Here is a 258,610-nt window from a genome sequence, read left to right on the forward strand (position 1 = left end):
CAAGCCCAAGCTGCTATTCTAGCGAAATACATGTTCCTAACTTCGTGGTGCCTTCGGTAAAGAAAAACTGCAAGACTGCCATCCTTGTAGCACCGTGACTCTGCACATTGAGTCGTAATAGGGGCGCAGCGTAACTGCTCGTACCGTCGTGCGTACAGAAGAAACTGCACAGAAAAAAATGAAACTCTAAAAGAAAAATTCGAAGATTGAGCGCTTGAGGTACACGATTCATATTAGCAGAATTTATTACTCCTTGAAGGCCCAGTTCAATGCTTTCGGTAGCAGAAAATGAGCAGCACATTGATATGACATCTATGTGAACGAATTTCGTTTTCGTGTGTGAAATTACCTATGTGAACAAGTTAACTTATATAACATTCCGGTGAATTTGTATTTACAGGCCTACCTAACTTTTTCCATCTAAAAACGACATGTTGTGTTAACTTCTTATTCGTTTTCTTGAATAGACTGGATAAAAAGGAGGCGGTGCAATCGTTGATGGTAAGGTGCAGATTTTGCGAATCCTGCATATGCTATTTTTCAACTTTAATTTGAGTGCGTACAGTCAATAATAAAAAGAAAGGTTTATCACTATGTACAGCACATGTTTTATTTTATTCTTTCTTTATTATTTACCTTTGTGTTATTTATGTCAAAGACAATGAATTACGTTGCGTAGGAACCGAAACATCAATAGTTGAGTCTACAAACACAACACGAACGTTTCAGCGAATAGTAATAGAGTAAGGTGGAAAGCTGAACGAGTTGAAATTGATGCATTCTTTGAGTCGGTGCGCAAAACGACGGCATCTCGAAAACTAAGGACACAGGACGAGCGCTGTATAAGAACTGGAGTTTATTTTTTTTTTAATGAAAAAAGGAAGACATCATCTGCGTGCACATGTCATTAGATCACATATAATAGATTCCCAAACATTTCCGTCTTAAAGTCGAACAATGAGATGGACGGCTCCGACACGCAATCATCGCTCATCCTTTGCATGTGAAAGGCTTCCACAAGTTCACGAGCTTTTATGTTTTTTCCTTGACTTAGTTCTTAGTTCTAACGAAGAAAAACTACAACCGCATGCTTTACAGTGTGCTGAAAGATGGGAGGTAGGCGTTCCTTTTAAAGTATATGTGCTGACGCAGGCGCTTGTTCACGCAGTTAGGCCCAATGTAGGCTTTTCCACAAGACAGTGGGACCTTGTACACAACGCCAACGGCACAAGAGAAAAAATGGTTTCGATGCGGTCGTATGGCATGAGTGAAACTTCTCTGCGCTTCTTGTTTCTTGAATCTTCTTTCGAATTTCTCCAATCGAGTATCTCGAAAGGGCTAGCTGTGCTAGTCTTGGGTTAACAGATGCTACATGTTTCCCGGCTTCAATTTCGCTTGCGACATGTACTATAAAGTGAATAATTTAAAAAAGTCAATTTAAATTTATTTCATTAAATACACAGTAGGTGCTTTTGGTCGTATCAATAACGTCTACGTCTCAAGGTAAACCACCTGGATAGGACGCATTGCGGTATCTTTCAGAGGCTGTTATTAAAAATCTGTTCGAACTAAAACAGAAAAGTAAGGGGAAGAAAAGGGGGGGGGGATATATATGTGGAAATATTCACATTGTTTGAAAACATTCAGTAAACGGCCTCTGAAATTTACAAGCGAATGGTTGTAGACCAAACATACAAATTCCGTTTTCGTCAGGCGGCATAGAGTCGATTACGTACCGTTTTCTTTGAAATTAAACGCAGCACATTTTTATCGGATGCCAAACAAGAATATGCGCCTTTGCGGGTCACAGGAAGTCTGTAAACGTCGCTGTCCACAACGCAACTATACCGCAGTCACCAATACAATGCGCCAAAACCCTTCGGTGTATGTGGGGCTTCGCATTAATTATGCCGGGCTCACCCGTTTCCTCGGCAAGGTAGGTCGTCTTCTCGGCTTTCCTGGGAAACGCAGGGCGTGCCGTCGCCTTGCATCGGAGTAGCCGCCGCGAGACGGTGCATCGCGCGACCGTTCAGTCGTGTCGCCGAGTTCAGCCTCTCCGGAGATACCCGCGGCTTGACGAAATTTACGTTGACGGCTGCGATTGTACACGTGACCTCCCGTATCTCTCTCTCTCCTCCTCAGCGCACATTTTTATGCTGACGGAGAACTGCACAGCGTGTACGGTTGACTCGGCATGGCGGCCGTCCTCGTCTCCAGGCTGCCGTGTTCTCTCGATCCTTAAAGGGACACTAAAGCGAAACAATAAATCAGTTTAGACTAATGAAGGATTGTTTGAGAACCCTGCGGCCAGTCATTTCAAAAGAAATAGTTTGATTATTAGATGAGAAAATGAAGGTCCAAGTATCAGTACTTGAATTTCGCGCCGAAACCCCAGCGCCGGTACGTCAGCGTGACGTCAGGGATTCCAAAGTATGTTTTAGCATCATCACGTACAGGGAAATTGTCGATCATTACAAAGCCGAAAGAAAATTCTTTCCGCCTCCGCATCGGTCTCTCTCTCTGGAGGACGCTCGCATTTGGCGACGCCCCCATGGAAACAATTATACATCACCACATTGGATATACTTAACACAGACGAGGGACTATAACGACGCCCTCTGCAAAAATTGTAAGCAAAAAGGTACGCTAGACCATATAATATGGGAGTGTGCTGGCTCCCCCAGGGCCAAGGAAAACATTGACAGCAGAGAAGCCTGGGAGGCCTTGCTCCAGAGCGAGTGTGAAGACGACCAGCGTTGAGCAATCCGCCTGGCCGTTGAGGCCGTGAGCACTCACCGTCCTCAACCATTTTGCCTCAACGCGCGGGGACTGCTTCGTCCTCCCCCCCCCCCTACCTACGTGTAGGCTAAGAGGCGGGCACCCCATCTCGGTGGAATAATAAAGTTTTCAATCAATCAATCAATCAATCAATCAATCAATCAATCAATCAATCAATCAATCAATCAATCAATCAATCAATCAATCAATCAATCAATCAATCAATTATGTTTAACGTTTGGTTTCTTTAGAACACAATGTAGTCAAACTGTACCGCTATATATAATTAGTAGGCCCTAGAAGATGCCATCAAAATCCAAGACGTCACAGCCACCAGGTGCGGGAACTTAAGTAGGCGCCGCCACCCGTATTTCGTTATTGCGCTTTTTCTGGCCTACCAAACGTCTTATCGTTGTATGAGTGGTGTTTTTGGTGTTGTAGAAAGGTAATTTACTGACGCAGAAGAAATTATTTTTCACTTTAATGTTCCTTTAAGCATCATACCATATTTTTCTTTTTGATGGTCATGTGGACCAAAGTGGATAAGCGGTTTTAAGATTGGAAGTAAACAGAGGGAGAACTTATTTGAAGGAAGGCAGAGAGGTACGTCCCCCTGAACTCGCCATACTACCGCGCGGATAGCAGCAAGAACTTTACTTGGAATATGAGGACAAATACATGCTAGTGATTTTTCAGGGCCCTGGGACAAAAGCGGAAGCGCAATCCGAGCCACGAAAGCGTGATGTACTTTCGCCAGTCAAGCCTTACGGATATTGTCACGTGGTTGTGACGATGAAGAAAACAGTCGCAAAACTGTGAATTACGAAACTAACTTTTTTATTGGGCGAACCTGTGCCCACAAAATCAAGTTATACACTCAAAAGCACAACGATAGCGGCGAACACAGTCGGCGATCATTGAAATCTGATCTGCGGAGCAAGCGCGTCGGCTTTCATATAGATCCCATTGGACCACCAACGTCCTGCAGACGTTCAGCAGAGATCCGAAACTGGACATTCGAACGCCCGTAGGACTTATCTAGGAAGCCTGCAGATCGTTCTTGGATGTCCATGGGGTCGTCCCATGCACGAGAATTGGCGTGCATAGAAATGTCCCACGAACGTCATAATGGGATATTCGGACGACCAAGAGATGTCTAAATATGGATTATTTTATTGCATTATGCCGAGTACGTCCTAAGGACACTTTTGTGAGGATGCAAGGACGCTTCTGGGATATTCTGTTACAAATCGTCTAAAGGACGTTTGTGGGACATTTCGTTGTGGATTTAGGATATTCACAGGACGTCCTTGTTCATTGTAAAGTAACATAATAGGGACGTGTCTCATAACGTGCCCTAGCAGGGCAGCAAGCCTGCTGCATTTTACATACCATTAACAAAGTAATGACTGTAGTCTTCGAAGGTTCCAGAATAACCGCTGGTGCCTGCGTTTCTTCCAGAAAGTACTACACAATTCGCGTCGCGCATAAAATCAGATTACGCAAAGTTCGGTGATGAAAGACAACGGATAGAATCATCAATAACATTCTATAAACTTCGATAAAGGCAGGCGCGTCCTGCCTTTATGGCACCCGACGGTCAAAGCGGTCACCCGACCCGAGAAAGACAAACAAGTACGCGTGTCAGTGCCCCCCTTTTAAAAAGGAAAACATCGTCCCGATGCTACAAACATAACAGGAGAGCGAAAAAAAAATAAGAAAGGATGCTTAGCAAAGAGAAAGTAACAAAGAAACAAGAGTCCCAAAGTTTATCAGCGCTGATAAACGGGCACAACATGGACTATATTTCAGGTCGTGAGCGGCGCCGCTGTGATAGCGAAATTCCGTATGGCACGACCTCATAGTGCAGCGCGCCAATTCGTCGGATGATCTTGTAGGGTCCCTTCGCTACATGGCCCACGTGGCCTCCTCTACCTGGGAATACACTAGCACACGGAACACTCTGGCCGGCGTGCCCGAGCAACACGCCTACCGGACGCTATGAACCTCGCATCGCTCTCGTACAAAACGCGTTGTAAAAGTAATGCCCCAAGTTCGTTGCTTAAGGTCCCCGGCTCAGACCGTGTGCATTCTTATTCTGGCTCCCTTTGCTATACTTGACCTCGAAGTTGTGAATGCAGACGGCCTGAGCCGGGGATTTTAAGCAACGAACTCGGGGTATTTCTTTTACAACATGTCTTGTACGTACCGCTACCCATGTTATTGAGAGAGAGGGAGAGAGAGGGGGGGGGGGGACCTTTGAAGATGCTTCCTGGAGCATTGTGCAGTAATATTTGTAGTATTCTGAAAATTGAGCGTAATATTTACGACAGTTTGATTTTAAAAAAAAGTTACAACTTTTTTGCAACTGAGTTTAGCTACGTTACTTGAGAGAACCCTTGGAGATCGTAATGCACTATTTTAACTCTGTAATGCTCATATGTGTATGCTGCACCGTTTTGATACCTCAGAATTCTTATCTAAGCTAGGAAAACAACGCATAGCCTATATTCGATTTTTTTCTTTCTTACTTTTTTTCAAACACTGGAGTGAGTTTTCACTTGCGGATAGTTGAGCAATTACTCAATAACTAATAATTGCTATACTAATTAAGTTATAACTCAAATAATGTTTAATATTTTTCTACAAATGTGCTCTCCATGGCCATAAATAAAGATTAGCAAGTTGTCTTGATATACAACTGTGTTTGGACGTTACAGGAATACTTAAAAAAAGAAGGGGGGAGGTGGAGGGCTTGCAATTGAATAGCGCTAATGCCAGCTGACTATTTAAGGACACATTCTTTAAATATACTAGTGTGCTATTGCATCGCACCTGCGCATTTGCTTGTTTGCAATGTAGTATTCTAAATGATCGACAGCGTTTAATTTTAGGTTACCTAAGGTTGGCATTATGCAAACGGCATTATAAAATTTCGTCAGCCTTCGCGGAGATGTCCGCGCGGTATATATTAGAACTGCTTGAACCAGAGAGAGAGATAGAGAGAGAGAGAATAAAGATGCTTATTACATAAATGATGTTTTGGAGAGGCGTCCTCGATCATTCCAGAATGTCTTGAGCTAGGTCCGCGTCCTGGGCCCTCGCAATCAGCCGTTGCTGATCCTCGATGTCGAAGCTGGCTAAGGCTCTCTCCCAAAGCTCGTTGGTTTGATAAAAGTTCGGAGGATATAATGGTAAACGTATTCACCATAGCCATGATCGACCGACGAATCAATGCATGAAGTTGGCGGGGCAATATGGGATGTGCATCTTTGGCACCCATCCAACACAAGTGCGGTTGTGTGGCTCAGGTTGGTTTAATGCATGAGTCAGGACAGGGACTTACTTTGTAGTGTTAATGTTAATAGTAGTAGTAGCAACATAGCATCGTTAATGTAACGTGTGGTGGTAGCAGTATAATTTTTTCATGGTAAAGCACCATGGCTGCGTCTGTAGTGGCATAGAATAGAATGTAGTGTAAGGTAGTAGTATATGGTTAACGTAGTGTATTATTTCAGCACAAACCCATTTATCCTTCATTTTCTAACTTTTTATTTTCTTCACTTGTATTACGTACGTACCGGCTTGTACCGGTCGGTGCAGATGACAATCGTTACGTGTCTTTTGCAGAAGTAGGTCTATAGGACTAATTATTCGACGTTGCTGAGAGGCTCATTTGGTTCATTTTAACAACGTTTTCCAAAATGTGAACGCTTGAAACTCGGAGCTTCTTCTAACGACATGCCTATACACGCTTTATATATATACATATATATAGTATATATTATATATACCGCTATAATATATTTAGTTGTCGTGCATAGTCAAGCCCTCGCACAAGATGAGCGAAATTTCGAACAGAAAGGTAAACATGTAGCACTATGTTAACGCAGCTGCCACACGCCGATGTCAGTGGTATCTTTCACCTAAAATATACCGAAAGCTTGTTGTGGAGCAATATTTTTGCTTCTCGAAAACTTACGCCGCTGTAATTCGTGGTACGCGCACCAATGACTTTATAGGAGTATTGACGCATATGTTTAAGTGTTTTAGAAACTATACCAGTACGCATTCCTCACTTAGCACGACACTTAGCAAGTCTTGAGGTTCAAGAACAGTTATAAGATATTTTAATTTGGTAAAATGTCGGTCCCGAAATGCCAAACCTGGCAGCATCGACATTATCGGAATGTCATGATATATAACAAAACTTGCTAACTTTGTGACCGGCAGCCGCACGACTGATCGCAGGACGGAGCGACTTCATGACGCACCTACTTCCTCAGTACCGAAACCGAAACTTGTTTGTAACAACAATAATTTGTTTACGGTGCTCTAACCCTTACTGGTGTTTTTATATTGTTGAAATATTAACTTGATTAAAAAATAAAAATAAAGAAATGTAATGTCAGTACTCGTTTGCTGCAATCGCTTTCGCCAGCACAGAAACTGAAACTACAAGAAATTGACCACAGCGCCATTCCTCGGAACCTTTTTCATAGTGTCGCGAAAGCCGCATAAGCACAAAACATCTATGGACTAAACGTGACAAAACTGACAAATCGACGAAACTTGTGGCGTGTGTTCTGTTGTATTTCGGGGTGTTTAGTGTGCACAGCGTGATCAGTGTGTTGTCGCCGGATAGGCTGGGTTTCTGCGGTGCACTCGATGGAGCATGTGCCCGTGGCAACTATTTCAACAGATAAAACTTGTAATGGACTTGCTTGGTTTAGCGAGACGTCCGCAATGTCAACGATGGTTACCGAAAGCTGGGAGTGAAGAACTGTTGTGACGGCCAGCTGTTGGCTACTATTGCATGTTCTCTACAATCGTGGACAGAAAATGACCCGAGTTACAAATTCCCGTCGAAACTTCGCAAAGTCGGGTGCAAGTAAAGCTGTGATACCGACAGATGACAGGTAGCTGAATTCCCGTTTCATTCATGCATCATTCATTTTCATGTGTGGAGTCATACGATTGCACGTGCGTATTTTGTGCCGGTAAATTGGTGCTAGTGCATTTTATTTGATGAAATCGGCTGTGAGAAATTCGAATGTACACTGTGCTCATATGAAATAGAAACCATACTTACGATTAGAGCCGATAAAATTCCTTTTTTAGACTTCAGTACAGAATTTAAGTGTGCACGAGACACAGGTTTCCGAAATTAGCGAAGTATACAAAATAGAAAGAACGCGGCGATGCAACGTGTGTGTGTGTGTGTGTGTGTGTGTGTGTGTGTGTGTGTGTGTGCGTGCGTGGGTGTGCGTGCGTGCGTGTGTGTGTGTTTTATTGTAGCGGTGAACTTTTCCTCAGGCGTCTTTTGTATACATGTGCTCATGCGGCCGCATAGGCATGGTAGGCTGCACGCGCAGGGCGGAGCGGCACTTAGCTTGCGTGAGTGCTTTTGACGCCTTGAGCATCTCAAGGCGTCACTATCTACTCGACGGAAAGCGCCGTTACTTAAATGAAAAGATGCAATGCCTCTCCCACTTGAGTAGTCACAAGAAGAGGAGAAAGTGCACATTTGCTATCGTTCACATAATTTACTTTTCGACTATTGTATAATATCTGACTCGGGGCATTCCGGGCGTTCTTCCCCATGTTCCTCGTAATGTGAAAATTTCGTCCTGATTTTTGCTTCCTTGCTTGTTACAAATATGAAACCAAGCAGTGGCTATAGTGTAAGCAGCCTTACTGGCAGCAGTCTCGTTCATCTTAATTCCATTTACTGAGGTGCTGCCATTTGGGACACGCAGGGCAGGACTGAACCAGGAGGGGCCTTCAAGCCTAGCACGGCACATCCAGCTGCCTGAGCTGCCCGTGGATGGTGATCTTGCGTTTGAGGCACAAGCAGCGCTCTTTGCTGTGGTGTTGCTGGTGTGCCAGCAACTGCAGCTGCACCGAGCAGCCTGGTGGCTGCCACATGCACACCAAGACCAGGCACTGCACTATGAACTGGTGGAGCCGCACGCGGCTGCTCTGAGCCTGGCGATCATGTGCCACCCGCTGCCTGCGGCCTTTGCCCAGCGAGTGCTGGCAGCCCTGCTGCCCACCAGCTGGCAGCCCCGTGCCACAGCTGTGTGCCGAGGGGCCACGTTGATGGCCACTGCAGGGCTCGTGGCTTGGGCCGCCTTTCACGTGTGTTGCAAGCATGGCATTTTCAGCGTCCTGTGCCTTGCCTACCCGTTAGTAGTACCTTGTCTCCTGGTGCCTTTTGCGAGCGAGATTTTTCGGACAGCCATATGCAGTGTAAATGAAATTAGTGGCACGCCATGAGCTTCAAGTTCACCTCACCAGATAAACTTTAGCTCTGCTATTGTTGATGCTGTTTTATTGTGCAAAGACATGGCTAACTATGATGAGCGCACAGTTTTCTTTCTGTAGCCATTGAATCATTTTCATGCCTAACTGAATAGCTTTAGTCACTTGACATGAAAGCAGATTTTGCTCTACAGCAAAGATTGCTAACACTTCGCATCGATGAGAATGTCGTTTTACTGAAGTCTTATTGCACCTACATAATGAACTCACTGAATGGCTTCTGATCTTACATTGCCTTTTGCCATTTTCCTTTTTTCTTTTTTTTTTTGTTCACTTTACTCTGTGGCCAGTCGTTACAAGCTATGCCTTCAGCCACTGAGCTGTTTATAAAATGGTGCTTGACTGTCAAGTCAAGCCTGTGCTTGACTGTTTGTCTCTCTCTGCTTTTGTGTTAACATGGTGCAGGGGGGTTATTCACGTGGTGCTATTTGGGCCCCGGCCAGGACTAATACGCGAGTGGCCTATGCCTGTGGCACACATATGTTCTTCAGTGCCAGCTGAAGTGAGGGCTGAGGTGGAGCGCCACAAGCATGACTTCAATGAGCGACTCAAGCGCTGCCTCTTCCAGGTATATTCTAGCAGATCATGATTTCCTATTATGGTCCCCGATGAAATTGACAATATTAACTAGGGGTAGGTGAATATTCGAAGTTCTGAATCGATTAGTACACACAAACTATTCATATTCAAAAAGGAACTATTCAGTATTTTTGAATATTAAAAACTGGTCAAATGTTTCACAAGAACCGAATGTTAAAGGCTGGTCACTGCCCTCCATCTGCTATACAAAGTATCAAAAATCAGAAGCAAGTTAACGACAGAAGTTTTAAAAGCTATGCAGAAACACAATGGGGATTACAAGCTTTATTTTCTGCTATGTTACGGAACCCTACATTAAAACCTGCAATTTTTTCTTATAGTCTGCCATTTAGTGATTCAGGTAGTCTAGTTATGTAGCAGTTTTATCTAAATCTGGGATTTTTCCTTGCTATGGGCCCTTTTACGTGTGTCTACAGCATACAAGACTTTCAGTAGTTTTCTATTTCTTCTTTTCCACAACTTCTGATCATTTTTCGGTAACCATTTATTTAGTGTATTGGAAAGCTAGTCATACAGCTGTCATTATTTCTTAGAAAGCTTGGTTGCTGGTAAGAAGCTATTTGTGCAATTCTTTTTAATAGCATTTAGTTACCTTGCATTTAAAACTGACCTTTTGTCCCTTATAGTTAGCTGACTTTTGTGCACTAGCCAGGGGTACCTAATTATACTGAAATAAACATTCCTGCTGTAAATAAATGTTTGCGTTTAACTGTTTGATTCTATATTCAATACTTACTATTTGTATTCGATTCGTATTTGAAGAAACTTATATTCACCCGCCTCTAGTATTAACAAACAAATACAAAAAAATTTCATATGTACTGCACAACCACTCTAGCACGTGTTTCATAGGATTGCAGTAGTAGGATGCCGTAGGCCAGGAAATGTATTGTGTTTACGTTTATGTTTTTATAATATTGTGGAATGTTTCAGCGAGGTTGTGCTATACATGAAATGGCCTTTTCAATGTGCAATTTTCCAGCCAGAGATGTTGGTTACAGTTTTGTTTCAAATTGTTGTTTCTATTGCCACTAAAATAGTTTTTTTCAATATGCTAGACCCACATATGCCATGCGGCCACTCCTGTGCACATGTCAAGCTGCACCCTTTTGTATGATGCCCCCCAGACCCTACTGTGCAATTATACCTCGTTATAAACACATTGCTTGTTTAGACATGGCATTTATTGCTGCACAACAAAGTGTTATTCCTTTTGTATCAGGTCTCTTTGAAAAACTTTTGTTTTGTAACTCACTCTCATTATAAGGTATGATACAAAAGTTACATAAATAGGGATAAACTACCTCAGAAAGGCTGGTCTAGATTTTGATAGGTGGACCTATCTTTTCCATAAGCCTTTGACAAAGATAGGTCCACCTATCGAAACCTAGACCAGCTTTTCTGAGGCACTTTATCCCTGTTTATGTAACTTTTATACCACAGTACGCTAGTTCATCGGTCTGCCCCATTCTTAATTTTGGATTTCTCATTGTAAGGTGTTACTTAATGAATGCTGACAGGTTCATGCTCAAGTGTGCATGCAAAATTATACATTCTTATTTATTTTTCTTGCTTGTTTTCTGATCAGCTGCTTTATCCTTGACACTGTACTACATTCCACAGGTTGTTTGCAGTACTGTATAAGCTGGAAGACCGCTTAGCCAGTCAGAAGGCCAAAGGCCCCTCGAGATGTGTTCATCCATGCCATGTCGTCTGCTCAGCATCGTATGCTCAGTTGCTGCTGAATTGGCAGTATACAGCATGCATATGCAAAGGTCCTAACATGGCACACATCACTGTAACATGTCATGCACCAAGTAAAAACAAAACCACCCAGTTCCACCATTAATCGTACAGTGACGCCTGGGACTGTATTCCACTGACGCCTGTACACGCCTCACACTTTCGGCAGTGCTTCAAACAACTTGCGAGATGAAGTAAAGGAACTATTATCATGAAGAGTATAAAGGTTATGGCATTAGTTCTTGGCTCTGAGGTATCTTAAGGCAACCAAAATTTCAATTGCTTCACTGTGGTGGAACCAGTTTCATGTGCTGGGATGCCATAAAGTGCAGACTGGTCTATTCCTTCAAAAATCCCAACTCTATAGATCAGTAGATGTTATATTCTGCTGCTGATTGTGAAGCCGTGGGTTCGATTCCCTGTCGCAATGGCCATATTCCTATGGGTGTAGAACACAAAAACGCTCGTGTACCATGCTTTGGGTGCACAAGAAACCCAAATGATCAGAATTAATCCGTATTGTCCGTCTACTGCAGTTTACCTCATAATCCACTGCGCAGTTTCAAGACGTTAAACCCAGGAATGTTATTCTTCCAAAAGTGTTTATATATTGTTTCTGCTTGTACATTGCGAGTGTAGAATAATTTTATCGGCAATTGCAGGCACTGCTAGTGACATACTATGCGGCCCTACAGCCGTGCTGCTTTGTGCCGCCATCTCTGCATCTGGAGCCCTGGGCCCTTGCCCAGCATGGCTTGCTGGCTTGGCTGGCTGCTTTGACGCTGCATGCTTCACGCCTGTTCCCACCACGTTACCTGGATTCACTGCACAGGGCCGCACTGCATTTGGGACGCTGGCGCCGCCTTGAGGCCCGTCATGTCCATGCCCCACATCATCTGTGAGTGCACACGTGATTGCCTGTGCCACATGTTTACCTTGAATTTCAGAAAACTAGAAATTATTTCTGTAAGTCTGAATTGGTGCTAAAGGGCCCCTGGCACTGCCTTTTACGAAAGGTGTAGACCATGCCTTGTATTAAAGCGTACATGCTTACAAATTTTGGAGGCAGGCTTTCTTTGCAACTTTTCCCTGAGGGTTGCTTTCTTGCTGACTAGACGTATGTGCCTATTCTTGGCCTATCCCGAGAATGGGGATCTGCCACTGTGATGCAAAGGGGGTGGAAGCCTTAAGCATGTTTATGTAGGTAGTGTGTGTCCTATGCCTCTCACCAACATGCGTCCCCCGACAAGCACCATACATGGCCTTCATCTTCATGTCATTCACTGCCATTGCTACTTTTCTAACTCTAACAAGCTTTGCATCATTTAGTTTCCAACATTCTGTTGCATCTGTGGATTCTTTTCTACACTACATTTGTATTTGCATACACCTTGTTTCAAAAGAGGTCATCGATAACCATATGCTGCTACTTCCATGCCCTCGCATCCCTCCTGTCTTTTTGTCTGCACTGCACTCAACGCTGTGCACCACATCCACGTGGAGCAATGCCTACCGTGCTCTGCCCATCACCACTCCCAAGGTGTTGCATTGGCGGTAGCTCAAATTCATGCGGTCTGACTCTTTGCTGTGGCTTATCTTAGAAGCCATTTAGCATTGCTGTGGTGGTATTATTCTCTGACAGCTTTTGGCACTTCTGCCTCATCAGTGATGAGCTTTTTCTGTTTTGCTTCTGCCAGAGGCACTAATGTTTAAAGAAATTCACCAAGCAGCAATTTCTACTCTTGCAGGAAGAGCAAAAGAAAGCGACAAGTGTTAATGGACAGGCAGGCAGCCTTTTGAATGAAACTGGTCTCTACTCTGCTACTTCTGCATCACTTGCCAGCACAATATTTTTACATTATTAAGGAATGCAAATAAAAGCAGTAGCAGATTGCCTTAATTGAAAAAATTGTGGAAATTGCTCACAATTGCTTACTAGTAAATGAAAAAATGGCCCAAACAAAAGTAAGCAGTAGTTTTTTATTTGTAAAGTGCAGTTATTGAAAATGGCATGTTGATTGAAAGGGAATTAAAGACGAAAAATTCTGAACCCTAACTATAGCATACAGGAGCAATGCACCTTTTGTTCCCACACAGTTGCACATGATTGGGAAGGTTTGTTAGTGCTAGATTGTGCATAATCAGAGGGAATTTATGGGGCATCACTTTAAGCAATGACATGTGCACAGATTTGTTTTTTATGTCTGTATTTGTCTGTGAAAAGAACGCCATAATACTTCCCTGTAATCACTAAAGCTAAAGGAGGTGGCAGGCATGCACAGTGGTGATGTTGATTTATTGGTATATTTTAATATTTTCATTGCCCTGATATTCCTCATGACCCCGTTTCAAAGCAGAGCCTTTTTTGTCGACCTCCCCACGATTTGGCATGTCGTGGTGGTGACAGTTGTTGTATGTCTTGCCTAATAAAAGCTGCTTCTCAATAAAAAAAATAATAAACAAAGGGAAAAAAGAAGGAAATTGCATGTTGATGGTCAGTTTTAAAGCCTGTTCCCCTACATTCCCTTTACATTGTTAAAATGAATGCCAGCCAACTGTTCCAGCTTAATATGCTACGAAATGCTATGCTTTTTTTTTTATGCCTGAGCAAGTGCTGATCTTGCTGCAGTGACTCAGTGGCTCTGACATTCTGATACTGAGCCCTAGGTTATGGGTTCAACTACAAGCTGCAGCAGCTGTATTCTGATGTAGGTGTAATGCAAAGACACTTGGGTATTAAATGTTGAATGCACCTTAGCTGAGATGGTCAAGACTATTCTGTAGCTCTCCACTGCAGCATCTATCATAGCCACTGTGCTGCTTTAGGTTAAACTCGGTCCATCAATAAATCAATCGATCACTCAGTCAATCAGCAACCGTTGATCTTGTGTCGCAGGTGGTCCGACACAGTGCTGTGGCCCCAGAATAACCTGGTGAAGCACAGCCGGGAGTTCTTTCGTGCGGAGGGGGTCAGCAACGCTGCAGAGCCGGGCCACCCATGGCATGGCCGTTTCTATGGTCTGTTCCGCAGCCCCGCTGTGGTGGTTGGGGGAGCGCTCGCACTGCAGGCAGCTCAGCTGCTCTTCCTGCTTTACCTCCTGGCCAGTTCGTCAGAGTGGCATCGGCTGCTTACAGCCAGTCTACTCGTGTTGCTCAATGCCCTGACCCTCTTCAAACTAGCGCGTCAATATCTAGTCCTTGACAAAGTCTATCATGCGGAGCGCCTGCTGCACGAGCGGCTTGCCTCCTGAGTTTGTCCCTTAGTTAGGGTGGTTCCTGGTTCTGTTTCTGTTGGACCAAGCTTGTCTTGCATTACTTGGTTGGCCCACAATCTCTCAGAATGATGAATGCATGCAGCAAGTGAGTGCTGCATGCGTTCGCTGTAGACGAGAGCCTATAGTAAGAGTGCACTGTGCACTCTTATTGTAGGCTCTCGTCCACGTGAAGGTTGAAGATACTTATTCAAGTTGAAGACGAGCAAGAAATGCTTACAGACAAAGCTATGAGAAGCAATGAGCCGTGTAAAGCAGAAGACAAGTTACAAATGACTAATCCTACCAAATGCATCCAACGAAGCCCTAGAAGATTTCATTGAGTTCCAACAGTCGGATATGTTGCACATTGTATTGGATGCTAGCTTGTACCTTGTGTCTCCTGCTTAGTGTTCCTAATGGACTTGGTAAGTATGGCCATCCTGGCTCAGGTTGCAGCAAATGCTAAGACACATGTATATGTAACATGAGGCTGTGTTTAGCATAAGTACGCTGCTCTAAGCTTTTCAAGATCTCAAGCTATTGTGCAGGGCCAAAAATTTAGAAACCAAAGCTTGTATTCATGTAGCGCTTCATTAAATAGAGCGCTTCATGGGAACAGGGACTCCATAATGATAAAAAACAGAACTGAACGAAAAACAGGTCTTACGATTGAAATAATTTGTGAATTCAGGTTCAAGTTTATTTTCGTGTGCATTTGTTAAGGTTTGCTCAATTAGGTATGGAGCCTAGAACCAGCTTAAAACTTGCTATTTGTCCAACATGGCGAATGATGCTCTATGCAAGGTTTCTCTTAAGTTCAAATCTCATTTCAATGGACACTGATGATACACATTAAGTCAAGCTGAAGTGACCAGTTATTGCTCCAACTTGTCCAAAGAATCACACTTATTGAGAACAGGACTTTAGGAAAAAATAGGACAAACATTGGACAGTATTGCCACTGCCTCAGTGAAAATGTGGTACGGACTCTCAAGATGTAGCATGTCCCATCATAAACATAATAAATTGTAAACAGTCACTGTCAATGATAAAGGTGCATGGAATTTCAGTGTGAAAGAAAACACAGTTTAGGCAATTTCGTTGGATATTTCTCATTCATTTGTTCATTGTTCATTTTGTGATTTTGTTCATTGCTCATTCCCATCATATCTTTGTTGTTGATGTTTTCTTCTTGAGGTCAAATCATTTTTAGCACTTGCATTCATTGCATTTTCCATTAGTGAAGATGGGGACGACCATTTCCAGACGCCTTTGTTGACTTTGTACACTTGCTGGGCATTCTTAGTTCAAGGTTGGCAATAAAATTTTATTATTAATGACATCTTTAATGACAAAATGTGCATTTTTTATCAAGAAGAACCTGTCCCATTCATTACTTAGATTAAAGAGTGGATTACGATGAAAGGCAGCAGTGTACAGAGTACCTTATGGCTTTAAGGTCACCTACAAATCATGAAACATTTGTTCCACCTCAAACGAAATTTCATGTCCAGAGTGATGCCAAAATTCATTGAAATTGCAAAAAAAAAAATTATCTTCTAAAAGATTATTTTGTAATTGCCTATTCACAGCTTTTCAGGGTCCATGAGATAACAACAATCAACAACATGAAAGCGGGTATACTACTTAGTGTATACAGTTAGCTTGTACAGTGACCTGCAATTTTATTTTATCTTTAAGAGAAGGTATTGCAGTTTTCACTTGTTTTTGCTCAAATTTTGTAGCAAGATTGCATTTGTTATCCACATTGTTCTGTAAAGCACTCATTGTCTTTACTTGCCTAGTTCATATATGCAAGGTGAAGAGACAACATTGAACATGTTTCCAAATCTTTTCATTGGAGGAGCAGGCTGGTTACAAAGACGCGCACTGGTTCAGTGCTCATTTACAAATAAGGGTCTGGGCAAGCCTGGTAGACAGTGATGCTAACTATTCTATCAAATGTTTCAAACCAAAAGATGCAATTGTGTTGCTAAATTTGGGCAAAAGCAAAGCAACTGTATATAAAATTTTTTGAAATTGTTGGAATAAAAACACTAATGGCAATAAAGGTTACCAGCATAGCCTCACACTTCTGCAGAGTTGTGCGGTTTTGAGAAATCGCAGATGGATGCACTGGAACTTCTCATTTGTACTAATTTGTGCATGAATACCGTGGTGTGTGGCAGCATGGTTCAATTACTGTTATGTGCTGCTTGAACATGTCATCACCAAGGTATTAGGGTACTGGTTATAGTTTCCTCTCACATGTTTAAAGGTGCTCAAACATACAACACAGATTTCATTCCATTTGTTGGGCACTGACTGGATGGTTTCTGCTATGTCGCACATTCAAAAATGTAATATTGAGATACTGATGGCCATATACGATGTTGCATTAAAGAATTGCTGCTGAGAATGCTGTGCTTGCGTTGTCTTTCTTCCTCGAAACATTTTGCACTTGTCGCCTTATGACCAAACCCATGACACCCACTAAGTAAGATGGTTTGGTGAGCACAAGCATGATGTCAGTCTGATGTCCCATCCCTTAGTCAATATGATGATGGTTGTCCGTTTATTGAAGGTGATGTATTTATTACTGCAGCTGTTGAACACTACAATAAAATATGTTTGTGGAATAATTATTTCCCTGTGTCATCTTTGTACCAAGCTTGGTTTAGCTTAAGTCAAATGTGGTTTAACTTGATGCATTATATCTGCATTTTTTTTCTTGGAAGTGCAACTTTACAGACCACCAGTTGTGTTGGCGCATATTTTATGTTGAATATATATGCAATACCTCTAAACGTAGCATTCTTAGAGATATTTTGCTCTTAGAGGATGTGCACAATACTTTGGCATTGTACACATAATGAGTGCTGTTATTCAGTCAACTTGTTTGAGCTTAGATTTAAATGCAATTTCACGAGTGCACATGGTAAACTCCTGGCTTCAGTACATCCTAAAGCTGCAGGTTAGCATGCAAATACTCAACAATGTTTGCTGCTATGTAATGCGCTTTTTTACAGCCATGGCGTACTCTTGGGTACGCCATGGCAATTATATGCAATTATTATTATATGCATATTATTATATGCAATAATAATATGCAATTATTATGCTGAGCACGTACTAGATGTGCACAGTAGGTGCACGGCTGAGAGTGGTTCAGAGATGAAAGAAATTGCTCGAATGAAAAGGTTAGGAGGTCTCCCTGCACAATAAAAAGGTCTTCCAAGGCGACAATTGCCGACTTCGAGGCAATAATTTGAGCTTGGGCATGAATTTCTTCGCGGAGGCCAATGAAGCCACGCGAAACTATGACGGCGATAATACAAGAGAGAGAGAGATAATTTATTTGAAAGAAGGCAGATGTTGGCCTTAGTTCACGCGCTCTAGCGTGAGAAACTCTATGCCGCTAGTCTGCACAGGAGGTTCATGGTTGGTATGGCATCTGAGAATTCCAACGGCGCATTAACAATCTCTGAGGCTAAGCTACGAATCGGAGTTGCTTTGGGCGTGGTTGTCGCGGTTTTGTTTAGAACTGTTCTCTTTTTGCCCTTGACAGATAGCGCTTTGGTTCACCACAAAGCTGCTTGTAGATATAAAATATGGTCCGGTTTTGTCATAGAGTTTCGAGAAACTATAGGTTTCTCGAAACTAGACTGCATCGGCATGGCCATCAGGCCATGTGCTTTTTGGCGAGCTCGCGATGTAAACAAGCGAAACTTGTTTTGATCGCCCGTCGTTCGCTTAGCTACGGACATGGTATCGGCCCTTCGGCGAAAGATTGCTGAACAGGTATTTATGGCGCGATTGTTCCAAGGACGTCAACTAACGTAATCTTGCAGATGTGCCAGTCGGCAACTCGTCTGGCGCGGTGTCGCGATGCTGCGGAATTCTCCGTCCATCGTTTCCTTCCTCTCGTAAAGTTGAAACTGGACAAAAGGTAGGTTCTAAACAAAGAATGCTAGGATGTAATTGCGTTTCTTTATTGCTTTTTTTTTCTGAAATGCACGTTCTGTTTGATCACAAGCTGCAGCGTGCCGTTCCTGGTCGTCTCTGAATCGGAGCTTGGTGGGGCGCTTGGCATCGGTTCCGATGAGTTTAGAGGACCACTTAAAACAGATTTGGAAAATGTGGTGAGTGTATGCTTGTGCTCGACTCTTTCGTTACCCTGTTACAAATATTGTGCGAATATTGCAATTTTCGAATTCAGCAGGAACGTATGTAACCCCACACACTGTGCACGAGTTTTGGATGTCGAATTGACTACTACTACTACTGCATATAAAAAAGCTGGTGGAGGCGGAAGGGTTCTAAAAAGAACGGAATCTTTCTAAACTGACTCAACATCCTTTTCAAGTGAAAATTTGGTCTACTGGGTAGCTATAGTTAATGTACGGCAATATTGGCAATGACTGTGACACAATCTTACTTTGGGATCGAGTGACTATGAGGCATACTTATGAGTGAATGTTCGAAATTACAACACTTGGAAACAACTGGGGTGTATGTATCGTTGAATGTATCGTTCTCCACTTTCTGTCACTTTGCTGAAATATATATATATAAACAATATGATCAAACTAACGCTTCCCTTTAAATCTAAACCATGAGATAAAGCACCTTGTGGCTATCTTGGCTTAAAAGATGTCATCGCGTGACACATATGTGGGCCTATTTGGCAGCTGCCGCAGGCGATGGTGCTCGAGGCAGGTGAGCTGGCCGTGCCCATTGACCGTGCCAGATTTCTCCAGGTGAGTCAGCGCTAACCGACATATTGCTAAGAGTTCTCAACTGCTTTTATGTTTGTGGGCATGTGTGTTTGTCAGCCTTAAAGGCACTGATATTTAACGTCTGATTAAATAAGTGACGTGGCACTGAAAGGTCTACATTCTTTAGGTGGTCATACGCTTCAGCACATCACACTTAACTAAAGTTACCATGCTCGTTGAATAAACCTAGCTGCAAGTTCGTGGATTTCCTGTCTTCTTTGCTGTCATGTCAGCTTCGTTCGCGCTTTCTTAATAACCAAGAATGTTTCAAATAGCTCACCGGTGTGCATTGTCCAGCTACACTCAGGTTGCTTTGATGCAGGAATCTCTACGATCAGCCGGCTGTGCACCATGCCTTGTGCCTTCACAGCGCTTTGTGGTGGACTTCAGCTCACCCAATGTGGCCAAGCCATTCCATGTCGGCCACCTGCGCTCCACAGTACTGGGCCACAGCCTTTGCAACCTGCTGAGCTTTGCTGGGCACCATGTCACTCGGCTCAACTACCTGGGAGATTGGGGCACCCAGTGCGGTATGTGCGGTTCCACTGATGGCGCATAAGGCAGCATTGAAAAGACGCTTTCACAATCATTGTATTTTGTCAGTGCTACCTTATGGGGCTGAAACTTGGTGAATAACAAAGAAATTTGAGAAGAATTGAAGGAACGTGCAACGAGTGATGAAATGGGAAAACAATAGGTGTAACATTATGAGACAGGAACAGAGAAGTATGGATGAGAGAGGAAATGTGGATTGGTGACATCCTAGTTGAGATTAATAGATAAGACGTGAGTTGGGCAGGCCATGTAACGCATAGAGCAGATGACGGGTGGTCTGTTAAAGTGTCAGAATAGGTGCCAAAGGAAGGAAACTGCAGTCGTGGGCGGAAAGTGATATGGCAGTGTGGTGAGATTACAAAATTTGGTGGCATTGGATGGTGAACGTTGGCTAAAACAAGACAGGGGAAGTCTATAGTAAAGCCCATTGTGTACACAAAATAGGCTGATAAAGACAGTGTGGGATGTGTTGTGGCCCCACCTTGCCTTTCTGTATCTGATTATGTTCACTTTCGCGGTTACCTTTCTTGTTTCTGTGAGGTTTCTGCAAGTAGCAACCTGGTGTTGTATTCTCGTCAGCATTTTATTTCTTTGTTTCCTATGATAGCTGTTATTAGGCTCTTTGCCCCCCCCCCCCCCACACACACACTTGATATGTTGGTTTTGCCTATTGTTAATATAGCTGAATGCTTGAAAAGAATCCAGAAACTCACCTAGGTTGGTGCCCAGGTGCAGTAGTGTAATGAGCTTATCGTAGGTTTACCACAATACAGCATAATCTCAGTCATACATTTATGGAAAAGAAAATGTGAGAAAAAACATACTAACCAGGAAAACAGATGATCCAAAGTTACTAATAAATATGGCACACTCAACTGTAGCTGAAACCTTTGCGAGTCGTCAGTGTAAATGAGCCCTTATGCCTATCTGCAGATGATTATGAGGTCATGGGTTCAACTTCTGGCCATGGCAATTGCATTCTGACAGGGGCAGAAAACAGTTGTGCACTTTAAAGGGGCCCTGGACCACACCTAGAGCTTGGTGAAAAAACACAGTCTACATATAGCATACATCGCTGGGAACCTCTCAGCCAGATTTTGCAGTCATGTGAGGCTCGTGGATCTCGCAAGCAGAGTGCGAAGTCACCTTTCTCACAAACACACTCTTTTCAACAGAAGCCTGCTCCTCACTCTTTTCTAGATGCTTTATTTCGTAATATAGCAGATTCCCATACATGGCTGCTATTGGCCAATAGCTGACATAAATCAAGAAGGGTGTTTGACTCAGTATGCTTGTTCCTGCTGTTACTGTGTATATTTATTGATGTAGTTTAATAAACAGGTTGCAGTAAGCAAAAACCTTCTTTTGAATTTCTAAAAATTAATATAAATTAAATTATGAGGTTTTACATGCCAAAACCACAATCTGATTATGGGGCACACCGTAGTGAGGGACTCTGGAATAACTTGGATCACCAGGTGTTCTTCAACGTGCACCTAAATCTGAGTATACTGGTGTTTTCACAGTTCGACCCCATCAAAATGTGGCTGCCAAGGCCAAGATTTGATCCCGCGACCTCGTGCTTAGCAGCCCAATACCATAGCCGCTAAGCAACCACGGCGGGTATTAGAATCTCTGTAAGAATTACGTCTTTGGAAAGAAACCGACTATCATCTGCTCACACTTGGGCGCAGCCACCTGCATAGGAATTGAACTTTGGCCACCCTGCTTATCGGTGTTATAGCTCGTGGGCCTCACTAATTTCTACTAGTTTTGAACACTCAACCAGCCTAGAACCACGTGAAACATAAGGTCAGACCACACACACTTGCCAGCGCGCTCAGTCCTAGCTGGTGTACACCACATAGCACAGCCAGATACCAGCATATGAGTGTGAGCGCGCACTCTAGCCCTGTTGTGCACAAAGCAAATGTTGCAGTTGCATGTAGCTGCACTCTGCTACTCGTATGTAGCGTATATACTGCGGCCGCTGCGGGGTGCCACGACGAGTCCACTGACTGAGCACACTGTGGCTCGCTGAGAACAACAGTGTTTGGCGCGTTGTAGGTGCCAAAATTGGAACTACTGACATCTACGTGAACATTCAAAATCAAATTTGAACTGTGCGCCGCGGTGATGTTCAGTAGGTGGAGCATTGTGGGCACACCCTGTTCTGCCATAGCCTTCGCAGTGCAAATCATTGAAGAAGGAGCACGAGCACCGCGACACTATGTTTGATTGCCAATAACTCCACTTCTGCTGGGCGCATTGAAGAACTTTTTGCGGCAAAGTATTTCCGAAACAGTCGAATTTACCTTCAAGTGGATTTATTGACTTCGATAAGAACTGATTCCAGGCCCCTTTAAATAAACCCAGGCAATCAAAATTAATCCGGAGCCCTCCCCTACAGTACATGTCATAACTCCTGTGTTGTCTTGGGGGAATGAGCACCATCAATCAATAGATATGGCTGCCTTGTGACTGACTTGTATTTAATACCATGGTAACCACTGTGGGTGTGGGCAGGTGGGAGGGCAATGATAGCTGTGTTTATTTATAGTGATGCAGAATTCGTTGGAATTGGGTCAGGGACACTGTTAGGCTGTAAAATCTGTGAGAAGCAATTATGCATGCTGTCTTTACACACTTGAAGAAAAGAGCGCTGCAAAGACGCGGACTAAAAGAGGAACATGTACGACGGACAAGGCGCTCTTTAGTTCGCGTCTTTGTAGCACTCTTTTCTTCAAGTATGCAAAACCAACTCACCCACATCAAGCTTCTGCTGTCTTTACACACACTTACTGTTGATGCCCACTGTAGGTCTGGAAAGCATGGGCAGTCTAGTACATTGTAGATGTATTGTGATTTTCCATTGTGTATTGAAGACAGCACCTAATGTATCAGCAACCTGTGTATTAAGGGAACACTGATTTGGAAGAGAGTTTGCATGTGCTTTACACATATTTTGTATGGATTCTAAAGTTATGTTTGTGGTACATGTATAGGTCTCTGCTGTATTTTGATTTGTATGTTCTTATCAGTGGCCAAATAATGACATAGTAAATAGCATCGCAATATAGAGCAGAGGTGCCCTAGTGAGCAGAGACATAGGTATTTGAGGACCTGGATCACTATCTTGTACATGTTCGGAAAGCCGACTTTCGGTTTCGTCTCATGTGATTGTCCTGGTTGCGCCGATGTCGCAGCCTAGGCCAACCTAGGCCAATCGCGTGAAGTGAAACCGGACGTTGGCTTTTCGAATACGTACAAGATAGCAGTACTGGTTTATCTGTATAAGTGCTGCTGATGCAGGTGTCCTAGCTCCATCCTGTTCCCACTGCTGCAGGTCTTCTGATAGCTGGTTTCAACAAATATGGCAATAACAAGGAGCTCTCTAAGGATCCCCTTAAACACCTCCTTTCAGTAAGTGACCACTTCAAAAAATTTTTTTCTTGTTTTGGACTTATCTGATTATATCACAGCTGCAAATTTGAAAACTGAAATACCAGGATTAGAATGTGGAATCTTGCCTGCTGTTGCAAATTTAAAGACTCAAGTACCAGGATGAGAAAGTGGAATCTTGTGTCACCTGAGACTAGTTATGAACACAGCAGAGGTTTGCCTCAGTGATTCTCGTTTACAGCCTGAAACAACAATTGTGCCTCATACCATGTCCATTACTGGTTTAGCACAAGTTGAATTGTAAAGTACAGAGCACAGGCTTATTTGCACCAAAATTCTAACCACAAAATTGAGTTTGCGATTTCTGCTGGGGAAATGAGTCTTTCTGAACTTGCTGTTGACCAGGTCTATGTGGCTGCCAACGCAGAAGCCGAGAAGAACCCTGCGTTTCATGCTGAGGCTCTTCGAAATTTTGCTGACCTTGAAGCTGGTAAGTGCGTGAGTAGGCAAGGCCCACTGATTTTGCATGATGGTTGTCTGACAGGTCAGCAGAAGGTACTTGACCAGTGGCAACAGTGGCGGCAATTAAGCTTGGATGGCTATGGCCAGCAGTACAAGGTAAGAAGACCCTCTTTGTCGTTTATAGTAGTAGTAGTAGTAGTAGTAGTAGTGGTAGTAGTAGTAGTAGTAGTAGTAGTAGTAGTAGTAGTAGTAGTAGTAGTAGTAGTAGTAGTAGTGTAATTCTTGTATACACACACAAGAAAAACTTGGATGACGCTTAAGCTTTGCCTTTAAGAGTGGAACACGATAGCATTCAGAGACCCCTGACTGCTTTTCATGCTTCCCAGGAACTGCAGCTTATATAACATCTACCGGGAAATGCTGGCGACAAACACTATGCACGAAGGCAAGCTTTCTGGTGGAAATGTGGCCTCTTGTGTGGGTCGATCTCCTGTTATTCTTTCGCACTTTTAATGTTTCAGTCTGAGAAGAGCTAACATAAAATATATGTGCTGTCGGTGTTTTTTTTTTCCATTACATTTGTTTGTGGGCTGCCGTTCTCAAAATTTCGAGGAATAACTTTGTAAAGAATGAAAAACAAGGTATGAGCAACTTTGGTGGTAGAATAGTGGTTGGGTATGCGTGGTTCGGAATTTGGTTCGAAATTCTTTTTGCTGAAGCAATGTCTGACGCTGGACGTCGGACGTGGGATGACGAATGCCGATGCCGGATTTTCTTCGACATGGGGCCCTTAATGCTATCGCGTTAAAAGGGACAGAAACAAAAAAGGGCTTTATGTGCCTGACAGTGGCTTCTGGATCTGTGGTTCGCAATAGATATATGTGTCTTACACAATACACATTTGATGCATCAAAGAACAACATGAGCAATAACAAAGTGGTATCTCACACTTACGAAAGCAGCTAATAACGGATACTTCTCATACAGTAGTAAAGAAAGAGAGAGAGAGAGAGGGGGAGAGAGAGAGAAAAAAAGAAACTGCCATACACTCGTGTCTATGTATGACAAAACTAATATAATTTTCATATAAGTTATGTGCAATATTGTTTAGTATTGATAAATTATTATTTTCTCCAGCAAAATTTCTTTAGCTTGATATTTAAAAGCCTGTGTTTGTCATAAATGCAAAGAAGCTGCAAAACCTTGAACTTAGTTATGAGCATGTAAACACTGAGGGTATGCCTGTAAGCAAAAGTATGTGAATGATGGGCTCGTTGAAAAAACTCAGTTTACTCTTAACTCAGGCACACAGGCTAAAATTGATGAGTGCTCTACATAGTTTGAACTGCGGTTGTCAATTTCAAATTACATGTATAGGCAGCAAAAATAAAATAAAAAAATAAAAATAAAACGGTTGTATTGTGTGATCCCTGTTCTGTATAATTTTGCTCATGTGTGTACATACCTCTGTTCATGATGCATTGACATCTGCCATTAGAAAGCTGCAGAATACTTGCAAAATGATTATTGTGCAGACACACTCCAAGAATGTAAGCTGCTTTAGGTAAGTGCAAAGGCAGACAATGTCGAAGGGAAAAGGATAAGTTTGGTAAATGATAAGTTGCGCATCAATGATCAGTTTTACATATGGGACGACTATACGATGGCAAGCAAAGTACTATCAAGCAAAAACTTTCAGTCGCTCTAGAGCTAGGAATAGAAGGTTCATAAGTTCTACCTCCTTTCGTAAAATGCCAGAAGTATGCTAAACAAAATGGACACATTGGAATCTCTGTTGCTCTTATATAATCCACATGTAGGCTTGATTAGTGAAATTTGGCTTCATGACAATATTCATGATGATGAAATCGCACCACCGGGATAGTGCTTGTATCGCTGTGACAGGGGTTCTCAAGGAGGTGACCTGGCTGTTCTTGCAAAACATTCTGTCGATGTTAGTGCTGGTGATCAAATCCCTGATCGGGAAAGTTTGGTGCTCTCACTGTGTTTTTGTGGGATTAGATTAGTTCTTTATGCAGTGTACTGCTCTTGCGATGCAAGTATGTGTACTTCTCAAAACTGTATGATCATTTACTCAGCCTACGTAATAGAAAGGTTATTGTGATGGGTGATCTTAACCTCCCTGCAATTAATTGGGAACAAATGAAGTATGGATGTTCTATAGAAATGATGTCATCTGGCATATGATGTTGTGTTTGAATTTGGAGCAGGTGGTGCTGCAGTGCATGCGTGGTCGATCCATACTCAACCTAGTTATAACAGAAATGTTTAGTGGCATGTTGGCATCAGTGCAGCACGAAATTTCAGGTCATGGTTTGATCTGTTTTTATTGGGAGCTAACTAATATCAGGCCTAAACTTACAAAAACTCTGTCAGCTAATCAGAATTTTTGTAACGCTGATGTCACTGTAATTGATTGTTTAGATGTTCATCTCCATCTTAAGGTAAATAATATTGAGACTTCTTGGAAGGAGTTGCGTGAAGCTGTCAAATTTTGTGTTATGAAATTTATACCTACTAAAACTATACACAAGCAACATTCTAACCCTTGGATAACTAGATATTATTTATACAAAGTGTAAAATTCAACAGCCCCGCAAGCAGAAAATGACATCATCTTCCATTTTTGTTCAACTGAAACTTAACTTCTTAGAAAAAGTGACAGAGTCTCAAAGTGTTTACCTCAATCATTATCTTTCTCAGTTTAATAAATGTGACAGCCAGAAGTTCTGGCGTTTTTTTGAAGGAAAGTAGACAGGCAGGATGTTTCTAAAATGAAAATTGGTGTCGCCATAACTGCTGACGGTCAACAAATTGCAGAGAATTGCAGTAATTACTTTCACAGTTTCTTTATGAGGGGCGATAACTACGTACCTCAGAGTGCAGAATCATGCTTAGCCGATGGTCTAACAGTGACATGTGAAGGCGTCATATCTATGCTTTTTAATGCTAACCTTAAATAAGCCTTATGGGCTGGATGGTATCCAAATGTTTTTCTGCTTTGGTACATGGACCAAATATCTCACTTTGTGACAGATTTCTTCAATTTATCAAGTGCAGCAGGTGAAATTCCAGATGACTAGCTTATAGCGCGCATTACTGCTGTTCACAAAAAAGGTGACCATTTATCTGTGTACAACTATTGACCCACATCAATTACAAGCGCATGTTGTAAACTGTTGGAACACGCCAGTTCGAAGATCATTTTCAATTTCCTTGAAAGGTGGAATTTTTTATCACCCTGTCAACATGGTTTTAGAAAACAGATGTCCACAGTTACGCAACTGGTTTCAACAGTACATAATTTTGCATATATTCTTGATATGGTGGGTCAGCTGGACGCTTTGCTCTTAGTTTTTTTTAATGAGCTTGCTAAAATGCCACATGAGAAGTTATTACACAAGTTGAAATGTTTGGGTCTTTTGTTAAATATTATTAAATGGATTAGTGCCTACCTTCGGGAGAGGCAGCAATTTGTACATGTTTTGGATCACTCTTCAGACCTGTTACATATATTACCACTTGAGTGCCTCAGGGAAGTGTATTGGGACCACTATTGCTTTTTATTTATGTTAATGACTTGGTAGACTTGATTCATAGTGGTGTTTGCGTCTGTCTGTTTGCAGATGATTCTGTTGTTTTTAAGGAAATTGATATTCGAAACGATCATATAATATTACAAGAAAACCTACAGGCCATTGGAAACTGGTGTACTTGATGGGACATGGAAACAAATAGAGAAAATAGTGTACTTCTGTGTATTATGAGAAGTAAAAGCCCTAACACATTTACATACTCCTTTAACCAGCGTGACATACTTGAAGCAAATAAATACAAGTATCTTGGTATTACTTTGAATAACAAACTCTTCTGGTCATCACATATATAGGCTATTTGTATTTCTGCACCACAAAGGTTGTGGTTTATGAAAAGTAAACTTAGAATGGCACCTCCTAGCTTTAAGCTTCTGGTGTGCAATTCGTGTTGGATCTCTGCAGCAAAAGCAATATTCAAGAGCTTGAATGTATACAAAGAGAAGCAGTCTGTTTCATCTTTAATAAGCACAGGGTGACTGACTCACCCTCGTTATCAATGAATGAGCCAACATAACATCTCATCTTTAGAATTCCACAGAAGGGTCAGTCAGCTGGCTTTCCTATGCAACCGTCTTGCAGGAATATAAAGGTGAAATAACCAAACTGCCTATGACCTCACACTGCTAGGACAACTAGACATACCCATAAAAGGGCAGTTGCTCCAATTTTCGCTAAGACAAATGTATATAAATACAGCTTTTTCCTAAAACAGTGTCAAACTGGAACGCTCTACCCTACCTATTGTGTTTGATGCAAGTAAATTTGTACACCAATTGGAACGCATCTATTGTTATTGTAATTAATGTCTGTCTTGCTAGCTTTTACTGCATCTTTGTTTTCATTATTTATTGCTTGTCTGATAGTTACTTGCTTGTTATGACCCTGGATTGCTACCTGTATGGCCCCTCCTGCATAGACCACAAGGTGTTCTACAGTACTGATAAATAAATATATAGAAAGAATACTCCCTTCCATGAACCCTTTGCAGAATTTACTATTGTGCTCTCTCTCTTTTTCAAGCATTACAAAAGTTGCCTGCAGGCCAGCACAGTTTTGTATGAGAAACATTCCCTGAATCCTTAGCTTGTAAACCAAGCGTATTTTTACTACTTGTTTAGTAACAGTAATGTATCCAAAAGTGGTTGCACAAACATGTTCCATGGTTTTTACCCCGTATTGCTGATGCTGTTTAAATGTGCTTTCTGTGATACCTCATTGCAGCGCTTGGGTGTATCCTTTGATGTGCTGGATGCAGAATCCAGGCACAGTCATGCTGCCCTTGACCTATTGGAGCGACTACGCGCGGAGGGAAGGCTCACTTCTCGAAGGTTTGTTCATTTGTTCCCTGTACTTGAGGGTTTGCGATTCAGAGAGATCAAAGAGGGCAAAATGTACATTGCTTTATTAGTGTGGAATCTGCAAAGCTTTCTCAAAACTCATCTTACAGCAGATGCATTGTTTGTTAATCCCTTCTGTGCCACGCTGTTATCCCTAGTTCAGACTTTCAGACTGACTCCAACCAAATAACTGAATTTTATTAGCCCGATGTTTCAGAGACCATTCGGCTCCTTCTTCAGGGGTTGTTCTTCGGGGGTGGCGGTGTCCAGCTTTTAAAGGGTCTTTTGTAAAGAAAGGAGGGGAGAGTACGGAAGTTGGGGAGACACTTCACAGACCGGAAAGGCGGAAAGGGGGGGGGGGGAACACAAGGGTGAGACGGCTGCTGTGGTGCTGGGTGGCTGGGGTGACCAGTGCTGGGTTGACCAGTGCTGGGGGAGCTTGACCCGCGAGAGTGCCGCTTATGGGAGTGGGGGGGGGGGGGGGGGTGAGGTTATGGGTTATCCCTAGTTCTCACCAAAAATTATCAGTTATTTTATTACAAAATTTTGTTAAAAAAAGAATAAAAACAATAGTGTATGAATTTGTTTATTAAAACTCTCAAAATAGGTATGAAAAAAGAACACAACACTTAATGCTCGACTCCAATGGGTCACTTATGTTCTCAACACCAAACATTTTACCTGGAGGTGCCGAAGATGGGAGGCGAGGCAGATATGCACAGGCATTGTTTACGTTACGTTCACATCATTGCATTGCGGCATCTAAGTCATCAGAGGCGCTGCTCTCACCTTCGTTTTCACTCTCTAACAACGAGCGGGGTGCTTCAAGAAACTCAAGTCTTTTTCACTTGAGGAACTGAATGTTTCATTTTTGGAATCACTCAATTCATTACTAAAGTCAGCTTTTCTTTTCTAAGATGAAGCCAGCAAACCTCGACCTGCCGGCAGTGCCATCTTAAAGACCACAAAATATTTTACTTTCTTGTCTAAAAGAAACTTGCTCCTGCTTGCACTGCTTCATGGAATGCATGCTGCCATCTACCAGAAGCTAGACAAAGCAGTCAGACAAAATTATTTCAACCCATGGCATTGCGAGAAAATGAAAAATACCATATAGGAGCTTAACTCGTCCTTGGCCATTTTTACCAGAAATTCATGGACAAACCTAGCTTGTACATGGCATGGAAGGGGTTGAAAGAGCAAGTGACTTTGCTGGTTTTTTCGCGGTTAGTGCTTAAACTGGTCAAATTGGTTATTGTTCTTGCAAAATGTTTTATCATTTCTGCCAATAATTTACAAAGTATGGTAGATGAATGCTAGACATGGAGACGGCAGTATGATAATATAATCATGCATGTGACGTAAGGTAGGGCTTCAGTGACTAACATCATGCTCACTACTTATTGTACAAGTATGCTGTGCTGCCTTTGATCAACGTGGTTGTCATTGTTTTGAGAAATTGCAACTAGAGGCATCTTTTTGTGCAACTTCTGACTTATTTTTGAAGGCACTGAGTGTCATGCATGAACTTCTGTCCTGTAGTTTCCACTTCCCCAGTACATATGTGTTGTAAAATTATAGTGTACACGTTGACATATTCTATAGCAGTGTGCAATGTTCCCTGGTTTTGTTGATTACTGTATCTGCATATGGTGACACTTGCAAATCTAGCATTGACAACATTTGTAATGCAGGCAACATTATTATTAGCATACGGCTGATTCCAGAGTCACTTACTAAATAGTAATAGCAGTGTGTGACACAGCTCTTAGACTACCTCTTTATTCGTAGTTGTGCTTGATGTGGCTTGCAGGGATGGTGTCTTGGGCATCGAATGTCAGGAGTTCATCCCACTTGCAAAGAGCTCCGGTGCCAGCCTTTATCTGTCTAGGTACGTAATATGGGGAAGGCAGGAGATGGAAATTCAAGACGATAAGCAAAATGAGAACAAGGTAAAAGCAGGAGCCAACATTTCGACAAGTGGACTTGTTTTTTTTCAAGGTGACATATGCTTTCCTTGGCACAGTATAGGTAGGGTATATCATAATAAGATAGTTTTGACTTGTCCATAAATCGTCCGTAAACTTCTTGCTGTTCACGGATTACGAGGTTACCGGAGCTATAGAAGGCAGCAACAATGCTAGTAGCGACATCTCTAGACGCAGAGCTTAACCAGAGAGCACCAAAAGAGCGAATACTGCAGCGATTTACAATATTTTATGTACCTGTTGGGTGGAAAGCATTGTTAGAGGCACAATTGTTAATGTGCAATCCTATATTATTTTTCTTTGATGAGACCACTAACACCACAAACAATATCTTCAAATTCAGCTGGAGTGAGCTATGTGGTCTTGTAGTCTTGATTTAAACCAATGCTAGCTTTTGCGTTAGAGTCATGCATTTGCTGTTGTGAGTCATGTTTCATGACAGCAAAATAGCATTAGGACTAAAATTATGCACTCTACACAGATATCTGTAGAGACCATCTGCAATGTCTGATTGGCTAAAGAGCAGAAGTTGGTGATTTTGTTCAGTTGCGATGGAAAGCGTTGGTGCAATGGCTGTCAATTGCAGCAGTGAACACTTTGTAGCTTCCAAGATCGGTTACTGGGCTGTGGTCTCGAATGTCACGCCTCTACTGCTTCTGCACGGACTTATGCAACATGGTGTGGCATTGGAAAGTGGCTTCACTGTAGTTGTGTTGGAGCTATGGTCATGAAGAAAGACAACCTAGGATTGCTATGCTTTCGTACAAGAAAAAGCCTATTTGTCGAATTCATTATTATCAGACATTTTTGTCTGAATATTTGGAGCATTTATAAGGCACTTACACGTCTGCCGTCAGAAAGGAGGTCATACCCACAATCATGAGGCATGACCTCCTTAGTGTGAGGTCGCGAGTTTGATTCCCGGCCGTGGTAGCCATGTTCCAGTGGCAGCAGAATGCAAAAATGCTTGTCTGCTTAGAGTTAGGTGGTAGAAATTAATGGACGTCTTATTATGGCATCTCTTATACCTGTGCATTGCTTGGGGGATTACACACTGTAACTTGATTTATGTTTAGAAAAATAATAGTTGAGATAGGTGGAAAAGTTATTCATGGCAAGAAAATGGTGCTTTCTGCATGCTGGCGCTTTTTGTTGCTCTTGGGCGTGCACTGTTATTTTCGCTTCTCGAACCACACAGGCCACACTTTTTCAGGATATTAATCAGAATACAGTCCCAGGAATTTCATGAGCCTTCTTGCAAACTCCTATGTGCTCTCTTTGCATTTGGCATGGGCACTGTCATACAGCGCTTGTATGTATTTCTGATCCAGGGATGTTGTGGCTGCCCTGGAGCGAAAGGAGAGGTACGACTTTGACTGGGCCTACTACGTGGTGAGTACTTCGGAATGCAGTGATTGTGCTCAGATGATTTCATGCATACCACATGGGCTCACTAGTAGATTGTGTTCAAGCAAGGAGTAGCTGTACGACATTCGCAAAGCTTTTTTCAAGTAACATGTGATGACATACTGTGAGTAGCAGTTCTCGAGCACACTGAAAAGAAAAAAAGCACTAAACGTGGTTGCCAGCTTTTGCTTTAAATTCATTGTCTCAGTACACAAGATGCGCTTTTTAAGACTAAGAAACATTATTCCCACAAAAGAAAGAAATTATCCTACAGAGAGGTGAACTAAGAAAGATAGAGCAGTCATAGTTCTTTTTTATTTTTCATAGGCACACACAAGTAGTCCTTGTACACATGCATGGAAATACTGAGATTGTGTTATCACATGCTTGCTTACAGTTAATAGTTACCTTTATCTCTGCACCACAGGGGTAAAAATAAGGGGTTGTCATGTTTGCACCAATATAAGGCAACCATTTGTTTGTTTGTTGCAGGATTACCAGTTTGAGAAAGCATGTTGTGTTATATTCGGAACCATGCGGGAAACATAGTAACACAGCGTTCTACTCCACCCCGACTACATGTTTAAGATGTGATGAGCTCAGCTACTAGGCAATTAAGCCTTGTGAAAAAGGCAGCCTTTCGATTATATTGTTCAAAGGGCATTCAACTTGTTTTCAAAGGTGCTGTCGATACCAAAAGTTCCACAGAGCTTTACAGAGCACGGGTTTCACAGAAAAATCAAATTTACATGTAGTTTGTACTTTTAGCGTGCAAAGAAAGCCCGGCTGTATTTTGTTTATGGATGCAAATTTAAAAATAAAAATAAAATTCTCGGGTTTCAGGAGTCAAAACTACAATCTGATTACGAGGCAGGCCATAGTGGGGGATTCTGAATTAATTTTGACCATTTGGGGTTGTTTAACGCACACCCAATGCTCGGTACATGGGCATTATTGCATTTTGCCCCCATCGAAATGAGACCTCTATGACCAGGATTCGTTCCTGCAACCTCATGCTTAGCAGTGTAATGCCAAAGCCACTAAGCAACCATGCCGGGTATAGATGCAAAGTAGCATTGCATAGTCATACATAGCAGTTCAGATCGCCGCTTGATTTCCAGGCTGCATGCCTAGGCTCTGTTGAAGTTAACCATTCCCACAGGTTACTGTGCCTTTGCTAAATTCTTTTTTAATGCAGAACTTTGCTCTGTGGCATAAAACATTTAAACTTTTAAAGATGATTGCATTTGGAAGTTAAATGGAAAGAGCTCCTTTGACCAATTAACACTGTGTTCCACTATGATGCTGTTTGCATAGCTCAATGATTTGCCGTGCTCACCTTATGAAAATTGCTTTTTAATTGGTTGTTACTTTAAGATGGTGCCCCTCTAGTGACTTGTGTGTGCAGGTGGATCGTTCACAGGCAGAACACTTTCGACGGCTGGCGCTGGTGTTGGAGCAGCTGGGTGTGGGTTGGTCAGACCGAGTGCAGCATGTGCCGTTTGGTCGCATCCGGGGCGTCAGCAGCCGCAAAGGCGTCGGCAAGGGAATGTTGCTGGATGACTTGTTGAACGAAGCTGTGCATCGTGCCCGCCAGTCCATGGATCAGGCACCCAGTATGTGGCCTTTTCAAGCTACAAAATTAAAGGCACAGTGGTGGTACAGGTACACGTAAATGTTCCCTTAAGGTGCAGCTTCACAGCATTGGAAGGTGCATTGCCGTTAAGCCGCACCACATTTCTATACAAAGCAGCAAAATGAATAGACCATCTGTTTGTAAGGATGGTTCATTAGCCAAAGTGGGGAAGCAGTGAAAAATGTGGTCATTTACTAAGTAATTGTTTCTAGAGCTCTGCTTTGTGCAAAAAGTTACTCTTACTAAAGTTTGAACATGCGCTGTTATTTGCTCTGATTGCAGCCATTGATTACTTTTTCTTTCATACCTGGGGTTTTAATGGCAACAATGGTTATATGCACGAAAGGCAGTATATCACTAGTTCTGCAACAATTGTAGGTTTAAGGGTCTTGCTTACTTGGTTGACTCTTCTTCTGTGCTCATTGATAAATGAAGCTTTACGAAGCTAAGTGTTGTGGTGCTTGCTAAATTTTCACTAGTATGTGCATCTGGTCTTGCTGCCATATGACGGTGTCAGCCATAAAACGCCACATATTTTATATGCCTTGGAACTTCAAGGTCCTATCGATGACTTGCACGTGATATCGTGGTGCTGTATTGAAGTGCCATTCACAGCCTCCACAGCGTTGCTAGTGTGGGGACTGGCTACACGTGGTTCAGCATTATAGCCTCAGTGGCATCAGTGCAAGTGACCTATTAGGGCATATGATAGCGTACAACTTGTATCATGTACAGAAAATGACACAAACTTATGGCGACTGAGTGGGTTTTAGTTTAGTGTTACGCCTGTCAGGCTGTATCGAGTCGCCTGGCAGTGCGACGCAAGTTTGTGACTTAATGCATGCACAACCTTTTGGGCAGTGCAACAGATGTAATTTATTTTATTTATTTATTTATTTTATTTGTAAAATACCTTACAAGGCCCCTACATGGGGATTGAGTAAGGGGTGCATACAATGAAGTACATACAATCTATTAACAACAATAACAAAAGAAAACAGCAGCCAAGTGCACAGCCTAAAAGTCAGAGAAACATATTAGCTACATAAAGCTGCATATGATTACAATAAAAAGGAACAATATAAGTTTGTAACAAACGTATAACAGTGCAAGAAAAAGGTAGAAAAAATAACACAGAACAGTCAGTGTGGTATTAATGGTTAAGATGGGTTAAGCGAGTTCAGTGAGTGCTTGAATTTTTCACGGTCAGTTTCCGCAACTATGTTGTCGGGGAGGTTGTTCCAGAGCCGAATGGCACGTGGAATTGCAGACAAGTTAAATGCTTCTGTTTTACCATAGATGCGCGTGAAGCTATGATGATTGTATAATCTGTGCGATGTGTGCGATGACGTTTCTAGGTGTAAGGAACGTTTGTTAGTGTGGTGGGCGTATTTATGAAATAATGACAAAAGGGCTATGTTGCAACGATTACTTAGCAGATGAAGTGAAAGGTGAATCTTTATTTGAGTTACGCTAGAACGGTAGTCATAATTTTGGGAAATGAAACGTGCGGCTCTATTTTGGATTGATTCCAGCATGGTAATTAGGTAATTTTGGTGGGGAGACCAGACTGGAGCGGCGAACTCAAGTCGAGGGCGAACAAATGTTTGAAATGCCAGTTTGCAGATAAGTGGAGGTGAGTTCTGAAGGTTATGTCGCAGGTAACCCAGTGATCGAGAAGCACTGGCACAGATGGTGGTAATGTGAGAAGTCCAGGAGAGGTTTGTTGAAAGATTTATGCCTAGATATTTAAATGATGAGGTCCAAGATAATGGGACATTTTTAATATAGTAAGAATAGTCCAAGTTAGTGTGTTTGTGGGTGAAGGACATCACTTTACATTTTGATGAATTTAGAGTCATTAGCCAGGTGTCACACCAATTAATAATTTGCTTAAGATCATTTTGGAGGATCAGGTGGTCATCAGGTGATCAGGTGGCGCATGCATGATGATAAGTTATTGGGTATGTCATTAATGTATATTAGAAAGAGTAAGGGACCAAGAACGCCTCCTTGTGGTACACCGGATGAAACATCTGAATGGGGCGAGGAGAAGCTGTTAGCGAAAGTAAACTGCTGCCTGTTAGAAAGAAAATTTCGAAGCCAGGATAGAGTTAGTGAATTAAGTTTTAATGATGATAACTTCAAAAACAGGCGACAATAAGCTACGCGGTCAAAAGCTTTAGAAAAATACAGGAAGATGCTGTCAGTTTGAACGTTTGAGTCCATGTTAAAATGTAAATCTGTCGTAAATTCAAGCAGTTGGGTTTCACACGATGAACCATTCCTGAAACCATGTTGATTATGGAAAAAGAAGTTGTTCAATTCTAGATGTTGGTAAACATGAGATGCAATAATATGTTCCATCATTTTACAGCATATGCACGTTAGTGATATCAGTCGGTGGTTTTCAGCTAAGTTTTTGTCAGCGTCTTTGAAGATGGGTATGACTGACTGTTTTCCAATCTTGGGGTATCTGACCTGTCATTAAAGATTGATGAAAAATGTGAAATAAAAACTTGCTAGATACTGATACTGTATTTTTTAGTAGTTTATAATTAATATTGTCAATACCTGCTGAAGACAAAACCTTCCAGTTATTAATAAGCTGAACAATACCATCAATAGTAATGTCAATAGGTTCCATGTACCGGTAATCTTGGTCTGCAACAATGGGCAAATTAGTAATACTTTCTTTTGTGAATATGGATGAAAAAAATTCATTAAAAACTTGAGCACACTCACTGTTAGGAATAGGAATGTTGTTTTCTTTATTGTGTAACGAGATGTCATTAGTATTGCGTTCAGGAGATAAAATTTGCCAGAACTTTCTGGGATTAGATTTGAGTAGTAAAGGAAGGTCTTGGGAAAAATATTTATTTTTGGCTACATTGAGAGCAGAGCAGTAAGAACTTAAACAGTTAAGATACCTTTCCCAAGCTGACGGGGTGCCGGTTCGTTTTGCAGTTCTGTATGGATGTTTCTTTTTGTTTCTGAGTAGATGAAGGGACTTAGTGAACCACGGTTTGTTTTTGTCTTCAGTTATTCTGATTAGAGGAATGTTCTGCTCAACCAATGTGCATAACTTATCTCTGAACATGACCCAGTTATCATGAACAGACCTGGTGTGGAACGAAGGTAGAAAATGATGTTCAAGAAATGATTCTAGCTCAATGATGATTACTTCATAATTTCCCTTGTTGTAGTCACGAATTGTCTTACTTAAGACACCTGTAAATGGTAATGGGATACTGATGGATACATTCAGTAATCTGTGGTCACTGAAACCATCCGAGCATGTTACTTGTTCTATAGTTTCTGGGGCGTCAGTTAGTATAAGATCTAAGAGGTTAGAGCCACAGGTAGGTTCTTTAATGATCTGGAACAGATTATAATCTAATGTTAGGCTATTGAATTCTGATGAAAAACTGCAGGATGACGACAAGTTTGGCCAATCAATAAGAGGAAGATTAAAGTCGCCAATAAGGTATGTGAACTCAGTTGGACAGAGCTGGGTGGCTTTAGCAATGCTGCTGCGCAGTTCATCAACGAAGCAATGACTATAATTTGGAGGGCTGTAACAAACGCCTATCAAAACTTTAGCATAATGGCAGCGGCATGCGGCCCAGACAATCTCCAGACCTGAAGATGTGTCAATAAGGTATGATGCGATAGTCTTTTTAATAGCGAGGAGGACGCCACCACCTCTTCTATCTGAGCGATCACAGCGATAAATATTATAGGTTAGCTTAACGGGAAGAATTTCAGGATTTGCTAACTCAGGGGAAAGCCAGGTTTTGGCGAGAGCAAGAATAGTGCAGTCGCAGTCTACAAGATAAAATGAGACGAGTTCGCGTTTCGACATCAGGCTTCTAATATTAGTGAATGATATTGTTAACGATGTAGCAATGCAATGAGTTAGTGGCGCTTCACATGTGCCTTGGTCTAGCTATCTGCTGATTTCCACAACTGAATGCTTTGTGGCATCATATGCATAAGATTTGTTATCAATGCGCAATCGGTCAACTGAAAGTTTGAATGGTTTATTTAGTGTTTTCGCGTGATTGATCAATTGTTTTCTGGTGTGTCGCGTAGAAAATGAAAAGTCCTCTCGAACGTAGAAACCAGAACCTTTTAGTTTGTGCGCAGAAGACAAGATGCATCCTTTATCTTTAAAATATGTTAGCTTAGCAATGATAGGTCTGCGTTTTTCATCAGCGAACTTACCCATTCTATCATCATCATCATCAGCCTGGTTACGCCCACTGCAGGGCAAAGGCCTCTCCCATACTTCTCCAACAACCCCGGTCATGTACTAATTGTGGCCATGCCATGCCTGCAAACTTCTTAATCTCATCCGCCCACCTAACTTTCTGCCGCCCCCTGCTATGCTTCCCTTCCCTTGGGATCCAGTCCGTAACCCTTAATGACCATCTGTTATCTTCCCTCCTCATTACATGTCCTACCCATTCTATGCACTCTGTCAAACTGGGCGCCCGTTACAGCGATACCAAGTTTCTCTGAGCAGAAAGAAATTATCTTTTGCTCTGATGCAGCCCATCTTCTCGAGCATTATCTTCTATGCCAAAGAACAGCAAGTTTGAGCATCTCATTCTATTTTCGTTTTCATCACACCTCGAAGAAATTTTTTCAATCTGCTCAGAAAATTTACTCAATGAATGAGAGCCAGGGTCCTGGCCACCTGGGCATTCAAGTGACTCCACTCTACTGCAGAAAGCTTCGTACTCAGCAGCTTGACCTCGCCATCTGTGGCAGACTGCCTGTCGTGGGCTGCCTTTAGATCGGCCCGCAAAGTCGCATTTGCTTCTTGAAGTCGACGCACCCTTTCTGAAGCAGCTGCACGGTCATTTTTGACGTAGTTTAGTTCCGCAACTAAAGCAGCCTGCCCCTCCTCACGTTTAACTATTTTTTCCGTAGCAGCGACATCAGCTGCCTCTAGTCTGCATATTGTTTCCAATATAATAGCAAAGGAATCCGCCTCCACCTTGGACATTTGGCCCGGGTTTGGCTCAACATCCACAGAAAGTACAAGCAAAAGTACAGGTAGAGCGGAAAACAAATCACCCGAAAATGCTAGCATTCGTTTAAGTACATCTATGAAATCCGTCGGGCACGACACCTCAAATAAGCAGTAGTTGCTGGTCTTGAAAGACGCAGCGCCTTTCAAATAACTAACCTGCAATAACAGTGGGCGTGAGCTGGCCATCCTAGCAGCGGTGTCATGCCCAACTAGGATCGTCGACGGTCGGTGTTTATATCCGGCCTCGCCGGTGGGGGGCTCAGTGGTAGGTGAAGTAATGACGGACCATGTTGCCAGGCGCATGTGCTGATCGTGTCCAGAGTTGGCATCGGGTTTGGGAATATCGGCCAAACGGGTGGCTGATCCTCGGCATTCAGCAGGCAGCAATCCCACACCTCGGAGCAGATGAACCATGTAAGCGTAATCTGCAAAAACAGTGGGCGTGAGCTGGCCATCCTAGCAGCGGTGTTGTAGTCCACTTAGACTTTGTGGTTGCCAAATTCTGGATGCATTAATATTGATTCTGCAGCCTGTTACCACCAAAGTAAACAAAGATAGGTGAAAGTTTCTATATGCTGTTGAATTACCACATTTTATGTATCAAAATTTTGATAAATTGCATTGTTTTCCCCTTTTATTTTTCAAGTTCGATACATAAAATCTTGGCTGTATTTAAAGAATAAGTGGCAGAACACACACCTCATGATGACTGTTGGCAGTAATGCATTTAGCATTGAATCAATATAGCTACACAACATATTGCCGCCGTCGAAATAAGTTATGTATGTATGTATGTAAATAAGTATGTATGAAGCATGTACTGCAGAGGATTACTCTTTCACACTTCCCTAAGTACACTCGGCGCCATCTAGCTCCACCACTATGAAGCCTGCACGTGGTCTCCGAAATGCATGGCACGCCGATGCATACGAAAGTGAGAAACGCATCATGCGACAACCCAAGCTCCTCTCTAGTGCTTCTTTCTAGACAGACTGCACCATGTAATGGTACTGCTGAGAAGCCCACACACGGCCTCCGATACGGGAAGCGTGGTGCACTGGTGTAAGCGAATGCTGATAATTGTTCCCTTGCTTGCTGCACACTCAGTGGCACATACTCAGAGACCCAAGTTGGCAAGAGGTTCAGTGAAGAGCAGCACATGCATAGTGCATTCATGGCGCAGCTCGCCAAAGCATTGGCACGAAATGAGTTCATTCAAAGCACCATATACCCAGTGCATTTGTGGCGCAGCCTGCTAATGCGTGGGGTTGCTGTCCTTGAGGCACCCTTGTGACATGGGCTCGATTACACTCAACATCGAAGAAATTTAAGAGATAGTTTTCGTCATTGCAAAGCGGCACATTCCCAGTGGCACATACCTGGTTACACAAGTGCCAATAAATTAGGTGAGTGAGCATTTTGAGCAAGACAAAAGAGTTCAAGGAACAGCTAGGAACAGCCTGTGTAGTAGAAGATTGTGCTCTTTTTTTTCTTTCCCCCACATTATGAACTACTCGATAGAGTAGTTCACAATGGGAATGTCCCCCAAGTTGAAATGAAAGGTGCACAATGGTTTTTTGCAGCGACGCGGGTGAAGGAGGAGATGAATGCCCAGTTTGTGGCGGAACAGCTAGGGCTGGCAGCCGTGGTAGTGAATTTTCTTCGTGGTCGGCGAAACCGGGACATCACTTTCGACTGGCATCAGGCACTGCACGCAGCTGGTGACTCAGGTGTTTCACTGCAGTATGCACATGCCAGGCTATGTAGGTAAGTCCTGCCTCTCAGGTGCCTCAAACGATGTGCAACTTTTCTGGCTATCAGTGTTTCCTTCATCTTGAATGTATGCAGGAATGTTTAATAATAATAATAATAATATTTGGGGTTTTACGTGCCAAAACCACTTTCTGATTATGAGGCACGCCGTAGTGGAGGACTCCGGAAATTTTGACCACCTGGGGTTCTTGAACGTGCACCTAAATCTAAGCACACGGGTGTTTTCGCATTTCGCCCCCATCGAAATGCGGCCGCCGTGGCCGGGATTCGATCCCGCGACCTCGTGCTCAGCAGCCCAACACCATAGCCACTGAGCAACCGCGGCGGGTGCAGGAATGTTTATTGGCAAATTTAATGTGCTGCTATTCATATTAGTCCTTGGATCACGCAGTTGATGTTGACTACTTTGAATAATACATTTTGGTGATTTAAAAAAAAATAAGCTGCACTGGCATTATAATGGATGACAAGGGGGTTTGGAAAACATGGGTGTCGTCTCCTTGCCAAATTAGAAAGTGGGCCGGTGATATAAAGCCAGCCAGCATAATTACAAAGAGGCTCATATGATACCTGGCAACTATTATACAACTATTATTTTCATATTTAGATTTTGGTGCCTTTGGTATTGCGGTGGTATGGTCAGCATGACGCTAGGGCTGAAGGCGAGCTCCAGATCTAACCACACACAGTCCTTCTGTAGTACTTCCCAGGCCCTAGCACGTGTAATCGCAGCTACGTTGGGTTCAGGCGACTAAAGCAACCAGCGGTATTAACTATAACAATCATTACTGCTGCAAGCAATAAGTAACACTTGCAGAGGGAAAGTCTACCCTGTAACAGGTAATAAACAGGGTTGGCTCGTTGCGTGTGATAGTCAGGCAATGAGGTCACTCATGGGTTGTGGCAGGTATCCGTTAGGTCATTGTTCAGGTTCGAGGTTGGGGCACAAGAGAGAGAGTGTCTCCTCCGGTAACATTTTTTTATACCTTTTTAACTTCGCGGGAGGAATTTCCTCCTCGTGCATCGAATACCTTTCCAGTGAGTCGGAGATGTACTGTCCACAACAGCAGCTTTGTGAGAGCCGAGGGAGAACTGGGAGAGGGCATAGTGCACCTTCCCCTTGTCTACACCGGCAACGTGCAAGCGCAACAATGTGAGCGCACAGGAGGAAATAGACTTGTGTGCTCCCAACAGAGTAAAATATAAATTTAAAAAGTTTGCTATTCACATATTTTTAACATTTTCCATAAAGCACATGTACAGGTGGCACAAAACCTAACCATTAGAATGTGACCTTGCAATCTAATGTGTATGCTTCAGCTTCGCAGAACCTCTCATGAATTACAACACCAGGTTAAGCTCACCATTTTCCCCAATTTCTTCTAGCTTATGCCAGTTTTACTTTCTTTTAAATTATTTTCTTGTAACTACCACCTTGAGAAAATCCTTCACCTTGCATTCAGGCCTGTACATCTACCATATTATGACTTTCCTTTCTTGATTTTGCATTTTAAGATGCGGTGAGCTCAGCCACTAGGCAACTAAGAACTGCCACGAAGCCAATTTTTCTGCACAAAGGACACTACAGGTGCGCATGCACAGAAGAGAGTGCCGTTTGTGAGAAAGTGACAGAGAGAGAGAGAGAGAACTAAACTTTTATTTTCCGAAACGGTAAACCAAGTCAGAACCCGGTTCACCCTAGGTGGGAGGATTCCTCATTCCAAGAACCCTCTGGCTTGGGCTGCCTCTTTGGCCCGGGCGACGAGACTGCGTTGGTCGTCCAGGTCATCGGAGGAAAGCTTGGCCTCCCACGTTTCGGTTATCGTATGGATCTGCGGAGTGCAAAAAAAAAAAGAGAGAGGTCATAACACAGAAGTGGTCAACGGTTGGTTGCCTTGCTTTAATGCTTGTGTGCTGGGCGTCATCTGAACAAACATTGCTGCCTTGAAGTGCATGCAACTCCCTGTCACCTGACAAAGCATCACCCACTTCGCAGTTCACTTACACCACTTTAGAACAACGTCTTGCGGTATGGAACCCATTGCTGAATTGATGTATTATGTGATTTGTTTATTTTCTTCATCTGTATGACTGTTCATCTTGGACCACATCACAGACTTGTGTATGTGTTAGGAACACATTATACGTACATGTATGTGTCAGGACTCCATATAGTGTGCGGTGCACTCTGTCCTTGCCTTTTGTCTCAATGTTCCAGTGTGTGTAGGACTATGTGTGGACTTCATTTACTCCCTTAACTAACTCGACTCTAAATTTTCCGGACCTGTTACAATATTATTAATTTTACAATATTTTTTAAAATTTTTATTAGTGTTGCATGAAAAGGAGTTGCTGTCACCATTGTAGATGACTCGATCTCTTCCTTTTACTTTCATTTCAAGAAAAGAATATGCAATGGGCGATTTTTTATTGCACCCAAGCGGGCCACGGTGCATGCACAAGCTTATTCTCGCTTGGCGGAAGACCACACGTAATACTGTGCAGTGGCCTTTTACTTATTCATTACTGTGATTGCATAAATTGTTCATAGCTAGCCTTATAATTGTAATGTCTTGTTTCTTTTTCTGAACTGGACAAAGCCCCTCTTTGTGTTATATTGTTTATTGTGCCGCTTGTACTCGTGTAAGTGGTACAAGTGATACATGTAAGTGATGTAAGTGTGGCCGCTTGTGCTGCCCACAGCACTAGCTGCTGGGTAGAATGCTCAGAGTTCTGTAAAGGCTGTTTTGTGGTGTTTCATAGAATACACAATGTCTGCTAGTTCTGTGCTATGAAATTAAAATTTGGAGGTATTGTATCTCATTGGGGATGAGCTCATAGGATGTACATGCTTGAAGTGTGCATATTGTCTCACTGGCACATATATTGTAGTAACATAATGCTCCTTGAAGGTGTAGCATATAGATTGGAGCCTGTGTAAAGTAGTAACGGTAAGTTTTTTTAATGTGATTTTAGAACACTTGTACTGCCGTACTGTACAGCATAATTCTTTTTGATGTTGAAGACCATCACTAGAATAGGCACATTGCCTTTCTGACATTGATAACACATGGTCAACCAGAGTGACGGTGCATTGTTACATCAGTGTACCAGCTGTTGCAGTACGTTTGGCAGAGTCCATGCAGTACGGTACTAGAGAACTGCGGCAGCCAGCCAAATGCACCCCTTTTTCCAGCCTTGAGGAGAAAGCTGGGCTGCCAGTAGAAGCAGAAGCTGCAGTGGATCTCCTGCAAGAATCTTGTGCACTCGCCCTGGCTGTCCAGGTAGCCAGGTGAGGCCTGCACCTCCATCCATGTCGCTTTATTATTAGAGCTGCTCTGTATGTCTTATTAAGGCATTTACTGTAATAGGACACCCCAGGAGTGCTTTGTGTAATGTCTAAATGCTAAGCATCAATGTGGAGTGAGGTAGCTGCAGTTTTGCACATTGTCTAGCGAACCTCTTGTTTGGTATGAGTCACACAAAAATACGCTGAAATCGTGAGTGCATAAAATGATCTATTCAGTGCATTTGAGTATTAGATCATAACAGTCCACCATTTCTTCATAATTGTGCCGAGCACAGCATAGAGCCCAAAGGAAGTGACAACGTTAATGATGCAAGAGCTTGCATTATTATTCTTGTGCCTTCTCTTAGTCCTTGTGCATGCTGTGCAGTAGACAACAATTAAGTCTAATTAGAGGGCTTTTAGCACCTCAAAGCAACAAACAGGCTATGAGAGACAACATAGTCAGGTGCTATGTATTAGGTTTGGCCACCTGGGGTTCTTTAACATACACCTTTAACATGCAACAAGTGTTTTTATATTCCACCTCCATCAGAATGCAGCCATCTCAGCTGGGAATCGAACCCATGCCCTCATGCTTAGCAGCACAAATGCTATGTACAATTGTAACAGTACAACCGATGTCCCATTATAACTTGAATATGCTTTGAGCACCTGAAATGTTCCAGCTGCAGATGGCACTGATGTTTGCCATTGACAGGGGCAATGCAATTGCTTAGTTGATCTATCATCTTTTCAGAATCACAGATGCGTCATTTTCATGGCCAGTATATTTTCAATTAAAGCTGATAGAAGTGCATCTTCTGTGTATGTGTAAAATCTTATGGCAGCTGTACATCAGCTTGCCTGTACATACCCAAAACTACATTCAACCTCGTGCATGTACTCTGGTGGGGTGCTCAAGAAACTTGCACTTCAACAGCCACAAGGAGCACTGATTTCACACGATTTCATGTGAAATACCTTGTCGGCTCCTTGCAGATTTGAAGAGGTGGTATGCAGTGCAGTTGACCAGCTGGAGCCCTGCATTGTGGCACAGTACCTGTTCACTCTTAGGTACGTATCCTATCCTGTATTGTCGTGGCTACTGGCTTCCTTGCAGACGGCACCATGGATGAACTAACCATACTTTCACTTCTCAAAGCAGGACCGATGGTGCAAACACATTGGAACGCTGCAATCTTCCACTCACTGCTTCCAGCTAACAGCACCATCCACTCCTTTTTTGCTGCACGTGTTTCAATTCAATGAGTGACTTGAATTGGCAAGGTAGTAGTTGCATGACTAAGGCACTTTGCCGTCAGCATACAGTCTGCTGCCCTTACAGCGGATCTGCACACAACATACTTTCAGATAAAACAGAGCATTCTTCTTTCAGAATTTATTTCAGAATTTGTTCATTAGTAAAAATACAAAAATATTACAGATGTTCAGTATACATAAAGAGGTCCCATAGTCAAAGGCTATATCGGGATCTCCTGTTAAAGGCACTTATGATGGTATACAATGTTTAAAGCAACAGTAGCACACATGAGAGCTAAGAGTAATATAGAAACATGTTTATAGCATATGAGTGATAACAACACTTGTTAACAGCATGACAGTATAAAAAACAGAATAAAATTAGAAAAAAAATGGACGCTATCAGTAAGTATGTATTATGAATGCTTTTATGTCCCCTTTAAGTTGGTATAAATATCTTGCATTTTTTATTATGGCTGATAGAGTACTCCAAAGCAATATCGAGGAAAATTCCTCAATCTGTTTACCATAGTTGGTACGCACTTTAGGTAGAAGGAAATTACTATTGAGTGCAAATCTAGTGTGACTATGAGCTATCAGGTCACAAGGTGAGAAGCAGATTGATGGTAGCTCCTTAGTCATATTACTTGTAGAATAAAATCCTTTGATTATATTTGGTGAGTTCTGGAATGGTTAGAATGTTGTTTTCATTTAGCAATGATTTTTCATTTGCAAAGCATGAACTGTTCGTAACAATTCTTAGGAATTGGATCTGGATTACCTGGAGGGATGCCAAGTTAGTGCTATAAGTGTTACCCCAGCATATCATGCCGTAATTAATGTGAGAGTGAATGAATGAGTGGTATAGCGTGATTAATGCGTCATGTGTAAAGTAGGGACGAGTTTTAATTAGAATGTGAATACCGTATGCTATCTTCTTTTTTATGTGAGAAATGTGATCTTTATATTTCAAGTTACAGTCATGAGAAATCCCAACGAAAGATGAGCATGGACTGGGAGAGATAGAGTCTGATCCAAAAGTTAAAAATTTGCAAGAAAGTTATTCCACTATTAATGCAATAAATTCTGCTTTTAATGGGTCCGGCTTTAACAGGCTATCAGCTACAGTGGACACAATATTAGGTGAATATTGTCTAGAGGAGGCGTGTACAATGTACTTCGCAGCAGCGATGCATGTGTGTGGCAGTGCCCTGCATGCAACTTTTTCCGGCCACTTGTGAAAAGTGTGAGAATACACTTGAAATGAAGACATGAGTGGCAAGCTTCCCATAACAGCGTGCCATACAAAGCACTACCGGCAACAGAGAGTTTTCGGAACGGCCAGGCAGGTGGATCGCTGCCACCCACCACTGTCGGCTCAGTGTCGAGGGTACCGTGATGCCCAACCTGCTTTACTTCGAAGCGGTGGATTACAGCACTTCAAAAACAACCACCAATGATCCCAAAGTGCATCATATTGAGAACACCTTGTTTCTGCTTGCATCAATTCACACACTAAAGTAGATAGATGACACCTATTCATGGCGTACGAGCTACGTAGGGCGGTGGTAGAGCTGTCTTGAGTATAGTACAGCGCAGTGTGACAGTCGGATGTAGGCTATGAGCTTATCACAGCCCTTGCTCATGCTAGAGGTTTGACAGTTGTCGCGTGTCACGAAACATAAAAATAAGACATCTGTGTATTCTAAAAACCATTGATTTGTGTGAAAAATAAATTGTAGCCGCTGTTCGTGCCATCAGCGATGGCAACGCAGCCAGGCCGGCTTGCTAGCATGGAGGGGAGCTGGCCACAATAATAAAAATCTCGTTTAGAACCATTTTTCCCTGACAGGAAAATCTTGCCGTTGTGCGGGAAAATTGGGAAAATCACAATTTTTCTACAGCTATGATTACTGCATAAATGTTTTTATTTAGTTATTTTACTTTCAATTATTGTTCTTGCAATTGTCTCCAGGTTCCAATAAACAAGCAGTTGACAGCAATATGTGTGAAGTTTTGTCTTTTCAAAACATGCTGGGCAGACCTAATTTTGGATGGAATGGGCTTTGGATGTAACAGACTTTCATTGTAACAAGTGTTGACTGTGTTGGTATTTTCTGCAGAAAATCCCAACGATGATTTGGCTTTCAGGCATGTAGTGAATCTCTTCACACGGACCAAGTGAGCACTGCAGGAACAGGTGGTCCCATGATACGCAACCTCCGATCTCCCATCATGATTCGGTCTGTTGTGTGAATCCAGCTTAAAGCATCCAACATGTGCACACTTTCTAAAGCCGGTGCACATTGGCCGCTGCCACTGTGCACATTTTGTTCGGGCGTATGTTAGAATCGGGGCAAATATTGCCAAATTAATCAGCGGTGTGTTTTGGAGTTTTTTCTGCATCTTGTTTAATTCGACTCGCTGGATAATTGATCAATTTTGTCGGTCCCATCAGTGTTGAATTAGCAGAAGTTGACTGTATTAGTGTGCAGTTTGTTTTTATTTGCCTATTTATTTTATTTCTAATTTGATCTTATTAATTAAAAAAAATTTGTTGCAGTTACAGTACAGGGGTATGTCTTATATGGTGCAGTTGGACAAACCTATAATGTGTGCTTTTGTTAGAGGGCCTATTCTAACATTTAGGAATCCTAAGTCATGAATAGCCAGAAAGGTCAAACAAAGGACACAAGAACAAACTTATGTTCACTGTTTGTCTATTCCATGATAAGACAAAGACTGTCCGTGTCATATATATTCATATATGACAGCCCCTGTACTATTATTGGGCACATGAGAGGCCCCATCTCCTCCTTTTGCCTCCAATTTACTGGTGTGAGACTGAAATTTGAAAATACTCATAATGTTCATCTAAGCGCTAAGTCTGCACAATTTGTCAAAAAACTATTGTTTTTTCCATGCTATTATGCAGTCATGCCATTGGCCGAGCCACCAAGGAGCTTCCTGTCAAGAGCCAAGGACTGTTCATAGCACAGGTGATGCACCAATCAAGTGTCAACCAGCACTTTTATGTGTGTACTATGTTTAGCTTGCAACAAAAGAATTGTGGGTTGAGAAGCAGGCAAAGAGCTGCAATAACAGCACGAGGGGCCATGGCTTCCTCACATGTGCACCCGGCAAACTTGCCGTACTTTCTGTACGCACCCCCTGTTCCCCTACTTCTCAGAACAGAAGAGAGAGAGGAATAAATATTGAGTGCAAAGGCTTAAGAAACCATAATATATTGGAACATTAGCTGCATACAGCTGAACTGATGTCCCAGTGGTATGGGAATGTGCCCAGTGGTATGGGAATGCCCAATGGCATTCCCACAATGCCTGTGTGGCAATACTGCCAGGCATGCATTTTTTTAGTTTTCGCCAGGTGTCAGCTTCATCTTATGGCTCCTGTTGTCAGGTTATCAATATGGTGCAAGGCGCACTTACTCTATCTGAAACGTCTTGAACATTATTACCATTTTGACAGCAGGACAGGCATGCCTCGTCAGGTTTTGTGCACATCACAAATACTGCTGTACAATCTTAAGTTTATGTGAACACTGGTGATTGCTCTGGAATGTATGGCGATGCATGTATAAATATCGAACCGATTTGAAACATGAGGTTTGATTCAGTGACTTGTCACTTTTGCGTTCAGTCAAAAGTTTGTCAAACAAAGAGTAAATTTTTTATTCCCTGTTCCTGGTGGTATTTGTGCATATTTATGGTTATTACACCATGACAATATAAAAACATATAAAGCCAGAGCCTGTTCTGAATTGACAATGGCATAAATATTGTTTTTGTTACTTCCTTTCTTAAGTTGGAGTGGAAGCTGTTGCTTGTACGACACTGTTATGTGAGCCTATACACTAAACAGTACAAATAGCTATGTGGATGAAGAAGGAACCTGTTTCAATTACTTGCATAGTAGACTTGCATTTTATAAAAAATATTGCTGCTGCATTTTTTAAATTAATGTGTTTGTACCTTTGAGGATATCTGATTATAGCGGACCTTTCTTGCAGGCAAGGCTTCTACTTTTCCATGCTGCAAGAGTGACACTTGCACAAGGGATGCGGCTCCTAGGTGTTGAGCCCCTGACAGCAATGTAGATAGTTATTAAAGTCAAGATGTTCAACTCATGCTGGCTCTGTATGACTCGCAAGCTTTTATGCTGGTTTAACTTCAATGTTGCGATATTAAAGGGATCATGCAACTTAGCCCCAAACATTCATGACATTCTGCTATCTAAACTAACTGATGAGCATTCTCATGCATTAGCAAACCACCATAGCTTTTATCAGAAGCTTATCTTTTTCTTCAATATGAAATCTTGCACACTTAATTGACACAGTAGGATGGTAATAACACAGCAAGTCACATGTGCCACATAATGTGCTTAAGACACTTAAAGAGGCAGAAAAGAAATGTTTAATCAATTTATACTGGCAAAGTATTCTGTGACAAATCTAGCTTGATTGCTGGCTTGATTATTTGAAGATTGATTGGTTACTGTTAGCTTGATTACTAGAAAAGAAAGTGAAGGTCAAAGTTCTATATTTCTAATTTCGCACCGAAGCCTCGGTGCCGGGGCATCAGAGTGACATAATGGTTTCCAAAGTGAAGATTGCAAAGTTCAGTTTCTGGCTCTTTTAGAATGTGGTGTTGTCCATCTTTACCATTAGCAAATCAACTAGGCCTGACCAGACACTGTCATAATCCATGATGTCACAGCGAAGTGGTGCAGGAACTTCCAAGGTGACACTGTTTGTTGTTAATTGCTTGAATGCTAATTGCCTCAATGTCAACAGCCATTTTCCATTTCTTGCATTTTTTTCTGGCTTCGATACTATCACTTCAAGCTTCAAGCCTCGATACTATCACAGTATGATTGGCCTTCTTGGTACTGTAAAAGGGTAATTGAAAAGGGATTGAAAAGGGTAGTTGAAAGGTGTCGGTTACCAATCTTACATGGTAGCAGCACTTAAAGGCAAGTACCATAAATTTTTTCTATAATAAAGGTATAACTGTTAGAAATTGTGTTACGCAAGAAGATACAGCTGACCGCAGTTGCACAAAGTGAATACAGGTTCTTTTGTGACAACTAGGTCTGACAGCAATCAATCAATGTGAAAACATTTTTATTTGTTTTTTAATAGCTTTCCTTGGATGGATGTAGGGGTCGTGGAACTCCACCACAGAAAGTTGTATGCATGAATGATAAACCAGAGTCTGAAACCGAGCTACTTCATTAGGTATTTACATTACAGAATTTACAGCAAATTGCGCTAAAGGTACGGAACGAGAATGTGCGTGAAATTCCAGTTTAAAATATTTACCTTGTAAGCCAATTTTAAGTACTGTGCCTTTTGGCTGTAGCGCTGACTGGCCATTTCGCAAGCCCTGCCTAATCGGCAGCCTCCTTTGCAAATGACCTTTATCAGCCGGGATGCCGGCAAGGACGAGTTCACTTCGGAGTAGAATTGTAGCCAAAATAACCAGTCAATTGCACCTTAATATTTGGCTCAATTTCGCGTACAAATTTAGACAGCTGTACACCGTGCGCGGCTGCAGTGCCGTTTCCACCAGACAAGCAACACGGAAAGCAAAATTGTGCGAAAAACGCGCATCGGTTGTGTGCAGCTCCGCAGATGCTTTCTAGATATATTGATCGCAGCTAAATATTTCGTGCTGGCATCAGGCGCGCTGCTGGCAGATGCAGCCAAAGCAGCAACTGCTTCCCACGAAAAGAGTTGATCTCGTCGAGCCACGTGTCCGGCGTGCAAAACGGTAGTTGAATTAATTTTACGCTGCATGCCTGTGCGACCGACATCCGCGAAGCCAGAACTTGGCCGCCTTGTTTTGGTTTTCAAATTATGGCGCCTTTTCTGTCGGCAAAGTTGCGGTACTTGGTGCGTTCATTCGTGCTTACCTAGCGCATCTCACATCGCGTTTTCACTTGTGTAGTCACCGTTGCGTGGCTATGGTAACATCTTGGTATTTTCGTAGCCTTTTCCTTGTTTTAATTTTTTGCGCTGTGTTTGCAACTTGTGGCCTGTGCAAGCGAAACGTTGCAAAGGCGACGGTGAAAGGATGGGTGGCGATGGTGAGCGTCATCATTGGTCAGCGCAGACCATGAGACCGTAGTGACGTCATGCGGTGACGTGAACGGTTTTTCTCTCGTTGCCCACCGCTTGGTGTGTGTGTTTGGGGCCTAGGCGGAGAGCTGTGCCAGCAGCAGGGGCAACACTCTTGTGTCGCAGGGCTGTCTTGCGGGTCCGTCTCCGTAGCCCGGTTCGCGAGCGCCGATGTCGAAGATGTCCGGCCAGAGCCTCAACGATCGGTTGATGGCAGCCCGGCACACCATAGCGGGTCAAGGCCTCGCCAGGGTGGTCTGCAAAGCGACCACCGAGGAAGTGATCGGCCCCAAGAAGAAACACCTCGACTGTAAGTGGGCCGCCCGCTCTTGTGCCTGCCGCTCACGCTTGTGGCCGGTCGGCGGTCGCCCAAAGGTGGGCCCCGTGCTGTAAGCCTAACAGTGCGGACCGCTGAGGGGCCGCCGCGCTGTCACCGCCCCCGGCTCTCGGCTCCCGGCCCCAGCTGCGCACTGCTGCATGACACCCTCCTGTTTGCAGCCTACTGCTGCAGGCTCAAATGTCGCGTGCGCGCGACCGCCCTCCACCGCCGCCGCCGTCACCGATACACAGCGGCAGAGGGAGTTTCCTGTTGACCACCCCCAAAAATTCGTCGCTGGTCGTCGCCTGCTTGTGCGGCGACTTTCGGAAGGCTGCCTTCACGTTCACACTGTTATCCGAACGCTGTGTAGGCATTTTGCTCTGCATACTGGTCGGTGCAGTTTCGTCCTACTCCCCCGAGCTCAAGTGCACCATCGCAGACAGCTGTAAGGCCCCTGTGGCCCGCGTCTACCTCGAGTCTTCGCGTTCCCGCTTGTGACAAGCACTTTTAGGTGCACGGGCATGTGGCTGTGTAAATATTCATGCCAGGCGATTCCTTTGCGTTGAAAGACATCAACCGTAATTTCTGTGGCATCAGCTGCATCTTACTGCTGTGAGCATATGTACTACGTAACATGCAAAACTGGATTCCAAGCTAAATCTTGCCCGTCCGTTATTGCGGGGGGGCTATCTGACATTGAGTCTTCTTTAATTATCATTCCCTGTGTCGAACATGCAGTTGAAAAGCTACTTTTCTTTTCATAATGATACATGCACAGGTCTGAGCTAGAGGTTGCTCTTTTAACGATCGCACACACTTGACAGAGACCCTAGGAGTCCGTAAAGTATTCTAGCATCCGTTTCGTGTGTATTGCACACCTGTTATATCCATTAATCATTGTGCACTTGCGTGTGGCCATAGGGGTAAGCCTGCAGACCCTACCAGGTAGCACATTTGTTTAATTAATGAAGGCACAGCTAATAGTTTAGCTTATTGTGCAAGTGCAGTTTTGCATGCATTGGTAACCAGTGAAACTAAACCTATGTTAAGCTGAGCAGTTATTTGTGGGTGAAGATATATGACGAGTTCTGCTGCAAGCGTAACAGTAGCTCAGTGTCAACCAATACTGTTTATAGCGTAAACACTAGGCACAGTGCTATGCTATTCTGCTATTGAGTTCAAACGCTTGTCGCAACCCCTTGTACAGGTTGAAATAAATTTTCGCCTCCTTTTCATTAGCCTCACAGGCTTTTCTGCATACTTATAGCAGCCATAGCTTTTGTTTTGTGAAGTAGCTTGGTTGAGCAACAGTTCTCAATGGAAATTTGCTAAATGGTTGTTGCTTATTTTTCATAAAAATCAATTTTTTATTCCATATTTGTTTGCCTACTTTTGCGCACAGACAGTTGCAATGTTGTACTATTTCCATGAACTGAGGAGGCATGCCACACGTGTCCATATTTTTTCAGTGGAAGTTAGAAGAAAAAGCTGAATTCTCATCCTACTTGTACCTGCAGGCTGCAGCCAGCAAAGTTACACCAACTGCAAAGCAATATGCCACATTGCTGAAGTATTCAGCTCTATCACAGGTCCTGAACTTTAAATCTTTCATGCTAATAGCATGCAGTATAACTAGGTGCTGTGGAAGTACTGGAGCACAGGCTCACTGTTCATCATTCTGTTAAGGTGCGTTGCCTTGGAAGTTTTCCCACTCTTTGCCTAGATACTGCAGTCACTGTGTGGGACGTTCTGTTAACTGACCTGCCTGTGTTTCATTTCTCAAATTTTTGGTGCTGTGGTGCATGTAGCGAAAGATCCGCATCAAACTCGTACATGGTTTGCAGACTTGCTGCACTGTACGAACGAGCCCAATGTCTCAATCCCACAACTGGCCAACCTGCTGATAGAACGGGCTCAGAACACCAACTGGGTAGTCGTCTTCAAATCCCTGGTCACCGTGCACCACCTCATGTGCTATGGTAACGAGGTACGTTAGGCTTCCACTACTGCTTCTGGTGTCTTGCCGTGACGACACTCTTTCTTTGCAGAGGTTCACTCAGTACTTGGCTTCAAGCAACTGTACGTTCCAGCTGGGTACCTTTGTGGACAAGACGGGTGTCCAGGGTGAGTTTTTCTCTGCTTTGCACATGGAGGGAGATCAATGGCATGGTGACCCATGGAACTGACTGAATTGACCTTCCAGAAGAAAGTTTTTGACACGTGATAAAGCGGTATTTCGAAAACTGACCTTTACCTCCTGTTTGAAGTACCTTATGGCACACACATCCCATGCTTGGTAATGAATTTCTGTCTACACAGCTTATACATATTCTTGGTTTGTAACGCATCTTATACCCTAGTCACACGAAGCACTTTCAATCACGATCAAGCCCAATTGGGATGGAATTCCTTTATCGTAATTGGCTCCCCTCTGTAGCTTGTGAAGGAAGCCAATCGAGGAAAAATCTCAATCGAAATTGTGGCTTAATGTCGAATAAAATTGCGGCCATGTGACTGTGGAAGGGATAATCATGGTTGACAAATTCGTCTCCACTTGGGCTTCTTTGTAATAGAAAATTCCCAGTGTGACTGAAGTATAAGGGTAGTGCAAGGCTTTGGCAACACTGGTGAGGATTTTGGATTTTGCATGGCAGTGCTAGTTAGCAGTGACTTATGACTTCAGGGGCATATGCATAGGCAGTTGATGCAGTTCTGCACATAATGATGTGACTTGTATGTTTTCCGTGGAAATCTTTTTGCTGAACAGTTCTAACATTGTTCGGAAATTTCTGTACTGCTTACTGAAGTATTGCTGTGGATGCATATATTGTGTTGCTATATCCAGTGGATGAAAAAGATGTGATCTTGATCGCCTTGATATCTCTAACAGCATTTGGTCCAGCTTCTTATCCTGGTAAGCTTCTAGTTACCCTGGTAAGGTACTGTTGCACTGCTGTGTTGCATTGCCACATATGTAAACACAGGCCTAGTAGCAATGCAACTCCCAGAGCCAGCACAGATTGCTTACTGGTCTCAAATGCCATTGCAGTTGATGATGTGCTTCCCTTTCATTCCCCACAGCATCTGGCGATATGGGTTTGTTGTTGCAAACATTTCTTATATATTTGCAAAAGCGAGTGTTGAAATAACTTTTGCATTTACATGGCGCTTATCCGCACGCATGCACGTGTTCCCAGCTGGCTTTGACATGTCAACATTCATCCGACGCTATGCCAAGTACCTGACAGAGAAGGCTGTTTCCTACCGCACTGTGGCGTTTGACTTCTGCAAGGTGAAAAGGGGGTGAGTAGGAAATAAGTTCGTTTTGCCAGACATTGCATATAAAAGAAAAACAGCCTGTGGCTCAAGTACATGGCTGAGACTGTCTCAGTAAAAAATCTTCATGCAGAAATGTTAAAATGATGCAAGGCTCAAATTATAATGACTAAGTAAAAGGTGGAGTATTCAGATTGCTTAGTCTTGTCTACATACTATTGTTACACAATTAGATCTAAGCTTTAGTTCCCTTTGAATGAAATGAAGTAAAACTGGGTGTGAAGACTGTCAGTTAGTAGACATTCGTGGGGAACATTCTTGTTTACAATAATGCAAGCACTTCACTTGGAATTATGTAGATATAGTTACAGTATATCAACTCTGCAATAGCTCACTTTGTGCCTCCTATGAATTTGTCTCTAGCAATAAACAGCCTCTTTATGATGGAGCCTTTGTTTCTGCCAAACAGATAAATTCACATTGGCAGCTTTGGTGTATCTGAAAAGCTTGGGTACCTTTGCTTTTATCACTTTATTGCACTGAGGCTGCAGTTCTCAGAGGCATGTCACTAAATGTCTTTGGTGTTGTTCTTGTGTTACTAAATGTTTGCACATTCTACATACAAAGAGGAGGAAAAATATTGTCACAAATCCATATTGGTGTCAGTTCTGCATACTTTGGTAAACCAAACAATTTCTGCAGAGATCTGGAAGGCTGATTCACAAAAGAAAGTTGGTATCAACTTGGAAGTTCTAAAGGTACTGGTGTACGGTATGTTCATGCTAACTTGAAGTGAATGCCAAGTTTCATTGTTTTTTAGGTGTACGGTGCAATTTTGAAAGATATGAATCTCCTCTTTAACTAAAATATTTACACAACTGATGCAAAAAGGCTTACGTGTATATTTCCTCAAAACTAGCCTTTTATGTGACCATGTGAACTTTGCATTGCAGGAAGGAAGATGGAACCCTACGCACCATGCCGACTGACAAGGTGCGTTTAAGCCAGTTGTCAAGCACTGCATTCTGGACTGCTTATAATTGCAAAAATTCTAAATTGTACCTTGAATTCCTTTTGCATGGTTATCACTAAGTTTGAGGCATTCAATTTGGGGCAGAGAAACATCCTGCATTTTTATTGTAAGAACTTAAAAAAAAGAATTACAATGGCAATTTGGTCAGGTTGGTCCAAGTTCATGGGCGATTGCATTGCAAAGCACTGTAGTGTGGAAAGACAAACATGAGGTTAGCAGAAAGAACACAAGTGCCGACTACAGCTGTAATGTATTGGTCAAAGAACACACACATGCACACACACATTGTTGGGATCCCATATGTGCTCTTGGGACAAAGGAATAACAATGCAGTAGTGCAGACAATCACAAAGGCATTCATTGCACCTTTTATACACCAGTCACCAAATTTACACTGATAGAACATGCCAATGGGCGCGTGACAAATCAGATAAGTCTGACTCTCCACAACTGGATAGCGAGTGAATATGTTCGCCCCCGTGCTGGACACAGCCTAATCATTCGTGTGTGGGTTGTCACGCGAATGGTGGCACGTTCGATTGATTGTGTTCGTCCATTCCAGTGACCCGCACCTAGGCCTTCCGCAGGACGGTCCTGCGAAGCAGGTTGGCGCAAGCACGAGCATCCCCATAATATGTACACGCACGCACACACACATATGCACACACACACACACACACATGCACACACACACACACATGCACACACACACACATGCACACACACACACATGCACACACACATGCACACACACACGCACACACACACACACACTCACACATACACTCACACATACACGCATACAGAAGGTGAGAGGGTTATCAAACAGCATAAGTGACACATGTAAAATTGGCAGGACTAAGAAGCAGCAGTAAAATTTTGCACTTTCCGCCTCTTTATTCCTACTCAAATATTGCAACAATATTGTTTTTAATTTAGCATTGTTAAAAAAATGTTATGTTTGCATGCCTAATTTAAGACAGGAATATCAATATCATATGTAAATCTTATCAAAGCAGTAAAATGCTATAGATGTGGGCTGGGTTTTGCTGCCAGTAGTATATCCAGATAAATGAGGCAAGCGATGATGGCAAATGTTTCATCGAAATGATATGGACCAAGAAATGAAATGTTTTCATGAAATTTTAGGAACAACAAAACAGCACGAACTGTAAATTGTCTTCTTGAATTTGTTACAATAAATATGTGGGTCTCCGTGGATGTTTAGGAATAAAATCTTTTTTCTTTTGTGCTCTTCTGTGAAGTTTGTGCACTTCTGTGACAAGACCCTGGAGAAGTCCCCATTGCTCCATTTTTGTTGATTTCCACTTATTTGCGGGACAAAGGGTTGTAGGAACCACAGAGACCCACTAATTATGTGGGTCCTTGTGGATATTCAGGAATAAAACTTCTTTCTGTGCTTTTCTATGAAGTTTGTGCTTTTCTGTGACGAGACCCTGGAGAGGTCTCCATTGCACCCTTTATGTCCATTTCCACTTTTGCGCAGCTTTTGAAGACAGTGCCTGCCCTGCAGAGTCAGCTGGATGCCCTGCTTGAGTTTGATGTGAGTGCTTTGTGCCTGCCAGCAGAGGATGTCCTGCCAATACGGAGCTGAACAATTTCCACTTTGCAGTGCACAGCAAACGACCTGACCAACGGAGTGATCAGCTCAGCCTTCATGCTGCTGTTCCGTGACCTGATACGTCTCTTTGCCTGCTACAATGATGGGATCATTAATCTGCTTGGTGTGTGCTGCCCTTCTCTGTATTGTGCCTCTATGCCTTGTGATCGCAGTGCACAGCTCTCTATTAGACTAAACATTGCTTTAGCAGAGAATGACATCGTCAAGCGCAAAAAGGGCTGGACCCTCTAGGCTTTCTAAGGTCTCCTGTCATCCTCTCTTCACTTGGCCTCATTTTTTCTGCTAGTGCAATGTCTATTATCAACCAAAAACTAGCTAGCCTAGCTTTTCACTCACAGCATTGCCTCCTTACAGGAATATGAAAGTTTGCCTCGAATGAGGTACCATGATAAAATGTGAGAACACGAGGACACGGAACACAAAGAAACAAGACTGCATGAGCTTGTGCTTAAGTTGCTGAGTCTTGTTTCTTTGTGCTCCTGTCCTTGTGTTCTCACACTAGTGCAAGATTTCTTGATTTGAAAGTGCCTGTACAGGCATTCATTTGTAGTTTTGATTACAGGTTTGTCCTGTAGCATTTTGTTTGAGACATAATTAGGGGTTGCTCATATTCATATGTTATAGCTGCAGCTCTCATGGCGCTTGAAATTGCTACCATTACGTTCAGTTGCAGATCACATTCTGCATGTAATCTTCAATTGTCCAAGTTGCTTCATTTTTAAAATGTACTACCGGGGACAAAAGTGTCTAGGATCTGCGAGCATAGACTCACTTGCATTGCTGTGCTATCTGCTGGGATCAGTCTTTCTATTATCTGTGCTCCAGATCACCAGAAAGCACATAATGGGCCAATTCTGTGCCGCGATCTCGAGCACACATGATAGTACAGCTGATCCTGGCAGATAGTGCTGCGATGCATTCCCGTCTGGTGCTCCTGCATCCTGGGCACTTTTGTCCCCGATGGTACAATAACCACCCACATGCTTCATTCAGTGCAGGAACATTGATTGTGATAATTGTTAAGCATTCCATTGAGGGATCATTTTTATGTGCTGCAAGATCTGAAACTTTGATTTTACATGATTACAGGGTAGTAACCCTTGCTTAGTTTCAAACTAAAATCGTTCTTCATACTACTGTGTGTCACCAGCTTACATTGTTTTGTCTGCTGCACTGGATGTGTTGAGGCGTCTTGCATGCTGTATTTAACTGCGCAGAAAAATATTTCGACATGAACAAGAAGCACTGCCGCGAGGCCTTGGACATCTACAAAAAGTTCCTCATCCGCATGGACCGGGTAGCTGAGTTCCTCAAGGTGGCTGAGGTGAGTCCTATAAAGAACTCTAAAAGCTCTAAAACCATCGACACCTTCAGTTTTGCGTGATGCAACATTCTGCAGGATACCTTGCTATAGGACACTGCATTCTTTTAAATGTTTCCACCACTAAGACCTGCAACCGCACTAAAGGGTGTGATGTGAAAGTGACGATGGCCAACACCATGTCTAACCAAATTTTCATTTCATCTATTCAGTGAATGTGACATTCTGCTGTTAGGAGCACATCCAGAGCTTCGTTTCCTAGCCTCAGAATGTGGCTTCATTCTCTTAAGGGATAAATGCGAGAATGCAGATTTAAATCCTAGCCACGTCAGGAAACTGGTGTACAAAATAATTCAAAGCATTTTACTGTGGCACCTCTTTGCCATACATGTTGCCATACATCTATAGGTGACACATCCCACATGGTTTTTCCTGCACATGCGTAGTGCTATTATTATGTTCGATATTTTGCACATCTTTGCTGCCTATGGTTTTTCAGAGGTGCTGCCATCTCCATGGAGTCTTGCAAATGCATTTGAAATTGTTTACTCACCAGGACATAAACACGACTTGTTTTCTTCAAGGTGCTCGCTCACATGGTCACACACACATTGTCTGCTACCTCTGAGGTGTGCAGGAAGGCGATGCTATCGTCTGTTACAGCTGCCTCTGTTGTTTCTGGTAGCTTAAGATGTAGTCATGCACAGCTGAAGTTCAGATACTGATAAGTTTAGGTGGTGGCTCCCCCTTCACTGTTTGCATATTGACGTACACTTTTGTGTATAGTCATAGCTTCTGTATGACCACGTGCTGTGCCTCTTCTCATGTCAACTGCTAAAATGTTTCTTCTTCTTACTCATTGTGCCAATCAAGTATTCAAAGAATAAAACATTCATTTCTGGTGATGCTTTGTCCGCATCACCAAATATTGAGCTGGAACCAGCCGATTACAGCTCGTAATCAGATGAGGAATTTGCAATGAGCAGCGCTGACTATGTGCGCAATGTGGCCAGAACAATTCGCAAATATAGCATGCAAAATATTTTCACTGTATTCGACTTCAATTTTTTCCTACTACTAGTAACTACAATTAAAGAAATTGACCATGGGGGCACATTTTTTTCGGAAGACTTGGACCCTCGAAGGATTAAGCAAGATTTCCTTTGGGACATAAAACCACAACAATCATTCAATGTTCAACAAACGGAAAATGCTACAGGTGATTTAACAAGTCAAACTGAATGCATGCATTATCTCTTTACTCATTTGTCAGCTCATCTGCACTGTTCTTGTTGAAAACAGACCAGCTAGCCCAAATTCATGCTCTTGTGTATTGTAATTTACACATTGTGTGCATTGTGAATTATAAATTGTCTGCTAGAAATTAAATTTTTTTTTAACTGCTGCGTCTATCTGCTGCCCAGCCTATAGGAATATACTGTCAGCAATGCCCACAAAAGCGATCAATGTACGGTTGTCTTATATTAACACCCCCCTTCCCTCCCCCCTTTTTCTTTTTCAGGCGGTGGGCATCGACAAAGGTGACATCCCCGACCTTACCAAGGTAAGCATGCCCAGTGGTAGTAGACAAAAGGGGTCAGATCATGGGGCGCGGCGCGTCTCTGCTCTCTTTTTCCAGTACTTTGAAGTGTTCCTAATAAGCTTTGCCAATAGGACGTCAGAGGTAAGGGGCAAAAGTAAGGAAGCCGTTTTTCGTGTGCCGTGGGTCCCGCAATTGGCTTGCTTGAAGCTTTAGTTCACGTAGTCCTCTGGTGGGTCTTGTCCTCGCAGGCACCCAGCAGCTTGCTGGATGCCCTGGAGCAGCACCTGGCTGCATTGGAGGGGCGCAAAGGAGGAACTGCTACATCGGCCGTGTCTGCAACCAGGTCAGGCACAACGTCCACCCTCCCCCGTGTACTTGAGCAGGGATTCCCAACCCGAGTTCTTGGGGGACATAAGGGTCCCACATAAATGGTGCACTCCAGTAGTATTTAGCTGTTGCATAAACACATGCAACAAGCCTTTATGACGTGTTGAAGAAAGGGCACAGTAACTGGCCTAGGTTAGTAGAATGCGAGTTCGTACACCTCCTCGAGATCCTTGAAAACCTTGACTTAAATCTTGAAAATAAATGTGCTTCTTGATTTCTTCGAAAACTGGGGTTTGGGGCGACTTCTGGGCATTCAGAGTAATATACGGATTGGTGCTATGCCGTGTCCATTGAGAAACGATCCTATATATTCCTTCTTAAATGTTTCACTAAGCAATTGCAGTATCGCAAAGCAGTTGTAGTATAGCATGCATAGGACCATTGGCGACAGCCTTGTGTATTTATTTTATTTACAGAATACTGCAGGCCCGAAAGGGGCCCAAGCAGGAGGGGCAAAAATACATAAAAATATATCCAAGCGACGCGTACAATTATTAGCATATAACACGATCATACACCTAGCAAAAAGGAGTAATAATTGTAAAAGCAGAAAAATGAAAATAAAAAGGCACTAACCGTACATCATTGCCATTGTGGTGCTAGACGAAGCCAGTTCAAACCACCAAGTTATGCAACCATTTTTGTTTTTCTAGTTGTCTTACATTGCATCCATCAGGGCTCAGTTTGTGAGGCCTGGGCTCAAGTTCCTTGAGGAAAATACGTTTCAGCCATTAGGCTTTACACAACGAGTGTCTTTAGGCAAAGCTATGCACTACTCATTGAGCAAAATGTGTGATGTGCCACAAGTCGATTGACATTGTTACAATAGGAAAGTAGACTTTAAAAAGCCACCTGGAAGAGCTTGAAGTGCGTGTGCAATTCAGTGGCTGCTTAGCTATAGAGAATTTAAGCGGAGGAGATGTGAATATTCTTTAGTTCCTGTATATAACTGAAGTTTGTTTCAACTTCCTTGAATTCTGGCCTTCAGCAACTTTGAAATCCTTGGATTGTCCTTCAACATTGCTTTGGATGTTCTGTGCAAACCCTGAGTAGGATGCTACTTCAGAAAGTGGCCTCGTAGCTCACTGCATATTTTCACAGCTAAAGGAAGTAGCACTGACCGCATCATCATGCATACATTGTCACAGAATGCATTTTTTATTGGTTCACTGTGTCAGTGTGCTGTTCCAAAAAGAAACAATTACGGTGGAGACTGGCCTGAAGTTTTCCTATAGCCAAGTGGCAACTCCATATTTAAAGGAAAGCAGATGCACCTTATTTTAAATCAATACAAGCTTCGCCTAAGCACTTGCAATAGCCGTCGGGTCTCTGAAGTGCCATGCACTTCTACCACTTTTGTCATACATAAGCATTGTGCAGTCACAATGGCGTTCGCTGGCAGTTATTTAGAACTGGCGTCATTTGCTAACATCGGCTTTGGGAACCTCTGCTCTTAAGGTTTTGTGGATTAGGACATGCCCTCCTATGTTCACCAAAACCGTTCCCGAGATTTTCCCTTCCTTGTTTCACTTGCAACCAGCCTGTGAGAACTGCATAGTGGCGTTATAGTTTCACCGCAGCAGCCATTTTGCACAGCTGCCCAGGTTTTGCTTTGTTCGAAGTTTCATAGGTGAAGCACTGTTGATTTGAAAGTTGCACAGGAATGCAGATTTTTTTTAATTTCTGTAGGCGACGAGTTTGCATATAGCAGATGGTGGTTCATGTACCATTGCTTTATTTTCGTCTGGTGGAAATCTTGCGTTGTTCTGTTACCCTTCTCGTCAGAAGTGCGCCGTAGGTGTTTCAAGGACTGCCACAAGTCTGCCTGTTTGACCTTCTGTTGTAAGTTAATTGGTGTGCTAGCCTCTGGTTGTGTTTTTGTTTTGCAAAAGCCCATTAGAGCCCCTTCAGGTGCCTCGCCTACAGTTGCACACAGGGAGGTTAAAATTGCAGGCTGTGAAAAATATCGTACATCATCAGATACGTGGTTTAGACCTCTGCTGCAAGATCTGTTAATTTGCAGTATACACACAAAAAAAAAGGGCAATAAGACAGATGTCTGGAAGGTAGTTGGTGGCATCAGTTTGTCATTGTGTAACAGATTCTATGTAGCCTTGTTAGAAAGTCAAAATGCATCATACTTTGTTCTTATGCGTGGCATGTCCAGTCAGGCAGATAATTTGATCGTTTAGGAAAGCTTGTGTCAAACTTGACTGCCCAGTGTTCTATATTTTAGCATCATAATTGTCACTGAGAGTATATAATTCTATGCTTTGCTACACCAGCACTACTATGCGCAGGATGGGGTTGGGCAAGCTGCACTTACCAACACTTAATAAAACAAAATGATGGAAGACGTTCAGTGGTCAGAATTAATGAGCACCTGAAGGGGTTATCTTGAAAGCAGCGCATGCTGCTGCACGCCGCATGGCTTGTGTTTGTGGTGGCTGCATGCATGCCTCTTCTCCTCTCCCTACCCTTCCCTCCTTGCCCCCCACTGCGCGGGCCGAGCAGGGTGAACAGCAACGTGCAGAGCGCGGTGTCGGCGCTCTCTTGCACGAGCAGTGCCTTTGGCTCGGCTGGAGGCACAGGGGCCGAGATCAACGGTGTGCGCGTGGACGAGGCCAGCGTGCGCAGGGCCCTCGAGGAAGAAGCAGCCGCCATGAATCAGCTGAAGGTTGGTGCCTGGCATCACTGGTTGTCTTCCATGCTAAGCTCTAGTGCAGGTTTAACTGTTGCGTTACAGAAGTAGGGACTTCCAATGTCTGATTTAGAAGAGAACCCTGCTGTGGTGTTATCAGTGGTTATGGCATTCTGCTGCTGAGCATGGGTTCATTTTCCAGTTGCTATGGCCACGCTGTGACGGGGGGCAAAAAGCTAAAAGTCCTGCATCGGAAGCATCTTTGTAGGGCAGTAAATATCAATCTCACGTCTCTTCTACACTCTAAGAACAGTTTACACCCTTTAATGTGCCCCTTCTGCCACACAACAATCATCATCTGCCTTGATGCGTTTCCTTTAACGCTGCGAGCCCGGAACTTTCCAGTAACGAATGGCACGCGCGTTATCAGCATAGAACAGTTTACACCCTTTGGAGTGCCCCTTCTGATAACGCGCGTGCCGTTCGTTACTGGAAAGTTCCGGGCTAGCAGCGTTAAAGAAAGGAAACGCATCAAGGCAGATGACGATTATTGTTGTGTGGCAGAAGGGGCAAGCCAAAGGGTGTAAACTGTTAGTGTAGGGTGTGTCTCATAGTCCCAGGGGCTGCTTCGGGATGCTAAACTTCATAAGGCTTAGAAGAGAGGGAGCTGTGCCACATTACTTTGAAGTTACATGTAACAGCACCTGATACACATAGTGGTTTATTGCATGAAGCCATGTGCAAATTTCCCTCGCTCGTAAATATGAAAGTTTCAAAATTTGCGGCAAACAACCTCTGGTAGTTTGTGCTGGCCTTTTACATGCCTGCACAGTGCATCAGCACTGCCTATGCTACCAGCATCTTCAGATAGAGTACACTTCCCCTTTACAGAGGACCACACAAGAGATAGACTGCTGAACTAAAGATGGTTAATGTTCATTGTAAGTGACTAGCGAAAAAATGAGCTTTTTTGCTGCATTTAGTGCTAGTACTGGAATGGAGCTCCGGAACACTCGTTTTAGTTGAGGGTACCCTGCAGTGCCAGTAACCAAGGCAGGCTACAAATGCAGATTAATGACTGATTTTTTGTTTAAATGAGCACATTTCCTGTCAGCATTGTTCTGTCTCCTAAGACAAGTCTTTTATAGGCTCCAGTCATGCAGATGCTAAAATTTAATTCATTTGTTTGCCCTGAATATTTACCGTTGACAAATGTCCAATTCATCTTACTTTAACTCAGAAGCCTGTGATATTTGTGTGCAACAGGCAGGACATAAAACTTTACATACTTTTATATAGTTCACCTTTGTCCAACACTAATTTTCTGTTCTGTAACATAAGGTCCACAGGACTCTGCAGTCTGTGATCTAATTCATGCAGTTTACTATAGTTCCACTCTATAATTCAAAATTGGGGTTTAAGGTCATCATACAGATGCCACTTGTTAAAATCGTAAAAGTAACCTCATCTAGTTCATAAATTGCGGATGCATTAGATGGACCCTTAGCTAACAACTGCAATGTCTGAACGGGCATTTAAAATGTGTTTGCGTCCTTATCGTCAGGGTATTGCTCAGCATTACCATGTAAAATGAGAACTGCCGTGAAAAAATGTTTTGCCATCTCTACCTTTGTGCGAATTTGCTTAGAAATAGGCTAACGTTATAGGCGTTCGGAACACTTCTCAGTATTGCATCAGGTAGCTTTATCAGCACAGGAAGCTTATCTGTACCGATAGATATATTTTTGTGAAGCTTAATGGCTGCAGAAAATGGGAATGCTTGACACATTGATCTATTATCTCAAAACGGTCTGTGGCAAATTTTGAGAACTCATTGTTTGCTCTTATGATGTGTGCTTATCAGAGGAGCATATCAGTCTATTGCTGTTGAACCTGGAATAATTGAGGCTTTCATTGATTGTTGCAGCAGTGAATTGCTATCGGGCAGAAAAAGTAAATTGGGCATTTCTGGTCCTTGGCAAGGTTGAAATGCTTTAGTGCTGATTCAAACTTCGAAAAGCATGAGACAACATAATGAAATGGTGCTCCTTTTTGGCTTGCCTGACACAGTTGAAACAGTATAGCGAAATGTTCTGGGACAGGGATGCTCCCACCACAGGGCCTGAAAGATTTGGTGTGGGTAATTGGCAGGGAAACCTGTCCAAGTCTGAAAAATTGTTATCTAATACATCACTCTAAAATATTCTTTCCTTCGTAAAGTGTATGAACACAATGTTTCAGCAGATTGAAAGGTTTCAAGTCAGATGCAGCTTGTACTAGTTCACCCCCTTTGCACATAGAATGTTGTGGTGGCACAATCTACACAAATGAATGCCTAGGTAGCTTGTCTTTGTGCTTCTTTCATGCCGCTAAAGCATCCTATTTGTAGTATTCCTCATGTTAGACTGTCAATACTAATGCATGGGTGTATTTGCTCTTGGGGTTTGACAGCTACATTGCATTGGTGCATCAATCATTTCACTTATATAATTTCACTAGGGAAATCAGCTTGCTTATTTGATAATTCTGGGCTGTCAGCAATTATCTTGAACATATATATTTGAGGTTTTATAAGTGGATCCAAATAATTTCAAGGCTTGCACATGTTAAAGTAGCACTAAAGCAGGAACACAGTCACTTTCAACTCATAGATCGCGCTTCTGGGGCCTTCTGCACTTAAGCAGAAAAACATTTTTTGCTACTGGGAGAGAAATGAGGCCACACTTTTCTATTTTCACACATAGTGGAACTACTGATGTCACTTTACTATAGCATATTTCACTGCATTTACATTAATCTGTGTTGTTCTTGTGCAAGATGAGTTCATAGAAAAATTTACCATCCCCGAGCAGGCACTGCCAAAATCTTGCATTACTGGGAGCTGGTGTGGGAAATTCGACACTGTTGCTGCATATGATTAATTTTGCACTTCTAATTGGAAGCCATGCCCTTGTTCAGTCACAATCTACTTATTGGCAATTCTGGAGACGTAATCTGTCAGTGAAGCATGTTCTCTGCTATATAGCTGTGCATCACGTGAAACTGAAAGGTCAAAGGTTGTATTGTCAAGCTCCTGTAATTTTTGAGGATTCAAAAATGGTCGTATCAATCATTTTGCATTGCAGCCATGTCACACAAACTGGCACCAGCCACTGCAGTAAGCTTTCCCGAGTATGTGAAGTTTATCACTGTCTGGCTGTAGTGACTTGCCACCGTGCACACGTGTGCCTTCATTCCTGGATATGAAGGCAACATTTTGACAGCAGATGAGTGAGAAAAATGCCTGCATAAACTGATTTCAGTGCCCATCAATATCATTTGTTTGAAATGAATTGGTCCTGTAGACATGCTATACAGCTTTTTTTGTGGTCCACAATTGTAGCTTTGGGATGCAATGATCATGACAGTCAGTGCTTACGAAGTCCTAGCATATGTAAAAGCTTTTCAATGCAAAGCCTTAAAATTCGTGTTGAGCAGGTTTTTCATGTCTGGTGTGTGATCAAGGCAACAGCCGTGCAAAATTTGCTATTGTGCAAGATGAACTAGAACGTGCTATCCATGGGGAGAAGAGAGTGCTTGCGAAGCCTGCGGCATGGCCGAAAAATTTTTCTATGGGGTTGGGGTAAATTTTCTTGTCACCGTATACTTATTGAGCTGTTCGCGCGCTAGTGCGCATGATGAAAAAATTAGTGCAGCACGTTAAAACAGTGTCGATGCAGGCACCTTCGGTCGCACTTGTGTGTCTGACGTGTGCATGTCTCGTTTCAGCCAGCTTTGGGCAGTGCTGAGGTGAGAGCATGGCTGTGTCGAGTGCATGCCACGGTCACGGTTCCATGCCGGTGTTAGCAGCGGGGGCGTGGTGTGTGCGACTGCAGGAGCGGCACCTGAAGGAGGCAGAGGCCAGCACCAACCCGTTCCTGTCGGCATCGCCCGAGCCCCCTGCGGCTTCGGCGGCTGCCAGCAGCGGTGATACCGTGCTGGATCTGTTCTCTGCCGCCCCGGCCAGTGATGACCTGCTCTGCCTGGGGAACCCGTTTGCCGAGCCCAGCCCAGCGCCACCGCCACCCCCCACCGTGCAGAGTCCACAGCAACAACAGCAGCAGCAGCAGCTAGCCTTTGCACACTTCACTGCTAATGGTTAGCCTTTTGAAGCATTACACTGCTGAGCACAAAGCCATGGGCTTGATTCTTGACCACTACGGCCATGTTTAGATGGGGAACAATGCAAAATGCTCATGCATTGAGCTCTGGTGGTCAAAATTGTGAACTTTGCTATGGCATCCCTCATAGCCACTGTGTTGCTTGAAGACGTGATGCCAGATCAATCAAGTAGTCAAACATTTTGAAGCAAACCTGCCTACAGACCTCTTCGTCGGGCGAAGGGGAAAGGTCCTGCCACGAGCCTTTCCTTCCCTCTGGCTGGTGTGCAATGGCACAGCACTGCTTGAATGTGCTGCCATAGTGCGCTGTGCACTGATTTGAAGATGTTCTGGCTCTTTTTTTCAGGCTGTCAAGGAACCATTGTGTAGCCTTTGGATGCAGCGGTAATTACAGTAGGCGTAAAGTTATCTTGGCTGTGCACACATTTGACATGCATCATCAGCAGAGGCGTGTGTACATGTTAACAATTTTGGCTGTGTCGGCTTCGACTCGACGAAGAGTTATGGCATCTGTGAATAGACACCTCGCAAAAGTATTCCGCTTGCGGCAGCCGCCGCCGCTATGTGCTCTGCCGCCCATGTTAAGGGGTGCTGCTGCTGTCACAGCTGTGTTGACTAAGCAAAGCCTCGCGTCGCTCACGGCTCTTAAGTGTATGTTTATTGGTTGCACTGGCAAGCCTGAGTTAAATATATTTATTATATTTAAATAATTCCGTAATGGCACGGTGCCTACCACATTTTTCAAGTCAAATCAGGCACTGAGTCTCTTCGTTACCCTTCTTTGCCCACTTGATCATTCAACTGCATTGTGGCGAAGCAGAAACACGAGCATTTTTAGTGCAGATTTACAAAGCAAAAGCCTGAAATTATCTAACACGTTGTAGTGGGACAACTACCTTTTTTACGGGAGATAAAATAAAGTATTTTGCAGTTTAGTAATCAGTAAGCAGCTTGTGAGCTTCATGAGCATAAAACCCTGTTCAGTGATTCTCAACAAAGTGGTTCCTTGCCGCTCGAGCCTGCGTTCACGCACCATGTATAAAGCTACAAGCATTACACAGAATTCACTCGGGCTGGACGGTTATGGCTACCCGTGCGCTGCCAGAACCAGCCAGGACGATTTTGGTCTGCCTGCCCTTTGAAGTTATCTGGCCAGCAGACTAAGAGGTGATGGGCGCTCGCTGCCATCTTTGTGGGGACTTGATAGATTGCAGCCGGGTGCTGAGCAAAATGTCTAGTCTTCTTCGGATTTTCTTACTTCTAGCATTATCTTCGGTTCTAACGCACCATTCCACATATCGAGGCGGTGCGATACGAGCGGCGGTGAACCGTTTGAAGCTTTTGTGTGTGTGTGTCTCATGAAGGCTTCTTCATTGCGGTTATCAGCGCACTGTGCTCTCGTGCGTGCATGTTATCTGAATCGTGTTCAACACAAGTTGTAGACGCTCATTCACACACATTGCGATACATTTCCGGTTCATCTTTCTCTGATGTTCCTTTTCACATACTATCGAATGAATGTGACAATATCTCCTTTTTCTGCAGTTAGTGAAGGCGTTGCAGCTAGGCCGTGTTCGCTCTGGCTCTCCATTCTATGCTTGGGTGGCAGCTCGAAACTGACCAATTTTGTTTTTCTTGGGAAACATTTCACTGGCCACAGGTAGCGTGCATTTTCACGTGCCAGCCGCATCCCAAGCTCGTTAGGGTCAAAATGAGAAGCACCATCAACCGTAACAAACTTTCTGATATTGAAGCCTAAGCAGGTCTGCATGAAATTTTATGCATATAAGATGTACCCAATATCCTGATTTTTCATGTTTTGTCAAGTGATGACACAATGCCAACTCGTCAATGTCGCCGGCGGGCGACATGATCGCTGCGAGCAGTGATCCTCGAGTGATCGTTTTCGGGGATACAACCACTTAAGCGTGATTTTTGTCTTGGCATCAGATGCGCCGGAGGCCGTTTGTTGCGCTGTCCAAGGTGAAGTTGGTCCAGTGCACATCCTGTGCTGAGTCACGTGAAATCTCTCGAAAGTGTTCGTATCCTTGAATGCAACTGCCTATATTCAAGCGGACAATGCATAAGTTGGCCGACTACGCCGAACGCACGCCCGGCCTCACTGGGCGCTGCCATGCTGGTAGCATGTTTATATTTATCCCGTGGCCAGCTCTCCCAGCTTTCGATTTTGCTAACTTTGGGCAGCATCTGGTCGTCTTGGGATCCCAGCCCATGTGACTTCCTGTCAGGACTGGTGCTAGCTGGCTGCCAGAACTCAGAAAATCGAAAAGGCCCAATGTCACATAAGTTTGTCTGCATAGGCAAATGAATGGGAATCTGACAGCATGTACCAGATGCCCTGTGGGTGTCAGATGCATTTCTGTACTTTCGGTGCATACCACGCAACAGTAAAGGCACGCTTATTGGGAGTGCGAAACTAACTTTCAGATATGACACTAGCTGGCATTAGCTGGCTGGACAGGAAAATGTGCATCCTTGTAAACAGTGGTGTTTGGGTATATGCAATACAATAATATAAACCGATACGATTTACTGTATCCATGTAAAAACGGCTATTACTGCTAAACCACAGCATATAGAAGTACAGGGAGAATATTACAGTAAGGGCACATTCTTGTAATTATTCTTTAGAAGTACACAACTGATCTCTGAGGCTGATTTTAGGTTCACACGCGTGTATACACAGCACTGGGTGCTCCATCTGCCTCACCGGCAACAAACTCCTGTCCTTTTAAGTTAAATCACTTTGTTACATCTCGCAAACTCTTTCCGACGTAGATGTCATACTAAATAGACCATGTGAGCCCGAAAACAACCACCAGCGACTGCTGCCGAGCATATGCCTGGCATACAACATGAAGCATTCACCCAAGCCAGCCTGTCAAAGGCTCATGGACTGTGCCACTGCCAATGCAATATGACGACACCCATGAAAAAGAGGTCTAGAGGGAGGCTTTGACACCTTTCCTTTTTCTCAGTCCTTTGTGACAACTCGTGCTTCTGATGGCATCAGGATGGATGCTATGGCATCAGCAGACATGAAAGCTGCCATTGGTTAGTTTGAACAGTTTAGCAGAACTCATTTGTTAACTGATGAATGGCGAAAATAAATGAAGGTGAAGCATGGTTGATCATGACTGGCCTAGTACCAGGAGTGCTGCATTTCTGCCCTGGGCTGGATGAGTGCATTGGCAATGGTGAAAGAACAGCAATGGGAGAGCGAATAAGCAGTCAAGTTGGCAGGTGTTGCAGAGAGCCTTTAAAAGGGGTACTCAATAATGTTGAGCTAGACAGGTAACACTTCTCAATTACTATATACATGAGTGGAGGCTTGGCACACCAGATAGGACACAAAAATGAGACCAAGTATTAACCCTATGAATTACCTGCAGCAGCTCTTTGTGATGCCACTGGTTTTGGCTAGATAGGTTAGATTGGATAGACTGAAGGGGTTAGAAGGGTTAGTTTCAAAACCGGCATAGCACCACTACAAACTGATTTAGTGTTTCCTCCTTGTAACAGAGCATGTCTGTATTAAGCATCACAGTTGCATCATTGAAGATGACCAGTGTGCACTTTTTTTTTTTTTTGAGCAGGGGAACATGAAGTTCTGTCAATCAGAAACGTCACTCGTTGAGCCAATCAGTCTTGTTTATTGCTTTTTTGTCTGTGCTTGACACTATCATCTGGAATCATTGATGCTATTACATACCATTTTTTTAATGCCTAGAACATGTGGTTTTGTTTCGTATGTAGATAATGCTTGATTTGCATTGGTCTGCTGTTGGTCTAATTCTCGTCTTTAATTTCCAGGGTTCATGTCCCAACCAGTCTCTACACCCTCAACTACCTTTGCATCAGATGCCTCATTTGCCGCGGCCTTTGGTTCAGTGCCACCTGCGGCTGCCTCGGGTAAGGGTTTTCACCAGGGATTCAAGCACCCCAGTTTTGACAAAGCTGCGTATGGATTCTGTTGCACTCAGGAAAAGGTCTGAAGTTCACATTTCATGCTTATTGTACAAGGAAAAGGTAGATATCTCCATGGGTCAACATGCTTTGCTAATTTGTCTTGTTGATTTAGTGTTTCAGTCAATCTCTGTTGATGGGACATCTGGGCTGTTACAACACGATTGCTTCCACTTGATTCTATGCCTCTTATCAACCATCGTTCAAGACCAGCGGATCCTGTTGATAATGTGGTCAAAGCACAACTCTGGCACCTGACGAATCGCAACATGAAATGACACGAATAGAATTGTTACAATATCACGTCCATATTAGTTTGACTCATTACTTGATTGACGAAGACATTTCTTCAAATTGAAGGATGTAGTTCTTGTTTCTTACTTAGACGTGAGTGGTAGTAATTGCAGGCAGTGAACCCTGGACAAAACCTGAAGGATATGTTTATTTTTCATTGAAATCTGCAAAATACACCTAGAATAAGGATACTTATTGAACCGAAACTATTTTGTGGAAACTTTTTCAGCAATAGGTTTGTTGCCTGTGTATACAACACTGACACAGAACACTGGAAGTGAGCTTCACCCCGAGTCACTTATGCTTCGTTTGAAACGTCTACAAACAGGTCACATCGGATATGAAACAGGTGTACATTGCATTTCCTCTACATTACCTGTGTTATACCGCTGCAGCCATGGATATTGCAGCACTCTCCTCTGACTGTGCTTTGAAAAAAAAGTGAGTCGCACGCCTAACTTATTCCTCATCCTCTGTTCCTGGTCTAATCCAACAAGTGATACTTGCTGCCTATCATTCAGTGTTGGCAAACATTCGACCAGAAACTTCTTACTCAAAACCAAAACTTGGCAACAGCAAAATTTTTTTGGCTTGTTGCCTGTAAGCAACATTCATCCATAAAGGGTCAGATTTTAGTTCACTCTGTCAATTTGGACAGGAAAAGAGTGGGAATGGGCCATAGGCTGGGGCCTGGTAACCTTTACGACCGATAAAACTTTCAATGCAGTCTTATTTTTCGTGCATTGTTTAATTAGTATAGGATAGGCATACCACATGCCACTTTTCACTGTGACAGCAGTTAAGAGCTTGGAACAGTATTTGCTCTGCTTATTTCATTATGGGTTAGTAATTTGTCGTAGTGAATGAGTTAAAAGCTGGATGAATTGCTAAAATATCGTGACCGTTGTTCAGCTATGTAAAAGCACTTCATGCACAGAAAGCCCTGTGTACCCACAACTTTCAAATTTTGAGCAAGAAAATGCGGTGCTGCATGTCCTCGGTACATAGAAATTAAGATGCAGGTACCATCTACTCTTATTAAAGGGAACACCAAATTAGCATGCCACCATTGATAACTGTTCAATTCTAAGTATATTAAAGTCTGAAATATTTTTTGTATTAGAATTTCTGTTCAATACAATAAAGTGCTTTTTTTCCTCCGGAGCTAATGAATTAGTGGCATGTTGTACTTAATACCAACGAGTTTCTCAGTTCAATAATAGACCTGTGTTTTATGGCAATCTTTTATTCATTGCATACAAAGTTTTGCATTCGTTTCTCTCTAAAACACAGAAGGGCTACCTAATACTGTGGCAGGTTGTTCATCTTGGGTCAGTCTGTGCGACAGATAAAAGGACCGCGCATCACGTGACTCGATCACCGCTCTGCGCATAGCCGGCGCTGACGCTAAAGAGCAGGCGCCGTCCGCAGTGTTTATTGTCAGGTTCGATGCGATTTTCCACCAGCCAGATTCCGAAATGTGGAGGTTTGCGGCAATGTCGCACGATGTTCCTTGTTTGGAGCCACAAAGGGGCTGCATGACGCTGTCTGGGCACGCGTGTGTAGCACTCTAGAGCAGTGTTTCCAAGAGTGCTTCGCAAGACTCCCTCGCTTGTGGGAGAAGTGCATTGCTCTCCAGGGTCATTATGTTGAGAAAGTGAATGTTCAAGCAGATATGCAACACCTTTGTGTTTGCCAGTAAAAGATAAAGTGCAATTCATTACGGTATGCCTCTCGTAGTAGCATCATCTGCAGCGACCATTTTAAATAGAGAAATGCTTTTCTTTCTATGCTATCGCTGCAGTCAATGCCCATTTTCGATTTAGTCTCAAAGGTATACACAACTGTGAACAGGCTCGTAAAACAGCCTTTTAAAATTTCCTTTTGATAATGCATGACCATGCTTGCTCCTAAGTTTGTTTATTGTGAGAGTGAGAACATATTGGCACGGCCTGCTACCAGCACCAAAATGACATGCATCTAAAGTTGGGTCACGTGGAGTGTGTGCTTCATTGTCGTCACATGCTTAGTTTTTTTTGTCCTACTGCTGTGGAATTTAGGTTGATTGTAGTTTTACACAACAGTGCTTTTTTGATTTTACGGTCTTATAGGCTGTGTGAGAATATCCAGTGTTCTTCCATGCCAGTCTGGGCCAGATATTGTTCTACATCAGGAATAGAAAGCACAGTAGCTTATACAGAAGCTCAATGGGCATTAAAGCATGGCGGCAAATTTTAAAGTATGCTTATAGTACCTGTACAAAATGAGTTCCATTTGGAAGAGTAAATCAGTAAAATATGAAGCAAGATATCTGCATTAATGCAGCTAGTCATGCACATGTCAATGGCATATCTCTTAAATCTACAACATTTAGCTGGTTTCAACATATGAAGGTCTCTTGTAGTAAATGTTTAGGATTTATTGGTATGTAATTTTCTTTCTCGCAGACGTGTGCACATGCGTCTATCGCATCGTTCAGTCATATTCTCTTTGGCTGTCTACATGCCATATAATGTGGCTCCAATATCGGCATAACATTACGCTGCAAGTACCCTTCTCACTTAACTGTTATAACATCTCTAGTGGATAAATCTCTGTAGCGGCTTCGTAAAATTATATCGCTCTTACAATGCAAGGCCTTCTGGATCAGCGCATGCCTTTATTAACTTTTATAAGAAGTGTATCATGCTACGTTGTCTCATTCACCATTCACCCCAGTGCACGATAACAGAATATGAACCTTGCTGTAAATTTGTTTTTAGCATAGCAGGCACCCGAAGAGAACCAAAGAAACGGGTAAAGGACTGTGAAGTGAGGTGGGGAGTTGTCAGTTCTTTTCTTAGTGTAAAATTTGCGTAATGCTGTTTCATGTTTGTATTATCTGCATAGTAGTATTCAAGGCCACCTTTATTTGCACTACTGATGGAAAAAAGTCAAATGCCTTTTCTTATCCACGGCAAACATTATTGCCAACTGTAACTGCATCTTGGATGCTAACAAGTAAGTTAACGTGTAAACAGGTTAACTTACTGACGTCTTAATTCAGAGGAGGGAATTTTTAACCCATTCAGGCTGGCAAAAAAAATCTGGACAGTTTACTTTTGCATAGGCCAGGTCTTGTCACTACATTCTAAATAAGCAGTCCAACCAAAACAATAACGAATCCTGGCCTTGGCTCGACATATTTACTGATGAGCATACTAAGGAGCATCTAGAAGGCCCCGAGGAACTTCTTTCTGTTCTTATGTGGCAATCGGCTCTATTTAATGACAAGGGGCGTCATTTATGAACAATGAAAATATAAACCTCCAAAATCGTGGAATATAACCATTGCAGCGAAGCAATATCATGTAATCCTACTTTTGACACAAGAATGATTGCAGCGCCGGTGCTTGCAGTGGTGGCCCTCGCTCCCAACAATGCTCCATTCGAGATTTCGATAAAGCATACTTCATAAAGTGCAGTGTAATAACTTAAATTTGCTACTTTAGCAAATACCGAAATGTCCACATTCTTATATAACAATGGTGAAAAAGGCTGTTCACTATTCAAACACTATTTGAAAAGTATTCGCTTCAATTCTCTTTCGGCACCATTTGCACATACTTTGATGTCGGAGAGCTTCACCTCCCCAGATGAGGAAGAGGAGGTGCACCCTACCGTGGGTGGGTTGACGCTGCCCACACTTGAGCCCCCACCACCGCGTTCCTCATCACCATCACCCACGGCCGAGTTGATGCGAGGTGCCGGCACCACTCCCATCCTGGCGCATATGCCAGAGCCTGGCTTTGGCGATCTGGACACCTCGGAGGAGCCCTGGCCCAGTGAGCCCTTCGAGCCAGCTACTACTGCTGCAACTGCTGCTACCACCAGCAGTGCCGCCTCGTCTGGCTGGCTGGGCTTCGACCAGGGCCGGCCACACGAGACCACGTCCACCGCAGTGTCCAGGCCAGCGATGGCAAAGAAAGTTGTATCTGGATCAGCGATGCCTGGCACAGCGATGGCCGGTTCGACAATGCCTGGCAAAGCGATGCCTGGCACAGCGATGGCCGGTTCGACAATGCCTGGCACAGCAACGGCTGGTTCAGTGATGCCTGGTGCGGCGATTCCCAGTTCGGTGGCGATGCCTGGCACAGCGATTCCCAGTTCTATGGCGATGCCCGGGGCTGCAATGGCAGGTGCTGCGATGCCTGGAACTGTATTGGTCGGCCCTGTAATGGCCAGTCCAGTGATCCCTGCTTCAGCAGTGGGTGCACCAATACCTGGTGCAGGCATGGCCAAGCCACCAGCCAGGCCAGCTTCAGCCCTGGATGACCTCAACTTTGCCATTCAGCAAGCCATGGGCGGTGTCTCGTCACCTGCTCACAGCGCAGCCCCATCAGGTGGCGCAGTCTTGCGCTCTGTATCCCTTGGTTGGCATGAAAGCCTTGGTTATATTCTCCTTGGTTGTTGTTTGTTGAGTTTGCACGTGGAGATTGTTTATACTGGCACATTGTACTTGTTGGCGGCTTTACACACTCCCTGTACTCATCGCTGCAGGTCTGGACTCATTTGGAGATGTGCTGCAGCCTCGGCCACTTATGAGTGGGCTGGCCAGCCCTGCAACCAGTGCGCCCACAGCTTCTGAAGCACCACTAGCGGCCTCAAAGGCTCCAGCTTCGACGGGGGGTGGCCTACTAAAGGGCGACTTGGATGCTACACTGGCTAGTCTTGCACAAAACCTGGACATCAATGGCCCCAAGCAGGCTGCGGCACGCAAGTAAGTCTACCGTGGGGCTTCTCCACAGTTCACCAGCCTTTCTGCTGAGGCTTTTCTATAGTTGACCTTTTCATGCCAGCCTTCCTTAAAGGGACACTAAAGGCTAATGCTAAGTCGATGGGGACTGTTTAAGTATGATTCCAGAAACATTGCAACGCTTGTTTCGCACCAAGGAGAGACTTGGTTTAAGAGAAATTTGCGTCTGAAGGGTCCAAATACCTTTTTCGAAATTCAAATCTCTCGCCATCCAACGGGGGGTGTGGTGACGTTGCATACACCATCACCACCCTTTGCTGCCGTTGGCGAGTGAAACAGCGCTTGACAGATGCTGGTACCAAGCCAAGATAGAGCGGTGGATTTGCCGCTGCAGCTGCTTTTTGGTCAAATGGCGTAGGCTGTTATGGCATCCCGCGGCATCACATGGAAGTTGAATTCTCTGCTAGCTGCAGTTTGTGTGAGTTTTACGAGGCAGGAAAACCAGTGCAGCACTACGCGATCAGGCAAGTACTGAAACGCGAAAGCGTGGGCGGTGCAGAGTCGAGCGAAAACTACACTTTTTGACTGCCTGCATCGTTGTCACGGGTAATTTCAACAAGTTATTTTTTTCTAGATACGAAATAATACTCGGCAAGTAGCATTTTATTTTGTCATGTAATACAGTACATGAATGTATTTTGCAACGAGTGATTGAGTACTATTGACATAATTTAACTGAGGAGTGCATTCGTCATCTGGCAAGTACTTGAATGTCCTGGGGGACTCTCTAATCAAGTCCTGCATTTACCTCAGTTTCTCGATTATTAATGCTCTGTTCACGATAAGACGCCTTAGAGATCGTCGAGCACTAATCGATTACTTTAGCTTGACCTAATGTTTGCCTTTAGTGTCCCTTTAACAGGTCTTTACATGTAAAAACCCACTTCACAACTTCCTTCATGCTGACATACTGAAACAGATGTGCCAGTGATCCCCGCTGTCAGTTCTACTTAGCACTGACCTGTGTTGGGCTAAGCAATACTGACAACAAAAAGCTGCAAATATCAACTTCTTTCACCTTGTTACTGGTCTAAAACTGCAGCAGGACACAGCACAGTGAGTGAACAATTGACACTGACTGCGTCAAAAACAGCTCTTCTTTGTAAAATTTTTCTACAATGCCACTGAAACAATTCTGGCTGCATTGGCATAGCTTTTGATATTTCCTTCTGAAGTACAGAAGGGGGTTATGTGAGCTTTGGAACTGTCTATCGTAGTTGCAATATGCATGCCCTGTGCTTGTGCAGGACTTCAGGTGGAGGCCACCAGTGGGGGTCACCCAAGCCAGCTGGCAAAACCGGTGGCACCAACTGGACTCCAGTTGGTGGAGCGTGGGCTGGCAGTGGCTCCCCTCAGCACCTCTTCCAGCCGCAGCCACCAACGGTGAGGGTCCATTTGAGAAGTGCTCGCCAGCTGGAAAGACAGTGTAGTGTAAAGACCTTGTCTCGCTCCTCCGTAAAGAGCTCAGTGCACTCGACCAGTGGTGCTCGGTGCACTCGATCGGCTTTGTCATGGACCCAGACTCAGAAACACCCTTGAGTAAGCGTCCTTCTTTAAAATGCAGTTAACAATACTACCTCCAGTTCTTGTAACATCTGGTGCTGGTATTTTTCTTTCTTTTTTTTTCAACTGCAATCTCCCGAGCTGTCTGGTGCTTCGCCCTATGTCATGCAGACGGTACCAGCGGCCCCCGTGGCAGGTGCACAGTGGGGACCCATTGGAGGCACCTTTGGGCCCACGCCTCTGGTGCCATTCCGGCCACCTCAAATGGCAGCACAGCCCCCTATGATGACTGCGGCAGCACCTGGTATGTTCGGCGCCCCAGCACCTGCACCAAGCAGCCAGCCTGCTGTCAACGACCCTTTTGGTGCCCTCTGAAGCTTCAGGTATATAAAAGCCTCTGCACCATGTCAGAGGAAGTTCATTGCATGGATGCTCTCTGGGACCCTTTGAGCTATGCCAGAGAAGCTGTTCCTGCAGCTTCCATGTTATGGTAGATGTACGGCTTCCCTTTTTTCTTCCTTGGAATATGTTGCACAGTTTAAAGGTGTGGGTGTGTGAATACTGAAATATTCGATTTTGAATGGAACATTGAACTGAACCATGCATGCGTCTCATGGCTGCGCATGGTTGTAAGCGTGGCTGAGCACATAACGCAGTTGTGCACCCTGCTTTAGAGGTAAACTGCCACAGAGTGGGCGCGCCGAGGCGGCGTGGTATCACGTAAGCTGTCTGCCAGCGCATTTAGTATTGAAGGTTTTGGTGACCAATTAGACCGAGAGGCAAACGAAGTATTCGCTATATGCTGCCAGTGCTTTTCATGATAGCGTCGTCCTTGTGCGGGGACAGAGTGCATGTGAAATCGTGGCTGGCTTTGCTTCATTTGTATCACCTATGTGAAATGTCGTTGGCATAGCATGAAACCGTATCATTCGTCACAGACTCCCATATTCATCAAAATGAAATGTTTTCTCAAATCCGCTTTTTTCGATTGCCCGATAATTTGGAAAATTCTGTGGTTTTTTTCTGTGTACAAAAAATAGATTGGTGACTGTACTTATTAACGTAGGTAGAATTTTAATACAATGAAATTTTTATATAACCAAGCAAATCGCAAATTTTACCTACTTCATTATACCGAGGTTCAATTGTAATTCAATTTCCCGAATATCGGTACCTTCTGTGAATGACACAGCAGTAGTTGGTGCCTTCATGGCCACAACGTTCCCATAGCGCGCAATCTTTATTATCGGTACAAGGTTCGACCAGGTCAACCAGGCCAATCAAAATTATTAATGCTAAGCAAACAACAAAATCAGCATGTGTGGAAAGCACAGAAGCATGTATGAAGATCTGGCTGATTAGCTACTGGAAGGCATGCTGATCTAATCAAATACACGAGTTCACTGTTCACACACCTAGATTCGTGTCATTAGGGGCTTTCTGCCCACATCGGAGCGCAGACGAACCTGGCACGAATGCTCATGATAGTCACGGGCTGGTCGACTGATGACCCGAATGTCGCCTGAACAGCTCTTGACACATGATGTCAAGACTGATTGCTGATCAGTTGCCTGTAGGATTAACGACTAGCTTTATGCAACCATTTACGGCCCATTATCACTTCAGCCAGCGGCGAATTTTCGTCGTGGCCATACCCTTGGTCACACTGTCTAGCCTGTTAGCTCCTAATCGGAGCTGCGTCGTGCGACATTGCCGTTGGCCTCCCGATTTGAGAACCCTTTACTGTTGGCACCAATGACTACGTGAAACGGTGCCGAGTGACATGATGCGTGTTCCCCGCTTTTGTCTGCTACACATATTGACATTATCAAGTTGACGATCCCCCCAGAAACTGCCTGTCATTAAGATTAAAAATCCCTTCTGTTTTCTGGAAGCAAACTGGGAAGCAATACTTCTTAAGCAATGAAAAATTGCCATTAAGGGGGGAGACGGGTCTTTGGGACTGGAAAATGGTGTAACGGTTAATCTTCTAAGAATGGCATTTGAGGTTTGGACGAGCATTCTTTTGTCTGCCAATTTTCACACTCCAGGAAGTCGTATTTATTCGTAATAGCATTTCAAAGAGCACGTGCATGCTCGACTCCCATGGAATGTGATGCCGAAACTGCAGTTTTGCGACGCAGAGCTGTCATTTCATGAGCATGGTAGCCATGCTCTTAGTCTCACTTGCAAGAGCATTTCTTCATTTTCAAAATCCCACTGCTACTGCTTCGTTTCTCTCATTGGTTGCAGAAAGGCAACAAAAAGAAAGCCAAAATACACAATGCTATTTGCTGTTGGGCACACGTGAGTGCACGGAGGCATCTCATTGGCAGAGTGTGACTCGCGTCGTCTGCTTGCCGCGTCTGAATACGAAAACAAAACACTTGGGCAGCCATTTTGCCAGTACTGCGATCTGCACACTTTTGACCAAAGCTCTGGTGATGCATGGTTCAGCACAAAAGTTCCATTCATAGAATAAGTTTGGCAAGAAAAGTCGTCGAATAACAACTTTAAGGCGCGTCTACCAACCGGAAACACCGACAAACGAGATAGGCCACCCGCCAATGCCAATGGCCTATCGGGCCTGTCAGCCTGCGATGCTCTGACAGACAACAGCTGCGTCTGCAACCAAAGAAAGAAGCTGCTGGCACTTCAATCACCGGAATGCGCAGACGAAAATTAGGGTGCCGTGTTGCCAAACCCATCTGCCGACAGAGAAGGATTCAGTTTCCCGATGTCAGCCTGCGGGAAGCCTGACGAACAGCAGCCCTGGCCGCCCCGATACAGTGATGCTAACGCCGTCAGGTCTGCAGGCAAGGCAGACGAAAGCCGATTCTAAACTGTAGGAACTTCAACCATCGTGATCAAAAGAAAACAATTTTTTTTATAGCAATGACGCAACGGCCAGCGCCAACAACTACGCCAAGCAACAAGGCAAATTTTATCATTGCTGATCTTCAATGTATGGGTGAACTGCTCGGTGTTCTCAAATGCAGATATTGCAGCAGCATTGTCAGCATATACAGTCGACTCTTGTTACAACAGACCCTGATAACCCGTCAAAAGCCAGTTTTATCAGAAGTCTGCAATATCCGAAATGCCTCACTCCCGAAACTTTGGTCGCGATATTGCAAACAGTGAGTGATGAACGTCCAAAGTAAAAAAAGTCAGTTTCACTCAAGAGGCGAAGCATCGATTGCGATAGCAAATTAGTAGGATAGTAGTTTTATCGGCCGTATCAAGTAGTAAACATTCACTTACCAACTTAACAAGCACGGTGTCGTGCAAGCACAGGTAAATATGAACACATCTCACTTGATGACCACAGAAAGTTGCTGTCAAAACGTTTGAGTGAAGAAGCAAGGTAGCAGCAGAAAGATAATTGACCTTTGTGCTTTCTCTTATTTCAACACTAGTTTGAACTAAACGTCAAAAGCACAGCGCATATGAAGCTACCGCTACTGGGCGCACTTTGTCCACATCGCAGATCGCTTTCAAAATATGGCACCCGCACCATAAGCAGCAGCAGCTGGAGTAGAACCCCCTCTCACGTTCCCCCCCCCCCCCCCCCCCCCCCCCGCCCCTGGGCCTCGTGTACAAGACAGCGCACTTCTGCCCTCCGTCCCTCTCTCCCTCCCTCCCTCGTGCGATATTGAGCAGCGATTGTCAGCTGACCCTCGCAAGTAAGTTGTCAGCCCATGTCGACACTGCAAAAGTCAGTTTTATACGCTTGATTTTGACAAACATTGCCGCTAATTTTGTCCACTGTGGCCGATAGTGCATTGTAGCACGGTCAATTAAAAGCAAACTTCGTTGCATTAAGAAAATAGGTATAGCAAAGTAAGGTTGAATGTGGTCTGTTATATACGAAAGTATGTTGTATGCGAGTCCGTTGTAATGAGCGTAGGCTGTACAAACGTGAGAGCGAATACGGTCTTGCCGTGAAACTGTGTGTAAGCTGTGGGAACATCACGGGAGGATGGAGCTCTCTGGGTGGATGGCGATCAAAAAGTCAACCCGTTCACTGTAAACATCCTCGTCACTCGAGCCATGCAGTCCACAAGGAATAGTCAAGTGGTTCTGAATGAAATTTTTACAACTATGAACATATCCCATCATGGTCTCCATAAGGAAACATGGCAGGGATATGTGAAATGAAATTTCGCTCCTGCAGCAACTTGTGCAGCAGAGAAAGTCACCAGTGTGGGCAAGTTACAGCCCATGGGCTTCCCCTGTTCTCATCAAAAAGGATAACAGCTGGCCATTCTGCATTGACTGTCATCTAAACATGGTCACCAAGAAAGATGTATATCCACTTCCACGCATTGAAGATGCACTGGATTGTCTCCACAGTGCCACTTATTTTTCATCAATAGACCTTCCCTCTAAATATTGGCAAATTGCCGTGGATGAAATGGATCATGAGAAGACCGCATTTGTCACACCAGACAGCCCATATCAGTTCATTGCACAAGCCTTTTGGCTCGTGCAATGCCCCGGCGAGCTTTGAACGGATGATGGACATGCTCTTGCGTGGCTTCAAATGGTCCATCTGTTTCTGCTACTTGGATGACGTTATTGTATGTTCTTCAACTTTTGCAACGCATCTTGATAGTTTTTATCTGTTCTTTCCGTTTTTCGCACTGCTGGCCTGCAGCTCAACTAGCCCAAGTGCCACTTTGGTCACCGCCAAATAACCATGCTCGGACATCTTGACGATTCGTCAGGCATTCGCCCCGACCCCTCTAAAGTTTGTGCTGTGCTGAATTTCCTTTTACGAACCTGTGCCAAAGATGTTCAAAGCTTTATTGGCCTTTGCTCTTACTTTCACAGGTTTGTGGAAAATTTTGCCCCTGTTGCCCATCCCCTGACTGACCTCGAGAAAGACGTTCCTTTCTGCTGGGGCTCTGAACAAGCGTCTGCTTTCTTGCACCTCATCACGCTACTCACCACGCCTCCTGTTTTTGCCCATTTTGACGCCTCCGCTCCGACAGAAATCCGCACTGATGCCATTGGCAACGGCATTGGCACAATTATAGCTCAACGCCAATGTCGGCACAACCGCGTTATCGCCTGTGCCAACCACCTCCTCTCCAGCCGAGCGCAATTGATTACCCAGCGCGAGTGTCTCGCCCTCATTTTGGCAGTGGGCAAGTTCCGGCCCTACATATATGGTCGACCATTTACCGTATTCACTCGCATAATCGCACTCACATAATGATTGCACCCCTGAATGTTGTTGTCAAAATTTGATTTTTTTTATTTCCCTTGTAATGATCGCACCCCGAACTTGCCACAGCGATACGTTGTGTGCCAAGTCTAGCTAATAATGATCGCGCTTACCATCTGTCGAATGCTACGCGAGCAACTCTTCAAGACAAGCCAAGCGGTCTGCGCGCACCAAACATTCTTAACTAGATGCCTCATTTCATTATTTTCATCACTTTCCACACTTTCATGACAAAAAGAGGTACAACCAAACTTGCCTTTATTATGGGTAGGCTTTATAATGGTTGTGGTCAACAAAAACAAAAAATGTGCCTTTCGATTCTTTTCATCTGCACCCGTGAGCACGCAACAAATCTCACGCGGCAATGGTAGTAGCCACGTTTACACTGATACGTTAAAAGTGTACCCTATTCATACGCTGACGCTTGTAACACAGCTAAGATATTCGCCCACCCTTAGCGGAAACGTGCAGTGTTAGGGTAGTAGTGAAGACAGATGCCGCAGTTTCCGCAGCACGCCGGCCATGCGTTTCTGTCACTGGCAGCTAAGCGCACCCATCTGTTTCTGTCCCCTCAAAGTGGACGTGGCTACGTTATTGCCGCAAACTTGCCGATATTAACGATATTATTCATCACTGATACGGAAGAAACTGTTTCGATGCACGTAATGTACTCACGAGAAGAAAAAAAATCGCGTTCGGCACGTTCGGCTTGCTCCGCCGGCCGCCATTTTTGTTTTGGTGTCCCGCACTCGCATCCCGCAGCAAATGCGTGACGAAAAAACAATTTTGTTTTTTTCCGCAGGAAATTTAACCCGCGTAATGACCGCACCCCTGAATTTGCGTCAATTTTTCCGACAAAAAAGTGCGATCATTATGCGAGTAAATATGGTACAGTTGCAACCAATCACCACACCCTTTGTTGGCTTTCTTCCCTTAAAGATCCCACGGACACCCCGTTTGCTGGGCCCTACGGCTGCAGGAATACACACGTACACTGTGGTCTACAAGTCGGGTCGTCTACATCAGGGACACCTACTGCCTGTCTCGTCATCCCTTCAGTGCACAGGATGTTTTAGTGGATGCTGCACCGATCTGCATTCTTTTGCTCTGTCTTGAAAGATGTTTGTGCTGAACAACGATGCAATAAATCATTATGGCAGCTTATCGAACAGCTGCTCTCTGATCCGTCTGACCCATCCCTTCACATGTTCGTGCCACAGAATGACACCCTGTATCGCCGCAACATGCACCCCTATGGGCCCGAGCTCCTAACCATCATTCTTTCTCATCTTCAACAGACTGGATTCCAGAAACTGCACGACATTTCCACCTCTGAACACCTTGGCGTCTGTCGGACCTATGACTGAATTCACGACGGGTTTATCTGGCCCCATCTTGGCCACTCCGTCCGGCGCTATGTTGGCATGTGTGATTAGTGTCAACGCTGGAAAAGACCAGCTGTGCATCCTGCTGGTCTGCTGCAGCCTTTGGATTGTGGACTGACCCTTTTTGCATTGGCGTTGATCTTCTCGGACCATTCCCTATATCAAATGACGTAAATAGGTGGATTGTCGTTCCTACGGACTATACAACTCGCTATAGCATTACTAGAGTCCTACTGACCATTTGCGCTGCAGACGTTACTGACTTCTTGTTTCACTATGTTATCTTACGCCACGGTGCACTTCGTCAACGCCTCACCAATCGCAGAAGATAATTTCTTGCCAAAGTCATTGACGACTTCAATAATGTGCTACTTGACACAAGCTTAGTACCGCTTACCATCTTCAAACTAATGGTCTTGCCAAACTCCTGAACTGCACATTAACTGACATGCCAGCAATGTATGTTTCCTCCAATCATCGTAACTGCGACACTGCTCTACCATCTGTCACGTTCGCTTACAATTTCGCGTGCCACGACACGTCTGGCTACTCACTGTTCTATCTCCTATTCGGCTGTGAGCCGACTTTGCCTTTCAAGACTCTGCTTTCGACCACACTCTACTCTCCGACAGAGTACACTCGGGATGTCATAGCCACAGCGACCCAAGATGCCGGATTGCCTGCATTCGTCTTTCTGCTTCACACACGCCATAAGTGCCTCTAAGACCAGCGCCATCACCATGTGGAATGCAAACCAGGTGCTCTTGTGCTAGCTTGGTCTCCAACGTGACGTGTTGGTCTTTAGGAGAAACTCCTCCTGCGATACTACGGCCCTTACCGCATCCTCTTCCAGGTGACCCCTGTCACGTACGAAGTGTCTTCACTGGATGCCACTGTTGCTTCACCTCTATCTGACATCATCCACGTCAGCCACTTCAAACCGATGAGCCGCACAAATAAGGTGCTTTTTCCACTGGGAGGCTTTGGTACAGTCTAATTGAACTAGGAAAGAACAGCACCAACTAAGACATTCGTGAGCAGGGTAGCGACGCAGCGACAAGCGCCAATCTATCTATTCACTGAAAAAGCAGCAAATATAAGAAAAATCTGACATGCACACAAGGACCACAATGCGTCTTCTGCCAAACCGTTCAAAGTACGACATTGCACTTCTAAATGTGGGAAGAAGAGGACATTCATGGTGGCCTTGGAGATGACAAAGAAGAGTTTAGATTTTTCGTCTGCACATGTTGGCTCCACCATTAAAAGCCATCTATGAATATACGTACTCTTCTTCCTTCCCTTAACTATGTTGAAAAGTTGGGGGTTTTATTGTTTGGCTACCTTAAGTCCAGGATTTTTCTGGCAACCTTTAAGAACATTTAATACAGACAATGGTGTTCTTTTGGACTCAAACATTTCATTTAAAGAAGTGAAATCCTTCACTGTAATTTGTAATGGCAAAAAGTTGTACATCACAAGACAAATTCATCTCTACAAATCTTCGTTGTCAGGCGTTATTATTAATGCGAAAGCATTAAATGGCCCATTGAGCGAAAAAGCTGATGCCTGTAGCAGCAAAACGGCACCTAAATTTCCATTGACTGCGATGCCACGTCTTGTGCGTGCTTCAGCGGAGCAGACCGGGGAAAGGGAACATCTGCTGGTGCGCCAGTTGTACGAGGGGAGAGGGCATTGCTGCGATGCCACGCCACCCTTACTCTCAAAAGCCTGTTATCCACATGTTCCTTGTCTGTGCAAGCTCTCACCTGTGAACTAACTTTGGCTCAGTAATCACTATAAAGAAAGTCATGTATTAAAAAAAAAAATGGAATACATTCGAAAGGAAAAACATTGACAGCGGTGGCGAGTTTTGAACCTGTGACCCCACACTCTGAAATCGAGTGTCTTGTCCACTGGACTCACCCAGTGCTTCCTAGAAAGCAAGCCTGTGCACTCTTTTTTATGGCATCGCTACTTGGGCCGATATTTTCCTTGCCAAGTTCGGTGTGACGAAAGTGGTGACGTCAAAATCACCGCGGCTTACTCGGGAGCAACCGTATTAAATTTTATGGCAGTTGGGTAAGGTAGCATAATGTCGCAGATCGAAGTGCATCGGCCTTGCACTGTCTAGGAGGTGTTTGGCAAGTTTCTCAACGCGCTTGCTTGCCCGTGAGGAGTTAATTTGAACCACTCAGTGGGGTTCAATTGGTCATTAACACTTTTGCATCCACAACTCATTAGAAGTGCTTAGGTGTCCTTGGATTTTTATGCTTATAAGAAACAGCATTAATAAATACGACAAATCGAGACAGGTGTTGCGATCTCTACTTTACTTATTTGACGAAGAAAAACGTAAGATAAGTATTGCACACAGGCGTCCTCTTTGCTGTAGGTGAGATGCTTTACCTTGTCTTACGAGCTCTTGCTGACTTACATTATCGATATCGTATCACAGCATTTTGTTCAGACCTGTCATGCCTATCCTCTTTGTCTGTTGTAGTCCTGTTTTACTGGTTCCCATTACATATTTGCTCTTGCAACAAAATTAATGAAATACAAACTAGGTGAATTTCGCATGCTTCTTTGAAAGTAATGTAGTTGGGTAAACGTCCTCTCGTCACAGCTGCCATCTTCTATGGAGAGCAACATCATTGCTGCATTAATTCGCTTGCTAGCACATTACTGCCATTTATATGTATGCAACATACGAAAAATGCAATGCTGTGTGCCATTGTCAAATGTATTAAGCGCGGCTACTAAAACGCCAGCAAGCTTTCACCACTCAACGCTACCAGGCTCTGAATATATATTTTTATGTGTGCCAGTTATCACTTAGCTTTAAGAGAAAATGAGGCACATACCGTAATCATATACTAATATTTCTACTATATCCTGTCCATTTGCTCACAAAGGGTGGGCAGGGTTCATTAGCTTTGGGACAAATTTATACTTTCTTACGAAATGGGAAACTTCGTGAACAAATCAGGTTTAGCATAGTCTTCATAAATTTTGTTCGGTGTGTAAAATTGGGAATTCGAGTTTTATCCGAAACTTCAAGCCCCTAAGATTTGCTGGTTATATAAAAGTGTCTTTTATCTCTTTTTTTTTTTAGTACAAATTTTCTATTTCATTTAGGCTTGTACAAATATTCAGTCAACTGTTAAGCTATTTAATATTTGCTTTAGCTCTAATTTCAGTATTCATAATTTTCAAGATAGCCTGAACTAATCTAAGTTTTTTTCATGCATACTAAGCTGCACCACCAATTACATCGCCACAGCAGTAATTGCATGCAACCAACACACTGTGAAAAAAGTTGCAATATCGTTCCAAAAAATGAAGCATTGATTTCGATAGCAAATTATTAGACAACTACATGAATTAAGGTTAGTACATTTATTGGCTGTTTAAACTCGTGCAAGCACTCGTTTACTAAATTTTTGTCACGCATGCACTGCCAAACATGAACATATCTCGATCTCACTTGGTGACTGCGGACACTCGCTGTCAGAATGCTGCCATGATGAAGAGCAGTAGCAGCGGCAAGCAAATTCCCCTCCATGCTGCCTCTCTCCAATGTGCTCAAGATGTGCAAGAACACAGCACAAATGAAGGCACCATACATCTCTGGTCGCCTTGCCTTTGCAACCGCGCTGCACTATGTGCAGCTGTGGCGGAAGTAGAAGACATGCCTGTGCTGTGAAAGTTGTGAGAAATGTTCAGCTTGCATCTGTGCAAGAAAATGTCTTAGCAAGAGCACAATGAAGATAAGCTGTCTCCAGAAATGAATCTTTCCTTTTTTGCAAGTAAAGAACCAGCTTAGATTTGTCGGCATCTGGTTCTTATGTCAAGGTTTCGAATCGTCATACCTTCAGCCGCTGGCTGAAGATACGATGTAGCCATACCTCAAGGTGAAATCTGCATATAACCTGTGCTCCCACATTACCGTCATAATTTCTTTCATTCTTGGTGTGGGTTACATCTGTAAAAATACAGTATTCAAGTAATTTTTATTTTGCTACTACTTCGTATTTTTTGCCTTCCATCAGATTGCTTTTCAAAATCTAGGTTTGGCAGGTCTGTAGATAGCTTCCCACTCTGTAATGATAGTATGGTTCCAGAATTCCTCAAATGTGCAACAGATAAATATGGAATCACTTAATACAGTCAGTTCAATATGCACAGTGAAACCAGCGCAGTTTTGTTGAATAGAGTGCATGGACAACAGCTTATCTTTGCATCATGAAAATAGATAGTGGCCATGTGGTATCGCAAACCCCTGGCACAGATCAGTAATCCTTGCTAACACGATGCAGTGGCAATAACTTCTGCAGTAGCTGCAAGCCACACAATGGCCGTGTCACTGAAAGCTGTGCACATTGTGCATCGTTTCACTCTGCACTTGCATACACAGGGCAAGCTTGGTCCTCTGCTGTCGCTTCTCTAGGAATCCATGGTACCTTTCTCACCTTCTCTTGTCTAATCTTCCAGTGAAATGCTCAGTGCAGTAGTCCCCGGTGCACTGACCCATGTGCCACTGATATCACATGACCTCAAGCCCCCATTTTCATGGCGCATTGATCTCTGGTCAACAGCCGGCAATCAGTACAATTCATAGTTTGCTGCTTAATCTGTGAATTGAAGCCTCACTTTTAAGCTATCCAACAACAAAAAAAGATAAATTTTGTTTTCAGTACTTCTTTAAAAAATAGTTTTATTTAGAGGCGCAGCATAATATATTGTCTCATGTGCATAGAACCCTTCAGTTTCCTTCCTTTCTATCTGTTGCAAACCTTTGCAGAGCACTAAACCTTACAGGTAAGCCATGCCTTTAAGGCAGCAGTGGTAAGGCTGTCTGACTACAGTTGCTTTGTGGATTGATGTTTTCACTTATTTTGCTAAAACACTCCACTCTTGATTATTGTTTAAGTGTCGCTCTGTGAGACAATGGTACTTGCTATCCTCGTGATATTGACCCCCGCCTGCTGTGATGTACTTGTGGAGCATGCCAAAATAAATTTGTTGCCTTATTACAGACGAAATATTCCATATTAATTTCTGTACTATACTGTCATCGAGTTTTGCCCCAGTCATATAAAAGTTCTGTGAACTTTTATGACTGAATTACAGAAGCTTACTCAGCATTGCACTGAATGCCTTTAGACCACTGTGGCCCCTTACATTACTAGACGTGTTCATGAAGGTGCATGTTCTTTGTGCAATGATAAAAAGTTCTTTGCAATGGGCAACCAGATTGCACCATTAAGGTCATTGGCACACGCTGCTATGGCATTCTGCTGCTGAGCAGAAGGTCACAGATTCGATTCCTGTCCATTTGCAGCTGCATTTCAGCGACAGCGAAATGCAAAAACACTTCTGTACTTAGATTTAGATGTACATCAAAAAAAAAAAAAAAAACACGCGATCAGAATTAATAGCTTTCCATTTCAGTCTCTCATAGCTCCAGTGTTGCTTTGTGTCGTTAGACACCACTAATCAAGGTCAATCTGTCTTTGGCATCTCCTGTCAATGTTTCATGTTAAGCAAATGTTCTACAACCTGTGAAATGAAAGCCTGACCAAGTTGTACGCTTGCACTGTACGCAGGTGCGGACCACCCGGCCCGAGAGGAGCGACAGACGGCTAGTCCCCGCAGTATTCCCTCCCCCCAGAGGTTATTTATGTGTGAGAGAGGGCGCGTGTTTGCGCAGGAGGCTGCGGAGTGTTTGTGCATGCTGTACATTTTGTTTCTGCACATGCCCCCCGTGCTGGCCAGAGATGACACATTCCACAGTGTTGCTCTCCCTGGACCCGTGGAGCAGCCCAGCTTTAGGAGTCCTCCCCTCCGGCTGTTTAGCAAGCTAGGCCACCCCCCCTGCTGTGATGTACTTGTGGAGCATGCCAAAATAAATTTGTTGCCTTATTACAGCACCAGGCTCTTCCTTCCTTGGTTGCAGCGCACTTCTCATCCGCCGCGTGCACTGGAAAGAGATTTGCCTCCGCAGTCAGCACCGCCCCCTCTCACAGCACACAAGAGAGGGTCACAAGTGTCTTAAAGGGATGCCAAAGGCAAATGTTGAGTCAAACTAACTTGGAAGTTTGGGAGTTGAAATTTTATTTCGTCAATTGACCAGCGTTTCATTAAACGATCAGTGTTGCAAGGGGCACAAAGGAGTCCTTTCCTTAAACCAGCTTTTTCAAGTGACAAAATACAAGCGAAATACTGGATTAGTGCTGCCGCTTTGAACAACCAGTACCAGATCCTGCAACATGTTCCATTTTAAACTGCTGAATTGTAGTAGATTATTGGTACTGAAAAAGGTTCATTGCGATGCCTTTAAATGTGAAAAATGTAGTTTGTCCAGGCTTATTTGGACCTACTAGAGAACTCGATGCTATTGCTTCATGCTGTTCTGTCGGCAGTTTCTACAAGCAGGTTGCACCACCACTATGCATGATTCACTTGAAACAGGCAGTAGTACCAGATGGAGAATGACTCCTGGACTCTCTGGTGCAACTATGCAGGCAATCCATTTGACCAGACGATTGTGAATGACCTGTTTGATCACGAAAAATGTAGTCCGTGACTTTACAATTTTCTGTGCAACTGAATCTCTTGGCATGAAACAAATGTTGTGAAGTTACTATAATGTATTCTGTCATTTTAGGTTGATTCAATGTTTGCATATAGTGTCTCCTTAAAGAGTGCATTGTTGTGGGCAGGCTGCCAACATTCATGCCTAGCTGTTTTGTTAATAGCATAGAACTTTTGAGTGCCTAATAAAGACTCGAGCTGTTGAACACCAAAGTTGTGTCAAGGGGTGGATTCTTTCATCCGCTTTTCACATTGGCTGTGTGCACTACTCTGGCAGATATTTAATGAATTGTTTAATGAAGGCTGGGTATTTCCTGTGTGATTGAAGAGAATGATCCCTGATGCCTGCAAACATTTGTAGAAGGAATTCTAAAGTGCAGTTAAGTTTCTTTGCTACATGCAAATTTCTGTGCACCTGAAAAAGGTTTCTAGCACACTATTGAAGCTCAGTGGGTATGGCATTTTCTGCTGGCAAGCAGAAAGTTGAGTTCAATTCCCTGCCACAGTGGCCACATTTCGTTAGGGGCAGAAATGCTTATGTGCTGAGCATTACATAGATGGTCAAAATTTGTAGCCAATCACTACAGTGCATCTCCATAGCCCTGTGTTCTGAAACTCTCTCATCATTCTTCACCATACGTATTGCATGGCTGCCTGCTTGCAATTTGCTGGTCATCAGGTCTTGTGCTGGAGAGAGGAAGCCCCCTTACTAAAACTAGGGCTGTGTGAATGTTCAAATTTCTCAAAATCGTATAGTCATTGCTACTCTGAGAATTTGCTATTCAAAAGGATGAATATTCATTTCTGTTCAGATACAAAGGATGCTATTTATTTGAATCTCGAGGAACAGTGACCAATGCAAGCGAGGCCTTTCAAGTTATTCTACCACAGTATAGAGCTGAGGTAGTTGCACAGGGGCACCAGTTACTGAGCAAACACAAGCAGCATACCACTTCTGCTCAATAATTTCCAGCCATTTAATAAAAATTGTGTTTAGGCAGCCTATGTACAAATTCATTGTCTTGTTTTGGCAAAGTAGTTTATTATTTGGTCAGTCTCGTCAAGTTTGCATCTCTTTAAAATGTGACGCTGTAACACTCTTTTCCTTCAATCAATGCAACACACTACATCATAAGTGCAAACTTGTGAAAAGTGTCAATGAGAAAATTATAGAGCGGTTAACATACAAATCCCCTGGTACAGCTTACTGTTGCTCAGTATGTGCTAGCTAAACGTGCTTTTCCGAGCATTAAAGAAGCCTGCAAATACATGCAAAATGCCTTGAGCGATCAGTTGCACAGGAACTTTGCGTGTATTTATGGGCTGCTTTTAACTTTGGAAAAGCACTTTTATGTAGCATGTTTCGAGCAACAGAAAGCTGTATCGGGAGTTTTTCATGTTGCTCTACAATTTTCTCATTGACACTTTTCATGTAATTAAATCTGAGAAGTTGATTAATTTGGACTAATTTTGTATTTAGGAGTAGAATGTAAAAAATCTTCAAGTATCTCCAAGCAACGGCAAACAACATTACCTTGGTTCTGTCCACCCACGTGGCATTTGCATATTTTAAAATCTTGCATGATAGTTGGGACACCCTGTATTTACAGGACAGTTTATAATATTTTTTAAAGAGAAACAATTATTCCTAATGCCACGAGTAGCCTATTTATAGAAAATATGTTGCTGTATGTTCACCTCACTTTAAATGGCTTTATTCTTTGCTGACCCCGAAAAAAACCTGCAGGATTCAGTGACCCCTCTGGCAAAGTCTTTTGTCAACGGCGTGTGGAATGTACGTGAATGATATGTCTCGGTATTGCTTCTCTATTCAGTAGGCAATGCTAGAGACTCATGAAAAAAAACAAAAAAACTCTTCTGATAGTTTACAGCATTTATTAGGAATGGAAACATTGTCACTTGCATGCAGAGGCCATAAATATGTATAATTCCCTCAGTGATCAAAATGAGGCCAAGCCGGATTCACTCGAAATCAGAATCAATAGCAGTCATGCTCGGCACTTATACCCGGACCCGCAGTACTCGTGCTGTCAATTCTGACAGCACGCCGCCACTGGTCATGTTGCCATTTTTCCCTTTGGCTCTACTCGTATTCACGTTGCTCCTCGGGAGTCCCAAGTATGTATTGCCTGCCCATAGCGGTGTTTCAACAACAATGATGTAAGTTGCTAGGCTGGTTCTTTTATATACAAAACGGCAATGACTTTACTCCTTACGTTGCAAGCTGCCGTCGCCGCAGCAGCTTCCGCACACTAGTCTTTATAACGAAACATGCAGGGAGCGCTGTGTGCTTCACATTGTTACGAGGAGCGCTTTATCATAAATTGTGTGGTTTGGATGTTTGTTTTGTGCTTGTTATTTGAAATGAATGCTGTTCTGTCTGTTGTATAGGCGATTCCAAAGAATGTATGCACTTCTTGCCTCACTTTTCCGAGTGCTTGAAGCCTGCCTCACCTCGGCTATGGGTTGGCCCGGTATTGCACTACCTCTGGGATCGGCCCACATTTTTTCCCACGGATGCAGACGCGAAAAATACTGACCTACGAGCAGCTAACAGCTTCGCTGTAAAAAAATAGAGGCTGCAGTTTCGCCAGAAAGGCGAAGAGTCCCTTCATCCACAAATGGCAATAAACCGTTCATAAATGTGTCAAATTTACATAATTTTATGTGAAGGTGCTGGAGAGTCCATAGAAAGCAAGGTGGGATGGGAATGACTCGGTGCATTTTATGGACACCTGTCGTAATTACGTACTAATTAAATATTTATTGTACACACACTATGTTCCTTCATTAAAAATATTGAATCACCTGCTCTAATGACATACACAAGTTACATCATTTTATAAAGCATAGCTTGGTATAGCTGACCTGTAGGTGGCAGAAGTATTGTCTCATGTGCAACCTCTGCATTCAAATAAAAGCCTTTTTTTTTAATTTCATGACGATGGCACCCAGAAAGAAAATGTGCTGAAAGGAAACCACTTTGCTGGAGAAGCCGTTATTCCTCAAGCACTCCTATCTGAATAAATGGAAAAATAATATTGCTCAGCATCCACAGCACAGAATTTGATAAGGCCTGTTGCATTTAAAGCAAAGCCAAATCTACTAGCCGTGGGAGTAAGTCCTTAATTTAGGCCAATTTTTCTTTTTACATAAATTGTTATCATTTAAAAATTTCAATAAACGGAAGCATCAAAGTATCAAGATTGATGTATTATACACCACTCTGAAATATACTAATAATTTGCAAGTAGGACTTTTGAAAAACCCGCACAAACATTATAATTTCATGCAAGGTCTAAACTGGTCCATCACATTTGTCGGCTTCACATAGATGCAGCTTACAGAACTGCAATATCTTCTTGTACCAAGTTATGTATTTGTAAAACTTATTGAGTCTCTTTAAGCTTGTCATTTTTTTTTAATTTGACACCATAAATAAAGCTTTTGCTGCCTACAGTCAATAGAATTCAGCCTTTTCTCCTTAAATGCAAAAAATTTTACTCAAGTCTTTAGTGGTTGCCTAATGAATGTGGTTTCACATGTATATTTGAACAGGGCAATCAGAGTTTGTAAAAATTTTCTTAATATGCTTCAATGAGGCCTTGTTGGAAAAGCATTTGTCAGACTTTTTCAGCTGTGGTGTGGCAACACTAGAAGCATATATACTAGTGTTGGATATTAATTAGGGGTGTTCAGATTATTAAGTTTCTAAATCAAATATGACTACACGAAAAATCCCCGCCAAATAGTGAGTACTTTCTTATTTTTAAAGCAACATGAAATGAGTTTGTGTAGAGTCTGCTAAAAAAAAAATTCACTTACATGCAATTGCATATGCTCATAATACTGTTCACAAATGGACGTCCTGGAAACCGAAGAGCTTGTCAGTTTCAATTATCAAGGGCACCATGGCAATTACAGTAATGAAAAACGGGAAACAGCGCGTTACTAAATGCAATTGCACTGTTGTGTTCACCGAAGGAGAGACCTGCAATACCACACCAGCGCACATTGTTTTAAAGGTACGCGAGCATGGCAAGAATGGCTGAGGAGAACAAATTCACATATAGGCTGTCTAAAAGTGAGCTATTCTAATTGCATGACAGGGAATTATTGAGCAGAAGTCATCTGTCTCATGCATTCACTCAGAAACTGGTGCCTCTGTGTGTCTCTGCAACAACCACAGCTATCCTGAAACGGAATCATTCGGAACCTTCCTAACACCTATTGTCATTTCCCTTAAGACTGCAATATAATTGTTACCATCTCTCATATATTTGAAAGAAATGAAAATTTGACAACATTGAATAAGGAATTCTTGAATCTAATATGAATCAAATAGCAGGGACTATTCGATTTGTATTCAAATTTTCAAATATTCACAAACCCTTAGTTTTCGTAAGATTCATTGCAATCGCATCTTTGCTGCAATATTTCACCAGCTTTGCTGGCTCAGCATGGTGCCGAGCAGGAGGTTTTGGGTTTGATTGCAATGGGAGCAGAATGCAAAAATGTTCACTTACCTAGTTGCTTGTCAGAGAACCCTAGGTGGTCAAAATTAAATTGGTAGTGTTTGACTACAGCATCTCTCATAGCCCTAGTGTTGCATTAGGGCATTAAACCTCTTCAGTGGTCTGAATCGTTAATCACCAACCACACGATGCAGAGGTGTGTCACTAATTCTAGTGCAGCAAAGTCTCACAATCGGCAAAACAGTGTTTTACTTGTGATAGCAAGTTATAGTGTTTGCATAGGTTCGTGAAGCCTCTTTTGTGTTGTGTTCCTCCAAGACATCTGATTATGCAAAATACAATTGCAAGTTATACTTGGTGTGTGTATTGGTGCGTATCAGACCTACACAAACCAGTGTTTACACTGTCTCATATATAATTAGATCTAGTATGTCACACAAAAGGCTTCAGATAAGATGGAAAACCTTCTTGCATGTTGCATGTGTAACATACAAAAAAACAAGCAAAAGGCAGAAATAGATGGTGCTAAAATATCACGGTGCCTAAGTATATCTGTACATTACTAGATCAAGATCGTCAACATGCACCTGAAGCTACTAGTGTTAACAACACTTCTCTATTAATATTGAAATTTATTAGCAGTAATCAATAAAAACAAGTCAAATGAGAAGATTAGTTTTGTAATGCTAGGCAGATGGTTCATAGACAAGTGTTTGGTCTGTCGTCCAATCACCTGGCCATTAGTATCATCAAACGAAAACTGTTCTTCTTTTTCCTATTCCTGTCGGTGCTTACATTCCTCCCGTGTCAAACACATGAAGCCGGCTAAACTAAAACTAGCACAATATTTTGGCATAATTAAACATTTATGCAGGTAATCTTAATGAAATGATAATTTAGAGCTAACACAATGGCTTTGCATACAAATGAAACAGTTTGTATTGCTAGCAGTTGTATATTTCCCTGGCATCGATTTCCTTACACGTTTTTATTAGGCAAGTTAACTTTCTATACACTTTATGACAGAGCGTTCAATCGGAAATTTTCAGGCAGAATTCAAAAACACAAATTGTTTCGACACGTTTATAATGTGAATTACTCTTCTTTGGTTAGCCTAGAAAAGTAAATAGTTCACGTACACTATATGTGCCAACAAACATTTCAGACAAGCTGGAACATTCGATGTTATTCATTACACACTTTTACTCTACAGCTAAAATAAAGAAGAGAGATTCATTGCAACAAATCTGTCAACTTGACCAGATAACAAAAGTACACGTGACTGCAGGCAGAAGCACAAATGTAATGTCTATATATTAGCTTGCCCAAGAATTGGTCTGACGAGATTAGTAAAGCTACACCCGTCACCTTTTGTATGCAGGCTCACAGTGTGATTTGATTCTATGTGCACAAGGTCCCTGTTATAATAAAGGTGGCAAGCCACTGAATGAAGTTTCACATAGAAGGGACTGAAGATGGCACTTGATGCGAAATGCACTGCATTCACGAGTGCAACTGTGAAAATACGCGATGTTTAGCAGTCCTGCAAAACACATCTGCACAAAAGTTGGCCGCAAAACAAATTGCACTACACATAAACAAGAGCACACTATATCCTGTTGTGCTGCGTGTCTTCGACAGGCACCCTTGTCACAATGAATATGTCTTCTGGAAGTAGTTTTGCGGGATCACTCATTTGGTCAGTTCACTGTAACAGTTATCGCACACTCTGACGGGCTTTCTGGATGACGCTGTGGCTGCACTTTTTGCTGAGCACTCATTGCAGAAGATGTTTCCGCAGTTTCGGCAGTGGTGCTGCAAGATGCGGTACACACGTAAAAGTGATCAGTCAGTGGGACACAATGCGCTTGCCTGCTTTCAACACCAAAAAACCAGTTCATATGTATGTTAGTTTAATGAGAGATAGTCATGGACTGGACAATCCTGTATTCAACTGGACCTACTGTATTTGATAAATTGAACATCTCTAGTTTCTAGAATTCAATTTAGTCCCAACAACATTTCAAAAATTCTTGGAGCAGTGAATGGCATGCTGAAGATTCGCTTCGTACAGTCAAAACAGGAAGGTGGTCGCGAAATGACCACATGCTTTTGTAAAGTGCACGGATAAGTTACTTGTTTTGACAGAGGACACTACACACCTTTCGGATGGTGACGGTGAAGAGCTTCTTACACCCCGTACAGTGAGTAGCTTGCGAGTCATCGGCCCACTTCCGACCGTGGTGCTTGGCATTGTCTATCTGCAAGGGATATAGTATAGATGTCGGTTTCGAACATAAGCCCTCTCTGCACAGACACCTGGGGCAGCATTCTGAGGTGATCGCTTTCAGAGATATGATCACTTTCACGAGATTTCCTGTGACTCGACACAGGATGCGTCGGCAGATACGGCCAACAGGGTTCCTGGTACTGTTCACACATTTCAAGCAAAGCATAGCACCAGAAACGTTTTCAGCTGTATACGCAGATACGTTCTGTGCTGAGTTACATGGAATCTCATGAATGTGATAGTACCTCCAAAAGTAATCACCTGAGAATCCCCCCCCTCAGGAACAGCAGCTCTCACGACTGCATGAAATATAGCAAGCCACCCTGGCCACCAACATTCTCGTCGAGTGGTTCTCTGAAAATTCTAAATTCTTTGTCTTCAAACATAATACGAAAAAGAGTATTTTCAATCGTTGTGATACCATACTGTTGACATCAAAGGGCTCACTGTCTGCAATGAAACTAAATTGGTGTGATGTCTAGGCATTCACAGTTTCATCACATTTAGTCAAGTCATGAGTCGTGTAGTGCTGTTATTTGCACAACATCTGGCGAAAAGGTGCTCAGTTGCAAAGGTGCCGTATTTGCACAAATACACCACAACCCTTTTTTTGTGAAGCCGCCTTTTCATGAAAGCGCGGTGCTTTGGAATTGAAACCATGTTCAGAATATTAATGTGAGATTCCTACCTACCCCCCTTCATCCTTCAATATGCAGGGAGTTCAAAAGCCAGGTAACTGAGCCGCACAGGAAAGCCAACCTCTCAATTTCTTGGGACACAGACAAAGTGTGTTGCTTATCTGGTCATATTCTGCCATGTGTAGTATGTACACTTGCCTGCAAAACTTTACAAATTGAGGGATCTGAGAGAATGTCGAATATCTCCACCGCCTCGAAACATAGCCTAGCATTCGGATTTCCAGCCTGTCCTAGTGTATGCGAACAACATGGTGTAGTGCGATTTTACTAGCTACGGTCTCAAACTGCTAGAAAATTCAATATTTTTCAGATTCCACAATCCATGAACTTTTGCAGCCAAGTGTAAATATTATTACTGCACATTACACACTAAATAAAAACAGTTTACTTGTTCAGAAAATATTTTATCTTACAGCTACGACAGGTAAAAGCAGAACTTATGGCTCGGAACTAATTGAATGCTCTGGAATTTTAGTCTATAAGCTAACAGTTTCAAACCAGTACACTTAATTTTTTTTCAATTCAGCCGCACACATGTTGTGTTTGTTAAAGATACTGAACGAAAATTTGAAACAAATTTTGAAAAAAATGAACCATTGCACTTAGAAGATACAATTATTCCAATACACAATAATCATAGCACACTTTTTAACAGATGGCTGTATATTCGGAGCTGTATGAGCACGCGCTGGCTCAAAGCTAGGCCATGTGGGGTGGTGTGCCGACGGCATGACGTCATGCCTACCCCTGCCAGCCAGCGCTTGGCATGGCTTGGCTGATGTGCGCACACCTTGTGCGGTGCTCTATGTGAGCGGAGAGAGAGAGAGAAAGAGGAATAAAGGGAACGGCACGGAGGTTAACCAAACAAAGATATCCTGTTTGCTATCCTGCACATGATAAAGGGGAGACTAAAAGAACATACATCATCAGGGTGAGCGCAGGCAAAAAAAGAAAAAAAAAATCTCGCTGAAGCGTAAGAGCTTGCATTTATAAGTGCATATGTACGCAAATGCTAAGGAAAGTGACGGCCTAAGTGGTGATTGTGACCTTGACGTAAATATAGGAGACACAAGGTACGATCTGGCGTCCAACTTGTACAGCAACCACGCACCAGAAATTTCCAACAAGTTACGATGGGATGCGGTGTGAGATTAGATGCTGAAGGAACAGCAAACTGCCTCGGTATCATCATAAGACGGTGGGAGTGATCGGACGGCCACAGCCAAACACAGCACAGCATTCGTGTGAAGTTGCCTGCTATGTAGCCGGCACCTTTGGCGTGCCTGATCCAATTACCCCAGCCAAGGCACTCACATCTGTCGCTGCTCAGAGCAGCACAAAAATTGGCTACAATTTGTTTCTGACATGAAATAGCAACTAATAAAATAAGGCGATGTCAAAGTTGTGCCTACTCTACAAACCACTTGCAAGATCGGCAGCCATGGCGCGAGAGCACATGAGAGCGAGATGTCTCCCTTGCTTTGCACGTTTACTCTTCGTACCAGTGATGTCAAAAAAAAAAAAAAAGACTAATTATCTTTGTTTATGTGTGACATACTTGTAAAAATGTTAACTGTGTCGGCAAAATTACGTGCTCTATGACGAGGTGCGGAGCTGTCAGTTGGTGGCGCACCGTGTTTGTCACTTGTACAGGCATGCGTTTATTAACAATGTTTGTGTAAAACAAGCCAATGTTCTCCAAAAATGTTTTTTTGGTGCTTATTGACGAGTACAGTTAAACGTTGATATAACGACGTAGGTAAAATCGGCAGTTTGCTTCGTTACATTGAAAATTTGTTGTATTGAAATTTGACCTTTTATGCTAACAAGTAGAGTCGCCGATCAATTTTTCTTACATAGAAAGGGGCTGCAGAATTTTCCAAATTATCGGGCAATCGAAAAAAAGCAAATTTGAATGAGAAAACAATTCATTTTGAAGTTGGAAGTCGGCGACGAATGATACCGTTTTATGCCACGTCGACGATATATCCACATCGGCGGTACCAATTAAGCGAAGCCAGCCAACGCTCTCGCGTGCACTCGGCCCCGCGGTTGATAGCATCACCCACACTGGGACGATGCCATCAGGAAAAGTGTCGGCAGCGGAGAGCGAATGCTTCATCTGCCTCTTGCTTCAGCAGGTCACCAAAACTCGAGATTACGTAACCTAAACGCGTGGGAAGACAGCTTACATGATGCCACACCGCCTCAGCAGACCCACTCTTAGCACACACTGCAGATTATTTCTAAAGCAGAGTGCGCTGCTGCGTATGTGCTCAGCCATGCTTACAGTCATGCGCAGCCACGGTGGAGATGAGCACCAGAAATCGCGACGTGCGACAGCTTACCCGCCCCGCCCCTTGCGCGCACTTGATTGCGTTACCGCGAGCTCACTCCTGAAGCCACCATATTTCTTGTCTTACCCTCGCACACTTTCACTCGCACCTACAGCACAACATGCATGAGGCATGCTAGGATCTTATCGCACTTGGACTTTATATGAAACATGATGTGCCTCCGCTTCGGTGGTCGCTCTTGTCGCACCGCATGCCATTTGAGAGGTGAGTTTGTGAGCAGCCGTTTTTAATTCAAGCATTTGACTACCTGCGTCTGGGGAAGTTTCCATTTATTATCTCAGCATTCCTTTGCAGCGGAAGTGAAATTTCGTTATATTGAAATCGCATACAAGCACACTTTGTTACATTGAGTTTCTAGATAGATTGTGTTTTATGACAAAAGGTTATGAAAAATTTAATATGTTGTTACATAGAAAATTTTAAATACGTTTTTATATAGAAAATTTAATTATACTGAAGTTCGTTATATCAAGGTTTGACTGTATATGAAATCTTCCGAGCATACATGCAAGACACCAGGTCTAGGCGAAGTACACGCCTGTCCCATGTGTCCTGAATCGTCGTATGCTGTAAGATTATGGCACAAAGTAACTACGCATTGCGTGCCATTTGCCATCATTCGTAGTACTTTGTACAGGCTGAGATGCAGGCTACATAAGCAAGCGGGCCAGTGGTGATGGCTGGCAATGTCACTGGAAAAGGAGTCAGTGCAGCAGTGTGACGTCTGAGATTGCTTCGATTGCACACAACGATTTCCTAGGTCACAGCAGCAGTATCTAGTAGCATTGATGTCACATCCTGTGTATTGCAGTGCAGCTGCTATGTGTGGCAGTTTATGAGAAAATCATTAAATTCATTACATTCCGTCGATTTATTTCTAAGAACAGTGTTCTGTTTGCCATTTTTAGCACCCCAGCTTTCATTTGGGTTAAATATCTTGACTGAGGGTGAGGCATCTCATGATGATGTACTAGTACTATATGACCGGTGTTATGTCAGTGCCCTCATCTCTGGGGCTGTAAATAAGTACACAAGAAAGCTGAAAACACTTTAATGAGCAACTGACGGAATGGAATATTATGAGTGTTGCATAAATGGGTCAAAAGAAACATAATGCAAAGAATGACAAAAAAATGGATGACATGTGCGGACTGCAAGTGGAGAAAGGTGTTTGTCTGGACAGAAAATACAATGCATAGAAGAGATTAATATTTGTTTGTCAGATTGAAACGACAGTTGTCAAGGTGAGAGAAGCAATGTCAGATCCAGCAGGAGATCAGATGTAGTATACTTGGAAAGTTGTGGCTGTTTCATAGGTGCAATTAGCATGTAAAAGGAGTAATTAATAGCTTTGGAGAAGCAGTTCATCCTGCAGTAGAATAAATCAAACTGTGATGATAGCTGTGACAACGCAGCTGTTTAACGCACCTGCAGCAGCTGGTTCTCTCGGCCCAGCTCGTGCAAAGCGGCCAAGGAGTCATCCAGACGGCGTCTCAAGTCAGCAGCATTTGTTCTTAACGTTTCAGCTTCACCCTCACTTCGCAGGCACCGATCCAGCAGGGCCCTCCGTTCATCCAGGGCGTTCTCCAACTTGGCCTCCAGCTCTGTGCATTGGGACACAAAGAATAGTATGAGCATGGACTAAAGAAATCTGATGAGTGCATAGTACATTATCATGTTTTTTATTTTTTGTGAGCACCCTTTTATTATCCACGTTTGTTAGTTGATTCCATCCCCCTTAAACCAATTACCATAATGAGAGAAACATACAGACACCGCTGTCGAATGGCTTGAAACAAAGGACCATCTTATACAGTCAAGTACCGTTCATTTGACCGTTGCAGTACCGCAAGATTTGGTACAATTATCCAAAAGGCCAAATGAACAAACGGTGGCAAAATGAATGAATTCAAATCATTTTTAATTGCTTGAAGTATTGTGTAACGTCTTTTTGTGCCTTGCTCTTGAAGCGTGACTCCAGCAGCATGACACGAAGATTGCTGACAGGTTTATATGCTGCCTCAGTGTTGGATTTAGATGTTCTCAACAATCTGAAAAGAAAAGTGACCAGCTTAACACCCAGAGACGCATTAGTGCTGCCTGCTGAATTTATTGTGTTTGCAACCCTTTATTAACCAGTGGATGCAGGAGCTGGTGCAGGCGGGGGTTGAATTAATTGAACTGGCACAACTTTCGCGTTCCAACTAAACGAGCACTCCTTCGTAACCCAATGTATGGTTTCTCGCCAGAATTTTCCACTGCATTTGAATGAATCAAAAGTTGATATAACCGAGCTGAAATTAACAACAGCTGACTATAGTCGATATAGTCAGTAAAGAGCCCAGCAACAGTGTTGCTGTGCACACCTAGCTTGTCTCCTTGGGCAGAATCCAACTGTGTCTGGGCAACTTGACGGCTGGCCTGCTCAGATGCCAGCTGCTCTCGCAGAGCCTCCAGGGCGGCCTCTTGCCGAGCACTGCGCTGCTGCTCCACTTCCTGCAAGGAACACGTAGCTTCAGACAGACTTGCAACTTGACTCGAGGAAAACTTAATCTACCGATCTGGCCCACTTTTTTAGACAGTAGAGCCAAGGGCAGGGAAATGTGGGAAACCTTTCACTCGACTGCAACTCTTTTTTGTCTCCCTTCCATTTTTCATCTTTGGCACCGACTGTTGTCTAATCCGGGTGAGGATGCATGCAAGTAACCAGTTATTCGTATGAGGAAGGGCGCAAACAATTTGTGTAGGGAAAATGTGGATGCGAGGCCAGATTTACGGCCTTACTGTGACCACGGCGTCATGCGAAAGCAGTTAAGACAGGCCAAATAACAGATGTTGCTATTCGTATCTCTCAAAATGCCAAATTGGAATTGGGTACTGTTTCCTTGATTACATTCAGAGACACCATGCACTCATTGCCTAAACCAGCAGAAGTGGACGTTACTAAGAAAATTTTGGGCAGATACACTTTATGTCATGGATGTCACAGCGTGTCCTTAAGCATGCTGACCAGATAAAAAGCTAAGAGGAACTCCTAATTTCTTGTGTTACAATGCCACACTTGATGTAATCAGGGCTTGTGGAAAGCACATCTCTTGACAGAGTGCATGTACTGTGCAAGCAAGATGCTACAAGATGTAATGTGGACATTTCTCACGTCACATATTACACAGCAAACTTCAGTAACAAACACACCCCAAGAATTTGCTTCACCATGGTTACAGACTTGGAGAATGTTTTTATGGAACAGCTTGCGGTGCTTGTTTTGTCTGAATGCACCATGTCATAGCTGGGGATGTGAACCAACCACCCAAGCATTGTGAGTCATAGTGCCGCGAGCCTCGGCATGAGAGCACTGTGCACCTACAATCCATAATCGATCCGGATCCACTACTGAGTAAGTGCTGTGACAGGCTGCAATGGGTTGATAATAGAAACCAGCGAACAACATAATAACAGTGGCAAAATATGCCCATTTACAACTTGAAAATGTAGTGGCAGATGCACCACAAAGTGCAAAGCTAACTCCTCCATCTGCCCAGCATGTTCAGGCGGTGTGATCCCAAGCGAGAACCTTCACTGCTTCCATGACGTAGACAATTATCCTCATCTTTATGCATAAGTCTGTTCTTCAGTTCCACTGCTCTTTGTGCTTCAGGAACACAAGTGTTCAGGAAGTTTTCTTGTAAGCATCCATGCATCCGTCCTCTGCTGGCTGTGTGTGTCTCACTGCGGCGCTTGCTGTTTCCCAGCAAAGCACAGCAGAGCCTTAACTTAACGTGCGTAAGAAACTAAAGGGGACATTTTCTTTTCAAGACCAGACACGACAGAAAGCAGGTGCCACACATCTTAGTGACAAGAAATTTTCCTGAATTCCTGGCTCATGATTGATGGCAGAAACGTCATGATATAAACACTTTTGATACTGAAATGTGTAATGGTGAATGCCGTATGTCATGTGATACTATTGCCAAAAGTTGATCAATCGAGGATATGGCTTCAGTTTTTTAATAAATGTTACAGTTATTTAACTAAGTTATTTAAAGATAACACAACACTTTCCACTGCAAGTCTAATTTAATGTTATTATTTGGCCTTGTTCACACAGCCACTTTCATCTCATCGTATCACTGTCATGGAAAAATATTGCCAGGTAGTGGTCAGGGAGAACCAAAAGCTTCTGGTCTGTTTTGTCCCTAGAGATGATTCACCAAATAAATAAATCAATGAAAACTGGTGATGGAAATCTGGTGCCAGCAGCAGCATGTTTTTTCAAAGTGCCGGCACAGTGCTTCTCACAAAATATTTTTGCATAACTGCAAGAGTGACAATCTACGTTCCTAAAATGAGGGAAAATTTACATGCAAATTGTCACTGCAGGTAAACATGCAGATGGACTTGGAATTCTAGCACTAGGACAGAAAGTGCTAACTTGACAGCATTTTTACGTTTTGGGGTAAGTTGGTTTTGGACAAGGCCTAGCTCGGTGGCTTTGTCACCAAGCCAACAAAGTGTTTGCACTCATCACCAGCAGCACTATCTTTTTTGCAGGGACTGTCCTGAAAAACCTTCGACCAGAATTGAAACCAGAGCCAAAACAATAACAACAACGCACATTTGGCAGCCACACACCAACTAAGCGCTATGTAATGCGAAGCATTGTTGTTTTACAGTAGAAGGGCATTCACAAACCATGTTAATTTTCTGAAGCAAAACGTCCACCGCATGTTGTCAAGAAGAACTGTTTAGGCATTTGACATTACACCATTAGAGATGATGATTATGCATAATCTGACAATTTCACGTTATTAGTGCATGTACAATTACATGTACATCACCCGGCATAACTACTCAATGTCCATGGATTCAGCGATTGTGGTTTTGACCGTGTGTTAGACTGACATTACTGGCACAATGTTGGTGCACCAAAATTCACTGGTGGATTCATTGGTTAGGGAGGAGCAAGCCCAATGTGCGTCATTGCTTACATCAATTCACACTTGTGGAAGGAGTCGGATGCACTGCACATAGAATCCGAGAGCGGATGTGTCCAGCGAGAAGTTAATGCACATTGTTTCATTAGAGCTCTACCAGCTCTGAAGCTCACATTGAGCATTGCCTGGGTGTTTGATAACAGCTCTGCACTCCCAATGCAGTCCTGCCACATTTATTCGAAAATAGGTGAAACAGGAACATAGTTCGACCCCTACACATTCTACTCTCGGAGAAATAAATAATTAGAATATAGGTCAACCCACAACTCTCTCGTCACAAGCTGCATCCACGTCGGAACTACTAGAGAAGTCATCCTCATTGGATGCTTCGCAAGCGTCCTCGGTACCCAAAATGAAGTCGTCCAGTTGAGTGCATTGGATATACAGCATTCCTTTAAGGACTCCTCACTAGGCCTGATTGAATATTTTAGTTATACACTAGAAGTTCTAAACCACCATCTAGGCATCATTTTACTTCAATAATTTTTTAAATCCGTTTATTACTGGAGCAGGTAGAAGAAATTGAATGCCCCATTATCATACTGCCAGGAGGCGAGTGACTACCACTAGAAAGATGCTCTCCCTCTGCCTCAAGTAGTATCAGCAAGTGATGTTCCTTCCCCACCTTCTCCCGTATCAGAGCAGAGGAACAGCGTCGAGTTCAGGTGACAAACTCCAGCTCCTTTTTTTTTCTTCTCTTCCTTCTTTGCTGCATGGCGCATTCCCAGTAGCAGCGTCGCGTGTCCCACATTGTACAATTTACTGAAGCAATGTGTCATGGTGAAAGACGTTGCTAGGACTGTGTTTTACGTCACGGCGTTAGCGCATGTTACTTCGACTCTCTGGCTAGGAGCGGTGCTTTCTAGAAAGGGAGCAAGCACGGTGTTTGGTTTGAAATTTCAGCTGTTTTCACGGCGTGCAGTGCTGTACTTTGCAGACACAATCGTCAGTGTGTAAAGGGTGCACTGCACTTGTCTGTTTAAAATGGCCAAGCCTAGTGAAGGGCCCTTTAAAGCCAGCGTGGATAATCTCCAAACTGACGTTGAGGTGGGACTGATGGAGGAACTCAATTAGCTTGGTACTTTTGCTACGAATATAGGTTAGTAACTCATTTTGGGTAACATTTCTGAAATAAATAAGAAAGGTCATCCTATATTCAAATAAATATTGTAGGTCACTGTTTAAAACTGTGTCTGAGACAGCGCTGCCTTTGGGATCAGCCGACGAAAATAGTCAGATACCTGGCAGAAAATACCAGTCTACATTTGACAAGAATGCTTCGCATTAAAAAATGTTGGTGCGAATGAGGCCCCATCTGCATTTGGCAACCTGCCAGTGGGTACATGCAAGTTGCTGAGCACCGAGCATGGAGGCAAAATGCGGCTCCAGGTCTTCGGCACCAAACTGGCACCCACCAGATCCGAGCATGCCTGCAGGGCCTTGTTCTGTGCCCGTGCCAGATCTGCCTGGAGACCTTGCAGCACCTGCTGATGTTCGGAGGCCTGCTGGTCGCACCGTCGTTGAAGCTCGGCTAGCCGAGTCTCAAGCGCAACACGGCTGGCCTCCATTTCTGTGTGGCTCTTTCGCAGGTTTTCAGCCTCCAGCTCGAATGCAGTCCTGTCGGCCTCGAGCGCCACTTGGTTGTTACGAAGATTGCCCACCTCGAGCTCAAGCGCGGACAGTTGGTCGGCCAGACGACTCTTGGCTTGGTGCAGTGCCTGCACGGCTTGTGCTAGCTCAACCTTCTCAGCGCGGCCAGCCACGAGTTCTTCGTGGCTTGCTTGAGCCTCCCGCTGGCTGGTCACCAGCTGCTCCCGACACGTAGCCAGCTCAGACTCGCGCTCCTGTGCCAGCGTCAACCAATCGACCAATGAACAGTTTCAGTACTAACAAGTCATTTGGAACATCTTGCGAACATTGAAAATTCTTTTCCCACAGAGGGTGTCACTTTTGAAAATCAGCAGAGCTGAGACAACGAAATAAGAACCCATTTCTTTAAATGCAGTTCGCAAGTTTTCCTGCACTTTCTAATGAGTATTTCAGCAAGGCTACAACAATAAACTAGCAATAGATGTCTTGTGGATTGAGAAACGAAAGAAAATGTTTTGGAGAGCTTAAGTCATCGTCCATATGTTTAAGTTCCAACTGAAAACCTGTGCTCACTGTCTATATTGAAAGGATAATCAATAAGGCATCCTACCACTAAGCATATTACGTGACACATGGATTGGTATCAGTGGGGCACTCAACCATTGTGAGACCTCAATGATTCAAAGCAAGTCATTCTCCAACCAAGGGACATCCCTACCTGTTACATAAATTGCAAATCATTATCATCAGCCTATTTAAATCAACTATATGACAAAAAATACCTCAAAAGATCTCCAATTTCCCTTGAAACATCATACTGAAACACTTCATTACAGTTATATGAATGACCAAAGATAATAAAAATTAATTAAATTCTGAAGTTTTATGTGCCAAAACCACAATCTGATTATGAGGCACGCCATAGTGGAAGACTCCGGATAAATTTTGACTAACTGGGGTCTTTTAAAGGGTCCCTGAACCACCCTTCGGGCTTGGTGAAAAAACACAGTCTGGGGATAGCATACGCTGCTGTGAACATCTCAGCCAAATTTTACAGTCGTGCACAGCACGTGGATCTCTCAAGCAGAGCGCTAAGTTGCCTTTCTCTCAAACGCTCTCTTTTCAACAGGAGCCTGCTCCTCGCTCTCTTTGGATCCTTTATTTATTAATATAACAAATTCCCATAAGCGGCGGCTATTGGCCAATAGCTGAAATCAGTCAAGAAGGGTGTTTGGATCAGTGCATTTCTTCCTAAAGCTACTGTGTATATTTATTGATGCAGTTTTATAAACAGGCTGAAGCAAGCGAAAGTCTGCTTTTGAATTTTGGCAACAATTACCTACTTCCAAAAGAAGCCAACTATTGTTTGCTCACGCTCGGCCACGGCCGCCAGCATAGCAATTGAACTTTGGCCACTTATTGGTTTTTTAGCCATCGGGTATCGCTAATTTCAACTAATTTTGAACACTCAACTAGCCTGGAATCATGCAAAAAAATAAGGTCAGACCACACGCACGCTTGCTCGTGTGCACTCACTCCTGGATGCTCCTGGTTAGTTGCCTTGCCAGGCTTCGCTTCGTAATGACTGAGCTATCTATAACGCTTCAAAATGTGCAAGTTGGGTGTGGCTACTATCTGTCGATCAAGCTGATGCAGGACAAAGCCAGTCCGCACCACACAGCACAGCCAGACAAGAGCATGTAAGCATGGGCGCACACTCTAGCCCTGTTATTCACAAATTAAATTCTGCAGTTGCATGTAACTGCGGTCTGCTACATAGTGTAGATGCCACAGCCGCTTCGGCGTGGCACGGTGAGTCCACTGGTTGAGCGCAGTCCAGTTCGCTGAGGACAACCGCGTTTGGCACGTTTGGCATGTTTGGCGCATCATAGGTGCCAAATTGAAAGTAGTGGCATCTACATGAACATCCCAAATCAAATTTGAACTGCACACCATGGCGACGTTCAGTGGGTTGAGCGTTGTGGGCACACTCCACTCCGCCTTAGCCTTCACAGTGCAAATCATTGAAGAAGGAGTGGAATCACCGCGAACAGTATGTTTGATTGCTAATAACTCCGCTTCTGCCGAACACATTGAAGAACGTGTTGCTGCAAAGTATTTCTGAAATAGTCTAATTTAACTTCATAGCATCTCTCAACTTTGATAAAATGTGGTTCAGGGCCCCTTTAACGTGCACTCAATGCACGATACACAGGCGTTTTTGCATTTCGCCCCCATCGGAATGTGGCAGCCTTGGCCGGGATTTGATTTCACAACCTCGTGCGTAGAAGTGCAACGCCACAGCCTCTAGGCGACTACGGCGAGTACAACCAAAGCTAAAGCAGATACAATGAGAAACATGCATGAGATTTGTATTGCGCACCTCTTGAAGTTGCTGCAGTGATGAGTCAAGCAGCTCCTTGGTGCAGACGTAGGTGGTGACTATTAAATGAAGCACAGCGGAACCTCCCCGACACATTCTTAGTTCACATAGTTTCTTGATTTCTGTACTCATGACTAAGAGCATTGTAAGTATTCTATTTGCATCCTGCAATTTGAATCATACATCTTTTCCAGATAATTTTATATTGCAGTTCCTTTATTCAAGACACTGCTGGCTCATTGAGGTTCAGTACCCACCCTGAGCTGTGCAGCTAGCCGCACAGCCTGCTCCGCGTTGCTCTCAACCTGGGCGCGGTAGTCGGCTAGCTGTGCCTGTGCTGCCTGTGCCGAGTCACGGAGAGCTGCCTCAACTGCTGACAGTTGAGTGACCTGGGTCCGCAGCTCGTCCACTTCTGCCTGGAAAGCCACACCATCCCCAAATGCATTCGTAAGCACAAAATTTTTGGGCTGTGATAAGACTTGTACACGTTATAGAAAAAAAGCAACTGATTATGATTACAATTACTTCATTGAAAGATGTAATTGATTACAGTTACCATTACTGCTCCACAAAAGTAATTGAGGAGTTACTAAAAAGTAATTAACTACTTCTGCGTTACTTTCCTCCGAATATTTATTAACATTGCATAGATACAGTAAACAGAACATTCGAGCTGGCCTGGCGCATTCAATGCGTCCTCTGCAGCCCTTCACAAGTTTCTTATGTTAACTAACAATGGCTTTTCAAAACATTCGGTGGTCATCTTTTCCCATTTTTGTCTTGAAGACATGAGCAGCGACAGCGAAAACCCTCTCGATGTGCACGTGTATGTGGCGATTGCATGTGTGGATGATGTGCATGTGTGTGTGTGGCACAGTAGGTGGCATCGCAACATACAGAGATCTTGCTCACGAGATTGTTGTTACTCAGCATCTGAGTCCTCTATGAAGTGAGATGCTTCAATGTTGCTGAGACCCGGAGAATACGTTTTCGGCTGTGCCAATGAAAAGCTAAACAAATGATCCATATTTGATTCCCTGGCATTAACTTTGTAAGTGGCCACTGCTATCAAGACATGCTAGCAGCAGTTCAATTTGTTGGCCAACATCTGGTGGAGCCCGTTAAGACGAGGAAACAAATACTAAGCTCCTGTGTTTCCCTGTCTGAAGAAGCACATCCGCCAGGCTGATGCATGACACCATCTCAGTAAGGTCCCTAGATAAAACAAGTTAGATGTCGGTTGTTTTACCATAGTTCCCGCCAAATTCAGATTCTCAAAACTACGTAACCAGTTGCAACTTGCATCGTCAATAAAGTGTAATTGGTTAAATGTAATTGGTTATTGAAAAAAGTAATTGACTTACAGTGAATGTTACTGTGTAATGTAATTCATCATTAAATTACAGAATTACCAAAAATGTAATTGATTACATGTAATTAATTGCATGTAATTCGTTACATACAAGTCTGGCTGTGATAATATTTTTACTGCTATTGTGATTCAAACTGCCCAAAAACTTACATGTTAAAAGTAATGTCATGTAAATGTAACTAGTCAAACTTCCTACATGGCACAGCCAATATGAGGAGAGCTTCAAATGACAGAGTTCTATGATGATGGCATTATCACTAACACTAGTGGCAAGCTTCACCTTAGTTGCAGGTTCTGCCTCCATACCTCAGTTGCTGCAGCGAAATAGCTGGCAGTGGTACTGATTGCATTTACCAATAATGAAAACTGTGCCTAAAGGGCACTAAGGAAGCAATAATAGGTTAAGCTGTATTAGTCAATTACAATCCTGCAATATCAAAATGGTCACTCTCACTGTGAGAAAGGAATTTGTTGGCCCGAAAAGACAGCTCCTTGACGCCTCCCTAACGTTTCTACATCAGTACACCATGAATTGCAGATTTCAACAGCATCTGCTAGGGGTTAACGCTATATAAAAAAGACTACACTGCATTCCAAAGAAACAAAACATTCCACTTAGAAGGGTCTTGGACACATTTTTCAGCATTGTCTAAATGTCTAAAATGAGAAAATACTCTGAAATCAATTACATCAGCCTGACATGCCAGCATTGACACTTTGACACAAAATTCATGAAAGGAAAGTTCGGCCTTAATTCTCTACAGTTTAATCAACCTTTCCCATTCAATTAATTAAAATAGAGCTTTGAAACAATATTTTATTAGTTCACACTCATTTACTAATGTGTTACGGCAACTGAGCAGATATACAAGAACGATTGTTGAAGGAAAATGCAACGCAAGAAGCTCTGCCGACACAGCATGGAGTCTAACAGAGGCCAGACAACATGCGCAAGGAAAATCTCACTAAGTCACCTGGCGGGCTAGGAGTTCAGAATCCCCACGCTGTCGCTCCACCGCCAGTTCCGACTCCAGCTCCTCCTAGAAATGCCCCACAAACCGGCTGCGGTCACATATACCAGTACAACCCCACAGACTTGCAAACTCAGAACAGTAGTGAGTGAGCTCAGCGTTACTGTAGCTTCTGCTTAACTGCACCTGTGCTCTTTTGTATTCACAAACAGTTGCGCATCTTCCATTGTTTATATGCAGTGCGGTCCGTTATAACAGGAAAACAGCTAATCAAAAAGGGAAGACAAAACAACTGTTCCCTTTGCTTTAAACTTGGCTTACCAAAGGTAGTTCCGCAAAAAGGACTGTATGGTGGGCAATGAAAGAGGTGACAGAACCCATACCTCAAGTAAAGTTGTCAGTTCAGTTCTAGTTAGGTGTTCCCTGTTATAATGAACTCCAATATATGGCAATGGAGTTCTTTTTACCACATTATTAACATCTTTCATACACAGTAAAATTCTGCAGCATTCATTATCACATTGTGCAAATGTGCTATGGCAGGTAGCAGTCTAAAAATACCATATTTACTCAATATTTTACAGAAGATGCCATGAATCAAGTGTGCTACCCACCCGCCTGCTTTGAACAAGCTTCAGAGTGTCATTACCTCCCTTTCCCCACTGTGAACATGCTCCTGGCCAACACAGAAGCCACCTACAGGCCCTCACCTATAAAGGATAGGAGTCGCCACACTCGGACAAGACACACAATGTGACCAATAAATGCAGTTAAAGTAAACCTCTGGCTGTGAGAAACATTGTAATGGAGGACTTTCAGATCGATTTTAGCTCCTTGTAGTTCTTTAATGTATGACATTACATTTAAATAGACAGGCATTTTTGCGTCCCCTTTGGGATGCGGCCATTATGGCCGAGAATGGAACATTTCACCTCGCTCGTGCCACTATGGATAGTTACACTATGATATGAGACTAAGTTCCGAGAGCCACTAGTAATGGGTTGCTGAAAAAGTCCATACACAACCTAATGCCTGTAAAATTCTGCAATGATGCTTACAGTGCGTGTTGCTGCAGCAGCCAGGCCCTGCTTGGCAACCTCCAGGGATGTTTCTAGCGATGCCCGCTCAGATCGAGAAGCTTCCACCTACACAATAACCCAGTTCAAAAATATGACAAACCACACTTTCCCAATAACACTCAATGAAAGCTTGAAAGTCAGTGTATGGCATAACCTTGCTATAAGAGTTACCTAGAATGTACCTAGAATTGGTACATGCCTGTCAGGCAATATTTTATGTCTTCATTGTTTAGGAGTCTCATCACCATATTGCGTGGAAACATTGGACTAACTATTGAGAATTTTATAAGTGCTATACGTTTTCTCAAAATCTCAGGCATTTGTCCAAGTTGTACATGTTGTGCCAACCAACATGTTTTAGCAAACTGAGCTCTTGTTGTAGCTTCAGAGGTGTTAATAGCAACATGCAAGCACACTATTATTGAGAGTTGCGAATACTGTACTTTGATTCCTGAAATCTGCTGCCTATGCAAATAAAACAACACTCCACCTTGATTACAGGGTGTCTACCAAGTTGACATTTTCAAATTCCCTGAGTTCTCCAGGATTTCCCCGAGTGCCTTTGCAAAATTCCATGAGTGACACAGAGCCTTGTTTTATGTCAAGACGGGCTGACACCATGTCGCCCGATGCTGTCACTCTCTAAGTAAGCATGTTAAAAAATTTTAAAAATGACTCAATCCAGTTTGAATAGTAAGGAGTAATGTTTATTCTATTCAAAATAGAAAACTTAAGGGAGAGGTAGTAAAATGCACAGCGAATAAAATATCTTCAAAAAATAAATGGTAAAGCCAATTCCAAATTGAGTCGAACATTTTCAAATACCAATAAAATGACATGCATACAGAAGAAAGTATTTTCGAAAATGAACTATTTGTATCAACTGATAGCAAGCTCATTGGCGTTAGGCCTTAACTTTGTCACAAGTGAGATTCTCTCAGCAGCTGGAAAGTCAACCTGAACTGTCCTAACATACTCTCATGGGCCCATGCACAATGCCTCTGTATTGCGTTTCACTGCTTTAAATGGTTTATTTTGGGTTAGATGAGGTTCACCTGTACCTCGGCATCAGCCAACACTTTCCTTCTTGAGCTCAAGCTTCTTAAAAGCAACGGCAGCACACTCCCTTTCCTGTTCATTCCTCAATGCGTAGGTTCTTTCTGTTATCGCCCTCGTTCTGCTGCATGTTGGCTCCATGGAATATTTGAAGCATCTTTTTAATCAGTTGTACAATTAACGTCCAATTTATCGGACTTTCTAGGAGCCACTAAAACTTCAAAAGAATCGGGCAGTCTGAAAAAATGAATGCTTGTCTTTTACTGGCCTTAAGGGCTCAAATTGCAACAGGCACGTCCGAAAAAGCTCTGAAGGTCTGCCAGTACAAATTATTAGGCATATCGCTGCTCGTAATGTGACAGGAGACAGCGGGTGCATGCGTGTATAATTAGAGAATATGTACTGTGTCCCGTGACAACTGCCTCTTCCCACGCTTGTTACGATTCACCGCAATAGTTTCGTTACTGTGTTAACATTACTAACATTATACAGTAATGTTACTGTATAACATTACTGTATTAAGGCAACGCTAACTTTCAAGAACCGGCATTATGCAACACATAGCGCTTTCCGAGCTTCTAAGCTAATTGCGAGGACCACAAAAACGGAGTCGCATTGCTGACAGTGTCGAATTCTTTGAATGAAAAACACAACACACGGCAAGAACTTCGAAGCAGCTAGGCATCGCGTTGCCACGGTGGAGGCCATGGCTGCCAGCGGATCTGCGTGCGAGAACGCCAGTTCGAGACAGCGAGATAACTAAAATGGTGGTGTTGGCTTTGGTTAATGCCGTTTCAGATCTGCGGTTGCAGAAAAACGTCCAGAAAATTGGACAGCAAAAGGTTTTTGCGTCCGAAATTTCAGATGTCCTTATACATTGACTCTATGGGGTACGTGGTGGTGCTGCTAAGCCATCTGCATTATCAGGCATGTCCCGAAAATTGGGCATCCGGAAAATCGGTCATTGACTGTACACTGACAACTCCTCCAACCAACAACATGGTGTCAAAGACAACTCGTTACGATTCCTCACTTTTACTCGGGCTAGCATTAGGACAACTTTCATTCACTTTCAATAAAATGACAGCTAATTTTCCCTGATAGAAGCACAAATTCCCGAAGTTTTCCCCAAGTATTTCCAGACTATTCAAAATCCCTGAGAATTCTTGGTTTTCCCAGTTGGTAGACACCCTGAGATTATAAGGCAACAGTACTGAATAGAAAAAAGCAACATACAGTGTGCATAACTACCAGCAAAACAAAGACACATCAAGTTCTGAAGTCTTATCTGTAAACCAACAACACAGGGGATAAAAGGAAGTCTAAGATAATTGACCCCTTGAGGTGCTGCGCACACAATTGTGCATGCTAAGATAATGCATCAAAAGCAAAAGAACTGATGAAAATAATATTTAAAATGCGTTGCATACATCTTGAAACATTTCTGATTTGACATGTGCTGCAAGTTTGAACAACATAGGTTGGAAGATAGATGACTTGGCGTTTGCTGTCAGTATGTTGTCTTGTAGCGGGTTCACTTTTTTCATGGTTTTTCACATTGTTTTACATCACGCATATTTTTCAAGTGGCTGGATAGGTGCTTTCTAAGTGTGCTAGACACGAAATAGTTTATGTTTTCATATCAGGCTATCATGTCAACAGCTCTCGCATGGAGGCCACATTCTGTAAACTTGACAAAACTCACTGAAGAAATGAAAATTCAAATTTTTCTCTGCAGCTGTACGCTTTTCATGATTCTGAACATACGAAAAGATAGGGTAAAACTAAATTTTCCATGAACAGAATTAATTGGTGCCTGAAGGAGTTAAAACATCTGTGCACGCAAAGAGCAGCCACGAGGGTAGCCTCTAGAGGGTATGCAGCAGAGGTGTTGATGCCAAGGGCATGGGCAGTAGCCCCAGCTACCCACTGACCTCCTGTAGGAGCCGCTGCCGCTCGGCGTCGCTCCTCTCCAGGGCCTCTCGCTGTTGCACTTCCCTCTGCATAAACCCACCATGCATAGTGAACCATGAACCACATGTACCACAGCCATGAACCACATGTCACAAGCACTGGACCTGTACTACCATGTGACAAATGCGCCAGAGCCTTCTGACATCCAAGTCTAATCTCGCTTTATGGAAGAACACTCCCACAACAATCAGCCTTGTTTATGTGCAATTGCACCCCAGGTACTGGGTAGGAAAGCAATTCAACATGAATTCATCAAAACAGTACTGTGGACATTGTTTTTTTGCACTCAGGCGTCTAGCAAGGTGCGATGATCTTTCTCAGGTGAAACAAGAGTAAAGGGTGGCGACGGCAAATGTCAGAAAAGGGACAACATACAAGCCAATTCAGTCATACTTATTTTTGGGTTTCGGCAGTTTAAGCACATGCAGCACCTTTTTCCGGGTTTGTTCTCCGTGTGAGGTCAGCGCGTGCTTCATGCCAGAAGCTTCACGCAAGCTCTTTGCATCCAACAAAAGGGGCTGATCATGCTAGACATTTGTAAAGCACTTCAGTGATGAGATGATATGCTGTACTTTTATGCGTATAGCCTGCACCCTTCAGTTTCAGAAATGCGATTCTGTTACAAGTTAAATGAAAATTTTGCCTACAGGTATTGGCTTCATGGCAGCGCTGTAAAACTGTTTCTGGGGATATTCTATGTGCCCATGATTCCGCTGAATTGCTTTTATAAAAGTCTGAATGTTGTATGCATGGCAGTTCCTTTTCTTTCTTTTCACTCTTTTTTCTGAGAAATCTATTTGAGGGCATGGCAAAACTGATTAAAGGGACACTAAAGGGGGCAAATAAGTCAACGTGGACTGTTTAAATACCATTCCAGAAACCTCACAACGCTTGTTTTGTGCTAAGAAAGGACTTAGCTTACGAGATAATTGCATTTGAAGGGTCCAAATACCTTTTTCAAAATTCAAACCTCCCGCCACCCTACCGGGGTTGCAGTGACGTTACATATGCCATCACCACCCTTTGCTGCCATCGGTGAGTAAAACGGCACCTGACAGACGGCGGCACCGAGCCAAGACACAGTGGTGGATTTGCCGCTGCAGCTGCTTTTTTGATCAAGTAGCATAGACCATTCAGGCATCCCGCGACATAACATGGAAGTTGAATTTGCTGCTACTTGCAGTTTCTACGAGTTTTGCGAGCCGGCAAAACCATCGCAGCACTACGCGATAACGAAACTGCCGAAACGTGAAAGCATGGGTGGTGCAGAGTCGAGCGAAAACAAAACCTTTCTACCACCTGCGTCATTGTCAAGGATAACTTCAATTAGTTATTTTTTTCTAAAATTGAAATAGAACTAGATAAGTAGCATTTTATTTCATCTTATAGTACAACACAATAATGTTTTTCGCAATGAGTGGTTGAGTACTAGTGACAGAATTTAACTGAGGAGTGCTTTTGTCATCGAGCAAGTGCTTGAATGTCCCGGGGGTGTCTCTGATCGTGTCCTGCATTTACCTCAGTTTTTCTGTTATTAAGGCCCTGTTTGCGATAATATTGACACCTTAGAGATTCTCAAGCACTAATCTATCACTTTAGCTCGACTTAATATTTGCCTTTAGTGCCCCTTTAAGTAATGACATTTAACTAATTAATATCTACTAATCATATCATAAGAAGTCAACAAACCCCCTTTCTTCTCGTTAATCTCTACTAAGTTATTCCAAGCAGAATACAATTAATGATAAATGCAGAGTTTCCAGTTTTATGAGTACACAATATGCACTTTGTTTATAACGCCTGGTTCATATGTCCGCCAGGTTGTTCCAATTGACACATGATAAGCTGAGCAAAGTGACACAGTGCTAAGCACTATGCTATAACACAGTGCTAAATGTGATAATAAAAGCACTGCTAAAAACTCTGCTAAAACACAGGACTAAAAGTAGCCAAACTAAGCACAGTTCTTATTGAAATACCATAGGGAAAGCACACACACACGAGGTACATGCCTTGTCTGCTCGTGCCTTGGCTTCGGCCAGACGTCGGTCGGCCTCTTCCAACTTGAGCTGAAGTGTCTGCTTCTCAGCCATCAGAGCAGCCAGGGCTGCTGCTCGGCTTTCATCGTCTTTGCTGCCCTCAATGGGAACAGGGCACGTGGGTTCTACTATCAATGCCTGTACCTGGGCGTCTTGTCGGCACACCTCCTGGACGAGAGACACCACAGTTCCCACAAGTTTAACTCCCACAAGTTTAACTGCTCAGTGGAAAGTTGTCGATGCACTATCAAGACCCCATGTGATAAAAAGGAGTCAAAAGAAGCCAAAAGCGGAAGTAAATCTAATAGTCAAATTCGGTGCATCTTCTGGCAATTTTATTGCTTTAATTTTGTTACTTCAATGGCACATCGATTCTGCAGTAACCCACAGAGAGATGGAAGTCTTATGAAAGGGAAAAATTGTTATCCCCCTGTGGAGGCATTGCGGCATTTAGACTTTCTAGTGTCGTTAAATAGAGCAATAACATGGTTAAAGAAACATAGAAGAAGAAAGTAAGCAAGCTTACTTGTGTCGATGCTGGAGGACTTTCAGCTTCAGTCTGCACGCTGTGGCACAACAGAAAGGATAAAGAAAGATTACTTTAAATAAAACACAGCTCAGCTCCATGCTCAAGCAGTTCTGTACTGTAGCTGCTTCCATATGTACATTTTTGTGTAAAAGTAAACCTCTCGTCTTAAACACCACTTTTGCTTCAACTTGCAAAGTTGCACTTATCATTCCAGCTTGAGGTTATTATTCAGACACACAGCTATGCCATAAATAACAGGACAAGGAATGCCAACTGCATCATCGGGTCATGCAGGATTACAATCCAAGATCTATAGGGACATTGTTACTTTTGCATGTTGCATAGAAAATATAGTAACATCAGCATAAATTGAAACATGAGCATAAATAAAGAACTGATGAGAGCACCTATTATGCATAGTTATGTTCTAATGCATCGTGCAATTGCTCGGTAGCCGATTATTAATCCCGGAGCAGCCCAAAAATATGTTTTAGAACATGAGTTAAATGAATGTTAGAAGTTCAGAATAGGCTAGAAATGCAAGCAAGTCACCTTCACCTTGTTCTTATTTGAATTGATGCTGACAGCATAAAAAGCTGCTTGGAGAAAGCTTGTGTAAGTGGAGCTGCACAAAGCTGTTTCCTCTAAATAATAAAACACAAAACTAATCTCAGCCGCATGGCTTACCCTCTGGTACTACTGCCGCACTACCACTAATTTTGAATATGATGACATGAGGAAAATGAGAAACAGGCTCAGTCCACAAACCTCTGTGACAGCGTCTCCACAACTGCCTGAAAGGAGAAAACGTAAGGGTACTCAAGAGAACAAGGCAAGAACGCACACCAACGAAAAGTATCGTACGCACAGTTAAATCTTCAATGTTCTACTTACTGGTTGGGACTGCAGCAGCTGCTCCAACTGGGTCCTCAGCTGGGTGGCTTCCTGCGAGAGAACATCAAATTACAGTAGAGCCTTTCCTGTATATTAAGACAGCAGAAAGCAAAAAAACACAAGCTTGGTGACATGTGCTACCACACCATTTCAATATATCATGATCATCATCACCACCAGCACCATCATCAAATGGCTATTTACAATGAAGTCCTCGAATATGCCTACCACCCACTCAAAAGTGATAAATAATTTTTAGAAAAGTGAGTAAGGGTGGGGGGGGGAGGGAAGGGGGAGCACTATATCAGACCGATCTGGACCTTGCAACAGCAATTCATAAGAAGGTAGAGCTACCATTCAAATCCCTCATAAGACCAATTCCTGAATATGATGGCACTGTCTGAAGTCCGTACAACATTTATAACATAAACAGAGTACAATCAATCTGGAAAAAGCTTATTTGCCTCATCTACCAACACTGCGAAAGAAACTTTTTAACAACTCGTCTGGAATCTCTTGGCTTAAATCCTCTTTCTAAATGATGTAACATTGACTCCTTGATACTTCTTCACTCTTTTTTCAACGCGTCCCCATACAACTTTTTGAACAACTACATGACATATGCTAAATCATTGCCCAACAGAAAGAGTCATGAATTTAACATGTTTTCCATTCTCAGACCAACTTAATTTAAATACAGCTTTCTTTTTCTCAGGACCAAGAATGTTTCTGTAAACATTTATCTTGTTTTCATTGACAATGAACTACAATTGACAACTATGGAATTTAATATGCGACAATGGCTGGTCATTATCCGCACAAGAATTTTTGAATGCCTTAGAGTCTTTTCATATATTTACAGCTTGAACTGCATTGTTTTCTTACATGGTTATTTGATAATGCACTGTTTTTTTTATCATACTATGTACTCATTCCTGTGATAACCCTTTTAAATAGCAGCAATACATAACACATTAAAACTAATTAATAAGTAAATAAATATATAAATTTACTTAAAAGTGAGCAGTATGGAGCATATTCAAGCACAAGTACTTGCTCAGTATCTAGTGGCAGATGCACGAATACAAATTTCCTCTCTGGGCAACACAGTGCTTATGTGTACTCACCGCATGTGCCTGCTGCAAGTCATTCCCCAATTGCTGCCTTGCTAGAACCAACTCTGAAGTCACTGCGTGCAAAAGAAAGAATGGTAACTCGTGCGACCACTGTTTGACAACACGCTAGACATGGCTACGTACAAAGTGCCTTCCCCTCTTCCAAGGCTCGCACCTGGGACCTCAGCATCTCTGCTTCCACCTGTAAAAGAGTGCATATATATATGTGGGGTATTACCTGAATTTTTTTAATTAACAAAGGATTCACGGAGAGAGACGAGTGAGGTTTGGTCACATTAGACAGGTTGTCAAACAGTGGCGTGCCATGGCAAACATATTAAACAAAAAGCTGAATTAACTTATTTAAAAAGAAGCATTTGCACAAAGAGCTTTGTGCAAGTGCACTCTGCAGTGAGAAAAAAAAAAAAGGCTGACTACCCATGCATGCGTATGCACCACTCATGTTGAATAAACATAAATAAACATGCTCACATAAGCATCAGATATTACAGTATGAAGGTTCCTGAAGCTAAAGATGAACTTTTGGGGGTCACAATGTATCGCAAGAACACGCACTGTGCCAGTTCAGTACAGCAAAATTCCAGATTTTAAAAAGAAGGCATAAAAATCATGGACCAGAGAGATTATGTCTATGTTCGTAATACCTGGTTTTATAAATTTGTGAATCATTACCCACTAGCTGAGCTCTCTGTGGGCAACTGTAAAACCAAGCAAATGTCTCTACCTGTGCAAGCATGCGCTCCAAGTTTCAGAGATCTTGAGATTTCTGCTGCCATCATTCATAATATTGACGCAGACTCAAGATAGCTTCATGCCCTCCAATTCAACCAACTTTCCTTGAACAAGCACTAACTCTCCTTCTCTTCTTCCCTCATTCCTAAGCAAGCATAGAGATGACACAAGCTTTGCCAAGGAGCCCGGTGTCATCAATGGAACAATGAAAAAAAAAAAAGACTTGCCGAGTCGCCTTTGCTGACAATTGCCCCGTGCAATCTCGAAACCTCCGTCCGTAGTTCCTCAGAACAGGAACGCTCCTCCTGTGAACAGCAGACGTACTGACATCTAAAGCCCTTTAGCAAGTTAAGCTACAGAATACTATTGTTTTGTAACAGCACTTCTACAGGGGCATGCACTGAAATAGTGAGGAACAAATGACAGTGTTGCAGATGAGTCTCACGCGCAGGGATGCGTGCAGTGCCGCCAGTTCACGCTGAAGTTGCTCCACGGCCGCTGGCTCAGTGTCAGGTGGTGCCACTGCATGGTGCCGGGCGCAGTGGCTCTCAAGCTCAACCTCAGAGCCAAGCCGCATGCGGCAGGTTGGACACACCACCTCCAGACCACTGCCGTGGCTTGTCTCGTAATGGTCCTGAAGTGCATCAGCTGACGGGAAAGCCCGCAGGCAAGATGGACACAGGAATCCCTGCAGCCAAGCAAGCACCGATTGTTACATCTTGTAATACAAAGAGTACTATTGACAAACCACTGATAAAAGAAAGGACATGCCAGACAGAAATGGCAAAGCACAAGCTACCAACCGTTTATTTTCACTACTGAAACATTGCCCTTTATATGGGCTACGTCAACAAGATAAAAAAATGCCTAGATTAGTGAAAATAAACAGTTGGTAGTCTTCGCTCTGTGATTTTTACCTACTGTTCCTTTTGTATTTTTTTTTAATGGCATTTCAGAAGAACTCACCACATTACATGATGAATTAACATCAACTAGACCAATTTCTCACTACAGTGGTAGGTAAATTTGTGAGTTGCACGACCTCCCTCACACAAGGTGAATGATGCAAGTGAGTATCAAGTATCAAGTATCAAGTATCATGTACCAGTATCAAGCAAATTGACACTTTTTTCAAATTTGATTGTGTAACCATTCTTGATAGCTGAAAAGAAAAACATAACATCCTACTCGGGCTACTTTTTTCAATTCAATTTGCTTTTGTCTGATGCAGAGCAGACAATGCAATTACATCTCTCTTGACCTATATGGCCAAAGGCTAGCAATGGGTGCAAGCTATAAGTATGTTTTGCTCACATGTAATCATTGACTTGCAGATATTCATTTACTTACGCATATCAAGATCAGTCATGAAGTTTTGCACACCCTTCACTCTAATGCACATTGCTGCTATGAAATGCTGTTCAAGTTAAGTGTAGCGACATTGCATGCATGTGGTTGACAATTTAGCATTTATTTTGCATGTAATGTATCTATCTGTTGAAGAATATGATATTGCCCAGGTTCGAGGGAAGCTGCAGTGCCATGTATAGGACATACTAGTTACAGTATTCATGAGATTACTGTGACTACCAGTTAAGTGTCGACAATGAGAACTGCTGGATCTTGTGCTGCCAACCTGTACATCCCATTTAGTGTTGCTCCTGTAAACAACAACAACAACAACAACAACAACAATTATTATTATTATTATTATTATTATTATTATTATTATTATTATTATTATTATTATTATTATTATTATTATTAAAAACTAGCAACACAGCATTGCAAGATGGTGAAATTCAACCCCAGATGTGAGAAATCTCATGAAAACTTCAGGCTCCTGGTGTTCTGAAGCACTATACACAAGATCAAATCTGGTGAAAACTGGTGACAAACGTCAAAAAGTGGCCAGTAAGTTTTCGTAGTCTGCTTTTTATTATCTCCTTTGAGATGTAAAGAAATTTTTTGCTCACATCAATGCCAGATGTAGCATCTCTAACAAGTGATCAGCAAGCAATTATATCAGGCTGTTAAAGTGCTGTTTCTCGGTATTTCGTTCATAACAAAACCTGCATAGATGGCTATTGGTAAAAATCCAATTCTGCCTTACGTACTCAAGAAAAATATAAACTATTGCTGACAGCTCTTGTGTTTGAAATTACAATATCCAAATCAAAATGAGCAGAAATCACAGTGAGCACTGTGCTGCATGCTGCAACTTTTTTCCGTATGTGTGCGTGGTGTGCAAGCCTGTAAATGGCATGAATTGATCTTGCTTCATTTATAGAATGTCATCTCTAATAATCATGTAGAGGACCCTGCATTGTGAAGTGACGAATAGACAATTTTAGTTATGTTATTTCTTGCTAACATATTACTGCAGTTACTGTATTTCCTAGTGAAATCTGCCGGAACTTGGTCATATTTTGATAATGAACTGGTTTCTAAATCTAGCTAGAACATATTTTCTTTTCGTCTAATCAAGAGGGAATAAAATCACTGGCTATTTAATTTCTTTTCTGCTGTGCTTCAATATTTCTTTCACCTTTCTTCACTCTACCACAATCATAACTCGTTAGAGTTAAATTTGTGTTGCAGTAGAGTATAAAGACTTAGGAAAAGACAAAGCTTATTTTTCTCCGTTTTGTTCACTGAAAATACTTTAACTGTCAAGCACTCGTGGCAGATGTATTCTTTTACTATTTTAGGAAGGTTATAAACACTTAAATTTGGCATACCCACTCCTACCCATGGTCGATTACGCATTTATTAGCCTCGCACACACATCACAGTGTTACATATGAGAAATGCATGCACTGTCTTTAAGGCTTTCAAAGGAGATTTTTTTTTAATAAACTCTCAGAAACTGAGAAGCCCTGACAGACGATGCTCGTACAGAGGGTGCTTAATAAGCATAAGCACGCGAAACATGTACATGCTGCTTGCAGTGTACTATAGTGCACACAGGCTGCTTCTGATGATTTTGCAATCAGCCATGAGCAGGTAGAAGCGGGCAACTAGAACATGTTATATCTTCCTTGATGAAATGGCTTAGGTGGATAGACATTTTGCTGCCATATTAATGCTTGACAGCTTCTAAATGTGACTTTTTGTTAACATCATATGATTAAATATCAGCTATATTTAGAGTTTCCACTGCGCACACATTTATCTGTCTGATTAAATAAACGCACACATGCATACATGAGCCAATTTTCTGTGGCGAAAATAAAATCGAAGTGAGTGCGACTGCAACTGCAGCCCATCAAATTACTCGGCTCAGTACACAACTGATCCCGCAGCTATATTTGTATACAGCTGTGCAGTCAAGAACTGCAATACCACTTCCGGCCGTATAATGCGGCGAACTTTATCGTGATGAAAAACCAGACTGTAGATATGGTTTTCACCAGCAACGTGGAAAATCGTAAGTCACAAACGTAATGATCGAGCTCTACAGCTAGTGACCCACCGGCAGGAAACTAGCGATGCATCGAAAGCTTAGATGCGCGGACCCAGAAGCTCATCGCAATGCATGGAACACCGGTGTGGGTAAACACGGGAAATGTTTGCCTCCAAAACATTCCGCACACTCCGGCCGTCACGCACACGTTAACAACAAACGAGTGCACATGTCCCATGCATGGCCCATTGCGATAGCACCTCACCGACGAGCGATTGCCGTGATCTATGAATATATCCTGCCAATGAACACAGTAGGAACAGAATCGAGACAGCTGGCCCAGTCATGACCGGTCAGACTATGCTGATCGCGAGGCGGAAATCGCAATTACCTCAGCGCTTGCTTCGTTAGCTCCATTAGCTTCCGATGTCTCCGACGGGCTGGGGGGCTTCGTTGGACTTTGGTTCTGAAAAGCACATGCACAACACCGGGATGATAGAGGGCAGCGGTACTGAGATGTTCTGAAAGAACGCGTGCTATTATTACCTTCGCATCGGAAATTTTAGTCAGCAGTTTATTTATATTAAACATCACTTATGAAGCACCTATAAAACACCAGCAGAAGACGAAAACGAGAACCAGGGCGGTGCAGCTGTCGCAACCAGCGTTGTCCGCAATTCGTTGTCCGCGCCTTTCGCGGCAGCAAAGCAAAGTATGTGTTGACTCGAAAAACGTGTAGTAGTGACAGCAGAAGCTCACTTTAATGTATTTCTGCCTATAACCAAAACAAAGAGGAAATGGTGCAGAATTTATTGTTTATAGTGCGTAAAACTGCGAGAGTGGGAAAAGTGCGCGAATGCGGGCGCGCGAAAACCGAGGCCGAAACGCGGGTTATTTGGAGTTACAAGCTTACGTGTGTGTGTGGAATTATTCAGTAATAGAGAGTTTTAGAATTAACGCATAATGGCAGGATCAATAGGTCACTTCGGTTTCGGTGCATGTATTGAGCCTAGAGCGCACGATGAAGATTCAGATGGGCACAACGCAACTAATAATGAGGATGAGACTTTCGGACGCTTGGTGCGACGTCTCAACGACATCGTGTGCCGATCGGAAGTGCACTCCACGGGAAAGGCGGAGACGCGGTTTGATCCCGCAGAGGAGATCCACGAGTACAAAGACTTGATGGATCTGCTTACAGGTGGTTACTTTTTCTTCTGGCTGCGTAACTGGGCAAGGGGGTTGGGTAGTTGCTTAGAGTAACGTTCGGTGTAAGCGCTCACCATAACGGAGCCCTGCAACTACTTTCAGGTGATGCTGTCTGCTACATGCATGCTTGTTAACTGCAAAACTAGATAAACTACTACTAAGGAGCCATTTAAGGCGCTGGATTGTCTATCCTCTTGGGCACGTGCGTGCGCTTTACCGTGTGCTGATGTAGTTTTAGTACCTGTGCCAATTATTGCTGAACTTGCATGCCAGCTAGGATATGCCGCGACTACAAAAAGGGTTTAGTGTGCATGGAGTAAGGAAATAGCATTGAATGAACAGCAACCAAGTTTCGCTGTTTAGGTATAGCCTTAATATTCATCTTTATTATGTTTTTTAAGGGTACTTCCGCTCTAAACTATACGTCCTCCGCCGATAGAAAATGGAAAGTAGGGATAAGTATCGGTATTTACCTAGCACTGTATAAATGTGAAATGCATGCATAGCCTCGTGAATGCAGTACAGTTTCTATGGCTATGATTAAATGAATGCGTAATAAGGTAAACAATCCATAAGTGTTCAATAAGCCCCAACCTAGCTACATATGGTGTTGAAATTGCATACTGAATTTCCACCTCAGAAAAGTATAATAATCAGGAGCAAAATTTAAAATTAATTACGTGATTTTGCGTGCCAAAACCACTTTCTGATTATGAATAACGCCGCAGTGGGGGACTCGGGAAATTTAGACCACCAGGGGTTCTTTAACGTCCACCTAAATTTAAGTACATGGGTGTTTTCGTCCCCATCGAAATGCGGCCGCCGTGGCCGGAATTCGATCCCGCGACCTCGTGCTTGGCACCCCAACGCCATAGCCACTAAGCAACCACGGCGGGTAATCAGGAGCAAGCAGTCGTGTAAAGCCAATACAAGTGGACGGTTTCGCAGTGATATATGAGCAGTCAGTGCCCAACAAGACCCCATTCGGCCACTCAGCACGCAATGCATATTAGCAAAAGAAAGCTAGAGTGCCATCACAAGCTTTGAAGCAAGCAACTTTGGAGCACATTCACAATTTGCACAGATTCCGCCAACATGTCTACACAGATGATTCGGTGAAACTCAACAGCTCAGCTGCTGCAGTCATCATCCCAGCAGCATCTGAAGAAATCAGATTAAAAACTTCATGTGTGACCATATTGATGCGTGCAGAACGTGCAGCACTTGATTTCATTAATCGGGAACCGCCACAACAATGGACACTTTTTAGTGACTCCAAGGCAGCCCTTTAGTGAGTGCATACAAAGCCCAATGTGCCACCGACTCAGTGAACAACTGGCCGCAGAAATTCGACAGATATACCATTGCAGCCATGATAAGGGACACAGCATAATCTTTCAATGACTTCCAGGACATTGCAGCATCAGCGGGAATGACCACGCCGCCGAAGCCGCCCTATCTGCACATGAAAGTGGTCAATGTGTCTTGATTCCACTTGCGAACAGACCCTATGGCTGGGCTGCGATTGATGTCCCGTGAATGTACCTTGCCCCTGTGGGACTTGAATGTTTTCACCATGTGTTGTTTGCGTTCATTGTCTCCGGATATACGGATACACCTACCGCCTGGGTTACCACAACGTGAACAGACCATGCTGTACCGTCTGTGGCTAGGCGTTGCATTTACGAACTCGTATGCCTTCCTCATTTGAATCGCCAACAGCCCCTCATGCGACGCATGTAACATCGACGAGACGCTCGCACACATTATCTGTGTCTGTCCGCTATATAGTGCTCAGAGGCAAGTGATGTGCAGAGTGCTGGACCAGTTGGACTATCATCCACTATCAGAACTAAATGCTTTAGGTCAGTGCTACCAAAGAACATATGCGCTGAAGGCCTTACTCGCATTATTAAGCTCCCTGCCGTCTGATAGGCTAGTGCTGCCCCCTACCACTCTATAGTGTACGTGGTTTGTTTGTGTTCGTCTCTCTTTCTCTCTCTCTATCTCTATCTACCCCTTCCACTCCTTTTCTCTCTTTATCCCCCTACTCCTTTCCCCCATGCAGGGTAATCAACTGGAGCTACTTCTGGTTAACATCCCTGCCTTTCTATGCATCCTTTCCTCTCTCTCTCTGCTTCTAGGTATGAGGACTCGGGTTCGATACCTGGCCACTGTAGCCATATTCTGATTGGAGTGAAATGCAAACACGCTTGTGTACCTAGATTTAGATGCAGATTGAAGAACTCTAAGCATCATTAATCCAAATCCCTCCTTATAGCATCTCTAGTGGCTGTAGAATTGTCTGGATCCTTCTACTTGTAGAGTCTAACATAGTCCATTTGTTGCTGTAGGTAAGCTGTCAATCTTTTTTTTTTTACTTTTATTCTTCAGGAGAGGCCACACTGATGCCTGCAGACAGCAACATTCTGTCTCTAGCCTGTGCTGTATTGCACAATGCTTCCAAATGCACCCGCCTGGGACTACCTGTTCTTTTATCACATCACAGAGTACTACTTGAAAAAGGCAAGTCGTCATGCTTACTCATACAACTTTGTCCATGGCGGCATGTGATACAGCTAGGAGGATTACAGCTGTGACACAACAGCACGGTAGATCTGATTAATCATTTTGTCAATGCATAATTGTGCAGAATTCAGTTATCATGTTGAAATTTATTGCATTTTGTCTGTCAGTCAGCATAGCATCTATAGTTAACGTTCATATTGAGGGAAATAAATTTAGTATGAAATTTGTCATGCCTTGTTTTCACCCGAAATGATAAATCTTAGCCTTTTAGGTAAAGGATGTACTTGTTGATAACACATCTAAGCAGACTCTTTTATGCTTGACCTATTAGATATTGGCATGCAACTGATTTTCTATATGCCTGAACTGCCTTCTTTGAGGAGCTTCTTATACCGAATACACATTCACACATATTCCAAAGTTCTATGCAGTAACACACCAACAAGCCTGGTAGTACACAACAATTGATCTGAACAGAAACTTCTAAATACTTCTGGGCCATGTTGATTAACGTAATGAGGTAGTCTAAGTGCTTCAGTTATTTGTCTGGGGTTCTTTATTTGGTGGTAAGTTTGTATTCTATCGTAAACAAAATAATAAATACACAATTATTATCATAACAACACAACTAGTAAATAATATTACGTATAACAAAGTTAGAACAGCATCACGTAACTGTCGTGATCACTATTGTGAAGTCCACTTTCTTTACTAGTGCCTTGCATAGATTTGTTTCTTGTACACGTGGTATTTTCTTTAAAAAGCAGATGTAATTTTTGTATGGTGACAGTGCACCCTTAATTGCTAATATGATAACTTCATGCTCCCAAATCAGGAGCTAGATTGTGTGCTTGACGTCTTGCTCCTTAAGCACCATGCATGTGACATTCAGGTTCATAATACTGTCAGGAGTATGAGACAAACTTTAATATGTCTGAAAAAAAAAAAGCATTACTGCAAGTATATGGGACATGGCACACCATGCAGCAACTAAAGCCAAAAGCCCAAACAGAAATGCTGTTATTGCTTGGCTTCTTCTTGCCGATCATGAACGGTGCAACTCGTCGAAGACTTCGACCCTCACCGCCAACATTTCCTTGCTGTCGCCTTTACACTGTGTTATGCCACTTTGCATTCTAGTTGTGTGGGGAAATATACTTTTCAATGGCCATGTTGCTTTAGGGTGGGCTTTCCTTCATTGCTTGCGAGAATGGTGGTTGTGTCCGATGCACTGGATAAAGAAAGTGCAGAGGGAAAAAAAAATATCCTGTTACTTTAGCAACAGTGTTCAAAACATGGCATCAGGTGCACTTAGTTGGCTGGAACTTACAGAAGGAAACATATACCTGTGTGTATTCGGTACTTTCATTGGTACAGTTATTGATGACGATACACAAATTTGTTGTTAATAGTGGTGCCTGTGCACCATGTACAGGCACCATTGTTGTTAGAAGCTAGTCACTGGAAGAAGTGCACAAACTTCTCTGAATTATTGCTGTGCAAGGGCCTTTATCATCATCATCACCAGCATCGTCGTCGTCGTCGTCGTCGTCGTTGTTGTTGTTGTTGTTGTAGCTGTTTGTAGTTTTTTATTCTGAGCTAGTGCATTTGAGCTAGTCCACAGTAGGAGTGTGTTGAAAAGGGCCGGTTGGTGCATGTTTAGAAGAAATCAGCGCTGTGTCTGTCGTCATCACTTCGTCCCATGTTTTGAGCTCTTCGAATCCGTTCAAGTCCACGGTATACGCGTAGTGTATGAAGTTGCGTGGGATCGCGAGGTCAGTAAGGATATTTCACATAAATATTTCACGGGTCAAATTGGCTGCTTCAAATACGTTTCTTCAATTGTAAAAACGTTATGTGTGAGTGCTCTAGTATTGTTACTGTTTTACCTGTCGCCTCAGCTGCTCTTTGTGAGCTGTGAGCCCCTTGTATCCATCAGTATGCGAAGCGCAACAACCTTTACGGATTAGTTGTTACTTTGCCGAACCGATGGCTATATATTGTGAATGGCATCAGTGCGCATGTGCGAAAGTTAGGGAGCGGGTGTGATTTTATCTAGGAACCTTAACTCGAACACGTCTGCCGGCGCTAGTGGTGAACAGTTAACGAAAGCGCGCGGGATATATTTTGTTGAACGCATGGCCAGTATTCCAAGGATGGCGGCTTGATGTGTGCCGTCTTCTCGCGCGCGCGCAGTGTTGAAGGTCACGCGATCAAGCGCGCAAGGCGGGGGTGGTGGAAGGTAGCGCGCGTCTCCTGAAGCCCGGCCGTGACTGCGCATGCCTGTCCGCTCGATTGAGCGCATACGCGGTCCGCGCGCACTGTCCCAAAGGTGATCTCCGGCTGTGCGAGCCCAAATGACTGGTGGCTTCGTGTGCGCTGTCTTACCGCCCGCCTAGTGCTAGAGGTCGCGTAATCTCAAGTTTAAGGGGCGTGTTGAACCCAGAGGCAGCACGAAGCGATTGCTCCTCTCCGTTTATTGCGCCCTATGCATCGCGCCATCGCGACAGCGAGTGTTCGCGGTCATCGAGTAAGGTATCTTAATGTTTGCTTGTGCGCGCGTGACACCGTGCTTGTTAACTTAATTATTAAAGGAATTTATACTGCCAATAAAGCTACAAACCTTACTCCGTGTAATTGACTGATACTTTGCTGTCGCTGTCAGTGCTTCGCCTTTGTGGCAGAACTGCTACCTTTTTTCATTTTACAAAGATGTATTTATTGTACATACTGCATTTCCTTTTTCGGAGCGAAGAATCGGGTGACGCAAGGACGTCTCTGGCACTTTATGTTGTCGACCACAGTGTCATGAAATGTCGCCACCAGAGTTGCTGTTCCCGGATACGTCTTCCGGTGCTCCGGTGGCATACGTCTCTGTGCTAAAGGCTGCCGGTGCATAGCGCCAATACGGAAATGCCAGCCTGATTGTGCCGTCGCGTCGTCGTGCGCAGTGCGCGGCATGCGGTCGGGTCCGGGCTGGCTGGCAGCCGATCTGGGCCGGGTTCGCTGTTCACTGGCACAGCGGCTGCTGGCCGAAGGGGACCCGCGCGGCTGTCAGCGGATGCTGGCGCCGCTGATGCGCTGGCTACATCGCCCGGGGAGCCGGAGCCTCGACTGGGCTGGGTGCGTGAGTGGTTTTCACCGTCGAGGTCTCGCGCTGCGATTTTAGTTTCAGTTTATTATTGTGATTATGCATTTAAATCACACTCGGTGTACAACCGACGTGCAAACGAAGGCGCGATAGTCTCAAAGACTGCAGAGCAAGTGTGGATTCTTTTGTTTCGGCGAAAAGAGCGGGTACGCAAAGCAGCCAGCTCCGAGGAATAGAATGACTATGAAATAATATAGACGCACACATTATAATATATGTGGAAATTAACATAAATAATTATTATGGAGCCCTCCGCGGTAGTCGAATCCCGATATCGGCCAAAAAATGCTCGTGTGCTGTGTTTTGGGTGTGCGTTAAAGAATCTAGGTAGTCGAAATAATCCCGAGACCGTAGGTACTCTCTTCCTCAGCGTCCCAATTAAGCACTAGCCGGCGGTGGCCAAACTTTCTCGACTTCTGTCCCGGTTATTGACGGCAATAAGCGCGCGTTGTAAAGCGCCGTAGTGTGAGCCATGTATTTGCTATGGATTGTGTTTCACTGGCGGTAGTTTGCATATGGTCCTTTCAATGTCTCCGAATAGCTGTCCCTTCGAAATTGTTCTATTAAAGCTTTCATTAAAGCGGGCTTCCCCGCATTGAGGCTCTATATGAGGAGAAGCCCACTTCAGCTGTTATCTTCACACGCGGTGGCTCAGCGTAAGTACATTTAAATGTTGTGTTCTAATGCGTTGCAACGTGGCTGCCGCTGCCGGAAGTTGAACCCGCGACCTCGTGCTCCGCGGCAGAACACAGTAATGACACTAGATACCTTGGGAGGGGTCAACCGTGCCGTTAGCAAAATTTCTAATGCACTAAATCCCCGACGGAATGGTACTCGTTTGCTAAATTTGAACGCGAACGGTGCAGGCGGTTTGGAGACAGGCGTTTTCGTAGTTCAACGGAGGAAAATGCCGTATACGCGAATGGCGGCCATACCGTCAGCCGTTGCCTCTCGCGCAGTGGTCGGCTCCGGTGGCTGCGCGCGGGTGACCACGCCTCTCTGCGCTCGCTGGCCTACCTGCTGGCGGCGCAGGCTGACTACGCACTCAAGGGCACCTGCTGCCCCGCTCTGCTCGACCAGGTGCGCTGCCCAGCGCTCGGGCCGAAGCTCGCGCACTTCCGAGGTAAGTCTAAACGTCCACTCGAGCTCACGCGCGAGTCATTGGCCCGCCTGCAGTGATCGATTCGGGCAACTTTGTGTGCGCTGACTGCAGCCTGCGAATGTAGCACGTAACTACGAGGAAACGTCCCCACAATTGAGAGTCTATGTGGGGACAACCACGTTCTTTAGCAAAACTTGTTTAGTTTGTGCTTTAGTGCGTGTGTGTGTGCGTGTGTGTGTGTGTGTGTGTGTGTGTGTGTGTGTGTGTGTGTGTGTGTGTGTGTGTGTGTGTGTGTGTGTGTGTGTGTGTGTGTGTGTGTGTGTGTGTGTGTGTGTGTGTGTGTGTGCGCGCGTGCGTGTGCGTGTGTGCGTGTGTGCGTGTGTGCGTGTGTGTGTGTGTGTGTGTGAGTGAAATACATTTGTGAGGTTCTTGCGACCCGCGCTCCTTACAACGCGCGATGACCGTGCTTCGAGGGCCCACGTGGTTATCCAAACGGAGCAAATGCCCGGGGTTTATGATTAGCGGAACCGCCGCTTTATGTGAAATGCACGAGCCGTCGCCGCGGGCGATGCAACGCGCCTATAGGATACGCTGTAAGTATACGTTCCGCGTGGCTGCCGCTTAACTTTCCCGTGGTCTGGCGCTGCCGCAGCGTTGGCCGGTGCCGACGACAGGCAGCTGTGGACAGCCCTGCAACGCTGGCCGAGGGAAGCCCCGCTGTGGACTCTGGCAGGCTGCCGGTTGGCCGCCGAGGGACGCTGGCGCTCGGCATTGCAGCTGTTGATGCGCGCCGTGCGGCTCGAAGAGTCCGCCGAGGCATCACGCGCGGAGCAGGGCGAAGAGCGGGGGCTGGCCCTCTGGAACCTGGCAGCCTGCCTGGGCGCCCTGAGACTGCGGGAGGCCCAGGGCCGCGTTCTGAGCCGCCTGGCCTCGCGCTGCGACGGCCCCGGCAAGGACTCTCAGCTGGCGCTGGCTGCGGCCAGGGCTTTGGACAGGCTCGGCATGCACGCGGAAGCGGCCAGGGCCTACGGCGTCCTGGTTCACGCAGGTCTCCATCGGCAGCAGCCGGCGCTGCGCGTGGACTGGGCCCTGAGTCTGCTGCGCGCGGGACGGCCGCGAGCTTCGCTACAAGCGTGCGGCGGAGCCATGGGAGACAGTGCGCTCCAGGAAGACCCTCGTCTCGCCTTTTGCAGGGGATCGGCGATGGCGGCGCTAGGGGACAGCGAGAGCGCGCTCGAGGAGTTCCGAAAGTGAGGCCACAGCGACGGATTTCAACCTATATATACCATGTTTGCCGCGGCGTGCAAAGTTTCTTTGCGCTTTGCGGACGATGTGGACTCTGTCCTTCGTAAAGATTCTGACTCACCATCGTTTTGGTATATCTGGTAGTTGAAGCATCGAGGATGCAACGGCGTCTTTCTGCCAGGCCATTTTTCAGAAATCCGCACTGGCCGAGCAGAGAAGTCGATGCGTCCTGCGCCGGTATTATCGGATCCTTTTTTTTTTTCTTTTTTGCTCGACTTTGTTTCTGATTCGTTACCTCTAATGACTGGCCAACCCTGGTGTAACGTATGGGAGGATAATACTAAAATAATTAGAATATAATGGGTACATTGTACCGGCCCTGGATACCCTATAATTTGTATTATACCGAGCCCACCAAAATGATGGCGACCTTCCTTGTGCTACGTCGCCTGTCATTGTTGAAGCTCATGCAGATACCGAATCTCGATGCTGGCGCGCGTTGCGTCTTGCAACTATAGCGTTTCGCTTGGTTTTCTCTGTAATTTTAGTCGTGGCTCGATGCGGCGCATTGCGGAGTTGCACATCTTGAACAGTGCGTAAAGCAGGAGACAGATATCACTCGGCGCCGGTCGAGTAGTCGTAGGGTCAGGTAGAGATCGATCAGCGACACGTCACCAATCACAGGGCATCCCATCGCGGTTCTAAGCACTTGTACGTCTTTTGACAACCGTATTTTAGTAGAAAAAAAAGGAAATTGTAGAAGTTCAAGCACACTTCAAGCCTAAATGCCTTCGCCGTCTTCAAGCGTCTGAAAATCGGAGGGGAAAAATGGGGGGGGGGGGTCGTATAAGGGACAAAATTTGCGTGACTGCGGTATGTGTTTAACTTGTTTTCCCCTCTGCGTGTGCGTGCGTGCCTGTGCTAGATAGGATGTAATAGTAATAACAGGAAGGACCCTAGTGATAACGTGTTTTTCGGTTGTAGACTACCGTATTTTTTTTTTTTTTTTTTGCATGAAATCTATACCGTGTAAAGAGCTGTCCTCATTGCTTTTACGCAGAGGCCTTGTTCTGGCTGCTGCAGTTGGTGAGGAGGGTGAGTGGAGGCGAGACGCCTTCTTTCTTTTTTTTTCCGAGTTACAGAGGGCATTTTGCTCCCTTCTGTCTTGCTATCGTGGAATGGCGCTCACTGGCGGCTTCAACCTCATATGATGCATGGTTTAAGATGGACTATATAATCACGGCTTACGTACTGGTGCTCTCACTGGAAAGTTACCTTAGCAACCATGTACAATTTTTCTTTTGATCACCGCGTATATATTGTGCGCGACAAGTATATAAACCGTTTACGGCGGTTATAGTTTGGGGAGCGCAAAAGGGATGGCACTACCGGCTCCGACGCCATGCGACGCCTCAAGAGCAGAATGGGCTTGTGCTTATAACTCAATTGACTGTACAGGATAACATATCGCGCATGTGAATCAAAGTGTGACGTGGTACACCTGAAAAGGTATCCTTATTCGACACTGTGCGATATCAGCGTATAGTATCTCGCAGTACCAATAAGGGCAAACGTGAGCTCGCGTGTTGTGAGGACACTGCCTTTTAGCAAACAGAGGGAGATATTCAGCACACGTGGCACGGTATGAGAATTTGTTTTCCCCTTTATGATCACTCAACATGAGCGAGAAGCAGGGCGAACTCGTCTGCATCGCAATAAAAAGGCGGCGCCTAGCTTTATCCACTGGTGCGCTGCGTGTCTGCGGAGTTATCGGTTTGGTGCGCTTCTCAGGCGGCGGTGGCGACTGGATGCGCTCCCAGCTGCTGGTGAACATCGCGGTGCTCCGGGCGCCCCGGGAAGAGGAAGCCTCGCGGAGGCAGCTGGCGCGGGCTCTGGCAATCTGTCCCGGTAAGAAGAACCTTTGCGCTCCAATCGGTGTGTGCCTATACGGCCGTTCTTCTGAGGCCGCCAGGTTCATCAGAGCTTCGTGTCTCCCCTTCTCCGTAGATAACGTTGACGCGGCGTACAACTTAAGCCTCCTGCTGCTCGCCTCCGGAAAGACTGAGGCTGCCCGTAGGGTATGGCGTCAGCACGGCTTGCGGGGAGAAGACGACGGCCCTATCAGCAGCAGCGTGGGCGCTGCGCAGGCTGCGTGGCTCGAGGCCCGGCTTTCTCAATGGCATGTCCGCTTTCTTAAGATAGTCGCGCGTGCCTGCAGTGTTCCCCTTGTCCTATTCCGCAGGGTCACTCGAGACGTGCGTCGTTATCGATCGTCTGCATTCAAGCGGCTTGCACTGCGTGATAACACACGCGGGCGTCTGTGATGCTTTGGCCGCGTGCGCGGAATGGCGAAGGCAACGCAGTGACTTGCCGCGACCACAGCGAACAGTGTGTCCGCAGCGAGGCCACAGCACGTCTCCATTACGAGTTACGTTGCGTGGGACAGTGGCGGCTACCGTATATAAATAGCCGATGCATAGGATCAATATGAAGTACGATTCTGTATACATTCCGACGGCAGGGCCTCGAGATTTTGAGCCCGCGGTCGAATGGATGGTGTCGAACGCAAACACAGACTGCCACCTGGGACTGTGCTGGAAGACGCTGATCAGGCATCGCGACATGGCAGCCGGTGAAGAGAACTGCTTCGAAATGATGGCGTTCGTATACAGAAGGTGCTGCGTCGACGGCAATGCAGTTTGTGGTGGTCTCCAGAGCACGCAGTAACCAGCCGGGACCCGCTCGTGTGCTTCCGCGTACGAGGAGGCGCTCACGCGGAAGAAGAGGTCTCGTGCTGCGGCAGGCACTGCTGCCGGGGTGCCATGGGGCTGCGCACGCGGCAGTCCCACGCGGCCGCGAACTGCGGCGTCTCGCGTAGCGCCGCGTTGACGCGCCCCTTCGCGGCGTCGGCGTTGTCCCCGCAGCCGCCCAGGGCGAACAGCACGTAGAAAAGCCGCTCCGAGGTGACGTTGCCCGGCGCCAGGAAGGCGGCGTCCTGGATGCCCTGCGCGCGCACCGCGGACACGTAGCGGCCGAAGAGCGCCTGCGCGGGCTCCAGCGACAGCCGCACCACCAGGCCGCCGGCGGGCTGCAAACACCGCTCCAGCTGGGCAGCCTGCGTGCGAGAGAGAGAATAACAACTTTATTTGGCCAAGGGGTTCGGGCGCGTAGGTCCCAGGCTCCCCGCACGACCCCACTGCACTACACGTTTGAGAGTTCATGGAGTTCCACGACGTGGGCGGCCCGGTCAGTGGCGTGGGACGTTACGCGTGGCAAGATGAGCGGAGAGTCAATGGTCAAGTCGCCTTATGCGAGAGATTGAGTCGCTCCTTGCTATGTAGAAAAAGCTATCTCGTAAGTATTCAAGCGCTCATATGTAGCAGCCAGCTGAAGTTTTGAACGAAACTCTTCAGATTTTAATATTCCTCGAGGAAGATGTCAGCTTGCAACGTCATATCGGCAGCTCTTGTTTCTTTTTCTAAAAATGTAGCACTAGTGTTTAAAATAAATGAATTTGAATACTGGTTAGGTGTTTCCCCGCGGAGTTGACTGTTCTGTTCATTAAAGAAAGATATTGACGCCTCTCACTTCTGTTGGTCGAAAATTAATCTTTAACGCATTCCTTACATTTTAAGCGTAACACGTAACCGAGTCGAGCCATAGATTTCGATTGTGTGACGAAGTTTTCGTAAAACTAGTCATTACCCCTGAAGGAGTTAACCGAGCACAAGCAGCGTGAACGTGGTCGTTCGGACCGTAGTAGAAAAACAAAAGAAACTGAGTTAAATATAACGTGAGAGGTTAAAGCAATTGTCAGCATTCCTTTTGCTCTTCTATATAGAGTAAACCTGCCCGTTGCTGCGGGTGGGGAGCGCACGATATGTACTGGCCTGGACGCTGGTGTTGAGCGACCAGTGGTAGCGCGCCGCAGGGTGCGCCCGTTCGTGCAGAGCCTCCAGGAGCGCCTGCGCCAGCCTCGGACCCTGCGCGGGCAGCTGGGCGGCGAGCCAGGCGTCTCCGCCGCGTGTGCTGCCGTTGACCAGCGCGGGTGGCACGTACACCCTGAGCGCGTCCGCGTCCAGACCCGCGCGCCCGTCCAGCGCCGACCAGGGCCACGGGGCGCCCAGCGGGGCGTCCAGCACGGATGTGGCGCCGCCTTTGGCGCCGCTTCTGCCGGAGGAACCGTCGGCGACGCCCCCGGTGCCGAGCTGCGCCGCCAGCCGACGTTCCGTCAACCTGCGTCGCGAAACGCCGCTGATGTCACGCGGGCGTTTCCGCGCGGTATATTTAAAGCAGGAGACACGTCCTGCTGTACATCGCGTACGTGCCTGAACGTTTGAGTTCTCCGGCCGTTGGGACGCGGAGCCTGATGGAACCTGTCAGAAACTTGGGCGTGTCTATTGCTGTGACTATATATCTAGAAGCGTCAAATCTGAGCCGTAGACCCGCCAGGCGTTTAAGAAGCGCATCGTCTAACTGTACCAGGAACGAAGAACTAAAAGTGAGCAGGCCGAGGTGGTGGCGTCCGTAAAACCGAAACTATACACTGTAAGAACGGAGAGCGGTGCTGGCGACTCATTTCGCGATAATTACTGCTTGCCCCAATTTGTAGTTCCCATTTCCGGAGTTCTGACACTCCCGCGTGACGTGCATCCCTCTTCTGTTGGAGTGTACGTTGAGTATGCTTGAACACAAGCGGAGTGAGTGCGCTCTGAAGGTTAGTACGAGAACTCAATTTATACACGGTGTAGACAAGTCTCCAGCACCTCCTTTGTTCGTACTGTTAACGGACACCGCGCCATCGGAACTTCTACGCCAGATGGTTGAAGCCTGGACCAATTCTAACCTTCCTCCTCACCTCAGTTTCGCGTCGATGATCATTACCCTCTCTATCGCCCCACAGATCTGTGCGATGCATTTGTATTCGCGAAGCACGAGTTTTATGTTCGGTGTGAACCTTCCCACGTTACCACGTTCACTTGACGTGCGGCGAGTATGTTTTCATTTGCACACGCTGCCTCACTCCGTTCAGCAGTCCAGGCGGGTGGTAGAACGACTTCGAGGATCAGTAAAATCCTGAGAGTTCTTGGGGGCTGTCAATGAACAGGTTCAGCTACACTCTTTTAAATGTTTGCACTTTTTGGGGCTTAATTATTTTGTCCCACAACAATAATGTTCATTTATCTTGCCCGCATTTATTTTCTTAAACGCTGCGAGCCCGGCACTTCGAGGTCACGAGCGGCATGCGCGTTATCAGCGTTGACATAGTATTTTCGACTGGAAAGTAGCAAGCGTAGAGTTTTTAAGACAGATGGCGATTATTGTTGTGGGTCAAGATAAGCCTCAAAGAATCTCTCTCTCTCTCTCTACAGAAAAGCAAGAGACTGCAGTGCTGTACGAAAATCAACAGAGCTCGGTGGTAAGGGTCTTTTACAAGTCAAATCCGGCACGCTCCACATCGAAACCGTTGCGTTGAATCCACCGCGCGGCGCAAGAACGTATAGCGAGGTTTTATACATGGGCCGTACTTGCGCGTGAAGTCCCTGTATGTCTGCAGCACGTTTCCTCGCGTCACCTCGGGGAAGAGCGAGTCGTAGGCCTCGCGCAGCGTCGAGTTGCCGATCCAGGCCGGGTAGAATACCTGTGTGCCAACGAGAACGCTCTTGCACTTTATCAAATATCGCACCAGAGTCATTAACCGAAGGCACGGTGCATACATTCGTGCAGTCGTCGTCAAAAGCTTGAGAAAAGGCCTTTTTTCTTTTCTTTCGTGGAACGCGCATCCCGCAAACTTTTGACGCCAGCTGTATGTATGCGTCTGTCTTCTGTCCCCACTTCTGTACAACGAGACCGTACTTCTCACTTCGATTGACTTCGACGTCTCTATTTCGGTTATTCTGTTTCTATCCTTGTACCAGTGTGCCAGTATAACTTCGCGAAGTACAGCAGATATGCTTTAACGATATATCGCACCATTTCCATGTCTTCCAAAATTATTTAGTTTGTTCTGTTCAATCGCCATGTCAACTGCGTTATTTACTGATGCATGCAACCATATATTTTAATCTAGTAAGAACATTCAGTTGCCTAATGGGTGATCTACGAGATTTATGTTAGCGGTATTCGAAAATAACTATAGCTTTCAAAAAATGAAGCGCCAACAGAGACAGTACACTAAGAAAGAACAAAGACAGGAAGCGCGTTGTCTTTCTTAGTGTGCTGTCTCTGTTGGCGCTTCATCTTTTGAAAGCTATGAACCAACTAGCCCCACAACGTGTTCTACTGTAACTATAGCCTTATCCCGTCTTGGTTTCAGATGTCATGGTGCCTGCGGTTGCCAAGTGCCAAATACTTGTCAGTGGTACTGGGCTGTTCGGACCGTTTCAACTACAATGTGGTACTCGTCATCGTATTCGGTGACCACGCGATGTATATTTATTTTCAATTATCACATCACTATTATGAGGAATAAACTAACCGGTTTGACATCTATAGCTCCGTCTTATATCCTCCATGCGTACCTGGCACTAATATGGTATCACGGCCAAATTTTCGGGTGCGTGGCATCGCAGCGGTTTTAGTCATTTATAATGGTTAGAACGCGATTGCAAACTAGCGCATTGCCGTGACGTGGACGGACGGACGGACGGATAAATGAATGAATGAATGAATGAATGAATGAATGAATGAATGAATGAATGAATATGTACCATTTGATACTTCTCTTTATAGCGGCACCTTTCGACGGTGAAATCAACCGAAGCCTATAACTTTTCTCATCTCCAGCGGACACCATGTTTGAACCGCGGCATCACTGACGACATTTTCGTAACTTCCTAACGCTTGCTGGTCCTATCGCAAGTGACACCTATTGCGCTAATGCTACGTTGGTGTCGCCACCTGTGTAATTGATTTTTTGTAGCTTAGCGTTGTGCATTTGATTTCGGTGGAAAGAGCTTTGTTTTATAGGAAAAGTCTACCAATTTAATAGTGTCCAAACATGATGCGCTGGTTCAGCGCGGAACGACGGCATAATTACTGTCGTAGAGATAGTCTTTCTATACACGTTTGCACATCTCCTCGCATCCACTTACTCTGGACCCCTGGTCATACCTCGCTGCCGGGTAACGAACGCGCACATGCGGTTGCCCGAGAAATTTCCCTCCGGGCGACTCGGCGTGGTGAGGCGACTGGTTCAGAGTGGGGGGATCCCTTGCTCCGTTACAAAGACATACTCCATCAGAAAGTGGTTTTGGCACGTAAAACCCCAAATATTATTATTATCCGTCATTATACACGCATTCGTCGCACCCACGCCGCACCACCGCCGTCCTTCTCGCGGGAGGAAGCAGTGGCATTACGCCAGTTACAAACCGCAACTTTTCCAAATCTGTCTCTCTCAATAAATTCTACCCACACTGTTATACAGATCGTTGCCCTGGCTGTGCCAGCTCGCCCACAATCTTCCATGTCACGATCGAATGCACTGCAAACCTCTTTCCTCCCTTGCCAACTCTCCTTTACCCCCTACGCAACAAAGAGCTGTGGGACGATGCCCTCCGCGACGGACCTCCCGAGGTCCTCCGAGCTGTGATACAACGGGCTCGAAACATCGCCGGAATCATCTTAGGGACTGCTCTCACCATTCAAATATTATTAATAAAGATGTTTTACTCCTGGAGAGAGAGAGAGAGCTGTTTTGCACCTGCACGTCCAGTGCAGCGAGCAAGGTGCGCGCGTTGCGGCGGTCCGCTTCCGCGAGCCACGTGAAGGCGCCCAGCGACTCGTTCACGGCCGCTGCCAGGTCTCGGGCGAACCGCAGCCCGGCCAGCCGGTCCAGCTGTGCGGCTCGGGCCAGTGCGTACGCCATCAGCTCGGGCGCGGCGCGCTCGGCGAGTCGGACGCAGCGGCGCCAGCGTGGCCACCCGTAGCGGCGGCGTCCCGTGATCTGCAGCATTCGCGCCGCCGCCAGCGGCCGCGCCTCCTCGGTGAGCAACGGCGAGACGTGGACGAGCGCCCGGTATCCCAGGTAGTTGAGCAGGTCCCGGTTTCTCGTCGCGTGCAGCAGCGCCTTGAGGGCGCGAACGAAGCGCTCGCAGCGCACCAGCAACGGCGTGCGCTCCTGCAGCCTCACCAGGTCGCCCAGCGCAAGCGCCAAGAAAGGCGCGAACGACGCGTGGCTCCGCAGCGTGCTCAGGCGCGCAGCGCGCCGTCCCGTCACGATCTGCGACAGACGCGACGAGAAGTCGCTGACGCGCTCGGCGAGCTCCACGTAGCGGCCCGGCGTGTAGTGCTTGAAAGCGGCGTCCAGCGCGTGCGCGGCGTCCGGCAGCATGTCCGGCTCGTCCAGCGTCACGAGCGGCTGCGACGCGTTTCGCGGGTGCGGCGCCACGGCGACGCCCAGCAGTGGCGTCAGGGACAGGTGGCGGAAGAGCAGAGCGGCGGCCTTCCACACGTCGCCACGACTCTGGGCATCGGCGCGAAAGGGCCAGCCGTACAGACCCATGTCGCGCAACAGAGCTCGCAGCTGGAGCCGCGACGCCTGCGGCAGCGGACTGCGCAGGCACTCCTCGAGCAGTCCTTCGACGCGCCACACCTCCGGCTTGAGCTTGCTCGAAAGCGAAAGGTATAACTCGCGCTCCAATTGTTCGGCCAGCAGGGCCTCGGCCGGCGCCGGCGCCTGCCATCTGGAGCAAGTAAACGCCTCGAAGTCCGTGCACGGGTCGATGGTCCAGTTGAGCGCCGAGAGCACCGCGTCGCTGCGCTCTTGACAGAAGCGCGTCAGACAGCGGCGCCGCTTGCTCGCCAGCTCCGACGTCGTGTCGTCTTCGGGCCGCAGCTTGAGCGCGCGCCGACGACCCAGCGGCGTGCCGAAGTACATCTCGCGCTTCGTTGTCGACGTGGTGGTTGTCTCTGGCTGCGGCGGCGGCGCCGGTTGCTCGCCCGCTAGAACCGGTGGTGCGACTAGCAGCGGTGGCGGCATTTCCGCCGGCGTCTCCGCTTGCGGCCTCTGCACTGCTACGGCGAACCTGTTGAGTCCCGTCGTGCGCTGCCGGGCGAATTCTCCGTGGCTGTACCACACGTAGTAGGCGCTGATGGCGCCGCTGCAGAGCAGCACGAAAGCGGCGACTGTGAACGCGAACAGCGTGCCCGAGCGGCTTTGTGTTGGAGGCTGTATCGTCTGAGCCGTCGGCGGCGGAGGCGGTGCTTGTCGCGGTGCCTGAACCTGCTGCACCTGCTGTTGAGGTGCCAAGGGCTGCAGGCGCGGTTGAGGATGGAAATGGGGTGCCCGCGGCGGCGGCGGCGGTCTGCTGGGGCTGGGTTCGGACTGGCGCCGTCGCGATGTGACCGCCAACCTGGGTCCGGCGCTGCTGCGCACCAGGGAACTGTCGCTGAAGTGGCCGCCGCCGCCACTTGCCACGGCCGCCGACGGATTGGCTGACTCATGCGACCGTCGGTTGAACTGCCGCGGTGCTTCGCGCGGTTTTTGGCACCGGGTTGCGCTCGGCACGCAGCACTGGCGCTGGCATAGCGGCTGCTTGACAGTAGCTGGACTCGAGCCCGACGAAGCTCCGGGCAGCGGCAAAGAGCGGTGTGCGCGACCCTTGGGAGACCTCGGTGATGAAGGGGTCTGCTGGCTTCTGCCCAAAGAAGTTGATCGTCCCGCGAAGCTTGAGCGAGGACTGCGGCCGGAGGCATGCTTGGCTTCTGCCGATGGCATCTGCCCGCTTTACGGCGTCAGCCAGCTTCATCCTCGTCCGCGGCGAGCGTGGCCATGTGCTCTTCCCGCCTGCGGCACAGCCCTCAAGCTTGCAGTCGTCGCATGCTCGGGCACTCGCAGTCTCCTTGTGGTCTTGGGCCGGGCGCACCACGTCGTCCGCCTTTACGCTCAGCGTCGGAGGGACGCGGCAGTGATGATGATAACAACCATCATAGCTATGACACATACCCACGGCTAAGGATGGGTCAATAATCGGGTATACACTGTGTACAAAAACATTCTTGAGTGTCGTGGTAACGATGGTGCTGAGAAACATCCTTGTCTTTATATATATGCAAGAAAGAGGATGAAATAGCGATGCCAGTTTTTTTTTTTCGCTAAACTATTAAAGTATATACACTTATAGGCTGTAACAAGTCCATTAAATGGCTAATCGACTGCATTCGAGAAAGAGACATGTCATTTTTTAACCAGCTGCCGGAAAAGGTACACCTCTCGTCAAACAGGACAACGCGAGGTGATCGAATGAGTGTGGACACCTCATGCCACGGGCTCATGCTTCCTCTTGTACTACCCATAATTTACATTTAAAGCTTGGGACAAAGCTCGACAGGAGTTTGCGCGTATGTCTAACGTCAAACGCTATACAAGGAGTCATGTGTGAGCATTCAGAGTGTGCGGTGCCTGCCGCATGCGCTGGTGGTACGCGTTGCCTCTGCGAGTGTACAGAAGCGCAGAGGCATATTTTGTTCTATGATGTTTGATCAGTGGCTGTCCACCGGTATCCGGTGTGAGGGAACAAACGCGAGTTAATGATATCTTAGTTGAAATCAAGAAAAAGAAATGGGCGTGGGCAGGACACGTAATGAGGAGGGAAGATAACCGATGGTCATTAAGAGTTACCGAATGGATTCCAAGGGAAGGGAAGCGTAGCAGAGGGCGGCAGAAAGTTAGGTGGGCGGATGAGATTAAGAAGTTTGCAGGAACAACATGGCCACAATTAGTACATGACCGGGGTAGTTGGAGAAGTATGGGAGAGGCCTTTGCCCTGTAGTGGGCGTAAACAGGATGATGATGATGATGATGATGATGATGATGATGATGATGATGATGATGCTGTTGTCCACCAGTTCTATTCACATTGCACTCACAGAGTGCAAACTACCCTCAGGCACTGACTCTACCCTTGTCTGTGTATCTCACTCACATGGTATGTACCGCAAGCCTCCCATTTCGACAAGAAAGGCGCTTCCTCGGATTTTTTCAGGTGCGTGCCGAATGTGAAAGGTGGCACTGGCAGAATTTGAAGACGTTGGAGGAGGAATCAGTCCTATACATTTCTGAAGAAGAGCGGTGCGATGGTTGTGAAAGTGGGTGCATGTTCAGGCTGATCGAGTTACCGCGTATACATTCAGCGAGTCGTTTATAAGCATACGGTGGGAGTGTCAGCTAAGATTGTGAAAGACAGCTAATCTGGCTTTATTATCGTCGTTGCATTTCGCTTATTCTATAGCAGCAGCGCTTATATATATAGACCTTTGGGGGGACGCGCTTACAGGGCGCCCTACACATCAGTAAACCAACTTGATAGATATAGGCGCATACGCTTCGCCGTGCAACTGCCGACAATTGATACGCTTGTGAGTCTCCGGTGGTAATAGAAAGCAAACAATAAATTCGTTTAGATTGATTAAGCAACCTTTTAAAACCATAATTTTCGTTAATTTGGCAATAATGGACAGATTACAAGAAGGGAAATAGAAGTTCAAAGTTCCATTTCTTTGTTTTCGCGCCGAAACACTAGCATATATGTAAATGTACTTGTACCGTGCGAAATTCAGTTTTTGGCTTCTTTAGACTACAATGTAGTTCATTTTAACTGTTAAAGAATTACCTAGGACCAAGCAGACGCCGTGAAAATTAGACTTCACTGCGAGTTGGTACGGAAACTTCAAGGCGGCGTCACCAGCTGTCTTGTTTTGGTGCCTTGTCCAGTTTACCAAACCTCTTGTCACGGCATGAGTGGTTTTTATTTTTTTATTGTATAATCTTAATTTACTAATACAGGTTAAATAATTTTTCTCTTTAGTGCCCATTTAACAATGCAGAGGAGCTGCGCCTGTGACGCCATCTTTGAGGGGTGCTGAACCGCAAATAAACGTCCAAAGTAGTCGCTGAAAGGGCGTCAAAGAGCAAACAACCTATAGAAACGGTGTCGAGGCGTGCTTTGTCTGCAGATCAGGTTCTGCGATGGTTTTCACGTTGATGTTTGCCCATCTTGCACGGGGCTCGGCAGCTTGCACGTCACTTCATTTCTGTGCAGCTCGGTAGGCGTGATGTCTTTAGCTTCCGCTCGGTTTCAGACGACTCCAGTTTAAAAGCGCCCTTGGAGGCACTACTAAAGACGTCTGGCTGAAATTTATTTAGGAATATTGTAGTAAATGAATATAAGAGACTACATATTGCTGCGTTTGCTCTAAGGAGCACTGGTTTCCTCGAGGTTTGAGTTCATCGTTTGCGCATCAATTGTTTTATAATACAAAGTTACATTGTTGGGTTTAATGTACCGAGACTTCGCAATGGGTAATGAGGGACGCCGTAATGGAGGTGCCTGGATCAGTTTTGACCACCTATGGTTTTTTAGGGTGCACTACGCGAAAGTTCTTGCACTCCGCCCCCATAGGAATGTGGCCGCGGCGGCCGGAGTCGAACCCGTGGCGTCGTGCTAGCGCCACGCTGCATGCAGTCACTAAGTGCTGTGTTGCGGCCATGCTGTATCCACAACGCAGCTTTTGCGCTGCAGGCATAGGGTGTGATATAATTTGTGAGCAGCATCGGATTCGTTTTCGAGTACACAGAAGACGTCACAAATACTAACACGTATACGGGTGTATAAACAGCCCATATATAGCGTTCGCCGCGTCAACTGACAAAGATTCATGGTCATGTCATATTGCTGTACGCAAAAAAAAAAAAAAAGAAATAAAAAACGGAGATGTAAGACGGAGTGCTCCGGAATGATCTTAACGAAGACTTATTTTTTCCCTTCAGGCTGCGGATCTAATTTCTCGACGTGGTTGTTCCAGCAACGGTGAACTCCTTACTCGTGGTGAATTCCATCTGAACATAAAAAGCCGTGACTGCTGCTATCATCAGTGGTCCACGCTGTGGCTCTCTTCTAAGGTCTTCATTTGTCGGGCCTCGTTTCCTCCTCAACTACTTCTGCGCCTCAGAAGCACAGGCAAAAGGCCTTGTCAAGGAACTGCGGCACGATTTGAGCGGCGCCGCACCCGGTACCTTCAAAGGCCGCCGCCTCACGCATTTGTGTGACGGCCATGGGCTTCTGCAGCCGCCCGCGGGATTACTGCGTGTCAGACATTTCACGAGAAAGCAAGCGCCTCTGCCATGTCGAATAAGCGCCTCCTCGAATTCGGCGGCGATAATGCGATCACGCGGCAAACCTTCGTCTGCTGCCACTGCCATTCCGAGAGAGCAGGCGTAAAAGCACTGACCGAATAGCCAAACTACAAACTCCGTGAAGCGCCATAAAGATAGGTCAGGACCAGCCGCGCACCGTAATAAGTGCCACGTGGGAAACGCGCACGTCTGAAAGCACCCGACCTGCGCGCGCGCGGTATTCGGCACAAATGCGCTGAGCAACGGGCCACCGATTTTACGGTGAATGTGTGCGCTGGGGAGCGGGTGGGAGGGAGAGGACTCGCGGCTTGATTTTTACGCCTGCCCAGAGGGGAGGGAAGAGAACGGGAGAACCCGCACCGGGCGCGTCGCGAGGCCGCGGCGAATGCGCGAGGCAGGATCGCCGAACCATGAACGCGCATCCCGAGAAGAGCGACTCGCTGGCGCGGTCCGGTCGGGCGGCCGGTGAAAAGGCGAGCAGAGTCGGAGGAGCAGCAGCTCTCGTTTCCGGCTGCCGTCCGTCCATCTGCCGGCGCCGTGGACCGTGACGGCGGCGGCCCGCTGACGGCCGGCCAGTGGGCCGCGCGTCGCCGTCCATGCTGGCGGCTCTGCTGCTTCTCGTCGCCTCGTCGTCCGCGGCAGCCGCCTGGCCCCCTCCGCCGACGTGGCCCGCGCCGCCCGCGCTCCAGAACAGGCCCCGATCGCCGCAGTACGTCACCGAACCCACCGTGTTCCGGCACGGGTCGTTCGTGTACCGGGCCCCGCCGTCGCTGCAGCAGTACCCCGAGCCTCCGGCGCTCCGACCGGCCGCGGCCACTCCTTCCTCGGCGCGGCTCACCACGGCCCAGCTCGCCTACGTGCTCATCGGCTCCTGCACGGCGCTCAGCGTGCTCTGCCTGGCGGCCGTGGCCGGCTGCAGCTTCCACCGCTGCCGCCGCCAGCGGCACACTGCCGCCGCGGCGCGGGCGGCGACGCACCTTCTCGACCCGAGCTGGTCGCTGGGCCCTCGCAACGTCGGCGGCACGTTCGGCCGCTGCAGGCTGCCGTTCGGCGCGGCGTCCAGCCTTCGGGTCGGGGGAGCGGCCCCCAGCGAGTGCTCGACGTGCGCGCCGCCGCCCAGGTGCACCTGCGTCGCCGCGGCCGGCGACTGGTCGATGCCGGTGTGCTGGTCCTCCAACGTCGAGCGCCTCGTGTGACGCGGGTCGCCATCGATCGTGCCGTTGCCACAGGCACGCGTCGCAGTGTGTACTGAACTCCTTTCACTGCTGGAGACATGGCGCACCGCGCGCTGCCGCTGCTCTACGTAAACATGGGCGGCGAGATGCTCTACATCCTGAGCCAGAGGCTGAAGGCGCAGCGGATAGACGACGACAAAGCGCAGCGAGGTACGTGCCGCTTTGCCGGTGCGCCGCCGCGGTTCGGCTCGTTGAACGCGCGTCGCACGCTGTCCTGTGCGTTTCCGAGAGAGCGCACCCGAAACAGACCGCAACGGCCCGCCACGAACCAGGCGTCGTCGGACCTCGTATGCGCCGCTCCTGCAGCCGCTTTTCTGCTGGCTCGTTGCACAAAAGCCGGCCACTCTCGCCGACGCGGTCTGGCGTAGACGATTAGCGGATGCTTTGGACAAAGCGACGATGGAACAAATCAGGGTAATGGGCCACCTATCGGCCCGCTCATAAACCGACCGTACAAACCGGAGAGTCACCAAAGTTGCCGTGGACTTGCATGTGTACTCTGAAGCCTTCGTGAACGACATTGGAGCATTTGCTCATCGTTGTTACTTCAGCGAGCAAAGTGAATTCACTCGCGTGGCTGTGATCGGTGAGGACGCTAATGCGACTTGCAGTATTGAACAGCGGACCCTTAAAGAGTGATGTGGCAGCTTTCACGTGAGAACTTGTTCTTGGGAAGGGATTTTCCCACTTGCAAAGCGGATGACATAGTAAAACAGTGTAAACATGTACTCGTGTTCCCCTAACTGCGTCGCAGGTTATAATGCCTGCGTATCTCGCGCAGCATATATTCACCACTGCTTATTTGGATGGTTACATCGATGTTCTTTACGCCAAGCACGACTGGAAGACATGGTAGGTGATCAGATGGTTGCCGGGTGTCAGTGACCTCAAACCCGACTGTCTTCGGCTGTTATCGCCAAGACAGCTCATGTCCTGCTTCCCTCTCATTCATTCTGTATTCTCATTCTACAACGATAAGATGTTAGTTGATGCAGAATGCGAAAGCGCTTGTGCGGTGCGCTTTTACTTTTAAGTGCTTATATATGTTGAATGTTAAAGCTAGCCTTAACTAAGGTCTGTATAATGAGAGGCTCGACTTGCAGCACTGGTCTCGCGGAAATTCTAGAGTTACTTTCATTAGAAGGGTCTTTAAATTCTAAGGTGGTAGCGCGCTCGAGTTGTTATGCAATACCACGATGGCTTCAACTCCAGGAGTCTATACAGGGTGTTTCAGCGAACACTTTCAAATTTTTTTAAGGCCGCGGAGTTCGCGAGGCGGATTCACTTGGAACGAATTCTCAGGATGGCACCAGTTTCGAGAAGTTAATTCCTGAACTTTGCGGAGAAATACATTAGCGTTCCAGTTATTTCTGTGCTTGAATGCATAAAACGATATTTTGTTGAGAAAGTAACTCCATGGAACGCCAATGCATTTCTCCGCAAAGTTCGGGAATTAAGATCTTGAAACTGGTGTCATCCTTAGATTTCATTCCAAGTAGATCCGGCTTGCAAACTGCACGGCTAGGACTTGTAACTTTCAACTTGAGTCGTAGGGTAATTAGTTTAAAACATAATTACTATTTTTGTTAATTACTCGATTATGCGTTTCAACTTCCTGCGCAAGTAATGTCTGCCTCTTCGAGTAGACCAGTTTATAAACTAGAATTGCGCTATCTGACACAGGCAACCGCTAAGAATTTTTGAAAGTGTTCGCTGAAACACCCTGTAATACTGTAGCAATTCAGCTCTGCGCCTGCACACTGCAGGACCTTCGGATGTACGGGCAATCACTGCCAAAACCGGAGAATCCTTTTGGCCGTAATACGAAAGCTGACACTGTAGTTTCATGCATATTACTCATGCGTTAGAATCCACTATCTCCACATATCTGGAAGGTGGTGCCCAATATCCTTCTCACTCTCCGCAGATTTGAAAACGTGGGTATAATTGGTGCATCCAATTAAGCCGCCTACACATGGCCGGAAGCCAGATTCCGTTACATGCCGATCGAGTTGCTCATATAATTTTTCCACAAAGGCTGTATACATCACTGCATGTTGTCATGCTTTTGGCTTTGGCTCTTAATTGAAATCGTAGGCCGTTTCTTGTTACTGCATTTCCAGGGCTAAAAAGACGCCGGATGAGCATTAGTTTATTGGACGATTATTATTGCAGTCGAAAACATATGACAGACGTGGTATTCATACACCATGCTCCTATCCGCTTATTTCAGTTATACCAAACAGGTGCTTCCTGTAGACTCTATAAGGAAATTTTGCACCCTTATATTTTCACTTAAGAATAAACGTTATCTTTAACACACTCCGCTAGCTATACATGACCTTATAAAGTATACTGGAAGGGCAGCTCTAAATTAAGAAATGACGATTGCACGCAATATATATATATATATATATATATATATATATATATATATATATATATATATATATATATATATATATATATATATATAGAGAGAGAGAGAGAGAGAAAGAGAGAGAGAGAGAGATGACGATTATTGTTTGGAATCAAGATAAGCAGTAATTTTTCTGAGTCGACGGTCGGCAGCAAAGGTCTATAGAGACCACTGCAGCATCTGCAAAAACATTAGATTTGTCACAGCCGGCTCTCAAAGAGGAAGTGCCGCCTCGCATTGGTCGAACAGGCATTTGATTTCAGCCTGCAGGCATGCGACGAAGAAGACAAATTTTATCGCGGCATCCGTGGTCTCCAGAGTTTTGCTCGCGACTGTACACGTATAGTGCAACGAAACACGGCGTGAACATGCGGATTTTCTTGAACAATTATATTGTTGGTGCGACTTTTGTGTCGCAGGTACAGCACGAATCAAAACACGCATGTATAACATCGCTGTGAGCTTACTTTGCGCAAACGTGAAGCAGACAGAGATAGGGTCGCTCGCGCTCCCGTGTAGTCTATAGCTGTAAACACCTGCGCGCGCCGCAGTGATGTCCGACATCGTGGCGGCCATGTTTGGCGGACGGCTGGTGGACGAGCTGTTCCGGCCTCAGCCGCTCTACTCTGCGCGGGCGTTGCGGTCACTCTTCGAGAAACTGACGCACGTGTCAGTCATGCGGCTCAGCCCCGCAAGCATGGATAAGGTGAGTGAATGAGCACGGTCCAGACCGTACTCTGCGGACCGTGTGACCTTCGCTACTATACTTGCCATTCTTTAAGAAGCTATAGGCGAAAATATTAGGTTAGGCGGGCACTGTGTAGTGCGCGTTTCTCTCCTCCTGGGCGCACACCGCTTCCTTCGCGATTGTGCTTTCTTGAAGTATGCCTTTTAAAACGGTGCGTTGTTTCAGTTGCCTCGCGGAGAGCTCACCCAGCAGTATATATACGCATGTCACGGACTTACTCCGCGTATACAAAACTACACGCACAGCAAAATTTATTCGCAGCAGTCGGCACAAATCGACAACAGTCGGGAAGTATACGAGCACATTCATGCTACTAATACATTTATACCAGCACCTCCTTCCCTGCTTACGCGCATCTTTGGTTGGCGGGAACATGGCGAGTTCGCCATCTTGCTTTCTGCTGTGCACGTGCCGAATATCGGGGGGCGTACGGCACACATGCTGCAAGCATTCAACGCAGCGGCGTATATACCCATATCGTGGAAGTGAAGATGAAATTCCGAAACAACAGCGCAGACAACAGCTAGGAATATATATGGTAAAATGGCGACACAACACCAAGGAAAGACGGAAACGGCAATTAACACTCGGTGCCCATTTTGTCCTTTTTTCTGTAGCCCTGTAACATGCACTGTTTCAAAATGTCGATTCTTAAAACATACAACTATAGCCCAAGTTCGGCGATCCCAGCATGATGCAGGATGTAGAAGTGTTAGGCAGGGTAAAGTGCAGTAATCATAGGTTAGTGAGGGCTAGGATTCACCTGAATTTGAAGAGAGAAAGAGTATAATTGGTCACGAAGAAACAGGCCAGCCTATAGACGCAGTAAGGGTAAAAGCATACCAATTCAGGTTGGCACTTGCAAACAAATGTGCAGCCTTAAAACGAAGAGATGAAGATGACGTGAAAACTTTATTTAAATGTATTTAAAAGGTTTATTCAAAAGCAGCAGTAGTCATAATAAAGCTGAATAGGAGGCATAAAATAGAGGTAGTACAAACCTACGTCACGATGATGAAGAAGTAGAACAGTTTCATGAAGAGGTTGAATTAGCAATGCGAAAAGTGCAAACTCATTATACTGTAGTCACGGGCGACTTCAATGAAAAAGTGGGGGAAAAGCAGGCTGGTGAACAAGCAATTGGCAGCTACGGCGTGGATTCTAGGAACACTCGAGGAAATATGTTGGTAGAATTCGCGGAAATGAACACCTTCTTCAGGAAGCGTTGGAACAAAAAGTGGACTTAGAAAAGCCATAATGGTGAAACAAGAAATGAAATTTGTTTCATACTTTCTGCCGATCCCAGCATAGTGCAGGATGTAGAAGTGTTAAGTAGGATAAAGTGCAGTGATCATAGGTTAGTGAGGACTAGGATTCACTTCAATTTGAAGAGAAAAAGAGTAAAGTTGGTCACGAAGAAACAGGCCAACCTAGACGCAGTAAGGGTAAAAGTAGACCAATTCAGGTTGGCACTTGCAAAGAAATATGCAGCTTTAGAACAGAGAGATGAAGATGACATAGAGGCAATGAAAGAAACCGTAACTAGGCTGGCTTCAGAAGCAGCAAATGAAGTGGGTGGTAAGGCACCAAGATAACCAGCAGGTAAGCTATTCCAAGTAACAAAGGACCTAATAAAGAAACGACAAAGAATGAAAGTATCCAAATCATGAGATCAGATAGAATTCGCGGAACTGTCAAAACTAATCAACAAGGAGAAAATAAGGGATATTCGAAATTATAACGTGAGAAAGACTGAGGAAGCGGTAAAAAATGGACGCAGCCTGGAATCAGTGAGAAGGAAACTTGGTATCGGACAAACCAAGATGTATGCACTGAAAGATAAGTAGGGTAATCTCATCAGCAATCTAGAATATATAGTAAAAGCAGCGGAATAATTCTATACTGATCTGTACAGTACCTAAAACAGTCACGGTACCTCCATTCGAAGTAGTAATGAACAGGTTACAGAGGCTCCTTCTATAACTAGCGATGAAGTTAGGATTGCCTCGCAAGATGTGAAACGGGAAAAGCGGCAGGAGAAGATAGACTACCAGTCAATTTAATCAAAGATGGAGGATACACAGTGCCTGAAAAACTAGCAGCCCTTTATACGAACTGTCTATCGACTTCAAATGTCCCAGAGAACTGGAAGAATGTCAACATTATACTAATCCACAAAAAGGGAGACGTGAAAGAATTGAAAAATTATATGCCCATTTACTTACTTCCAATATTATATATTCACCAAGATAATCTCCAATAGAATAAGGGCAACACTGGACTGTAGTTAACCAAGGAAACAGGCAGGTTTCAGGAAGGGATACTCTACAATGGATCACATGCATATCATCAATCAGGTAATCGAAAAATCCGCAGAGTACAATCAGCCTTTCTATATGGCTTTCATAGATTACGAAAAGGCATTTGATTCAGTAGAGATACCAGCAGTCACACAGGCATTACGTAATCAAGGAGTACAGGATGCTTACGTAAATATCTTAGAAAGTGTCTACAGAGATTCCACAGCTACTTTAATTCTTCACAAGAAAAGAAGGAAGATACCTATAAAGGAAGTGGTCAGACAAGGAGACACAATCTCTCCAACGCTGTTCACTGCGTGCTTGGAAGAAGTATTCCAGCTACTAATCTGGGAAGGCTTAGGAGTAAAGATCGACGGCGAATATCTCGGCAACCTTCGGTTTGCCGATGACTTTGTTTTATTCAGCAATACTGCAGACGAGTTACAACAAGTGATTGAGGACCTTAACAGAGAGACAGAGGTATAAGAGTGGTGTTGAAGATTAATATGCAGAAGACAAAAATAATGATCAATAGCCGGGTGTGGGGACAAAAGTTCAGTATCGCCAGTCAGCCTCTACAGTCTGTGAAGGAGTACGTTTACCTAGGTCAATTACTCACAGGGGACCCTGATCATGAGAAGAAAATTTACAGAAGAATAAAAATGGGTTGGAGCTCATTCGGCAGACATTGTCAAATCCTGACTGGAAGCTTATCATTATCATTAAAAAGAAAGGCGTACAATCAATGCATTCTACCGGGGCTGACACATGGGGCAGAAACTTGGAGACTGACAAAGAAGCTCGAAAACAGGTTAAGGACCGCGCACAGAGCGATGGGACGAAGAATATTAGGCGTAACGTTTAAGAGCTAGAAAGAGAGCGGTGTGGATCAGAGAGCAAACAGGGATAGCCGATATCCTAATTGACATTAAGAGAAAGAAATGGAGCTGGGCAGGTCATGTAATGCGTATAGGTTAGGTAACCGGTGGACCATTAGTATTACAGAAGGCTGCCAAGAGAAGGGAAGCGCAGTCGAGGATGGCAGAAGACTAGGTGGGGTGATGAAATTAAGAAATTCGCAGGCGCTAGCTGGAATCGGTTGGCGCAGGATATGGGGGTAACTGGAGATCGCAGGAAGAGGCCTTCGTCCTGCAGTTGACGTAAAATAAGTTGCTGCTGCTGCTGCTGCTGCTGCTGCTGCTGCTGCTGCTGCTGATGATGATGATGATGATGGTGATGATGATGACCGGGGTATTGGCTCCCAATCCCATCGTAGGTCCCGAAGAAGGCGCCAAGTTACATTTCTGTCGATGGGCGCGTTGCGTTCCGTATGCATGCGTGCAGCTCTACGACCTGATGTGCATGGTGGTCAAGTACCAGTTGTGGGCGTGCTCCAGCCCCCGAGACCTGCTGCCGCTCACGCTCAAGCACCTGGAGGCGGCCGGACCCGGTGGATCAGCCTGTCACGTGGCAACGGCCGTCCAGAAGGTCAGAGCTGTCCGCCATAGGTCTCACTGCGTACGGTCACCCATGCTTCGGTGGTGATGATTGGATGATAAGAAGCCTATCGCAAACGCAAAGGGCACCATCACATCGCCTTGATTCCCCGTGTACTTAGATTTAGGTGCACGTTAAAGAACCCCAGGTGGTCAAAATTTCCGGAGTCCTCCACTACGGCGTGCCTCATAATCAGAAAGTGGTTTTGGCACGTAAAACCCCAAATATTATATCATATTACATCGCCTTGATTCAGTCGACCTGAACGATTGGCATCGGTCATAATACGTTTCTATCAGTCGATAACGCGCCATCTTAAATGGCGGGTATCATTTTTGTTGTGCACATCTGCACGAACTTATTAAGTGAGTGTAACGGCCACAGCAGCAAAATGGTAAGGAACGCCGTTCGTTCAACGGCGCGGATCGTGACGCTTCCGTGCTATATAGTTCCATTTAGTTCTGCAGGAGGGACGACACGGCATTTTAAGGTTAATTCCAATTGCCTTTTGAAATTGGTTCACGCATGTATACTGTAATATATCAGTACACGTACGGAGGGATGTATCGACATTTGTCCTCAATTGACAACTCGCGAGCAACATGTGGAACGCCGTGTATACGACAGCTGCCACGGCAGATTTGTATATAACGCCCTAAAAGTTCACGATGGTGGTGCCCCGCGAGTTCTTGACGCAATCGCCAGTGAAAGGCTCGCAACAAGCCATGGGCGTATAGTTTCTCGCGAACACTGTGCAGCATCTGGAGCCCCTGGACTTGGCCAGCCTGCAGCGGGCGCGCTACGCCCTGCTCCGCTTCTTCCAGGACCTGCGCGTTCGGGTGCGTATACAGCAACGCGCACGTGGGTCGCTTTCAGCTCGCATGCGCGAACACACACACACGCACACACACGCACACAGAGATAGATAGATAGATAGATAGATAGATAGATAGATAGATAGATAGATAGATAGATAGATAGATAGATAGATAGATAGATAGATAGATAGATAGATAGATAGATAGATAGATAGATAGATAGATAGAAGCACATGCGCAGACGGACTTGACGTACCGGAAAGCATTGACATGTGCCGAACCCTCTTTTTATTTCGCTATGCCCAAGTGTTGGTTAAAACGTGCGACGCATGCAAGATTGAGATATTGTAAAAATTTATGAATTCAAGGCGAGGCTTAATTGGGCTGTTCAAGGCATGCGTGTGCCTGAGGCAAACTTGAGGATCTGTAACACCTTCGCGAACGAGCTGGGGAGGAAACCGGCAACGCAATTGCGTTATTGCTGACGCCGTACTTCGCCAAACCTCAACAACATCTGGGTCAGCGCTGTCTCCAGGCACGTACGGATTGTAACCGTGTTGCCTTTTTTCCTTGCATCATTTCTGTGTCGTGTCTCGTGCGGACCGGTATATATAGTTTGCATGAGCTTGTGTTGCCTGCGCGCGTATTTTATAAAACGGTAAGATTTCCAGGACAATAAGCGTTTCGGCGCGCTAAACCTTCTTGCTAAGCAATTGCACCTGTCCGGCTGCGCGGCGAATATATACTGTGGCACCCTTAACTGCATGGAGGCTATTCACGTGCTCTCCTTGGCGCAGGTATCAGTGCTGCTTCGGAGCGGCGCCCAGAGGCCTAACGGTCAGCTTGCAGTTGTTGCAGCTCCGCTGCCGGGAGGCCCGCGTCCAGGATGCATCAAGTGCGTGCACTTCGCGTGTGAGACACGTGGTGCATTGTAATTAATTAGGGATACCGCGGTGACGTACGTAATCTGTTTGCCGCAGGGAATGGGCTCCCGGAGGTTTTCCGATATCCGAGAGGAGTTTCGTGGTCGACGATGACGGCGATTCCGCCGGCGCTCGGCCTGCCCTGGGCACAAACATGCAAGTGTATTCCTCACGTTCATCCCTCACAAAGCGGTGCTTGAACAGTCAATGCGAGGTCAGTGGGCGCAATGCAACGCGACCCCGCACTTTTAGGTTGATGCCGCGGCCCTTTTGCACTGCACTGCACTACAGAGAACGGAATTCGTCCCTTTATCTTCGCTGTTTGTTTCGTGTTCTCTTTCCTTTTATCCCCCTAATCTTCACGAGCTCTACGTATATCTGCATCAAGTCGCTGCTTTTTATAAGCTTCTGCCTTCAATTTATAGTGACCCATCGTAAGCTTCTTCTTTTTACAAGATTCTTCGACAGCGCTTCGCCACCTTTTCTCTGGTCGAATGTTTCTCACCATGTAACCAGATATAACGTCAAGCTGAAGTCATTGCCGCCTATCGATGCAGCTGTCTCCCCTGCGGGGAGGCAGACTTCACCATTCGTAACTTTGGCTTACGCTGCAATGTCATTGAACTTGAAAGCACGTTGGAAGTAAAATAACTTCTTTTGTCACCCCACGTATACACGTCAACCTCAACATCCTCATCTTGACCATTGCGATATCAGCTATTTCAAAAAGAATTATTGTTTCAGTCCCATGCGGCGTTTCTGGACGCGTCATTGTCATACATATATAACATTTGCACCCGGTCAGTTGGCTGGTCATGGATTCAGCTGCAGGTCACTTCTGTTCGCACCCTTCGTCTCATCCATCGCCCAACCAAGGTAATCGAACTAAGCAGTCCTATTTTTTAAATAATTCCCCGACGCGACGCGTATGTGGCTCAGATAAGACTTCTGCTCTGTTTGACAATTCTGAGACGTCTTTATTCTCTGATTACTCCGCTCGACGGTCCTATTAACGGCAGCCTTCTTTATCCGATCCTCGATCGAGACTTGGGTGGTCTCTCGCTTCCAGTTGCCTATACATTTTCTGTTGTTTATATACGCGTCGTATACGGTAACTTCTTTCGATATCGAGTACGAATGGATAAATTTCGACTATCTGGGATTCTTCAGCGTGTACCTAAATGGAATAGCACGAGCGTTTTTGCATTCCACCACCCTTTTTGGACTCTCATTTCCTCTATTAATGAAAAAAAAAAGGAAGTGAATAATAATGAGATAAAAGACCGCTCGTATACGTAGCCGCAGTAGCAGGCGTAAGCAAATGAAAATAAACCAATAGGATTTGAAATTTACGCCAATGTGCCGAATTTTGCGAAAAAAGAATCGGAAAAATAAAGTTTTGGCATGATATACACTTGGCGTCATATGTGGCATATATAGTTAGCGAGGGCAGAAGGTACCCGTGTATAGAAGCATTTATGGTTATGAGCGGCCGCAAATCGAATCCGCATGCATGCATGGTAGCTAGAGCGGCTAGAGCTTCTGTTCAGAACGTTAAGTGCAGCTGTTCAGGGCGGAGTGTATGCTCTGTAAAACCAAACATCTACTATACACTATATAGTGATAGTTATTACACACCGAAATACCAACTGAACGTCATCAGAAAGAAGTACCCTGAGCAACGGACGTTTGCTACGCTCCTACTGTTATCAAACTCATTTAGTTGCGCTACATTTGAATAATGTTCTGAAGGCTATATACCTTGAAGTTAGTTCAAGTGAACTTTTGCTGTATCACGCTCTCATTACTATCTGAAGGAGCCTGCCCTCTGACAGGGCAGGGAGGAACGGGTCTACGCGGGTTGTGCATGCAACACTCAGCTTACTTGTAGTTACCGCACGAGTACCCTCTCTCGGCAGGTACTCTGGCACACCGTCGGTGTCGTCGCCGACGACTCCACCAAGCACGGGTGTGGCCGAGCTTGGGCTCCTGCTGCGGCTACTGGGACCTGACGATGAGGAGCCGGGACTCGGCAGCCTCGCCCTCGACGAGCAACTGCTCGGCTGAGCGCAGCCGCTGCTTCTGTGTGTCGTCACGACATGCCTTTGTCTAAGAGCCATATAAAGATCGATACATTACGTTTATTTCTTCATCAGTCATTTCCTGAATACCTTAACCCGCACATACAGCGACCACCTGAACTGCATGAAAGTGGCATCGAGGATGCATGGAACAAGTGCGTGATAGAAGTGTTACCTTCATGTCTACACGTGGACATCGGACACGCGAAGCACGTGAAGCTCCGTCTGAAAGCCAACCTATATCTGCCCAAGAAACTTCACAATATTGCTGTCCTTCATAAATGGGACGGTCGAAGGGATGGCTATGCAGAGTAGCTGTTCAACTCTAAGCGGAGTGGAAAGGAAGACTCCGTTTCGCTTATTACTATAATTTTGCTCGTTATATATATCTCCCCATTGTGTTAAGCGCGCGTGTTTTCTGGAGCGTGTCAGAAATCGCGCCTTGAAAGAGAGCTGAAAGTTGCGCAGCAGCGTCAGCGCGCGCTCGCATTTACGTAAGCTACGCAGTGTAAGGCGCTGGCCGTGCCGTTTTAGAAGTACCTAAGTACTCTTAAAAGCAGCGTATTTAAGGAAACTTGGGGCCCCAGAATAGCGGCGAATAACGGGATCGTACGCCTTAACACCATGGATTGGCTGATGGCGCCATGACAAGCATGCAATCAACTGTGTCGATCGTCCTAAGCAATTGGACGGCGGCTCAGAGTGACATACAATCTGAAAGCTTTCAGACAGCTCGCCGTTACAGCAGCAGGAAGCATGCGTCATTTATGTTATGTCAGAGTCGGGCTTAGTCAAAATCAAATTGCCCGCCATTTCCGTTAGGTTATGGCGTAGGTCAACAGACGGCGATAACGGCCGGCGCAGAATTTGCAGCTCTAAAGTTCACAAAAAGTATCATTTGTGCTTTTTTTTTCGCAGTATCCTCTCTCTGAATTGGACTCACGTGCCTCTAACATACAATAACAGCTTCGTCAACTTGGCTAACTTGCTGCGCTGGCGTTGCGGGAGTAGCGGCGGTAGCGGTACAGCGTACTAACAGTTGTAGTTGGTGTTGTCGCTGCGGCAGCGGACGCGTTGTGAGCTAATTTTGTATCGATTTAAGTGTCATCTTCTTTCATTTGTTTAGACCTGAAAATTTACAGAAGTGTACAAGAAAGCATATCGTACAGGCCACATGTCTGCTGCCTTGATGACTTGGGCCGCGCTACGGAGGTGATTCCGAAGTGATATGGCGCGTCGTTTTGTTTTGGTTTACGAAGTCTCATTTCCAGCCTGATTACGAAAATTTTCCGCGATAACAAGCCCCACACACTCGAAAATTATTACTTGTATATTTTCACACGGTCAAGAGCAATCCTGTTACCTTTTAATGATGGTAATTAACAAAACCGTTGAAAGCTAACAGCTACTCGGCTAGCCCACTGGTTTCGGGCATGTGAATTGCTTGTTCTCAGCTGCAAAGATCACGTTAGCGTCCGCACCAGATGCTATCAGAATGCATGCAAAAGTGCATTAAGCCTTTAATACAGCATCGCCATCCGCGTATACTGGTGACATCGAGGGTCACGACGGGAATCTCGTATCAGCTGTTCGTTTCTTGGTGGTCTCTGGCGCTGCACTTAACTTTCTGTAAGCTTGTACTTGGGTGGTCGCAGCGTTTCTTGCAGTGTTAGTATTGTGTTCCTGTAATACATTTCTGTTTCTTCATTTAACCATACAGGACGTATGCCCTTCGTAAGCTGCTGCACAAGACCCAAGTTCCATGTGTCAGTCCAACGTTGCGGCATTATACGCCTCGTCGGGCCGTTCTCTATGTGCCGGGCAGCGATGAGAGAAAGATAACGAAGGCATTCGGCTTAGATGTTGACTGCATGGTGCTAGACTGCGAGGATGGCGTGGCAGCCAATAAAAAGGTATATATGTGTTCTCCGTAAAGGCACGCCTGTTCGTCATAAGGAATGTGTTTAATTGTGCCGTACATGCCAAGTGAATATATGCTACTCTGCCTACACAACTATGGTGTCAATGACATATTGAGAGTGCCCACTTCAGAGTAAGCTAAAGCCTTCAACCTAGGAAGACCACGGTTTGAAGGGCCGAAGTGTACTAGAAGAGTGGGGCAAACAGAAAAAAGGATACTGGTGCTCATTGTAAGTCTTAAAATGATTAATGTCGGGACAGCAGCCACCAAAGAACTCCAGATTGGATGCCTGCTGGTTAACTCGAAGAACTTTCTGTGAGGATGTAGGCTGTGGGTGCCTTACATTGCTGAATGATAGCAATATTTTCTGTTCTAATAAAACAAACAATTCTGCCTATCTTAAAAGCCGAAATTTTATTTTTATTCTCCTGCACACATCCTGACATTCTTCAACAAAAGGAATTGAGCATTTACCAACATTACTACTGCCCTGCAATTACTGGGGTTTACAAGCTTACATGATTACAAGCTAATGGCGTCCCATTTCAGAAAGAGGCACGTGAGACAGTTGCTCGTGTGCTGGACAAAGCAGAGAGGTCAGAAGGACGCAGAGACCTGGCAGTGCGCATCAATGCGGTGAGCACGGGCCTTGCGGGGGATGATATTCAGTGCCTCCTCGGTGCTTCTCAACTTCCCAGCACGCTGCTGGTGCCTAAGGTGGAAGAGACCAAGCAATTGGACTGGGTAAGCCATTTACATTGTGGTGCCATCAGGGCACAGATGTTCAAAACGGTTGGGAAACAATGAAGCATGACCTTGGATGCTTTCAAACTGTCGCTTTGGTGGATCACTTCAATTTGAATGTGCCACATTTTTGACGCTAACTACAGCAGGGATGACTTTTTTAAAATATAAGTCATTTTTCAGTATAAAGGCTTGTGTTAGGCAGCATCATCTGTCATTGCAAACACTATAATACATTTATAAAGTTTGCAACTTAAGCCACATGTTGTCACTAGGGACACAGGTTTTTATATTTATTTTGAGAATCTAGAAAGACACAATGAGCAAAAATGTGTCAATGAGCAAAAAGCAACGTTTGCTGTCAAGGCTGTGCTTGTGGGCAAGCTATTGTACCAAAGTTCATTGCGAGATAATTGCAGGACTCATATTTATTTACTGATCAAGTGATCTTGAAGGTAGCTTGATTTAAAATGTATAACAGCTTTGTAGCTAGGCAATTTGGGGTGAAGGTCAGCTGCAGTGTGTGGCATTCGATAAATGAGAGGTGGGGTTATGTAAGCCTTGACTTTTGTCTGGCCTTTTAGCTAACTGATAACCCCGTACGACTTCAGGCACAGGGCGCTAGAATCGGAGCCACATTGTGCTAGGAGCTGAACTGTCAACACCTCCTGCCAGGTGAGGGACCAGGTGGAGCGTGCCCTTGGCGAGCGGCAACACCGACTCGAGCTCATTGTGTGCATTGAGACAGCATTGGGCCTGCTCAACTGCCGCCAGCTGCTGGAGCATGCCTCTGCAATGACACACAGCCGCCTGCAGTTGGCCGGCCTGTTGTTTGGTTCTGATGATTTCACAGCCAGTATAGGTAGGTGCTCGTAGCTACAATTCTCCATTACCGTAGCTGCTGGGTAATGAATTCGATGCCTTGTTTATTATAAGTACCTCATTTAGAAACTGGTCTGCGTTCGTCTAGCTTAGCGGTTTTCTACGTGTTAAATGCACCCTTGAGCACCTTTGAAAAGGGGCAGCACAGCCCAGGGAAAAGGAAGGAAACCTGTAGATAATGAAAAGATAGGTGATGGAAATAGGTGCCAGTGTGAGTGAGGGCATGTTTTGTTGATGTATGCAAAATAAACAGGATATCTCGCCTCTCTTCATTTTGGAAATCGATTCATGCGTTGCATTGCTGTATGAAAAGGGATGAATCCAGGATAGCCTCAAGGGCACGTGTAGGCTCAATGTGTATGGTGTGTGTAGGTTCACTGCACCCTCAAGTCTGCCAGCGCTGAAGTACTGGCACGTCTTGGAGGTGGACCTTAGGGAGCGATCACAGCATTCCATGGTGGCCACGGTAGACTATGCTACGCAGCACGCAGCTGCCATCTCGGAGGCCTTCAGCAGCTGCATGCAATGTGAAGATGAAATAATCTTTCCGTCTTTTTGAGATCGCAGACACATATATCTTTAATTTATTTAACTGAAAATTAGCTATTACGCGTTACCGAGAATGCTCTCGCGATCATGAAATCAGCGGCTAGCATTGGTCAGCTAACTGCTTTCTATGCGATCGCATTGCGGAATCGAGGGAAAGCAATTTTTCACTGTTTTACAAGAGGTTGTAAATTCCTTGTTGCTCGCAGTGCAATATATTTGGCTCACATATTCACAGGAACCTCATTAAGAAATCGGCAACATTTTCTTACCATGTTCATATAGTGCTTCAGGCCCCTTTAAAACAAGTTTCTCAGCATACAGGAGCCTTCTGTTTCACTGCTTCATAATAACAAGCTGAGTCAGTTTATTGTTGCTGTAAATGGGCCTCTCCTAAATGTTTGTGTAGTCTTGCTTATTTGTACCTCATCCTTGTTTAATTACTTAGAATTTGTCAGCTCTTATTAACTTGGAACTTGGAAGTACGGACAGTTGGGCTAGTTGGAATAGGTTCACGAGACAGCAAGGCGCGAGCAAACATGGTGCTTGTGTTCACCGTGTTTACCTTTCGGTCTCGTGGTTTTTATGTGAAGTCATAGCACCAGAAATAAGCTCTTATTAACCGTCAAATTCGATTTTTTGGCACTATTTTCACTGTACCACTTTCAAATTGATATTAGGAGCTGTAAATGCGAGCCGCTGATGCGAGTCAGGGAACTCCTTTTTCTCCTTATAGGGCACCTGTACATTTTCACTGTTTTACAGCTTATGCACATTGCTAAGGTTGTGGTCAGTCTACAGTCTATGTTTTCTTCTTGAAGGCAATGCACCAGAAACAATGCCAAATGGTGCACTCATAGAAGTGCCACTCGACAAGCTTTACAGTGCAGTTATTATTGATTTGTAACAGTTTCTAGAGAATAACTGCTTCACATACTATAACAACTTGTAGACATTATAGTTAAGTCAAATCGCAAATTACTTGTGGGCCTGTGCTTCCAGTATGCGACGTACTGTGTTTTCGTTGCAAGTGCAAATGATGAGCTAGGGCCGCTAGTTACAGAAGTGTCACCCTGTTCATTCAGTGGTAAACAGGTTCAGATCTCTGTTACCTTCCATGTAATAAGTAACGTCACTTTTGCAACAGAAAGGCATGACGCCTAATGTTGCACTGAATTACATGATGCATAATCGTATCTTTCTTTCATACACTATTTTTTTCTTGCAACTATGTGCAGTTACGGAAGTCTATCTAGGCCTTATATTATTGCCTGCTATGTCTGAAATAGGTGTATATAGCGATATTGCACTGGCACTTGAAGTACTGCTGGTTGCCTACTGCTCGGCATGCAAAGCTTTTATGGCCAGCTTCACTTCTGTCTTATTTCCATGAAACATGGCCACTAAAGCAGCCAGGTTTAAAAAAAGGCTACCAAGTTATAGAAGATGGAATATGCCGAAGGCTTGAAATTAAATTTTGGGCTTAAAGGCACATGAAAGAGCAACACTGAACCTATGTCACGGAGTAAGACATTTAGGAGGTGAAACTCCCGTCAGCGCGGGCGACCAGATAAGGTCACAATTGTTGTATGCGCCGACTGGGCCATATACAGTGGCGGCGCCATGCAGCGCGTCGTAGAAGCCGCAGCGAAAAAAAAAAAAAAAAATGCAGCGCCCGGGCAGGCGGCTCCAGCGCTCTCAACGGCGGTGATTTCTTTCCAGGCCGCCAGCACGATAACGGCTCCGCGGGCATGTGACTTTTTCTAGTCGCCGCAAACAGTGGAGTTTCCACTCCTAAATGTTTCTTGCTCCGTGACCTATGTGCACTTGTAGACAGGTATTTTTTGAAAACCTACTGTCATTAATTTCTAAAAAAGAACAGCAACATATATGTGTGTGCGTTCATTACTACCAGAGAAAATGAAGGTGAAACTTCCTGTTTAAATTTTTCGCCGACACCTCAGCGCCAGTACGTCAGTGCACCATTGCAAATTTCGAAGTACGTTCTCATATTGGCGCCATGATGGTGTCTATACATTTGTTGATACTTGCTCTGCGGCAGTCTTTGACTCCTTTAAATGCAATGTGATCTTTCATTACCGAAAAACTACTACGTAGGCACGAGTAGACGCTGTAAAAATTCATGACGAGCTGGCACAGGAACTTCAAAGCGTCATTGCCATCGCTCTTTTGCCCCCAAGTCTTTTCTTTTTACCAAGCAACCGCTCAAAATTAGAGTGGTTGTTTTTGTACTGTAGAAGCGTAATTCAGTATTAAAGCTTAACTTAATGGTTTTTTTAGTGTCCCTTCAATGCCTGGATTAATGCACAATTACCATGGCACTTGGAATGAAGTATCTGAAAACATCACCATTTACAGCTCACCCGCTGGGACCTCATTCACTGGGATCGACATCATTTAATGATGCATCAGAATGACACAGCATGAAGCCTGCTCTTCAGTTAGAGCCTGTGGCTGAATAACTTGGTTCTCGGCTAATTCACACTGTGTCTGAAACTGGAACATGCGTCTCTGTGCAGGAGCCCGGCGCACACCAGAAGCTACAGAGGTGCTGATGGCACGTCAGCAGCTGGTGGTGTTGGCAAAGGCATTCGGCATCCAGGCTGTTGATATGGTCACTATAGACTTGAAAAGTAAGTGCTTATGGGGCTTTTCCTGGACATCCACTGTGACAGCTGCCATTTCTCACTGCTTTCATAAGGTCTATGCCATGTGCACAAGTGTACTGTTCATTTTGTTTTTCTTCTGTAATTTCTTGCCACAAAATTTACCCTCTAGTCTATGTAGGACAGGATTAAGAATATATTTATTTATTTATTAAAACAAAGCTTTCTTTGTGGCACTAAGCCAGTTTAGATGCCATGGTCAGTGTTGATGGTGGTTGAACAATGGAGAAGGGAGTGTGGGCGGTGCGGAGGAAGGCACGAACAGAGGTAGTAATGCGTGCTGATTAGTTGGTGCGTACGCTGACATCAGGAGGTGAGGGAGAAGGCACAGCAGGGCGTGCTAGAGACGTCATCACACTCTACAGAACAAGCTGCTGTTTCAGCCCTGCATCAGGTACTGCTCGTGTTTGTGCAGATGAAGAGTTGCTGCGACGCCAGTGCACAGAGGGGGCAGCCATGGGCTTCACAGGAAAGCAAGTGATTCATCCATCACAGATTGCGCCAACCCAGGAGGCCTTTGCCCCGACCCCTGCTCAGCTGGACCGGGCACAGCGCCTCGTCAAGGAGTTCCACCAGCACCAGCAACAAGGAAAGGTTAGGAAGCACTGAAATATCTGGGCAATCTTGCTCACTGAACGCAGAGGCTTCTGCGCCCGATGTGCAGCAAGAACAATATTGGCGAACTGCTCTCCATGTTAGTAGTAACATGAATGTGTTTTTTTTTAACAGGACAATAAGTGTATGAATTATCTCACCTAAGGGACCTGTTAGTAGCAATCGCTTAGGATGCCACCACATTATACAAAACAAGTGTGACCTGTAGAATGTTCAAATAGCAGACACTGTCTATGTTCTTTGCAGGGGGCATTTGTGTTTGAAGGCAGCATGATCGACATGCCCAGTGTGCGGCAAGCGCTCAACATTGTGGAAGCAGACCAGGTTATTCATGGCAAGATGTCTTAAGTAAGGCCAATAAAAAGCTTTTTTATACCCTTCGGCTTTGTCTTCATTGGTGGCCTTGTATTGTCTCATTACTGCTAGAGAACGTCAGCTAGTGCTTGGTGCTATTTGGGCTTTCTTTTGTTTAGGTCATTCAGAAGCTTTTGGAAACCGTTTGCGGCAGATAGCATAATTGTAGTTCTTGAGCTTGATCATTCAAAGCAGCGGACATCACTTTTGTGAGAAATCGAAATGCATAATCAACCAATTAAAAATTTCGCTAAATAGTTAATCACTTTACAGCACATGATGCAATTTACAAGTGGCAGCCAGTGAGTTTGGAAGGCATATCCACTTGGAATGACTTCTAAGGATCACACGAGTTTCGAGATATGCGCCATGAAACATGCAGGAAAAATGTATTATTGTTCCACTTCTTTAACTGCCGTTTTATGCATTGAAGCATAAAAGTAATGCCACTGAAATGTCCATGTGTTTCATTACACACTTTGGGAATGATTATCTTGAAACCGGTGTCATATTGATTTCTTCCGAATGGATGCACCTTACGAACCCGCCAGCTACAATTAGTAAGTTTCAACATGTGCTGTAAACTACATTCAAAGGTTGATTAGGAACTTCTTTATTTCTTAGTCAATTATGCATTTCAATTAGTTGTGCAAGGAATGTCCACCTCTTGGGGTAATCCAGCTCAATTATTCAAATTATGCTACCTGCCACAGGTGACTTCTAAAAATTTGCTTTATATGCCAGCTCGAGACCAGCTACAAGGATGCAATAGTTATTGGGTTGCTTTCAGAAGCAGTATTTAAGATGTAGAATTTTGCAAGAGATGTTTGCTGTTGCACACCAAATGAAATGCACCAGAGTTCAGGTGTTTGTAACATCTATGCAACAGAAACATGGTGCAGACTTACATTTCGAATTAATGTGGTTTTAAATGAGTGTAGTCTAACATATTACAATATTTTCTGTATTCTGTTTTAAGACATCATGCAACAGAAATTACCTATGCACCTGGAAGTGGAATGCCACCGGATGAGTGCAGCACAAACATGTCACAGAGCGTGTTCTTCAACGCAGATATCCGTAAAATATTGTAAATGTGCACCTACAAGCAATACATATTTCAAAACCCATTGCAGCTTGGCAATGCCCATTTCTGATGTTTAGTTTGTACATACACAACAACTTTAAAGAGGAGGAACTTTCTTCCAATTGGACAACAGTCAGTGGGCAACATTCTTCAGGAATTATAGTGCGGTTCTTTGGGGGATTTGGTGCTCCACAGAAGCCTGTCCTGCTTTTGCCGCCGAATCTTCTCTCGTAGTAGTCGTGTCCGCATGACAGCTGCCGAGACGGGCCCTTCGGGATCTTGCTGTGCCCTTGGAGTCGGCAGTTGGAGTGCAGCTACCATGTCAATGTCATCTGGAATGTGCACATAGCGCACTTGGCGGCCTTGAACAAAGAAACTTGTGTAGGTCTTCTCGCCATTGGGCCCGACCACAGTTGCATCACACAGGTCCACATTCATGAACCTGCATTAAATTGACAATAGATTCATCAAAGGCAACCCTTCGCAAAGGCATTAAACAACATATTTTGTTAGCCGCCACTCTCTGTAATGTCCTTGGGCCTTGAGAGTATGCGAAATAAATAAAATAAATAGATAAATAATGTGTAGGCCCTTCAGTGACACTCGAGTTGCTCCGCGCATGTAATTGTGATGCATCGGGTTTCTTTTATAATATATGCTACAAAAGTACTTGCAGCACAAGCACAGAAGACCTTCTTTCTACTGTGCAACACGGCCTATAAACTTCAATATAGATACAGCTGGCACCCACGAACACCATTCTTGAAACATTTGTGTTATATCACTACCTACAAAACAGAAAATGTGGTTTGTTTGGTGCACCTCACTGAACACATTTTTCTTTTTAAAAACGTGCTGACCACATCGTGTTCTTTGATTAGTACTCTTAAAGAAAACTGCAGATATGTGTGTACGCATGACTGCATGCAATTTGCGCCCCGTAACAAGTATTCCAATGGAATGCCTTACGCGTCCACATTTTCAACGGTGCCCCAGACGCTTAGTTCGTTGCGCAGCTCAATCGTAGTCTGGCGTCCTCGCAGTGCCTGTAACATCAACACCAGCGACTTCGCAACCAGCGCGCGCTCCCTCGGAGTTGCCATCACAACCAAGGGAGGTAAACTTGTAGACAAAAAAACAGCTTTTCGGCAGGGCACTTGTTCAGCTGGCTCCAATACGGCGCTTTGTGCATTTGATGCGTTCGACTTTCTAAAGACGCACAAACACGAATCACAGAGCGCGTTCTTCAACGCAGATATCCGCAAAATACCGTAAACGCACCCGTACAAGTACGCGCCATATGAATAAAATAAGCCATGTCAGTTGTAGCAGAGCCGCTTCACCGTATTTGAGCGGGCTTACGTACTTTTGCTGATTCTACCTGTTTTTTTATCGTTGCATGCGCGCTGTCTCTCCGTCTCCCATTGGTGGCATAGTGTTGTTACCTACGAAGAGTTAACGACGCAAACGGTAAAAAAAAAAAGAAGAAAAAGGAAAGTTTCGGTTTTCAAAGCTGGTTGCAGTAGTTGCAGCCAAGAGCTGTCTCTGGCTATGGCCACGGGCTTCGCCGTCTGTCTGTCCAATGGTCTGTCTGTGTGCATTTGAGGAGTTGAGAGGTTTTCAGGGTTTCAGCATTCTGTGGTTGCAGTAGGCGTCGTACGCGTCTTCCGTTTTGATCATTCAGAACTTCTGAACGTATTCGAAAAGATGGCTGCGATGCGGTCGGTGTTTGTTTTCGATGGTTGAACTGCGCGAGCGCCGCACTTTCGATGACCGCGATGACACAAGACGGGAAAGACGCGTCGGCGATCGCCGGCAACCGCTTCACGGCACTGTGCTTGTCGTGGAACGTGGTACTGTCAATTCTCATTGTGATTCTAAACAAATGGGTGTACGTGTACGTCAACTTCCCGAACGTTACTATGACCATGTATCATTTTGTGATGACATTCGTGGGTCTGCTAGTATGCCGCGCACTCAATGTGTTCCAAGTAAAGAAGCTTCCGCTGCGTCAGATGTTGCCTCTGGCGACGACGTTCTGCGGCTTCGTCGTTTTCACCAACCTCTCCCTGGGTCACAACACGGTGGGGACCTATCAGATCATCAAGACCCTCACCATGCCGACCATCATGGTCATCCAGCACTACTGGTACAAGAAGAACTTCTCGATGGGCATCAAGCTCACACTGGTGAGCGCACGAAAAGCTCTGCTCTTTTTGATGCGTGCCGTGACACGTGCCTGTATAAGTTTGCAGAGCACAGAATTAAATAAATGCCGCGTCTACTCGTTACCTGTCCACATTGCAGATATTTGAGGCATGCACGTAGGCATGCCGTACAAACACCATATAATCTACAATTCGGATTTCTGAGGCCTGGCGTTTTTCAAGGACTTCTGTCAGCAATTTAGCAGTGCCACCAGTTAATTACATTCTCCTGAGGTGCACTCATCTTAATTCCTTTTACTCGTTGATGGTGACAGCTTTCTTCCGCTAACATTTAGGTCGAGATCAAACGATGGTGCGTAACTCTGTGCATTTTTTGAATTACAAGAGACTCGCTCCTCCCTTCATTGAGCTGAACCGCAGGAAATTAATGCTATTGTAATAGCTTCAAGCCCAAAAGCTGCATGAGAGTGCTGCTATGCACAAACATATTATGTCCAACATCAGAGCAATTGAGCTTTGTCTCTCTCGTTCGCATGCACAACATAGTAAAATACATTTTTGCATGTTGTTATTGTAAAATAAAACGCAGTCTGAAGGGTGTCACAGTTACGACAATTGTGAACAAAAGAAAAAAAGGAGTAAGCTAATTAGGTCTAACATTTTATAATATACGTATGCAAAATTTACCCCTTAAAAACGTGACAACACAATAGATGTGTAAGAGGACAAGTACTACCGTGTGCTGCAGTTATAGGGGTTGTATAGATGTTGAACGGCAGGAAGAAGCCTCAGTACCACAAATCATATGAAAATCTTTATTTCAGTTTTTACAGAAAAAACTGGGGTTGATGAGAAAAAAACCCAGTCTTGACGACCGCTTGACACGCCTCATCAATCTGTAAAAGCAGCAACAATGCATTGCTGCATGATGATGCGTCGCTTCTAGAAACCAAAAAGTTTCAGCAGTGACAGAAAAATTTTTAATAACACAAAAGCTGCATATTAAATATGTTGAACTTAACAGAGGCATATAATATGCACCATGACACTGGCATATCAAGCAGATAAATACCGACAAAAGTAAAAAGAAAGAAAGAAGGAGGGACATGTACTCTAGCTTATGAAATGCTTTCAGAGCACAGAAAAACAGCATAAAACACGAAAGCAGCATAATAAATAAGTTCAACATACAAGAGAGAGAGAGAGAGAAACATTTATTTCATTTCGGCCCCCCCAATATAAAACAAAGAAAGATGGAAGACTATTATAACTTACAAAAAGCTTGTGAAGCACAGAAATGGACAAAGTGTGCAAGTGCTTGGGCAAAGTGTATTTCACGATGGTTGTTATGTCTATGCCTCTTCCTGTGTTTCATTGTTTGTTTCCCACAATGTGCCCACGCCTGTTATATTTCTGCAGTGTGGTCTAAGGTTACAGTGAGTAAGTACGGAGCATATGCCCATGACTGCGTTTGCTCCCTCCCCTAGACAGTTGCACCATAGCTCATCCCCGTAACATGCACAAATGCCACTTTGGCCATATCTCAGCAGTACCACATATATTACATAACATACGTATTGTATCGAAGTATGGCGGTGGGTGGGGAAGTTAGCTTTTCTCTGCTTTCTATTCCTATTGACCTTGCAATTTTCACCATGCGATATTCTTCTTAATTGGCCATACAAGTGAGTTTTTACCTATAGCTCAAATGAGCAAGAAGCACTGTTTCTAACCGATTTGTAGAATCCACTATAATTGCACTCTGTTGTCTTACTTGCGGTTTGTAACGACAGTGTATTCCATACTTCTAACAGTTTGAGCTCTCCAAAGCTTGGTTTAATGTGAGGTTGCTTTATGCACTGACAAGTAAAGCTGTTATAAGGCTCTCTCTCTGGGCAGAGGTTGTCACGTGAAAAAAAACCGACTTCTCGTTCTTTAGTATTAGGGAATGCATTCATCAGCATGTAGAGTTGGTCTAACTTGCAAACCAAACAATACAAACTTCATGTAACAACATCAGCCATAGGTGCTAACATAAAGCAAGTGCATTGTGCACCAAGTGCAACCACTGCAGCAACTCCTGGTTATAACTGAATCATGTTATTTGAAAGACTACTTTATCTGAAGTTATTTGTTGTCCTGACTACAGTACATGCATTTCAGTTCGGACGATTTGAAGTGCAGTGGTGCTAGGCTCCACTTGGTACAAGGTGCGGAGCAGGAAATACTTATGCAATCGCTTCGTGCAGCATACAATGCAGTGGCCCTTTTTTTAAAAATATAATCGTCGAGAGACAAAAACGCTACTGTGAAGGTTGGTCCACCACGTACATACCTGCCAACCCTCCTGAATTTTCTATAAAGTTTATGAATTTGGACTCTTCCAACGATTTTATGAATGCGGCATCAAGTACAAAAAAAAAAAATTAATTCTGTACGCGAAAAGAAGGTATGGCAGCACATCATATTTAAAAATGTGTTCAAGAAAGTACTTGTGGTGGTGCTGGCACAGCCCGCCTGCGCAGTTACCTCGAAGCAGCTGTCCCAACTTCTTTTCTTCTCCTGTTCCACTGCCCGAGACTTCACTGGGGCTCTAAAGATAAACAATCCTTAATAAAATGCATATTTATCCCACAAAAGATGTGTGCCCAGGGCAAACAGGTAAAAAAAAGAAAAAAGAAAGAAAGCCTATAGAAGAATGAGTGCTAGGCATGCTAAAAATGCACTATGGACCATAAATCATACTACTTTTCTTTTTGTATGAAGCTGATCTAAACAGATCTGCACAGGTACCACTGACATTGGGCGTGTACCTCAGCATCTACTACGACATCCGCTTCAACCTCCTTGGCACCTGCTACGCCCTGGCCGGTGTGTTTGTCACTTCCCTCTACCAAGTGGTATGTTCCATGTGAGGTATCAGTTTTTGCTTGCCTGCTTACTACTTGACCGCGATTTTCAAAATCTGCTTCAACAGCTTGTTTCTTCCACCTTGCTTGCAAAAAGTGCTTTGTGGCTTATCAAGACCAGCACAGTTGAGGATTTTCTCTCCGAGGCAGTTTTGGTTTGCTTCAAATCGATGTTTGCTACGCACTGTGTTCTGAAACACACAAAAAAAAGTTTTAATTGAGAAATCTCCATATGAAAAATAGAAGGTGCTTACAGATCTTTCACTCATATGTAATGTAATGAAAGAACAGTTAGGCCGCAAAAAAGATTTATTTACAGGTTGTTTTAAAATATTCAATGCCATATAACAATTACCCTGTTAACACTACTATATCAGTAAAGCAATGAACAGGGCTAGTTGGTAGACGTTCATGATTGTATTGCGCTTAGTTTTACACACTCGGAAGAACTAAAAATGAACATAGAAAGACAAAAAGTGAACGTATATGGTGCAAGTGCATCCACTTTTTATTATTTTATGTTTGTTCTTTAGTACTTCCGTAAGTGCAAAACTAAGCACAATACAGTCATGAAGTACTATATTATTTTGCAGTATCTCCTGCATGTAGTTATGTTGTTTTTGTTGCATTGGGCGAGCCAGTATTTTACAAATATTCGATTGATGATATCGTTCGCATATATGTTATGGCTAGACCTTTTCACAGTGTCGCAGGTGCCTGCTTTTGCAGACACGGTGGCACTTTCTTGTGAAAAGCAAGCATTGGAGCACCACCAGCACGGGTTTTCCTCAACTTTCATAACCAGTGCTCTATGTCACAGCTGCTTTGGAGATATCGAGGCAGTCATGCTAGCATGTCCATGTTTTCCGAGGCACACCATTCGTGTCATTATCATGATATTCAAGTTCGCTGCAAGGCTCAAGCTCCTGTCCTCTTTCACTACAATTCCCTTCCCTTGGCACCCGTTCTGTTAATAGACCACCAGTTATGCATATTGCTCACTACATGCCCTGCGAAGCTGCACTTTTTTCTCATAATTTCAACTAGATAATAGGAATCTATATTTGCTTTGATTCATACTACTTACCACCCACTGTGGCTGGTCAGTGGCTATGGTGGTCTGCTGCAGAGCAGGAGGTCGCAGGATTGATTCCAGGCAGCCGCAACCGCATTCCGATAGGTTTGGAGTGCAAAAATGCCTTTGTTCTTAAAGTTAGGTGTATGTTAAAGAATCTCCAAGTATAAATTAATCTGTGGACCTCTGCTATGGCGTCCCTTGTAGCTAGTGTGTCGTTTTCTGATGTCAGACTCCCACAGTTTCATTTGATTCCTAATCCACTCAGCTGTGTGAAAAAGTGACAAAGTGTTTGTGTCAGATTTGAGCAATGGCTGCATTGAAGCACAAAGAATTAAATTATTTATTGGGCCTGAAAATGTTTATAGCTAAATTATGTGAGAAACAAACGTAACACTAAAATTCAGACATATTCTCATACTGTGTACAGGTTTTCAAGAACAGTTTCACTTTGCTGTAACAAACATGGATATATTGATCTATCGAATGTAACAAAGTAAATCAGAAATGTTTCTGGCCGGTATAGGCTTGTAACGAATGTCCTATATAACGAAGGTATTTTTGTGCCAGATGCAACTTCGTATGATGAGGTTCTCAACTGTACTTGCTAGTCTTTAGCCTTCACAAGTTTGTGACCAAGGTTCAAAGTATAAAGAGCGCAACTTCCTGAATTAGGACAAAATTGGAAGAACAGACCAGCGTGGCATTTGTCCTTGTCTGTATTCTTCGATTTTGTCCTCATTCAGGAAGTTGTGCTCTTACACTTTTAATCATGACAAACCAACTAACCCAATCTTTGAAATTACTAAGTTCAGACCAAGTATGTAGGGGAAATGCATCTCCTTCAGCGCAGCTGTGGCAGTGATGGTTGCGTCATCTGTTTCATGCAGTGGGTGGGTGAGAAGCAGAAGGAGTTCCAGGTGAACTCGATGCAGCTGTTGTTTTACCAGGCACCCCTCTCAGCACTGATGCTGATGGTGTTGGTGCCGCTAATTGAGCCACCCTGGGCTCCCGGAGGGTTCCTCTACCAGTCCTGGAGCCAGCTGCATCTGGTGTGTTCCCTGCTCGTGTCAGCGACCCATTCCAGCTGTTGAGGCCTAGCAGAACATGCAGTAGTCGGGGAATGAACAACAGCGGACAAGCAAAAGACATCCCTGGAGTCACAGCTGATCACTCCTCACTTCCTGTTTTCTGGAAAAACGAAACCCACCAGATTGACAGTGGCTGCTTACACGTGAAGATTAATTTGTTTTTCTCAGGCCTACTTCTTGGGAGAAGCAGCAGCAGTATACGTGTTTATCAAAAATTTTCATTGTGCTTCTTTTATTTAGATTCGAGATGAAATAAAGGTAAAAAGGGAGAGAAAATACAACTCACCATTGATTGGGCTGAACCCACAGTCATTGCTGCTTGTTGGGGTTTAGTGCCAGCAGATAGTGTGTCATATATTCTGCTGCTTTGTCACACATTATCTCAAACCTAATTAAACATTTAATGTCCTCATACAATTTTACCACATCACTTTGATGTGGTCATCACATCACTTTGATGTAGTCATCACATCAGGTTTTCTTTATATTAGTAGCTGTTGGCTTACTTCACTTCAGGAGTGCCTCATATTCTGGGGCCAAATTCACACAGCTTTTTATTCATTGTTGATGTTTGCCATTGGCCAGCTGCTTTCCAGCATCAGGAATGGCTGAAATTTTCTATTACAAAATTATAGCGTAAGAGCTTTTTGTGAATACGGATTGTTGATGCGAACCATTTGTGTTTAATCTCTTCAAAACCAACATTTGTGGTATTCAAATAAATGTGCAAAAGTATTGCTGTTTTGAAGTTAGGAACAGTACTGCGATTAGAGTGTCGAACATCAGTGAGCTTCAGGATTGATGTTACTGCAATGTGAAGAAATTATACTTTAACAAATGGCTGAGAGCTTTAGTAGCTAATAAGATAACAAAAATGAAATTTCATGCTCATGGTGACTTGCAGACAGCCGTAGTGAAGCCCTGTAGTGTTGCTGTATGACAAAAATTATTGCAGTGCATGCCAGTTGTGCTACCACCATAACTGTCATAGAATTTACATTGCATTTTTTGTGCATATTTGGTTCTTGTGCTGTGAAAACTCGTATTTCACTACATCTCTGAGGCGCTCAGCTTGCACGTGCCTGTTGACCACCAAGCTGAGACTCAGTGTTGGCTTTCATTGCAGATGCTGGTGCTGATGACAGGTGTGGTGGCCTTCTTAGTGAACCTGTCTATCTACTGGATCATAGGCAACACATCCGCAGTCACGTATCCTTGCTGCGCACTGTATTTTGCTGGAACTGACAATGCACATGTATTGTGCCTGCCTGGTCACTTGAGATTAAAGAAAGTAGCGCTACTTGCATGTTCTTTTTTCATGCCCCACAGTTTCTCAGTCTCTGATAGCAAAGGCCAAGTCCCTCAGAGAGGCATGCCTTTCATTAATAATGCATTCACAAGCTGCAAGAGCTGATTACGAAGCAAGTGAATCATGTGGCTCATGTCAGGATTCAGAGCACATTGGAAGAGCAATGGCCACAGAATGTGTAAAAATTGAATGGATACTTCACAGAATAATCCAGGACGTTTCAGCTCAATAGGGGAGACCTGTTGAAACTTACTAAGTACTTGGTTTATGGCGTATGGAACTGTTTTGTTTATTCTATTAACCATCAAAAGAAATTTAATTGTACACTCAAATTTATATATAGAAGCTGTAATACTTTTATCTCACTGTGTGAAAAAGATAGATTAGATGTGTTGTGCAATTATTGCACCTATTTTCCATGTTCCACTGTGGTTTACTACAGCCTGATGAGATTTCACCAAACGGGAGACATGAAAGATGAAGGCTGTTAGGCTGTTGTACTCCCATCTCGACAAACTTGTGGTCTGCAAAGAAAGAATGAGTCATCTTATGGCTAAAGTGATGAGATGTGCAAGGTCACATTGATTTGATAAATCCACGTGCTTTCCTTCATGAGTATGGTGTGGTGTGAACGACTTCCTATGGTTGGTTTACATAGACAAGGGAAAGTGAAAACATAATGTTCACATGCTACGGCAGAAATTAATACGATGCTTGTGCCATGTATGTGCAAGCACTGAAGACCTTTTTCTTGTTCACTTTCCAGGTGCAACAAATCAAGAGAAAGAAAATAACAGCTACATGCTAAATTTGAATGGGAGTGCAATTGTTTCATGCAACATAACTATCTGGGCCTGTATTGTATATGGATTCTTTTAGTCTGTTGCTATTCCTTTCTTGTCATCCGTCCCACTGAATGGCCAATCCCGGTAATAGCGGGGCCCTGCTTTGTGTGAGCCACTGATGAAAAGTACAAAGAATGAAAAATGAAAAGAATTGCTGTATAATATGGTTGCTGTATTGTATAAGTTACCGCATTTACTTGCACAATGATCGCACCCCTGAATTTTGTCGTCAAAAGTCGATTTTTTTCTTTTCCATGTAATGATCCCACCCCGAACTTGCCGCAGCGATATGTCGTGTGCCGAGTCTAGCTAATGACGATCGCGCTTACCATCTGTCGAATGCTACGCCAACAACTGTTCAAGACATACTAAGCGGTCTGCATGCACCAAACATTCTTAAGCAGATGCCCCATTTTATCCCTTTCATCACTTTCCATACTTACATGACAAAAAAAAAAGAAAGAAAAAAGCTGCAACCAAACTCGCCTTGGCTTTATTATTTGTAGGCTTCATAAGTCAACAACAACAACAGAAAAGGCGCCTTTCAATTCTTCTCGTCTGCTCTCGTGGGCACGCAACAAAATGCAAGTGGCAATAATAGTAGCCACGTTTACACTGATACATTAAAAGTGTAGCCTATTCATACGCTGACGCTTGTAACACAGCTAATATATTCACCCACCCTTAGCGGAAACATGCCGTATTAGGATAGTAATGAAGCCAAATGCCGCAGTTTCAGCAGCATGCCTGCCATGTGTTTCTATGTCACTGGTAGTTAAGCATGCCCATCTCTGTTTCTGCCCCCTCAAAGTGGACATGGCTATGTTATTGCCGCATACTTGCCAATATTAACAATATTATTTATTACTAATATGGAAGAAACTGTTTCAATGCGCGTAATGTACTCACGAAAAGAAAAAAATCTCGTTCGGCGCGTTTGACTTGCTCTGCCAGCCACCATATTTATTGTGGTGTCTCGCATTGTTACAGCGGCAGCCCGCTATTTTTGGCCTGTTGTCATCCCCCATTTGCTGCAGGATGAAAAAAAAAAAATTATTTTCGCAGGAAATTTAAACCGCGGAATGATCGCACCCCTGAATTTGCGGAAATTTTTTTGACAAAAATGTGTGATCATTATACGAATAGATACGGTAATGCTTTATTGTACGGTCATACTTCAATATAACAAAGTCACATCGAGCACTACTATATTTGTCATAAGCATACATTCATTACACACTGATATCGTCAAGAAGCATTCTAAGTTTGTTTCCTTATTTTCAACAATTTGTTATATTTATGTTCTTCATATCAAGGTTAGACCGTAAAAGCAAGAAAGCAAAAGTATTACGACTCAGGCCTCCATGCACCTCTATATCCCCTCCTTGCCCTTTTTTTGCCAGGGAAACCTAGTTTGGTTATGCCCCATCGTAACAAAGTAGCAAGAAATGTGCATGATCATGCTCCTTGACCACACACTGCAACAGCTACAACGTGGTGGGCCATTTGAAGCTGATGCTGGTGCTAGTGGGCGGCTTCATCGTCTTCCAGGACCCCATACACACTGAACAGGCCATCGGCATTGTGCTCACACTGGCAGGCGTGCTGCTGTACACGTACATCAAGGTGCAGCAAAGCGCGAAGGAGAGGCCGGTGGGAGCCAAAGCCACGATGGCGTAGCCATTGCAGTCACTCTTAGTCTCGGATGAGGGCTACTCCACTAGGGTCATGAATCAGTCATGCACACACATGGCACACCCACTGTGGTGGATAGTGGCACCGACAGTTTGTTGCCGAGAATAAGGTTGCTGGTTGACTTCCCAGCCGCAGTGCACACATTCCAGCACCCGTTGCAATGCATAAATGCAAAAGTGCTGTCAGTATTAGCCTCGGAGGAGGGCTACTCCACTAGACTCATGTATCAGTCATACGCACAGGTGAAGTACCCATTTGTGGCATTGACACTCTATTGTGAGGAGCAAGGTTGTGGGATCATTTCCCAGCTGCTATACACATATTCTGACGCCCATTTAAATGCATAAATGACCTTGCACTGAGATTTTGGCATATATCGAGAAGTGCCAAGTAAGCAGTCAAGCCCAGATATAGTAACACAAGCGCCTTCATTGCACAAGGTGTATTCATTATAATTGGACTTTTCCAAAAAACTACCAATAGAGAAGAGAACAAGGTATAGAAGAACTGCTTTATTTCCAAAAATGATGCATTGTGCATGCACTCGTAGAAATCAGTGTCTGAGGTCTGTTTCAAGAGTGTCGAACCGATAACAACACTCTCCAGTTTTCACAGGCTGTGGACGTGATCATAAGTCATACCTCTTCCATATACAAAATTTTTGAGTGAAGCTATGCAGCCTAAGACAGTCAATTTCGGCACCACAGGAGGGCACAGTTGGAGGCTTGCAAGTTTTTCTTGGTCATCCTCATCACTGGAGGCCTCCATGTTCGAAAGCTGTCACACCCTTCCAACAATTTATTCAAGAGATTTATGTGATCGTTAGCATTAACAGTCATCTCGTGTCTGCAGTCGGCAAGACGAATTGCTGTCCTGTGTTCATGAGGCTGAGAAGGAGGAAATGCGAGCTTCCCAGAATCAGTTTTTTAACTCTTGCAGGCTTGAGCTCCTTCCACGATGCCTTCACCATTTTCATTCTGTCTAAATGCGAGATCTGAGGGCATGCCCTTTGTCGTATGTGGACGTATGAGCAGAACAGCGTCCACTATCATTGTTGCCGCCATGCCGGCCTCATTCATCAATGGGACAGGTAGGGACGAGGGCATGAATTCTGGTAAAACTGGCTTACCATGTAGCATTGCAAAGACAAGAAGATTCTCGGACCTCAATAAATAATCTTCCTATTAGCATATTGTCCTTCCCTTCCCTCAGTTACGCGGCACCCATGACTGACAGGCTCACCAATTCATTGAGATTGTAGACTTCAAAAATCTTTATTTGTTGCTCATGTTGCCATTCTTAGCACTATTGGCGAACACTTGAAGAATTGAATCGGTGTCAATTGCATTTTACATAATTCATGTCGGGACTCCTTCCAACTTGCAATCTACGTGCTAATAAATAAATAAATAAATAAATAGAAAGAAGTGAACACTGTTGCTTGCCTAAAGCCAAGTTGAAACCTTTCCCCGGAATAATAATTTTTCCTCGCTGCTGGGAGCACTGAAAAAGAAAGATGGAGAAAGCACAAGAAAGAAAGAAAGACAATGCACCACACAGCTGTGATTGCCTGGTTGATTTCATGATTGCAGCAGCAGTTATGCCAAAAAAAAAAAAAAAAAACGGAAGAAAAGTGATATGTCGCACAGCAGTGATTGGCTGCGTTCATATGACATACACTGTGGAGGCACCATCCAGCCTTCTCTCCTCCTCAGGTTTGTCAGGGTGCTGCCTCGCCACAATTTATTCTGCTGCGACCGATCTGACTGGTGTGCCCAGTAGTTACAAGTGAACGGCTCTCTCATAGAGTCCTTGCAAAACATTTTGAGTGTATAGAAACTGTTCTTAGTAGCCAGAATTCCAAAATGGAATCGTATGTGGGCTCGACTGTATTAGAAATTACCTTGAAACCCTTTACCACAATGGAATTTATGCCACATTTGCACATTTATCACTCGAAAACCACTCAGCCCTATAAATACTGGCGGAAACAATGAAGTGTGATTGCTGCAGTACTGCTCATTAAATGCCAAAGAATCTGAAAAAGGAGTGTGCATCCATCCTGAGCCCGCAGTTTGAGCAATGCTATGCACACATCGTGGCTTCAGTTCCCACCTACAGTATGTAGACTTCTTAGTACGAATGCTCTGGTCCCAAGTGTGTCACCTGTGTAGTTCTGTTTGTGATGATAGTCAAGATGTTGCCCTTTCCTATAGGCCATGTTGGGAACTTAAGCAGAAAAGCTTTAGTAGCACTTAAAGGAGAAAAGCACAGGAATGACAGAATGGAGGAAAGGATCCAGCTTAGGGAGTTCCATCATTGTAAATGCCAAGAAATGGATTGCCACGCTAATGAAAGTGCTCTTCCATAGAGAGTGAGTGACTGCTGGCCTTTGATTTGTCTCTTTGCTTGTCTGAGTGCTTGTGTTGTCTGTCCTTGCTTGTCATTGCACAGCTGAAGGAGACGCCCGATGCTACGCTGCCATCCTCAACTCAAGCCAAGCCAGTCACCAAAAGCTAGTCAGATACAAACCATGTTCTGCCTTGTTAGGTGGACCTTGCTTGCAACGAATACACAATCGGGGATTGTTACACCCTGGTCACTTTTGTATTAAACACTTGTTTTGGTCACAGTTTAACAGTGTGTTCTTCACTTCCGGACTCGTCTGTGTTCTTCTGTAAGCCTTTGATAATGTAACACAGTAAACTCAAGTAATTCAAACAAACCTTAAGAGTTTCTATTGACCAGCTATGTTCTGAAAGGCACTTTGAGGCAGCTTAGTTCAAACAAGGCTTTTCGTTAATCCAAAGTTATGATCTTTGCGTGGCTAAGCAATAAAGCCAAAAACATCTGATAAGGGGACATTAATTATGTGTATAAAGTCAAAACGTGGTCATGTGCGATGCTTAAGCTACCGATGGGCAACACTTAGTTTAGCAGTGAAGCTATAAAGTTCCTACATTGGCGTTGTGCATTCACAGGTCTGATATTTCGGATGTACATGCATGATTATCCTTTCTTTCTCTATAGCATGAAAGCTCCTGGTGGCCGTTAGCCCTTCGCTATATTGTACCTTATTTTATGTCTACATAAAAGCCCCACCCCCACCCACCTTTATCTGGATTCATCAGTGCTGCAAGATTGTTCGGGCAATATGCTGTGCAGACTGTATGCACTGAACAAGCTACTTTGCCAGCTCGTTTTATCGATTCAGTACCATGCGCATCTCTAAATGCCAAGTTAATCTTGTGTTGTTGCCCAATATACAATGAAAAACACCTATTGTCATAAGTGCATAACTTATTATTGGCAAATTTTTTTGCAAACAACTATTCATTGTTATTTTTTTTCTTAACAAAACACAAGTACACTCATATGGTACCAATATCTAAAAATATGATACAATATTATATCACGTACCTCTCCATAAATCTGCAAGTTCTCATCACATATTGTTTGCTTAGTTGTAGTTGCCTAGGGACATGGTGCAACCAAATCTGGGAGATCAGCCATGAATCGGACAGTGCAAGGGTACCAAATATAATACTAATTTAGAGAAACAATCTTTGTTTTGCAAGTTTTACCCATGTGCGACTTTCCTACCCTGCCGTGCATGCGTCTTCATGACTAAGTACGAGTACATAATGGTTAAGAAAAGGAAGAACACCCTTGCCCGACTATTTCGTTATGGTCATCTTTCTTTTGTTCAGTGCCGGCTTCTTATGCGATATTATACACTAGTTCTGCGAGAAAGGGAGTAGCCGGTGCTGCCTAAAGGCGCCAACATCTCCTGAACATCACGTATATATGTAAAAAAGATACTTATGGGTATTTGTCCCCACTCTCCGCACAGACTCAACATTTCGCCTGTGTCGCATAATCCAACTAAACACACACACACACAAACACACACACACACACACACACACACACACACACACACACACACACACACACACACACACACACACACACACACACACACACACACACACACACACACACACACACACACACACACACACATATATATGGGTGATAATTTCTAAGTTTTGCACTATTGTCAAAAATCGCCTGTGGCAGATAGCATAATTCTGAATTATTCAAAGAGGCGGGCATTAGTCATACAAGAAATCGAAACACATATTCAACTAATTAACAAAAAGCACTAACTTCTTAATTACCTATTTACGGCACATGTTTCAATGTACGAATTGTAACTGGCGAGTTCGCAAGACGTATCCACGGGAACAACTTTCAGGGTGACACCAATTTGGAGGTACCACTTCTCAAATTAGGGGACAAAATAGATGGCGTTCTAGTTACTTTTCTGATTCAATGCATTTTTACGGAGTTTCACGGTACTTATATCAAACTGGTGTCGTTCAGGAAATTGAAGTCGATACGCCTTGCAAACTCGCCGGCGAAAATTTGTAAGTTACAATACGTGCCGTGCCGTAAAATTGCGTGATTAGACATCGCATGCATGTTCGCCTTTTAATAATCCAGCTCAAGCTCTAGAATTGTCATCTGCAACAGGCAGTTTCTAAAAATTGAAAATCAGCCCGTATATGAAAAAGAAGCAATAAGCGGCAATTTAAGCAACCACGTGATTTTTTCGTTTACTCGTATCCGTTATCGTAACCGTATTCTAATGCAATTATTTTTCTCGTGTAAAACGGAAGTCTACTTAGGCGCTGTTTTATTGCTCTTTCTCGCTGGCCGGCGGTCGGAGGGAGGGTGACGCCCACGAAAATGTCAAATAGGCGCGAAGAGTCTTGCTGCAAATCCTTAAATTATTTACCTGTGCATCATACCACACTTACCAGAGCGCGCAGTTAAATGACGAACCAGAATTTTCGAATTCTCATCCATTCAGCATGCTTACACGTATACATACACGCATACACGGTCGGCTATATGATGGGTGCACTGTTGCGGGGGTTGAATGCCCACACGCGACAGAAAAGTTTTCAGAGCAGGGGATCCCAAAACAAACGGTATTCCCTAACAGCCAACACACACTTCCTGGATTCATAGGCACAATCTTTATTTTTCAGCGCAGCCACAGCGCTTTATCTACCAATTAAATGCTCTTTTACGTAACCGCGAGGAAAGTGACTTTTTCAGAGCTCTCTGAACCTCCCTGAATACTGCATTGCTATCCCCTTCTTTCCATCCAGTCTGCATACCACCCGCTCCGCTCTGTCAGCACAGCTGCGCACTACCTGCTTAGTGCAGCTAGGAGTGGCTGAATGTGATATACAACCAAGTTGCACAAACATCTTCTATTTAATATAAATAAAATTTAGTGCAATATTTAAAAAAAATGTTTTCTATTTTTTCAGAACATCTTCACAAATGAATTTAGCTATTTATGTGTTTCTGCACTGATATTGAATGTTGTTTATCATCCGGGCATCTTCGGTTTCTACACAAGCATTGTGGGTATGAATCAAGATGGCGGCACCCATATTGAAGTGGAAGCGGGTTACAAATACAACAGGACCAGCGCCACGGCCTCGTCATGGTCACCGAGCTGTTGCTATCAAAGATTTAATGATTGTTTTCGGCGGTGGCAACGAAGGGATAGTGGATGAACTTCACGTCTACAACACATGTAAGAACTTTGGCGGGCTCGGCTTCCGTGCAGCTCACTAACATGGCGCCGTGTATTGTCTATGGGTGCAGGAGTTGGAATCCTGTGAGCCGGGATTCTTTCCGCTACCGCTTATTTTGTTGCATGGCGGTCAGGGAGGCATGAACAGTTATTTTGCGCCTATTGTGATCCTTAACTGCTCGCTAATGATCGATCTGACGCTGATCATAACGCACTTTCGGCGTCATATCCAACATGGCGGCGCCCTATGAGTGTCATGAGAAAAGTTTTCGCGCAGTTTTCGTTGAACGCAGTGAACGAAAAACTGTCAGACGGACTCGATGTTGGCCGCGATGTCCCGGGCTTTGTTGCTTCACGTTGTCTTTGCGATCGGCGGTGAAAAAGAAAAGTGCGAGCCGTTTGAGTTAGGCGGTCCTGAGAACTTCTCCCAAGATGGCGTCTGTTTGTAGTATGTTCGCTACCATGGCGGGCGCAGTGCGCGCGCGCTAGTTGACGGAAGTCCCGAATTTCTTGCGTTATTTTCGCAGCAGCAACGTTGTCAGAAATTTGCCTCCCGCTGCTTTTCAAGCGGGTACGACGCTCTCAAATCACCTTAATTTTTGTGGATTGTTGAATGAAAATGGGAGCCTAGCAACATCTGAATGTTTCCTGCTCTGTGCTACTCTTCACTCCGTTGCGCCGGTTAGGCCTAAGCCGCGTCAGATCGTACGCGGCGCCTCTGCTGGCGCGCTGCCGCCGGATTCTTTGCGGCGCTTTCTTGCGGGAACAGTGTTGCCATTTCGTTGTTTCGCAGTTATTTTCGGTTTCCGTTGACGTAAGAAGGCCAAAGCATAGTTTAACCTTCCTTCTGATTGTGATGCTGTTTGCTCTTTACCATAGAGCTCTTTAAACTGCGGATTTGATGTGTTTGTCGCGTCTATGTCACCTATTGCGTAAGCCTGCTGTGCAGTTTCGCTATATTTTTGGAGCGTAGCGAAAAGCGATGGGCCTGAGTTGGGAACCATGAGATGCCGTCTAGAAGATGACGATCTTGTTACCGCTCGAGTTGTTTCACCTTAATTTATTAAAAAAAATTATAACAGCTTTTTTCACCGCTCGGTTCATGGCTGATCCCCCAGAGTGGGTTGCGCCATTTCACTAGGGAACAAGAAGAGTTGATATTCGAACGTTTTGCAGATCTAGTAGTTTCTGTTACAAGTTTTTCGCTGTCTTCCCGCGGGCGAGGGCATTGCTACCTCGCAGTTCCACTTCCGTGGAAATTTAAGCGATTTGTAACTGAGGAAGTAACAAATTGCATTGTGACCCGGCAAAATTTGGGTTTCCTTGGTAAGTGAATGGTGCCTACAGCATTGTTCGCTCACCAAAGTTTTGTTCGAATGTCAAAACACTGTTTTTCGCGTGCATACGCACAACATATGCCCAATAAAAGAGTTTCTTTTTAGACTTCGAAATGCTCAGCCTGACATTTAAATGAATTGTATCATGTAAGAGGTTATTATGGATGAACGTATATATACTGCTTGTTAGACTGATGGTTTTGTGTACGAATAAAAGTGCATTTTGATACTCTGGAGGATGACCTAAAGGGAGGCTGCTAGGTATGCTTGGATGCTGCAGTTGTCACTCAAACAACAGTTGTGCATGCCTTACTTGAATTGCGTTACATTCGTTTCTTATGTTTAAAATGAGAAGCCTGAACTCTTAATAATGTTCTAAATTTTTACGAGTTGAATACATGATGATCAGCTATTAAAGATAATTACTGATATTTTTCCTTTGCACATCTTTGTAGTGCTGTTGTCACTGCTTGACGCACGAGACTGCAAAGATGAGCCTGGCTTGCATCAGGCTTTCCAAAAGGCAGATTGAAAATAAACTGACCTAAATGTCTAAACCAGTTATTGCCAGAATTGAACAGGGCTGTTGAGTTGCATAGCTGGTTGATAGGACTAAATTCAAAAATTTGTTTTAGGTATTTAAAAGGGCATGTTTTTTTATCGAAGTATCTAAAATAAGGTCATGTCCTTAGTCGAAACATTTGAAAAAGGTCATCTGCTGCTGTCATACTGATGTTACTTTTTCCATCACTTTTATGAAGTTTTAGCAGCTGCTGCCGCTAAAATCCTTCACAAGTCATTGAGTGGATTGTGTTGCAAAAAACACCTATCACATGGCTGTTGCAATAGTATTCTATTCTTTAAGTGTTGATAAGGCTAATGTTGCTACTCTATTCGGTCTACATTGGACTTCTGTGACTAAAACATATTCTTTAAAATTGCTTTTCTGTTAAAAAATGTTCAGCATGGTTGCTAAAAAGTTACATTTGAGCACAAGGGCAGTTATTCCTCAAGATGCAAGGGCTCTGAATGTGGTGCCTGTTGATGACCTAAATGGCATTTTCTTTTTGGTAAAATGTAATGTTTGGTAAAACATTTTAATCTGCAACAAATGAAGTTCATTGTGGGCTACTTTTGAAAAGTCAGATTTAGAGAATTTATTTATAAGTTATGAAACCTGAGTTTGAATTTTGATACCCAATTGACAACAAAATTGAGCAAAAGTGCTCGCAAAATCATCTGTGCTTCACATAAATGTGTGCACTGATGCCTTTAAGAGAGAGATAAGACTTTATGTCCTTGATGGGGTCCAGGGATGGCAGGGGTTGGGAGACTAGCCCCCAGTCCCCCCTTTCCTCAGATGGCGGCTAGTCCTTGCTTTCTGGCGGCGTCCTCAGCCATCTAGATGGCCCAAAGCTGCTCTTCTGGGCCCAAGCTGAGCAGCAAAGCCTCCCACAGCTTGGCCATAGTTATGATGCATGTAGTGTTAGTGCCGGCTATGAGGCATGCCCAGATAATGATTTGAGGTCAGCGTGGGCCTCGCACACTTTATAGAGTGGGGAGTGTGCATCGAGGTAAATGCATTGGTACATGGAATTTGGGAAAGTGCGTGTCTGAAGTAGTTGCTAAGTCGTGGATTGAGATTTATTCAGTGTTTTGCGTGCTGGGGGATAGCATGACCACTCTCCGCGGTAGTGGAGGAGGATTTCTCTGAATGTGACCGTTCGGTCCCGCACGGCACTGCGACTCGGAACAGAGGGCATCAAGCTTCGGAGCTGCAGTGCACTGTGGTCGTAAATGGATGTTCAGTTCCTGTACTTTTGTACCTTATTAGCATTTATTCTGCAGCACTGCCGTGGACCCAATTTACTTATTGAGCTAAGGACCTCCAGTGTAACAAAAGCTCCTGAATATTCATTATGCAGGACTTTGTAATTGTAACTTTTCATTGCTCATATTAAGTTGCCTAACTTGCAGCGTGTACCTATTTGTATTTACTTTCGGTTAAATCGCCAGCTTAGGAAATAGATCTGCATGGTTGGTGGGCTAGCTTTGTGGAGGAATATTGTGCGTGAATGCAACAAAAGAGAGGAAATGTAGATTTGTCATGCATCGCCCCTTGACTTTATCAAATACGTTATTTGTGTTATGTTACCCATAGGGAGAGAAACTAGAAGGGAACTTAACATCATGCAGCCATCCTTCGCAAGCCCTCTCGCTGTGATGCCATTGATTTTTCTTTTTTCCGGGCCTCCAATAGTTGATTGACCCAAAATGTGATTGTGTGCCCTTTAGACTTGGTCTTTAGACTTGGCCCTTGTGCCCTTTAAACTTGGTTTATGTTGAATTCCGATGGCGGAGTTGGAGCAGCCGACGGACTCCGCGAGCGAACACTCGACACTGGCGTAGAGCAACGCCTCCAAATCCACGAGTGGAACACAACCTGCGCCACCGGAGCAAGGCGGAAGCGGAACTTTATCTCCGAGTAACCGAGGATGCCTCGCGTGTTGTCATTTCCTTCCGCTGTTTGCTCCCAGCACCACCACACCAGTCACTTGTCTCTTCAGCGCCGTTCACCTGTTGTTTCAAAAGTGCGGAATGGATATCTTGGCAAGCGTGCAGCCGCTTTTGCTTCCTCGCGAGTCGAGACCGGTGGCACCTCCCAGCAGACAAATGTGGTAAAGGAAATAAGTCACGCAGAGTTCCAGTCCACTCCGCCGATTTTGGTGGAGCATCTTTTTCTGCTCCACGGAGTGACTCCCGCTCTGAATCCACTCAGACTCTCTCATTGGAACACCTTACTCCTGCCCTCACTCTGTCATTGGAACAAACTTGCTCCGAAACGAGCAGAAAAACTTGCTCAGACTCTGCCATTCCGAATTCAATCCGCCATTCCGACTCCGAATTCAACATTAGACTTGAATGCAGCGGTGGAGAACACCGAAGCCCACTGGGACATGATCACGTTCTGGGCCGACTTTCGGCTTCAACTTTATGACATAATGCTCCTTCTTAGTTTTTTCTTTCCTTTACTGTGTTACCTGTGACTCCCTCTTTTGACTGTGGTGAGGATTGCCTTGATCATGGTGCCTTTTGTGTGTGCGTGCAGCTACCAACCAGTGGTTTGTGCCGCCAGTCAAGGGGGACATTCCGCCTGGCTGCGCTGCCTATGGCTTTGTGTGCGATGGAACGCGACTGCTGGTTTTCGGTGGCATGGTGGAGTATGGTAAATACTCCAATGAGCTGTACGAGCTGCAGGCGAGCCGATGGGAGTGGAAGCGGCTCAAACCGCGGCCGCCCCGGGGTGCCCCCGGACCCCCGTGCCCACGTTTGGGACACAGTTTCACGCTCATCGGCAACAAGGCCTTCCTCTTTGGTGGTCTGGCCAACGACAGTGATGACCCCAAGAATAACATCCCACGGTGAGTGAGCTCCCCCGTGCAGGCTGTAGTCATGGATAGAGCCAGCACTGAGAGTGCACAAGGATGTGATAAAACATTGTTATGGTTGATTGCCATATTTACTAGATTCTAATGTTCCTTTGATTTTTCATGGCCAGAAATATAAAATGCAATGCCCTTGATTGCGATGCACAAAATAGGCAAAATGCAATAACCATGATTGTTGCCTCGCATTAAAGAACGGATTACATGAAGCTTTTTCTCTAAAACTTTCGCATGGCAGAAAACGCCGCCACCGCGTGACACCCAACTTCCACTGGATGGGGATACATGGAGCGAAAAAGCGGCGGGTGCCGCCTCAGTGTGACCAGGCAAGGCAAAACAGCTTTAGTCAACATGAAATGCACAAATACAGTTTACAAGCCTTGCTCTTTCTTCATCGCAACAAAATACAAAAGAAAATCCCTAAAACTTTGTCTGGAGATCCTTCAGTTGCTTTTAATAATGTATCAGTATATTTTGGGCCCGTTTAGCAGAGAGATTGCGTTGGAAATAAGCGGTATGGCCACCTTGTGCGCAATCGGAAAAGATTGACATACAGGCATGACTCAGTCTTCCTGTCCTCTTTCTGTTCACACCACAGATATAAGCCTGTCGTTAAATTCAACGCGAGCTGCCTTTGGAGTTGCGGCCACGTCGCTAACGCGAAGTGTCAAGCCCTTGAACAGAGAAATGCATGCGCGAAATTCATCTCCCTGCACGTCTGCATGTGCCGGCAAGGAACACGAAAACGATGGAGATGTCAGCCAGTAAGCCATGATTGGTTGCCCGTGTTGGCTGCTTCCGACGGCGCCGTGTCAAAGATCTGCGGTTCCTGATCGGCGGCGGAGGCGGACGTTTTTCTCTACGCTGGGGCGCCGTCGGCTAAAAATCGCAGACTTGCCACCGTAAAAACACTCCATGTATTCCAGCCTTAAGACAGAGAAATATCGATTTTTTTTTTCTTGAGGAAAAAGAATTTATTGCGCATCGGAAAACAGGTCCTTGTTGCAATTGAAAGCGTGTTAAATCGAGTACTGTCACAAATTAGACCTACTGCCTGTGCTAGGTTATGGCATGCCAGATGCTCATACTGAAGTTTTGTGCCTAATATAGTTTCAAACGAAAGGACTTGCACTTATGCAGTTATTCTACATATATACAAGTCTTGCTAAAGTGGAAGTGGCATCTTTCCTTACTTGGGCTATTTCACTGCAAGTCTGTTGTTCTTCAATCGGGTGTAAAAATAAAAATTGAAATTGTCTTTCTGCTGATTGGGAACCATTCTGGCACCATCACAGTTCAAGGGATAAATAAAAAAAGACATTGCCTACACCTCATGCAGAACGCCTTAATGAGCCCCTCACCAGGTCCAGCTATTTTGAGCTGACAAACGCAGAGCACACATTGCGCTATTACGATCATGTGTGCGAAGTATTGCATCGCCACACACTGCGGAGAGATCTGAAATTTTAAACCGAATGCTGTTTTTTCTTCTCCTCATGGCCGCCGCACTCCAAGCCGGAGGAGGAAGTACTAGTGTCCCTGCGCCTACGTACTAGTGTCCGCAGTGTGACGTCGCTCGTGGCGACATGTGACTTCGAGAATTATTTAAGACATCTCTTATCTGTGTGATCTGTTGCTTGAATTGATGAATTGAAGTTTAGACAAATAATAAAACACACAAATGGAATGTATGTGTTTTTGTTTTACTTCGCACCAAAGCAAGAGAGATGTACTTCCGCTTCGTCTACTTGTTCCCACGGCCGTGTGGTCACGTGCACAGGTATTGCAACTATGCCATGTTCTACTGTGTTCCAGCGCGTGATCGTGCTCTGCGATCCGCTTGTTCTGTCTCAGTATTCGTGTAGAACTGAAGTCATGTGTCCGTTAGTCATGTGTCCTTGTGCACAGAGTGCAAAATCGCGCACTGCTCGTGTGCATCGCCGAAAAAAAAAAAGCGAGGAGAAAAAAGAAAAAGTGATGGCGGGGCCCGTGACGTATGCGTCGCGCGATCCTCAAGGTCCTGCACAGGACAATGCAGGGAAGGAATTTCGCTTGCGGAGGCTAGACGGGGCGAGTGGAGAATCTCGCGATGGAGCTCACCTGCTGAAATCATGGGTTTCCGGCACTGAAATATTTCTATCTCGGCTATTAATGAGCCGATTTGGAAAACTTCTGCGGCAGAACGCTCCCTAGAGGACACGTAACAACTTCCAGCGTATAACTAAAGTTTGCTATGAAGCCTGGTGAGGGGCCCGTTAAGGGGAGATGCTCCTCGAAAAAACTTTTCAAAATCTACCCACTTATAGAGCATTTCAAGCAGATTTCAAATACCTCATTAGTTTCTGTATAGTTGCTATAGGGGGCAAAATAGAGTGATTTTGCCGGCTCTTTGTTGTATAATAAGTTTTTGCAAAATGCTTTGTGGTGCAGCTTATTTAGCTCTTTGTAGACTGCAAAGTGCTGATATCTGTTCAAACAGCATGTACAATTACTGGAACAATAAAAAATAATTAAGACACTTCAACAAATTATTTTTCATGATCACTTGAAAATAACCTTGTACACTTACAAGTGTCTTATACTAACGAAATTTGGCATACATATTCTTGAAGATATGTACTGTACTAATACTACTTGAAATTGCTATATCCCCAAGCAGTAAGTTGTGAAAGTACATTGTTATATTTCAGAGAACTGGAAAAAAAAGATTAGTTGAGATGTTCCAATTCTTTTGCACAGTTTCAGTAATTGTACATACTGTTTGGCTAGATATCGGCCCTTTGTGATCTACAAAGAGCTAAACAAGCTACAGCACAATGCTTTTTTGTGAAAATTCATTACATAAGAAGGTCCCCATAAAGATGACTATATTTTGCCATTGTGCATCACATAACTCTAAGACTATATTAGCTACGCAAAAATTAGTGCCATATTTGAAATCTGAGTAGAAAACTCTATACTTGACTCAATCTTGAAACCTCTAATACAAGCAATAAAAGAAGTTGTTTCGAGGAGCATCTCTCCTTAATGGGCCCTTGGAGATATTGGATACAAATGAGTTTAAAAAAAAATCTTTCTACTTAATTCGTCACTAGGGCCATGCCCCAGTGCTAGATTGCTTTCAACATTGTGTGTGTTCGTGGACATCAGCTTTTGTGAAAGCATCTGTGTTGCAACTCACGTGCAGGTACCTGAATGACTTGTACACGCTGGAGCTGCGACCATTCTCGAGCTCAATGGCGTGGGACGTGCCACAGGTGTTTGGGCAGCCCCCCCCACCGCGAGAGTCCCACACAGCAGTGGCATACCAGAGCCGCGAAGGGCGCCAACCACGGCTCATCGTTTACGGCGGCATGAGTGGCTGCCGGCTGGGCGACCTCTGGCAACTGGACGTAGACTCGATGAGCTGGAGCAAGCCACAGGTGGGCGGCGTTGCTCCACTGCCCCGGAGTCTACATTCGGCCACGCTGATTGGTCAGCGCATGTTTGTCTTTGGTGGGTGGGTGCCACTGGTGATGGACGAGAACAAGGCGTCGACGCACGAGAAAGAGTGGAAGTGCACCAACACCCTGGCCTCGCTCAATTTGGACACCATGGCATGGGAGCCACTGGCCATGGAGGTGTTTGAGGAAGCAGTGCCACGGGCACGTGCAGGCCACTGCTCAGTGGCCATCAACTCTCGCCTGTACATCTGGAGCGGCCGAGATGGCTACCGCAAGGCATGGAACAACCAGGTGTGCTGCAAGGACCTTTGGTACCTGGAGACCGAGAAGCCGCCACCACCGTCGCGTGTTCAGCTTGTGCGCGCCTCCACGGCGACTCTGGAAGTCTGCTGGGGAGCCGTGCCCACAGGTTGGCTTTCTTAAATTTACTCTTTTGGGTTAGTCTGTAGGGAGGCTAAAGGCCACAACTAAAGGTGAGACTTGCCTTTATTGAGTTTCATGGCCAAAATGCAGCACTGGTATGTCTGTGTTAGGTCGTGAACTTCAAAGCTTTTCTTCACATTGTGGCTGTTTTAACTCTGAAAATGTTCTAGAACTCCTTAGGAGGTGTCTGATTAACCTGGCTTGCAACATAGACCTTTCTGTCTAGTTAAGTGTTTCTCTGTAAGGAACACACTATCAAAGTCCATGGGGTCACAGTTTATAGGTGAGGGAACTTCTAAGTGACATTGAGCACCAATCTTTCACTTTTGCACATATATGTATTTGTTATCATGCTGAGCCTGTGGTAACAATGACAGTGAGCTTTTCAGTCTTCTAAAAACCTAATTTATTATTCACATTAACCAAAGAAATTGAAATGATCTTCTCTCTAGCATTTTTTCATTTCTTTGCATGTGACACACCACTTGATAGGAAGGATTGCAAGATGCTATCAGCTTACAATGGGGCAAGCTGTTTTTCGGCCTTCTAGGTGCACTGTTGCTTTTCATCATTCCCAATTGGCTAATAATGTTCACCAAATTGCACAGAGATGGTGAGATGAGTGTAGGTGTCTGTACACTGGGCACATCGCTTTGATCGAGGCAGCTTGATCACGAGGGTTTGGGTGTCTTCTGTGCAGCGGACGCCTATGTGCTGCAGCTGCAGCGCTATGACGTGCCACCGACCAACACCGTGCCGCCGCCTCCTGTGGCACCACCTGCTGCACCTGTGGCCACACCGCCACCAGCTGCACCTGCTGCTGCCCCAGCCACACCTCCAGCAGTGTCCCCCATTGCAAGCCCTAAGATAGTCACACCGACCCAGTTGCGCCCAGTTCGAGCTCCTGGTGAGACTCACCGCTGTTTGACCATATACTTAGATTCGAAAATTCTCCTCAAATGAGTTCTCTGGAAATCCACAAGGCGGAGGTGTTTTTTATGACAGTGAAGTTATCATCCAACTCGGTATGTGGATGTCAGCTCAGCGGTCACTGGCCTCAGTGCTCAAGATCAGGCCTATAGCAATCTGCTGCTGAGCATTCCAGGCCACAGTGGAATGCAAATGTCACTTGTTTGGTAGTCACATGGTCAATATTAACTTGGGGTCCTCCGCTACGGTGTCCCTCCTAACCCACTGTGCAGCTTCGGGACATTTTACCCCATTATGAAATTAAGACCTATTGGTGCTGGAGCTGCCGTACATGGAGTAATTTTTTTGTACTGGAAAGTGTGTGTTTCTGTGCAACCTGTATACGTTTTCTTTGCAGCTTCATGCTGTTGTGTGCAAGGTTGTGTGAAACTGTGCAAGGTTGTGTGAGCTTGTGTTTGCTCGCTTTGACGCAGGTTTGGCTCAGCCGCAGACTCCACCCCAGAGCCCAGCCATCCGTGTACCTGCAGCTGCATCATTAGCATCTGGCCTGCGAGGTGAGCTGCTTATTTGCTAGCAGTGTCCAATGCAGTCTCAAATGGCATTTTTTTCTGGTGCGTTCCTGTCTGCAGCTGCCAATTAGTGAAATCTTGATATGCAATAGCAGAAAAACTAAAAAAAAAAATGCAGCAGCTTAATAAGTTGGAATCGATATACAGTCAACAACCGATTTTCCGGACACCCGATTTTCCGCACACCTGATTTTTCGGACATGCCCGATAATTCGGATGCCTACGTGGCACCGCCACGGTGCCCCATTGAGTCAATGTATTATAAGAACGTCTGAAATTTCGGACGCAAAAACCCTTTGCCGTCTGATTATGCGGACTTTATGCCATGACTGCAGGTCTGAAACGGCATTGATCGAAGCCACCACCGCCTCTCTGAACAGGTGTTCTCGCATACAGATCAGCTGACAGGTGTAGCCACCACCGCGGCATTGCTAGGCCTAGCTACTTCAATGTTCCGTTGAAAACAAAAATGGCGTTGAGCAAGTCGAACCATGCACCGGTCAGAGTCGGTGCATGGTGCTTTCGATCGAGTTGGCTCAAGGAGTGTCCGAAAAATCAGACGAGAGGTTGCAAGGTGTCCGAACTATCGGCAGTTGTTACACATTAGGGTCTATGGGGAGCATGGTGGTGCAGCGAAGCAGACCGAACAATCGAGCATGTCCGAATTTTTGGAGTCAGAAAAATTAGTCAGCGACTGTATATGCAAAACACATCTGCATCTAAGAGTGATGGCATTCTTGGCACAGTGCCAAGCACACCATTTTGTATCACTGTGCGTTTCTGCACTGTGATACAGTGAATTTGAGTGCTGATCAGTGAAATATAGCAAAAGTGGAAGTTTCTTTCAAAAGTCATTGTTCAGGAATACAGCCCAAGTTTGTCGGCACATGTCTCTAGATGCACGTACACTTGCCCCTTGCCCTAGAGGTTTCGTGGCCTATGATCTTCTAGTCATGCCAGCAATGTCTCGAAGCTCTAATAGTATCGCTATTTCTGCTTTACTTGGGTGCCATATTAGCACACGATCACGCATTCGGAGCCCTCTAACTATTGCACAACACGCTGTAAGGCGTCTGAAATTTTGGTATTTTTTATGCATTAAGTCTATGGGGCTAGTTGCATTACCGGGGGGCGGTCTGGATAATCAAGCATGTTGGAATAATCGGTCGTTGACTGTATTGCTTTCCAGCTACTAAATTTAGGAATTTTTATGAAAATTAGGTGCTCGTTAGGTTTGTTTGCATGTTACAGTTGAACCCACTTATAACGATACCGATTTTAACAATATATCACTTATAACAATGAGAAGCTACTGCACCGTCGACTTTTGTATGTTTTCCAGGGTGAAATAACCCACTTAGTACAATGCCCCGACATTGCATTATCGGTTATAACGATGACGCCTGGCTGCAGGGTGTCCAAGCCCAAACGTAGTGAAATGCGAAATCCTTGAAAATAAAAAAATAAAAAATAAAAAGGAAATTCGAGCCGTTGCACGATGGGCCGCTGTTCCAGCGGCCACAGCGCACTCATTTTCTAGCCATCTCCGCGCGGCTCTCTCCCATCGCCCTTCCGCCCCTCCGAACATGAACAGGCTGCGCTCATAGCTCTACGCCACCCCACCCTCTGAGACACGAATGGACTGCACCAACTGTGCCGCAAGCAGATTGCTCGTATGTTGCTCGCTGGCTCCACATTCAGTGCAGTTCTGCGAACAGCTTAATCACTCGCGTTCGTTTTTGTTGGTTGTGTCAAAGTCGTTCCTGGCCACGCGGTTTCTCAACATCGCTTGACTCGCCGCTGAAACGGAACATGGCTGAACATGGCAGTGCACGTCGTTTCCGGTGAAAAGAAAGTGCACGGCTATAGATTTGGGCACTAAGTGCTTCTAACCGATGAGAAGATTGTTGCGAACATACTTGCATCGGATAGCGGCGGCAGTGACTGTAGCCATGACGTGGTAGGGCAGGCTGCCTCAGCGTTGTCCTCACAGGAGGCTCGGCATGATTCAGTCCCTCCAGGGCTTCGTTTTCGCGAGGAACCTTCCGCTGTACTACGTGGAGCGCTTGGATGCCTTGGAGAAGGATGTCGGCAAGCTTCACATAAAGCATGCATGGCTGACGGCCATGGGCTTTTCTCGTGCAAACCAGTGCAGGGTGACGTGCTTGTGGCGATCTCTCCTCAGTGTTTCTTCTGGACTTCTCAAGCTGACAGGCTGCCGCGGCAGCCTTCTCGCAATTTTAAAATGCCCCTTTTGGGTCCACCAAAGTTATGCCTCGGCGGTGCTTGCATATCGCTTGCCATTCGTGGCACCTCTTTGCAAGTTGCTTTAGCAGCGCCATTCTTCAACGCCACAGCCGGGCCTTGTTACATGCGATCGGAGCGCCCAGGAAGCAGTTAAACGAGTGAACACAATTAGTAGCCGGGCGAAGTAAGGTGGTGGGGAGGGGCACTGGCTTCCCTGCCTATATAGTTTTCTCGTATCTGCTATGCCATCCCCCTATTTTGATTTTTTTCATGCAACCCGGTTATAACAATTATCGGTTCTAACAATGGAACTTTCGTGGCACTTGAATATTGTTATAAGTGACTTCGACTGTATTTGCACATTTGGAAGGTGGAGTTTGTACCATTAGCATGTTATTTCCACTTCCTAAATACTGCGAATCATATTCTTTTCTGCATTGTTTTGGTCTCCGGCCTTATCAAACTGCAGACTTTTTGTCCGTGTGAGCTTTACGTAGCATTTTTTATGCAGGCACGGTGACATTGGTACGCACTCGGTCGCCTGGTGTGGCTGGTCAGCAACAGATTCGAGTCATTGCCACCACCCCAACTGGCCAACAGGTGGTCAAAACAGTCACAGGAAACCTCCCTACAGTCACGGTGAGCCAGTTCAGCCATTGCTGGTGTCCGTGCTGCCTTGCCTTTGGAGTTGGCATGGGACACTGAAGTGATCAGCATGTTTCATTTTGTGTGTACATTAAAACCTCGTTTATTTGAACTTCGTTAATTTGAAAAATCGGATAATTTGGACTTGTCTTCTGGTCATGGCAGGCATATGCACTATTTAAGGGGGGACGTAGGCCTCGAGCAATACCAGTATTGATATTGCTCCTAGAGGAACAGAATTTTTAGGTATTATGTAATTTAATGTGCTTGATGCAAATATGTAATTAGTTTTACTTTATATAATAATACAATTTTTCCTGTTCCCATGTTTTATAATGACTGGCAGAAAATGTCTTGCGGTAAGAAATGTAAAAGTTATGTGAACATATTCCTGAATGCTCAAGGAGTGCAATAAGCATTGTCTCATGTTTCTACCTCTGTTCTATCCAAAGTTAAAAAAATTCGGAATTGTAACGTGATATGGCGATATATATATTTTTTAAACTTCCTCAATATTTCAGTATGTTTCAAGGTGCACAAATGTGGTATTATAGACTTATTGTACTCCCTGACCCTAGCTATCAGATAAAGCAAAAGTTATTCAAATTGGATGATTAAGTGAGTAGCTATGCCTCCCGGAAGGTTGCTGATTACGAAAGAAAGTGTGTTGAGAAAAGTGAAAAAAACTAGTCACCATGTGAAAAAAGCATTTTATCCTCCTGGAGGCATGAAATTGTCATAACCAATGACTCGGAAGGCTCCAGGGGAATAATATGGATGGGGATTTCCTCGCTACCTCCTATTTGCAACTGCTTGCAAAGCTGCCGAGGGCATTCGCTTTCCCTCCACACTAACAGCGCGACGACAGCCCTTTTCAGGGGGGGCACTGCTATTGATATAGTTTTTTCATCAATATTAATGAAACTTTGGCTGATTTCAAATATGTAATTCTTTTTCCAATAGGCCAATTACTTCTGAAGATAAATGATATTCATTGTTCACCATTTGCAAAAACAGAAAAATTACCGCACTACAAAAATTCATATTGGCACATGCCTAAGAACTAGAAAACATAAGGAACACAATTCTAGGTGTACATTTTTGATATAGCTAATATTAGTAACTCTATAGCAATTCAGTCTTCACTGTTCCAAATGTGGGTTCCCTACTTTCTGATCTAAAACAGAACTGAAAAATTTTAAACCATGAATTACAAAAATCTGTTCCTACCATTGTGCACTTTGCAGACTCCACTACGAGCCACAACAAAAATTATGGCTCTACCTGCCTTGAAGGAAGAGATATCGCTGCTGCAAATTAGCAAGAAGTCAACAATTGGTGTTTTGAGAAAACAAATAAGTTTACTTTTGATCAAAAGTGTAGAAAGAATTTTGCAGTGAAAGTGACTAAAAGCCACCAGGAATGTGCTACGGCCTGACTATGGCCACCCAAATGTTATCCGAACTTTATTTTTTAAGATATCCAGATGAAACTTTCAAGGTACGTTCACACCACTGAACTATGAGGAACTGCAAAGATTCATGAAGATGTGTTCATTAGTTTCAGAGTTATTGAGGTCTAACTAGGCGGTTTATGTATATGCCTGAGGAAGATCCTGGAGAAATCCCAGGAGATCGTAGGAAGCTGAAATTCACAGTGATGATCCCCTGATAGATATCCCAGGGGGCTACAAAGCCCTTTAATTTTATCTCCAAAAAATTTTAACACAACTTTGAATTTGATGTAGCCAGTAATAACCACATTCATCAAAAATTAGTTGCTTATTATAAGTTAACTGCTTCAGCTTTCAAAAATGGAAGCTTGTTACACTGTGGCAAAGTCGTTCAGAAACAGAATAACGAAAAACTGCACATAAATCTGAAGAGCAGTTCTTGAGATATCGCTTTCCCCAGCACCACTACTAGCGAAAAAATCCATTCCAAGAAAATGGGCCTTAAAGTGGAACACAGGTGTTTTTATTAGAAAGCTCGACACCCTGTCGACACCCCCTCTTTAAAAAATGATCCTGGCCTGCCTGCAGCGCTTCGTCAGACAGCCAATCAGAGGTTCTTGTGCTCACGTCGTGCAAGATGGCGAAAATGCGAGTTGTCTCGCTGCTTTTCTGGTTCGTTGTGTTTGCGCCTTGTGGGCCTTCTCCCGTAGTATTGCCGGGATGAAGTGGCAGAATTTGCCTTTCATCGTGAAGCTCGAAATCATAAATTGGGTTGAACGTGATGAGAAGTCTAATGTCCTCGCAGCGTGCAACATTTTGAGGAGCACTCTCGGCACGATTAGGGCTAAAGCGGCCAAACTCTCAACCCGGTGTCCGTGCCGCCCGACGTGTACGCACGGCCATGCCACTTTCCGCGTGCTCGGTGATGACTGTAAATTCTGATGAATGCGATGAAGCTGTTGCCAAAGTTTGAAGCGAGCTGTCAGAATTTCCAGAAGCTGTTGACGAATCAACAGTGGACAAGTTTGAGAGTGCAGATGATGGGGTCGCGACCACCCACGGGAGAGCCCGAAAACGAAGACATTGCCGACGTCGTATCGAGCGCAATTGAAAGTGGGCACAATGTGGAAAGCAATGACGATCCTTTTTGCCCACGTCCTCTGAAGTGATTGGTGCATCCGCACTAGTCCGGTGCTTCTGCGCGAATGTGGAAGGTTGCGACCTCAGCTTCTCCAACTCGTTAGACAATGTGGAGAAGTGCGTGCGTTGCAGGCAGCGAAATTGCCCAAGCAGAACTAAATGCAGGACTTATTTATGTGAAACTAAGCTGTAGTCGGGTACAACGTTAGAAAAAAAGGGGCGTTTACTCCTCCAAGGTCGATGCACACGAGCCTCCACCAATGGGCGCGCTCTCTCAGCTGGCTTCATGAGCCAAACGGCCGGTGAACCCGCCGATGGAGAAGATGGCCGCCCGCGCTTCGAACTAGGCCGAGTCGTGTCAGTCGTGTGCGTCTGCCCCTTGTCATAGTTAATTCCCAAACTGTTTGTGGTGGTCTATCATGCCGGAAATATTATTGCGAGTTTACAATGCGCCATTTGTGCCCCGTGCGTTTATTCTGAGCCATGATCTGGCTATGAAAGATTGCAGCGAGTATCGCTGATGCTAGCTATGCGAACTGGCGAGACTGCAGGCTTGCAAAAAAAGAGAGAGAGAGAGAGAAAAGGAACGAAAAAAAAAGAAAACCTATCACATGCTTGAAAATAGGTTTGTAAAATACAAAACCAAAAAGTATAGATCTTGTGCTATTTAAAACCAAGAGTACAGTCAACGACCGATTTTTCGGACCCTCTAGGGAACGTAAAAACGTCCGAAAATTCAGGCAGTCCGAAAAAATGAATGCATGCAAAAAACGCACCCTTTTTCTTTTTTTCTCAGATCTAGAGGTAAAGGGCGAAGTAACAGGCTCCCGAAACCCTGCCACAGCATCAGTGAAGTGGCTATAAAAAGAGGCGTTCAAAAACTCTGTATGCAGCCGACTGCCGGTTTATTATGCCCATGTGCATCGTCGGGCAGCCGGTGTTATTGCTGCAGTGGCTTGAAGAACTTGTTGATTGTTGTTTTGACGGCGTTCCGGTTGCATGCGATCATATTCGCCTCGATCTGAGCAAGGGTCATGTCAGCACTGTACACCGATGAAAGAGTCAACAGTGCTCGCGTCAACTCGGCGCTGTAGGCGGCGCAGGCATTGGCTCCTCATTTTCAACATCAGAGTCATCTGAATCCCCCACAACCTGACGGACTATTTCCTCGTCAGTCAGTTCTGCGCGGAAGTCGCGCTCGTTGTCAGCGTCAACAAACTATTCAAAAGTTATTTCCATGGGTATGGAAACCCCAGCAGAGCGGAGGTCGTTGATCACGTCGTCCGACGGTACTGCTTTCCGCGCTTCGATGCCATCGGCGAGGACGACGAAGACGGAGTGGGCGCCATCGAAGGCAAGCGAAATCCTCAAGTTGCGAACGGTGGAGTTCGCTGACGAGCGTCGAAGCACCTAGGCCTACCGTCGCAGAGCACACTTGACACAACAGCACAACCACACACTACGCTAGCCAAAACGTGGCCTGCGCAAACAAACAAACAAAATGGCGCCGCTCCGGAAACTCTGCCGGAGGCGGAAGTGCGGCGATGAACATAGCCAGCGTGGCCAGACCAAATCGGTGTGTGACGGCTAAATTTGGCTAGTTGTGGTTCAAAGCGGTGATATGCTTCGGCTGCAAGTGGATTTCCTTCGCAAGGGCGCTGCGCGAGGAGCCAAAAGTCCTTCCGTCCGTCAAAAAGTCCGGAAAATTGGACGGCGGGGGGCTAGAGCGTCCGAAACTTCAGATGTCCTTATACATTGATTCTATGGGGCTCGTGGCGGTGCCGCGAAGACGTCCGAAATATCAGGCATGTCCGAAAATTTGGGCGTCCGAAAATTCAGTCGTTGACTGTATTTATTTAAAGCGATGGATGAAGCATTTGTGTATCTTTCCTGCCTCGGTCGTCTTCTCGACCCAGGTTTGTAATGGTTTCAATAAATGCGTTGTTTCTTTAAGTGCTTGCTAAATAGCAACTGATTCATTTTAAGCTCGGAAAACGAGTAGTAAATGTACTGTGTACATGTAAACTAGTGCAAAAGCCATGCAGAGCTGCTCTTCTTTTGTCCCCAGCAATAAAGCTGAAAAGCAGATGACGCGCGGCTTTGTGGAAGGCACGGAGTTATTTTGCTCTCGCGATCTGGCATGTGCTGTCGCACGTGAGAGCTCTACTAAGCTAGTCATCAAAATACAAAAGTCTTTATTTGTACCTAGAATTAAGCGTTGTAGAAGCACGTTTTTTTAAGCGGAACTATTTTTGTCGCGGAGGCAATTGGCTGTCGCGCTTTGGCCATCTGGGCGGGGCCTCCCCGTTTTTCTAAAGTTGTACCCGACCATAGTTTCATCAATAAAGTGATTTTATAAATGGTATGAGCTTTTGTGACATCCAATTATTTAGCAGGCTCATATCAAATTACGCACTATATCCAACTGATAGGTGTTATTTTGCAAGTTCGATATAGCCGGGTTCCACTGTATAGGCACGCACGCAGTATCCCATCACAGTATGAATGCCTAGACACCTATAAGTATGCTGGCAGCAATTCAGAGCTGTTTGTGACATTTCTGTGGCAATTTTAGCCCTCGTTTCATCCACCGTGCGTGTCTTATATATGAGACAACCAACAGAGTCTATACTCGCTGACAACTTTTCTTGGCTACGAAGCGAAAGCTGAGGGGGCGAAGCTTCTGCACATGACTATATTCGTACGCAATGGAGTCCGGGCGCACTCGGCACGTGTTTCGGCTTCGTGAACCTCGCACAACATCTTTAGTGAAGGCAGATGCAATTAACTCGGCGTGAATCAATGTTTATTCACATTCGATAAGTTCTGAACAGCGAGCATCGCAGCCTACGTCGGAGCTCCCAAGCAGCCGTATAATGTCGTTTTGGACACGCAGCTGACGCTGGCGTCAAAGCCGGCGCAGCAGTTAGCTTGCACGCTCACTAGTTTGTACGTGGTCGCGATTTCCAGATGGGTTCGCTTGGTTTCCGCGCAGACGCTGCAAGCACATTTTGTGTGTGCTTCAACCCTTTTTTGCTGCTAAATTTGGTCAACAGCCTCTCAGGGGAGTTGATTGGCAAGACAACAAGCCACAAACACTCACCAGAAGACACGGGCGCCATTTTGCAGCAGCTCACGCCTAGTGTACCCAACCACACGCAGCCGTCAGGGAGGCCCTTTTGAAAGGCCCGGTTGGCGTAAGTTCGCGGTCTTCTCCCGCAAGCCACTCGTACTCACGGCGGAGCAGGTCCTTAAAAGGTGAAGATCCGGGCTTGTTTCATGACCGTGTCGCGCTTCACTGGCAGAGACCGATCATGCATTTAGCTAAGTACTCCGCAAGCTTGGCCTACAGCTCTGGAAAGCGTCCCGACTTCAGTCCGTGGGAAATTCTTTGCTTGCCGTCACACGTGAAAATTTTGCTTCGCTGCAGTCGCCACTGTCGTACCACGCGTTTGGAAACATAGAACTTGCGGCCCGTTGTGCAGTGATTTGTTTCTTCGGCGTAAAGGATAGCAGCCCTCTCGAATGCTGCTGTGAATAAGTGCCGAGTGTTTAGTGGGCCTAGAGCACTTTGTGACAACTGAGGAAGCATGGAAGTAGCACGTAGCGGGCAGTTGAGTCGAACGCATCAAACTAAGAGCTACAATGAAAGAGAACACGTGAGCGGTGTCTGCTCTTCCATGAACTATCGATGCTCTCTGCAAGCGCTGCTGTTCTGGGGGTGCTGCTGCGAATGGAACAGCAGCACTTCCATCAACTATTGACACTCCCCCATAAGTGTTGCGTGTGCTGTAAAGCTCTAAAAAATGTCGAAAAACCCTTCCGAAAAGCGGAAAAATGCGCAGGATAGCGAAAGCTACAGATAGGGCCATAGAGTAAACATAAAATCGTAACTATGTTGTAGCTGCCCTGATATCTTGTTAGTCTCGCTTTTTCGGTGGTGGAATGTTTTGGTTTCGATTGTAAGTCGACCCCCCCCCCCCCATTTCAGATTTTCAAATTTTAAAAGATAGGTCGACTTACAATCGTGTAAATGCAGTACATTATGTAGTATTCTTTATCAAAAGCATAAATGGCATATTATAACTTTTCACCACCGTGGCCATAGTATGGACCTAAAACATGAGAACTTGCAGTGGGGGAGGCTACGTCACTTAGGTAGCCACACTTTACAGGCTGTACAGCAATTATTGGCACTCTCTGAATAGCCCTGTGCATTTGAAGAAACTGATTACAGTAGTGCCTTATATCTAGAAAAATTGGCTAAGTCGAAATTTTCCGCAGCATTTAACCATTTCCCATGCATGCCTTGTATTTATTGCCCTTTATCTGGAAGTATTTTTGGGCCAAATTGTGCAAATCTTGAAATCTTGACTGAAATGGTTAATTTTAGGGCTTTCAATATGATGATCTTTCAGAATATAACGAACCACATACTCCCTTTCCCTGGCTTTCATTACATTGAGATTTGATTTTTCATTACATTCACTATGTATTGTTTTGTAGTTGTGGCTTATGGTGCCTCCACTGGGTTCTCTTGCAGCAAACCCAGCAGCAGGTGCAGCAGGTTCAGCAGGTGGCTGTGTCGCCCTCTGTGTCGACCACTGGCGCTCTGCCCACGGGCCAGGCACAGCAGGCACAGCAGCAACAGCCCATGTCTGGCATGGCAGCGCTGGCAGCGGCTGCGGCTGCGACCCAGAAGATGACGACTGTCACCAGCTCAACTGCAGCTGCGTCTCCAACATCAGCCATCCGGGTGGTCTCCCCCTCGGTTCTGGCACAGCAGGGACTCAAGCTCAGCACTCTCCCCATTCAAGGTGCCTCCTCCTTTTCTCAGCAACCGTGCTTGTAGACCAGTCAGAAGGGCAGATTTAGTGTTGCCTAAAGCAAGTGTCACTCGGTGGTGATGTCAGTTCGTGCCATCACATTGGAAAATGTAGCGACACTAGCTGCAAAGAGGCACTCTAAGGTGAATGCTTCTGGTGAATTAGCTTCAGTTTGTCCACTTCACCAAAAATGTGAAGCCTCAATTACTGCTGTTGTAACAGCAAACAAAAACAGGAAAAAAAGTGTGTAGTGCATTGTAGGCCATAATACATGCTAGGATCCTTTTACAAAATGCATAAGGAGGCCTCTGATGTTTCTTTTTCTTTTTTAGATCTCGCACAGGTATTAACAAAAGCAGCCTTTGCTCATGAGATACGCATGTTAATAGTAATGACTGGCAGTACCATACCTGCCAACTCTTCTAAATTTTCCGTAAAATGTACGAATTTCTAGCAGTCTTACGATTTTACGAATCTTGCTTGAAATTTTACGGAAAACATTTTATTTGTGGAAAAAAACAATGTTAAAATGTAGTAAAACTAACCCTGGTACCTAGCACCACTACGAAAGGGCAATACATATGCGTGGTATCACCATCAGCAGCTGCAAGGTTGCAGTGGCTTCTGTCGTCTAAAGGGGGTCATGAATCGATATCCAAAGCTCGATAGTGCTGATAGCGCCTCTAGCACCTCCGCAAACCTGTTGCCATGCTGTTGCCTTTGTTAGTGCGGGCACACAAGTTTGGACATCAGTCAGCTTGAGTCACTGTGTTGGCCTCTGTGTGACTAGCTGCCACGTCGGACTCAGTGCGACTCCAGCCTGTCGCGGCTTTGCAGTGCAATGGCAGGCTTGAAGCCCCGAGAGTACTTCTGTTTTTGAAATCGTACACGGCAGAATTTCCGTGCTTCGTGCTGTCGAAGACGGGAGAAGTTCGGATTCTGCACCATGTGTGCTTGACATGTGAGCATCTCGCATGGCGGCAAGTCTGGCATCAAGGTCCACATCGCTTTGAAAAAGCATCGGGGATACATGCGAGCTGTGGACAGACAGCCAAGCCTAGCAAGTTTTGTGCGCAGCGACAACGACCTTAGTGCAATTTGTGCAGAATGCCTCTTCATGGCGTCTTTAGTTGACCATAACATCCTGCTGAATTGTCCGCGATCATGCCGGACCACTTTTCCGGAAGATGTTCTCCAAGTGCGAAGAAGCGAAACGCTACGCCTGTGGACGAACAAGGACGACGTCAATTGTTCGGGAAATGACCGCCGACACGGAGACCCCTTTTGCTGGATGCCCTGAAACGGCAAGTATTTTTGATCGCTGTGGATGGCAGTAACAATAGGGATAAGCAGCGTTACCCTACTGTTGTGAGATATTTCGTCAAAGAAATGGAGTAGAGTCGAAAGCCACCTTCTTTGTCTCGGGATAATCCAAGAGGAAGCGACGGGTCACAAGATTAGTTTTGGACGAGATGAAGTCTCTGAATTTGCCTGTTGGAAACCCATTGGCTGTGTTTTCAGACAATGCCAATATCATGATCGGCAAGAAAAACAGTGTTTGTACTGTATTGAGAGAGGGTCAACCAGGCTCTCTCACTCGAAAGTCTGCTGATGGTCAAGGGGCGCCAGAGTGGTACTTGCTTTTAGCAAACCTACACGGAGAAGTTTCTGAAGCAGGCAAAGTCGGCAACAGCAAAATCATTGCAAAAATAAATTGTGCCCCAGTGGAGTTATCGCTCTTAACTCTCCAAGACACGGATTTCACTTGTAGCTGTGAAAACATGAGTCAGCTTGTCGCAAAAAGTAAATTCCTTTTAAAAGAAAAGTACTGCTGTGCACACCCTCCCCCCACCACCATGATAGTTTTACGAATTTCCAAATCTTCAGGTTGGCAGGTATGCAGTACAGTCGTTGACCGATAAATTGGATACCGATAATCAGGACATGCTCAGTATTTTGGAGAGCTTCGCAGCACCGCCAATGGCCCCATAAACTTAATGTATATCATCATCATCATCAGCCTGGTTACGCCCACTGCAGGGCAAAGGCCTCTCCCATACTTCTCCAACTACCCCGGTCATATGCTAATTGTGGCCAAATTGTCCCTGCAAACTTCTTAATCTCATCCGCCCACCTAACTTTCTGCCGTCCCCTGCTACGCTTCCCTTCCCCTGGAATCCAGTCTGTAACTGTTAACGACCATAGATTATCTTCCCTCCTCATTATGTGCCCTGCCTATGCCCATTTCTTTTTCTTGATTTCAACTAAGTTGTCATTGACTCGCATTTGTACCCTCACCCAATCTGCTCTCTTCTTATTGCTTAACGTTATACACATCATTCTTCTTTCCATAGCTCGTTGCATTGTCCTCAATTTAAGTAGAACCCTTTTCGTAAGCCTCCAGGTTTCTGCCCCGTAGGTGAGTACTGGTAAGGCACAGCTGTTGTACACTTTTCTCTTGACGGATAATGGCAACCTGCTTGCTGTTCATGATCTGAGAATGCCTGCCAAACGCACCCCAGCCCATTCTTGTTCTTCTGATTATTTTCATCTCGTGATCCGGACCCGCAGTCACTATCTGCCCTAAGTAGATGTATTCCCTTACCACTTCTAGTGCCTCGCTACCTATCGTAAACTGCTGTTCTTTTCCGAGACTGTTAAACATTACTTTGGTTTTCTGCAGATTAATTTTTTTAGACCCACCCTTCTGCTTTGCCTGTCCAGGTCAGTGAGCATGCATTGCAATTGGTCCCCTGAGCTACTAAGCAAGGCAATATATCATCAGCGAATCGCAAGTTACTAAGGTATTCTCCATTAACTCTTATTCCCAATCCAGGTCTCTGAATACCTCCTGTAAACACTTAAAACGTAAATGTTTTTTGGATACATTTGGTAGTTCGGATTTGTTCACATTCCCCGTGGAGCCCGAATTATTGGTCGTCGACTGTAGCAATTAGGAGGCATAGTGTAGGTGAGCAGTACAGGGAAATGTTGTAGGTTCTGTTTGATGATTGAAGTGTACAACAGGATTGTTTTCATTTGCAGGGAGCCCAACTGGTACTGGAACCGTGAGGCTGGCAGCCCCAGGCACCCTGCTCAAAGCGGGCACCACTGCAGGTGGCAAGCAAATCATCACGGTGCACAAAGGGGCTACGGCCACATCCCAGCCTCAGATTGTCACCCTCGTCAAGACTACACAAGGTGTCACTCTGGCCACGGTGAGAAAAACATTTTGTGTGAAGTGATAGGCCCTATTACTTTGCTGTTTCCAAAATTTCCTTTCTTCCTTCTTTCCTAGCGTTCGTTCTTGTGTTCTGTTCAGTGCTGCCCTGTGTACTCTACAGGCTCTCTTTTCTTTTTTTTCTTGTTGTCTTGGGCCACATGAATACTGACAGCAACAATAAGATAGCAACACTCGAGGAGCCGTTGGTCCAAATCGTCCACATAGTTGTGGTGCATGTAGCGCCATGCTGCGCACAAGCTAGAGTGCCGCTATACGCTCTGCTGCCTTGTCCTGAAGCACGCTAGAGACAGTAACGGCTTATGATGATAAGAATTTCATCAGTGCACCGGGCATTGCCGCCCACACCAATTCGTGTCGCCGCAGCGCTGTTGTTTGTTTGTTTGTACTGGCTGGATCAAGTTTCATAACATTCATAATGACACCCAGCTGCGTGGAGATGAGAAAGTGGCACAATGCTTACGCATACTTGGACAACACCCAGAAAAGTTCCTGCATTAATTTTTTTTTCCTCATTCCGTCAGTGTGTGTGTGGTCGTGGTGTTGTGGTGGTGTTCGACGGTCTTTGCTGCGGCGTGTCATGTTTAGTGAACGAGAAGTTGACATTGTTACATCCATGGAGCTCTTGGATAGCAACATTGTTGCTGCCATTGCACCTTGCCTATCATCAAGCGCCAGTGATGACAATGACGATGTGGAAGTGGACGAAGGTTCTTCATTATATGACGCGGCATGTCCTTTGAGCATCATGCAAGCTTTCACAGAGAAGTGGGCTCTTGTGGACAAACTTGCTCGCTGCCTTAACGAATTTGAAGATGTCGCGGCAAGCCCAAATGGCGGCAAGTGAAGATCGCCGATTTTTGCGGCTTACCCACAAATAAAGCCCGTCTGGGTACGTTTGTTTGAGAGCATCGGGACATAGTCCTTTTCCGGCTGGTAAGCAGCTTTTAAGCTAGCATTGGCGGTTAATTCGTACATTAAGTGCATTCCTAAACGTCGTTCCCGGTCAACTACGTATTAACAAGGTTTGACTGTAACGGGATTTCACTGTATATAGTGATTGTTTCCCATTATGAAATCCTTTTTACCCAGCATGTGGGTGAATGTCGAATGCTATGAAATTTTTTTAATTGCAGTAGCATATTTTGTTCAAGGTTCTTCAAGTAGATATTGTGATGGGTGTGAAAAAACTGAGCTTCCAGATTTAGACAGCAGAACTCCACTTGCATGCAGAAGTGGCATCCTCAAACAATTGATTTTTGGCATATTTTCATTTTTTGTGATATTTTGCATGACTAGCACCGGACCTGTTGGCATTAACAGGCAACAGCGTTGCTGGCAGCCTGCTATGGCAGTGTGCTTGGCATTGGGCCAGGAATGCCGATGCCTGCAGACACTGGAGCACCCGGTGCTAGTCATGGAAATCTTCTGAAGTGAAAGTATTCCCAAGCCTGATCTTTGAGAATACTGCCTGCATGTATTGGACTGGTCGGTGAGCTGGCAGTGGCTTAATTGGTACTAACCTCTTCCCTTTTTGTGTGTCTGTTCAGATGCCCAAGGTGAGCCTGATCCAGCAGGCTGGCAAGGCGTCGCCACAGGGCAAGGTGATCCCCCAGGGTGCCACCATTGTCAAGCTGGTCACCACGCAAGCAGGCGGGACTTCTACCAAGCCCACCCTGATCACAACCTCGCAGGCACAGCAGCAGCCCACTTTGCTTGGTCTGGCGGTAAGTCTTGGTAGTGTCTAATGTCTGCTTGGTTTTTCACTGATAACAGCTAGTTACAGGGACATCAACACGTGCATTTGAAAAGACTGCTCTTTGTCATAAAACGATGCACAGTTTTTGGGATTGTCCAAGCACACCTGGAGCTTTCCAGTCAGTATTACAGTGGAACACCGTTCATACGTTTTTCACCGGACCGGGGGAAAAAAACGTAACAGCCGGGAAAACGCAACAGTGAGGAAAACTCCGAAAATGAATGAAAAAAGTGCAGCTTCAACTATAGACAATTTATTTCCACAGAGTGCGCTTAGGAGTTAAAAAATTCCAGAATGGTGGCTTGCCGTTTCTTTCGCTCTCTAGAAACCACCACACGTTTCTCAATAGCCTGGAAGGCCGTATTGCTGTCAGCGTCGCTGTGAGGTGTGACGTACCTGCGGAGGAGGTCCAGAGCCGCAACGGCTTCTCCAAAGCTAGGATTTGGCAACTCCCCGGCATCATGCGGCTCGTGCTCCTCCTCGTCACTGCGCCAAGGCAATGGCAGTGGACGAAGGAACATCCGCGGGAAATTTTGCCCTATTTGGCGTAGTCATGAATACTTTGTTTAGCGCAAAAAGACAGACACAAGAAAGACGACAGGACAAGGCGCTACTCTCAACTCAACAGTTGAGAGCTACTCTCAACAGTTGAGAGTAGCGCCTTGTCCTGTCGTCTTTCTTGTGTCTGTCTTTTTGCGTTAAACAAAGTATTCATGGATTCGCACCAACTAGCCCGCCAACGCATTGGGCGTAGTCATGCTAACGTGCTAACGATTGTTTAGTATTGCTGTGGAGTGCGCGCGTCCGAGCAGTCCGGTTGCGCGCGGCGCGGCGTGGTTTCACGAGAAACGTAAACACAAGAGAGGAGAGCTGGCTCGATAGGCGGAGCAACGCCAACTTCCGGCTTCACTTTAGCTTCACAAAGAGTGACGTGTGGGCCTCTCCGCCTCTCCCGAGTTTCCTTCCTCCGTGAGTCGACCCGTCCAAAAACCACGCAGTGACCGTAATCACAGTGATAATAGTGAGAGCATTTTTCACGAATGGCCACTTAGTGGCGGCCTCTCGAACTGGCGTGCGGCTTCTTGCAGCCAGTTCTATAGCCAAGCCCGGCCAAGCCTGGCCAAAACTCTTCAAAAGCCAAAATGGCGGTTGGAGCGCGTTGCCTACTTTAGCTGGATGAAAACGACTTAGCAGCCGGGAAAACGCAGCAGTGAGGAACGTAACAGCGGGGTTCTACTGTATTCCCGCAGGGAGTTGGTTAGAAGCACATGATTTACGAAAAGGTGATAGCAAAGCTTTAACTCTGTCTGCTCGCTGGCAGTGCTTAAGAACCTGTGAGAAATCGGTCTTGTACAGACATGAGCTTCAGCGGAAGCCATTTTCATTGCCTAGGCGATTTCTCATCTGGTGATGTCTGCTCAGATGGCTCCAACCTCTCTGTGCATAGTATCTAAGACAAAGCACGATATCATATACTGCTGCATTTGCTGCAGTAGTGCAGTTGCTGTAGAATTCTGTTGTTGAGCTTAAGTTAGATTTCCAGCCATGGCAGCCATGTTCCATTCGGGGCCCACCGCAAAAATCGCTTAGTAGTTGAGCTATGGGTTTGTCAGAAAACCCTAAGTGGTTAAATTTATCCAGAACACCTACCCTACAGCGTCTCTCACGGTGCTTGTGCTGCATTGGGATTTTAAAGCAAATCAGTAAACTGTAAGAGTCGCTAGAAAAAATTGCATTCCCGATAGGAAGCGGAATGTTGTTGGGTGCACGTTAAAGAACCCCAGGTGGTCCGGTGCCCTTCCCTATGCCATGCCTCGTAATCAGATAGTGGTTTTGGCACATGAAACCCCAGAATTGAATTTTTTCTTTGATTTTTTTTTTCATGTTGTACACAAGTGCAGCTAGAAAGTAGCGATCACTACTGTCATCATGGCACCAGTAGTGTTGTTACATATGCTCTGGGTGTGGTGAAAGCTTCTGCTTACGAAGCATTTCATAGCTTCACTATCTGTGTTTCAAACATGCCCAATTTGCTTGGGTGTGTAGGGTGCTGCAGGTGCCAGCCCGAAGGTGACCATCCTGCGAACACTGCCGAGCAACATGGTGACAGTGGCAAAGCCTGGCTCGCCAGCGTCTGTTGCCACTGTGGGCAGCAGTCCCAAGCAACAGCAGACCATCGTGATAGCTGCACCCAAGGCGGGTGGCCAGCCAGGCACCGCCAAGCTGCTCACACAGGCAGGTGCCAAGGCGGGTCCTGGTGGCATCCTCGTGGTGACCACTCATCCGCAGGGGAAAGCCACTGTGGTGGGCACCGCCGCTGCCACAGTTGAGGCTGGCAAAGGTGAGAGATAGCTGTTGTTTCTAAGAAAGAACGAATGCTTGAACATACATGTACTACAGTCGAAACTCAATACATCACACAGCGCGGTGATCGCGAAATAGTTTGGTGTAGCCAGAATTCAACATGTAAAATCGCGGTAAAGAAATGTATAAAGAACTTGTACAAATCAATCAATGAACCAATCATGGTGCAGTAAATGCTCATGTGTAGCTTCACACAAAGTATTTGCTGTATTTATTCAGATATAGGCTGATAGTTCTCTTTAAATAATCATAAACCAAGCTCTAGGGTCACCTTAGATTCGAGGATTAAAAAAAAAAAGAAACGAGCCAGTTTGTAATTGAAAATGAAAAAAAGTCAGTATCGCAGCCGCTATTAGCTGCGCCAGTAGCCAACTGAAGTACACGAGCGACAACGCTATAACGTTGTTGTGGCCGCTATGTTGACCTGTGTATGACCGATGATGTCATGACCTGTGTCATATTGGCGGGCGGCGTGGTCTATAGCGTGGCGTTATCATACTGGCACCAAACAGGCGATGCCACTGTAGTGCCACTTTCAAACAAAAAATTTTGCTATTCGCAGAGTCAACGTCAAATGTTTAAGCTGGGTGGGACTTCGGCATCGATGAGAAAAACGTCCATTGTTGTAGGAGTAATGGGGGACGCTTTTTATGTGTGCCACAACGAGCAGATGACAGTGATAAGGAAGATAGGAGGCACGATAACAGAGCGGCTGTTCACAGAGATTGGGCCGCGTTTCGATGCATGCGAGCCTTGCCGCCTGCGCATGCATAGGCCCCCAATGCGAGCTTGCGCGTGTCTGCAAGTGCGCATGGTCTGGGCTATGGGGAACCAGCGCTGGAGTTCTCACGACGCCTGCAGCGCCGCCCTGGCGGTCGGAACGTGCACAATGCAGCCGCTCCCGCCGACGAAAATTGCTACTGGTAGTGGCGTTGCGTGCCCTGAAAGTCGAAGCAGAACAAAAGGATGCCGACGATACTGTTGCGTGTACAAGTGCCACAACTACGTGGGGATGAGGGAGGATGTATCCTTCTTGATCTTTCCATCTAAACCCCACGAACAAGAACGGAGGTGGCGTTGGATCCAAGCAGTCAGGCGCGCGGAGTACGTTCCCGTCTTGTCGCCCTGTCAAGCGGTGTCGGGTTGGTTTCTAAATCGAATTTCGCGTGTATGTTCGGTTTATTTGATAGTGAAGACGGTCAGCCATGGAAGACAGTACCAAACAGCAGAATCTGCAGTCGGCATTTTGTTGGAAACAAAATGAGCAATAGCATGCACCATCCGGCATATGTACCAACCATTTTTCCTTCTCAATACCACCGCCAAGCCCCTTCCAACGCCACCGCACCAAGCGAACGATACGAAAGTTAATATTATCCATTGATTGCCAAGAATTATGTGGGAGGGAAGCTGCCTTGTAGCATGAGTTGTGTGCGCATACTGCCGGCGCATGCGTGACTAAGCCGGCTAAGTGTTTTTAAAAATGCGCGTGCGGAAGGGGGCTCGGCGCTGAGATGCATCTGGTAAACTTACCGTATTTACCCGCGTATAACCCGCCCCTGCGTATAACCCGCACCCCTAACTTTGAACTCGGCGGAAAAAAAAAAAAAAAACTCGCGTATAACCCGCACGTTTACCTGAAAAAAAAAAAATGAGCGCTAGAAAGATGCAACTCACACTCAGTGATCATTTCGTTTTCAGAACATTTATTCAAACGACCGCCACCACGTCACTGGTTATCCGATTCTTAATCGTCGCCGCTCTCACTACTGCCATCCGAGGCTTCATCGCCACTCTCAAAGACTTAGTCGTCCTCGGAACCATCCAGACTATTACTGATCGCACATTTTTTAAAGCTTTTGCGCACCAAATCGGCCGGTATCGCTTTCCACGCATCCACGATCCACTGGCACAGCAATGGAATATCAGGCCTTCGCACGCGTCCCGTCGGTGTGAGGGCATACATGCCGTCGGCCATCCACTGGGCATACAGCCGCTTCACGTGTGCTTGAACGGCTTGTTCAGGCACACGTCGAGTGGCTGTAGCATGGACGTCATGCCGCCAGGTATTATGACGAGGTCGGTGCTGGTCTCGGCAAGGCGAGCCTTCACCGCATCAGTGCAGTGGCCTCTGAAGGAATCTAGTACGAGCATCGACCGGCGTGCCAGCAAGGCACCTGGTCTTCGCTCCCAGATTACTCGAAGCCAGTCACCGACTAGGCCACTGTTCATCCACGAATTTTCTTCCGCACGCACAACGATTCCTGGGGGCAGTGGAATGCTAGGTAGCGTCTTGCGTTTGAAAATCACATACGGGCGCAGTTTCGTGCCGTCAGCCAAAGCGCATAGCATGACTGTGCAGCGCAGCTTGGCATTTCCGCCGGTCAGCACGCTGACTGATTTGGAGCCCTTTTTTTCCATGGTCGTGTCCATCGGCATCTCAAAGTACACAGGTGTTTGATCAGCATTTCCCACCTGAGACAGCAAATAGCTGTGCTCCTTCCGAAGTGCGATCACATATCGTTGAAAGTTCAACAACTTTTCCTCGTAGGCTTCAGGAAGCCGCTGGCACATGGTTGTTCGCCGCCGCATAGAAAATCCATGTCTTCGCATGAAGCGCTGAAGCCATCCACGGCTTGCACGAAACTCACGTGGAATGTTCAATTCCCGGGCCAACTTCAGGGCTTCCATTTGCGCCATCTCAGTCGAAACAGCGTGGCCACGACTTCTCTGCTCCTCAATGAACTTCGCAAGCTGCGTCTCGAGGTGGGGGTACGCGCCAGTCTTCGGACCCCGAAACGCTCGCCTGTTCCGGTTCGTTGCTTCGAGACTCTCTTTTTTCTTCCTCCAGTCGCGAATGCACGACTCGTCGACGTCATGCTGTCTTGCAGCAGCTCTGTTGCCGATTTCTTCGGCAGCGGCTATAATCTTTAGCTTCTCTTTCGCTGTGAAACACTGCCGTCGAGTCGCACTCATGATGCCAAAACAAAGCAGGCAAACAGTGCAAACTGGGGTAAGTACACTAAACAGCGCCTAACGCGAGGCTCAACAATGCTGGCCTTTCGTTGGCCCTTCATCGGCTTGACAAGCGTCGATGACGATGGGGATGGCGGACTACACGGGGAGGCTGCCGCACATTGCGGTGAAGCCGACCCCCCCCCCTCCCAAGGAAAAAATTCGCAGATAACCCGCACCCCCACTTTTTAAACGCGTTTTTTCACATTTTGGTGCGGGTTATACGCGAATAAATACGGTATGTAATTAGTGCTAAATGTAGCCAGCATTGTTACGGATCCAGCAGCGGAGCACTCAAAGCTTTGCTTGCGCGAGTCAGCCGATGCAATAAAGCTTTCTTCTCCATTGACTGCTGTGGCGAAGTAACATAATTTTTTATCTCTAGCCAGAGAAATATGGAATGTTTTCAGGCCAACTAATACTACCGAAACCATAGCGCAGCGCGACCGGAGCCGTAGCTGCAAGATTTGTGAGGCAGGCTGCCACGCAAGCATGGCAACGGCACACGGTGCAACCGTTAAAGAAACACAACGTGCTCGCCGCGACGCACTGTGAAAAATATATAAAGCTTAAAAAGCTTCTTTCGTCATTTCTTCACTTGATGGCGCTAGCTTCTTTACGAAAACTGTCCACTTGAAGCGGAGCGAAAACGGAAACATACGAACTATAATACGGCCGTGCATGTGTGTGTCGTCTGGTCGAGAGGCTGGAATATGCCGCGTTTCGTCGCCAGGGCGGCGTGCAACGCACTCTTTTCGACGCGCCGCCTATCCAGCGCTGGTTCCCATGGCAAGTGGCAAGTTCATATTAATCGCTGTTTTCATTTTGTGAATGCTGTCCTCACTTCTTTGTTCGGTCTACATTCGAGGTAAGTTTTTAAAAATTTTTTCTAGCTTCGGTGACTCGGAGGTTGGTTTAAAATAGGGGCCGACCTTGATTTGAGTAAATGCGGTATTTCTTTGGTTGAAAGTACTGCAGCTGTGTAGCCTGCTTCTTATTGGCAGCTACGTTACTAACCATGGTGTCCTCAACATAGTCTGAACGATCCACAAGCAATAGGCTGGCGCCTTCTATTGTGCCGCAGTAGCGGCATACAAGGGCCAAAGCAGCTACAGCCTATGTTGAAGTTGGGAGTGGGGCAAAAGCGGTTTGCAGGATCAACCTCGGCAGCGTCTTCTTCTGGCCGCTACTTCTGCTTCGATATTTACGTCCCGAGTGACGAACCTCCCTCTACACCGCGCAATATCCTTGAACAACAAAGAGAGGAGCGGAGGCAATATGGACGCCCACGCCCAAATTTAAACGATCAGCAGGCAAGAAGCGCCAACTCACACACTTAACCAATCCTACATAGCCATATTCACCAAACACAATACACTGACAAATCCCCGTGGTGTGGTGACACCCCAGCGTTGCCGTGCATCGCGTGGATGTGCCCAAACAGACAAACATATATAAATTCCACACAACTAAAAATGCAAGATTTTAGCAGGCAGTGGAAGAGACGGCTTACGGACGAGAATCGGGATAGCCAGCTGGCTCTCCTAGACCAAGCCGAGCGAGCTGCTCACGACAGTGGAGAACTGGACTAGGGGCCTCAACCACGGGACCTTACATTTTGTTTTATTTTATGAAGTCTCTCTCTTGCTCTCTCTCCGCGTCCATCAGCCAAAGCATCTTGAAACACTGTCAATAACAAAATGTTAAGGGGGGACGCGGGGATCAACTCTGGAAAAACGACCCAAAAATCACTTTTTAGAAAGTTGCAGATTTCGAATCTTTGACCCCTTTTCTATAAGTTTTCCAAGTATTTCCGCTGAAAACGACTGCTAAGTACCATAAATAAATATATACATAAGGCAATACAGCGAAAATTTCGTGAAAATCGGTGGAAAAGTCGCGGTTTTCGAGCGTCCCTAGCTCCGGAACGGCAGTACGCGGCGCGGCCATGCTGGTACCGTTGAAAAGCGCGCCTCTTCGCCTTTTGACTCCTCTCTTTCATTTCCTGATAGAGAGAAGAGCAAGCATAAAAAAGCAAAAAGTCTGAAGGTCGCGGAGCTGCTTGTCGCGGCCGCCGATTGGCTTGCTCCGTCACGTGCGTTCTATGAGCCGCCCCATTGGCCGGGTCTGGAAGCGAGCTGCTGCGGCGTCTGCTTCTCCCGTTTCATCGCGCGCTGGCTGCTGCCCTTTTGTTTACGTGTTAGATATTCGAAGTACGCCGCCGCTTCATCGCTTTATTCGGATTTTAGTTTTCTAATTCATTTTGTGGTTTCGAGCATGACTTGGCGGACGTGGACGACGAAATACGCGACCAAGCACCGCTTCGGCAGCCGCAAGCGCAAGCCGCCGAACATCCGAAGGATAAGTAGTCCTAGCAGAGTTGCGTCCGTGCGCAAGCTTAGACTGTCGACGCACTGCCGGGCAATTCGCAGGCTGTTGCAGCCTTGAGTTCCAGTGGTGATGATACCGAACTAATAACCGCCTTTTCCGATGCTTCCGGGCCTGCAACGCCCTGTAAATGCTCCGCGACGTACCCCGATTGTGCCACCGCCGTCACCGAGATGAACGACGAAAGTGCGGTCCAAGCGCGAGCGTCTGCGGCCGTGAAGACGAACCGTGCATCAGCAACGGTCGCACCATGCAGTCGCATCTTGAGTCACAATTCATCTTGTCGGAGGTGTTGAATATGACCGCCGCCACTGTCCACGCGTCACTTGGTTCTGTGCCGGCAACCGAACGGAAGATAGGGTTTACGGCTGGAGGAGCATGCTCGGTGGCGACGGACTCAAGCGAGTCGAGCAGCTGAGAAAGATGCCTTGCGCAAGAAGAGGGCACAAAAAGCACATGAAAGCAAGCATAAAAGATCCAAGAAGCCAAGAGATCAACCTGACACCTGTACCTACAAGGCCGGTAGTTTCTAGTCGAATAAACATGGCCCAAAACTTCAAACACCTTTTTCTCAAAACTTTTTTTCTACCACCAAGGTCAACTTGCAAAGCCAATATCTCAGCCACCGTTATGAATATTTTTACACCGTTTGTTTTGTTACACTCATTGTGCACCACTGCACACAGTGACATGTTTTGTTTTCAAAATAGTTGCTTCAATAATTTGTTATATTTTGTTTTCACAGTCGAGATTTTCATGCAACTGAAGTAGCTGCAAAAGAATGAAAATATAAAGAAATTCTGTTAGGCAAAAAGAATTACAGGAATGTCACTGTGTGGAGGATACATATAGGAGTGCTATCAATGTTTGTTTGAACTCCTAGCACCAATATACAGGTGTGCAGGCATTTTGCAAAAATGAAAGCAGAACAATTTTGTAAACAAAAAGTACTTCAGATATTGCAGCCATATTTTCACCATATTTTCACAGTTTTGTTTATGTGATATTATTAACATCTGTGCAAAATTTAATCAAAATCGGATGGTAAATAAAAAAGTTAGCTTTGATCCCCATATCCCCCCTTAAGTGGTGTCTGCCACGGGGTCTGTGAGTGAGCCAAGTGAACGTGCACTGTCGTGCTTCTTTGTGGCTGCAAACCGCCATTCCCTGACAGGCGCGGCAGCCGCGGCAGGCGCTGAGCGCAGCGCCGAGGAGGAGTCAGTGCGATAAATGCTGTTCGTTGTTGACGTCGAACTAGCCATGCCACTGCTAGTGTACCCGCTACATTCAAATGGCACACTTGGCACAATCGATGTGTGCAGCTATAGTGCGCAACAGTCGGGAATGTTCCACCGCTATCTTTAAATGTGTTGCGGGAAAGCTTGCCACCTGTCAACAGAACACACATGGTCTGGTGTGGCAGAGTTCAATGTATCCATTATATGTCCGACCCTATTTGAAATAAAAAAATTAAATAAAAAGCATGCAATTTTCAATTTTCAAGAAAGTGTTTGATTACACAATAATTCAATATATCAGTGTTTGATATATCGAGGTTGGACAGTGTTGCCGACTAGGTTCTGGCAAAGCTCTTGTAGTGCTGGCATGCAGGGATAGTTTACAAAAGTTGCTAAGCTTAGGCTTTGCTTATTTTTGAGAGCAGGATAATTGTTTTATTGATGAGCAGTTAATTTGCCTGATTGGGGGTTGCCAAAATCTATTTTGTCATGGGGAGCTGTTAAAGGAATTTCGGATAAGATTGCACCTACCTTTTCATTTTTGAGTCTTTTCTTGCCACATACCAAAGCGTACCTTATGATGATACTTGCCTGTTTGTAATTGAAAAGGGTTATTTGGCATGTCAACACTGTTTTGATTTCGTGCAGGTGCCAAAACAACATCGGTGAACGTGCTCCCACTGTCAGCCGGCGGCCAGCTCAACTCTGTCACCTCACCGAGTGGTGTGAAGATGATTGTGGTCTCGTCAGCGGGCCTGACTGGCCAGCAAGCATTTACACTGCTCACTACAGCTGCTGGTTCTCGTGAGTTCAACCACTGTTTCTTCACTGCTGCTGCCATCTTTTCCATTACCAGCTTGCCTGTTTGTTTGTGGTCACTGTTTTTCGTATACTTGTGCTGCGTTTTCATAAACTATTCTGCACAATGACTGGACTTACAGAGTTGGTGAACCATGCTAACCTGCTATGTAAGTGTGAGATGTGTGCACAAATATGTGCTAAGGTAGTGTGAACTGAGATTATGGTGCACAGCTTTTCAAAGGAAGATCTCTTTGTTTGTGCAGATGAATTAATGAAACTTCCACTCCATATGTATTGTGATGTGCTAAATTAAAATATTTCTGTATTTTTCTTCTACAATCGAATCCGGTTATAGCAAACTTGCAAAAAAAGAAAAGCCTATCAGTTTGATATAGAGCATATATAAGCCTGCTAAATAATTGGACGTAATAAAAGCACATACCATTTATAAAAGCACTTTATTGATGAAACTATCTTAGTTTTGCTTGAAATAGTCCTGCATCTTCTGCTTGGGTAACTGTGCTGCCTGTGACAGCATCCACTTCTCCACATTGTCTTAAGAATCGGATCAGCAAAAGCCGTAACCTTCCACATCTGCGCAGAAGCGCCGGACTACAGTCGAACCCGGCTATATCGAACTCGTAAAAAAACGCCTATCAGTTCGATATAGAGCATAATTCGATATAAGCCTGCTAAATAATTGGATGTCATAAAAGCACAGACCATTTATAAAATCACTTTATTGATTAAACTAGCTTAGTTTCGCACGAAATTGTCCTGCATTTTCTTCTGCTTTGGCAATTTCGCTGCCTGCGACGCACGCACTTTTTCACATTAAGGAGTCTGAGCAGCTGAGGCCGCAACTTTCCGCATTCGCGCAGAAGCACCGGACTAGTGCGAGCGCACCAATCGCTTCGGAGGATGTGGGCCAAGGACCGTCGTTGCTTTCCTCATTGTGCCCACTTTCACTTGTGCTCGGTACGATGTTGGCAATGTAGTCTTCGTTTTCGGGCTCTCCCGTGGTCGCGACACATCATTTGCGCTCACAAACTCATCCACCGTTGATTCGTCAACAGCTTCCGGAAATTCTGACAGTTCGCTCCAAACTTCGGCAACACTGGCAACGGCTTCGTCGCATTCATCAAAATTTACGGTCATCACCGAGCACGCGGAAGTCGGCACGGCTTAAGCAATTTCAGATTAACCACTCGTACACGGCCGTGCGTACGGGTCGGGCGCCACGGGCACCGGGTCGCTAGTTTGGACGCTTTAGCCCTAATCTCCCCCTTATTCTTCAAGATTGTGCCGAGAGTGCTCCTCGGAATCTTGTGCTCTGCGGGGACATCAGACTTCTCACCGCGTTCGACACGATTTATGATTGCGAGCTTCACGACGAAAGGCAAATTCTTTCGCTTCATCACGGCAACACTGCGAGAGAAGGCCTACAAGGCGCACGCAAAAACAGCGAGACAAGTCGCACTTTCGCCATCTTGCATGACGAGGGCACAAGAGCATCTGATTGGCTGTCTGAGCAAGCGCTGTGGGCGGGCCAGGATCATTTTTTGCAGGGGGGGTGCCGACGGCTCGTCGGAGGCAGCGCGGTCGGGCGCGGTAACGGTAGGGAGAGCGGTTGGATGGAGCCGCACAGCCGGCTTTTCTCCGCCACCGCGAGGGAAAGCAAACTTCCGGGGGCACTTTCTGCCGCTTGACGTTCGATATATCGGGTGTCGCTGCTATTTTTGTTCGATGTAAGCGTAATTTTTGCGATATATACTCATTGTAACTATATCGTGTCCAGAAATTGTTCGATATATAGAATAATTCGATGTAAACTGGTTCAATATAGTCGGGTTCGACTGTAGTGCGGGTGCGCCAATCACATCGGAGGATGTGGGCAAAGGATTCTCATTGCTTTCCTCATTGTGCCCGCTTTCACTTGTGTACCCTACGATGTCGGCAACGTAGTCTTCGTTTTCAGGCTCTCCCGTGGTCGCAACACTGCGACTTGAACACACATATTCATTGACCAATGATTCATCAACGGTTTCCGGAAATTGACAGCTTGTTCCAGACTTCGGCGACACCGACAATGGCTTCGGTGCACTCATAACCAAATTCACAGTCATCACTGGGCAGTCGGAAGCTGGCACATCTGAAGCAATTTCGGATGAACCACTGGTACACTGCTGCCTTGATGTCACGGCCATGGGAACGCTTCAGGCGCCACGGGCACCGGGTCGTTTGTCTGCTTTATCCTTACTCTCCCCCTTATTCTTCAAGATCGTGCTGACAGTGCACCTCGGAATCTCGTATGCTGCTGCGATATCCGACTTTTTACTGCATTCAACTCGATTTACGATTTCGAGCTTCACGGCGAAAGGCAAATTCAGTGTGCTTTGCACTAGCCATCATGGCAACGTAGCGGGAGAAGGCCCACAAGGCGCAAACGCAACGAACAAGAAAAGCAGCGTGGCAACTCGGACTTGCACCGTCTTGCACGACGAGGGCACAAGGCCCTCGGATTGGCTGTCTGAGCATGCACTGAAGGCGCGCCAGGATCATTTTTTGCAGGGGGGTGCCGCCGACTCTCCCATAATGGCGCAGTCACGGTAGGGATAGCGGGTGGATGGAGCTGTGCTGCCCTGCCGTTGTGAAGGAAAGCCCACTTCTGGGCACACTTTTGCACTGCTTGATGTTCGATATAGCAGGAGTCTCTGCCATTTTTGTTCGATGCAGGCGTAATCTTTACTATATATCCTTATACCGTGGTCAGAAATTGTTTGATATACAGATAATTCCATGTAAACGGGTTCAATATAGTCAAGTTTGATTACAATGTGGTTGTTGAGGTAAGGAATCCAGGTAAATTGCAGAACCCAGTTTAGGAACCCCTATGCCTATGAGAAGTAGCAGGGTTGCATGGCACCATTTGTGTCGCATGGTATAGGCTTTGTGCAGAATAAGCTTGCAGCATTCTTAAACTTGTAGGTGATGTAACACAGGCCCCTCTCGAATTAAATGCCTTGCTTGTTCTGTGCCAGTTCAATGTTTAACTGGCTCTACATACACATGGTAGCTGGAATTGTTTCTTTTAGAGGTATTTTACCTTACTTGCTGTTAACCCAGTAAAACTGAGGATTTGTGGGGTTGAACTGCTTGTGCTTGCATTGTTGACATGTAATCCGTGTTTGATTTTCTTGCAGGGCCTGGTCTGTCACAGCTGACGAGCAACAGTACTCCTATTACGATCACCATGCCATCTGGTCGAGGTCGGGGTGCAGCGGCTGGAGGCGGACAGATTGTGGCACTGCCTGCCCAGGGGTTGTTACCCAGTGGGGGAGCCATCACAATTCAGACGAAGCCAGGCGTGAGCCCTGCTCAGAAAGTACTCACTATTGTGACGACAACCAGTTCGAACACTCGGCCATCTGCCCCACTCAATGTGGTCACACAGGTACCTAGAGTTCATCTTGCTGTCAGGCACTGTTTGCATGTTTGTGATGTATTGAATTTCGTTTTACTTTCCTTATGTAGCTCCCTGCCTAAAGCACACATGCTAGAGCAGAATTGTGAGTTGGGAAAATAGCAGAACTGGTGCAGCTAAGGATAAAGCATAGAAGTGGGGGAAACGCCTCCTGCCCTTTTTGTGTGTTCTGCTTGAAGCTCTGCATGTGTCCTGCTTCTTTTTCTTCTGCACTTGTCAACGCTTTATAAACATTCCAGCGGGTCAAATTAAGTGGCCCGAATTGCCACCCCTTGTATAAGCCCCACCAATTCAGTTTGTGTCTTTCTGAATCTCCTTGACTTTAAGTTGGGCACCCATTCTTTCAGCAGAAATTGTCACTCGCTGCGGTACGAGTAGGCCTTGTTGAGTGTTTGTGCTTGGCTTGCAGGCACTGGGTGGGAGCCTGCCAGCTGCTGGTGGTAAGGTGATGTTGATGGCTACTGGCCAGCCAGATTCGGCTGGTGGTGGAGTTACCTACACGACATTGCCCTCTTCAGCTCTTGTCCAGGCTGCTGGTAAGTTTCTGCTGTAGTTAAAATTAAAATTCGAGCCTGGGTGTGTGGCAGTATCCACATCACACATCTCAGCAATGACTCCTTTAGAAGAATGAAAATGAATTCGAAGGCTATGCTTTTGTGTGCTGCAGGCTAATTTCTGGTCAAGGGATGTTGGAATGCCGGAGACTTAAAACGGGGCCAGCTGCAGCACCTCTTGCAACATCACGTTGTGCTTTGTTCAACCACTAGACGTTAAGAGAGCCTTTGTTTATTTTGTATGTGTTCCCATCTTTGGAAAGGAAAACCAAGTTACTTGTCACAGTCTACACTCATTACAGTGATCTATAAGAACTTAACTAGAAAGATCCATTACAGTCAGTGTCCAATTTTTTGGTTTCCCTAGGGGCCACAAAAATTTCAGAAAAATTGGGCAGTCTGAAAAAAAGAATGCATGCCTTTTACTACCTCTAAGGCCTCAAATCACCACAGGCACGTCTGAAACAACTTTAAAGGCCTGCCAGTACATCTACTGGCTGTATCGGTGCTCCTTAGAACGACAGAAGCTGAGCTATTATGCAAGGTGATGCGTGCAGACAGGACACAAGAGAAGTGGATGAAGAGAAGTGGATGAAGAGAAGTGGCTTCTACTGTGATAGGAGACTGCGAGTGTACGGGGGTGTAATTAAGGAATGCATTGTGTGCCCAGTAACAATTGCTCCTTCCTACTCGTGTGCTTCACCGCGTAACATTGCTGTATTGAGACAAAGCTTACTTTCGGGAACCGCCACTATGCCATGCGCCTTGCTTTCCGGGCATTGAAGCCGTTGCTGAGGATTATAAAGGCGTAGTCGAGGCCATTGCCAACAGCGCCGAATTGTTTCAATTAAAAACAGCATTGAACAGCAACAAGCTTGGTTGTGAATGTCGGAAGTAGCTAAGCCTAGCTTTTCCACGGCTGTGGCTGCCAGTGGATGTGTGTGCAAGAGCGCCAGTTAGAGGTGGTGAGATAATCTAAATGGCGGTGGTGGTGGCTTCAATTAATGCTGTTTCGGACCTCCGCTCTCCGCAAGAAGTGCGGGAAAATCTGACGGTAAAGGTTTTTTGCGTCCAAAATTTCAGATGTTCTTATACATTAGCTCTTTGGGGTACATGGCGGTGCCGCGGAGACGTACGAATTCGCATCTTGCCCTAGCGGATTAGTCGTGAAACGTTTTGAAAGGGTCGCACATGTGGCCCTGTCTTGGGGAAAATTCCCCGGAAAAGAAAATCGCTCAGGCGCACGCTGCTGTACACGTGTGCTGTGATTGCGTTGAAATTCCACTGGTAGCTTGACGATGGTGCCGTGCCAAGAACGCGTAGCGTAACACTGCAGCCCACTTTAAAACAGAAAGCGGCCAGTGCTTCGTCCGAAGTCGTTCGGACTGCATCGTGAGCCACGTAGTTGCCGCCTTTCATTGATGGCTAGCAAATTTAAGGAAGAACCCCTGTGTTGCACTTTGGCAGCACTTATAAAATGTTGCTGATGAAGTCTTCTTGCAACGCCAGCTCTCATTAGCTGGTCGTGGCAGGCGTGGCCGATTTCACATACTTGTTTAAGGCATGGTAACATTCTGTTGATACACAAGACTGGCAAGTTGTTGATACTAACGATTGGCCGACTATTCAGCACAGTATTGCTGAGACCATTTTATCATACGAGATCGACAATGATACAACCGGCGAGAGTGAGTTCTCATACTGCGACGGGCTTTCTTGTCAATGGCACCGATAAAATCCGCATGCCAAACATAGTTCGATTTAACCCGGTGTGATCGGCTGTCGAACTGACAACGCCATAGCTGCAGCGCCTTAGCTTGCATATATAATTAACCACGCTCAAAATGAGTCTAAACATGCCTACGAAGTTGAAATGCACAAGCTTCAATCGTCACACACACACAAGCTCAGTCTGTGCATGTGAAGCTCGAGCTACTGTTCTGGGTGTCTATCAACCGGGAAAACCGGGAATTCCCAGGGATCTTGAGTAGTCTGGAAAAACTCAGGGAAAACTCAGGGAATTTATGCCTCTGTCAAGGAAAATTAGCTGTAATGTTATTGAAAAGTTCAAAAGTCGCTGTAATGCTGGCTCAAGTAACAGACAGGAATCGTAACCAATCGTCTTTGTCTGTCGTCGGCTGGAGGAGTTGCCAGTGTACAGCCAACGACCGACTTTCTAGATTCTCGATGGTTTGGACGGCTTCGCGGCACCACCACGTACCCCATATAGTCATTCTGTCAGAACGTCAGAAATTTCAGACACAAGAACTCTTCGGCGTCCGATTTTCCAGATGTTTTTCTGTGACCGCAAGTCCGAAACGTCATTAATTAAAGCCACCACCGCCGCCATTTTGATTACCTCGCTGCCTCGAACCGGCGCTCTCGCACGCAGATCCGCTGGCAGCTGTAGCCGCCACTGCGGCAACGCTGCCACCGATATGCCTAATACGTGTACCAACAGTACTTCAGAGCGTTTTCGAATGTGCCTGTGGCGGTTTGAGCCCTTAAGGCCAGTAAGCATTTATTATTTTTCCAACTAGCTGATTTTTCGGACGTTTTCGCAGCCCCTAGGGAGCTCAGGGTGTCTACCAACCCGTAAAACCGGGGATTCTCAGGGATTTTGAGAAGTCGGGGAAAACTCGGGGAATTTGGGCCTCTATCAGGGAAAATTAGCGGCAATTTTATTGAAAGGTTCAAAAGTCGCGGTAATGCTGGCTCGAGCAACAGACAGGAATCGTAATGAATCGTATTTGATGTCCTGTCGTCGGCTGGAGGAGTTGCCAGTGTGCACTCAATGACCGACTTTCCGGATTCCCGATAATTTTGACGGCTTTGCGGCACCGCCACGTACCCCATAGAGTCAACGTATCGCAACGTGTGAAATTTCGGACGCAAGAACTCTTTGCCGTTCGATTTTCCGGACGTTTTGCCCTGACCGCAGGTTCGAAACGGCAATAATCAAAGGCACCACCACCGCCGTTTTGATTACTTCGCCACCTCGAACCGGCACTCTTGCACGCGGATTCGCTGGCAGCCGTTGCCACCACTGCGGCAACGCTAGGCCTAGCTGCTTCGACATTGGCTATGAAGCTTCTTGCCATTGGGTGCCGAGTTTTTTATTGAAAGAATCAGCTGCTGTCAGCAATGGCACGGACTCCGCCTTTGGGTTCCTCGCGATTGGCTTAGCAACTTGAAAAACACGGCGCGTTGCATAATGCCGGTTCCCGAAAGTTGGCTTCGCCTCTGTACAGAACTGTTACATGGTGAAGCATACACAAAAGTATTGCAGTGAAGCATAACAAGCGTGGGAAGGGGCTATTGCCACAGAAAACAGTATGTATTCCTTAATTATACATACGTGCACCCGGTATTTCCTGTCACAGTATGTGCGCCGATATGCCTAATATGTGTACCGACAGGCCTTCAGAGGGTTTTCGAACGTGCCTGTGGCGGTTTGAGCCCCTAAGGGCAGTAAATGACACGCATTTATTTTTTTTCCAACTGGCCGATTTTTCGAACATTTTCGCGACCCCTAGGGAGTTCTAAAAATAGGCCGTGGACTGTGCAACTGACCAAGATGCTTCAAATGGTCCTTGGGGCGAACGAGTGGCAGAAGGAGGACAAGAACAGAAATTATGTACGCATTGAGGAATAAACGGGAAAGGAAGCTTGCTGCCGCCGTTTTGAAGGAGCTTGAGCTCAAAAAACAGAGTTTTGGCTGATGCCGAGATGCAGGTGTCCCTCATCCAAACCAAAATAAACTCGTTAAAGCAGTGAAACACAACACTGAGGTGTCGTGCGCGGGCTGAGAGTATGTCAGGACAGTTAAGGTTGACTTAGGAGCTGTTGAGAGGGAATCTAAATTGTGACAGAGTTCGAGCCTCATACCACTGAGCTTGCTATCAATTGATAGAAATAGCTCACATTCGAAAATATTTGCTGCTGTATGCATCTCCTTTTTATGTATATTTGAGAATGTCTGAATTGATTTGCAATTTTTTTCGGATACATATTATTTGCTGTGCATTTTACTAACCCCTCCCTTCTATTCTCGTTTTGAATATCATAAACACTACTCCTTAGTATTAAAATTCCAGTCATTTCTTCTTTTATTTTTTATATGCTTTTTAGAGAGTGACAGCATCGGGTGATATGGTTTCAGCCCCTATTGACATGAAACATTATTCTGCATCACTCAGGGAATCTTGCGAGGGCACTCAGGGAAAACCTGGAAAACTCGGGGAATTTGGAAATGTCAGCTTGGTAGACACCCTGATGTTGATCCTGTTCAGTGAAGGTTAGGCCTGGCACTGTCGAGTTCATGCACAAGCTACTGGCAGACATGGAATTAAAAGTACAAGCAGTTAGGACCAGCTAACTGCTTTTATAGTTCAGTTCGGGTCTTAGTGATTTGAAATCAACTACGCTTCACTCCGCACGGCGCGTACATAATAAGCGGCAAGCAGCGACACAGCGCTGTGCCAACATCTGTACCGTCACCGTTTCCATGGGCTACTGGCAGCTACTGATACAATGACCGTTTTTTACGGAACTATAGAATTCGTTGTGGTGTATGACAGCATGGTGTGTGACAAGTCACATTACATATTTCTTATGTATTCCTTATGTTGTTTGTACCACTCTGCCACAATCCCTGTCATTGGTGTTAGCTGTATTTGAAATAAATAAATAAATAAATAAATAAATAAGTGGTTTTGACTGTACGTGCAAAAACAGTTCTGTGTACACTGGTTAAGCTATGTACCGCAAGATAGCTCATGCAGACTGTTTATGAACTTGGCTCATTCACACGTGTGGTTTCTTTTGCTCGCTTTTTTATCTCATTATAGTCTCTGTTGCAAAGTGTACTCATTTATTTGTTTGTTTGTTTATAGTGCTTGCATTTTGTTTTTCTTATTTCAATAATATAAAAAAAGCACTCAAGCAGGAACTTCAGAAAGTTGTGATAATAATGCTCCTTGTTTCTTATTTGTATGGCTTACAAAATATGGTGCAATATGAACTTTAAGAGCACCAATTTGAGCAGACATGTTAGGGATGCCTGTGACATGTAGTGGCACTGGTAATAAACTTACTTGATGCCATTTGTGATTGCTGTTGTCTTTATTGCAGCTCAGCCGACAGCCGTGGATGCAGTGCTTGATGAGAGCGATCTGCAGGTGAGACACCAAGGCTTTTGCCTTGCACACAGGGCATAAAGTAATACTGTGGTATATCATTTTCTTAGGACGCGTAGCAGCTGTTGCACAGAGTTAACAAAGTGTCAAATGTACAGGTTTGTTTCTGGGAGTGACTTAGGATAAAACATTTTATTCTTGGAATGACTGGCAGTTTAAAGGCTGTGAAAAACTCTAGCATATTAGGGTGAGCTTTAATGCCTGAAGAGTGGTAAAGTGCTTGCCAGTTTTAATCCCAACATCAAAATGGGACTAAAACTGCGCTGCCACTGACCAGCTGGGAACATGTGGAAAATTAATGCTGGTTCCACTGGCTGCCATTGATTGCTTTGATAACTTTGGACACTTTTGTGTGTGTTATTGCCTTGGAGCACAGTTACGCATGTAGGGTGCTTGGGTCGCAGAATACTAAGGCACGCTGAAAGCGTGCCAAGTGTGGTGGCATCACAGATTATCGCCTTCTTGAGAAAAAATTGCAATTGTGATGCAGGCATGTGTAAAAATAACTGGCTTTTCGGGTGCATGACAGTTAATACTAAACACTCTTCAGTTACATTTTTCAGCCGTTGTAAAGCAACCTTGAGAAAAGTTAAAGGGCCCCTCACCAGGTCTTGCCATCTTGAGTTGACAAGCGCAGAGAATACATTGAGTGATAACTATGGTGTCTGCAAAGTATTGCATCACTATGTGCCGTGGAAGGATCTGAAATTTCAAACCGAACACCGTTTTTCCTTTTCCTTGTGGCCGCCACCTTCCAAGCCGGACGGTGACGTAGCCATGCCCCTGCACCTACATAGTCGTGTCCACAGTGTGATGTTGCCCGTAGTGACACGTGACTTCGAGAATTATTCACGACAACATCTGTTATCTGTGCAATCTGTTGCTTGAATTGACAAATTGAAGTTTAGAGAAATAATAAAACACACAAACGGAATGTCTGTGTGTTTTTTGTTTTACTTCACACCGAAAGAAGAGAGATGTACTTCCGGTTCGTCTGCTTGTTCCCACGGTCGTGCGGTCACTTGCGTAGGTACCGAAACTATGCCATTTTCTACCGTGCTCCAGTGCCTGATCATGCTCTGTGATCCACTTGTTCTGCCTCAGTATTCGTGTAGCACTGAATTATACTGCTACTCGCGTTTCCTTGTGCACAGCGCGTAAAATTGTGCGCTGCGCGAACAAGAGAACAGCTCGCGCGCGACACCGTCAGCGGAAATGCGTAGTGCTGGGAAAAAATGAAATGAAGGCGGGCCCTGTGACGTATGCATCACGCGGTCCTTAAGGTCCGGTATGGGAGAGCATAGGGAAGGAATTTCGCTTGCTTTCTGGCAATCTTGCTTGGCAGTGGACCCCGCCTGCTGAAATCATGGGTTCGTGGCACTGGAATATTTCTACCTCGGGTATTAATGAGCCTATTTGAAAAGTTTTTGTGGCAGAACGCTCCCTAAAGGACATGTAACAACTTCCAGCATATAACCAAAATTTGCTATGGGGCTTGGGGAGGGGCCCTTTAAATATTTTTGAGATTTGTAAAGGCATTGCTCAGCTGGCTTCTCTAGACAAGCGAGCTGGAAACTTTGAGGCAGCATGGATTTAGCTGTTAGTTTTCCTTTCGTGTGAATAATTGGGCAGTTATTGTCCTGTTTTATTATGGACTTCGGTTTCTCACGAGCAAGCATTGTGTGCAACCTGCTTTGTTTCTTGCTGCTACTGGCATGTAGGGCACTTGACTAATGCTTTGCTGATTTTCCAGGGAGTTCCTATGGAGACTGATGCTGATAGCACCACAGATCCAGCTACCATGCAGTCTGCTCAGGCCTTGCTTGACACCATGGTGCCTGTGAAAATCACTGCTGAAGGTGTTTGTGATGATGGAGTCCAGTCTGCCCAAGCTTGCACAGATGGCATGCACTGTGGGACACCTGAGCCATGTACAGATGGTGTTCATTGTGGTACACCGGAGCCTTGCACAGACGGTATTCACTGTGGTACACCGGAGCCTTGCACAGACGGCATTCATTGTGGTACACCTGAGCCCTGTGCAGACGGCATTCACTGTGGTACACCCGAGCCCTGTGCAGATGGTATCCACTGTGGTACACCCGAGCCCTGTGCAGATGGTGTCCACTGTGGTACACCCGAGCCCTGTACAGACGGTGTTCACTGTGGTACACCAGAGCCCTGTACAGACGGCATGCACTGTGGCACACCCGAGCCCTGTACAGACGGTATGCACTGTGGCACACCCGAGCCCTGTGCAGACGGTGTTCACTGTGGTACACCAGAGCCTTGTACAGACGGTGTTCACTGTGGTACACCAAAGCCTTGTACAGATGGCATGCACTGTGGTACACCAGAGCCTTGTGCAGATGGTGTTCATTGTGGAACACCTAAACCATGCTCAGATGGCATCCATTGTGGCACTCCAGAGGACTGTGACTCACCAGAGCAGCCCCGTTGTGCCAGCCCAGAGCCTCCATGCACAGTGTCCCCTGTGCTCCACAACAAGTCCCTGCTGCGTCCTGTGCCCATGCGCTTGGGTGTGTGTGTGGTGGCCTGTTCGGACCAGGGTGAAGGGGGTGAGGGTGAAAATGGACAACCACCGGGCGATGACTCAGCACCGGTTGACAGTGGAGGTGGGGGTGGAGGAGAGGGGGAGGAGCCACCAGGGCAGGGAGATGACCCACAGGAGCCACCTGTACCACCTCCACCAGCGGACTCCAGTGGAGGGGGTGATGAGCCACCGGAAGAGCAGGGATCTGGCACCCCTGATGCCGCCCCTGCTGATGCACCTGAACAAGAGGAAGAAGAAAAGCGTAAGTGTCTCTGACTCTACCGTCACTGTGGTCAGTACGATTTGAAATGCACTGTGAGCAGTCTGTTCTATCGAATCAATTAGAAATAATGTGTTGTGTGGATTACTATGACAAAAAGCATTGCTGGGAAGTTTTCTTTACTTTTATACATGCGCTTTCATTGCCTCTTTAATTTCTCTTGTGTGGGCTGCCTTATCAAATGAGCTGCCTGAAGCTTCTGTGTTTTTGGTCGCTGTACATAAGTGTGCTTTAGCCTGTCTAACGACAAAAGCGATGTTTTGTGAACTTGCTGATCCCGTGTCTCCTTTGCACATTTTCTGTGAGGGCGCATGAATGCATCCACTCTGTATGAAAGAGACATAGGAAATTCTTGGCATAAGTTCTGCTTAACGACATAAAAAAAAAAGTCCACATTGAAAGCAATAACATGATTTATCATTGCACTCGAACTCCTCGCAGTGTTTGGTGACATGTCGCAATGCAGCATATGATAAAACTGCTGCTGCACAGCAGAAACCACCCCGATAGGCGTCTGATGATGCTGGCGCAATGAGAAATGCTGGCCGTGGTATTACAGGCATCACACCTCGATGGCGCAAGGGATAAGACCAACAGAAAAGTGTCGGCACTTGTCAGTGCCCAATGAAAGGATTGCAAAGATTTAGCTTGACATTTACTACTCATTCCGCTCGGACCAGTCTGTGCACCTCAGTGTGGTATGCACACAGCTCCTCAGCAGGAATGCTAATGTGTGCACCCTTCCGGCAGCCCCAAATACAAAGCAGTGCATGACGTTATGCTCACTTGGCTTCATTGCGTTTGCAGCTAAACATATTGCATATCTTGGGGGGAGGGGAGGCACCTTCTAACACCATTTATGGGCTGCACTTGTTGGCGATAGCAGGACAGCGCACTGCCACTACCATGAATGTGCCTCAAATGCTCATATAATTGCTATCACACTAAAATTCATTGAATGGATGGGAACAAAATGAAAGTTCCAGCATGCAGTGCGATTTTTGGTAGCAGCTTGGCAGTGCACAAACCCTGTGCACACCAAGCCTGCATCTGGCAGGTTACATGTGATTTTTTGCCTGGCAGAGCTAATACCACATCCACCTATATGCAGTATGTGTGGCAGGGATGTATAGTCACTTCAATCTTTTCTTGAATCCTGTTGGCCTCCTGTGAGCAAAAGGGCATCTAGATTGAAGCATGAAGAAGCTATGGTTAAGTGCCTCACTCTTCACCTGAAGAAATTGTATAGCTGTCCTGGCCATTTCTGCTGCAGCTAAAGGCCACCTGTCATCTTTTTCGAGTAAGGAGACACAACCTCTCCAGCGTTACTCACTGCATGCTTGCGATAAAGACTTGAAAGAATTAGGTTTAGCAACACTTCTGCAAAGTTTCGTTGACCTTGCTGCAGGCAATTGCTTTTTGGATTCATAGGATGCATCCTTCAGCGAAATCATTCAACACGAACCCTGTCTATGTGTTTCATCATTCTTCTCGAAGAATGCATGATCTCAGGCTGGATCAAGTAACCCAGCTTAGTACTGTTATTGCTTCTTGGTACGTTTCCTGAGCTAGAGGTGTGCCACATTTGCATGCTGTCATTCTGTTCGCATCTGTTTCTCTTAGCCGAGGGCGAGGGCGAGGAGCCGGCCGCAGGCGGCCTGTCTCTGGAGACGCCTGGTGCACTGCCTCCGGACCAGATGTGTGTGGATGATCCGCCCCCTCAGCAACCGCCAGCACCAGCTGAACAAGCAGCTGATGGAGGCAAGTTGCCTTTCTCGTATAGCTGCTTGCTTTCCGGTCTAAATTATGTTCGCCCCATTCCTCATGTTTTGTACAGACCTTACAAGTGACGAGTCTAAATGGGATGCAATAATTAGTGTAAGGTATGGATCTGTGGCATGGACAGATGGCTTGTCCAAAGTACGCTAGCCTATTTGCCAGCTTAGTTGAGAAAACAGTTGCCTCAGAAAGGCATACTGTGAAACCTTTCTGAGGAATACAGATGCTCTTTCTTCGTAGCTTCATGCTACTGTGCGGATGCCAATTTTTTCCTTAAATGAACAAGGTGGTTTCAGTGTGGGTACTGTGTGTGCAAACAGTGGGTGAGATGTGTTGTGTGCCTGTGCAGTGATGTCGGCAGAGGCCGAACCACCTGCGGAAGCCACTACTGTTCCTGCTGGTGCTGCTCTTTCCGCTGCTACTGTTGCTACTGTTGCTGCTGCTGCTGTTGCCGCTACACCTACTACACCTACTACTACTGCCGCTACTGTGACAGGGGCCGAGTCTGCAATGTGTGCGGACCCCCTGACCACGTTAGCATCGGCAGCAGTCTCAACAGCAAGCAGCACTCCTCCAACTCCAACTGCAGCTCCAGTGCTTGCGGCTGCTGCCACCAATGGTCTAGCGGCTTCCATTAAAACGGAAGAGGACGTCAAGCCGCCGGTAAGCAGCTGCTTGGTCAGTTGACCGCTTTTGGAAGTCGTGCACAAGAAAGTGCTGGTTTGTGCCATGGTTACCCTCCGTGTGTGCATTACTTGATTATTCAAGAAAACCTGTGGTGGGTGGTCGCACAAGTGTGCTTAGTTGTCAAAAAAAATGTCAAGCGCGGTTATGAATAAATGCAATGTCCCATGGAAGAAATAAGTTTAGGCCCACCCCGCCCATTGCTGCATGTATGCACTATCCCAAACATGTTGATTGCCAACTAGCCTTCTATTTAGTAAGAAATCCCTATAATTTAAGATCTTTTAATTCGAATCGACAGATAATTAAAACTTCCTTGTTGGTACTGTGAAGTCCTATATATTTGAATAAGAAAAAAACTCACGTGAATTCAAACTCTGAAAGCCACGCAAAGCTTGTTTTGAGACATTATTTTTTTTTAGCCCATAGACCATTTTTCGCACAAATCCAAGCCATAGGTGGATGTTCAATGTGCACCTAGTCATTATAATGTCACCTGCTGTAAAAATTGCTAGGAAATATGCACAGGAAGCAGAGACTGAACTGGAGCAACCAGTGCGATATGCGCCCTCCTTTCCCATCCTATCAAAAAGTGGTTCTGGCACAAAAAACCCCATAATTAAATTTTTTTTCCTTTCTCATCCGGCTTAGAATGATCAGGAAGAAAACCTTGGCGCATACTTGATCACATTATCGTGCTCTGACCTACGCACCCCCCCCCCCTCCACCTCCCTTTAGTGGGTGCTTGATCATGCTGCAGTGTGCTCTGCTTGATCACATTACGGTGCCCTCAATCACGTGACCTTTCACATCGGGCATGTGGGAGGTTAGTACACTTGATGCCAAGCCACCATCCTCCTTGGCTCACCCTTGCATGTCTTGCCTTGCACCCGCAGCAAACTGTGTGCGAAGCACAATCTTATTGTGCCTGGACTTTATAGGGAAGCTTCTTCGGGCATGTGACACTGTGTGCTTATGGAGCACACAAGACTTTCAATGTGACCCTAGTAACGGTTTTTGTTTGTGTGCTGTACCACACAATTGATTAGGTGCTATATTTAAAGGGGCTCCATTGTCTGAACTCCGTTTCATTTGAATAAATTTCTGGTCCCCTTGGAGTTTGAGTTAAGAAGATTCTACTGCTTCTTGTATTTTTGTAATGTGTGCACATGGTTGAACACAGTGCTGGTGTCGTCCTAGTTACCTTAAAGGCTTGCATGTCAGGAATTCGCTTGCATTTCAATATTTTATTTACACTTTGGTTTCAGAGATTGGTCAGAAGATGGGGAGGGCAGCTTTTAGGTGAAGGTGTAGGCTTTTGGGAAATAAAAAGCGGTGGCTAAGACAGCAGATTTGTTAGTTGTGAACTAATAGAGCGTCCTGTTTGGCGCATTGTGAATTTGTGCCATTCGGGTTAACAAATATGCTTGCCACATGCGCAGGTGGAGCTAAAAGCTACGGCACCTGCACCACCATCAGCCGGCGGCGGCAAGCGTGACGGCATGTGGTTCGACGTGGGTGTTTTCAAGGAGACGTCGTGCCTGGTTTCACACTTCTACCTACCTTCGGAACAGTCGGAGCAGCAAAGAAAGGATGAAACAGATGTGGACGTTGTGTCTCTAGGTGCCCATTCAATGTTGCAGAAGCAGGAGCTGCTGCCTGGGACCGCTTACAAGTTCCGCGTGGCTGCCATCAATGCATGCGGCCGGGGCCCCTGGAGTGAAGTGTCCGCATTCAAGACATGCCTGCCCGGATACCCTGGCGCGCCCTCGGCCATCAAGATCAGTAAGGGTCCCGACGGCGCTCATCTCTCGTGGGAGGCGCCTCAGGGCAATCCCGGGGACGTGACAGAGTACTCGGTATACCTGGCAGTGCGGTCAGCGACGACGGGTGATGGCGCAGGTCCTGCCAAGACTGTGACCTCGAACCCATCACAGTTGGCATTTGTGCGAGTTTACTGTGGACCCCAGGCAGCCTGCACAGTGGCCACAGCCTCCCTGGCATCGGCACATGTGGACACAACCAGCAAGCCAGCCATCATATTTCGCATTGCGGCCCGCAACGACAAGGGGTACGGTCCTGCAACCCAGGTCCGGTGGCTGCAAGGTTCGTGGTGGTGCATTCATGGGGGTTTCTTGTTGCTGAGTAGCAATTTCTATTATGGCATGGTGTAGGGAAATGCAGAGTGCATGCAGACACAAGCCATTGTAGTGGAGGTGTATCCAATGAAAAAAGAAAATGCTAGCTGCATTATTTTTATTGATTCTGCAGCTTCTCTTTCAAATGTACTGCTTGTGTGTTGGGTTTTTTTAAGCATGCATTTCTTCTGCACTTGCCGTTAGGTATGCTAACCAGTCTCACAGCACTGGCATAAGATAGTGCTGATGTTGCACAAAAGATTATATCTAGGATGTTCTAAATGTGTAGAAGCTCTGCATGGTGACGTGTAATTTCTATGTAACCGCCTGCTTATATTTTTATTTTGCCATGCTCTGAAATGGAGCCAGTTTGTGAGTGCTCTAGGAAGTAGGCTATGCCTAATACATGGCTGGTTTGTTGCCAGGATTTTTAAATGTTCTAAAGAAGAAAAGTATATTGTGCTTGAGCTGCGAAAGCATAGTTGGAAACGACATTTTCTTTGTTCAGATGGTGTGGCACTGAGTGCCGGCCGGGGAGCTGGAGCGGCTACGAAACGACCGCCATCTGATGGGTAAGCCCAAGACACCTGTAATCTTTTTAAGGGGCAAGTAGGGATCAGAGCTACTTTTTGCGTCTTGGTACAGAGTACTGAAATTTAGATGCAAACTACAAACAACGTTGAGGCAGCATTCAATGGTGGTCGAACAAGGGATGTCATTGGAGACAGCATTTCAACAAGGGGAGTTGTCATCGTCATGGCAACAACCGGTTTCTTTGGCAGGATGCGTATCTCACTGTCTGGCACCCTCACTGGATGCGGAGGAAGAGGAGGAAATAAGCAGGCACCTATTAGGGTTGTGGAACTCAGTATCCAAAAAAAAAAAGAAGACAGGGAGGTTGCCTCAGCTGTGATAGTAAGGGAACAGATATGGGTACGTACTGCTACTGGTACTTCCAAGAAGTAGAGGTGATAAATAATAAAAAAGGATCAGCAGACATTAATCCTGCGGTGCTAGTTCTCTCAGAATGCAGGAACTATGTATGACTTAATATTAGAAAGACGAGCAATAAAGAAATAGTGGGGGGAAAGCCGGGTCAAAGAACCTTAGTTTTATTCAGACATGTATAAGAGAGAAGAGAGATCAACTGAGTTTTGCAACACAGTGGATCAAAAAATATTGAATCTCATTAAGTTTCCTCTGGAATTTGGCAACTAGTATTTTACAGTGTGTTCTATTCCTTTGGGTGCACAGTGCCTCTTAGTCACAGTGGACTGTGGGAACTTTTTTTGTTACTTGTGCACCACAGAATGACCCTATTTAACTACTAATTTATCCAAATCTAGGCCAATAGTTTTTTTTTTCAAGTACAGTAAAACTTCGTTAAACCGTACCCGCTTAAACTGTAGTTTCATTATAAAAGTAGTAAAGTCAAATCCCCGACTTGGAGGCCATTGAACATAATGTGTTTTATATCTGCATAAACCGTACCAGCTTATTGTGTACTATCGGTCACCACGTAGTGTTTCCACTTTTTTCGCGCAATCACGGCGGTGCGTCGTCTCCATTGGGCAGCCTGGCATAACAAGCCTCAAGAGATCAGAACAACAGCCTCCAAGCACCCTGCGCTTTTGTGCTTGGAGCCACATCAACATCATCATTTCGGCACCGTGCCAAGGAGCGATCTGGCGTCATGCAAGCTTGGACTCGCATCATGCCGAAGCTCGGATAAAAAACACTAGGTGCTCAGCATAGAAGAAAAATTGGGCAAAGTTCGTGCTCTCGAACGTGGCAGGAAGTTGGCGCTGGCAGGCAACAGGAATCTACTGTTGACTATGGTGTGCAGCATTTGGAATGCAAATACGTTGCTTGGCAGCGCTGCTGCAACCGCGAAGAGACGTCGGCTACGAGGTTTGGCTTTTCGCCATGCCTTTTGTGTTGCTGAAGTGTCGCCTAACAACAATGATGAGGACGACATGGAAAGCGACAGCACAGGCAATTCAGGCCCGACAGTGGCAGAAGCTGCACGTTACGTCAGCCTCATGGATGCCATCGTCGCAACTTCTGCAGCGCTACTGCACCTGTGCACGGAGAATATGCAACGCCAATGAGGAATGAGCCATGCAAGTGTTTGCCTCAAAAAAAGGCGCTGAATGAAAAGCTGGCTCGCAGCTTCAGTAAGTTTGAGGCTGCTGTCGTCACTGCTAGGCCGCTGCGGCGTCAAACAAAAATAACACTTTTGTCACGCAAAGTGAATAAATACTGTATGTTTCTGCCCTTTCATCACACTCTTTCTGAATCCCTTTTTTGATAGGTAAGTGGGCCAACTCGTGCTATTTCAGTTAAGCAGTACTACCATTTAGTACATACTTTAACAAGGTTTAACGAGGTTTCACTGTAATCATATACCAAACTCTAGGGTCGGCTTAGATTTGAGGTTCTTAAAAAGCACACCAGTTTTTAACTGAAATTGATAAGTATGATGCATAGCTAGCGCCATCTAGAAAAGTCAGTATCGCAGTCTCTACTAGCTGCACCAGTAGCTAACTGAAGTACATAAGCGACGTTGCCATTTTGACCTGTTGTCGTATCTTAGCTGGTTCTTTATTCTATGGTGTCGGCAAGCAGTGTGGCATTATTGTAACGGCACCAAACAGGCGAATGCCACTATAGTGCTGCTTTTCAAACGAGAAGTTGTGCTAGTCGCAGAGGCATTGTCAAACGTTCAAGCCAGGCGGGACCTTGGCATCTGTAAGAAAAACGTCTGCCGTTGGAGGGGGCAACGGGAGAGGCTTTTTGCAGGCAGCGCAACTAAGGTGGTTTTTACTGTTTGAAGATGACAGCGATAAGGAAGATAGTGACAAGGCTAGCAGCGATGATGACATAGAATGAGCTCGGCATGTTCATTATTTAATAAATACCATCTCATTTTGCGAATGCTGTCCTCCCTTTTTTGTTTGGCCTACATTCGAGGTAAGTTTTCATCCCCCCAGCTGGCTTCGGAATTTCGGGGGTCGGCTTGGAATCGGGGCTGGCCTAGATTTGAGTAAATACAGTGCATTTATCAGATATGCTTTGCTGTTTTCAATGCGATTCTGTCTTCCACACATCAGTTTACGTGAATTGGGTATTGATAAGTCTGTGACCTAGTGCTGATGGTACACCATGTGAAACAAACAATCGCCATAAGAACCCATGCTCATTGCTGGTTCAATGATGGAAGGAACGTCAGCGGAGGAGTAATGACGCATGTGCAGAGCACCGATGACGAGAGAGTAGCAGCAGATCGGTGGTCCTGAGGTTATTTGAGTGCAAATTATGATGGCAGACAGATGTGTGCTGACAATGGGGTCGCCAATCAAAGTGTGTGCTGTTATCCAGTATAAATGGGCAACAGTTCCCTGCATTGAAAGCCGCACTCTCGAAACGTCGCTTCCAAAACAATGCTGGGATGGAGCAGGCTGTACGACAATTCCTGGCATGCGGCACAGAGTTTTACCGGAGTGGTTTCTTCAAACTGATTTCATGCTACGACGAATGTCTCAATGTTGGTGGAGACTCTGTCGAAAAATAGTGCAAGGTGTATAGTTCATGATTCCATGGTGTATTCTTTTTTGGCAATAAAGCTTCCATGTGAAAATAAACGAAGAAAGTTTCGGAATGTCCCTCGTACATATGAAATAAGCCTACACTGAGCTTTTCTTGCTTGATATTAATTTATATTTGAATATACTTTTCCTTATTGCCTAGTCTGTAAGGATAGTACCACAATATGCCAAAGCTGCATGTCCACAAAAATTTCGCAGCTTTGTTTAGTATGGTCAAATGCGAATAGCGTAAATACACGAGTTTCACCTTATTGCTGGTAAGGCTGCTGGTATTATTTTTAGGCTGTAATGAATGAATGGTTGAGAAAAAGGCACACATAATAAAGAAAACTGCTCAAAGCCCAGTGAAAATCACTGGTGAAACCAATGATAAGCTATACTTAAGATACAAGCTTTTGGTTGCCTTGTGCCTAACTATAGCGGCTGTTTGGTGGTAACTACCTGTACCATGGTGCTGGCAGAAGCTATGTGCATGTGCCGTAATAAAGGTTATGCCAGTCTTGCAATGGTTTGACCAAATGTCTCATGGTGATCTGTCTCTGTCCGTTCCCGCAGGAAAGGAGCAGCAGCCAAGAAGGCAAAGAGTGAAGACTCCTGAGCAGCCTGGCAGTGACCAGGCGTGTTTTATTTGCCAGCTTTTAACCCACCAACGCCCGTGTTACTATCATCAGTTGTTTCTATCATCATCAAGTCTGAAGACGTTTTTAAATGAATGCCCCCCCCCCCCCTCCCCCCTTGTCCCAATTCCCTGACCCCGCGGTTGTACATAAGCATCACCGCTTTGCACCCAGGTCTTTTCCTTGGGCAAACAGGGGTCTGTGGCACGGGCCCCTGTGGTGGTAGCCCAATTTCATGCCCTGCAGATGGGCAGCGCTATGTAAATAAGCTTTCTTTTTTTTTCCTTCCCATTTATGTCTATCATCGCAGCTCAAAGCACCCATTTCACAATGCACCCATGCACATGCAGGCATTGCTGCTGACGGTTTTCATTTTTGTATAGTCACCCTCTGCTGACTAGCGCGAGGCTTGCACGATGCTGGCGCAGTGTCTGGACATTCTCCCCTCCCTCCCTCCTTCAGACACACACACAACTCCGAATGGCGGCGCCCAGGCCTTCTGTCAGATCATCGCTGTTTTTCTTTTTGTGAGGAAATAAAGCCATTGTAGACTATTCATTCTCGGTTCACTTGGTCACTTCATAAGGTACTGCTTCCAGTACAGTGAGCCTTCAAAAATGGCATTACTGTGGGCTTGTCAGGGAAGCCACTTGGCATGCTCTATTTCACAAAGTAGCCACAAGTGCTACACTTGCTTATCAAGCCAAGCACAGGAGTGCCATCACTTTCGTCAAACATTTGTTTTCAAAGAAATACTTATACAAAGTTCTGCATATACAGGAGGAAGTCACCAGGTTAAATCACCATAGCTGGAACCTCCTCTGAAGATAAAATGCAGACGGTAAAACAAAGCAAACGAGAGAGAGGTTAGAAAAAATTTATGTACATATAACACCAACAAAATGCAACAGTTTAGTGAGGAAATATCTACAAGTAGATGTGATTTCTCAAAAAATATTCCAATTTGTTTATGTACATTTCCACGGAAATTGCGTGTCGTACGCATATTCACTATTCCAAAATGACGTTGAGAAAAAAAAAACGTGGATATACCATATTACTACATACAGTGGTGGTCCAATTGCGCCATTTTGCTACAATTAAACTTGCTTCTTCCTGGCTGTGCCCACTCAAGTGCCATTTGCGCGAACTGCGCAAAAGAGCTGTATTTCCGAGTTTTCACGGCAATGCTGCGTTTTCAGTAGGGTTATGCAACCACCACACTAGACGGATGGATTTGTGAACATTTCACGTACAGTCGACTGATTTTTCAGTCATGCTCACAAATTCAGACACATTCGCGGCGCCGCCACGTACACCATAAAGTCTATGCATAAGAACGTTAAGAACGCTTGAAATTTCAGGCGCGAAAAACTCGCCGTCCGATTTTCCGGATTTGTTGCCATGACCTCAGGTGCCAAACGGCATTAAAGGGACATTAAAGGTTAATATTAAGTCACCGTGGACTGTTGGAATACCATCCCAGAAGCCTCGAAAGGCTTGCTTCCTGCGAAGAAGAGACTTAAGATGCGTTCTGAAGCGTCTGCGTACCTATAGCGCAGTTCAAATCGCCCGCCCTCCGATCGAGGAGTGGTGACGTCATGGTCTCATAGTGACGTTGCGCCGTCGGTGAGTAAAACTGCGCCCGCTGACGGCGCTACGGCTTTTCTGCGCAAAACGCAAACGCGCGGCCAGAAACAGCCAAGACGGAGCCGACAGCAGCGCGAAAGCGGCACTATGGTGGCTAGCGGAAGGGAAAGCGCGCGACGATAGGCTGGTTCTTTATTTTAATTATGACGCTAACTTTCACGGTCGTTACAATGGACGACCCTGACGACGACACATTGGCTCGCTATGCTGGGCTCGACTTCAGCGATTTAAGCACTGATGAACGTGACCTGCTGCTGAGGGCTCGCTCCGCCGGCGTCGTTGCGTACTACTACGACGGCAACTGTATGTCATGGCTGCACATATTAGCACATTTGTAGCTTTTCCTTCGTGAAAACCAAATGCCGCACTCAGTAAGTCGTCGACCTGCAGTTGGTCTTGCGCGTCGGAGAATGCAGACAAGACCGACGGAACAGCGCTACGGGAAAGCATTGCTTTGAAAGGCACTCCACACCACTTCAGTAAGTCGGCGTTGAACTCGTAATCCTCTGGACGAAAGTGCAGCGAGCACACTATGCTATTTTTCGGCTCTTTGCCAACGCGCTGTGGCAGAGGTATACGGCACTTAACCAGTGTTCTGTGACTTAACCACTTCGAACGGAGAGGTTCATTCATTGGCATACAGTGATAAGTAACGTTGGATTCGCCGCTGCAACTGCCCTTGGCCAAGTTCCACGGGCCGTTCGCGCATCCCACGACATCACATGGACGTGGCATTCTCGCAGCTTGTTCCAAATGCAAGTTTCGCGAGCCAGCAGAACCAGCGCAGCACGACGCGATAACGAAACAACTGAAACTCCAAAGCGCGCGCGGCGCAGAGTCTAGCGAAAGCGAAACCTTTCTACCACCCATACTACTGAAGGGTAACGTCAAAATTTTATTTTTGCTTCGAATCGAACAGAAGTAGACAAGCAGCATTTTCTTCCGTCTTATAACCTAATGAAAAGATCTTTTTAACACGAGAAGTTGAGTACTAGTGACAAATTATGATGAGGAGCGCCTTCGTCATTGGGCTAGTAGCGGAATGTCGCTGGGGGGTCTCAAATCGTGTCATGCATTTACTGCATTTACCTATATTTCTCGGTTACTTCTGAAGCTCTGTTCGCGATTATTGGCCTCGAGCTCCACCACTGGAAATGCTGGCGCCACCGTCGGCGTGACGTGTAGGAGGGATCACGTGGACATAGCGGCCGCGTCGGCTGCTTCGGGAGCGCCGAAGCGAGCTGAAAAGGAGTTAAAATCCCCTCGTACGCTGCGGTCCTCATTTAGTGCCGAAATTTTCCCGCTTCGAGTGTCTCCTTTACAACGCTTGAAAGCACTACAATAGGTAGTGGCAGCCTTTGAAGGCGCGCAACATAATAGGCTACCGCTCGGTGCCGCAGGGCCGGACGCACGTAACGGAGGCAGGTGTCAGCCTTATTCACACGTCCGCAGGACAAGAAGCTGCGTGAAGCTTGGCTCGCGAAACATAAAACCGGCAAACAGTCATCGGCTAGAATTCGGGTATGCAGCAAGCACAGAAGCGAGGAGGATTTCTGCTACGGCGCCGAGTCTGCGATGTTCGGAAAACGCGCACTGAGACGCGCGCCCGAGTCCGCTGCCCGACTAATGTCATGACGGTTTGGTCTATGAACTTGTCGATGCTATAGATACTGGCAAGTTCACTGTAGTGGAAAGGGAGCGGTAAGAAGCACACTATAAAAAAGCATGGCATATGGTCATGTTTGTGTTATGAATTAGTGCACTGGATTACAAAAAAGAAGCAGCGGGAAATCGCACGCTGAGAATACCGATAAACATGCAGTGTGACGCAACTCGAGAAATAATATTGAAACGTCCAAGAATTTAGAAGTCGCGACGGCACATCACAGTCCCCGTAGGCGTCGAAGTCTCTGCGATGAAATTATTTTTGGACAGCTCTGATAGCGCCCACGCAACAATGGTTGCTTGTATACTGTCAAATGCTCATATTCTGCGGCCTAAAGCTCATGGCACGGTGCGAAAACGCGCACGCGGCGAAAGTGAAACAGTGCGCGGACAAGCATGCAGACGCGCAGTCGGTCGCAGCGAATCTGTTCGATCGCCGCATTGAGGCTTCATTCTATTATGCTCCATTTAGTTATACAAACACTATAAGAACATATTTCACATAGTTTGCTCTCAGCGTTTACCTACCTTTCACGTAAGAAGCCGATTTGGGAAACTCCATCGCGGCGACCGCGCGCAGTGGCGTTCACTGTACGTATTCAGTAAAGAGATAGCGTCTGTAAACGATTCTATGCTTTCAGTTTGCCCAAGATTATTATTTAGACAGTAAAAACTTCTCTCGTTTCGAAAGTACTTACAGAAATGTCCGGGAGAGCTCGCGCGTGGTATTTACAGTGAGCGCTGACAGCAAAACCTATGAGGAGCGCGCCGCGTGATCCCTCATACTACGCTAGCGAGGCGCTTCCGATAGATGGCGACTCCGTAACTCCTCGCCGCCAATAGTCTGGAAATACTCGGGGAAAAGTCAGGGAATTCCTGCTTTTATTAGGGTAAATTAGGTGTAATTTTATTGAAAGTGAACGAAAGTCGCGCTAATGCTCGCCCGAATAACAGAGAGGAATCGTAAGGGATCGACTATGACGTCGTGTAGTCGGTTGGAGGAGTTTGCAGTGTACAGTAAACGCCCGATATTTGGAACATGCCCGACAATTCGCATGGCTTCGCGGCGTCGTCATGTAGCCCATATAGTCAATGTATAAGAACGTGTGAAATTTCGGACGCAAGAACCCTTCGCCGTCCGATTTTCCGGACTTTTTGCCGTCACTGCAGGTCTGAAACGGCATTAATCGAAGCCACCACCGCCGCCATTTTTATTATTTCGCCACCTCGAACCGGCCCTCTCGCACGCAGATCCGCTGGCAGCCATGGCCACCAACACGGCAGCGCTCGGTCTAGCTTCTTCGACATTCGCTATTAAGCTCCTTGCTTTTCGGTGCCGTGTTTTTCATTAAATCAATCCGCCGCTGTCAGCAATGGCACTGACTCCGCCTTTGTAATCCTCGCGGTTGGCTTCGAAGCTCGGAAAGCACAGCGCGTTGTTAATGCCGGTTCCCGAAAGTCAACTTCGCCTCAACACAGCAATGTTACGCGGTGACGCACAAAGTATTGTGGCGAAGCCTAACAAGCGTGTGAAGGGGCAATTGTCACGGGATACAGTATGTATTCCTCAAAGGGACACTAAAGCGAAACAATAAATCAGTTTAGACTAATGAAGCATTGTTTGAGAACCCTGCAGGCAGTCATTTAAAAAAAAATAGTTTGATTATCAGATGAGAAAATGAAGGTCCAAGTATCAGTATTTGAATTTCGCGCCGAAACCTCATCGCCGGTCCGTCAGCGTGACGTCAGGGATTCCAAAGTATGTTTTCGCATTTGGGCCGCGTTGGCTGAATAAAGGTTCCCGAAACTTGCCATGTTTAATATTTGGTTCCTTTAGAACGCAATGTAGTCAATCTGTACCACTATATATAATTAGTAGGTCCTAGAAGGTGCCATCAAAATCCCGGACGTCACAGCCCCCAGATGCGGGAACTTAAGTAGGCGTCGCCACCCGTATTTCGTTCTTGCGGTTTTTCTGGCTTACCAAGCGTCTTATCGTTGTAAGAGTGGTGTTTTTGGTGTTGTAGAACGGTAACTTACTGATGCAGAAGAAATCATTTTTCCCTTTAGTGTCCCTTTAATTATACACACGGGCACACGCCGTCTCCTATCACAGTACGAGAACCGATATGCCTAATAAGTGTACTGGTAGGCCTTCAGAGCTTTTTCGGGCGCGCCTGTGGCGATTTGAGCCCTTAAGGGCAGTAAAAGACATGCATTCATTTTTTCGGACTGCCCGCCTTTTCGGACGTTCTCGCGGCCTCTAGGGAGTCCGGAAAATTGAACGTTGACTGTACAACAAACCAAGAGGATGCTTCAAATGGAACGTGTGGCAGAAGGAGGACGAAAACACAAAGGAACGACGCACTGAGAAATGAGCGGTAAAAGTGGTATGCTGCCGCTTCTTTGAAGGAGCTTGAGATCAAAAAACAAAGTGTTGGCTGACGCCGAGATGCAGCTGTCCCCCACACAAACCAAAATAAACTCTTTAAAGCAGGGAAGTGCAACACTGAGGCGTTGTGCGCGGAGTGAGAGTATGCCAGGACAGTTAAAGTTGACTTTCCAGCTGCTGAGAGAGAATCCCACTTGTGACAAAGTTCAGGCCTCATACCAATGAGCTTGCTATCAGTTGATAGAAATAGCTCATATTCGAAAATATTTGCTTCTGTATGGATCTCCTTTTACTCATATTTGAAAACGTTTGACTCGATTTGCAATGGGCTTTACGATATTTTTCGAGGATACTTTATTTGCTGTGCATTTTTCTAAGCTGTTCCTTCTGTTTTCTTTTTGAAAAAAAAAATGAACACTACTCCTTGGTATTCAAACTGGATTAAGTAGTTTTTTAATTTTTTTAACATGCGCGTTAGCCCGTCTTGACATAAAACATAGTTCTGCATCAGTCAGGGAATTTTGCAAAAGCACTTAGGGAAAACCTGGAAAACTCGAGGAATTTGGAAATTTCAACTTGGTAGACACGCTGGTATACTAGGCACGTGCAATCTATGGGTGGCAATGTGAGTAGAACTGGGAAGCACAAAAAGAAAAAAAAAAAAGCTTGGGAGATTCTTAAGCTTGGCCTTTACGAGTAGAACGCGATAGTAGGTACTATGGCGATAGCATTAAAGGGTCTGACTGCTGCTCTCGCTCCCCGGTGTTGCGTTTCGCCTGCGACACGCGGTTTTGCCGGCGCGACTGCGGCGGGGCGGCAGACATTTTGGCCCGTTCGGCGTCGCCGCAACGCTCCCCGCCAGGCGTTTCCAGGCGTTTCCAGGCGCGACTGCGGCGGGGCGGCAGACATTTTGGCCCGTTCGGCGTCGCCGCAACGCTCCCCGCCAGGCGTTTCCAGGCGTTTCCAGGCATGTTCCGATGCCACGTGTCTTCATGTGCGTGTGTGAGTGTATGTGCCATTGTGCCCGAACCAGGCGATGCGACAGCAGGGGTCACCCTCTCCTTCCAGTCATTGTGCCCGAACCAGGCGATGCGACAGCAGGGGTCACCCTCTCCTTCCAGTCTTTGTGCCCGACCGGCGGCAGTGTGCGTCACCTTAGCCCATTGTACAATCACGTGCTCGTCTATTGAGGGGTTCCTTCTTGCCCTCAACTGCGAGAGTATAAAAACAGCTGCCCCCGGACGCCAAAAGGAGGGCTCCGATTTCTTCTGTTGAGTAAAGTGCTCTCCCGTCTCTCTACTTCGGTCAACCTGACCGCCAACTCTTTGCGATGTTAAAATAAACAAGTTGTTTTGTTGTTACCAGTCGACTCATGCTTTGCCGGGACCTTCGGATGCTTCCAGTTGTACCCCAGGCCGCCAGGCCAACGCTACCCTTGGGGCTTGCGACCCAGGTACAACCACGGGCGTCAGCGCCGAGTTCCCAACAACCGATGCCATCGGTGGGATCCAAACATCTGGTTGGCAGCGGTGAGATCGCCTCCGACTTCAAACAACTGTCTGCCAGCGGTGAGATCGCGACAACGGAGGCCAGCAGCGAAGAGATGCAGTTGACTGTATGCTGAACAGCTCAACAACGATCCGGGAGCAGTGCAACGAGCCCTGTGTGATGACTGGTTGCCTGCAGCGGAACGACTGCGCGGAATTCCTGCCTGCGAGGTTTGGTGAGTGCGGGACTTTCTTCTTCTGAGCTTTGCCAGGCTTTTGTTAGTGTTAGAAACAGAGCTGGTAATTGTGGTTGTCGTTGCTGCCGGGTTAGTTTGCGGCAAGACAATAGTAAGCAGTAGAGAAAGCAGCATTCAGAGCAGCCATGGATTTGAAGTCGTTGCGCAAACCGAAATTGTTGGAGCTTGCAAGAGAGTTGGGTCTGGATGTCTCAGACAAACTAAGAAAACCTGAACTGCTAAAGGCTATTCTTGAGTTAGAAGCTGAGGATGACGAGCTGTCGGAATGCCTTGAGACCATTGAAGAGAGGGAGACTGCAAAAAGACAGGAGCGCGAACTTAAAGAGCAAAAAGAAAAAGAAGAGCGCGAACTTAAAGAACAGAAAGAAAAAGAAGAGCGTGAACGTAAAGAACAGAAAGAAAAAGAAGAGCGTGAACGTAAAGAACAGAAAGAGCGAGAGCAACAAGAGCGTGACCGTCAACACGCTTTGGAAATGAAGCGTCTTGAGGTAGAGATGGAACGCGCTCGTAATGGAAGTCAGGCACACGGTGCAGGAGAACGCGTATTGTTCAAAATGACTGACCTGATGCGGCCGTTTAAGCTTGGAGAGGACATTGGTTTGTTCCTGGTTAACTTTGAGCGAACGTGCGAGAAGCAGGGGTTCTCTCGGGAAACGTGGCCACAGCGCTTGCTCACTTTGTTACCCGGCGAGGCGGCCGACGTAGTCGCTCGCTTGGATAGAGAGGAGGCAGAGGATTTCGACAAAGTAAAATCGAGTCTGCTAAAAAAGTACCGGCTGTCTGCGGAGGCGTTCCGTCGGAAGTTTCGGGAAAATGAGAAAGGCAGAAGTGAGTCATATACAGAGTTTGCGTATAGGCTTATGTCAAACATGCAGGAGTGGCTCAAAGAAGAGAAAGCGTTTGGTGACCACGATAAAGTTCTGCAGTGCTTCGGGCTAGAACAGTTTTATAGTCGGTTACCGGAGAACGTGCGATACTGGGTCTTGGATAGGCCAGACGTTTGTACGGTGGCTAAAGCCGCTGAGCTAGCCGAGGAGTTTGTGACGCGTCGGGCTCGCGGAGCTAAGGACGGTCAAAAGGGTGAATTTGGCTCGAAGTTTGAGAGGCCGAAGTTCACACCCATGAGAGCAAAGGGGAACACGCGTAGTGCGGATGCGAGTGGAAGCAGTGCGACCGAACCTAAGGAGACGGCGGCAGCCGAAGCCGAACGCAGAAAGCGGTTCGAGATGAGGCAAGCGCGCGTTTGTTATACGTGCCAGAAGCCGGGTCACTTTTCGGCGCAGTGTCCGGAAACAACACCAAAAGTTGTGTTTTTTTCAATAGGCAGCACTGACGAGAACATGAAGCTTCTCGAGCCTTACATGCGAGACCTCCTCGTGAACGGGAAAGAGTGCCGAGTGCTTCGCGATTCCGCAGCTACGATGGATGTAGTTCACCGGTCTTATGTAGAACCCCATATGTTCACGGGCGAGTGCGCATGGATCAAGCAAGCCGTGGAAGCTCATAGCGTGTGTCTGCCGGTAGCAAAAGTGCTTATTGAAGGACCTTTCGGAGCGCTTGAGACGGAGGCGGCAGTGTCATCTATGCTGCCACCCCAGTACCCGTACCTATTTTCAAACAGGTCCGATCACCTCCTGCGCGAGAAGGGGCTTTTGTTTGGTGAAGCTAGTGTTCAGGCCTTAACCAGATCGAAGGTTCGGGAGCTCGCTGCAAAGGCGGTAGTTGCGGGGCCGACGTTATCAAACAACGAAAAAGGGTCAGAGGCGCAGCAAGCTGATATTCAGAGCACGCCCGAACTGAATAAAATTGAGTCTGTAGCGTTGAAGGCGCCAGATACTGGAGAGGAAACGCCCGACACGGGAAAGTTAGAAGAGCTATCTACTGATTTGCTCATCGCGCCTACGTCAGACGGACTTGATAGGTTGCTAAAAGTCAGTCGGTCGGCTTTGATAGCCGAGCAAAAGAAGGATGGCAGCCTGGAAAACGTGCGCTGCAATGTCAAAGAAGGTATCGCCAGGAAAACTGCGCGTTTTGTGGAAAGAGGTGGAGTCCTGTACCGGAAGTATCTAGACCGCCGAGGAGTGGAGTTCGATCAGCTGATCGTGCCTCAATGCTATCGTCAGGATCTGTTGCGCTTGACGCACGGGGGTTCGTGGTCCGGACACCTAGGAGTTAAGAAAACTAAGGACCGTCTCTTGCAAGAGTACTATTGGCCAGGGTGTTTTCGGGACGCAGACCACTTCGTGAGGTCATGTGACACCTGTCAGCGGGTGGGCAAACCAGGGGACAAATCGAGGGCGCCGTTGAAATTGGTACCTATCATAACGGAGCCTTTTAGACGGCTCGTTATTGATACAGTGGGACCTCTGCCGGTAACAGCCACGGGGTACAGACACATTTTGACTGTGATCTGCCCAGCGACAAAGTTCCCTGAAGCAGTGCCGCTTAAAGAACTCAGCTCAGTTGAGATAGTCAATGCACTACTGTCCATATTTGCGCGAGTTGGTTTTCCTGCAGAAATCCAATCAGATCAGGGCACAGTGTTTACTAGCGCTTTGACGACAACTTTTCTCGAAAGGTGTGGGGTAAAGCTGCTACACAGCTCAGTGTACCACCCACAGTCGAATTCCGTTGAGAAGCTCCACTCCGTCATGAAGCGCGTGTTGAGAGCCTTGTGTTTTGAACATCAAACTGACTGGGAGCTGTGTCTGCCTGGGGTGATGTTTGCGTTAAGAACCGCGCCGCATGCGGCTACGGGGTTTTCGCCAGCTGAACTGGTGTACGGTCGCTCGCTTCGGTCTCCGCTTCGCATGCTTCGAGAATCATGGGAAGGCAGGGGCGACGACCCAGTCGTGGTGGAGTACGTACTTAAGCTCCTCGAACGCTTAAGAAGGGCACAGGAGTTGTCAGGTGAAGCAATGACAAAGGCCCAGCAGAGGGCCAAGGTTTATTATGATCGGACAGCCAGGGCCCGTCGTTTTGAGGTGGGCGATGAGGTCATGATATTGCGCACATCGCTAAACAACAAACTAGACGTGCAGTGGGAGGGCCCAGCACGAATTGTTCAGAAACTGTCGGACGTTAACTACGTGGTAAGTCTGCCAGGAAAGCGGAAAGCACAGCAAGTTTACCACTGTAATCTGCTCAAACCTTATAGACAAAGGGAAGCAGTGGTGTGCATGATGGTAAACGTTCCTGAAGAGCTTCCGGTCGAGCTTCCGGGACTAGGCTCAGTGACGAACAGGGAAGACACCGGTCAAGTCATTAGTGACCTTATCAGTAAAGCACCGTTGTCGCCCGAGCAGAAAACCGAACTACACCAGCTATTACAAGAGTTTCAAGGTCTGTTCTCTGAGAGGCCTGGTAGGACTTCTGTACTTACTCATGATATAGAACTTACCTCCCCAGAGCCAGTACGATCCAAGGCGTATCGGGTGTCACCCCGCCAGAGCGATATTATGGAGGCTGAGGTAAAGAAAATGCTACAGCTCGGTGTTATTGAGGCAGGTGAGAGTGATTATACCTCCCCTTTGATTTTAGTTGAGGTACCGGGCAAGGAACCTCGTCCTTGCGTCGACTACCGCAGGCTTAATTCCATCACTAAGGATCAAATTTATCCGATCCCTAACATCGAGGAGCGCCTTGAGAAAGTTAGTAGCGCTCAGTTTATTTCCACCCTAGATCTTGTCAGGGGTTATTGGCAGGTTCCACTTACAGAAGAGGCTAGTAGGTATGCGGCGTTCATTTCCCCAATGGGAACATTCCGTCCTAAAGTGTTGAGTTTTGGTTTGAAGAACGCGCCATACTGTTTTTCAAGCCTCATGGATAAAGTGTTGCGGGGACAGCAAGAATTCGCTTTACCGTATCTAGACGACGTAGCGATATTCTCCGCATCCTGGCCTGAGCATATGGCACACTTGCGGGCAGTGCTAACCCGCCTGCGCGAAGCGGGCTTGACAGTAAAGGCTCCTAAGTGCCAGTTAGCACAGGCCGAGGTTGTCTACCTCGGTCACGTGATTGGTCAGGGTCGTCGCCGCCCCTCTGAAATAAAAGTGGCCGCTGTGCGAGACTTTCCGCAACCGCGCACAAAGACCGATATTCGGTCGTTCTTAGGTGTCGCCGGCTACTATCAGAGGTACATCCCCAGGTACTCTGATATCGCGGCTCCCCTGACGGATGCTCTAAGAAAGACAGAGCCTCAAACAGTCGTCTGGGACGAGACAAAGGAAAGAGCTTTTAGCGCCCTAAAGAGTGCCCTAACAAACCAGCCTGTGCTACGATCGCCAGACTATACAAAAGGGTTCATTGTTCAGTGCGATGCTAGTGAGCGAGGCATGGGCGTTGTACTGTGCCAACGGGAAAAGGGAGAAGTAGAACACCCCGTCCTGTATGCTAGTCGTAAGCTGACCAGTCGTGAGCAGGCGTATAGCGCCACCGAGAAAGAGTGTGCATGTCTCGTATGGGCCGTTCAGAAATTGTCATGCTATCTAGCCGGCTCGAGGTTTATCATTGAGACGGATCACTGCCCTCTCCAATGGCTGCAGACCATCTCTCCCAAAAATGGCCGCCTCCTGCGCTGGAGCCTCGCTTTACAACAATATTCCTTTGAGGTGCGTTACAAAAAGGGGAGTCTCAACGGTAACGCCGATGGCTTAAGTCGAAGCCCCTAACGTAGGAATCAGCCTCAAAATTGTTGGTTACTGATGTTTTTCTTCCTGAGGCAGGATTTTTTTTAACATATTGCTTTTGTTTAGTGTTTCAAAGTGATGATATGCTTTCTAGTGCAATTTTCCAATTTGTGGACGCGTTCTGAGTGATGCTAGACTACTGTAAGGAACTAGGCAGTGGTATAAAAAGGGGAAAGAGCCTGGCAGGGCTTAGTGAGGGTTGTGCCGTGCTTGCTGACTGAGCGGTTGAGTTTCAGCGTAGTTCTAACGCTTGCCGGGAACGAGAACAAAAATGTGAACTCTCGCGAAGTCACTTTGCAGTGTCCCGTGCGAACCTGAACGAGAGAACGAGGCCTTCTCTGTGCGCTGCGCTCAAGAAACGTCGAGGGACGCCCGACTTCGGTTATGAGCATCATCGAGCGACATCCCTCCGGACAGCGGATGCAGTCCCCTGTCCATCGGGATCTCCTTCCCCCGGCGGGGCGGTCTGTTGCGTTTCGCCTGCGACACGCGGTTTTGCCGGCGCGACTGCGGCGGGGCGGCAGACATTTTGGCCCGTTCGGCGTCGCCGCAACGCTCCCCGCCAGGCGTTTCCAGGCGTTTCCAGGCGCGACTGCGGCGGGGCGGCAGACATTTTGGCCCGTTCGGCGTCGCCGCAACGCTCCCCGCCAGGCGTTTCCAGGCGTTTCCAGGCATGTTCCGATGCCACGTGTCTTCATGTGCGTGTGTGAGTGTATGTGCCATTGTGCCCGAACCAGGCGATGCGACAGCAGGGGTCACCCTCTCCTTCCAGTCATTGTGCCCGAACCAGGCGATGCGACAGCAGGGGTCACCCTCTCCTTCCAGTCTTTGTGCCCGACCGGCGGCAGTGTGCGTCACCTTAGCCCATTGTACAATCACGTGCTCGTCTATTGAGGGGTTCCTTCTTGCCCTCAACTGCGAGAGTATAAAAACAGCTGCCCCCGGACGCCAAAAGGAGGGCTCCGATTTCTTCTGTTGAGTAAAGTGCTCTCCCGTCTCTCTACTTCGGTCAACCTGACCGCCAACTCTTTGCGATGTTAAAATAAACAAGTTGTTTTGTTGTTACCAGTCGACTCATGCTTTGCCGGGACCTTCGGATGCTTCCAGTTGTACCCCAGGCCGCCAGGCCAACGCTACCCTTGGGGCTTGCGACCCAGGTACAACCACGGGCGTCAGCGCCGAGTTCCCAACAACCGATGCCATCGGTGGGATCCAAACACCGGCAATCTGTCTTTATCATGGCGCGACGGCGCATGTGCCCTGCCCTATTAGTCTCGAAACGTTTTGGAAGGGTCGCCCGCCGGAAAGTCCCCCGAAAGAAAATTGGGAGACCCTATGCTTCGCTTTAAGAGTAGAACGCCATAATAGGCACAAAGGGCCCCTGACTGCTGCTCTCGCTTCCTGACAGTCCGCCTGTATCATGGCGCGACGACGCATGTGCCCTGCCCTAACGGATTAGTCAAGAAACGTCTTGGAAGGGTCGCGGGCGTGGCCATGTGCCCGAAAGCCCCCCTGGAAGAAAAATAAAAAGCGCTCGGACGCGCGCTGCTGCAACGCTCGTGCCATGTACCGCGTTGAAACTCCACTGGTAGCTCGATGTCAGTGCGGTGAGGAAAACGTGCGTAACGTAAGAGTGCAACTCCACTTTAAAACATAAAGCGGTCAGGGCTTCGAGTTGTCCTAACCTCACCGTGAGCCGGGTAGTTGCCGCTTTTCATTGATAGCTAGCAAACTTTACGGAAAGCCCGTGCGTTACTCTTGGGGGAAAGTTAAAAACAAGTTAAAAGTTGCTGACGAAGTCTTGCAGCGTCGGCCTTCACTCGTTGGTGGTGGCAGCGCCTGCTTGGCTTCACGTACTCGTTTAGGGTGCGATAACACTGGATCGAGACGAGACCGACAAGACGCTCACGCCAACAATTGACGGACTATTGTGCGTCACTGAAACCACTTTATCATACCAGGCCGACAACGGCGCAACCGAGGAGCGCGAGTTGTCGTTCTGCGAGGGGCTTTTCTCGCCGACGTCACTGACAAAATCAGCGTGCCGACCATCGTTCGACCGAACCCCGCGCGATCCGCCGTCGCACCGAAAACGCGATAGTGACAGCGTTTTCACTTGTATATATTATTAATTGCGATCAAAATGAGTCATAACATCATGCCCACCAACTTGAAATGCGCAAGCTTAAGCTCTCTCAAGCCGTGCACTTGAAGTTTGAGCCGATGTTGATTCTGTTCAGTGAAGGCTAAACCTGGCACCGTCGAGTCCGTTCATCCGGCCGCGGCCGCTACCAGCGGACCTGAACTGGAAAGTAAGTAGTTCGGACGAAGGAAGCTGCTCTTATAGTTCAGTTCTGGCCTTATCGATTTGAAATCAACTACACTTCGCACTGCGCGTACAAAATAAGCGGCGACACAGCGCTATGCCAACATCGGTACGTCACCCTACCCGTACGCGTTCGCTACGTAGACGGGTGGGTCTGTACGTTGTTAGGAACGGCCTGCAGAGGTGCCAACATGCAAAGTTTTCTCAGCCAGCTGTAGCTGCGAGCGTGGCGAGCTTCCCCGAAGCGACCATGGAAGCCTTCACCACCTGCAGCGGTTTGCAGCGGTTTGCTTACGTCTATAGTGGACCAAAAAAAGTTGTTTCACTCACTCACTCACTCACTCACTCACCTGCAGCGGTGACTCGTTTCGTATCGGGACGACGATGTGCCACGTCAACACCCCCTCGGTGCCGCTAAACGCGGTCGGCGGACCAAGCATTGTTCATGGATTCGCCGTGTCCGCTGTTTGAATCAGGGGAGCCCCTGGAAGATATTTTGCGCGGCCGCCTCACGGGGCTTAGAAGTCATGGAGGGACGAGGTGGTCATAGTTTGCGGGGTCAACACTGGGATGAAGAGGCGCCTGCCCGGGAAAAGCCCCGTGACTCCAAGAACCTACTCACCTCGGCGTGGTCAGTAAAACCTGTGTGGAAGTGTGTGTAACCGTCCCCCTAGAAGGCGTGTCGACTACGATGACGCTGGACGCTAAGAATTGGCGGTGAACTGCTGTTTTTCCTCACCTAGGGATCTATAGGGAGGACAGAGTGTTTACAAGCAGCTGTTGTGCGGCTGCAGAGTGCTTTCTCTCGCAGTCACGCTAGACTGATGAACTGAAACGTCCTTATGTAGATACTGTAAATAAACCCATATTCCTCGTTCTCGATGAGAAGCAGTCCTTCCCTTCAACGACGTCCTCAGCGTGGACAAGTTGGACGACGGCATGGGCCATCTACCATCTATTTCATGCCCGATTCCAAACAGGACAACTGGTTGCCAGCGGTGGGATTGACCTCCCAATCATTACAACGTGTTATACCGACACATTTCTCAGTTCCAGAGATGTACTGTTTAACTCCGCGTCAAACGGCAAACAAGAGCCGGTGCATTCGGTGTACATCAGTATAAACAATCGTCGCGCTCAGTTATACCAATGGTGTCAGTGGTGGCATCCAAGTTTTTGCGGGAGAACAACACGACCTTTAAATTAACATATATGTGAGCACAGTATTCTCTAATAATGCTTTATGGCACGCGCAAACTGTAAGTATGATGGAGGTAATACAAAGGGAGAATTAGTAATAAATTAACGGCCCGCAATATGTGTACCTGGATCACAGTTGCCATTGTTTAAGTGTTTCGATCGGCCGCTCATATAGAATCGTCTCAGGGTGGAACAACACGGCACATTTGAGCAGATATATGGGTTTTTCTACGTTTTGACATTATTTCAGATCAGCGATGCAACTTTTCCACTATATTTGACGCTAACAACGATCTGCGACTGTAGATGTCGATGTAAACAGGTGCACCACTTTGATGAATGCGACGCGGAAGGCTGCGGTCGAAGACTTCTTGAATATGAGAAGTGTCTAAATAACGTGTAAAAAGAATGTAAAAAGCGAAGTGCAAGTGCAGAAATCAGCGACAACAAACTCCAAGGCAGCCGTGTCGGCAAACGGAACTCAGCGTGCCTTTATTGGCAGCACTGTTTGCACAACAGCGCTCTCAGGCCTGCTAAACCAGTAGTCGGTAAGTGCTATAGGGCTTCCAGGAACGACATGCTTCCCCGAAGAAGCCATTATTAATGTTTCGCGATACACGAAACGCACAACCGACGTGCACTCAACGAGGAAGCAGCTACACAATTCAACAGGTGAAAGCCCCGGCACCCTTCCAAAACGTTTTCAGTGGCGTGCTGCAGAGGGCAGCACAAGAAAATGAAAAAGGCGGATTGCAGCTTATGTAACCGTAATCTTTACCAGGAAACGCTTGCGGCGAACGCTATATATATGCGCGAAGGAGAGCTTTCTGATTCTTTTTTTTCTCTCCGCCACTTAAGTGGTTGGTAGAAACTTAAATACTCGAAGTCACGTGTCACTATGAGCGCCGTCACAGCATATACATGTACGTAGGCGCACTTGCGCATACACGTCCCTCTCTGGGAGCTGGGAGCGCGGCGCCCGCGAGAAGGGCAAACGGCGTTCGGTTTGAAATTTCAGCTCTTTTCTCGGCGTGTAGCGATGTAATACTTAGCAGACACGATCGTTAGCTTGAATTCTACGCACTGCGCTTGTCAGTTGAACATTACCAGACTTGGTGAGGGGCCCTTGAAAGAGACACTGAAAAGAAAAATGACATCACCTGTATTAGTAAACTAATACCACCACACCACCACCCGCACCAGACCGCCGTGATCTCATAAATGTTGACGCCATCTGCGAGGCCTTAGTTAATTCTTTATCCGCATAAGTGGACTACATTGTATTTAAACGGAACCAAGGACTAATCACGGCAAGATTTAAGAACTGCGGCTGTTACCAGGGC

General features: G+C 45.5%; 10 protein-coding genes and 1 long non-coding RNA gene across 23 annotated transcripts; 8 read left to right on the forward strand and 3 right to left on the reverse strand.

Annotated features, from left to right (window-relative positions):
* Positions 1–7,271: 7,271 nt before the first annotated feature.
* Positions 7,272–17,344, forward strand: LOC142585689 (transmembrane protein 39A-B). Its single transcript, XM_075696640.1, has 5 exons — positions 7,272–7,697; positions 8,538–8,966; positions 9,508–9,670; positions 12,108–12,343; positions 14,342–17,344. The coding sequence occupies exons 1-5, from the start codon at positions 7,621–7,623 to the stop codon at positions 14,694–14,696; spliced, it is 1,260 nt and encodes a 419-aa protein (XP_075552755.1). The 5' UTR covers positions 7,272–7,620; the 3' UTR covers positions 14,697–17,344.
* Positions 17,345–18,287: 943 nt separating this feature from the next.
* Positions 18,288–49,391, forward strand: ArgRS-m (arginyl-tRNA synthetase, mitochondrial). Of its 2 annotated transcripts, none has more exons than XM_075696651.1 (17): positions 18,288–18,500; positions 18,551–18,648; positions 18,742–18,841; positions 19,391–19,459; positions 19,800–20,007; positions 23,379–23,455; positions 23,840–23,924; positions 23,979–24,052; positions 28,735–28,841; positions 30,664–30,741; positions 32,170–32,230; positions 33,654–33,861; positions 40,506–40,689; positions 43,892–43,987; positions 44,984–45,058; positions 48,180–48,243; positions 49,275–49,391. In XM_075696651.1, the coding sequence occupies exons 1-17, from the start codon at positions 18,465–18,467 to the stop codon at positions 49,359–49,361; spliced, it is 1,707 nt and encodes a 568-aa protein (XP_075552766.1). In that variant the 5' UTR covers positions 18,288–18,464; the 3' UTR covers positions 49,362–49,391. The 2 variants fall into 2 exon arrangements, with proteins under 2 accessions (XP_075552766.1, XP_075552765.1); XM_075696650.1 differs by having other exon boundaries at positions 18,291–18,500; positions 18,736–18,841.
* On the reverse strand, positions 33,752–51,254 carry LOC142585694 (uncharacterized). The gene is made up of 3 exons (XR_012829122.1): positions 51,182–51,254; positions 39,079–39,347; positions 33,752–33,879 (listed from the first exon to the last, which is right to left on the reverse strand). It is a non-coding gene; the product is annotated as an uncharacterized LOC142585694 (long non-coding RNA).
* A 159-nt stretch (positions 51,255–51,413) lies between these two features.
* Positions 51,414–90,835, forward strand: lap (phosphatidylinositol-binding clathrin assembly protein lap). 5 transcript variants are annotated; one of them, XM_075696641.1, is made up of 20 exons: positions 51,414–51,696; positions 53,550–53,692; positions 53,754–53,829; positions 54,903–55,008; positions 55,935–55,974; positions 57,522–57,578; positions 57,648–57,759; positions 58,874–58,980; positions 60,500–60,541; positions 60,617–60,661; positions 60,769–60,863; positions 63,422–63,584; positions 67,317–67,337; positions 67,424–67,685; positions 71,543–71,641; positions 75,625–76,371; positions 76,529–76,748; positions 78,032–78,167; positions 78,459–78,670; positions 90,515–90,835. In XM_075696641.1, exons 1-19 carry the CDS (start codon positions 51,558–51,560, stop codon positions 78,660–78,662), a joined length of 2,814 nt encoding a protein of 937 aa, XP_075552756.1. In that variant the 5' UTR covers positions 51,414–51,557; the 3' UTR covers positions 78,663–78,670; positions 90,515–90,835. The 5 variants fall into 5 exon arrangements, with proteins under 5 accessions (XP_075552756.1, XP_075552759.1, XP_075552757.1 ...); XM_075696644.1 differs by lacking the exon at positions 75,625–76,371; XM_075696642.1 differs by lacking the exon at positions 67,317–67,337.
* A 5,775-nt stretch (positions 90,836–96,610) lies between these two features.
* LOC142585691 (uncharacterized) lies at positions 96,611–126,178 on the reverse strand. 3 transcript variants are annotated; one of them, XM_075696647.1, is made up of 19 exons: positions 126,045–126,178; positions 125,890–125,964; positions 122,538–122,780; positions 122,320–122,397; positions 121,484–121,541; positions 121,352–121,413; positions 120,225–120,275; positions 120,099–120,124; positions 119,328–119,367; positions 118,775–118,969; positions 116,723–116,788; positions 113,712–113,798; positions 112,657–112,722; positions 110,568–110,726; positions 107,753–108,181; positions 103,710–103,839; positions 102,772–102,947; positions 98,161–98,259; positions 96,611–97,813 (listed from the first exon to the last, which is right to left on the reverse strand). In XM_075696647.1, exons 1-19 carry the CDS (start codon positions 126,087–126,089, stop codon positions 97,691–97,693), a joined length of 2,208 nt encoding a protein of 735 aa, XP_075552762.1. In that variant the 5' UTR covers positions 126,090–126,178; the 3' UTR covers positions 96,611–97,690. The 3 variants fall into 3 exon arrangements, with proteins under 3 accessions (XP_075552762.1, XP_075552764.1, XP_075552763.1); XM_075696649.1 differs by lacking the exon at positions 107,753–108,181; XM_075696648.1 differs by lacking the exons at positions 125,890–125,964; positions 126,045–126,178 and adding an exon at positions 123,683–123,753.
* Positions 126,179–126,222: 44 nt separating this feature from the next.
* On the forward strand, positions 126,223–141,226 carry LOC142585693 (uncharacterized). Of its 3 annotated transcripts, XM_075696652.1 has the most exons (10): positions 126,376–126,699; positions 129,102–129,233; positions 132,188–132,359; positions 133,347–133,510; positions 134,142–134,739; positions 135,795–135,829; positions 136,526–136,642; positions 136,742–136,913; positions 140,107–140,153; positions 141,051–141,092. In XM_075696652.1, coding segments are annotated over exons 1-9 (1,629 nt in total). In that variant the 5' UTR covers positions 126,376–126,461; the 3' UTR covers positions 140,108–140,153; positions 141,051–141,092. The 3 variants fall into 3 exon arrangements, with proteins under 3 accessions (XP_075552769.1, XP_075552768.1, XP_075552767.1); XM_075696653.1 differs by lacking the exon at positions 140,107–140,153 and having other exon boundaries at positions 126,375–126,699; positions 141,051–141,226; XM_075696654.1 differs by lacking the exons at positions 136,526–136,642; positions 136,742–136,913 and having other exon boundaries at positions 126,223–126,699; positions 141,051–141,226.
* Positions 141,227–149,064: 7,838 nt separating this feature from the next.
* On the forward strand, positions 149,065–159,938 carry OSCP1 (Organic solute carrier partner 1). The gene is made up of 7 exons (XM_075696661.1): positions 149,065–149,257; positions 152,078–152,232; positions 155,919–156,062; positions 156,830–156,910; positions 157,687–157,784; positions 157,870–157,968; positions 159,732–159,938. The coding sequence occupies exons 1-7, from the start codon at positions 149,146–149,148 to the stop codon at positions 159,877–159,879; spliced, it is 837 nt and encodes a 278-aa protein (XP_075552776.1). The 5' UTR covers positions 149,065–149,145; the 3' UTR covers positions 159,880–159,938.
* A 712-nt stretch (positions 159,939–160,650) lies between these two features.
* LOC142585695 (citramalyl-CoA lyase, mitochondrial-like) lies at positions 160,651–167,668 on the forward strand. Of its 4 annotated transcripts, none has more exons than XM_075696656.1 (7): positions 160,651–160,784; positions 161,614–161,806; positions 162,364–162,558; positions 163,234–163,420; positions 166,527–166,640; positions 167,089–167,267; positions 167,535–167,668. In XM_075696656.1, the coding sequence occupies exons 1-7, from the start codon at positions 160,666–160,668 to the stop codon at positions 167,634–167,636; spliced, it is 1,089 nt and encodes a 362-aa protein (XP_075552771.1). In that variant the 5' UTR covers positions 160,651–160,665; the 3' UTR covers positions 167,637–167,668. The 4 variants fall into 4 exon arrangements, with proteins under 4 accessions (XP_075552771.1, XP_075552772.1, XP_075552774.1 ...); XM_075696657.1 differs by lacking the exon at positions 160,651–160,784 and adding an exon at positions 160,882–161,105; XM_075696659.1 differs by lacking the exon at positions 160,651–160,784 and adding an exon at positions 160,890–160,969.
* Positions 167,669–168,590: 922 nt separating this feature from the next.
* LOC142585698 (U7 snRNA-associated Sm-like protein LSm10) lies at positions 168,591–170,041 on the reverse strand. The gene is made up of 2 exons (XM_075696662.1): positions 169,699–170,041; positions 168,591–169,171 (listed from the first exon to the last, which is right to left on the reverse strand). Exons 1-2 carry the CDS (start codon positions 169,830–169,832, stop codon positions 168,880–168,882), a joined length of 426 nt encoding a protein of 141 aa, XP_075552777.1. The 5' UTR covers positions 169,833–170,041; the 3' UTR covers positions 168,591–168,879.
* A 210-nt stretch (positions 170,042–170,251) lies between these two features.
* On the forward strand, positions 170,252–182,454 carry LOC142585696 (solute carrier family 35 member E3-like). Its single transcript, XM_075696660.1, has 6 exons — positions 170,252–170,918; positions 173,687–173,797; positions 175,772–175,933; positions 177,099–177,181; positions 179,614–179,752; positions 182,276–182,454. The coding sequence occupies exons 1-6, from the start codon at positions 170,499–170,501 to the stop codon at positions 182,339–182,341; spliced, it is 981 nt and encodes a 326-aa protein (XP_075552775.1). The 5' UTR covers positions 170,252–170,498; the 3' UTR covers positions 182,342–182,454.
* A 2,798-nt stretch (positions 182,455–185,252) lies between these two features.
* Hcf (Host cell factor) lies at positions 185,253–242,160 on the forward strand. The gene is made up of 20 exons (XM_075696663.1): positions 185,253–185,441; positions 189,888–190,200; positions 193,412–194,076; positions 194,791–194,997; positions 195,494–195,574; positions 198,348–198,475; positions 205,618–205,891; positions 208,946–209,118; positions 210,692–210,868; positions 212,947–213,241; positions 220,554–220,709; positions 223,910–224,160; positions 224,600–224,726; positions 229,878–229,924; positions 231,696–232,758; positions 234,400–234,537; positions 234,905–235,218; positions 236,682–237,345; positions 237,886–237,949; positions 241,541–242,160. Exons 1-20 carry the CDS (start codon positions 185,282–185,284, stop codon positions 241,581–241,583), a joined length of 5,340 nt encoding a protein of 1,779 aa, XP_075552778.1. The 5' UTR covers positions 185,253–185,281; the 3' UTR covers positions 241,584–242,160.
* The last annotated feature ends 16,450 nt before the right edge of the window (positions 242,161–258,610 follow it).

The sequence above is a fragment of the Dermacentor variabilis genome, chromosome 6 (assembly GCF_050947875.1).
Source record: "Dermacentor variabilis isolate Ectoservices chromosome 6, ASM5094787v1, whole genome shotgun sequence".
NCBI classification, from domain to species: domain Eukaryota; kingdom Metazoa; phylum Arthropoda; class Arachnida; order Ixodida; family Ixodidae; genus Dermacentor; species Dermacentor variabilis.

Excerpts from the sequence above, each read along its gene's own strand:
- LOC142585689 (XM_075696640.1), top strand. The coding sequence starts at position 7,621 with ATGACCCGAGTTACAAATTCCCGTCGAAACTTCGCAAAGTCGGGTGCA. Across the intron at positions 7,698-8,537 it reads GTGATACCGACAGATGACAG|GGCAGGACTGAACCAGGAGG; the intron begins GTAGCTGAATTC and ends TGGGACACGCAG. Across the intron at positions 9,671-12,107 it reads TCAAGCGCTGCCTCTTCCAG|GCACTGCTAGTGACATACTA; the intron begins GTATATTCTAGC and ends CGGCAATTGCAG.
- ArgRS-m (XM_075696650.1), top strand. The coding sequence starts at position 18,465 with ATGGTATCGGCCCTTCGGCGAAAGATTGCTGAACAG. Across the intron at positions 18,501-18,550 it reads GGCGAAAGATTGCTGAACAG|ATGTGCCAGTCGGCAACTCG; the intron begins GTATTTATGGCG and ends GTAATCTTGCAG. Across the intron at positions 30,742-32,169 it reads GCCAGCCTTTATCTGTCTAG|GGATGTTGTGGCTGCCCTGG; the intron begins GTACGTAATATG and ends TTTCTGATCCAG.
- lap (XM_075696641.1), top strand. The coding sequence starts at position 51,558 with ATGTCGAAGATGTCCGGCCAGAGCCTCAACGATCGGTTGATGGCAGCC. Across the intron at positions 57,579-57,647 it reads ATGCCCTGCTTGAGTTTGAT|TGCACAGCAAACGACCTGAC; the intron begins GTGAGTGCTTTG and ends TCCACTTTGCAG. Across the intron at positions 71,642-75,624 it reads GCCACCTGCGGCTGCCTCGG|ATGAGGAAGAGGAGGTGCAC; the intron begins GTAAGGGTTTTC and ends TCACCTCCCCAG.
- LOC142585691 (XM_075696647.1), bottom strand. The coding sequence starts at position 126,089 with ATGTTTAATATAAATAAACTGCTGACTAAAATTTCCGATGCGAAG. Across the intron at positions 112,723-113,711 it reads CTGCTGCAGCAACACGCACT|GAGGAGCTGGAGTCGGAACT; the intron begins GTAAGCATCATT and ends GGGCATTTCTAG. Across the intron at positions 97,814-98,160 it reads TCACCGTCACCATCCGAAAG|CACCACTGCCGAAACTGCGG; the intron begins GTGTGTAGTGTC and ends CGCATCTTGCAG.
- LOC142585693 (XM_075696653.1), top strand. The coding sequence starts at position 126,462 with ATGGCAGGATCAATAGGTCACTTCGGTTTCGGTGCATGTATTGAGCCT. Across the intron at positions 129,234-132,187 it reads CAGAGTACTACTTGAAAAAG|TGCGCGGCATGCGGTCGGGT; the intron begins GCAAGTCGTCAT and ends CGTCGTGCGCAG. Across the intron at positions 133,511-134,141 it reads GAAGCTCGCGCACTTCCGAG|CGTTGGCCGGTGCCGACGAC; the intron begins GTAAGTCTAAAC and ends GCGCTGCCGCAG.
- OSCP1 (XM_075696661.1), top strand. The coding sequence starts at position 149,146 with ATGGCGCACCGCGCGCTGCCGCTGCTCTACGTAAACATGGGCGGCGAG. Across the intron at positions 156,063-156,829 it reads TGGCAACGGCCGTCCAGAAG|CATCTGGAGCCCCTGGACTT; the intron begins GTCAGAGCTGTC and ends AACACTGTGCAG. Across the intron at positions 157,785-157,869 it reads CCGCGTCCAGGATGCATCAA|GGAATGGGCTCCCGGAGGTT; the intron begins GTGCGTGCACTT and ends TGTTTGCCGCAG.
- LOC142585695 (XM_075696656.1), top strand. The coding sequence starts at position 160,666 with ATGTCAGAGTCGGGCTTAGTCAAAATCAAATTGCCCGCCATTTCCGTT. Across the intron at positions 163,421-166,526 it reads TGATTTCACAGCCAGTATAG|GAGCCCGGCGCACACCAGAA; the intron begins GTAGGTGCTCGT and ends GTCTCTGTGCAG. Across the intron at positions 167,268-167,534 it reads AGCACCAGCAACAAGGAAAG|GGGGCATTTGTGTTTGAAGG; the intron begins GTTAGGAAGCAC and ends TGTTCTTTGCAG.
- LOC142585698 (XM_075696662.1), bottom strand. The coding sequence starts at position 169,832 with ATGGCAACTCCGAGGGAGCGCGCGCTGGTTGCGAAGTCGCTGGTGTTG. Across the intron at positions 169,172-169,698 it reads ACCGTTGAAAATGTGGACGC|GTTCATGAATGTGGACCTGT; the intron begins GTAAGGCATTCC and ends AATTTAATGCAG.
- LOC142585696 (XM_075696660.1), top strand. The coding sequence starts at position 170,499 with ATGACCGCGATGACACAAGACGGGAAAGACGCGTCGGCGATCGCCGGC. Across the intron at positions 173,798-175,771 it reads TCACTTCCCTCTACCAAGTG|TGGGTGGGTGAGAAGCAGAA; the intron begins GTATGTTCCATG and ends TGTTTCATGCAG. Across the intron at positions 179,753-182,275 it reads TGCTGTACACGTACATCAAG|CTGAAGGAGACGCCCGATGC; the intron begins GTGCAGCAAAGC and ends GTCATTGCACAG.
- Hcf (XM_075696663.1), top strand. The coding sequence starts at position 185,282 with ATGGCGGCACCCATATTGAAGTGGAAGCGGGTTACAAATACAACAGGA. Across the intron at positions 210,869-212,946 it reads CCACTTTGCTTGGTCTGGCG|GGTGCTGCAGGTGCCAGCCC; the intron begins GTAAGTCTTGGT and ends TTGGGTGTGTAG. Across the intron at positions 232,759-234,399 it reads ACAAGAGGAAGAAGAAAAGC|CCGAGGGCGAGGGCGAGGAG; the intron begins GTAAGTGTCTCT and ends TGTTTCTCTTAG.